The following is a 274,964-nucleotide window of genomic DNA, read 5'->3' as shown; positions in this document are numbered from 1 at the left end:
TTATACCGAATTTGAAAAGTAGCGTTCAAGGGATGCTTAATTCCAATAATACTAAATATCGTATTTTGTGGCCTGAAAAAAGTAAAGTACTGGTATTATCAGTGGCTTTGAATGTTGAGTGTCAAAAAAATTTATTTAACATGTGACGACAATTGATTGATATGTATTAAATTCCATGATCTTAACATGTTTTTTTTGCTTGATATGATCTATGAGGTATGTATGAAAGGGAATTTAGGACTTGCTTAAAAATTACTAGACTCAAACCTTTATAAAACTATGATGATGTATTAATCAATTATTTACAAAAGTATATTACAATCTGCTTTCTCGTTTGGAAAAAAATAAAAAAAAACGAAAAACGACAAAATATCAACAGATTAAATGAAAAACATTTAATTGACACATCATTGTTCTTTGTTTTTCGCTTTTTTAGGCATTATAAAACAGCTTCGCGGTTGAATTTTGGCCCAAAGTTTTTTTACATTGCCAGTATCAACTACCTCCAAGATACTCGTTGTTTCAACCCCATCGATGCGAATGGGCGTTAGAAATCTGTAAAATTCATATGAATTTTACACATCGAACATTCTTTTTTTTTTTACTTGAAGGAACTTAATTCTGTAATCCAGTCGGATGTGCAAATTTGAAAGTGGTCGTTTGACAAACATCTGAAAATAAAAGTTTCATTTTCTCAAAATTTGATTCTTATTCACTTTGAATGTTGCGGTAAATATATCTTTTTTGATCACAAACCTTCAGAGATAACCGGAACATCTTCAACTGTTTCGGGTAACGAAAATCCATAGTCTTTACTTTCAGTATGCTCGAGTTGATCACGTACTTTCTTAGCTTCATTACCAGTAACAGAAAAAGCATATTTTCTCTTTCTTGTTTGTTTCATGGATATTGGCTCTTCGGGGATGACTTCCTTGATGATCGTTTTAGTGAGTAAACTGCGTATTACACGCCTACCTTCAGGCACACTCACGATTGAATCGACGCTAGTCGCTCTGCGACCTCGACCTGTCGTATTCCTTTTTTCCGCTTTACTCTTTGACTTTACAGTTCTTGTGTCAATTAAAATTTTTTCGATGTCTCCCGGTTCTGACTGGACAGAGCACTTACGCCTGCGAATTGTGGGCTCTGAACTGGAAGGTCTCGTAGTCTGGATTGCTCGTATAATTTCTGCCCTGGCTGGTGGGTTACTCAAGTTGATGATATTGTTACTGGTTTCCTTTGCCAGTGACGAGGCTCGCGTCTTCCTCAAACATCGTTTATTATCTTCTTTCGCTGTGGGTGTAGCCTGATCATTTTCCTGGACTACCGCACCTGCTCTTTTTTTTCTAGTGGTGGTTGATTGTTGTTCATTTTTCGATACGGTCCTGGCTCTGGTTGGTCTTATTTTTGACAATCCTTTTTTATCATTGTCTACGGACTCAGCTATTCTACTTTGAGTGTGAGACATTGGCAGATCATCGTTGGCAGGTACCGATTCAGTAGATGTGATTTGTTCGTCATCCTTGGATATCCATCCGGCCTTTGAGCGTTTGTCAGCAACTATCGAAGTATTTTTTTTAAATTTAGATGCTCTCGACGACCGCACTGTAAATACTTGTTGTTCTTCAGCCATTTCGTCAGTTTTCAAATCAACATTTTCTTTAGCAACAGATGCAGCTCTAGTTTTCCTAGTGGGTTTCACTGTAGGGGCTACATCCTTGGTAGAAGATCCAGCTCTCCTCGTGCGTATTGTTGTAGTTGATTTTGATGACTCTGATAATTCAATTACTTTTTTGGGTCGTCCTCGAGTTCGTTTTGTAAGAGTGGATTTGCTAAAATACTCTTCCTTACAATCATCCGTCGGCTCCATAAGTGGGTTGTTTGGTAAAGTCAACATGTTGCTATCTTCCTCAGGTTCTTCAACATCAGACGATGATGAGACTTTTTCGATGAATATGTTTGGAACATCGGATGTTTTTTTTACATGTTCCGATATTTTTTCCATTTCCTCTGACAATGACGTACTTTGGTTTATTCGGTCTGTAAATATTGAAGGCATTATAAAATAGGTTTGAGGTTGCCGTGAAGTTGTTCCCACGGGGTTTTCTACATTACCAGTATGATCTAGTTCCAAGACACTCATTATCTCATCCCCATCGAAGCGAATTGGCGTTAGAAATCTGAAAAATTCATACAAATTTAATACATTGAAATTTTTTTTTTTACTTGAAGGAACTTACTTCTGTAATCCAATTGGATGTGCAAATTTGAAAGTGGTCGTTTGACAAACATCTGAAAATAAAATTTGCGTTCATTCTCTCAAAATTCGATTTTTAGTTACTTAAGCTAGTTGTTTCCTAAATCAAAAGTATTTAAAAAGGTACGAAATTTTCAGCAAAACTAATCTAAGCGTCGAGAAATATGTTTAAAAAATTTGAGACCGATTAACCACGTCGTTATTATAATATCCTCGTCAAAAAATCACTCTTTTAATATTAGAGCAATGGTACAAACACTACATAGTCTCATTATTTAAAAAATTGTAACTTACCGCCTATTTATAAATAATTGAAAAACTACTGAAAACTATCTTAGGCAGTAAAGAAACACATACATTTTTTTGAGATTTTTTTACAACATAGTTTTAAAGTAATAGTAATCAAAATAGTGCTCTTCGTTTGATTTTGGAAGATACACTGTAAAAAAAGTCTTGTGTATATGTACCACATTGTTCATAAAATTACAGTCGTAATAGTCAAAATACCAACTAAAGAGTAGTAGATACCAACCATTGCAATTGTACTACGTTGTACGTAGGTCTTTTTATTCCCAACGCCCGTCATAGTAACTTTACTAAGTTCATCATAATAAATTTACTACTTGTATTGTTCAGTTTTATAAATCTCGTAGTAACATTACCATGTTGACTGTAAAGTTTATGTAGGATTTTATATTTACGAAACGATTATTTACAACTTCAATACAGAAAATAAACATGCATAAATTGTTTCTTTATATTCGTCTTAAACTTCATTAATAGAAATAACAGTCGTGTTCACACTATTTGTTGTTTGAGTATTAAGTATCTTGCAAAAGTAAAATACTCCATCATGGCAGGCATTATAATTACTGTAGTAAATTTACTATTCTTATTGTAAATATATCAAGTCCAGAGTAGGTCTTTTTATTTTCAATGTCCGTCGCAGTATTTATAATATTGATAGTTTTTACAGTAAAACCAAGAGTATCACGTAAGGAGCAACACCACATTGTCACATGAGCACAAGTTACAAATAGGTAGATGCATATGTTTATGTACCTACGTACGGAGAGGTATTCACATTTCTCTCTGATATTTTAAATTCGTCATGTTAACCCATAAGTGCCGCATTTAGCATATCTTAGTAAAACTAAAACCTGACACTATTTTGAAGTTTAGAATTAAGTGGTGCCAGGGAAATCGTAATCACAATCGTGCCAAGCAGACGACATGCAGAAAATAAACAATCAGTAAATTTACACCGAAGAAGCAATATTTTTATTGCAGTGTACCGAATACCGAATTGCTCGTATACATGTTTCACATTATGTTTAGCTTTTTCCCCCCATTTTGGTGCTATGTCAGTGGAAATTGCATTATCAATCGATAACTTCTCGTGCCTATGTTGGTAAAGATGTCATAAGAAATTTTTCTTATTGTTTGCTTTCATTTTAATAACCTCTAAATGTACTTTGTTGAATATACAAGTTCACCTATTACATATACTTACACTTGCTCAGCCTTACAACTACATGTACAATCCAATCGTTTATCATTTTTCCTCTGAGTTATGGCGATATCAAGTTCATAGGGGGTAACGAACAAGCCTCCCATATCAATAAAACCAATTAAATAAGTCATGTGTATTATTTTACCGAGCTACATTTAAACTGATACCTGTCATGTTTTAGATCTACCAAAAATGCGCTAGATGCGTCATTCGTGGGTTAACATAACGAAAACAAATACGGGATGATAGTTGAACATAACCTTATTATTGTATATTTATACATACGATTAACCTATACATTGGGAAACAACTACCTTAAATGTTACGGTAAATATGTCTTTTTTGATCACAAACCTTCAGAGATAACCGGAACATCTTCAACTGTTTCGGGTAACGAAAACTTATAGTCTTCACTTTCAGTATGCTCGAGTTGATCATGTACTTTCTTAGCTACCAAATGTTTTTTTGGGGTATCTGCTTCATCGTTCACATTATCCTTTGATTAATTTATAAGTTAATTTATTAAATCATTTTATATACATATGCGGCCTTATAAATCCTTTTACATATTTTTGACCTTATACATTTAGCTCACCTCAGTAAAATCGTAACTAGGCGCACGAGACTTGCACTGAATTCTGAGGATTGATTGCGGCGTTTGAGTATCCAAGTTGTTTATTTTTTCATTCTCTTTCCGTTGCACAAGTGGTGTGCTACATATTTTAGTCATGCTAAGCCTACAGTCAGATGATCCCGATTGATCCAAATCTAAAACAAGCAATTGAACGAATACATTAAAATTATAATAAAACGAGGTTCACAAATATATATATATATATATATATATATATATATATATATATGTAGATAAAGTATACAACCATTCAATGTTGAGTCCCTGGATTGGTTGTTAAGTTTTCGCCGCTTTTTGACTATTTCATCATCAGGCTCAATTACCATTTTTAAAGCCGTCTTTCTCGTGAAGATCTTCCGTTTTGGGTATACAACATAATGTGTATCACTCTTGTTATTTATTTGAGTAAAAAAATTTGGTTGAGCATTTATTGTTGCGCATGGCGCAGTTAGAAAAGGCGTATAATTTAATGGTCCAAGCCCATCTCGATCGGGCTTGCGACACGTCTCAAGTGTCTTTTCTACTGCCAAGTTGTAAACATCACCATCAATGTCCCAAGATTGAGACATTGGTTTATGGTGAAATCTACGTGACTCATTGTTGTTACTTATAATGGGATATGGTGAAAATCGTCGTCCCTTGGCCGATTTCGAGGTATTTTTTCTCCAGCTGTTTGCAAAACGTTTTGAGATTTCGGGTACGTTTTTGTGAACCAAATTTAGTAAATTCCAAGCGGTTGAGTTAAAGTTTATTTCCTCATCAATTGATTGATGTGGGTTAAAGTTTTTTTTTACAGAAAAAATGTGGCTGGCTTCCACGTGGCGGTTCGTCAGCAAGTAGTGGATCAATCTAGTTTTGTCATTATAATTTTCTTTGAGATAATTGTCAAAGGCTTTCTCTTCTTCCGGGTTTAAGGAAAGTTGCAAAATTTTTCTGAGCTTTCCATGTTTTTCACATGAGCGGAAGAAACTCGTGAGTAACGGTCCGCAATCCGATGGCGGTCGTGCATGGAATGCTAACAGTAGATGACCCTGTTCCACCGCCAGATCGATCATTATGCGCCGATGATCGGACGATATCACTGGTGGTTTAATAATGAGCAGATAATTTAGAGCTGTTAAAAAAGAAATGATGAAAAAAAATTAATTGACAGCTTGCGAATGTATGTTACATATTTTTAAAATTTGAAAACGTACCTAATTTGTGTTGATTGTTTTTTAAAAGTGAATTTATAGCGAGTTCATGCTGCCAGTCTTCGATGTCATTGCTGGAAACAATTTGGCTTGTCATGATGTTGAAAAAGCCATCGTAATCCTCGTGATCGAGAAGCCAAAAAGCTCGGATGAGTTTAATAATACTAGGACTCAACTTAAAAGCTGCGGGATACTTCATAAGTTGATCGACTGCTGAATTTGAGTCTTTGAGAATCATGCACAGGTCCATGAGCAAGTAGAAGATGATGCAGTGTTTAGTGTACGTTTCAGGTAATTGACCATCTTTATCCTCCTCTTCGTCACTTTTTTCTTCGCAATAGCAGTCAGTTAAAAAACTCCTAAGCAAAGATTGCAGCGATGGAGGAGGATAAAGACCATCTTGACTAGGACACTCACTGTCTGACTCTTCTTTCCATTGCACTTTGAGTGGTGAACAATTTCTGGCAATCAATTGATCAATGAATAAAACATCATTTTCCTTATTGTCCTTCGTACAAGCGTCTCGTCTTTTTTTCTTGTAAGACTCTACAAGCTTATTTCTTGGATACTGAATTTTCGTAAGCGCTGAAATTTGCACGTCATCGCTTTCGTCGATGTTTTGCATTTCCGGCAACAGACCGACATCATAAAACCACAACATAACTTGAAAATAGGCTGCTATTTTTTTAAGGGCCCTTTTATGTTTAGTTAAATCGATTTCAGTATTGGGTAATTTTGATATAACGGTCTTTAAACATTCGAGTTGCTGAACACAGTTATGTAACGTTTTCAACTCAGACTCGTCCATATTGACACCCGACTGATCAAACAACGGCTTGCACAAACGATCGGCCATCAACTTGATTTCAGATCCACATATTTTGGAAGAGCACTGCAAGACAGTGCATAGTTTTTCGTTGGACAGTGCAGTAGCCTCAAATTCTTTTCTATTGAACTTCATATAATGTTCAGTTTCTAAAATCACAACATTTTATTTTGTCAATCACCAATACAGTTATGTGCGAGAAAAATAGTTACAAATTTACCTTTATTTGTCAAATTGTATGCTGAAAAGAATAATTCTACTTCATTACTTGTTGAAGGTTCTAGCTCATTACTTTCTGAAGGTTCTACTTCATTACTTTTTGGAGGTTGTACTGCAGGTGAAGAATTAACAAATTCTAAACAGGCTACAATAGGCTTATCACCGTAAGATGACTTAGACCATGAATCTCTATTAAGATCAACTATCAAGTGCTGGAAGTTTCTGAGTGATACAAAGATTAATCCACTATTTTCTGGTAAAACTAAGTCTCGATTTTCTTCATTAAAATTTTCCCAGTCGGCCCCACCGTACATCACACACGCCTGTTCAACACCAGCTGGTACCTTTAAAAATAATTAGTATCTCATTAAAGCTAAAACCATCTACTATGAGATAAAACTAGTACATGGCACTAAAAACAAATTATACTCACTAGAATAGTACATAAAATTTTGGAAATACAACAATCAAAAACACACAATTGCCCAACGGAATCTTGAATTCTAATAGCATTGCTATCAAGCCCCACCAGAAGTAAGGGCAAACTTCCTGGACGAGCAGGAAAGGCTGACACAGTGGTTATCTTATATGTGAAGGTCCATGATGTTACGTACTCACCAGACGTGACATTCACTACAAATAAACTTTTGTCGCAGCTTATCCAGGCATAGCTGCAGTCGCTGTTTAAAAAGCCACCTGATCTTTGTTCGGAGCGTGGCTCATTCCAGGAGTTGTTTTGTACAGTCTCATCCGGAACTTGAAAATCCGACGACTCCCATAAAGGTAGCTTAAGGCTTATAGTTTTGCGAATCTACGAGAAAGGTTGAATGATATTAAGGACCTACTCGGGCTCAGGTTTACTATCTGGCCGTACGATTTTTAACTTTATAAAGGTTTCAAGTAAAAGAGAGAAGTTGTGTTGTATCAGCATTCCCTATATATTTACATAATTGCAAAATAAATAAATTAGTTAATCAATTTTCGGATGCAACGTTGTGTATTTGTAACTCCACCTATAAACACACTTATAATACATTTGGAATTCCACTTGGAATTGCTTATGGGGTTTTGGTTTGTTGCGTATGGTAACAACAAAACAATAGAGAAAGTTTAAAAGAAGTCGAGGACCTTTACAGAGAAATCCATAAAAATTAATATTTAGTTAGAAAGAAAACTTCAGAAAAAAAGAAATTTTACAGTACATATAAAATATGCGAAAAATTAAATAAAGGCACTCGATTTCACTCTCGAATCAAATTGTTGGTTTAAATCAAAAGAAATTTCAGCTGACGATGAAAAAGAGGAAAAGAATAAAATTAATTTAATAAACAACTCTCAGTTAGAAGTCGAATTAAATGATGCGCAGTTCAAAAAAACTTGTAGTTCCACCATTGATTAACATCAAATTACTTATAAACAATTCAGTAGAAGTAATCGGGATTTATGATTAAGAATCAAATGTATCCTTAATAAATTATAAATTGATAAAATTAAAAAACGAAAATGATAAACTTAAAACAGAAAAAGCTAATTTGATGGCGATTAATGGTGCAACGAAAGCGAATGGAATGATAAATATAAGAGTAAAAATTTATTATATAGAAAAGTCAATTTGATATGTTCGTAGTAGAAAGTGAGGAAATCAAGTTTGATTTCTTAATCGGATTAAATATGATGAAAGAATTTAAATTAATCCAAAATGAAAATTTACAAATATTATGAAAGAAGGAAAAAGAAAAAAATTCTGAATGTATTTATACTAAAAAAATAAATTTTAATAAAAACATAGACACAAATAAGTTTGAAATCTTACTACATGCTCTAAACTTCCATCAAAAAACTAAAATTTATGAATTCACAAGATAAATATAAATCAATTTTTGCAAAAGATAAATATGATGTTGGCTCAGTTAAAGAACACGAAGCTCGCATAGAGTTATTACTGTAGATAAATATTGCAGTAAAAGTCCTTATATAGGTGCACGATTGAAGATAAAAAGGAAATAAAAAAACAAATCTCAATGTTATTAAAATACTAGTTAATAGGAGAATCTTAATCCTTTTGCTGCCTCAGTAACTTTAGCATTTAAACAGACGATGGAAAAAAATCTAGATTATGTATGGACTTTCGAGAACTAAATAAAATAGTTATACCTCAATCGCAAGCATTCCCATTGATTCAAGATCTAATAATAAAAACAAGAGACTGCAAATGTTTCTCCATGTTAGATTCCCTCTAGAGTTTTCCCTGGCTTGCTGTTGTAGCAAAATCTTCTCTGGTAACCCCAGGGCGGTTGGAAGAGTGGCCATGAAACCCCAAATGCTAGAAGCAGATTGTGCTCTAGCTAAACACGTCTCCTGGTATGTCACCAGAGACGTTAGCATTTATTAGATCGGGATAGAGTTCAACGTAATTCACTTGTCCATTAGAGAACAGCGTTTTCGGATAGCCGGGATACCTAGCTGCACGACCCCCAGCTCGGAAAAGTTCCTATGTAACCCCGGCTGTTTTTTGGGGCGGGATTTTCTATGGAATTTTCCTTCAGAGCAATTCCAGAGTTTTTTCCTTGCCCCACAGGTTTTCGGGCCTAAGTGAATGCAAAACAGTGATAGGAGGTAGGGATTAGCGGATCCGATGCACCAGGCAGGGATGGCCGGCCTAACCGACGAGGAGTGGTCCCTGAAACATGAGACTTCTCCGGGGATGCTAAATAACCTGGATCCGATGCTTCGGCAGAGGTCGCCGGCTTCACCGGTGAGGAGTGAACGTCCTGAAATATGGAGTCCTCCCCGGGGAAAGGCTACACAGTGGCGAGTAGACCCGATGCAACGTTGGTGCAAAGAGTGTCAGATTAACTGGCAAGGTGTCTCACCGAAGATACTCACACTGTGCCCATGGATTAGGTGTAACATCAGTAAAAGGGTTGGAAAATGGGTGCGGCAATACATCCCTACACATAGGTGGTGAGCGGGTAGCCCCGGCGACTTGGCCTAAGAACTATCAAGGTAAACTGGGTAAAAAAAAAATAAAATAAGGTGTAAGATAAATGAAAAACAAGGAAAGCAGCCATGGACAACCATAGCACATGAATGCGTAAAGAAATGCAATTAAACAGAACATACAGTTACCGGTTTTGCACCAGTGTTACTTTTCGAAGGTAAAACTATCACGATCCTACCGAAAAAACTAAGAGAAGAAAAAACACTAACAGAATTACAAGCAAGGCATACTATTAACATACGTAGTTAAAAAATCTGTTACAGTCGAAGAAGCCTGACATGATTACAATGACCTAAATAGCAGAAACAAGAGATCAAGATTCTCCGATTTCCCTGGACTAGAGGAGGGGGAGACAATATGCAAGATCTTATCAAAGCAACTGATGAACTTCACAGCAAAAGTGCTCCAACGCTTCGAATACTCCTAAAAAGATATTAACACGCCCAAAGAAAAGCAGCTCACCCACCAGGCCTCCTTTTACAACTTCTCGAAAGCTAACCCAATTAAAACAACAACATAAAGACGCCCTTATTTGCCCAAATGGACAATCAAAATTCACGTCCACAACATTTCCCACCTAAAACCTCACTCCTAATACACAGCATCACAGCTCGACTTTAGCTCACAAAAACTCCTCTACAAATGGCAAACTTCTGCGGTATCACTGCCAATGACGTCTTACTACCCATAGAGAATAACGTCGACTTTTTATCTCCAAACACAAACCTTATCCAAGTATCCATTATCGAGGGGCACTTAAAATAAATTTAAAATAATTAAAATAAAAATAAATAAATTGTTTGTAATAACATTCTTATTATTATAAATTAAAATAATGATAAAAGTATATAGAAGAGGTTAGGGGTAATGGGCACTGCATGCATACCACCTTGCATGAGCGTATGCAACAGCCCTGGTATACACACAATCCATGCAGTCTGATAGCATGACATGCACTTTCCACACCATGCTTGCAGTGTGCGCTCAGAAATTACGACAGGTGGACATCACGGTGCTTTCACGTGTGCTCCAGGCCGTGCTCCACAGTCGCGGTCGTGCTATCACAATGCTATCGGGGTGAGTATATATACTTTATAGAATAAGTATTGGGTCATGGACAAAATTTTCACAGACAGAATTTCCGCCAATATTTCCAAGTACAAAATACCGTTATCAGTCGATAAATGTATCAAGCTAACTATACTCGAGAAGTCATAAATTTTAATGCTGAACTTTTTAGATGTTTACAAAACAAAATGAAAGCTTTTTTAATTTTTTCTTTTTAGTTCCTTAGCTAGATCGTTTGGTATAAGAATTATAAAGAAAATGGAGGTATGCATTTATTTTGTAAATCATGGTATTAAAATAAGAGCAGCAAATGAGATATCATGGTATTTGCAATACTGTATCATATCATATGATGTTTGAAAAAAACTGTCATTATCTAAAGTATTTAATTTAAATAATATTTAGTTTATTGAACATTAAAACTATATAGCATATGATATTTTACGCAAAAAGTCCCATGTACATTAGTGTACACACATGTTTATCCGTTGTTATGACAAACAACTTGAAAAAAATAATTTAAAATTCTTAATGTTTAAGTTAAAAAATCTCAACTAGGGCGTGAAAGTATCGCATCTATCAATTCGTATTTATCAATTTTTGTTTAATGACCCATATACATTTGCATAGACAGACACACAGACACATATTGATTTATTTGTTTAATTATTTATAAATCTAATACTTCATAGGCTCGATGGATTAGACAAATACTTTGCTTATGAAAATGTTCATATAACTATGCAGCGAGCCCAACATAAAGTGAAACATACATCTATTTGCAAGCGCTACGATTCAATTAAAGAATTCGGCAAGCAGATGCAGGAAAATCCATCGCTCTTAAAGTTTATTGATAAAAAAGGCAATAAAACTTCCCTCTCTGCAGAGTTGTTAAACTCTTCATCTCATGGATACCACGTTATTCTCTATGACAAGGATTTTTTGAATAAGTTTAATGAAGAAAATAGTATATTTGTAGACGCTACATTTAAGACGAGTCCAAATATTAATGGAATGCACCAAATTTTAACCATTATGAGCAAGAAATATAATTCGGTAAAAAAGCTATTTTTTATCACCATATTTTATAATGTTAATTCTTGAGGTGAATTATTACCTTTATGAAAGTTGAGCAGCTATTGCACCTAAATTAAAATTTATGGTAAAGTATTACTCAACGGATCTACTATTTAAATTTCAAAGCATGTTGCCGACCAAAGTCGAAAAAATGCATTCAAATTTTAAATTCTAGAGTTAGTCTTATAAGGCATTTTTATTATTTCACCCAAATTTTTAGCTTTTTTTGGCTAAAAGTCGAGCCATATGTTACAAAAAAACTAGGAGCAGGTTGTTTGATTAATCTTTTTTCTAAGAAAGTCCGAAACTCGGGGCTAACCTCAGTACGTAAACAAGCGGATACGTATCTATGTAGGTATATATATTGAGCCTGCTACTCAATATTTTCAAGTGTGATAGTCTATAATGTCACACAAATGGATAGGACAAGCATGATGAGCCACCTTAAATCTATATAATTATCTATGGACGCGTTCGCAAATCGTATGTATATATTTGTATTGAAAGATTTACGTTGAAAAAAAAATTCTGTTAGAAAAGATTTATTGCTCTCACAGGGCAGAGCAATCTTCCAATCATATTTTATTTTAAAATTTCTGTTACCTCACCCAAAAATGGCTCTTCTCTCTTTACTACCGAAAATGCATTATTGTTCAATTATTCAACATAAGAATCTGTTGAAAAAATTACCGAATGGGTTTAAAGTTGTCTAGTTTCACATTATAAATAAATATTATTAATACTCTTTTTTTCATAATGTTGAATATTAAGTTAACATAGTAATTTATAATAAAAAAAAATTAAATCTTCAGCTCCAATAGAACCGGAATTATGAATTTTTGAAAATTAGTCTTCAAGTTAAAAACTCGCTTTCATCGAATTTTCGACCGCTTATATTATCTAAAATACGTAAAAAAAAAAAACCTCGAACTTTTATGTTTTTTGCTAAAAGTAGAGTCTGGAAAAAAAAAAATTCAGCCAATTCTGAGATGTGTTGGTCAAAAAGTGCTCGGTTTTTAAAAGAATGACCCATTTACGTACATCAGCGTTGGTATTCTGATACCGTCTGTCATTTATAACCATGAAGCCAATTTTTACGTCTTTCTCGGCAAATATCTTTGGAAAGTGCCCCATTACAGGCTTGCTAACATAGAGAAAGAAACTTAGTAGGTTAAAAAATATGACCATACATTTATAAAGCGCAAAAATGTAGTATATATATCGTTCGATTTTTGGAAAAATCACGCATTCTGACTAACGACATCGTGAGCCTTGTGAAAAATAATTAGATTTATAATATCAAAAAACATTGAAAAATGCCAAGTTAAAAAAGAAATTAAAAAATAATCACACAATGCCTAATAGCATCCGTGTAACAACGATATCCTCACACATAAAAAAAAAAAAAAAAAAAAAAAAAAAATTCTAATCATCAATCATAATTAAATAATTTATATACATTATTTATGTTTTGAATGTATACCATTTCTCTTGCACTCACGCATTAACAAATGTTATAATTGGTTGGAAAAAAGCTCTAAGCCATTCGAAACTTGTTGATGCTGTTTTTAACCATTCATAACTAGATCGGTAGTAGAAGTTGTAAGCAAATAAAAAATTGACAAAACTCATAACTTATCATTTTTACAGTTTTAAGTGTTAAATTGCATAGATACATTAAATTCCTAAATCTTTTTAATATTCGTAATTTATTTTTAATTATTAATAAGTTTTTAACTCTTTAATGTTTAAACTGCCAAGTAATATATTATTATAAATAAGTTTTAACCTACCAATCATGTCCAGTGTAATAAATATTGTAAAAAAAAATCGATTACGTCTTATATAATTTTAAAATTTTTTAATTCCTGATCACTATTTTTCATGAATTTTACATATATGCAAGTTAAACTATTGAAATTTAGCATATTTTTATTTTAGGCTGTAATACGAAAAGCTAAGTCAAAAAAATATAGGATATATTTGAGACAAAATAATAAGGAGAACAATAATATTGGCTATGAAATTATGAAGAAAATTTTGTTAATACCACTTTTTCCAGCTGATAAAGCTGAAAAAGCATTTAAAATAATAAGAAAACTTATAAAAAAAAGTTTTAAAAATGATCAGAAGAAATTAGCCAAACGGAAAAGATTTTGGGATGTTTACTTTCGAAATGAATGGATGGTTAAAGTTACTCCGGAAGTATTTAGCATATTTAATATGGTAGATAGAACCAATAATAAACTTGAATCCTATCACAAGATTTTGAATTCGAAGTTGAGAACCAAACCAAGTACAGATATATTCATAGGTGAGTATGTGTCTACAAGATAGTTCTATTGATATAATTATCGTTCAGATATAAATAAAACAAACAAACAAGTAAATTTTAACTGGAAAATAATTTAGTGTATACAAGTGTTTAAGGACAGTCCGGAAAAAATTTAAGTTCTTTCCTTGTCGACTGTCTGTCAATCCTTTCGTTCCTAAAAAAATTAGTAGGATAAATTATTTATTGTAAGTGCAATAAGTTATCCATAGAACGGTATGGTTAAACGAGTAAAACTATTGTGAACTAATCGGAAATATTAAAGCGATATGTGGTGATATTTGTATAATCAACTTTTATCAATGCAATTAATTGACGAAAGAAGAAGTATCATGCATTTTTTTTTTTAAATAAATATGAGGCCTGACTTAAGTGAGATTAATCATGACTTCGAAATAAAAGACAACTATTCGTCGTTCGTTTAACATCTGATTATAAACCTTTCTCATCTAACTTTAAATCAATCTGAACAAGTCTGAGTCAGAATTAACCTCCGAGTTGCGTCGGAAACCCACCACTGTCCAGTGCAGCAGTGCTTTATACCAAATGGATCCAATATGTATCCAAAACTGAGAACACAATCATCCATTTCCTTTAACATCTTTCTATTCGATGTTACTATAAACACATATATAGATGTAACGGGTATATGCGTTTCACGTATTCATGTGATGTCATCATCCAGTACTTTATACCAAATGGACCCATTATGGATCCAAAATTGCGAACACAATCATCCATTTCCTTTAACATCTTTCTATTCGATGTCAGTGTAATCACATGTATATATATATAAAAACACATGGTATTAGCCACGATGTAAAAATACAAGGTGCGGCCCGCGCGGCGTTGCGCATCCATTTTGATTGATCAATGCTTCCACCATGATGTAAGAATATAAGGTGTGGCGTTCCAAAGTCTCATTTTCGTGCCGTTCTGCGCCTTTCAACACGACGCCATATTGGAGGGAGATGTGACTACTACAGCGGCGAAGAGCCTGTACAATGAAACGAAGCCGCTAAAGTTGAAACTAAAACTTATCCCATGCACGCATCTCACCTCGAATTGAGATATATATATTTATATATTTGTGTATATATACGTAAACTGATCATCGTTTATCTGTTTAATTAGTTTTTTCTGTGCAAATATTGCCAAATTGGGTGTTTGGTCACTGAAACAACTGGATTGAAAATATTGAAATAAAAAATATATATTGTTTCAGGAGTTTCTTGATGTTAATACGCTTTATATTTTAAAAGCTATTGAAATTCGCAGACAGACATGGCGGTGCGAATCAAAATGGATGTGCAACGCCACACATTATATTTCTTACATCATGGCTTCCACCGCGCCGCCATGTCTGTCTGCGGATTTCAAAAGTTTTTAAAATATAAAACATATATTAGCATCAAGAAACTCGTGAAACAATGTATATTTTTTGCTTCAATACTTTCATTCCAGTTGTTTTAGTGACCAAACACCCAATTCGGCAATATTTGCACATAAAAAACTGAACAAACAGGTAAACGATGATCATTTTACGTATATATGTACAAATATATAAATATATATATCTCAATTCGAGGTGAGATGCATGGGATAAGTTTTAGTTTCAACTTAAGCGGCTTCGTTTCATTGTACAGGCTCTTCGCCGCTGTAGTATATAGCCACGTCTCCCTCAAATATGGCGTCGCAATGGAAGGCGCAAAACGGCACGAAAATGAGACGTCGGTACGCCGCACCGCGTATTTTTACATCATGGTATTAGCTAGTAGCTACAGCTACATAAAGTTGCGTTCGAAAATTAATCTATTTTGCAATATGTAAATATTTCTTTACCTCAAAACTGATAGAAAATGCTTCTTTCTTTTACTTCTCAAATTAAAAATCATGCGGCCGGTTTTTTCCGGAATATGCTCGAACATTTGAATGGAAGTCGACTTACCTCGCAGCTGGTTTCTATAAGTTGATTCATTTCTATACCACAAAAAAACCTTATAACTTGTCAATGTCAATATTTTTAAACAAGTTTCGAGGGTACAAACGTTGCTTCCCGCGAAAATGAAATAGGGCTAATTTGAAATAAGCGACGGAAATACAGTTACACAAACGTGTTTTGCAAATGTTATTGAAAAATTTTACGAGTGTTAATAAAAAAAAAGGCAAATTTACTAGTTGATAAAAAAACAGTTCTAAACTTTGATCACGACTCAACAATTACGATTTACTGCCACGTAGAATCACACTGCTAACGAACGTTATACTTAAGCTGATGAAAACTGAATGCTATAACTTTCTTCACAACTTCACGCGATATACTATTATATTATGTGTGCTTGTGCTTACTCTGACAATGTGTGATAATGACTTGACAACAAATAGATGGACGACAAGTGTATGAGTTGTCGTTCATCTATTTGTCGTCACATCATTAAAGCTTATCCTGATAATGTGTTGATAATGATGTGACAACAAATAGCTGGATTTGTTACACAACGCTCGACTACCATATTAGTGGCGGTAAAGACGAAAAGTATATGTATCCAATACCTTTATTATTTTAGTATACAACGTGATATTTGCGCACACTACTGAATAATATTTTTTTAGTAAAAAAAATAAAATGCATTCAGTCATAGCTTTTCTTCAACATTTTACCAGTTAGGTATTTCTAATGCATTACTTTATTAAATATGTTTTATTGTTTTTAAATACTTCACCAGCGAGGGCGGCGAGAGCGGCGAGCGTTATACCAAGTGCAAAAGAGATAGCGGTATGTTGAGCTGTCTGTCTATCTATTTGTTGTCAAATCATTATCACACAGGGGAAGACAATCACACGTGGTATAATATACTACGTGCATCATGCGTGTGATGAGGTGTTTTCCGCAATCGTTACCAGAGCAAGTAATTTTCGGTAAGTTGCGCTCTACATTACCGTCAGATCGGAAAGTCAACTATATATACCTTTAATTTACTGGCGCTCTGTAGCTCTGTTGTACGAGTAGTCCGGTAGCTGAAGCAATCAATAAGGAACAAATCGGAGATAGCGTCCAAACTTTGCAGATCGCTTTGTATTATGGTCTGTAAACATGGAAAAATAGTTTTGTCCAACCAAACCACGGGCTTCAATTGTTATTAAACAATTCGTAAAAATTTACCATTTTTTTTCTTAGTTTTTCTCATATAACTTTTTTTGTGGCTGTCGGATTGCAAAAATAGCTAAAGATATTTTGTTCGTTATTTAATTATCTACCAATCTGTGTAAATTAGATCATTGGAAGACTTTTTTTCGCGAAGTTATAATGCAAAAAAGTGCAAAAATCGTCGTTATAAATTGTCATTTTGAAACATCCATAACTTTTATAATGTTTGATGAAAATGCTTCAAAATTTGGTATTCGATAGATCTTATAGAGATCTTAAGCCATGCTCAAGGCTTTTCTTGTATTATGAAAAATAACGTAAATAAACTATAATTAATTAAAAAATTCATTTGATTGTCCTGATCGTTAAAATTGAGCTAGACTGAAACTTTAAAATGGATTTTATTCAGAATACAAAGGACTTCAATATTGTAAAAAAAAAACTTTTTTTTTCAATTTTTACCCCGATTTTTTACAAAATTTAATTTTGCAATATTAACAAATTAACATTACTCGATCATTTTCTATTGTAGAGAAGTAGAACTAGTTCCATCTAATAGTGTATATTTTTACACAAATTTACAAAAAAAAATTTTTACGATATGATGTTTTTAACTATAGTTATTAACAGTTTAGTGTTTTTTGCAATTGTTTAATTTCTATCGGTTTTTTCAATTAAAAAAAAATATTTTAGTATCTACATAGCATCCGTTGTTGTTATATATGACTTACAGATTTTTTAACAAATAATTGACAGTTAGAAAAAATTACTTATTTATACAGTTTTACGTGCGATAACGGCCTGTGTACGGCGGATTGCATATTTCAGGCGTTTCCATACCAGTTCGAAAAATCATATTATTTGATCTTTTACTTTTATTATTGTTTTGTAATAACTAAAAATACATAAACATACATTTTTATACAAAATTTATTATGTGAATGCAAGAAAATACGATGTACATGATATTTGTTGCATAAATTTTTTATAAAATACTATTTCTTATATTTTACGTTTTTTTGTTACTGGTGTGTGATCACTATCACTCTCGGTGTCATCTTCTATTTCGGCGAACAAGATGTCATCAGAATCGTCTTCTAATACTATATAATTAGGAAAAGCATTTTACTGTGAAGGTAAAAATTGTGCTAACATGGAAGACAGAATAGTGTCTCTTAGTGAAGATGAAGATGATAACGACATATACAGTACTCAGAACGTAGAGCATGAGCAAATTCAAATTCAGATGAGTGAATTAGTATTAGAAGACGATTCTGATGACATCTTGTTCGCCGAAATAGAAGATGACACCGAGAGTGATAGTGATCACACACCAGTAACAAAAAAACGTAAAATAAAAGAAATAGTATTTTATAAAAAATGTATGCAACAAATATCATGTACATCGTATTTTCTTGCATTCACATAATAAATTTTGTATAAAAATGTATGTTTATGTATTTTTAGTTATTACAAAACAATAATAAAAGTAAAAGATCAAATAATATGATTTTTCGAACTAGTATGGAAACACCTGAAATATGCAATCCGCCGTACACAGGCCGTTATCGCACGTAAAACTGTATAAATAAGTAATTTTTTCTAACTGTCAATTATTTGTTAAAAAATCTGTAAGTCATATATAACAACAACGGATGCTATGTAGATACTAAAATATTTTTTTTTAATTGAAAAAACCGATAGAAATTAAACAATTGCAAAAAACACTAAACTGTTAATAACTATAGTTAAAAACATCATATCGTAAAAATTTTTTTTTGTAAATTTGTGTAAAAATATACACTATTAAATGGAACTAGTTCTACTTCTCCACAATAGAAAATGATCGAGTCATGTTAATTTGTTAATATTGCAAAATTAAATTTTGTAAAAAATCGGGGTAAAAATTGAAAAAAAAAGTTTTTTTTTTACAATATTGAAGTCCTTTGTATTCTGAATAAAATCCATTTTAAAGTTTCAGTCTAGCTCAATTTTAACGATCAGGACAATCAAATGAATTTTTTAATTAATTATAGTTTATTTACGTTATTTTTCATAATACAAGAAAAGCCTTGAGCATGGCTTAAGATCTCTATAAGAGCTATCGAATACCAAATTTTGAAGCATTTTCATCGAACATTATAAAAGTTAAGGATGTTTCAAAATGACAATTTATAACGACGATTTTTGCACTTTTTTGCATTATAACTTCGCGAAAAAAAGTCTTCCAATGATCTAATTTACACAGATTGGTAGATAATTAAATAACGAACAAAATATCTTTAGCTATTTGTGCAATCCGACAGCCACAAAAAAAGTTATATGAGAAAAACTAAGAAAAAAAATGGTAAATTTTTACGAATTGTTTAATAACAATTGAAGCCCGTGGTTTGGTTGGACAAAACTATTTTTCCATGTTTACAAACCATAATACAAAGCGATCTGCAAAGTTTGGACGCTATCTCCGATTTGTTCCTTATTGATTGCTTCAGCTACCGGAAACCGGACTATACTACCAGCGGTGTTCACACGTTGGTCGGACATATAGATATACTGACTACAACGCTAAGCAATCAACACATTCACGAGTGTCTTGCCTAATGGCATTTTTTATCTATGCTAGCTTCAAATCGTCTATTTAACAAATTGGAAAACAAGAGCTCGGTGGTCGAGTAGTTAAGCGCGTATGAAAGCGCTAGTCATATTGAACATTGAGTTGCCAGGAGATACCGATGGTACGTGACCCGTCTAGGGGTATAGAGAATCTTGTCTCAGATTATACCCCTCTTTGCGAACGACCTCACCTCTTCGCACCCCTTGTGATGCACCGAGTGCACACACATTTTTTTGTAATCAATTTATTTATTTTTTTTTTTTTTTTCTGACAACAACGCAATCACATGGGGTCGAAACCCATCAATGACCAAATTTTTTTTTTCCTATAAATATATTTATATTTCATTTTTATACGACATCACTTAAAAAAAAACAAAATTTCTAAATATTTTTCAGTTTTTTCTGCAAAAAACGAATTACTTTTATTTTTTCTGATCAAGTTAATCCCATAAGTCTTACTTTAGACACTGTTTTTCGAGATAAAGTAGTTTTAATGTTGCAAAGAAGTAATATTAATAACTAATCGTGCAGGTTCTCAGAGCGAGGATACTAATCTTAAAAGATCTCTTATGTTTGTCCTAATGGATGCCTCAAGAAATAAAAATTAATGGTCTCGTACAGATTTTGAGCACTGTTAATCGTCTCCATATTTTTTTTTAAACATGAATATGATTTAATCATCCAAGCATCATTTTTACGGGAAAGCGTGTCAGAAAATTTGTTGTTAGCTATTCATTGCATTCATCAAAAGTAATATCCTGTGGGCAGGAGAAGGGGGTCAAATTCATCTGAGACCTACATATTAGTTAAATCTTCGTTTAAATATGAAAAAAAAATATAGTCTTTATCGGAAATTTAAGTATTATTCAAAGCATTGGCTTCTTTTGTCATGAATTGGGTGACTATTTCGTCGACACAGCAGCTTCACAAAAATGCCTTATATTTTGACAAAATGACACATTTTCTAGGTACATACATATGCTCATTGGTCGTTAGAGAAAAATGTGATTTTACGAAAAGGTTTTGTGCACTGTGTGTGTGCGCGAGTGCATACAAATTATTTATATCTTTACTACAAAGATTCCAATGCAAAGGATGTGAATTCCAAACGAAAGATTTCCCATATTTTTATGTGCTTTTTTCCAAAGAGTTGCTTGATACCCTTAAAACTAAAGAAAATATTTGCAAACATGCAATATTCAATAGTTTGCTAAAATTTGTTTTACATTTATCACTGGTCTGAATTAAATATCATATTTCTCAACATTTTTGTAATACTATTTTGAATCTCAAACGTTATTATTACAAGTCGATCTACAATAAATAATAGGGCGCTATGCACTTGAGCCCATCTACTGAAAAGATACGTGGTGGTGCATAAATCGGAATACGGCATTAACAGATGCGGAAAGTTATTGAAATCACAATTCTAGTGATACGTCAGATATTTTTGGTTTACCAAACAACGATGGAGTTTTTCTATCATATGCCTGATCACAGATATTTATATATAAATTTACAATTATATTTTTTTCTAAACGTTATTTTAATTGTTTGCTAAAAAACAGTATAAACCCGGGCCGGCAAGTTATACAGATTTATTAACTTTCCAAAATATTGACATTTTTTGCTTTTATGATGAAAATAAAACATTAGGCTTGACTATTTGTTATTCAGTACCTTAAAAGTATTATAAAAATTAATACATACCTTATTCAAGTATTACAATATGTGTAATATCAAAAACTTTACTATTTCTTTTATATCTCATTACTTTCTAAATCTTCCATGTCGTTTTGAAAAATTTTTAATGCACTCAGATATTTTTATAAAGATTTTCATTTTAATACTGAATAATTTTTAGTAAATTATAACTCTTTGATGTATCAATAAACCTGAATAATTTTAACTGATCTCATTACTTTTCAAACGTTCAATTATTTTGTGAAAAATTTTTTATTTCACTACAAATTTTAATCAACATATTTATTCTAGTGATTAATAATTTCATGTTTATAATAACTCTTTGATGTGGCAACAAAATTGACTATTTTTTATAGATCTTATCACTTTTTAAATATTTTATTTCACCAAATATTTTCAAATAAGTAGCATTAGAAACATGTCAACTGAAACACTTGGAGATATTGTAGTCTTTGCTATGAAAATAACTTTTGTTTTACTTTATAACGTTATTAGTTTTGTAAACATGATTATCTTGGATGTATTTGAAACACATTAAACTCGCCTAACCTTTTACTTTATATAAAAGTTAGTTTTTTTATGGGGATTTATATTATACTTAATTGTACGGATATTGCGTTAGAGGAAATATTTAGAATTATAATTACAGTGTTGTTTCGTAATACCAGCCCAGATTTTAACTTTTAATATCAATTTCAAATTACATATTTTCGAATCTTTTTTCATCTAATATGTACACAAAATAGTATCATAAACAATACATTTTTTTAACAAAAAACTGAAAGAACAATGTTATTTTTAAAAAAAGTATGAATCTTTATGCAGCATCAAAATTTTAACTTTAGTTATTTTTGGTTTAATTAACGTGATTACTGTCGGCTGTTTTTTTTAAACGTTCAACTTTTTCTACAAGGATTATTTTCGCATCAATTTACGAGTACATAAATATCTTTTCTTCAGTTTTGAATCTTGATAAGAATACATATATTTGCATAATAAATTTTCTGAATGCGCAATCATCGATTTCCATTAAAAAATTGTCAAATAAAAATAGACAGTAGTAGAAAAAAAAGAGACCTGATTTGGCCAGAGTTTATAGGCTGTACATGCTCATTGAAAATAAAATGTATAATTTCATAGTTTAAAAAAAACCAAGCATACTATACTCCATACAAAAATCCACAAAAAATACGTTTAAAAAATCCTACTGTATACGTTTTACAATAAATTTTCGCGATTAATGCGAAGAAAATCCATACATATACTTTATGTAATTAATAAGTTCTACGAATTACGGGAACAAATATAAACATATTTCCTCAATCAACAGAAAAATTGTGCAAAAAAATCCACTAGTCCTATTGAATCTGTAGAAATACAATTGTACAAAAGAATGAGAATAATGAGCAACTAGTAAAAGAACTAAGTGTTAGTAATGGCCTACTTTCAAATTTTTATACTCATTTGGAGATTGAATTTTAATTTGTATATTACTCGCGCCTAAAAATGCATACGGATTGTAGATACACTTGAACTATAATTTTCTATTTATCTTTTTTCCAGTTTTTTACTTTTAATTTCTTCCTTTGATGTCTCTTTGACAATTATCCTTCAGAGAGATGGGATGGTCTGATATTTTGAGTATTGTTATTATTATTTGACGAAAATAAATTTTCCCTCATAACTGCTTGGACTTCGTCGTTCAAGAAGCAGTAGATAAAAGATACGAAAGTTCCCTGAAAAACAATATTCTTATAACTATTATCATCGTCATTATCATTGTCTTTATTGATTAACATTTTTTTATTAATCTACTCGTCGTAGCTAATTTTAATTGGGCTGCAAACCATACCGAAGGGAGGGGAAGAATCAATCCATGGACGACGGACGATGGCGGGGCAGTGGACGTCAGAACAGACGCATTACATCTCTAATGAATGTTTTTTTATATATATTTAAGTGTACTGACCCAGTGGGTATGTATACTATACATATTACCAGTGTATCTATATGACCAACTGCAGACACCTTGGTCGGACTTATAGATATACTGACTACAACGCTAAGCAATCAACACATTCACGAGTGTCTTGCCTAATGGCATTTTTTATCTATGCTAGCTTCAAATCGTCTATTTAACGAATTGGGAAACAAGAGCTCGGTGGTCGAGTGGTTAAGCGCGTATGAAAGCGCTAGTCATATTGAACATTGAGTTGCCAGGAGATACCGATGGTACGTGACCCGTCTAGGGGTATAGAGAATCTTGTCTCAGATTATACCCCTCTTTGCGAACGACCTCACCTCTTCGCACCCCTTGTGATGCACCGAGTGCACACACATTTTTTTGTGATCAATTTATTTATTCTTTTTTTTTTTTCTGATAACAACGCACTCACATGGGGTCGAAACCCATCAATGACCAAATTTTTTTTTTCCTATAAATATTTTTATATTTCATTTTTATACGACATCACTTAAAAAAAAACAAAATTTCTAAATATTTTTCAGTTTTTTCTGCAAAAAACGAATTACTTTTATTTTTTCTGATCAAGTTAATTCCATAAGTCTTACTTCAGACACTGTTTTTCGAGATAAAGTAGTTTTAATGTTGCAAAGAAGTAATATTAATAACTAATCGTGCAGGTTCTCAGAGCGAGGATACTAATCTCGAAAGATCTCTTATGTTTTACCTAATGGATGCCTTAAGAAATAAAAATTAATGGTCTCGTACAGATTTTGAGCACTGTTAATCGTCTCCATATTTTTTTTTAAACATGAATATGTTTTAATCATCCAAGCATCATTTTTACGGGAAAGCGTGTCAGAAAATTCGTTGTTAGCTATTCATTGCATTTATCAAAAGTAATATCCTGTGGGCAGGAGAAGGGGGTCAAATTCATCTGAGACCTACATATTAGTTAAATCTTCGTTTGAATATGAAAAAAAATATAGTCTTTATCGGAAATTTAGGTATTATTCAAAGCATTGGCTTCTTTTGTCAAGAATTGGGTGACTATTTCGTCGACACAGCAGCTTCACAAAAATGCCTTATATTTTGACAAAATGACACATTTTCTAAGTACATAAATATGCTCATTGGTCGTTAGAGAAAAATGTGATTTTACGAAAAGGTTTTGTGCACTGTGTGTGTGTGCGAGTGCATACAAATTATTTATATCTTTACTACAAAGATGCCAATGCAAAGGATGTGAATTCCAAACGAAAGATTTCCCATATTTTTATGTGCTTTTTTCCAAAGAGTTGCTTGATACCCTTAAAACTAAAGAAAATATTTGCAAACATGCAATATTCAATAGTTTGCTAAAATTTGTTTTACATTTATCACTGGTCTGAATTAAATATCATATTTCTCAACATTTTTGTAATACTATTTTGAATCTCAAACGTTATTATTACAAGTCGATCTACAATAAATAATAGGGCGCTATGCACTTGAGCCCATCTACTGAAAAGATACGTGGTGGTGCATAAATCGGAATACGGCATTAACAGATGCGGAAAGTTATTGAAATCACAATTCTAGTGATACGTCAGATATTTTTGGTTTACCAAACAACGATGGAGTTTTTCTATCATATGCCTGATCACAGATATTTATATATAAATTTACAATTATATTTTTTTCTAAACGTTATTTTAATTGTTTGCTAAAAAACAGTATAAACCCGGGCCGGCAAGTTATACAGATTTATTAACTTTCCAAAATATTGACATTTTTTGCTTTTATGATGAAAATAAAACATTAGGCTTGACTATTTGTTATTCAGTACCTTAAAAGTATTATAAAAATTAATACATACCTTATTCAAGTATTACAATATGTGTAATATCAAAAACTTTACTATTTCTTTTATATCTCATTACTTTCTAAATCTTCCATGTCGTTTTGAAAAATTTTTAATGCACTCAGATATTTTTATAAAGATTTTCATTTTAATACTGAATAATTTTTAGTAAATTATAACTCTTTGATGTATCAATAAACCTGAATAATTTTAACTGATCTCATTACTTTTCAAACGTTCAATTATTTTGTAAAAAATTTTTTTTTTCACTACAAATTTTAATCAACATATTTATTCTAGTGATGAATAATTTCATGTTTATAATAACTCTTTGATTTGGCAACAAAATTGACTATTTTTTATTGATCTTATTACTTTTTAAATATTTTATTTCTCCAAATATTTTCAAATAAGTAGCATTAGAAACATGTTAACTGAAACACTTGGAGATATTGTAGTCTTTGCTATGAAAATAACTTTTGTTTTACTTTATAACGTTATTTGTTTTGTAAACATGATTATTTTGGATGTATTTGAAATACATCAAACTCGCCTAACCTTTTACTTAACATAAAAGTTAGTTTTTTTATGGGGATTTATATTATACTTAATTGTACGGATATTGCGTTAGAGGAAATATTAAGAATTATAATTACAGTGTTGTTTCGTAATACCAGCCCAGATTTTAACTTTTAATATCAATTTCAAATTACATATTTTCGAATCTTTTTCATCTAATATGTACACAAAATAGTATCATAAACAATACATTTGTTTTAACAAAAAACTGAAAGAACAATGTTATTTTTAAAAAAAATATGAATCTTTATGCAGCATCAAAATTTTAACTTTAGTTATTTTTGGTTTAATTAAGGTGATTACTGTCGGCTTTTTTTTTTTAAACGTTTAACTTTTTCCACAAGGATTATTTTCGCATCAATTTACGAGTACATAAATATCTTTTCTTCAGTTTTGAATCTTGATAAGAATACATATATTTGCATAATAACTTTTCTGAATGCGCAATCATCGATTTCCATTAAAAAATTGTCAAATAAAAATAGACAGTAGTAGAAAAAAAAGAGACCTGATTTGGCCAGAGTTTATAGGCTGTACATGCTCATTGAAAATAAAATGTATAATTTCATAGTTTAAAAAAAACCAAGCATACTATACTCCATACAAAAATCCACAAAAAATACGTGTAAAAAATCCTACTGTATACGTTTTACAATAAATTTTCGCGATTAATGCGAAGAAAATCCATACATATACTTTATGTAATTAATAAGTTCTACGAATTACGGGAACAAATATAAACATATTTCCTCAATCAACAGAAAAATTGTGCAAAAAAATCCACTAGTCCTATTGAATCTGTAGAAATACAATTGTACGAAAGAATGAGAATGATGAGCAACTAGTAAAAGAACTAAGTGTTAGTAATGGCCTACTTTCAAATTTTCATACTCATTTGGAGATTGAATTTTAATTTGTATATTACTCGCGCCTAAAAATGCATACGGATTGTAGATACACTTGAACTATAATTTTCTATTTATCTTTTTTCCAGTTTTTTACTTTTAATTTCTTCCTTTGATGTCTCTTTGACAATTATCCTTCAGAGAGATGGGATGGTCTGATATTTTTAGTATTGTTATTATTATTTGACGAAAATAAATTTTCCCTCATAACTGCTTGGACTTCGTCGTTCAAGAAGCAGTAGATAAAAGATACGAAAGTTCCCTGAAAAACAATATTCTTATAACTATTATCATCGTCATTATCATTGTCTTTATTGATTAATATTTCATAGTATGTATAATCTTACTTGGAAGGATGACATGATTTTAATGGATTGCAAGTAAATCAATTTAGGTTTTGTCTTGTCGATGGAGAACCACAAGCAGTATAGTAAGTTCTGCAATCCAAAGAGTAAGACGAGCGTAAACGTGGCTCGCACCCATTTAGTGTAATCCATTTTTGTTTTTTGCTGCAGTTCGAGCGATAGTTTCATCTTTACGTACAAAACTCGAGATATTTGAAGAAAGAAAAAAAAATTTATCTGCCAAAAGATTTTATAAAATTGTTTGCGTTCATAGGAAAGAAAAATTTTTAATTAAAAAAATTGATACACTCACAGCAAAAGTCACAAATACTGCCAAGGCAATGAATATGACGGTAATGTCGTGCTTTACCCAATAGACATCATTGAAGGAAGAATAAAGATGCAATATTATCCATGGAGTTGTTATTATTAATGGCAAACCTTTTAAAAGAATGTAATTTTTAAATATTTTTCTAATGAAATGGTACTCGATAATTTTTTGATAAACATTACACTCAAAAAAAGTTGATTTTATGTTAAGAAGAAAAACAATCAATATTTATGTGATAAATTGCCATTCCTTTAACATAAGCAAATAAAAAAAAAAGGAAGTAATCAGATTTATTTTTTCTCACCCCATCCAATAATGGCATAACGTTTGATGGATGTTTTCATTTCTAAGGGCTTACGGCAGATCAGCTCGTACAAAAACCATCCCTCCATCAGCAACCAAAAAAATGTTGCTGTTTCGAAGTATCGATTCAGGCCAGCAATGATTATGTAAGACAAATGTGCACTCAAGCGCGTGAACTAATCAGACAAAAGGGGGGAAAAAACATCAAATTTATTGATAAACGCGCGTGGGGTCGTACATGGGCCATTTCACGAAAATTTAAGTATACGCAATACAAATATACCATTTGTTCGGCGATCCGTATAAAATCGGCAGCCAATTTTGGTGCAATATCGATGTCCAAGGCACTCAACACTTGCAGGTACATGTGGCCATCGATTATTTGAGTGTCGAAAAGAAAACTGTGCAAGAGCCACATAACGGCCTGCAGCACAACGGCACTGAGCGTGTTCATGTGCAGCCTCGTGCGAGCATTCCTCAGTTTCCTGAGAATATAAATTCAGTTGTACTCGATTAGTTTGGTTGTATGTGTAATGTTTAGCGTATACCTGAACAGTACAAATACGCTGAGGGCGATGACCCCTACCAGTACCGACTGAAAGTAGCTGATCTGACTCAGCGAAAGGATTTTGTACTCCCATGTCTGTGTAAACAGTACAGATGGTGAATGATAAAAAAAAATTAAATTCACAACAGTCAAAGGCAATGTGCAACTTAACTTGTCCTTCAGCTCGAGGTACCTGTTGTGCGCGATTTTGAGGAAGAGGTCCGAGTAGGTGTCCGAGTCTGGGCAGCGAGAATAATCGCCGACCGACCAAACGGGGCGGTTGCAGCTGTACCTCAGAATGCAAGTTCTTTGGGCCGTTTGGTTGGGAAATTCTTGCTTCGGACACGGCAGTTCTACAGTCTCGTTCACGGAAACCGAGGGCCAGGTCAGGTGGGTGTCGAACAGAGGCTCGCACCGTTGTTGCAATTTTACGTCTAACCGAGGAAAAAATAAATTTATTTATTTATTCATATAGGATTCAACCTTTTTTTTTCATTTCGGTTGAATTTCGATTGGTTACTCACACATTTTTGCGATGATAAAAATCTCGATTATTGACCTCGCGACGACTTGTTTAAACGTTACTGCGTAAATTTGTTCCGATACGAGACAACTTTCACCTCGCGAAGAACTCGAAAAATTTGACAATCTATTGTTTCGCGCGTAGGCTTATAAGAGCAGAGTGACGCATGCGTTGAACGTATGTAGCGTGAAATTAAATGGAAAAATTCACACCCTTGATGATGAGGGGTATGATTACTCGATTTGGTAGTCGTGTATCAAAACAGACCCAAGTAATTTTACCCTTTGACGATAATTTCGAAAATTAATTCACATTGTATGTACAGCGATGGGTCGTAATGAGTCAATATTAACATGCGAATAAAAAGCACTTACAATATTGGTTTCGTAATTAAGTATTACGTGTACATTTTACTTATCATTTTCATTTTTTTTTCGTGAATTTAATTAATTTAATAAAAAGAGGTACATTTGTAGGATGTGAAAAAAATGGTCGTGGTCTAAAAATAAAAATTACTGTAGAAGGGTGGAAATTATATATTTACAAGTAATTAGTTTCTTGCAAAAAAGGAGATACTAAATTTTAATATTTTACTGTGACATCTTGGTAAATTGTCTCAAGTTAAAATACCTTCCAATACAAATTATAATGTATACAGTATGAGTTTTTGTGAAAAATAAAACATAATAATTGTATGTACAAACGCTAGCATAAGTATGCATGTATTAAGATTGGCCTTAGAAAGGTTTCAGTCCTATATCATATAATCATAACGACATGCACCACATTAACTGAAGAATCTGTTATACAATAAATTAATAACCTTTGCTCTTCCATGTGTACATGATTACAGACAATAGAGTAAATACAATATATTATACCACCGATCGAATTTTAAGTATTGCGCCAAAATATAGCCCAGCAGTGGTATGTACAAGATTACCTAATCCAGCTTCACTTAAATGAGAAAAAAAAAATTTACGTTTAACCTAACAACGCAACATTACCGATTTTAAGTTATTTGCATGGAAATAATAACGATATAAGAAAAAATTGAAAAATCGTCATTTGCCGGTTCTTCCAAAGAAATACGCGCATGTGAATTGGATACAGTAACGATAAGACGTTATAAACTTTATGAGTTCAGGTTGACGTCGATAAATCGATTGTTCGACGAGATGTTTAAAAGCAACGAGCTGGAAATAAAACAGAGTTTGATCAACATCTTGGAATTATAACCTGTATAGTTTTTGTCTATATGTTGGCGTGGCCAAAAAAAGAAAATATACCTTAAACTTCGTGTTCGTTCAGCAATGAACTAGATAATAAACAACGAGTGGAAAATTAAAAAAAAAAAAAATCATGTCGGCCCACAGAGTAGCCGAAGAAACCGGTAATCAAGACGCCAACGGGTATAAAGGAAAAAAAAAATCCCTTCTCGGCGTATTTCTACATGTACAATGAAAAACGTCCTCCCCCACACCCACCAGTCCACCAGAGCTCACCGAGGATGATCTGACCTGTTGCCACCGCTGCACCTGCTGCAGCCTCAAACTCAGGGAGATCCTCGTAACGGATCCCCTGACCTGTTGCCACCGGTTCACCTACGCCCAAGTCTTCTGGCTGATCACCATAACCGGTCACCTCCTCATGGGCTACGCCATACTCTACCTGTACCTGGGCGATCCCATGCTCCCGGGCAACCAGCTCTTCGGGCTATTCGGCCTCATCGTATTCGCCTACTTCCTGGGCTGGAGCCTCGCCCACCTGCCTTACCTCCACCTACCGCCCGTCTTCGGCATGCTCCTCGCCGGCATCATCCTCCGCAACTGCGACTTGTAGGTATACACGAGTATATGCTTTGTTCGTTATAACATACATGTATAATATATACACATATGTCATAAGGTACGACATTCGCGAGGAGCTCGGCGGTACTCTGGCCTCGAAGATACGCAACTTCGCGACGACCTTCGTCATGCTGCGAGCCGGTCTTCAGCTAACCTCTACGGCCCTGCGCGAGCACCCTTTCTCCGTCCTCAATCTCGCCGTCGTCCCCTGCACCATGGAGATGCTGACCGTGGCTCTCTGTTGCTACGCGATCCTTGGCTACCCGGTCCTTTGGGCCTTCCTCGCTGGGTAAGGACTAGACCTTTATTTTTTCTATGGAGCACCTTTCTATTCTCGAGCTCGTTGTATTCGCTTCCTTTCGCAATATATACGGGACAAGAGTGCAATGCTATACTTCCCTTCAATTTTATATAAAAAAGTAAACTCCGAACTTTCCTTTTCGAAATAGTATACGCGCGGAGGATATGTGAACCAGTCGAATGTGTGTTTGTGCTTTTCAAAGCCTTTGGTGGTTAATTGCCTTTGCAGGAGCATAATCGCCTGCATATCCCCGGTGGTGACCATCAATTGCATCGTTGCCCTGGCCGAGCGTGGCTACGGCGAGGACAAGGAGATGGCGAGTCTACTCTTCACCGCGGCCTCGATCGACGACGTCCACATCGTCTCCGTCTACTCGATTTGCTTCGGTTTCATCTTCACAAACGGTGCAAACTAATATAGGCAAACGGTTTTTTTTTTTCCCCTTGACAGTGTATATAATGTGGTTCGTTTCGGGCAGGTAAAAAACAGGCGCAGTGGTGGGCTCATCTGCACGGAGGCATACGGGACTTGATCATCGGAAGCTTCGTCGGGGCCACCTTGGGCCTTTTCTTCGTTTTCTTCCCCCACAGATCGCAAGTTAGTTCCTTTCCGAGTTTCATTTTCAAAAGTGTAAACGCCATCGTTGCCGATTAGTTTGCAACTAAAGAGCTGAAACCTGCATTGAAAGTAAAATACGTTAACGTATCGATTACTTTACAGTTTTTTTGCATTCATTGGCTTGCTAAAAGTATACTCGGAGTGCCCTGTGTTTTTAATTTTTCGATTGGAAAATTTAATGAGCATTCATGGTGAATCCACACCTTTGTTTGACAACTCACTCGATGCAAGTGAATTATGCAAAACTTCCATTTAAAAAGATTTGAAGCATCAATTACTTTAAAATTAATCCAAGTATAGTTGCACCCCAGCGAAAACTAATCCGTTCATCCTCGTAGAAGTACTCGCTGTTGTATCGAGTGTGCGGTTTGGTACTGGGATCGCTCATGTGCACGTCGGCTACGACAAAGGTTTCGATAACGGGCGGTGGCTTTCTAGCCACCATCATCATGTCCCTGATAGCGACCACGGGCTGGCGTGTGCTTACCGTACCATTTGATGTAAGTGACCTGAAACTTTGAGGGTTTTTTTTTTTTTCCCCACCGACTCAGACAAAAATTAGCAGCTATTATTTTAACTAGATAAATTACAGCTGTATTTATACAGCTATACTAAGCTACTATAATGGCTATAATTGATAATAAAGTAGCTATAATCATGTGCAAGTAATAAATATCAAAAGTAGCTGTTTGCAGCTATAAATTTCGAGCGAATTTCAAACAACAAAATTCATTTAATGATCGGTTTTTTGTAAGGTATATCAGCCAAAGTAGACGCCATTCTCCGTGTGATAACACCAAAACTGGGGGGGTTTGAGTATTTTTTAACAATAAACAAACAAAAAACAGGTTTGCTGTTTCAATAAATGACTGATGTAGTCTTAAGACTATAATTTTTGACATTAATGAAGTGATTTTCGCGTGTTGCAGTGTTCTTCTTGTAAGTTCTACCAATAATGGACATCTAAATTAACTATAAAGTCTCTTTCAAGGAAATAAAGTAATATTTGTTTCGTGTGGTTTATTTTAATTTTGTTGTTTTCTAATTTCATGTTGAAAAAAATGAAGTACAATGAAATATCAACCTATTGTAGAGGAAAAAACACCGTTGGCGTAAGTAACGCAACCTTACCCAAGCGACTTGAACAGTATACTTGCGTATAATAAACTAAATGAGGATAATTTAATCAAAATACCTTAATAAACCTGTATTTAAATTATGGTAATGCTGTACTCTTTCTAAAGCAAAAAATAATCATGTTTATATTACGTCAAGTTTCTGTAAACTTTACGCGCCATTATGTGGGAAAATTTTTTGTCTCAAATTTATTTCACTTGCTAAAGTCAAACATCCTACAATACATTTTAAATACAACAAATCGCTAAATGTTAGATAATAATGTTGTTGACAAAAATAATAGCCAATTACCGACTCACTGACGAAAAAGTTTCAATTCCTTACAGTATAAAAAACATAAGGAGTCCAAAATATAAATAGGCTTGTAAATCAACAGCTTAAATGCTACTGACATTTGGAAATAAATGGACATTTTCTGAATATAGACCCCTGATTTTTAATAAAATTTTTTTTTCTCAATTTTTTGAAGACATTTTCATTACAAAAATAATCATTGAAGATACAAAAAATTAAATTATATCCTGTGGACCGAAAAACGCTTGTAATGGTCAAGACCTTCATTACGTCACAAATACATAAACACCTTTTTTTTAAACTGGAGAGAACACAAAAAGTATTGTTTTTTTTATTAATCTCATTTCATTTTCGGAATTTATTTCAATTGAAAAGTGATAATGAGTCTAAAATATGTATCAGGTGTAGATAACTTTTTTTGACAAGTTGGCGCTAAGTACGAAAATAAAGATCATACCGTTAAGCTGTTTAACCTTATATCATTATCTATATACATTACAAGATAGCTTATAAGTAAGAAACCAATTTTACTCGCAGTTTTACTAAAAATGACTCAAGAAATCTTCCAGTACTTAATGAGGGGATGATTTTAAACTTAACTGATATTGATGTTCATTTCAATTTATCATAAGAACGAAGACTAAAAAGTGCTGTGTAAGTAAATATATTAAGTTTTATTGTGTTTACTTTGATAAAACTTCAGTTATTCCTTAAATTATAGATCTGTGAAAGAAAGTTATCGAGATTATAAATATGCTGTAAGTGACGTATGTGTCAAAAGAGAAGATTACTTATGTACCCTAAAATCTCACATTTGTCTAGAATAAAACGTTCATAGTAAGAGCTATTCTATTCTAAATACGCATTTAATTTTCTTCATAAACTGTATTGCTGTACGTTTCACGGCCTCTAGAGTACACACACACAAACATACTGGTCTCATTGAAGTCTATACTCGCGTCGTTTTTCAAAAACTGCGACTGCTTCTCATTGCCAAAGTCAAGAACAAGGATTTCTTGAAACAAGGTCATGTCTTCGGCTTTTCCCTTGGTCGAATTTTCCAAGCTTCTTCTGCACCTCTTTCCATATGATTCTAAAGAATCATGGCCATACTCGCAAACTACCAATCAATCGATTGTTCCTTACTACCTTTTTTTACACTGGTTACAGTATACAAATGCTTCCATATTGATTTTAATTTTTTAGGAGAACTTAGTGTTGATTGTTTAAAGAAAATAATTTTTAGGAAACTTAGGATCTTCTGCGATTAGGTGTTTCTTTAAAACCATAATTAGGGTGGAATATACTTTTTCCATCGCACAATAACGTAAAATATCAAAGAAACGATTGGTAATGACTAACCTCGGACGTTTTAGTAAATGATTATTTTATTTTTTCATTTTATTTTTAAATAACTGAAACAGTAGTGCCCGTTTTCTGAAAACTCGAGCTTATTAAAGTTCAAAGATCGTCTCAATTTCGCCCTTGTCTCATCTTGAAAGTACCTCCCAGTGACACGAGGTAAAGGTCAGTAGAAAATCGGGGAAAACACGCGCGTGGTACTCAGAAAAAACGTACTTACTTACCCACCGTTAAATATGAGTGGTGTCAAGACAAAAAAAAATAGAAAAAAAAAGGTAGCAGCTTCGACTTTTTCAGTAGTGGCATAAAAAAGTGTCGAAAAAAAAAAGTATAGCGACGCCCTGATAAGGCTGCACGCTCACATTGTTATTCCGTTATCACACTCCTCCACTGCAGTGATAATAGACCGAGGTAAAGTAGGGGATAGAGACAGAAGCTTCTCCAAACTTTCTAAGCGGCCCAATACTAATGAGTGCATACATACCTACATTTATAATTTAAAGAAACTTGTGCTCAGTGCAACTAGCCAGTCAGTCAATCGTCTGTTCTATAGTGCGGTAGATGCCGGATAAGGTTTTATCAAAAGACTATAGTGAAGTGTGACTATCAGTATAAGACAATAGTATATCGACATAAGTGCAGCAACTAAATTACAGCAGAAGCTGTTTTACTGAAATTCAAGTAATAGTTACAACTTCAGGATACTGTAATCATGCCTTACGAAGTGAGTGGAGATTTGAACGTGGATATCTCCATCATTCAAAAGCTTCGGAGTAAGCCCGCATCCTGGCGACGAAACCAGCAGCAATGTCGTCCATTTAATTCTTATAATAAGAATGTGATGGATAGCAGGCGGCGGAAACATCAAGAAAGTCTCCAGGATCAGAAGGAGCTGAGATCATCGTGCCTAAATAAAACAGGTTTGGTCTCGAGCAGCGGAAATACTGCTCCTGTAGCTACTTCACTGCAGGCTGCGGCTTTTGTAGCTTTAGATTTTAGTCTTGCCAAACAGAAGCCAAAGTCCGAATCATCTGCGACCGTGCTATCTTCTTCCCGCTCATCCTCCTCGCTGCCACCTCAATCCAGAGACCAGCACAATCATACTATCCGTCCAACATCCATTCAAGCCCCAACCACAGTTTCCTCATCCTACGTTACTCCAAGGCAGCGAAAGCGCGTCCGATCAGATGATTCGGAAAATGATCAGGAGCACTCCATCGCCTCTCATCACAAGCGGGCTCGTTGTGACAGCCATGTGAAGCCAGTGCAAAGGAATCCTTTGCCGCTGAGCTCCGGCAGATCTAGTGCCTCACTGGTCAGCCAAGAGGAGCAGGAGCAAGAGGGTGCAAATGTCGAGGAATTACCCATAGATTTAAGGACACCATGGGTCGCTCTTGCCGATCTTGGTTTAATGTTACCATCGTTGGACCAAAAAAATCGCAACATCGTTTCCCAGCTGACACCACCACGCAGCTCCCCAAGCTACTTTTCCTCCTGCCGTCCAGAAGTACCTCAGCCGGACGATTGCTCCTCATCTCCAGCTAACTCGAGGTCAAGAAAGCACCGAATGCGCTCAACACCGTATTATAAACCACCAGTTAAAAAAAATCACATTGAAATTGTAAAGACTGTTCAAATTCCTGAGGTGGAACCCGAGCAAGAAACCGCACTCTCCCTGGTGAAGCCAAAAAGTGACTCGAGCCGTTAAGTGTCTAGTGTATATAATATAAGTATAGCAATTTGTAGGTTTAAAAAATTTATAACAATTTCTTTTCTTGTGCATGATATATATTTTTGGACATTTCACTTGAGATACAAAATATTTTATGTTATTAATATAGTGGAAAGAAGTGCACTATGAGTAGAGTCTTAGAAAAAATTGTGTATGCGAGAGAAAGAGAGAATGGGTTCTCGTAGAGTGGTAAACGCGAGATTAAAGTGACTATATACACAGCGAGTATGCGTGCATGGAAACAAGAAGAAGTGCCGCTAATTGTTTTCTTTTTTTCTCTCCCTGCCCGTAACTCAAGCCGTTAAGTGTATAGGACATATAACATAAGTATAGTGATGTATAATTTTAAGAAATATATTAACAATTTTTTCTTTTCTTCGTTATATATGATACTTTTTATACATCTTACTTGATATATGAAATATTTTATTTAATTAGTGTAGTAGGAAAAAGGGCCCTCGTTATATATATTTGTCTTTTGTATATTTAAGTAAAAAGAAATGAAAAAAAACTAATAAATAAAAAAATTGTTATGTATTGTAATGAAATGTGTATTTGAGTATATATATTTATTAATTAGTAAGTAAGTATTATTAAATTAAAAAAAAAAGACTAAAGCTAAAATTTTATTGATTACAAAAATCGTCCTTTTTCGACTTACAGAATCGATTTAATATATAGTATCAATTATTTGATTGTATTTATACATGTATATATTTTGTATATTCGTATTCGTGCACATCTGTATAAAATTGTACTACCTTAAAAAACTTACTGCATTTGAAATAAATATAAGAGATTGTTCTGAACACATAAAGCAAATTGTCGTTATTGCGTGCATTTTTTTTTCCTTTCTCAACTTCAATTTTCTGCAACCTAATAAATTCCTACCATTTTAAAATATCATGGTATCAATCTCAATGTATCAAGTAACTGTTTTTTAACGTATTTGAAATTTTCTGACAACCGAAGGCTGAGCCAATTTTCGAACATTGACGTTTTATCTATAGTTTTTTTAAAACGAGATATCACTTATCTTAAGAAATTAAAAATGAATTGCATACGACTACACGAATTGGAGCTTATCTCACCTACACGAGTATCCCAAGTTACCGTAAAAACAAAAAAATTAAAAATTCAAGATACTAAACCAATATTCATTAAAAGATGTGATAATAATTATCGATAAACCTGAACCAATGAGTTTTTTAATTTTTATGTACAATGTACTGCCGTATATTCACAACCCCCTTTACAGTAGACTGTCACTGCATATGAGCAAAATAACATACAGAATAACATTCATTATTGTTTCGTAGGGTCGCGATTGTCTTGCCGGGCAGAGTGTGAAGGTATTTATTTACCAATGTTTTAATTACGATTTGATGTATAAATTGATTTTGTACAAAATATACATACTCACAGTAAAAATTTTTACATAAAACCTTTTTATTTGCATAACTTGCGTTTATTTCTCTTTGTTGCATAACTTGGATTGCCCGATAACATGGGTGACACTTTCTGAATCCTTGCCTTAACAATCTCCTACAAGTAGCTGTAGCGTAATACAAACACCTCTACAGTTTATATACAAGTGTCACACAAAATTTATGACATATGTTGCACCAAAAAAAGGAAATTTTTACCGTTTTTATATTTTGATTTCAGAACTTTTCGAGGCTACAGATTCATTAGAAATACTATTCATTGCCAGTGTATAAAGGCTTTAGAAATTCTTTACAAAATATTAACTCAACGCATCAAACTTACCTTAACTTTCCATTTTGTTAAAAGGTATTTATTTTTATGGAGTAGAAATATTCTGGGCCAAGTACACCGAGATCAAATTAGACCCGTCTTTAAATATATTAAGATCAGACGGTATATGCAGCCAAAAATGAGAAGTAACTACAGTGTGTGTGTGTGTGTGGGTGGGTGGGTGCGCGTGTGTGTGGCTTTAGATCCACCAGTATATTAGCTTACAATACTTATATTTTAGTAACAGTCCTTAAAACTGATATAGGGGCAAAGAGACTTCTTTAAGTTTGTATACATGAATACAAAAAAAATTTTTTCAAATAACTAAATTAATAAATTACTCTATGCTGTAAACAAATGTGACAAAAATATTCTTTATAAAGTTAGTGATTATTATTTTCACGATATAGTACCGTGCCTATGAAATTTTTTGTATGTACATTCTTTAATCAGTAAACAAATTAATATTATCAAACATAAAGAAAAGAAAGAAAATAAAATTTAAAATTTTATCAATTATGAAAATTGTCCTTTTTTCTACTTTTAGAATTGGAAACATGTATTAAACAGATTATTTTATTGTATTTGTACGTGTGCATACACTATTAGAAAGATGTATATTCAATTTAATCTAATAAAGGTTAAACAACTTAACCGTACGGTCTTTATTTTCGCACATAGCGCCAACTTGTCAAAAAAAGTTATATACTCCTAACACATATTTTAGACTCATGATCACTTTTCAATTGAAATAAATTCCGAAAATAAAATGAATTTAATGAAAAAACCATACTTTTTGTGTCCTCTCCAGCTTAAGAAAATCATGTTTATGTATTTGTGACGTAATGAAGGTCTTGACCATTACAAGCGTTTTTCGGTCCACAGGATATAATTTAATTTTTTGTATCTTCAATGATTAATTTTGTAATGAAAATGTCTTTAAAAAATTGAGAAAAATAATTATAAAAAAGTCAGGAGTCTAGGTTCAGAAAATAATTAATTTAAAATTCATGAGAAATGCTAATTTATTCACCCGCAGGTGAAGCCCTTGCGCAAAGCTGTGCACGTAATGTGGCACTTCATGCAGCCTGTTCTCGTTGGCATTATCGGGGCCGATATCGATCTGCGCAACTGGTCTCTGTCCAGGTTTTGCCTTCACAGCCTCTGCATTATCCTGGGAGTGGTGGTAACTTTTTTTTAGTTTACAACCTTCGTAAGCATCAACTAAATGTATGGTTAATTACCTATAGCATAATTTACACCAAAAAAAAAAATTTTTTTTAATCCAAATAATACGCACAAAAAATATTTAATCGAATAAAATGAATATTCAGTTAAATCTATTACACATCACGTTACCAAGCAGATTTTAATTAATATTATTTTATTTGAATAAATATTCATTATATTTGATGAATAATTTTGTTATTGTATAATTTAAATAAACGTTTATTGGGATTGACGAAACTTTTTTAAAGTGTAATTGACCTACTGACTTTAAGCATTAGCTCTTAAATTATTCCAACAAATAGAAATGACACTTTTAGGGGTGACGTAATTTTTCTTCAAATCAAATGTTTTCTGTGCAGGTTCGTATGGTTTTTGCCTATTTTGCTACTCATCACACGCGTTTTAAAGTAAAAGAGCGTATTTTTATCGCACTATCATGGCTTTCAAAGGGTACTCTTCAGGTATGTAATTACGTGATATTTACTAATATTTTTAAATTTGGTTATTTACCATAATTAATTTACTATAAAAAAAAGTTTAATTAAATTTAAATTTATTTTCAACTTTTAAAAATTGCTGTTATTTTATTAATACTATAGGTCTTGTGAAATCAAAGGTGATTCGCCAGTCATTGAAACAAATACTACTTTAAAAATATAATTTTTACAATACATAACTTATTAAACCGAATCATTCGGTCGATACATATTTCTCGTGTACCGTAAAATATGTGTAGCAGAGCAATGATTAATTTTATTTATACTTGTTAATCATGCATCGTAAAAAAAGCGTTTTTTTCCTCAGGCAGCTTTAGCGCCAATGGTGTTCGATCAGGCAAAAACTTCAGGTAACCCAGAAGATCTTGATTTAGCCCTGGACATGGTTCGTATGGCAATCGTTTCAATTATATTTTTAGCACCATTGGGTGCAATAATTATGATGGTGACTGGACCACTACTGCTTAATAAGAGTTCAATGGAGGAATATCGTAAACATCGGGAGCAAAGCGTCATCCGCATCATGAGTCTACAACCGATTCGAAGACGACATAATACAACTCGATAAAAAATTCCATATGTAGTTGTGACTTACATAAATACGATTATTTTTATCCAATTTAAAAGTTTTTACGGTTTTTTTTAAGATCTACATAATAAGATTAAAAGATTGTTTAAGAAGTAAGAAAAAAGGTGAAGAGAAAAGTATAAAGGAGTTTAATTCTATTTTCGATTTATTCGGTTTATTTCTCTCGCACAATATCACATGTAAAAGACTAAAATCTTGATTAAAAAAAATTTTTTTAACTACTTGTAAAGTATTTACTAATATTTATTTTACATACAGTGCCACGGAACTCCACGGAAATCAAAGTCTAACTCTTTGCTAGATACGCTTATTATAGATGAAAATTGTACTTTCAAAATTGAGATTAAAAATATTTTCTGTATAAACAAGTTTTATTTTAAAATAACGAGATAATTCGAATGTTGAAACCAAGTGAGAACAATATATCGATACAAAAAAAATCGAACGTGTTCCAAAACTTTTTTTTTAACTGGCCATACATCACAATTAAATGATACAAACAAGCTTGATAAACTTTATAAACCTCTTAAGCTTTTTTATTTTTAAATAGTTGAATTTCAACTCTAGAGAATGTATTTAGTACTTGAACAAACTTAGTGTGCAAAAAATGAAATAATAATTTTATAAAATATTTGCCGTATAGAAATTTATGTACAAAACTTTTTAAATTTTAGTATAAACAATTTAACCTAGATTTTTTTTTAATTTTCACTGCAACTTAAGTATTGAACCAATATTTTTCTTATTAGAATTTCGACAAATAATTTGTTTATTTCAATGTGTAACAATAAGAGCTATTTTATTTTTAGAACCTTTTCAAGTTAATAATTTTCCGGTTCAACATATTCCATAATCTATACTATACGTAGTTTTATATTTTTGCATCTATATTGTTCCCCTAAAACATGTAACCCTTTATGTTACAATCAACCTTTTAGCGCTTTAATTTTGTTAAAAATTTGTTTGTTTTACAGTACCTAATTTTTCCAAACAACAATTTTACTTTCACTTTTACGTTATCCAATATAATTTAGATTTTTAAGAATAACGGTGTATTCAAATTTAGGCAAAGCACATTTAATAATAATTTTTTATTCAAAAGAGAATGTGAAGTAGCTGTGAAACGCTCGTCAGCGCAAACGAACTCACTCATTACTACACATTCATTTTGAAATGAAAATACGTTGTCCTCTTTAATTTGAAAAGCTACTGTAAATTAATAAAAAAAAATATTGAAAAACATTATGAGTACGAATTCATAATCAATAAATCCTTTGTCAAACTCATAGTTACCACGACAAACTTGAAATTCATAAGATTTTATCCCGATAAAATTTACGCATCATTACTACTACTCTATCAATTTAAACTCTTTTACATCGACTTTCCGACGAGTAAATACACTTACCTCGGACGGCTCCTCTCCATAAAAACGTCCTTCAGCGTTATCTCAGTCGTGAGATAATAACTATTGGCAAACTGGAAAACTAGGCCGCTCCTGCCGCTGCATCTTACCCGCGTACGTTTTGTGCATCAGCTGCCTCGTTCTCAAATCAAAATGAAAGACAGCTACAAGTTAAAAGGGTAGACATTCGAGAGATAAAGTAAATTTTTTCGTTATGTCACCAAAAAAACAAAAAATCTTCTCGATTTATCTCTTGTCAATCAAACGAAAAAGAAATTAGTTAACAGAGCCCAAGAAAATGTTCTGCCCAATTGTAAAATAGTCCCTCTAACGATTCTTTTAAAGCCCTAATTCAACCATTTCGTTCGATAAACATTGTGTTTATTTCATTAGTAAATAAAAAAAATAAAAAATCTAAAAAGGCTTACTTTGCGTATACGCGTACGACGATTTTCTTCCATACGAATCCACAGGATAAACGACACAGGGAGCGAAGGATGTACACTGAGAGACTCTCTTATTTCTTGACAAGCGTATAACATGCGGTCTGATCGAAATAGCCTTTTTCAATCGTGAAATCCGATCGGAGCCACAGCGTTTCTTTCCTTCTTTTCGTATTTTCCCCTCCACTCCTTTTTATTCCAAAGGACCTTTTTGACGAGCTCTACTGTACATGTATATGTTAACTGCACATCGTTTTTCTATAACTCGCGATACGCTAGATTTATCAATTTATCTGGGGGATCGGGTACAACATGTAATATGCCTTTCCTTTGACAGAGAAGAGACGCTTCGTGCTATATATATTATAACGTGGGTTCTTTTATTAAACTGCATGTTCAGTATGGATAAATGCAGAGTCAGGATAACTCCAACGAACATTTATTGAAATTGACGATGCTCAAGTAAGGTAAAACGCCCAATACTTGGACAGATTTTTCGAAACTAATTTTAACGCTCATATTCCGAAGTTAATGTGCAATACTTCCATATTTTTTAAATAATTACTTGTAATTAGGATGCCTTAGGATTATATAACACACAAAAAATGTTTTAAAATAGCTCTTAAATAATAGTTATCGTACATTTTAAAACATGTCAACTTATCGGAGTAGTTGGACAATCATTCTCGACTGTCGTAGTAGTTGGACAACCTTGAAAACCAAAAGTTGGACAATGCTGCAGTACTTGGACAAGTTGGAAAGCAGTACTTGGACAATACTAACTTAAACGATTTTACAGTTGTATAAATTACGATAAGGCACAAGTACTTATTAAAACTAAAGTATGTATTTAGATAAATACCTTATAACGAAAAAATGTTAACGAAGGGGATAAATAATAACAAATTTATTACGTAAAATTCGTAAGTAAAATTATTAATCTTTTTTCCAAAAATAATTTATTAAATGCAAGATAAATCCCTCAGGGTGCATTTTGATTTTCAACATTTTCAATTGTGAGGAATCGCACTTCTCCTTCTTGATTTGAATTTTCTTTAGAAGGAACTGCATCTCTTCAATAGCAAACGAATTATCCAACTCAATTAAGCTCTCACCTCGGTACTCAGTTTTTTCAATTATTCTATCAGTGAGATAGTGTAAAACCAATTTTACTGTTTTTTTTTTAATTTTGTTATTTAAGATTTATTTTTAATAAGACTATAATTTTTCTTACTTTTCTTTTTTGTTTTTGTTGTATGACCTCCACTTTTGTTCTTTTTCATTATTTTATATTTTTTTAAAAACATTTTTCCTCTTTTCAGAACCCATACTTCATCTGTATTTACAGTGAATTGGAGGTTAACTTTTAAAAATGTTGAAAAAACAATTTTCTTAAAGCGGTGCACCCCTTAACAACAAAACTGATTAGTAAAGTGTTTTTTTTCTACAAAGTACTTCACTTTTTATACACTTTTGTTTAAAAAATTCGCATAAAAGATTAACTACGTTAAAAGGTAAACAACTTTGATTGTATGTCCATGTACTGGCTACGACGTTTTTGTGCCTATGACCTGAAGTTGGACAAGAGCTCCACGTCTGTCCAACTACTACGAAATCGTGAGGTGTACTTGGACAGCTAATTTTACATTATAAAAATTTTTTTTGTCCACGATTACATTAGAAATATTGTTAATTAATGTAAAAGTTGTAAAATAATACCATACAGCATTTATACAAATGCATTGGATTAATTTTAACGAGCATTACCTATTATCAAAATCATAGAAAACGGAGAAAAATTATCGCAGTCTTATGGCGCCTACGGTGAAATTTAGAATCATTCGCATGTATTAAATGTTGCTGAAATTTTTTTAAAAATTCAAGTATATCATCAATAATAATCATAGCAATATTAATCTATTACGTTTTTTAAAATATCTCTTTTTTATTTGCTACAATGACTGATTTTCCACTGTCCAAGTATCGGTCTGAATTTCAGTTTTGTCCAAGTATTGGGCGTTTTACCTTAAACCTCCAAAACTTCAGTAAATGAAGATTTCTGATGATAAAAAAATTGGGACCTTCAAATATACATACATCCATAGCCATAAAAAAGGGGAGGTTTATACGTTCACGCTGCGGCAGAGCAGATGCTGTAACGGCAAGCAAATGGTCGCGCTTTATCCTTCGTGGGCAGCGTAACGACCGCAGACTTTGCACGTGTCGCGTCGTTGTTGTCTCAACTTGCATCATGCACAAGATACTTACTTGCCGTGAAAAATGGCAAAGGTTTTTCTATAAGCCTACACTGTATTTGGTGTATAAAATACTATACGTGGCTGGAGATGACTCGATAGGACGACCAACGAGCGATGCGGGCTTTCTTTACGATTTCTGGGGTACTCGAGGTACAGCTCTACGTTATAAATACAAAATTGCCCTCCACTGGAATTTAGATGATGCACGTGCAGTATACGGTGTTTTGTTATTCGAACGAAGTTTATTACATCCAAATAAATAGTATGCTTTAATACTGTTAAAGTTGTTGATGAAAAGTGTACAATAATTTTTTTATTCAACTGTGTCTACGAACTGAAACTTGTTGCAATCTGACTTTGAAATGTAAAAAATGCTTCGAGCGTTATTACTCGAATTCAAAACTTTAATATCAAACGTATACTCTTCTAAAGTACGTTGTACATAGAAAGTGGTATTTTTTTTAACCCTTAAATTTGGGAATTTGAATGATGTTACAAATAATAACGTACATCACAAAAATAGTGTACATTTTTTCTCTCGTTTCCTGACAACTTTTTTCATTAGCAAGCATCTCTACAAACTATAATTTCTCATCGCTAGAGGGAAAAATAAATTTTTTACTATTTTCATTAGTTTTTGTTATCCCATGAAAAAAAAAGCCCTGCAATTTTTATAAAGTTAATTTATGTACCCAAACTGATTCGCCATAAATCTTAAGAGCGTATTTAAAAATTGCATAACTTACTGCAATATTATTATTGGTATGTAATTAAATGAAAAGCAATGAATGAAACAAAAAAACGTACAATTGAAATGAGTAACTTCAGTGACCTATAAATTTCCAAGTGACAATTAATAAAAATCAGACTTTCAACTCATGCAAAGAATAACCCACCAAAAGCAATCGAGATTCCCTAAAAAAGTATAATTTCGAGAGTCATTCAAGTACAAGATCTACATTCGACGCGTCAACAAAGGCAAAAAACCTCGCGTGCCATTGGCATGCGAGCACGTAAGTGTATACGTTTTCTTGCTATCGCAGCATAAAAAAAAGGGGGGGGGGAAAGAAGCACACGAGATAAACATCGGTTCAAGATCGAGAGCACAACGAAACCTCCCCCAGTGCTCGTGTTAATACTCCGCCCTCCTTCGTGCACGCGCATCCCTTGGACCACAAGTTGTCGTCGACGTGTCATTTGCAGGAAAGTGACAGCCACCCATCCGTGCCCGAAAAAAAAAAAAAAAAAAAAATCAAGCTGACATCGAGGAAAAAAGCGAAAAAGGAAGGGCTGGAGGGCTGCCGACAACAGATCGCGTCGATATGATTCGTGTACGCACACGACGCCAGGGACTCCCAGAAGGGTCGATCACTTTTTTTCTTTTTTTTTTTTCGCAATCGTCCTCCACGGCTACGATTATCCCGTGCTCCACCCCCCAGCCGAAGCGCGTGCGTTATTAGGAGCGAAGACAAAAAAAAAGTGTACGATAACGGCGGTGGTGGAGAGCAGAGAGACGGGGGACGGGTGAATGAGGGAAAAAAAAAAAAAAAAATAGGGGAGATCGCGGCTGTGCGGGGTTATATATACAGCTTGCGTTGCAGTGCGTTTCGCGCGAGGGCTACACGTTGCAGGCCTTGATTGGCCCTTGTTGTTGGGGGAGGTTGCGTGGATGCACGCGATGAGAGGGGTCGATGAGGGGTTTCCTTTCTTTTCGATCCTTTCTTCTCCCCCCCCCGCCCCTTCGCCTTTTTACCCGTCGTGGAAGCCTTGATGAGCTGTAATTTGCTTCTCGTATTCCGTTATTCGGTTGTACTTTCTTTCTTTAGTTTTCAACTCGTACGGGCTGAAGTTCGAGCGAATTAACGTTTTTTTTTTTTTTGTTTTGTTTTTTTTTTTTTTTACTTTGCTCCTCCTTGGAGATAGGCGTTTCATCTGGAGATATTGATGGAAACGCTCATAATGTGAAACGTCTGGAAAAGTATTTTTCAAGACTAAATTGTGTGCTTTACAAAAATTTCCCTGAGTTTGTCTGATTACGTGCGCAAGGATCGATTCGTCGGTTTATGGGTGGCAAATGACGGGGAAGTAATTCTTACCGCAATTGGAACTAAATCTTTTGTAGATAATCCTGTGTTTATTTCCAACGCATAACATGAGACTGTTTTTGATAGCAATGTGAACTTATTTTTGTCACTTTAATACAAAAAAAAAAACCCTCGAATCCCATAAAATAGTGCTTTGATGCATCCTGATCTCCGGTGCATTAATTACTTTCTCCGATTCGTTTATCTTCTCTCAGTTATGTGTATAAAAACGTTATTGTTACTCGTTTGCATAAGTTGTGACGCATTTCGGGCGATCGTAAAAGTTGAGCATCATTTGGCACACGTGCAACTTGAATGGCTGACCGAATACGTCATCGGGACATACGTTAAGGGTTCAGCCCTGGAATTCAAGCTTACGAAATGTGATTTGGATAAACCCAATGCAATAGACCATACTATGTTCAGGTTTACCAAGATGGTTTTTTACCTGTCTTAACTCGAAAGAACAGCCAAAAGGATACTGAAAAGTGAGTTATACAAAGATATCTACCAAATTGTCACCCAAACACCCCATGGATGTATTTCAAAAAGACTATATCGAGCATAAGTATCTCGATCTCCAAATCATATGGCTTGCGGTCTAACCTCACCTTCCGCCATAAAAAACCACGGGAATCCCCTCTTTCTCTCTTTCTCTCTGTCCATGCATCTATGCTAGGTCCAATTCAGTTGCGGAAACGTATAGGAGCAAAATCCCCACAAGTCAAAGGAAAGGAGGGATACAGTATAGAAGCGACTTGCTCTCTGCCACTTTGTACCTGTACGTACTCTCGTTTACTGTAGGTACGTGCATATACATTTCCCACTCTCGAAGTCAGCTCGAGGGAGAGGGAAAGGTGTACGAACATGTATACCACCGATAGGCAATACTCGGCACAAGGGGGTCGAACTTTCCCGGCGCGGACGAATTTCAATTTCCGGAAATGAGATGCGACCGCGTAAGCCCTCCCACGCAAATTCGTTGTTGCCCCCCACAGCCCCCCTTCTTCTTCAAACATTGAGTGCAGTGCAGAGAAAATGGGGAATCCCGTGGTCTGGAACTATGTGTATATACCTTGCATCGACACGAGTGAATAAACGTTAAATTAAATGTCCATTATATTGGTCGTTTTCGTTAACATGCTCGCAATGTGCTGGAACTACGGTGAAGCACTCAGTTACTGAATACCACAAACGTTGAACTCCAAGACGATATCTTTCAATGGCAAATGGGTTTTTACGGATTCAACGGGTATATTTGGTTCGTTCATACTCTCTCAAGTTTACTTTTGCCTTTCTTTTCTCACACGCTGGCATTAAATTGTTAAAACTGGACTGAACTTTTTTTTTTTTCACATGCAACTTCAAGCCCAATTTTAAAGACAAGGTAATACACAAAATAAGATGATTTAGCGGAAGAGTAAAATGAAAATTAATACGACGGAAAACAGTAGTAATAGTATATGGAGAAGCACGTAGACGATTGATGTCGGATAATCGTCTGTATATGGTGGGTAAGAAAAAAAGGTAAGGATATTAATTGCGAAATAAAATGACGGAGTGTATATTTATATTGCTTGAAATGAGCAAACACGGCGTTGCCTTCCTCTATAAAAATCGAGAGAAAGTGTTCGGGAATGGAGCTGGATGTAGAACTAACAAAGGGAGGGAAATGAGAAGGAAGGTCTCTCTTGCGCTTTCACAGAGTATACGCGGCAGTGGTTCAGGTCGATATTTTGGCCGGCTGCCAGCCAGACGCCGGCGTCGTGTGGCTCTGCAGATATACGCACCACGCACCCTGTATACACCTACCTGCGGTACCACCACACTCCTACCGACCAGCGCTCCCAAAAGTGGCTACCGAACTTGGGGGGAAATTCAAATTGGCTATATGGAGCAAGACGCAAAACCTCAGATAACTCGACAACATTCCATACACCATAACTTGATCAATTAATCCTAAGCTATTTAACCCAATAACCCAACGCGCCCATACGCAGTATCACGAGCATTAATAATTAATAAAATAAATTAAACAATAACGCAAGCGCCAATCCCCGCACAACCCGGGGCGCTTACTGGTCACTTTAATTATTAAGAAAATTAATAAAGTAGAGCAAGCGCCAATCCCCACACAACCCGGGGCGCTTACTGGTCACTTTAATTATTAAGAAAATTAATAAAGTAGAGCAAGCGCCAATCCCCACACAACCCGGGGCGCTTACTGGTCACTTTAATTATTAAGAAAATTAATAAAGTAGAGCAAGCGCCAATCCCCACACAACCCGGGGCGCTTACTGGTCACTTTAATTATTAAGAAAATTAATAAAGTAGAGCAAGCGCCAATCCCCACACAACCCGGGGCGCTTTCTGATCACTTTGTTAATGAATATATCAAATAAAATAACACAAGTGCCAATCCCCACACCACCCGGGACGCCTACTGGTCGCTTTAATTATTAATAAAATAACACAAGCGCCAATCCCCACACAACCCGGGGCGCTTACTGGTCACTTTAATTATTAAGAAAATTAATAAAGTAGAGCAAGCGCCAATCCCCACACAACCCGGGGCGCTTACTGGTCACTTTGTTAATGAATATATCAAATAAAATAACACAAGCGCCAATCCCCACACAACCTGAGGCGCTTACTAGTCACTTTAATTATTAACAAAATTATCAAAGTAGAGTAAGCGCCAATCCCCATAAAACCTGGGGCGCTTACTGGTCACTTTAATTATTGACAAAATTAATAAAGTAGAGCAATCGCCAATCCCCACACAACCCGGGGCGCTTACTGGTCACTTTGTTAATGAATATATCAAATAAAATAACACAAGCGCCAATCCCCATAAAACCTGGGGCGCTTACTGGTCACTTTAATTATTGACAAAATTAATTAAGTAGAACAAGCGCCAATCCCCACACAACCTGAAGCGCTTACTAGTCACTTTAATTATTAACAAAATTATCAAAGTAGAGTAAGCGCCAATCCCCATAAAACCTGGGGCGCTTTCTGGTCGCTTTAATTATTAATAAAATAAGTAAAAAAATAACACAAAAGCCAATCCCCACACCACCCGGGACGCCTACTGGTCGCTTTAATTATTAATAAAATAACACAAGCGCCAATCCCCACACAACCTGAGGCGCTTACTAGTCACTTTAATTATTAACAAAATTAATAAAGTAGAGCAATCGCCAATCCCCACATAACCCAGGGCGCTTTCTGGTCGCTTTAATTATTAACAAAGTTGATAAAGTAGAGCAATCGCCAATCCCCACACAACCAGTAAGCGCCCCGGGTTGTGTGGGGATTGGCGCTTATGTTATTTTATTAATTATATCATTTAACAAAGTGACCAGAAAGTGCCCCGGGTTGTGTGGGGATTTGTACTTGTGCTATTTTATTAATAATTAAAGTGACCAGTAGGCGTCCCGGGTTGTGTGGGGATTAGCACTTATGATATTTTATTTGATACATTCATTAACAAAGTGATCAGAAAGCGCCCCGGGTTGTGTGAGGATTGGCGCTATTGTTATTTTACTTATTTTATTAATAATTAAAGTGACCAGCGAGCGCCCCAGGTTTTATGGGAATTGGCGCTTACTCTACTTTGATAATTTTGTTAATAATTAAAGTGACTAGTAAGCGCCTCAGGTTGTGTGGGGATTGGCGCTTGTTCTACTTAATTAATTTTGTCAATAATTAAAGTGACCAGTAAGCGCCCTGGGTTATGTGGGGATTGGCTTTTGTGTTATTTTTTTACTTATTTTATTAATAATTAAAGCGACCAGAAAGCGCCCCAGGTTTTATGGGGATTGGCACTTGTGTTATTTTATTAATAATTAAAGCGACCAGTAGGCGTCCCGGGTGGTGTGGGGATTGGCTTTTGTGTTATTTTTTTACTTATTTTATTAATAATTAAAGCGACCAGAAAGTGCCCCAGGTTTTATGGGGATTGGCGCTTACTCTACTTTGATAATTTTGTTAATAATTAAAGTGACTAGTAAGCGCCTCAGGTTGTGTGGGAATTGGCGCTTGTTCTACTTAATTAATTTTGTCAATAATTAAAGTGACCAGTAAGCGCCCCAGGTTTTATGGGGATTGGCGCTTGTGTTATTTTATTTGATATATTCATTAACAAAGTGACCAGTAAGCGCCCCGGGTTGTGTGGGGATTGGCGATTGCTCTACTTTATTAATTTTGTCAATAATTAAAGTGACTAGTAAGCGCCCCAAGTTTTATGGGGATTGGCGCTTACTCTACTTTGATAATTTTGTTAATAATTAAAGTGACCAGTAAGCGCCCCGGGTTGTGTGGGGATTGGCGCTTGTGTTATTTTATTAATAATTAAAGTGACTAGTAAGCGCCTCAGGTTGTGTGGGGATTGGCGCTTGTGTTATTTTATTTGATATATTCATTAACAAAGTGACCAGTAAGCGCCCCGGGTTGTGTGGGGATTGGCGCTTGCTCTACTTTATTAATTTTCTTAATAATTAAAGTGACCAGTAAGCGCCCCGGGTTGTGTGGGGATTGGCGCTTGTGTTATTTTATTAATAATTAAAGCGACCAGTAGGCGTCCCGGGTGGTGTGGGGATTGGCTTTTGTGTTATTTTTTTACTTATTTTATTAATAATTAAAGCGACCAGAAAGTGCCCCAGGTTTTATGGATTTGGCGCTTACTCTACTTTGATAATTTTGTTAATAATTAAAGTGACTAGTAAGCGCCTCAGGTTGTGTGGGAATTGGCGCTTGTTCTACTTAATTAATTTTGTCAATAATTAAAGTGACCAGTAAGCGCCCCAGGTTTTATGGGGATTGGCGCTTGTGTTATTTTATTTGATATATTCATTAACAAAGTGACCAGTAAGCGCCCCGGGTTGTGTGGGGATTGGCGATTGCTCTACTTTATTAATTTTGTCAATAATTAAAGTGACTAGTAAGCGCCCCAAGTTTTATGGGGATTGGCGCTTACTCTACTTTGATAATTTTGTTAATAATTAAAGTGACCAGTAAGCGCCCCGGGTTGTGTGGGGATTGGCGCTTGTGTTATTTTATTAATAATTAAAGTGACTAGTAAGCGCCTCAGGTTGTGTGGGGATTGGCGCTTGTGTTATTTTATTTGATATATTCATTAACAAAGTGACCAGTAAGCGCCCCGGGTTGTGTGGGGATTGGCGCTTGCTCTACTTTATTAATTTTCTTAATAATTAAAGTGACCAGTAAGCGCCCCGGGTTGTGTGGGGATTGGCGCTTGTGTTATTTTATTAATAATTAAAGCGACCAGTAGGCGTCCCGGGTGGTGTGGGGATTGGCACTTGTGTTATTTTATTTGATATATTCATTAACAAAGTGATCAGAAAGCGCCCCGGGTTGTGTGGGGATTGGCGCTTGCTCTACTTTATTAATTTTCTTAATAATTAAAGTGACCAGTAAGCGCCCCGGGTTGTGTGGGGATTGGCGCTTGTGTTATTTTATTAATAATTAAAGCGACCAGTAGGCGTCCCGGGTGGTGTGGGGATTGGCACTTGTGTTATTTTATTTGATATATTCATTAACAAAGTGATCAGAAAGCGCCCCGGGTTGTGTGGGGATTGGCGCTTGCTCTACTTTATTAATTTTCTTAATAATTAAAGTGACCAGTAAGCGCCCCGGGTTGTGTGGGGATTGGCGCTTGTGTTATTTTATTAATAATTAAAGCGACCAGTAGGCGTCCCGGGTGGTGTGGGGATTGGCACTTGTGTTATTTTATTTGATATATTCATTAACAAAGTGATCAGAAAGCGCCCCGGGTTGTGTGGGGATTGGCGCTTGCTCTACTTTATTAATTTTCTTAATAATTAAAGTGACCAGTAAGCGCCCCGGGTTGTGTGGGGATTGGCGCTTGCTCTACTTTATTAATTTTCTTAATAATTAAAGTGACCAGTAAGCGCCCCGGGTTGTGTGGGGATTGGCGCTTGCTCTACTTTATTAATTTTCTTAATAATTAAAGTGACCAGTAAGCGCCCCGGGTTGTGTGGGGATTGGCGCTTGCGTTATTGTTTAATTTATTTTATTAATTATTAATGCTCGTGATACTGCGTATGGGCGCGTTGGGTTATTGGGTTAAATAGCTTAGGATTAATTGATCAAGTTATGGTGTATGGAATGTTGTCGAGTTATCTGAGGTTTTGCGTCTTGCTCCATATAGCCAATTTGAATTTCCCCCCAAGTTCGGTAGCCACTTTTGGGAGCGCTGCTACCGACTGCTTCCCTCTGCTGCATACCGGTGCGGCATCGGCATCGGCCCTGTGCAACTGCTCTCACTCTCGACTGGCTATACTAAGTACCTGTGTTTGTACTCTTGGTTGTTGCTGACAGTCGCAACGAAAGAGAAAGAAAGTAGAAATCTGACCTTTCGTGCTGGGCGGTCGAAAAACTGTGAATCCTTCCGTACCACTATTGCTGTTGGTGCCAACAATAAACAGATTCATACGTATGAACGTTCTGGTTCATAATAAATGGCCAGTTTTCTGATGAGTGATAATTTCCACTAACAGAATAATTATTTTTACCACGGTATCGATGGTGTTAGCAGAATAAATTTCTTCAATTGCTAAGGCTATTCTATTACTAATTCATTGATCTATTTTACAATATATCATTCGTAATAATTAATTAATGTACTCATAAATTTATTAGGAACCCAGGAAAAGAGATATAAAAGAATTATAAATCAGTTACTTAAAAATAGATGCATACATACGTATGGAATTATAGATACAAACTTTAAAGTGTGGGTTGATGACAACATAGTTGTTCAAAAAACAGTATGAGTTTTTTTTTTTCATTTATTCATAGTCATTTACAAATTTTAAGCCCTACTTATTTTTAAGTCTTTTGTCTTCAATTGTCTCTTTTGGACTGATTACTTTACGTATCTATTTAATCGTTGGTCAAGATTTCTGTAACACCAATCTTGGAATGTACATATTATATAAGTTAACTATTTATTGGAACTATAAAGTTAAAGGGCTGTGCTTCCATAAGTTGGTAGTAAAAGGTCCAGAGTATTTTAATTTTGTAAATATGGTAGATTTTATAAGCCATATAAGATAAGTAGAATAATTATTTACTTGTGGAGGTCGATTTTTGGATGAAAGATAGATTGTAAACTTGCCGCAAGTAGCATAAATAATGTCAACTATTTATCGTCTACTTACAAGATTATTTGCGGCTGGTTTATATATGATTAAATGGCTCTACTGGAAATAGCAATAATTATTTGGATCAGCGCCATCTAGCGGTCTTTATTTTTTGGCCAAAAGTGGCTCCTAAAATTCTCAATCAGAGCATTCAGGATTAGAGCCATTTAGTCAATTATAAACCAGCCGCAACTCATGATGGAGCTATAAAATGAAAAAATAACGATACGTGTGTTTTAGGCGGCAAGTTAACAATCTATTTTTTACTAAAAAATCGACCTCCTAAGTGCTCATACTTTTGAAGATAAATTTTCGAGCATAAAATGGATTGTTAACTCCATTTTATGCTCGAAAATTTATCTTTAAAAGTACGAGTACATAGGAGGTCGATTTTTTAGTAGAAAATAGATTGTTAACTTGCCGCCTAAAACACACGTATCGTTATTTTTTCATTTTATAGCTCCATCATGAGTTGCGGCTGGTTTATAATTGACTAAATGGCTCTAATCCTGAATGCTCTGATTGAGAATTTTAGGAGCTACTTTTGGCCAAAAAATAATGACCGCTAGATGGCGCTGATCCAAATAATTATTGCTATTTCCAGTAGAGCCATTTAATCATATATAAACCAGCCGCAAATAATCTTATAAATAGACGATAAATAGTTGACATTTTTAATGCTACATGCGGCAAGTTTACAATATGTCTTTTACCTGTAAATGGACCCTGAAAAGTATAAATATTCCACTTATCTTATACGGCTTATAAAATCTACCATATTTACAAAATTAAAATACTTTAGACCTTTTATCATTAACTCGCGGAAGCACAGCCCTTTAACTTTCTAGTTTAAATAAACAGCTAACTTATATAATATGTACATGCCAAGATTTGTGTTACAGAAATCTTGAACAACGATTAAATAGATATGTAAAGTAATCAGTCCAAAAGAGACAATTGAAGACAAAAGGCTTAAAAAAGAAGCACAGTCACTCAAAGAGTCTCCTAAAAATGAAGCATTGGATCTCATTAAATAAAAAATACAATTACTACAAAGAAGTAAATTTGAAGTATTATAAATAAACAAAGAACCCAACCTTCTCTGATTAAGTGAGATCCAATGCTCTCCTGATCTGATTCCTTTCACGCATGCAATCTTGCAAGCTAGCTTTCAAGCCTGCACGCACGATGTCGTTACCGGGCTTCCGTAGATTCCTGATGTGCTCTCGCTCTGGTCTGTCTGGTGCTCTCACAATGTCACACATATACACATATATGCATACAGTCCCACATTTTATTGTAGGATAGGTAACCTATCCTTAACCAATTGTAAACAACAACAATTTATAAATTAATTAATGTCGGTGTGAAAATGGTTCTACGTTAATTTTAAGTTAATATAATCAACGTATCGTGTTACCTTAGTCTATTTAATTAATAATTTATGTCAAGTAAAAACATTGTGTTATTTATTACGGATAAAATCCAAAGATGCAGAGAGAAGAGAAACAGTTGGAGTCCGCCCTAGAGGCCATAATAATGAGGGTTAATGACTTAAAAACGGCAATTGCTTCAATGATAATTAAATTGGAGTGTGAATACGAGACTCTGAACTGGCCAAATTTTCTTGATAACTTTGCCATCATATCTGGTCACGTAAGGAAATCATTTCATCCCACAACTTATTATCTTTCTGGATTTTTTTTGTACTTGCTTAATCTTTTTTACAGCTCACAAGCCTTTCTAAGATTCTTAGTCACGACAAGGCTCTAAACTTGAAACATTATACAGTGCTCCCGTTACATCTTAGTCCTGAAAAGGATGAAGAATTGATGAGGTTAACAGAGAATCGAATATCAACTTTTGCACATGATTTAGTGCCAGACTACTTGAGAACTAAACCCGACCCTCAAGTTGAGCAAAAATTGTTGACTTATGAGGCAAAAGTCAATACTCTAAACTTTGACCAAGCTAATGTAAGTATATTTTTTATTATTTTTTGTGATGAGTACATCAAATTTGACACATGACACATGCAATAGATATAAATGATTCTTTCAATTATGTGTCACAACTATTCAATGTATAACTCATTTTTTACTAACAACAAAATCAGCCATGTTTATGAAAAAAAATCTAAATTCACAATAATTGTAATTGATACACAAATTTATAATAAAAATAATTATTTTCTCTTTGTATATGCTAACTAAAACTACAACTAGGAATTTAATGTAAGCTACTACAAATACAGTTAGAATTAATTGTTGTCTTTTGCTCCATTTGCTAATAAATAGCCATAAAATTTTGAGTTTCATTCTTTTGTTTACCAGCTTGCAATTATGTTTTACTAGTGTTGTTGATTTATTAGCAATTGGAACAAACATAGTTATAATTACTGCAGTTATATTAACAGCGTCCCTTTCGAATTCCAGAAACAGGTACAACAGTATAATAAAGTTTTAGGTATGGTTATTGATGCTATAAATAAAAACAGGGAAGAAATGGAAAATGAAACTAAAAGTAGAACAACACAGATGCAGACTAGTAGTTCTGCTGATACACATGCATTGATCAATGCAGTTTGCAATGGCAAAGGATTAAAGGTAAAATACATAAAAACTTAATTTTTATTTAAGGAAATATCTCAATTTCTTATGTGCCAATCATTATTTTTAGTCTGATGTTCAAATGGTCCAGTCCGGTGTGAATCCAGTCACGAATAATATGCTTGTTGGAAGACTAGCTGGACAATCGCAAACGCCTGGACAAGGACCCATGGGTAATCAACTAATATATTTAAAAGTACTTTTATCTCATTTTGCCCTTATGCATCTAAAAATTTACTACGTTTTATTTCAGTAGGACAAATGAGTAAGGCTCCAAGTGCTATCAAAACAAATATCAAGGCTGCATCACAAATTCATCCTTATGGTCGATAACATAATGTTGTTACTTTATTTATACTTGTATATGTAAAATAAATACTAGTTTTATTATTTATCACGCTACGTATCAAAGCTTTCGCTTTTTGTTTGAAATTATAGCATAACATCTAGGTGATAGAGATCCATTCATGGTTGGTACAATATCAGCTTCAAAATTATGCTCCCTTAAGTAATGCAATCTGTCAAACAAAACCAAAGATTCTGCGGCATGTTGTAAAAGTAACTGTAAGCCAGTGTACACTTCTATACTTTCTTGTTTCTCTAAATTATTTTTCCACAGTATTATCAAACTGTTTTTCGTTGTATCATCCCAAGGAACAGAATGTGTCATGTGTACATCACAATCTTTTTGCTTTTCAAATGTGTAACGTTGCATACAGTCTTTCAAGTAAGTCTCGAAGTCGATACATTGAGATTTTCGGGTAGCCTTCCTGACAAGCTTCTTTATTTGCAGGTCATCTGAAAAATAATATTCCCGTTATGATAAAACTATAATCAACGTGCTTTAAATGATGCTTACTTTCGACAGCATATAATTCAAGAACTGCTCTTGCAAGAACATGGAATGAATGTTCGTTGTGTGCCTTTTTTGAAAGTCCGAACCACCTGTCTGACGTTTCTTGACAAGCTAATCGCATAAATGGTCTCCTCAAAAATTCTCCAACATCTACATTTAAAATCTTTACAGTGTTCTCCAAAGTCTTTGACAAAGGAAAATAATTAAAATATTCTTTATCACTACATTCCAAATCAACCTGTTTGAGACTTAATTTATGATAACAACATGAAATTAAAACCAGCAGCTTAGTCTTTTCCATTTTTAAGTATATGTTTGACATGTGCACACTGAGATCGCTACAAGCGTGTAAGCCAATCAAACACATACTTTCGATCTCTCCAAACTCTCGGTTAACAATGAATTCAATGCACTCTGAAGAATCCTTAGATATCGTACAGCAAACGTATTTAACTGCCGAAAGGGAATCGGGAAAAATATTTTTCTGTCTGACCTTAGCTGCTTCTACGTTTTTTACACTCGATTCTAAACCTAATACTTGGTATCCATACAAATGGTTGAGTAGTTGACAAATGTACCCCTGCAATTATTTTATTAAATAGTTTTTTCATTAGAGTCGATTAACTCTCGCGAAAAAATTTAAATGAAATATTTTTTATTTTTCAATTTGATTTTTTGAGATTTCTTACCAGACCGCAGCCAAGATCGACTACAAATGATATTTCTTGCTGTTGACATTTTTCATGGACTAAGCGTGCCAAATAAAATATTTCGTGTTGCTTTTTTAAACTTAGCTTTTTGAGGAACAATTCAGGCAATGAGATCGACGATAACGAAATGTTAGATGTTGGTAATTTATGAAAACTGCGACAACTTTCAACAAAATTGAGCAAAGATCTTGGCCACTTTTCCTAGAGAAAACAAAAAAAATGTGATTACCAAAACACACAATTTAATTACATTGATAAATATTCTTTACGCACTTGTGTCTTAAATTCAGTGACAAAATCATTCAAATCTTTGTTATCTATGTCTTTTAAGGCTTCTAACCAATCGGCGGGTAACGAGTCTAACGAACCTCTACACAGTATTTTAGTAACAGGCATATTGTAGAGCCATTGAAACTCTTTGAAAAACAATATCGCTTCTTTGAAGTACTGAATTTCATCCATTCCATCCATTCTGCAATCATAACAACACAGTTCTTTTGTTGGAATAATCAAAAACAATGAAAAAAAAAAATCCTTCGAAAGGTTTTGGTGAGTTGTAAATGACAAATAAAATAACAAGAAATTCGAAAACATAAAAGCTAGATTTATTTAAAAAAAAGAATAATAATACTTTTTACACGTTTCATGAAAGCTTCGCTTAACATTGTACACTTAGGACACCTGAAATTTTTTATAGCGCAATTTCGCGAATAAACCAACAACATCGGTAACAAAAGTTTGTTTAGGGACAAAGTAATAATATCGTTAAATCGCTTGCGCCTGGCACTGCTCCTCCTGCTCCAAGATCTCCCAATTTTCCGAGCTCCTCGACTTCAAATCGGCATTCCGAGGACCGATCAAAGCTCTGCCAATCTTCACGTTCTTCGCGTCCGGACTCAAGTACCTCTTGGCCACGTCGAGCAGCTGTTCCCCGTTAACTGCCCTCAGTCGCTCCCTGAGGCTCTGCACGTCGTCAAAGCTCAAATCATTGAAAAACCTGTTCATGCCTCGGTTGCCCGGTGCCACCGGGGCATCGAGTTTCTGGAATATCTGCAGCTTGGCCTCGACGAGCTTCTCCTCGGTGATGTCGGTCTTGGCCAAAAAGTCCCAGGTCCCGTCGAAAATGTCGAGCGTGCGTGTGGAGCCCGGGTCTCGGTACGAGTAAAAGTAGAACGTGCCGTCCGCTCCCAACGTCGAGCCTCCGCCATAAGCACCTCCCTTTTCTCGTATCTCGGGGTGCAGGTAGCTCGACGATATCAGTTTCGAGAGTACTTGAAGCGGCGCGTGATCCGGATGGCTGTACGGCACAGTCGAGACGACTTTCGATGCGTAATTCACGGCGTAGGGGAGTACGTGGTGCACAGCTTTGTTCGTCATCTCCGTGGGCGCGCAGCTCGTGAAAATTCGGTCCTGCTGGCCGTCGACATTATCCAACGCATCGTAAAATAACTCCAGATTCTTGAGGATGTCGTTCATCGACTCGCCGGTCGAGTTGATGGCCGATCTCAGACTCGGATTCGTTAGGACTTGTTTGGCGATCTCTTGCACTTGCTCGAGCACCAGAGACAAGTCCTTCATCTGGGCTATATGTTTTATTCTATTGACAAATTCCATGCCTGAGAGGTTCTCCTTGTACCTTCCAATGGGCGATACGAGACTGGCAGCCGAGCTCATGGAGTACAGGTGGCCCGAATTCGCTATGCGGTTGGTCACGTCTGCCGCCGCCATCTTCACCAGGGTCTCGAACCTCTGGAGATCGGTGAGCTCGACTCTGTTAAACAGCTCCTCCCATAGTTTCCACATTTCTTCGGCATTGTGCTCGAGACAGTAGGAGTTGATGGCGATACCTTCTTCGTACCTGTTGTTGTCCACCTTGTGCTCCATCGCGTGATTCGAGAATGACAGTCCACCAGTTTTTAGCTGCATCAGTTTGTCCCAGTCGCGGTAATCGTATCTTTGGGTGCCCATTTTCGTTACCACGTCGTTAAAAATCGGTAGTACGTTCTTTAAATCTGGTGACAGGTGTTGCGTGTTTATGAGGCCACGATAGTAGCACACGCCGTTTGTGGGCTGTACTGCCACTTGCACGGGTACATTGCAAACTTGAGTGTCGACTAAATCGTATCGATCGACGTCTTCCTTGAGATCTTCGATTTTGAGACCTGGTAGGGAGTCAACGTTTTCTTCTTTCTGTTGATCGATTAGCAGGGCTTGGCCATTTTTAAAGATTCCATCTAGCTGCTCTGGAGTTAGATTTTTCAGTTTAGACTCCAGCAGAGCGTTTTCAGCTTCAACGAGTTGCTTCTCGAAATTTTGACTGGGTGACATGGTCATGGTGAGCTTGTGACTGTTATTCAATAAGTACTTTTCAATCAAAGAACTCAAGTATTTTGGATCTCTTTGGATTCTATCTTTAAAATTTTGAATGGCTTTGTTGATCTTGAGCGAATCCATAATGTCGGCATCGTGATTCCACAGTGGCATGACATTGTACAGCAAATTCAAGCCAAAGTTTGACGTTTGATGTTTCACTTGCAGCTCGATGCGATGGAGGACGGCTTCTATATGATCCTTCTGAAATCCATCTTCAATTACTTTAGCAACAGTTTCGTTATATATCCTTTCAACCTTTTCAAAATCACACTCTTGGACACCTTGCAAGCTCACTATGAATATGGTATCCTTGACTTGTGATTCATATCCAGTCATTGGGCCAAAACCAGTGCCAATATTGGTGTCTACCAAACTTTTGTAAAACGCAGAATTAGGCCCATCCAATAATAACTGGGCCAAAATATAGACGTCATAGCCTTCTTGAATATTGGTGATGTCGTTACAGAGACTAGCTATTGCTATAGCATTCTGTCTATTTGAATCAGCTATCAGTGGATCAGGTCTGCACAAAATGTGCTCTTTTTTAGGTGCACTCCACCTACTTTCTGAAGGTACTTTTGTCTTTGAAGTATTAATTTTATCAGCTAAAAATAAATAGTTATCATTGATGAACTTCAAATGATCTTTCAGTGGGAAATTGCCATAAGAATAAAATCTAGCATTGGATGGATGATAGTGTGTAGCATGAAAATGGACCAGATCTTCGTAGTTCAATTTGGGAATTTCCAGGGGATCACCACCAGATATTACACCATACGTGTGACTGGGTAATAGTGAATTCAACAATCGTGTGACAAAGATGTTTTGATTGCTATTGAAAACTCCCTTCATCTCGTTGTATACGACCCCCTTAAATATTATAGGAGACTTTTTATCATTTGGATCTGTATGTTCCATTCTCCAACCTTCTTGGAAAAAGTCAAGTTCCCGTAGTTGTGGTCTGAAAACACTGTCCAAATAAACCGACTGTAAATTTCTAAAATCTCGTAGATTTTGCGTTGAGAAAGGGTAAAAGGTGTAATCAGGCGCAGTCATGGCATTCATAAATGTTGCCAGAGACCTCCTCAACATTTTGAAAAAAGGGTCTCGACATGGATATCTGTCGCTCCCGCAGAGAGCCATATGTTCGAGTATATGAGGTAAGCCTGTGGAATCCATCGGAGTCGTTCTAAAGCCAATTGAGAACACATTGTTGCTGTCGTCACGATCAAGATGCAAGTATTGGGCTCCGGTGTTCAAATGAGTCAATTTTATTGCTGTCAAGTACATCTCCTTGATCGGAGTGATCTGATCAACTATGAACCCACTGAGGACTTGTCCTTCCTTCAAATCAATTGAACTGCTACTCTTGATACCATTATCTTTCAGAGAAGTTTGAATGTTTGACGCAATACTAGAAGTGCCAAATTTAGACTTGTTTATTAGTCCAAGGCTTTTGAGCCATGTACTTTTTCTCAGTAATGGTTGATAAAACATCCTTGCTGATTCTGGTTACCTGGAATATACATGAAATGACCTTGTTATTGTTTAAAAAGTGCAGCAAAAAACATTATGGTTAAAATTATCAATCACATCAAAACAAAACTGTTGTTTTCTTCTGTTGAAATTAAGTTGATGAGTAAGTAAATTTTGTACTACGAAAAATTCGTTGTAAAAATGATAAAATGATCAATAATTATAATTACATCACTTACCAACTTGAAATAAAAATACTAGACACAAACATTTTTTGAAGTAAAAACATTGATTTTGGGGGTTATGAAAATTCAACTTGATAATTTTACTATTCGCAATTAAAAAAATTAGATAACAAATAATAATGGTTACCTAGGTCTCAAATTGGTTTTCATGAGATAGTTAAAACTTTTTTGACATCCCTAGATTACAGCTATGTGTAAAATATTACTGAACAAAACGTAAAACAAATGTTGCCGCCGGGAAAAATATGCATTCACACAATAAAAAGCAGACGATGCCCGCACATCACAACACACACACGCATACTTGGCGAGAGGGGGGAAAGGCGGCAAATTCGAATTTTGAATTGTTTAAGGACCATTACAATTTATTTGGCCGCGTATAGCTTCTTCCTGTGCTCGTTTTGTTAAATTAAATTATCTATCATATTCAGGTGCAGAGTAAAAAAATGTGTGATAGATATTAACAACTTAAATTATTCATGATGTAATTGTTTAGGTATAGTCGAATACCTAAACCTATAAACGGCCAAGATAGCCGGACAAAAAATGTTAAAATAAATAAGTACCTATATATACCAACGAACACGTTTCTTGGTCCCTTTCCGTCCGGGGGTTACTTACGGATGTGGTGTTAAAAAAAAATTCTCTGATCTAAGAAATGAAGTGGTCAAAAATAGAAAGTATAACTTGAAATTGTTGAGCATAATAATTGTTAGTAGATTAATAAGTAATCAGGTACAATGACTGAAGATGAAGTTTAACAAGTGTATGTAGCTGGAGAGAGAGAGAGGAAGAGAGGATGTGACGACGACACAAGGGGCGATCGGCGATTGGGGATTGGGGTTTGTAGGGTGGTGGGCGCGCGCACGCGTGTACGGGTGGGAAACTGGAAAGTTTAGGGAAAGTGCACTCTTTCAGTCTCTCTTCACCGACTTCATTTCGCATCTTCGGGGGACTTGGCTCTTCAGCCACCTTTTGTAGAACGGTTATACCTACACCTATATCACACACACATCTAAAGCCAACGTCTGCCGTGGTGGCGTGGTGCCGTGGTCCCGTCTGCCGTCGCCCAAAAAAAAGTAACGCAAAAGGATTCGAAATTTCGAGGGTGAGAACACACTGAGAACCTAAGAAGGCGAACGAGGAGAGTCGAGAACACCACGACCATACCACCCGGGGCGTCTTGGGACGCGCAGGAAACTTCATCGACCGAAATCAGTGGATGGAATATGAATAAGGCTTCTCTTCTGCTCCGAAGTTGAAGTGTATACCTTATATATATACACACAGCGGCTGACGCTCGTCGATATTTTCCCTATTTGTTGCCCGGGGATAGACAGGACTCCTCCAGAACCAGAATCCGTTCCGGAGAAAGTGCCAAGAGTAAGAAGTAGAAGAAGAAAAGAAAGGGAGGTTGGATGGGGAGAGCGTACTTAGCAAGCAACAAAAGAGAATGAAATAATATCGTTGACGAGCAGCGCGCATGGAAAAATTGATTACCGAGGAGGCCATTGAGTTGGAGCCACCAGCAGAAATTAATTTGCTGCTTTTATCTTATAATTGGCGCCGATGATGGTGCGTTGTCCTTAGTTGGGAGGCATCTCGCACCAGCTATAGATATCCCCAAGAGGAGGAGGAGAAGGAGGCGCCAAAGTAGCGTGCATGTGTGGGTGGGCTTGTGTGCGCGTAGTGCAGTGCCGCCAGTGCTCGAGCAGCACCCTGGTAGCCGGCAGGCAGCCGATGTCGAACAGCAGGGCCGCTCGTCCAGTAGTAGGCTGGTGGAGGTGGAGGAGCGTAGGAGCCGGCTGCGACGCCCTAGATCAGGGCTGCCAGCTGGAGACGACAGAGCAACCTTTGGAGTGGCTATAGGCAAACGGTTATTACTCGCCTCGGGGAAGCAGTGGGTCGAGAGCCACCAGCTGACTGACTCGAGATCGACATGGCAGCGGCCGAGACTTGGCACGGAGGCCCGTGCGCCTGAGCGCCTTGCGGGTCTACACCTAAAGTATTTGCTGCCTGTCGCGACGGACGCGGGGGAGCGTGTGCTCAGCGAATGCGTGAGAGAAGGAGCGAACGAGAAACCAAGTTGACGAGAAAAGAAGCAGATGAGAACATGAGTGCGAATAGCCATCAGCTCGAGGCCGCTTGTACGGCCAAAGTCAAGAAGGAGCGGTTGCCAACGCCGACTCCACCGGCGAGCTGCAGCGTCCAACAACAACAGCCCGCGACGAGGTTGCACCAGAGATCCGTCTCGGCGCAGCCTCCTCCGCCGCCCTCCTCGGGCTTTTCCAACGGCCACTTTCACTCGAGGGATCTTCTGCAGGACGTCCTCAAAGGCAGCAAATTTAACAACCTCAGTCATCTCACTCCTGCTGCCAAGCACGAGGCCGTACGCCTCATGGTAGAGGATAGCATCAGGTAATTTCTTTCTTTTCTGCAAATCTTTGGTTCATTTTAATTTCATTGTCCCCACATCTACTAGTATTTAGGACTGTTTTGATGTTTCACAGTGAAGAGTCTAGGTATCGCGTGCAAGAAGTGTTCTCGCAAGTTGAGCAGATGAAGGTGGAAGAAAAGTTATTGCTGTACCTCAAGCTCTCGGTATCTTTGACCAATCCCAACGGCGCGGTGGATCCACTCAGGCAACCCTTGAATCCCTTGGGTAATCGTTACGAGATTCATCAGACAATTATGTGGATCAAAACACATCTTGAAGAGGACCCGGACGTCTCTTTACCAAAGCAAGAAGTCTACGACGAGTACAAGTAATTACTAGTCGCTAGTTGCTTTTTTTTTCAATATCAAATTATTATGATCATCATGATTATTTTAATCTTTTAATTCATCAGAAATACATTAAACTGAATATTCATGTGCTATTTTACTAAGTAATCAGTTATGGTTTGATTCTTTTCGGCAGTATATTCTGTGCAAACAATTCCATGAAACCCCTATCCACGGCTGATTTCGGAAAAGTCATGAAGCAGGTATACCCTCGCGTTCGACCTCGTAGACTGGGCACACGTGGCAATTCACGGTATTGTTACTCTGGAATGCGTAAAAGAATAAAGTTAGATCCTCCAACTTTACCTTCCATGAGTGATGTAGATGTCGTAAGTTGTAAGGCTGTTTGTAGTGATTTTATACGTAAATAGTGCCCATATTCGTTTATCACAAATCAGTAAATACGACTATTTTTATCCCTAGGATGAAGATTTCGAGCAAAATCTTACAGAAGAGATGCTGGGAGCCGCTTCAACACTGATTCGCGAGTGGGCTGAGTCGTTGTTAGACATTAAATTTTCTACTCTCTGCTCGTTGGGAAAATATCTTGTTAATAATCTCTGCGTTGATAATCGATCTCTTGCTGCTGTGTGTTTACTGAGTGCTTCTGGAGAAACACAACCTGTGACTAACAAAGGTTTACACCCAACTCAATTTTTATACTGAACTTTTTTTTTTTTTTTCTCCTAGTTTAAACAAACCCCTTGTACTTTTTTTTGCTGCAGAGACGAGTCCAGGATTGCCTGCAATGGCTGGTTTAGCGAAAATTGGTAAACTAAGAGAGGCTCAGCTGCAATTACAGCGTAAGCTTCAACAACGAGAACAAATCCGTGATCATAAAGATCAGCCCGTTAACAGCACATTGCCGGTGATTATGAATTTGTTGTACGTGTTGCCACTCATAATCTTGATTTTTCACGCGTAAGTTTTGATTATTTTCAGGTCAATAACGAAGAAAAGACTGTTGATCAGAATGATGAGAACATAGAGGCAGGTGTGAAAAAGGGCAAACGTGGTAAAGTGACGAATGTAAATCACCTGGTTCAAGGTACAAACAATGTGTTGAGCAAGGCCAATAATAATAATAATTACAATAATAATAATAGTAATAATAATAATAATAATGCGCCAGTCTCGGCAGCTGTCACGCCGATAAGCAGACAGAAAAAACTTGTTAATAAAAGCAACAACCAACCCTGCAGTGGCTCGTCGGTCCTGCAGTCCAACTGTGATAATCTAGTGGTACAATCGATACAAGCGAACGAGCAAATTAGTAGTGCTCAGCCTAGGCTAGTGAGGAGCAACAGCGCGCAGTCGCCGCGTGAAGTCAAACCAAGGAACGCGCGAAAGCGCGCCGGAAGCAGTGTAGCGGCATCGGTGGCAGCAACGGTGACAACGGCATCAATGACTTCCGAATCCAGTCCCGAAAAGCAGCTGAAACTCACGGACATGCTGGATAGCACTGCGCGCTCTACTCCCAGGCTCTCTTCGACTCCCATTCATCATAAGCAGCAGCAGCACCAACATTCTACAAAGATACCAGTGATACTAGATAGTAATCCAAAAACCGACAAGAGCAACAATACCAGCGACAAGCCTATCTTCGCCGCGGCTCTCGTCAATCAGCCCCCAAAAAGCTGTGATAAAGATTCATTTCTGAGTTTTAACTCTGATTGTTCCAAATCAAACGGCCACACAAAGAACTCAACGGGCAAATCGAGCCAAAAGTTGATCGAGGATCAAATGCAGCTGTTGTCGGACGTCAACTCGTGCGACGCGTTCAAAACGAAACTCGGCAACATCGACACCGACACGCTCAACGATTACCTAAACGGAGGCAACAACTCCCAAGAACAGGAGGAAGAACTGCTGCAGTACTTTCAGCCGAGTAATTCGTCGAGCTCGGACATGGAACTGAGCAACGTCGTGTCCGAGACCGAGACGTCCTCGCGCCAGGACCAGGTCTCCCAGCTTAGGATCATCCTTCAGGAGAATCTACAGGATTCAGTATTAGGGGTCGGCGGTAAACCGAGGCTGCAGAGCGCGCCAGTAGACAAGCAGCAGGCCCTGCAGAAGCACAACCTGATATTGCCGACTCTGCTAAACGCTCACGGTAACGCAGTGAACACGAGGCGACGAGTGAGCTTCGAGACCAACGCGGTCGAATGCAGTCAAGACAGCGGCAACGGCACGAGTACGGCCGGAAGCAGTTGCAGCACGAGCAATACCGTGCCACAGAGTCCCAACACGCGCAGACGGATATTCAATTTCACGCCCATATCCCCGGGACCGCACTCACCGATCAACGGTCAAGTGTCGAAGTCGAATTCGGCGAACGCCAGTCCATTCGTGTCGCCGAGAAACACGCCGGTGCCGCGCTCGCGCAGCAACTTGCAGGGCAACTGTAGGTCCCGCAGCTCCCAAAAGACGCTCGCGCGCTCCATATCCTGCAACGTGCGGAGCGACAATTTTATCGTGCCCATCTGTACGCCCGAGATGAACGGTATCAACAGACCGCCGCATTCACCTCTGGCTCCTTTGATAAACAATAAGGCTTCCCAAGCTACGATGCCCCCGGTGCACTCGCCGCTTCTGGAGCAAACGTGCAAAACCCAGACTCTACCCTGCACGCCGTTGCTGTCGGATCTCGTTATCCAGGAGGACCAGCTACTGATCAACTATCCGAGTCAGGAAAATCTTCAAGAAATCAAGAACGTGTACAACCGAAAGCCACAGCCGACCGATCAGGAGATTTCGGATCTTTTGCAGAGCAAGCGACAGCAGGAGTTTGCCAAGGATCAGTTGTTTTATCGTTCGCAGTCAGTGCCGTTACACAGAATGGTCAATCCTGCTCTACTGTCCCCGATCTCGGTTGCCCAGCAAATGACGCCGAATTTTCAATATCACAGCTTTAATCCGTCAACAAACAGCTCGATAGCTCCGACCCCAGTGCCAAGTGAATTCAATGACTTTAGCTCGATAGGCGGCCCATGCGACAACTCCAGCTATTTGCTCGACCCGCTGGTCTCCTCGGCTGACCCAGATTTTCTCATAGAGGACAAGGAAATGACACCCGAGAATCTTAACAACATATTCGACATTCTGAACGAAGCCGAGCCGGAACATATATTATCGGACGAAGGACCATCGGTCGACAAGGATCAGACGATCGGCTCGAGTTCTCTGATGATGGATTCGTTGGGAAACGCAAATTTGAGCGACAATCTTTTGCTGGGAGACAACTCTGGCCTCTTCGACAGCTGGCCCAACGACAACGGCCTGAGCAGCAGCAGCAGTAGTGGTACCGGCCTGGCAGCTGCGGCGCCCAAGTTGTTACACTCGCGCTCCTATCCCAATACGCCGCTGCCCTTGCCGAGCTCCTCCTCCTCGTCGCTGGTCGTCCAGTACCTGGACGACAGCAATGGCTCGCACTCGTATCCGACGACGCCGCTGAACAACTCTAGTCAGCATCAGCAGCAGGATCCCTACGCAGAGAGTAACGAGCCTATGCTGTTCAATTCGAGCTTGAACGCGCAATCGCTTGGCCTTCCGAATCACCAGTCAACCGCGGGAGTCAGTGGCAACGACTGCTGCTCAACGAGCGTCGAGTGCAGTGTGGCCGATTTCTTGGAGCAACCGCCGAACGACGAGACTGACGATTTGGGATCCCTCGGAAATTTCGACGGGTTGCAGGACGTCGACGCGCTCTCGCCTCTGTTCAACGAAGTTGTGGAACCGAATCATTGAAAGGATTATCCATTAGAGTGGGATAAAGAAGTTTAGCACGCAGTCATTCCTCGATATTCACCAGTGAGTTTTTAACACTCGACTCTGAGAATGCAAAAAATGAGAAGAAAAAATGAAATTGTTGATCATGCGTGTAGTACAGGGCTCTTTATCGTTAAAAAGGACTTTGTACTGGTTTGACAGGTAGATGGTCAAGCTTTTTTTTAAGTTAACGTTAAGGAAAGTTGTGTACAGTTCATACTATTGGGTATGAATTTCAAATAGGAAAAAAAAAAAACAAAAGATATTTTATTTATTGGTCAAATGAAGTATCTGTCTCTTTTTAGATACAGATTAGAAAAGGGATATTGCATCTTGTTTTACCCTGGAGGTTTATTAAGTCTTTAAGAAATACCGAGAGTATTTATTACGAATTCTTTTATGAATTTTTATCAAATGTATAAAAAAATCAGATGTTTTACATGAAATCTGTTGTAAAGATTTTTAACAATATAGTGCTTGCACTCTAAACTTTTATTTTTTCTGTTTTTTTTACTACCTTATTTTTTATTTTTTTATTTATTGTTTTTTTTTTTTTTTTTTTCATTTTCAAGTGATATAAATAAAGTGGTGTCCACGCATTAAGCTAGTTTTATGAGTCAACATTTTTCAAAACCATAAGTTGGTAAAAGTATTTCGTGTCATCTTCTACATTTGAAGCCTGTCTTTTTCAATCACTTAAATTTTTTTTCTTATAAAACAGCTGTACGCAGTTAAATACTTTGTTTTATCTTACTCTAAGCATACTTAACATTCTGTCAATACCAACCAAAATGTTGTACCGACGTCAATATAATATAGCGCTAACGAGAAGCTTAATGTCACCTGCTCGCTTAAAATTCCGGAATTTCAGACCAAAAATCGTTCAACAGTATAATTTCCCCGAATTTTTTGTGACCTATAATCATTTGTAAACTTTTGTACGCCGGGGTGAGTACGTGGTACAAGTGAAACTTGAAAATTTTAAGAATGAACCAACATAATTACAAAAGATGAATCGCCGAACAATATGTTGTTGTAAAAATAATTTTAAAAACTTGCTCGAACGATGGCATTCTTCCAAGACTTTGATTTTTTGTCGAATTAAACTCACGTTCGATACCCGGGGGCAGAGGTGCGTGTGGATTGATGGTAGTTTTTAGCGCCCTGCAGTTTTTAAATTGTTACAGAGCCACGCTTGTTCGGTGTGCGACAAAGGGACAATAAGTTCTTGCTGGAAAGTAGGGGGCAGCGTGAAAACAATTGTACAGTCGAGCGGGTAAAGTGTGAGAACGGGAGACGAGAAGTAAACTCAAAAATTGATGATTGACTAGAAGAGCCATGAAAAAAAGCGCCGTGACGAAGCGTGAACTTTTTGTATTTGAATGACGCGATGGACGAGGCAGTGGAAAAAAAATGAAGATAAAGAAAAAGAAAAAAATCGCTATAATCACAAATGCTTACCAAGTAGTTTTCGGTGTAATCGCATAATCATGTATAACAATATAAGCCAGGTAATAACATTTTCGTGCCACGTCGTCATTTAGGCACAATAGTAGCATGCACGTATTTATCGAAGCGTATAGTCTCAGATCCGCAAAGTAGTATACCATGTAGTTACACGTCGCGTATCGAATTAACAAAAAATAAGTAGTGACAACCACAATCCCTGTTTTAACGTCGCTGATGCAGCGATGATATATTGGCGATGCCGATATGCCATTTAGTACAATTTTATCAAATATATTTACGAATCCGCGACTTTGACCATTTGCGTTTTAGGTTTGCCGCAGCGAGATGCACTGTACCGCCCAGATCGCGTTTGGTACATCAGTACAGGGCGCGAGGTTTTTTTTTTCCAATCGGTGTTATTTATTTGCTCCTCAAACGAAAAGACTGCTCTTTTTTTGTTGTGATCGACATCATCTCAGTATGAAAATATATATATTTTTTTTTTCTACCTTCATTTTCATTTTCGATGTTAGTATTATTAATATGCAATCGGGTAATTATGAAACTCCTTTTTAATCTAAATAAACAAAAGTTTAGATAATACAACAGTTTGACACAAGTAACTAGACGTATATTTACTACAAACGTTTAATCTCGATGATAAACGAGTCAGTATTGATTTGAAAACAACAATAATGGAAAAGCGATCGATGCCGAAAAGTTTAGACTATTAATTAACGTTTTTTTTTTTTTTTTTTTTTTTTTTTCATTACCATTTTTTACCACGTAAGAGTGCATCTTTTGAAATACCACAATTAGACACGTAAGTAGTTACGATTTCGTCTCACAATCAGTTCGAGTTGGAGGAGAGAAAAGAGAGCCGAGTCGTGCCTAGCAGTTTAAGGGTGATTGTTTGTTATATCGTGACGCGCATTAGCATAGTGAATGTTGTAGTAGGAAATATTAAACGAAAAACTTAGCTTAGGAGTAATTTAAGTAGGTACTAGTGTAGAGCACCAAAAAAAAAAAAAAAAAAAAAACAAATATCTCTTACCAATCGTTCTTCATTTAAAAAAAAATGTAGTAAAGTAAGAGAGTAGTCTGCGAAGCGTTGAAAATGACGCTGTTTATCGTTGTCACCGGCTAAAAAAATGCACATCGCCGCAAATCATGAAAAATTTTCAGTGAAAATGAAATTTCGGTGCGACAAAAAAAAAGTGTTGATAGTTGAAAAAAATATTCAATGGATCGAATTAAAACGACGAGGACATATTGTTTCAACGTGCTTGTCCATAAAAATCTGATTTAACATTGTTACACTTGAGAAAATATGTTGAATATTACGTAGTAGTGCCTTAGTTGAATTTTTTATCATCGTGCATGCATTTGTTGATAGCATTTTTAACGTTTCAAAATCGTATTATTGCGTACAGTACATTGTTTTGTTTACATGATAAAAATCTTGTACCCCATCAAAAACCCAACCATCGACAAAAGTGCAATACTTGTTAATTTTTCAACATTAAAAAAAATATTACGTACATATGTACTTTCACAGAATGACTCTTATTTCGTTGTACTAGGTTTTTTTCGGCTATTAGAGGACATTGTTAAAGAAAAACCTTAAATGTTTATTGTAAAACTAGAAACATGTTTCCAACTCGTACATAAAAGTTGTACAGAATAAACATTTAATTACAGGATGTTTGTTTTTTAACAGTTAGCATGAAATTTTGAAAAATTTGAAAAACAAATAAAAACGTTCGTTTGTTACTTTAGTAAGATGTATACTTAATGTTTAATGATTCGAGAAACTCTTATATTTATGCCAACGAGAAAATGGTAAAAAAAAATTAAACATAAAATAATAAAACGGTTACATTTCGAGTATTGCTAAAAGTTTATATACATATTTATGATAAGTTGAATCGCGCCATCGCGAGTGCTGTTACGATATCATATACCAATTGTATATTAATTAATTGATTCTGCTCCCATGAAATTTGTATTTGGAGTGTTGAGACGCGCGACCACATGAATATAAAAATTGAAAATATGTGCGTCGTTTTACCAAAACGAATTTACACTTTTACGTGGCATGCTGCGCTCCAGTGATCGATTAATATGTTGATTAATTAATTATATAATATAAATATAGTATATGCTCTCGAGTCTCATTTTTTTTTTTTTTTTTTGTTAAGTCGACTGAGTTGTTAGCCCGTCGTTATGATAAAACGAGCGATTTGCGCCATCGATAATCGTTGACATGTTTGAACAAACATATGCGTTTATGAGAGAGGGAGGATTCTTGTATATTTGTCGAGCCATCGATACCAATTCAGCAAAACGTCCAGTCGTAGACTATTGGTTTTTGAAATATTCCTTTACTTTTTTTTTTCATGCATACATGGGACATTTTCCCATACATATGTTTCGGTTTGGTAGTTTTATTGAATTGTTTTTTGAAAAAAAAGTGTCTGAATACCAGTTGTAAAAAAAAATGTTCAAAATTGTAACTGTACATATATTCTTGACCGAATATACAAAAAAAAAAAAAAAGAAAAAACGTGTGTGACTTTGGCAAAGTATTTTTTATAAAAATATTAAAAAAAAAAAAAAAAAAAACTATTTTCGGCGAAACCTAGTTGACAATGAAAAAAAGTTATCTTAGAAGAGTTACCTGTTGCCTTGAAAACAAAAAGTATTTTTTCCTCATCGAGTTATTTCAGGTTTTCATTCACTTGGACGTGAACGTTGACATTTTTTTATTCAACCCATATCTACGACTGCGACGTTTGCGATAATACATATATCAGTACCATTGTACAGTTAAATGTGACGTACGTAGCATATAATTATCACGATTACCCCCATAGCATCCCAATCAGTTGACAGAATCTTGTATCATAAGGTTTCAGTAGTTGGGGGAAAAAACCCTTTCTTAGCCGGAAAAGAGGGAAAACGAACGTATAGAAGAAAAAATATGATTGACAAGAAACACGTGTCAAGTTTTGGAGCGGTTTCGCCTTGAGAAGTAACAAAAAAAAGACATGATAAATTTCGTCTTCCGGCGCGCATGTGTCATCTACGATAATTGCTCTGCGCCGTTAAAAAAAAAAAAAAAAAAATTTGTGATCCAAATGAAAGCCGTCGAAAGAGAGCCCCACCGTGGGCAAGTTCTCAAAGACTTTTTCATTTGTATTTTTGTAACGATATCGTAGAAAAAAAAAAACATAGTATTTCAAGCTTGTGTACTAGTCTTCGTTTTCATACACGTTGGTGAGTGTGCAAAAAAAAACAAAGAAACGAAGACGAGGCAGAAGTGGAAAATTTGTGAAGCTCGGCTTGTGACTTTAAAGAGGCAGCGCATTTTTGGACGAACACATTTGAGTGTCCTGTATTTTTAAAGGGAGCATATTCTGAATGACGGTAGTTGGATTGAAACCACGAAAAAACTGCGTACTTGACGTCTTACGATTTGTTATTTTTCGAAAATAATTAGGGTTTAATTTTCATATGGATAATAATGATTCTTGCACACATTGAGTTGAAATACATCTTTTACCAGTTATAAGTAAATATGGAAAATCCAATTAATTACTTGTATTGATGATTTTAGTAAACTGTGATATTCGCATGACTGCTTATAAAATGTAAATATACATATATATATATATTATCTCGATTTATTTCTGATTTACCTTTTATGATTTTTTTTAAATTTTATATAAAAGTGTATGTATGCCAGTTGTATAAGAGGAAACAAAATATAAATGAAACAAACAAACTGGTGCGTCTATATTCCTTGGAGATGTGTAAACATGATTGTTTCAAAGCATTTTAACTAACAAATACATCATCTTAAAATTATAGTAAGATTTTTTTCGGATGAAACGTATGTACAATCTGAAGAAAACAAATCAGGACTGAATATCTTTTAGTAACGTTTCCGACGAGGACTCTACCACGGACCATTCAGTCAACAAATTTGAAAATACTAAATTTTCAATTATACTTAAAAAAAAAAATTAAAGTTTTAAAAGCACCGACAACAGTTATTTTGCACGAATGTTTGTAGAATTGTACACATAATTAACTTATCAAGTCGTAGAAAACAACCGTAGTTAGGAAATATTTAAAAAAATGTAAGGAATATAAATATAATTTTGTATAATTTTTAATTACCATATGTATGATGAATAAAATGTTGAAGCTGTATGGCCTAAAGTTAATATTCTACGTTTTTTTTACAAAGGAAAAGTTGGAAGTGCGCCTATGAAAACAAAGAAACTGTTGCATTTTTTACAAATATTAGTTACTTTTTCATGTACTTGAATCGTAATTATATAAAAAGAATATTTATGATTAGGATGGGAGAGCTTGAGGATGAAATAATTTAATCGCGTAGTATTTTACTTTTTGAATCGTTTTTTTTAAATCAAATAATTTTTATACACAAAGCTTTAGTCAGCAAAAACAAAAAATTTACATTTTGAATATTATTTTATCACGTAATTACGAGTAATACATAACGTTTTTTTTTTTTTTTGTAGACCATAAAATTATTTTTTAATTTTTTTTTCAACTATTATTCATTACTTTATGTAACTACTTATAAAACCTGAATACCATACTTTAATAACGTATTCGTTCCGTGCATATCAGGACCCCAAGTACTACCATGCAACGCCACAGTAAGGTTTCTTTTTGGTTGTATCTGTTTTCTAAATATTCGAGATAATGTTTCTTTGAATTTCGAAATTAATGTTTATACTTAAAAAGTAAAGGCAATCAAGTAGCAATACGTAATTTTTTTGCAGATGTCATTGAATCACCATTCCGGCACAGCACGTCTTCGAGATACTTATTAAGTATATTCAAGTATTATAAGTCGTTGAGTGAATTAATGAATATAAATGATTGATTTATTCATTAATGATATTTAACAGTAGACAATGAGCTAAGACGCGTGACATTTTCACGTTCTATCCTAAGAACAGTAGGAAAATTTTTTCGAGTTTTAAATTGCCTGTTTATACTTGTTCAACAGATTTTAGATACTTACTTTCCAAAGCTTTTAACGTACATTTTGTAAATTTTGAAAATGTTAATGGAATGTTATCAATTTTGTTAAACAAATCAAATTATTTATTTTTTCTGCGTTAATAATGAAACGGTCTAAAATATAAAAAATATTCAAATGAGATAATATTCTCGAAAAAAAACAAGGCATGCGAGCTCGTTACATGACGTTGGTCGGGACGTCGACTATCTTTCGATTCGCATCATTAGTCTCGTATCGCAATTTTTTACCATTGACAATCGTTTTGACATCATCTGCAGTCAACGTTTCGTATTTCAGCAGAGCTTCAGCGAGCTGCTTGTGTTCTTTATTATGATTCTTTAAAATACTTTTGGCTCTATCATACGATTCCTAAAATGTAAATAAATTTAAGTTATATTACTCCAAAAATTAACGTTTATTTTTATTAGTATTTACCTGCAAGAGTCGCTTCACTTCGTTGTCAATTACTTCTTTCGTTCCAGAACTGTAAGAACCATCGTCATCACCAAATTCCATCCTCTCCTTGTACACTCTGAAGCCCACTTTCTCTGACATACCGTACTTCTTAACCATCGCCTCAGCAATTTGTGTAGCATGCTTCAATTCATAAACACGTTATAAATGAGTATTTTTCCAGTATTAATGTATTGACAATTATTGGCTCAAAATTACCATAAAATCACTTGAAGCCCCAGAAGTAACTTTGTCTAAACCAAATACAAGCTCCTCAGCAGCACGCCCACCCATGGAAGCATCCATTCTGGCCAGCATTTGTGCTTTAGTTGTGTAATTCGTGTCTTTGTTGGGAATAAACGATGTCTGGTATAATAAAAAATGTTGAAATGACCATAACGAAATTAAGTATTGTGCCAATAGACATACAAATCAAAAATTATACATACGTGTCCCATGGATTGTCCTCTTGGTATAATCGTAACTTTGTGCAGCGGAGTTGCGTCCTTGGTGAAATATGCAACTAATGCATGCCCTGCTTCGTGATATGCCGTTATACGATTGGCCTCTTCATCCGCGTCTTTTTTGCCTTCCGGTCCCATTATCACCTTGTCCCTTGCACGTTCAATGTGGTCCATTGTAACAAACTCGGCACCCTCGATTGCGGCCCTCAAAGCAGCTTGATTAATCTACAATAATCACGTGAATCAAATAAGGTACAACCGAAAAATGTCAAATGAACGTGATCAGTACCATGTTTTCTATATCTGCGCCTGTGAAACCGATGGTGCGTTTTGCCAATGATTCCGAATCAATGTCACGCGTTAAAACTCTCCCCAAATACAAATTTATAATTTCTTTACGCCCTCTGTAGTCGGGCGCTCGGACGGTGACTTCAGAGTCAAAACGACCAGGCCTTAACAAAGCTTTATCAAGGTCTTGGTGTCTATTTGTGGCTCCTAAAACTATAACTCCTTCATTCTGATGGAACCTGTATAGTTAAATGTCTTTTAATACTTTCGTACACTAATGCATAGGAGATTTTGGTTAGAAAATTGTTTTACCCATCCATTTCCGTTAACAACTGGTTGATTGTTTGGTTCGCGTAAGGGTGGAGTGCAGAATTCGTACGTTTTGCTCCGACCGAGTCGATTTCATCGATGAAGATGACACAAGGAGCGCGTTCTTTGGCAGCCTCTGAAAATTTTTATTTTTTTTATTTTTTTCATTATTGACGTTTGAAGTGAAAACTTGTGATAACGAGAATCAAACAAGTATTTACTGAATAAGTCTCTAACTCTTCGTGCGCCCTGGCCAACTAATACTTCGTCAAATTCTGGTCCAGCCACGTGGAAAAAAGGTACACCAGCTTCACCAGCAACTGCTCGAGCCAATAGAGTTTTTCCAGTTCCCGGCGGACCAATGAGAAGAACACCTTTTGGCAGTTTGCCACCAAGAGCTGAAAACTTGTCTGGATTTCTTAAAAACTCAACGATGTCCATTAGTTCCGTTTTTGCTTCTTCCACCTAAAGCAAGATATTGATAAAGTAAGAAGAAAATAATTTTCATTATAACATATCGTTGCAAAATATATATAACCCACCCCTTTCACATCATTGAATGTTACATTAATATCCTCTGGATCGACTTGTATTCTATTGCCTAATTGAATTTTGAACATACTACCTCCTGTTGTCCCTAATTTTGAAAAAAAATTATTTGACTTTCAGATAAACCATAATATTACAAATAGCAGAAAATGATGTGTTTACCCATTAAAACGACAAGAAGAGATAGAAGGACAAGAGTAGAAATCATGTGATAAGTAAACTTGAGAGCTTTGAATGCTTTTCCATGGGGTTTTTGATCATGACCAGCTTGATAACCTTCAGCAAAGGCCGTTTTTATTCTGTGCAACTCTTCTATTTTTACGTACTTTTCATCTTGATTGTTCTTCAATTTGCTCAAGTCTTTTGTTAAAATAGTTTGCAACTCTTCACTGGTCAATTTTACAGGCTTGGCATCCTGTAAATACGTCCAGAAACAAGTAAGTGATAACAAAAAAATGCATTAATAATCCTAAACTTACCGATTGAAGTTTTATACCAATCCATTGCTTCAATCTTGTGCTAAACGTAGGATTTCTGTCACACTCTGCTCTAACACTCCTAACTGTTTTGAAAAACCTAACTTGTGACATGCTTGGATGTGATTTCAGGAAATGAAATTTGTGATAGTATCTCCTTTGGGGTTTTACATATAGATACAACGTTGACATCGAATCATTTAACAATTGTGTATTTGGAAAGCCTCTTTTATTTTCAGTAAAGCTGGCCCCAGAGATGTATGATACTCTCCACTTGTCATTTTTTTGGGAGACCCTCAAATTCTCTTTTTTGGAAAGTTTTTCCAACATTTCCCATATACTGTTTCTGCTGCATCCCAGTGAGCTCGTCAAGTTATGTACATATAATTTATCCATACCTAGTTCATTGCAACTTTTTACAGCCTAAAATTATACCAAATAAAAATATAAGCTATTGCCAATTTTTTTTTCCCATACTTAACTCTTACCTCAAAAAAACTGTCTTTACAGAGAATTTCTTCAGTCTTTTTGTGTCTGGAGTCATTGTGTTTTTTAACTTGGACCGTAGACCTTGGTGTAATAACAGATGTAAATTGAGTCAGGTGGTATAGTACCTATGAAATTAAAAAAAAGGTCAAATAAGCTCGAGCTTTTCATAGAACACGAAGGACAAATCAACTATGCATAACAGATAAAAAAAAAAAACATAGTAGTAAACACGAGAAACTTGGCAGTTGGTTTCAGAAAATTGCGAAACATAAATTTTTATTTCGTCTTGTACATACAACGAATTCTGCATTGCAGTTTGTTGCAGTGAAAAAGAATAGCTATATACAATATGTGCAAGAGTGATCGCTCGAGAAGCAAAATCATCAACAAAATACATTCTATGAAAAAACCAATTGGCCACTCGAAAAGCGATTTAATCCGCAAAATTCATTATAAATCCTAACCTACGTATGTAGGTCAGTCTGTAAAAATATGTTAAATATAAAGCATTATCACTGTATCACACGTAGAAAGAAAGATATTACAGGTTACTGCAGGTGAGTATTAAAAATAAGTATGTACACTTCTACCACTGAGCACAAAATATAAAAACAACATCCAATTATTATCGTTGAGAAGATAATACACGTACCTGATTGTGAGACTGTAGCGAAATCATCCTGAATTTAACTTGTTTTTTCTTACACTAGACAATTCGTGATCCCTTGAAAACGAGGAAAAGCAATAGGTTCAACGCGCGAGAAGGGAACAAACACAACAATTTTTATAACTAAACATTTATACTCTGCTGCAAGCTGAGCCCAGTGCAGCTTGACCCAAGACGACACACGACGAAGTACGACGACAGACGAAGACTGCTATAGTACTATATATATACATATACAGACAATACATTGTAAAGACAAAAAAAAGGAGTAGAGTAGAGGTATGAGGAGGAGAGAGAGAGAGAGAGGTCATGCAGCAAGGAGGAGCAAAAGTTGCGCGTGCAAAAGTTTTCTTTCGACTCGTCTTCAGTTCGTTTGACGGTCTTTATTTTTTTCCCCACTTTCTTATTAAGTCTACCAGCGATCCATTAAAATGTCCATGTACTAAGCTTTTTACAAGCGACGCTCATCGTTTTCACACGACGTACGCACTTGCCTTACTTATTCATGTTTTACAATATTTTTTTTTAACAGAGCTATTATTATACGTTCTACTGCGTACGTGCATATATTATAATATTACTGAATGTTTCTAACAAAAGACAATATATTATCTTTGCATTTCGCGCAAGGCCACAACAACAACTCAAATATGCTACGTACAACATAATTATGTATTACACGAATCGTGTAAGATTTTGTTAAATAAAGTCAGTCAAGTGTCCAAGACTCAGACTAAATTGTATTTTATATAATTAAGTTTACTTTATTTTTTTTTTTTTTTACCTCTATACTATCTAACATTTTTTTGACATTATGTTTGAAAACTATGGCAAAAAAGTACTCGCTGATTTATCCACTAGTGACAAATACCGACAGCGGCCATCTAAAGGTATAACAAATATTTAAAAGCAATTTAATTTATTTAAACAGGTTGAAATAAACTAGCTTATACAAGGTAAGTATGTCACTTTTGTGCAATTCTTTTTTGACTTATCTACGGTGCGACACGAGAGTACTTAAAACTTTTTAGCTCAAGTTTTTGCCTACAACATTTTGTTTATCAATCAAACAAGCAGGCGAAAAATTTACTGGACGTAGTGGATGGATCAACAATAATATAAGAAAAAAAATTCCACTTTAGCATTGTTTTTATATTTGGAATGCATTTATGCATTAATTCTACGGTTAAACAATTTAATGTTTGTGACAATTTAATATTTTTCGCGCTTGGCGCCATTAATACACACCATTTATACGTGCAGTGTATACGTGTAGTAGTGTAAAAAAAATGTGTTTGGCGTGACAGGTAAATTGTGTTGACATTAAAAATGTAAAAATAAAAAAGTACAAGTATTGAGAGTTCTTAGATAACTCATTATTGTTAATAATTACAGCTTTTAGATAACTAATTTACCTATTGTGATAAAAGAGTTTTACTTTTGTCAGAACCTTTGATATTAAATACTCTCATTGTAATGGAAATCTTGTAGTTAGGTTATAAGTTGTCGGTATGTTTACAAACATAAATATGGATTTATTGTATACGGTAAACAGAAAAACATTCTCAAAATCATCGTTTAATCAAGAAAGGTATGCAGTAATTTAATAAGTAGACTATTTCTTATTCTCACGTTTTACATCATATACGTTTCCATGATACATAATAATAAAGGCACGTAATAATTAGGTACACTACTTTATTAACGATTTCAGCCCATACGATCAACATTCCTTATGCTCACTGTCTAGTCGAAATATTATTGCATTCACTTCAACAACGGAGTTACATGATAAGACTGGAAAGACATGGGGTTGTCATGTTTATGTCTGTGATTTGAACATGCCATGGCATCCATACAAGTAATTAAATTTTCACTACAAAATTATGTTTCAAATACGCCCTTTTCACCAAATATCTTGTCTTAGGATTTTAACAAATGAAGACAGAGTTACTGCCTTAAAATGGGATTTGGCAGGTGAAAAACTTGTAATTGCCGATTTGGGTGGACTTGTACAATTGTGGACATTTAAAGATTATATTATAAATGAATGGATTTCCATTGGATCTCACTGTTTTACTGGAGAACACATTTTAGGTGTTGCTTGGTTCCATAATGGAAAGAGGGTGTGAAAAAATAATTCTAGATGCTTTCTAAAGTTAACAAAGTGAGAATGAAACTCAAAAAAATGTATGCTTTTTTTCTAGACTATTTTGAATAATGAGAAAAAAAACAGCCCTCTGTACAATGAAAAATTTTCTCATTTATCGTATGCTCCATCTGTTAAACAATTTGGTGGACGTGCAGCTCAAGGAATTCTTGTAGTTACAAACACGGGGCTCCTAGGAACTGTAATGATTACTCAAGACAAACAAAATCCGATATGTTCAGCAACCGAAAGTCTTGCATCAATACGCCAAAGAATCACTGCTGTTGACATTAGCTATGCAAAAAGTAATTTTTCAATAAATTGGAAAAAAAATAAATACATAATTTCAATCTCTTATTGATTTTCAATTTTTTTAATTTCAGATGGACAGTTTCTAGTTGCCGTAAGTGGTGGTAATTTCACATTACCCATCAGGTGTTTTAGGGTTTCTGTTAGAAAATCAGAAGAAAGATGCAGTATCACTTCACAAGCTTTGCCTAGTTTTTTTCTTCAAGATGGAGCATCTAAAGACGATATATGTTAGTACTCAAAACCAGTTGAATTTCATTCAAGTTTTAAATTTATTGGAAAATATTTTTTTTACAGCAAATGCCACCATAACACATCTTAAGTTTGCTGTATCAGAAACAGCAGATTCCTTGGTTGTAGCAGTTAATAGTGATGTTAGTGGATTCATCGAAGTTTGGGAATTAATAGAGAAAACACAACCTATTCATAAAATGTTTCAAACCAAGCCTTGTGAACCTTTTAAAACAGTTGTAAGTTATAAAGTTGGGAAAGTTCTGTTTTTCTTAACTATTTTAATATTCATTTCTTTTAAGGTTTGGCAACATCAAGCTTTGTATCGATGTCATTCTACAATAGCAGCCCTGACAAGTACAAAACTATCCGTAGTATCGCCAACTAGTTACATTATAGTGGCCCTGACAGATTCCTCTATACAATGTCTCAGCCATGATGGTTTGAAAGAGGTTGCAATATCTTCTTTGAATACGAGTTGGCGGCAAGATGAACCATTAAATAAGTATTCAAAAACATCTGCAACAATTTCTTGCATTGACGTGTCGTGGCTGGGTTGTTTGTTTCTACTTATTGATACTCGAGGCAGTTTGTACACATACAGATTATATCCAGAAGGTATAAAATAAAAAGTATTGTAGTACGAATATAATACAATTGTCTAAAACTTCATATGTATTTCAGGTTCGGCCATGTCAATTAGTTATGCTTGTACGTTGTTAGAATATTGTTTAGTAACGGGATTGGACTGGCTGGATTTACTCTTCTGTTTAAAATCATCTCTCATTGAATCACTATGCGATCGTTTTGATCAGTCTTTTAATAGGCAATCCCCACAAATTCAGCAGTATCATTACATGCAACATTTGAGCATTATGATATCATTGTACAGGTAAAGCAATAATTTATTACCATCACTTGAAACCTAAGCACATTAATTTTTAATTTGCAATAAACAATCGACAGAATGTTGGCGAGTGGGCAGAGCAAAGCAGCAGATTTATCTTCACTTTTTATGTTGCACGCTGTCGCAATAGCTTTCAAGTCTTTGTTGAGGCCATCAGATACTTTTCATGATAAAGTACCTGCTGAACGGTTACCGTCAGTCATTACTGAAAATAACATCACAGATGTGGACAAGGTATGAAGCTCTACTTTTAATACGTAAAACTTTTCGTACTTGTTTTAAACGTAAAATATTAAATTTTGTGCTATTCCATTAGGTTTTGTTACATATTGAACCCAAAGAATTCACTGTCGAACCTTATACACTACAATCTTTGCAACAATTAATACAATGGGTTGCTGATTTGAGTTTGAATTTATTAGTTCGACTTCCCGAACAACGGATGCAAATGAAATCTAGTGGTGTAAGTATTTTTCAGTACAAGCTAATATACCGACGAAAGATTGTGGTTGTAATCTCACTTGTGTTTTTAAAACTTTTAGTATGAGCTTATTAAAGACCATAAAGCGTTGAACATACTGCGTGAGCTTCTAGTAATTATTCGTATTTGGGGATTACTTCGACCTTCGTGCTTGCCAGTATTTTTGAAGAGTGCAGATAACATAGATGTTTTGGGACTAGTGTTTCAACTTCTTTCTAAATTGGTCCAGCCAAGTGGGGATGGTTTGCAAATCGATGATCAGTTAATAGGTATACAAAAATCATTTAATTACGCCAACTTGAAATATTGTTTAACATTTTTTGTTTCAAATTAGATGATTGCATTCTTCTACCAAATCAAATTATGATCCCTCAAATTCATCGAGCTAAGAGAATTACTGCCGTGGCCACTCCAAATTTATTTTATCACAGTCTTCCTCATGTAGTGAGTATATTAGAAAAAAGGAAATAAAGTCTAAGAATATAATTTACAGTTTAATTGGTTGTTGTTATAATTTTTTAGCTGGAGTATGGAACTACACCTACTCTTACTTACTCACCCCAACTGAACCAAGTCGAAGGTTGTATGCGAAATAGTCAATGTGTGGATGCTGTTAGACATGTATACTTGGGAAAAAATGCAATGACTGTAAAAGAGTGCACACGGTATAAAGCATTACTTTTCATAATGTATAATAATACGGTATTTCTTGGTTTTTATGTATTCATTATTTGTTTCATCATAAATGTACAGATGCTGTACCAAATCTCAAATTCATGTTACTACTAGAACTGCAGCAATTAGAGCATGGGAACAAAGGTGGGCTAAAGGATGTCCTTGTGGTGGTCCGTGGAGGTTCAGATCAGGATAAAAAATATTTTAGCTTGTACAAATAATCATAATTTCTATGAGATAATCAAACTTTTCATGTGTAAAAATAAATTTCATACAAATTCCTTTTAATAGTTTGGTGTGTTGCTTCTAACTTCTTATTACCTTATTTTTTTATTAAATTTTTCTTTTACACCGTTTGCTACTCACGGAATTTCACACTGGCTCATGGAAGCCTTGGCGCTAGTTGTCAAATATCCTCCTCTCGAAGTATTCTGTAATCTCCAATTCACCCAGTGAATTTTTAGCTCTGACTGCAGTTATTCGAATCCGGAACCATAAAGTACTTCGGTTCAAGCTTTAAAACGTTGCCTAAGCACTGTTTGGTGATGTAATATATATATATATATATATATATATATATATATATATATATATATATATATATCGTATAAACAATCATTGTACATCGAATTAATATACATTAGTAAATATTTTTATTAGCTGAAATCATAAGTTAAATAATAGTCGTTAATTATATGTTTGCTTTATGATAAAATTACTCAGATTAAATTGTTATAAGTAGTACCAATTAATTATTATTGTTTTTATACGCCCCATAATGCGTATATTAAAGCTTGATCATAATATTTGTGGTTTCCTGTAATCGGCTATGGGATTAATAATTAATTTAAAATAACGTTTTTCTTTTCTTATTTTTTAATCTTTTATTTTTCAGAATTAGGAAAATGAATTTCTTCGGTCCGAATCATACCATTATTGTGCATATATGTGGTCAAGTTCCGCATGACAGACACACATTTTCCGCTTTTGTACTTAGCTCTTTTTTCTTGATTTTCGCACTTACTGTAAATATTGAGACGATGATTTTTTATTAAAATATTTGTAACCTTTATATCAACTGGTGGATGCATAGTTTGCATAAACGAATCGAATATATTCTTAATTAAATTATAAATCAGTATTTATTACCTGCCCGGACAAAAATATATAGCTGTAAATATAGCTATTATAAACAGCTGTTTTGACAGCTGTACATACAGCTATAACTATTATAGCTATAATCAGGTGTATGAATAAGGTGTACGTAAACGTTTAGGTATAAATTATGGCTATAAATTTTTCTCAGATTTTACATAAAAGTTGGTTTAAAATCGGATTTTTTTAAGGTTTATCAGACAATGCTAGTGCTATCATCCGTATGATAATGTAGAAACTGGGGGCCTTAAATATTTTTGAATCAATAGAAAAAAACAAAAATCTTAAACAATATTTTGAGTTTCTTAAAAACTGTTCAAAAATACTTCAGGTCCCCAGTTTTTATGTTTTTTTTTTTTGCACCGTTTATCAGTCAAAAATTTCTTTCAAATATATGAGACCTCTGATAAAGTTGAGAATTTAGACAAAATGGAGCAATACTTGATTTCTTCTATCAAAATTCATTATCAGTATCAAAGAATAGTAAAAAAGTGCCTCTCCCTTCCAACGACTGGCGCAACGTGGCAACACACACACACGCGTTGATTATATCTCATCTGTCTAACAGTGTCTATCTGTCATCTCCAAATCTCCATGATCTCATCTATTTGTAAAGTTATAGGTTATAGGAGATTCGTTCACCTTACAATCCAGGGACGGTCGGGGACGGTGTGAGCGAGTCGGAGACGAAAGTGAACAAGTGCTCTTCTCCGATCGTCCCTGATCGTCCCTGACCGTACGCGATGCGCAGTTGTACACGTTAGGTTAGATTAATGCTGTATGTAAACAATAGTTTGTAAATAAAGAAGTGCAAATACAAACAAGTTTGTTTACTTTTTGCATTAATCTAACCTAACGTGTACAACTGCGCATCGCGTACGGTCAGGGACGATCAGGGACGATCGGAGAAGAGCACTTGTTCACTTTCGTCTCCGACTCGCTCACACCGTCCCCGACCGTCCCTGGATTGTAAGGTGAACGAATCTAGGTTATAGCCATTATATATATAGGAATATAGTCGTATGTTTTTGGGTGCGTTCCCGGCAGCCGGTCATAAGTACAGGGTTCTAGTTTTAAGTATCGAAAAAATGTATTTCTAGAATATATCACAAGCAATACGTGCATCCTATTGTTTATTGATTGTAAGTGTATGGAATGCGTGAATAGAGAGTTAAAGAGTGTCTTCAAGAGTATTTGCACAACCAATGCAGTGTCAAATAAACAAAGCTGCACATGGGTTCACACTTGTGCAAACGTGCAGTAAAGGTATTGCAGGTAATTTGGCGGTAAACACGTAAACAGTGGCATCATTCGCATTTGGCATTACTTTTTTTTAACCAAGATGTGATTAAAGTGTACGTGGTGTGTCTAAAAGAAGCTCGCAATTACGCGTGTAAATACCTGGACGACACGAAACCCAACGTCCCCAACAATACTTGACCATCGAAAGTCCGAAACTACGGAATACATCAGTGTTTTACTCAAATATCTTATCTATACACAAAAATTGCAAAAAATGATAAGAAGAACCAAGGGGAGCAAAATAGAAAGATTAAAAATACGAAGAAAAACATTAGATTTGCCAGACACACTCTATCAAAAGTACTTAAACCAAAATACTTTGAATTCAAGTCCAAAAAAAGATCCATCCACTAATTTAGAAATCGTAACTGTACATGTAATTTTTTTTCATCAATACATGCTCTTGTAAATCATAATTGTATTGCAGTTGAACTATTTTTTTATTTTTTTATTATAGGTTGAGACTAACGATTATGCTGAGCTGGATGGGCCAGTGCACGATGATCCTTTGAGTGGTATGAATGGTTATTTTGAAACATTAGCTATAATAATAACTAAGATTGATTTTACATACTTGTATTTTACAGTGGAACACAGGCTACAAGATATCTTGATGTGCGTGGCTCCCCTGAGCTGTGATGATACATTACAATTAGAGAATGAAGCAGTAAGAGTTTTTTTACTGTATAAATACTTTGATAATCATATTCTAATATTCAATTCATTATATCATTAGGTTACAAAATGCACTGAAAGTGTTGATAAGGAAAATGCGTTATCAGAATTAATCAATGATTGCCTACCTTTACCAAAAAAATCAATAAACATTGGAAATAATGTATTAAATAAGTCACAGGATAGAAGTAATTTATTAGAATTAAAAACCAGTAAATGTACGTCAGAATTAACGAGAAAAGACCCGTGTGTAGAATCGGAAATTAAGGATGAATCTGTAGAACTGACAAAAACCAATGTGTTCTTAGAGTTGAAAAATAGAGGTGTAACTTTAGAAATAAAAAATAAAGTAAACAACAAAAAGCTGAAAGAAAAGACTTTTACTGTTCCGCTGTTGAGCGTAACAGTAGATAATACATACAGTCTTCAGAATAAGTGTCTCACTGTTAATAAAATGTATTAAAATTTATTTGGGTATGTTGTAAAAGTATTTTCAATAACTATATATTGTTTGATACAGGATAGATGAATTTTTTGGCAAGCAAGATAACATTTACCAAAAAATTGAGAGCTTAAAACAAATTATCATGGACTTGTCACCAATTAAATCACAATCTATTGATGCTGGTAAGATTTGATAGAAATCTGTATATAAGTATATATAACTTGTACAAAATAATTTTATAATGTGGTTTTGATTCATAGCAAATGTACAAACTAAAAAAATCATAGAGTTAATTCAGAAGCAGAAGCCGAGATTAACACATTTACAACAGAAGATTAGCGAAATTGTGTTTTCTTCTTCTTTATTTACCTATCCAAACATCAAAGACGATAATATTAACAGGTAAAGTACCATAATTGGACAAAAATCCAAACATCTTTATAAAAAAAAATCAAAATTTATTTTAGCCTTTCCGTGTCCCTCAAAAGTAATCAAAAGGAATTCCAAACCCATCAAAAGAAAAATCAGCATCTAGAGGTACTTTGATGGGCAAAAAGTTTAAAATAAAATTTTAACTTATCTTTTGTGTTTTAGAAACAAGTAAAAAATTTGAAAGGGTGTCTGAGAAGTGTTACATTAAGTAACAGAGACCGAATTTTTCACAAGGATAGATATATTCTCAGTTTGCATAAAAAACTTCGGATCCTAAAGTACGTACAATAAACACTAATATGCCTCAAAGTTTGCATAAATTGAATAACTTGAATAAACTATTTTAGGAATCAAATGAAGGTTATTACGGAAAAAAAAGCAGTGAAGATATGTACAGAATCTGACCAAGTAAGTTGGAAAAAAAAATTATTTTTTTAATTTTTATTGTACTGGAAGTTTTTAACCATCTCTTTTTAATGTAGAAGCTTCAGAATCTTATGACTAATATCATTGAATACATTAACGAAATTCAATCACGGAATAATATTCACAGAGATGATTTGGTTAGTAGATTAGAATATGAAAATGAAGAGAGAAAATTGCAAATCGAAAGAAAAAATGAGCTCATAAGAAGAAAAAATAAAGTAAATATTTAGTAAACATAGTGAACTGTGGAATTCGAGATTTTTAACATAATATCTACACATTCTTATTTTTAGAAAATAAGACGACTGATTTTGGAAGAACAACGTGCGAAAAATAAATTAAAAATGGTGCAACGAGAACAAGAGAGAAAAAGTCAATATAAAGATGTTCAAATCCAACATTATAAATCAGCTTTGGATAATTTACAAAAGAAGCAAAATCGATGGATGGTTGACAGATTTTACGTGCAGAATCATGCAACCATGCTATATCAAAGATTGCGGCAATTAGAATCAAAGATAGTGGATCAGAAAAATAAACATCCAAAGGTTTGTAAATAATTTACCAAAAAATACATTGATTTAACACAACATTTTTTAGCAGTAAATATTAAATACTTTTGTTCGACAGTACATACAAAATAGAAAATTTATATTGATTATGAAAAATTTGATAGTACTCATTTCTGTGACGAAAAAAAAAAACAATTGAGAAAAGATTATTTAACATTTTATTTGAAAGGTTAATTAAAAACTGATTTTACATAATGTAACATATGCCATGGTTCTTGTGTTATTACAAAGTTAATTCTTTTTATGTAAAAGTTGAAATAATGCTAAAAAGTTTAAACCATAATTTTAACTAATCTAATAATCTTTTTTAATGACTTTCTCCCTTTTTGCCAGTTACTCTTTTAAAATCTCCCATGTTTGTTGTTGAAATCGGTGAGCCAATGATACACAAGTGATCAATTTGTGTAGTGTCACTATCAGTTTGATTATCCTTAACAAATAATTGCAGGTTTTGTACATTTTGAAATTTTACATATTTTAACTGTACAGGATTTCCTTCTTCTATGTCACTAACAGATAATCTGAAATTTAAAATTTTTAATTTTTTAATTGCTTAATCAATTCAGTTAAATGTGAGTAACATTTGAAAGTTTTCATACTCGAGATCTTGAATACTTGTGTTTGAGAGCGCCATATCAAAGTCAATAGTTCTTGGCTGATTAATAAAGAGTTTCATGGTTTTGGGACCTTTATCAGCTGGAGCCTTAATTTTTAAAGAGTGCACCTTAACAGCTTGTGTAAAAGTTATAGAAATAATTAACTGTTCATCACAGTCACTTTGCAAATATCCACCATCTGGTGTGAGACAGTGAGCAAGACAATGTTCATCAGATTCATTTAAGCACTCACATTGCGCCTTCATGATAAAAGGAGTAAGATCCATCTGAAAATGAAAATATTTATCAGTAAGAGTATTAAAAAAAATACTTCTCATGCAAGATATATCAAAGTAATTGAGCAGCAATATTTGTTGAGCAATATATTTTCATCTCAGATGACTTTTACACAGTGTAAATATCAAGTTTTAAGGAAATGAAAAAAGTAAAAGATATTGTTTAAAATGTGATATGCCAACATGTACATATATTTTTCATATAAAATCGGAAAAAAATACATTACATGTTTAGTAAAGCAGTATTTTTATACAACTAAACTATAGTTTTTCACTTTAACTTATAACTTAACAATATAATGTTATCTCAGTAACAAATGTAGTGGAATAAATTTTTTTTTTTTTTACTCATATAAAGCATTTAGAAAATTATTGAAAACTAAAACTATTAAGAATAAAATAGTCTTTTTTCATTCTATACATGTAAAAAAAGTCTCGACGACACCCTGCGATACAGGACGTAAATTAAATATCTCTCCAAAAGTATATAATCAAGATGAGAGCGATCATCCCTAGAATATGATAAATAGGTCTGTCGGAACGTCGTACATGTCCAGCTACGGATCCCTCGCTGGCATCGTCGACCTCTCCCGAGTCATAAAAGCGCACGATGTTGGTCTCGAGAGCAGTGGGATCGGCACCCTGGCACTGCCCGAGTTTCGTCCTGTTGCGGTAAAAAAAGAAGGTCGGCATTGCGCTCACGCCCTCCCTGGCCGCCGTATCCGCGCACTTGTCCACGTCGACTTTCAGGAAGACAGCTTTCGAGTATTTTGTCGACAATTGCTCAAACACCGGTTTGATTTTTCTACACGGACCACACCTGTAAACCAAGCGGACGTTGTATGGAGTCTTTTTTTTTCTCTTTATCAAAGCTATAGAATGTTAGGTATATGCCGTTAGCTAATGTTGATTAATCGAAAGGTGTGGGTGCAAGAAAAAACAAAAAGGCTACGTTATCATTGATACAAGTGTTAGGAAAGAGAGAGAAAAGTTGGTCGGACATAACCTCATGAGCTTTACGTACCAGGAAGCCGTGAAGTCAACAACAACAAGCTTTGTGCCGGAACTCTGCAATTCGGTGAAGAAGTGGGCATCATCGTTGATCTCGCGTACAAGACTCATTATTCTTTATTATTACTTTTTACAAAGTATACAACAAAAATACCACTGTTTAAACTTTAATGAACAAAAACACCCAAGGCCTACTTGCTGAGTTGTTGAGTATATTTATAAGCTGACGTGTTGTGAATTGTGAATGACTGGCAGTTTGATAGGTATAGTCGTTACTAGTGATTGTATAGTGATCTTATGAGTGATTGGAAACAGCGCCGATTTTGATTGGCTAAGGCCGTTTTCCATCTAGTCACGACGTCGAATTAAAAACGTGAATAAGAGCTAGAGAGGATAAGGTAAAGGAGCTATTCACATAGACATTTTTTGCTTATTTCGGAGCTATTCACATAGACATTTTTTGCTTATTTTATTGTGAACGTTCGGAGCTGTTCACATAGACATTTTTTGCTTAATTCAATGTGAACGTTCATATTGAAAAGGGGGTTCCACTGTTCCGCTAAACTCAAATTGAGTGAACAGACCTATGCTGTGTTCTCTGTCAGTCACCGCAGTCTGTTCACTCAATTTGAGTTTAGCGGAACAGTGGAACCCCCTTTTCAATATGAACGTTCACAATGAAATAAGCAAAAAATGTCTATGTGAATAGCTCCAATAGCTCTTCTATGTGAATAGCTCCTAGAGTTATCACGATAAAAACAAAGAGGAAGAAATAGTGGAATAGAAGGCTGACTGTTGACGAATATTATTTTTGTCGATTAGATTAATCCAGCTGATGCCAGAATATATAAATGTAAAACTGACAACGTGATAACAGCCGACCTATCTCCTACATGTATACACATTTTAGGGCCGGCGGCGCGAGAATGAGCCGGCTGTTTAGGCCGGGCCGGCTGCCGTGTTTCAGGGTGTATTCCGCAAATGCTGCCAGCAGTTAAGTTACGTAGGTCGTGGTAACGCCGCATGGTCGGGCAGCGCTAGCGTCAACCTGTACTAACTGTCGGTGGGTTCCGCATGTCAACAAACTTTGATATTTTTGGGTGTATTCCGCAAATGCTGCCAGCAGTTAAGTTACGTAGGTCGTGGTAACGCCGCATGGTCGGGTAGCGCTAGCGTCAACCTGTACTAACTGTCGGTGGGTTCCGCATGTCAACAAACTCCGAAATATCAGATGGCATGGGAGCGAAAACAGTAAAAAATATCAAAATTTGTTGACATGCGGAACCCACCGACAGTTAGTACAGGTTGACGCTAGCGCTACCCGACCATGCGGCGTTACCACGACCTACGTAACTTAACTGCTGGCAGCATTTGCGGAATACACCCAAAAATATCAAAGTTTGTTGACATGCGGAACCCACCGACAGTTAGTACAGGTTGACGCTAGCGCTGCCCGACCATGCGGCGTTACCACGACCTACGTAACTTAACTGCTGGCAGCCTTTGCGGAATACACCCATAGTCCGCAGGCTAAGTATACGTCCTTAACCACCTTTTTCACTAACGTTTAGAATAATGATTGAGACAATCAATGATTGTATCATGAGTTTTTATATAAAGTTCAATTTATACAAATAAGTTGGTAAATATAGGCACACATGATTAATATTTAAACATTTTAAGCTGTATAAATATATAACATAGATTCCAAATATGCATTATTACCGCTGGAATATGCTAACAAAACCAAATATCCGTCTTTCTCACCCAGCAAAATAATAGGTATCTGTATAATCCTGTATCAATTTATTGCACACATGCGAAATGTTCAATGACAGTAAACAATGACATAATTTCAAACTTTACTTTTAACTCTTCATTTCACGCGTAATTTTACAATGCAATTGATAAATTATTATTCATACAAAAGTATTAATATTCTTATAGGAGGTCGATTTTCAGGCAAAAGATTATTTGTAAACTTGCCGTAAACAGCACAGCCAATGTCAACTTTTTATTTTCTATCTACACAACTAGTTGCGGCTGGTTTTAGCGTTTCAGATTTCTAAACTAAAAAGTGGCCCTAAAATTCTGAAGGAAAGCTTTAGATATTTTAGGCCCTAGAGCCATGTTGTCAATTATAAACCAGCCGCAACTTATTTGACAGATACAAAATGAAAATTCAACATTTTCTGTGCTGTTTGCGGCAAGTTTACAATTTATCTATTACTCGAAAGTATAAATATATAGGAGGTTAATATTCGTATAAAACATACACTGCAAACTTGCCGCAAGTAGCACAAACATCGTTAATTATTTATTTTGTATCTATTTCAAGAGTTGCGGCTGGTTTATAAGTGACTAAATGGCTCTAGGGCTAAGCTGCCTAAAGCTCTCCTTCAGAATTTCAGAAGCAATTTTTGGCCAAAAAAATCACGACCGCTAGATGGCGCTGATCCTAATGATTATAACTACTTATAGTAGAGCCATTTAATCAATTATAAACCAGCCGCAACTAATTTCGTAGATACAAAATAAATAGTTAAAGATAATTGTGTTACTTGCGGCAAGTTTGCAGTGTATGTTTTATACGAATATCGACCTCCCTTATATTTACACTTTCAGGTAATAGATGAATTGTAAACTTGCCGCCAATAGTGCGAACAATGTTCACTTTTTATTTTGTATTTATCAAATTAGTTGCGGCTGATTTATAAATAATTAAATGGCTCTAGTATAAGTATAGTAATAATCATTTAGATCAGCGCCATCTAGCGGTAGTGATTTTTTTGGCCAAAAATTGCTTCTGAAATTCTGATGGAGAGCTTTAGGCAGCTTAGCCCTGGAGCCGTTTAATCACTTATAAACCAGCCGCAACTATTGAAATAGATACAAAATAAATAATTAACGATGTTTGTGCTGTTTGCGGCAAGTTTACAATTTATCTATTACCCGAAAGTGTAAATATAAGGGAGGTCGATATTGGTGTAAAACATACACTGCAAACTTGCCGCAAGTAGCACAAACATCGTTAATTATTTATTTTGTATCTATTTCAATAGTTGCGGCTGGTTTATAAGTGATTAAACGGCTCCAGGGCTAAGCTGCCTAAAGCTCTCCATCAGAATTTCAGAAGCAATTTTTGGCCAAAAAAATCACTACCGCTAGATGGCGCTGATCCAAATGATTATTACTATACTTATACTAGAGCCATTTAATCATTTATAAATCAGCCGCAACTAATTTGATAAATACAAAATAAAAAGTGAACATTGTTCGCACTATTGGCGGCAAGTTTACAATTCATCTATTACCTGAAAGTGTAAATATAAGGGAGGTCGATATTCGTATAAAACATACACTGCAAACTTGCCGCAAGTAACACAATTATCTTTAACTATTTATTTTGTATCTACGAAATTAGTTGCGGCTGGTTTATAATTGATTAAATGGCTCTACTATAAGTAGTTATAATCATTAGGATCAGCGCCATCTAGCGGTCGTGATTTTTTTGGCCAAAAATTGCTTCTGAAATTCTGAAGGAGAGCTTTAGGCAGCTTAGCCCTAGAGCCATTTAGTCACTTATAAACCAGCCGCAACTCTTGAAATAGATACAAAATAAATAATTAACGATGTTTGTGCTACTTGCGGCAAGTTTGCAGTGTATGTTTTATACGAATATTAACCTCCTATATATTTATACTTTCGAGTAATAGATAAATTGTAAACTTGCCGCAAACAGCACAGAAAATGTTGAATTTTCATTTTGTATCTGTCAAATAAGTTGCGGCTGGTTTATAATTGACAACATGGCTCTAGGGCCTAAAATATCTAAAGCTTTCCTTCAGAATTTTAGGGCCACTTTTTAGTTTAGAAATCTGAAACGCTAAAACCAGCCGCAACTAGTTGTGTAGATAGAAAATAAAAAGTTGACATTGGCTGTGCTGTTTACGGCAAGTTTACAAATAATCTTTTGCCTGAAAATCGACCTCCTATAAGAATATTAATACTTTTGTATGAATAATAATTTATCAATTGCATTGTAAAATTACGCGTGAAATGAAGAGTTGAAAGTAAAGTTTGAAATTATGTCATTGTTTACTGTCATTGAACATTTCGCATGTGTGCAATAAATTGATACAGGATTATACAGATACCTATTATTTTGCTGGGTGAGAAAGACGGATATTTGGTTTTGTTAGCATATTCCAGCGGTAATAATGCATATTTGGAATCTATGTTATATATTTATACAGCTTAAAATGTTTAAATATTAATCATGTGTGCCTATATTTACCAACTTATTTGTATAAATTGAACTTTATACAAAAACTCATGATACAATCATTGATTGTCTCAATCATTATTCTAAACGTTAGTGAAAAAGGCGGTTAAGGACGTATACTTAGCCTGCGGACTATGGGTGTATTCCGCAAATGCTGCCAGCAGTTAAGTTACGTAGGTCGTGGTAACGCCGCATGGTCGGGTAGCGCTAGCGTCAACCTGTACTAAGTCTAACTGTCGGTGGGTTCCGCATGTCAACAAACTCCGAAATATCAGATGGCATGGGAGCGAAAACAGTAAAAAATATCAAAGTTTGTTGACATGCGGAACCCACCGACAGTTAGTACAGGTTGACGCTAGCGCTGCCCGACCATGCGGCGTTACCACGACCTACGTAACTTAACTGCTGGCAGCATTTGCGGAATACACACTCAGACTTCAGTCAGCCTACTTTTGCGGGCTTTCAGTACCAGTAAGCGTTGGGTTATAGGCGGATTCAATATCGGAACTTTTTCCCTAGATCGTATATATAGCTATACGATCTAGGGAGAATGTTCCGTCGAGCAGACAGCACAGCAGTGAAGGGGCATTGCCAAAGACACGCGAAAATTCAAAATTGTAATATTAATAACACAAGTGCCTATCACCCAATGACCCGGGGCGCTAACTGGCAACTCTGTTAAATAAATAATTTTTAATAACACAAGCGCCTATCACCCAATGACCCGGGGCACTTACTGGCCACTCTTTTAAATAAATAATTATTAAAATAACACAAGCACTTATCACCGTATAACCTGGGGCGCTAATTGCAAATCTAGTAAATAAATAATTATTAATAAATATGTCAAGCACCTTTTTCCTGATGATCCAGGACACTTATTTGTAACACTATTAAATAATAAAAACTTGATCGATAACATTTATGTAAACATATCACAATTTTGATTGCCTATCTAGTACGACAAAGATCGTTTTAAATGGCGCTCTTGTAATTCCTTGATAATTTATTATTCAATAGTAGCCAGTAAGCGCCCCGGGTCATAAGGTGATAGGCGCTTGTGTTATTTTAATAATTAATTATTTAAAAGAGTGGCCAGTTAGCGCTCCAAGTCACTGAGTGATAGGCGCTTGTGTTATTTATTAATAATTATTCATTTAACTGAGTTGCCAGTTAGCGCCCCGGGTCATTGGGTGATAGGCGCTTGTGTTATTAAAAATTATTTATTTAACAGAGTGGCCAGTTAGCGCCCCGGGTCATTGGGTGATAGGCGCTTGTGTTATTAATATTACAATTTTGAATTTCCGCGTGTCTTTGGCAATGCCCCTTCACTGCTGTGCTGTCTGCTCGACGGAACATTCTCCCTAGATCGTATAGCTATATATACGATCTAGGGAAAAAGTTCCGATATTGAATCCGCCTAACCCAACGCTGGTACCAGTGCTGTTTTTCAACGAAATAACTCGGAGTGGGGAACGCTTTCCTCGCTTTAGCCCCGTCCATTCCGCCCACTCTTCCACGTTTCGACTTATCAATTATAGTCCGGGTCATAATCTGGAACTCGTGGGAGAAATTATTTGGATAGGATTTTTTTGCATGATCTTACGCAAAATGATCACCTAAAAACGAATTTGCATGTTGCCAGGCTTCAAAGTTGTAGGAAAAATGTTCAAACAAAATTTTTTAAACAAATGAAATATATTGTTTATTTTGCCCTGGAAAAAATTTTTTTTGCTTTTTTGGACAATTTTAAACAAAAAAGATGTCTTGCAAATTTTCTCTAAAATCAATACTTTTCGAGATATTAATTGTACAAAGTTTAAAAAACCGTGAAAATCGCCACTTTCAAGTATGAAAAACAACAATAAAAATTAAAAATTTTGATGTTGCTAAAGTTCTCAAATATTCTTCAAACATCCTTTGACAAAATCCTAAGGCGTTTCCGGATGTTATTTTATTGCAAACCCTTCATTTTAAATTTACAATTAAGCGTGTGCATCGTTACGGTCGGCCGTAAATTTGGCACTTCTAGTATTGCGTCAAACATTCAAACTTCTCTGAAAGATAATGGTATCAAGAGTAGCAGTTCAATTGATTTGAAGGAAGGACAAGTCCTCAGTGGGTTCATGGTTGATCAGATCACTCCGATCAAGGAGATGTACTTGACAGCAATAAAATTGACTCATTTGAACACCGGAGCCCAATACTTGCATCTTGATCGTGACGACAGCAACAATGTGTTCTCAATTGGCTTTAGAACGACTCCGATGGATTCCACAGGCTTGCCTCATATCTTACTCGAACATATGGCTCTTTATGTAACAACTTTTTTTTACATGTTACAGTGTGCTTGATGTTTTTTATGCACAATGTGCCAAAGAAAAGTGATTTTATTGTTTTGAGGGTAAGATTTTGTGTTAAAAAATAATGTTATTATTGCCGTTCCAAGAGAAAAAAAAGTAAGGTGATAAAATAATACGATATTTATGCACCTATACTTTTCTCCTCCACAGAATATATTAGCTTCACATATTAGCTTCCAGAGTAAAATACATACCTTTAAAAAAATATGATTTATTTGCTTCCTCTACATATTGACACTTAAAATTTAATCAAACACCCCTTTTATTTCAATACCTTACATTGTTAAAAGATTTAATCGTTATTGTCACATGCAGAAGCGCTCGAAGTGCTTTTCTCATTCGAACATTCACTTTTAATCTCCATCTGCGAGCAATTTGGTTGATATTGGTCTACTGCCTCCAATAAACTATCAGGATAACCAGGAGAGTAGTACCTGTACGAAAAGTCATGGAAAAAGTTCATTTGAAATGGTTATAAAATCAACTATTTTCTATTATGCCTTATAATTTCCAAGCCTCGAGTTAGCGTCCAGTGGCTAAAAAAATGATTAATTTTTGTTAAAGTTTTGTGTGTAGTCGAAAAAAAATCAAGATCTCATTGAAATACAACTTTTTTTATATTGTTTACGTTCATTCGAATTACAACTCTGATGTACTAGAAGGCAACAAATATTTTAAGTATAAAGTTGGATGCCCTGAAAATTTAAGGAAATATTCCAGCAAGTCAAAAAATCAGTTTTTTCGCTACAATTTATGTATTAGATTTAACATGTGTGGTCGATCTGGTATGTTTGTAGATCTTGTTGTTTCACGTTTTAAAATACACAGTTATATCGAAATTGTGATTATTATGGTCTAAACAACGATATTCAATAAAAATAGCTAAAAATCAATGTAATAAAGCGACATTAATAAATCCATAAAATTTGTTCAAACTTATATGAATATAGTTATATTTTTTGCACTGGCAAGAAACGTGGCAGTCGTGCCACAAATGCGTAAATTTAGCCACTTTTTTGTTTACAAATGCCTATTACCACTGAAAAATAAAATTTTGATTTTTCGATTTTATAGACTTTTTAAAATCGGTTTATCAGTTTTTTATAGTTGTTTTAGGATATTTACTAGAAGAAAATCTGATTGATCATGGAATTTTTTTCAAAAAAAAAAGGATTTAAGTAAAATTGAAAAAAATTAGTTATGTGGGTGTGCGTGGGCGTAAGTAGGCACATTATATAATCAGTCATATTTTAGGATCACTTTCATAGATTTCAACAAAACTAAGATTTTTTTGGTTATCCAATACCTAGGTATCACCGTTCAAGAAGAAAATATCAGTTTAATCGACTAGTTCTTTTTTTTTTTTTTTTTTTTTGTCATCAAGAGTTTATCAATTTCGGGAAATCAATTTATTGATTTTTTTTTGTTTCAAGATATCTTATGATAAAAACTCTTAGAAATTTTTTTTTACAAAACAATGTATTTGGATGAAATTATAAAAAAGTATATATGTTGGTGGTTAATAAATTTGTTGTTAAAAATTAAAAAACTTGTATAACTTAATGGAATACAATGCTGAGAAGTTCACGACTAAACAAAAACAAAAAGATAACACAATGCTTTGTGTTTATTTGATGGACAGTCTTTTAAACCCCTGATCAGCGATGGGCACCCTGAAAAAAAAAAAAAAAAATTTGCCTACCCAAACAACCGTTTATTCAAATACAAAAAAAAAAATATTAATTTGAATAAAATAAGCAGTTATTGAAACCAAATAATATGAATTCAAATAAAATTAAATGATCTCTTTATAACGTAATATTTCATAAATGTAATTTTTGTTCGCATTCGAATAAACGTTCAGCTGGATCGGCGAAATTTTTTTCTTCCGCGCAAACTAATTTTGTGGGAGGGTGACGTGGGACACCAAGTTACCATATACCTAGTGGACGACATTGGCATATACATACACACACACCCACGCGCGAGCAGCCCCTAACGCTACTGTGTATGTGGCAGCTCCTCCTCCCACGCTCTCCCCATCTCGCAGTGTATAGACGGCACTTTCGACTCAGCTGTGTAGTACGTTGTGTATAGTGGCACAAAATGCACTATGGCCGCTCCATTGCCAGAGTGAGGCTGTCGCGACAGTTGAGGAGGAAAAAGAAATAAAAAAAAAACAAACAAATTGCCCGAAACGAGCGAGGAAAACAACAAACGAAGCCCGGCAGTGATCCGGAGGATAATCGTCGAGTGCCTTTCTTTTTTGCTTTGGAGGGGCTGCAGGTGTCAGTTTCTTTTCCTTTTTTTTTTTTTTTTTTTTCTTTTCTTTTTTTCCTTCTTCCTTTGCCGCTTGCCCCATCGGAGACGTCGGAGGCAAGGAGGCGGCCTCGCGAACACCCCTGGCTGTCGTGCAAGTAAGTATAAGTACAACACTCGCAACTCGAGCCCTCGACCATTAACCCGATGACATTCTCTCGAAGATGATAACGCGTATACATGTGTACCTATAACTAAGTTGCACGCATCGGAGCGAGCCAACTTGATTCTGTTTAACATTTTTCTTTTTTTTTCTTGTCACTCCGATGCCATCCACTTATCATGGTTTATTGTGCCTCGTTTGGGTCTCGCAATTACTTTACGACTTCTCTCTGTGCCCATATATATAGGTATACACGTGAGAAATAAATTGATATATTGAGTTGCCTGAAGCGCACGTATAGGTTGTACATGCTCATTTTGACTGATGTGCAAACACGTCAAGCCCATCGCTTGTTCTACCGTGTGTGTTGAGATGGAAAAAAAAAAAAAAAGAAAAAAAAGTGCATTCCATCGAGTGAATAACCAAAGGGGGGGAGCTTTCTTGGTAGCCACATTTCTCTGACAACAAACTGCGTGTTATTGCAAGCCGAAAGTGGGGGGGGAAAGGAAATTCCGCGGAAAAAATTTCGTTTACAAAAACATGTGCATTGCACAAACAAATACGAACCTGACAATTTCTTCTGGGAAGCAGCAGTTGATTGTTGTTATGTACTCGGCCAGTGTTGAGCCTAGATCTGCCCGAATTTCTTGTACCTTCTTCAAACCTCCTGTTGTCACAAATAGCCTTCTTGCTCTGGCATCGCTTGGTAAAATCTATGGGAGACGTATTAGTCCCAATAAGAAAATAATCCTTCATGTAAGCAATTATCTTTGATTGTTTTATTTTTGTAAACAAACATCAAACACATGTGTCAATTTTATCTCTAGGGAAGCGTGTCGTCTTGGATATTTTTAATTCATATTTATCTAGAAATCAACATTGACGTCAATTGTACACGCACACACACACACACACACACGTATATATGTATACTTCCAAATCATTAAATCTCCATATCTGTCAAGTGGAAAAATAATGATAAATTACATATCACTTTTATGTTCATTTCATGCATTTAAATGTACTAGACCGGCAATCATTTGTAATAATGCAAACTTTCTCATTGTTTTCAAATAGGAAATGGAACTTGTTGGGAATTTTGCTTTATTTATTTTTTTTTTTTTTTTTGCATTTGGAAACGAGGACATTGGCACTGGTCTTTTAAACAAACAGCGTCTAAATATACCATCCTTGAGTCAAAAACATTTTTTCACCTCTCCCTCCTACTTATATTATGGTTTTGGTCTCTCTCTCTCTCTCTCTTTCCTGATGCCTCTTTTTTTTTTCTTTGCTTTCAGTCTATATTAGCCACTTGACGCTTTACATTTGCTTTCAGTGAACCAGATGCCGCATCGGAATCAAAAAGTACTGATGTTACTTTTTTTCACGAGCACGAAACATACCTCAAATTGAAGGAGCTTTTCAGTGATGTGATTAATTTACCATTCCAAAGAAGAAAACAAGTGTGAAAACAGACTCTAGGAGATAAGATTGCGCCGAGTTATGCAAAAAAAATAAGTGACTTTGGCGAAGGAAAAACAGGAGCAACGGAGCACTATTATTCGAATTGTACCCAATGAAGAAAATCCAACTGTAAATAGCAACCTCATATATCAAAGACTACATTGACTTTTTAGCTGATAAACTAAGCGCGTCTGTGCGCACGACTCATCATTTAAACGGTGCAAGACAAATGAAAAAGTACCATAAAGAAGTGGCTCGTTGTGTGTTATCGTTAGTGTGCCTTTGACAATTTATCCGTGAAAATTTATACACCCGTAAAGTTCGGTTCTTAAAAAAATAAAGTCTTACAACGTATAAACTGTTTTAATAGAAAAAAAAAAAAAAAAAAATTAATACACCTATTTTGATTTTTGCAAAATGATTAACAATCAGCAACGAATCATTTTGAATACTGGTGATACCAATATTCATCATCAACCCGTGTCTTCGAAGCCATCAATAGTATCTGTGTCAAGCATAGATTCAGATGTTAGTGATCGACGTGATATTAGGGAAGCTTTGTACACGGGGATCTTCAAGAGGCACAGGAAAACTATTTTAGTACTTGGGAGCTTCCTTAAGATGCTCAGGGTGAATAGAAACATGAACAATTATGCTAGTATAAAAGCGAATGACGAAAATGACGAGTAACGAGTAGTGTAAAAAAACAAAACATGGTTACGATGTTTCTAAAAATACTCAATTTTTTTCATATCAGCAATGATCAAACTGTTTTTTTTTTTTTTTTTTTTTTTTTTCTTTCGGATCTGTAACATCCGGATATTGAGATTAAATTATTTTCGATGATAATCATGAATATAATATATCATTTAAATTGCCATGACAAGCAAAACTGTCAATTCTTCGGCTTTGTACCAAAATGTAATTACTAGTATTACAATTCATGATAGTCTGCAGATATTTGACATTTATAGTAGATGTGATATATATGGCTCTCCTATTTAAGTAAGAGATAAATTCATAGCTTTCCTACCTTTTTATACACAAATATTTGAAAAATTAAAAAAAAAAAAAAAAAAAAAATTATTTATAAAATCTACATTTTAAGAATACGTGATAATTTTAAGTTACAAACTGAATCATAAAACTGCCAATTATAATTGCTTGAAAACTTTTTTTTATCAATTACACTTGGTGTCTCGGATGCAAACCATTGCAACATTATTTAACAATCCGAAACTAATGCTATCTGTACTTAACTCAATTAATGTTTTGCAATTTAAAATACATCTAAATTTATCTTTTTTCAGAAACACTCGGACAGATTGCATGCTATGAATCTAGTATTTGTTCCGATTGTCATGAAAGTACACACGAACGTAGAACACAAGTATTGGTGAATCGTACATTTTTTTTAAACAAATTTAGTTAACAACAATTCATTTTTGTAACAAATATAAAATGCATCGATCCAAAATTAATAAACTATACATTGCATTTAAACAAAAAAGTTATCTTTAACATATATTCGAAACAATGTAAGTTCAATATTCATCATTCCATAAAAAACATAAAAGTTCTATGTTGATTGAGTTTTATACTGTTCTTTTACATTTGTTCAATAACAAACAAGTATTTTGTTTTATTATTTAAAATTAGTTGTGGAGTTTCAATCGTTCAAGTCCCTTACAAGAGCATCGAAATAAAAGTGATAAACTCTTGACTTGATTATCAATAATTGAAAAAAAGATAAATTTATTGTACCATGTGAATTCGAATCGACACAGCAAAATGTATGCATTTAGTTAAAGACGATTATTTGTAAATTGCTTTAATTTTATTTATTTTTACACTTGATATAGTTTTTTTGCAATTTGATAAAACTTTTTTTCTTCAACAATTAAAAAAAAAAAAAAAAAAATTGGAATCCATTACTATAAATCATTGTACATTATAACAGTAAGACTTGAGTGTCATTAATGGTGTGTCATACGTGTCATCATCATTTTGCTAATTTTATCATTTGCAATTACGTACTTCTATAAGATAACACGATAAAGAGTTGAATGATAAATCTTTAAAAAAAAGACTGAATTATACGGTTGTGCTTTTTTTCAATTGAAAATAAAAATTGAAACTCATAAACTATCTAAAATTTGAAGAGATATTGATTTAATTATCGACGCGTTATCTAACCCTTGAAAATACGATTATTGTAACAATCATTTACGATATTCATAAGTTTTGTCAATAATTGCTGCTTAGATTTGTCATACGCGAACTTGTTGACAAATTTCTGTTGAAACAATGTCAATCGATTCAAAAACTAACGTTATCACGCTAAATTAAATAGCCGAAAATCAGTGTTTCAAATAAGTTACAACACGATTGGCGAATAAGCATACTCTATATGAATATAAATCTATAAAATTCGACTGATTTATAGATTTTAATACACGTATTTAAATAAATTAACAATGTTGATCAGGGAAATGTGTAACTACGAAACGTTTGTGTCTATTGTAAAGAGAAATTGATGAAACTTTATTTATCGCAGTTTCAACAAGGAAAAAATGTTTGCCAATCAATGTACAGTAATTGTAATATATAGGGATCACGATGTATATCAACTAGACTGGAATAGCCAAATGTGAGTGCATGAGAATTTTAACAATTACATAGAGAAATCGGTAGTATTACTGAAGAAAAAAAAAAAAAAACTAATCAATGGTAAAAAAAAAAAAAATCGCCTTAAAACTCGCTTGACCAATTCTTCGATAGAGTGTCAGATTTTTTGATATTACTGATCGAGCGACTTATTAAGTGGACGATGTGAACGCTTATTTGGGAGTGCATATGAATGAAAAAGAAAAGAAGAAAAAAATTATCAAAAATAAAAAATTTCCTAATTCGTATGAAACACACAACGCTTTTGCAAAACGTGATTTTCGTGAACCGCGAAATACAGTATATTTGCAAATTACCTGTAAATTATTATAATACGAAACGTTATCAATAGTCTTGTATGATGCATAGTTTATACAATCACTTTATACTTTAAGAACATATAGTTATTTATGAACATTAAAAGTAATGTATAAACACAATGATAAAAAAATCGTCAAATACACGTTTAATAAATAAAAATTTTAAAACGTCTTGCAGTTACTTATCAATCAAGTCCGACAATTCGGCAAAAATGCAATACCTAGAACCCACGTTCTCTCTTATTTCTCCAAATGCAATCAAAATACCTGTTATTTTTTTTCCCCATTTATATACTTATCCTCGACAACGCATGCATAGCTATATTTTTACTTGACTTAATATGTTTGTTGCTCAAGGTCTGTCGTGTACTTGAAAAAGAAAAAAAAAATTAAATTTGGTGATACTTTGATGGTAGTTACACTTACATTATACGACAGCGCGAGACAGTTGGCACACTGAGAGAAAAAAAATAAATAAAAATTATAGAAAACATCCAGTAAAAATGATTATTTCGCGCGGTAAATTGGATGCAAGGTGGCAAAAAAGAAAAAAGTTATTAATTTTAACAGTAAAAATAACTTTTTTAACAGTTAAAATCATGGCTCAAAAAGTAAAAATTATTGTTTTAACAGTAAAAATTTCGATACGGGAAAATAAAATTTATTGAATGATCCTTTTGACGTTTACTGTTCCAGTATAGTAATTTCTACAAAACAATAATTGTTACTTTTAAAAATAATAATTTTTTCCAGCTTGTATCCGATTTACCGTTCGGAATGGTAATTTTTGCTGGATATTCTCTATGACTTTTGTTATTTTCATCTCACAGTGCAGTGCCGCTCGGACGATGAAAATCGACGTAGGTAAATTTCGATATTTCAAAGCAAAAACCGATTTTTAGTAAAAAAATGAGAATAACGTTGATAAAAATTCAATAGAATCACCTTGCTGAATTGTCCGAGTATGTATTTGAGTATGTTTGGCGGTGCGTCGTGAAGAAGAGGCTCGAGAGCTTCGATGTACATGCACTTTTGCAAAACCTGCTTCAACGTCACCTTGCACTTAATCTTCAAATCTTCCGAGTTTTGCGGATTCGCGTACAACTGCAAGTTAATTTTCACCCGTCAAGCATCCCACACATCACATAAGAACCAACAGTATTCATGCACTCACTCCCAAGATACACGTAAATATGTTTGTGGCGGCAAGAGCTTGGGCGTGCTCGGGCGAGTGTTTCCCTATCTGGCCCAACGCCCAAACGGTTATGGCTAGAATGTGGTTTTCCGTCTCCGTTTCCAGAAGCAGCGCCAGTTGCGCGACTCCCTAAACGAAAATTTTCTCTCAAATTATTTACCTGACGAAGTATACCCATTATGTGAAAAGAAAATACCTTCATATCGATGACCATCGAAGCCAACTGTTCCGCGTGTCCAGCTATGTATCCCAGGGCCATGACAGCCGGCAGTTTGGTCGAGGATTTTCGCGAGTCTATCAGCTCGACCAAAAACTCAATGCCGCCCGTATTGGCTGCCAGCCGCGCGAGCTGAAGCGCGAAAAAGGAGCACTTTTATCCCCCGCCGTGTATATACATTTGCTGAAAAGTCGATCCAACGCTCACCTCGACGGTGTGCTTGCAAACCTCCTTGGTCAGCGTCGCCGCGGCCTTGGCGACGTTCTCGTCGGCGTGCCTCATGTGGTAAAACACCTCGGGAAATATTTCCGCTTCGACCACGAACTCGGCCAGCTCCGGGGTGTGCTTAGCCACGCAGCCCAGGGCCGACAACACTTGACGCTGTACGAGAAAAAGTGCCATATTACATTTGGCACGAATCACATTGTGTGGAGTGTATACCTTTAATTTTGCATCTTGATTGGCGAGGGTTCTCGCCAACAGCGGAATGGCACCCGCGTCCACCACCGTTTGGGCCAACTCGGGGGTATGCTTGCCAATGTCGCACAACGCCGAGGTACTGATTTGCTTCAAGCACAGCTCGGACTCCTGCAAACAGAGCACCAACAGCGGAACGGCACCTGCAAAACAAGGGGGATGAGGGATCATGGAGAATCACTTGTGTGGAAAAAAGTTGTGCACCCACCAGAGTCGACGGCAGACTGGGCCAAGCATTTGTTGTGCCTGGATATGTAACCGACGGCCCAAGCCGCGGCTTCCTTGACCCCAGGGTTGAAATCCTCGAGGCAAAGGGCCATTGCGTCCAGGCCGCCCTCCGACACCACAATGTACGCCATTTCCGGCGAGTGCTTGGCCAAAGCCCTCAGGAGGAAAAGAGCTGCCTTTTTGAAGAAATCCTAAAAATGTATATGTAATACACGTGCAGTCGCATCAGGGTTGTACCACCACCATCCAAGGTTTCCAAAATGTACAATAACACACGGCACGTACGGTTTGCTTGTCGATTTGTTTGACCAGTTGGGGCAAGACGTTGTTCCTACGGGCGATGGCCCCGGCTATCTTGACGTCGTGGTTGGCCAGTCTGCCCAGGGCTATGGCGGTCAGTTGTTGGATGGACGGCACCATGTCCCACAACAGAGGACACAGCAGATCCAGGACCCCAGCGTTCTCGAGGTACTCGATGTTGTGGGGCCTAGACGCGAGGTCCGTCACCGTCTGGACGAACTGCATTCGCGACTTCTGGTACTGGTCGAATACTGTGCTTTCCGTGGGGTTTTTTTTTGTTTTTTTTTTTGTTTTTTTTTGTTTTTTTTTTCCACAAGTATCGCGGGAAAACGTTATTTTCTTCTTACCTTGCGTTATGATACGGGCAGTCATCGTGTTATTGTCGCTACTGTTTTCGTGTCAAGGTTAGATCTTTATTGCTTTGCCACGAAAAATTCGCGTCTTCTTATCCACATTTTGTTATTAAGATTATCATTATCATTATCATTATTATTATTATTATTATTATTATTTTATATAACTTATGCCGATGTTGGAAAAAAAAAAAAGAAAACAATTTTTTCTTTCTGTCCCTAAATCCGTAGTTTATGTAAAATTACATTATCCGTTGTTGTATACTTGGGTGAAAAAAAAAGAAAATAGGGATGATTATTTGTTGGTGGTTTTCGAGAGTACCGGAAAAAAACCATCACCCGGCGAGCGGTTGTAAGGTTACTTTCGTGATTTTGCGGTGTATATCGTGAACTAAGCCGGTTAACCAACGTGACTATACCTATATTGTATTAACGAAAGCCATTAAATGTATTAAACTCGTTTCAGCTTGTAGTGACGAAAATACGTGTATAAATAAATAAATGGATAAACATTGTATAATGCAAAAATAATGTGAAATATCGACTAACGCGATGCACAACGGAGAACTTTCAACTTGTCCCGATCATTATTTTTATACAGAACAGGTGTGTACATATGTACATACTTACCGGCTGTTCGGTTTATGCCTTTACTACTGAATATTATAGTGAGACGTTGTATTTACAAAGTCAGACATATCGGACACTTGTATACTTGTAAAAAGAGGCTTGCACCTTTGTATTGTACACGATATCGTTGGCAAAATTTTATCCTTCGCGAGCACAATTCGTAAAAATTTTGCATCAACATCTCCGGTATCTATTTAGTCTAATGTACCAGGGTGAAAGGGTGGAATTATTAAAACATTGTAAATGTCCCAAAATTTAGCGGGAATATTGCAGCACACCACATAACATATATTCTGTGGAACACCGCAAACCCTTTGTCCGTTCGTAATACTCCTTTTACTACTTATTGTTTTGAACTATTCTAAAAAATCTCAATTGGTGTGATGGAGTTGGAAGAAAATGTCGGTAATTTTTACCCAACTCTGAGTTTAAAGAGAAATGGCGCATTACGTCACTAGGGCCCAAAGTACAAAAATGAGGGTCCGAAGGGCACGGTTGTATAGTTGCGCCTGCTGTTTTTCTTAACGAGGGCGAAAGGTGCAATTTTGCGAAATCGGATGTATGTACTTTTCGCAAACCGCATCTTCATGCAAAAAGAGCCACTTTCGTAATGTGGCCCTTCAAAAATCGTGGTACATACAGTAACTCGCTTTTTTTACGAGATCACCTTCTTTAATAGTTAATCAACGTATTATTATTTACCAAAGTGTCAACCTCTTCTCTCGCGTGAAAGTTGCTAAAACAATGATGTTGAACAGTGATATTTTAGATACGAGTTCAACATCATTGGTTTAGCAAATTTTACACGAGAGAAGAGATTGAAACTTTGGCAAGTTATTAATTAACTATTAAAGAAGACGATACAGACAAAAAATAGCGCGTTATTACACCAAAACATTTTTAGGGCCATTTTACGAAAGCGCTTTTTTCGGATGAACGTGCCGTTTTGCAAAAAGTACACATCCGATCTTGCTGAAATTTTGTGCAACAGTTGGTGGACACAAAAGTTACAACGTATTTAAATTTCAGCTCTTAATCTTTAAAAAAACCTAGAGTTATAAATTTTCAAAATTTCGAGCGGAATCGATTGGTATTTGCAATTTGTGAGGATACCGCTAGACCAATCGGCTCCATCGGCAGCTCATTTTTTTCGTCTTGTTACGGCACACAAGCTTTTTTATTTCAACTCAAACTGTTAATTTCTAACGCAAAACCCGGTCTTTGACATTTTTTACCATTTTTTTTTTTGGACCATTACCGGACATGGTAAAGTATATTATACTTCAGTTTTTTTCCCAGTTGCATCGGAATGACCAATTGAGTTTAATTTTTTTCCTCCAAACTCGGAATTGGTAACGCCAAAAAACTAATTCTCCTCCACCGCGCTCGCTTTTATCCATACATACATGCGAGTCATTAAGTAGATGCAGAGCAGTGTATATAGCCGCATGCGACATATAGTCAACACACTGACGCTACGTTGACTTGTTTTACTTGTTCTCTTGAAACTCGGGATCGCGCGGTCGAACGAAACGAAAAAAAAAAAAGAAAAAAAACCGCGCACAACATTTTTATGAAAAATTGTTGAGATTTTTCACCTGTTCTTATGCGAACGAAAAAAAAAAAAAATAAGGGGAGAGACGTCTTGGATGAAGCTTAAGAACAATATGAGAGAAAAAAGGGGAAGGGGAAGTTGAGTCCGTTTCGTTTCGCTCCGTTGTCCTTGGGTAAGATTTTCAAATTGTTTTTGCAAATGCCTCGTCGCTGCCACGCTTATGAGGTACATGCATATGGCAGCCGTATAGTCCGTGCGGGGACAGCAGCATCCTATGGCGTGGGAGAGAACACATAATATATTTTGTTCGTGTGCCCCCAACAACGCTCTCCCTCTTTTATTTCTACAATACGGCTACGTATATATATAGGTATACCCAATGTTTTATGCACTGGTGTGCATTCGCACGCAAACTCTCATCTCTCGTGTGGTGAGTGTTGCATCCCCCCATTGTATAAGTAGTAGAAGTGCGGTGCGCGACGGACAAGCGTCCTCTTCCTTAATATATTATATACGTATGCAAACGATCGAGGATGAACTAGGTGACTCGGTTCCTTTTTTTTAAATTTGTTTTTTTACTTGTTGTTGGTTTTTTTTTTTTTTTTCTCAGTTTTTTAATCTAATTGCTAACTGTAAGACGCTGTTTTTTTTTACGTTCTCACCCTTCGTTGCCTCGTTGTATAATACTACCTACGTATATACAACGTCCATCCCTCGGTTTTTATGTACAAGGACCAATGTGGCATCCATTGGACCGAATGTATTTTACATTCGATAATAGAAACAGTGTGTGCTGCGTAAGACAAAGTTTTTTCAGATGCTTACATGCATCGTGTTTTTATGTAGTAGAACATTTTTGTTTTGGTTTGGTGTAAGTAAGTATACGGTTCGACGCTCATGTAAATAGTCGTCGCACCGAAGCCGGAGTTGCCGGACGCGCGGACCGGACAGAGAGAGGAAAGTTGCGCGTATACATCTGCAGGCAGGCAGTTTAAACAAAAGCATTGGGGATATTGGGGGAGAGGGAGAGGCGCGCGCGCACACATCTTTCTCTCTCTCAGAGGCTGCAATAGTTCGCGGCTAGTCGGTGGACTCGGCTTAGAGCCGGTACTCGGTACTCTGGTAGTGTTCCTACTTTATTTACACGCTTACATTGAAGGAAAGAAAGAAAGAACGCGCAGTATGTAACTACCTAATAGTAAGTAAACAATAAATATGTACACATAAGCATAGAGTCGCAACTGCGTCGCCGTGTCGCGATTCGCGAGTGCGAGTAAAAGGAGATACCATCTACATCTACAACTCCTTTATATGTGGGTGTATATACGTCGCTAACGCCAACCATCCACCTCCACGTCTACTCTACACTACACGGCTACATAGTGTCCACACACTGGCATATATACATATATAGGAGTATATACCTACATTGCAGAAACAGAACAGAGAGAGTCGCGTTGTCGCGTAGTACAACCAACCAACGTATACGCGGACGCGGAGAGAGAGATCCAAGTAGTCGGAGTGCCTGTTCAGGCAGCCTTCAAGGGTAAACAACATATCAACAACGGAAGGTGGAGGGAAACGGGAGGCGAGAGAAATGGCCAGTTGCAACGGGGAAGTGGACGACGTCGAAATGGAGACGGAAGAGGATAATGCCTCCCAGGCATTGGATGACGAAAGCGGCAGCAAACTGTGCCGCCTCTGTGGCAAGCTGGAGCTCCAGATCGTCGACCTATTCGGCGAATACAGCACCCAGCGCGACCTCGTCCACAAGATAGAGACGAGGCTCTCCATCCTGGTAAGCTAAAGACCGCGTGTCCTTTATCGTCTCGCAGAGCTGTACTTACATTATATTGTATGGTGTACGGAAAAGAGAAAAGGAGAACGAGCACGAGGAGAAGAACAAGGGCCTGTTGATGTGTCTCGATGTTTTTTCTTTCCTGGTGGTCTCAGGCTCGGCTCTTTCTCTTTCTTTTTTTTTTTTTTTTCTTTCAGTACACCTATGATCTGCTTTTAAGTAGAAGTTTGCTTTGCACTTGCTTGTAATTGTTGTAACAACGTAGAATGTATATAATAGTTTTGTCATTAATTTGGTAGGTGTACCTGAGGTATGCATATTTTTTTGCACAAAATTTCACATATACTTACTTGTAAGCACACGTACACACAACAAGCATGGCCGTGAGGGGGTTTAGAAAAATGGCCGGCACCAGGAGAGAAAGAGAAAGAAAACGCGAGAGATACACACACACTTTTCGGAGTCGCGCGTCGCGCGTGCGGTGCATAATATATACCTATATATACCAATGCTCGGGAGAGAATTGCAGTGACGCACCCAGACGCTTTTTTCTACCCATGTTTTCTTTTTTCCCCCTTGTCTTCTTCTTCTTCTTCTTCTTCAGGATAGGGTGCGCACTTTTCCTCGCGGCTCTCTATCTCTCTCGACTCCATGCCAAATGCCGGCGTTGATCCTTCCTCTGCTTACTTATATCTTCCAGCGCGTCCTATTCGAACGCTTTGATTCTGCATCTTTTCTTGGTCTTGGATGTAGGAGTACCTTTTGGTGATGCTCTGCTGGTAGAATTTAAAGGATATAAACACCTTTTTTGTGTGCAAATATTAATATTACATGCATATGCTTTTTTACCCATACCGATGATGCGATTCCATTGTTACTTGTGTGCTTTTTTTTCTCCGTATTAATTTATTTTTTTTGGTTTTTTTCCCCGTCTCTCCTTTAATTTCCTTTCCTTTCACACACCTTTCAATTATGAACTTACGTATTTATTGTGGTTTTTTTTTTATTTTTTCGTGTATACACGGCTTTTAGATATTTTTACGATGTAGGTACTTCTTTTTTTTTTTTTTTTTTTTTTTTTTTTTTTCCTTTAACATTAACAGAGGTAGTTTTTTTTTTTTTTATGTGTTGTAACATTGTAAAATAAAAAAAAAAAACCTGTATAATAATTAGTTTTAAAATGAATAGCTTGCAATTGGAAAAAGGTAGCAGTAAGAGTCAAATTAGAAGAGAATTGTTTGGGTATCCATTATGCTAAAAAGATCGCGGCCTCTAGAGCAGTAGGGTAAAAAACAAAAGGTGCGTGGTGTAAAAATCTGTTAATCATTTAACACTAAAGTCACATAAAACCAACCTGCTTTCCAAAACACTTTCGAAAACCGACAAAATTCTGTCACTAACAAAACGAAACTGACTAAAAATCATCACTGTCTGGATTTTGAAAGATGCGTTATGTTTAAATCTAGATAGATGAGAGCGATCCTCTGCCCAAGGCGATCTGCATACAGTGTGTGGGTAAACTTGAATTTGTGTGCGACTTTCAAGAGGAGTGTCTGCTCATCCAAAACGTGTTACACGATCAGTACAACCTACCATCTTTAAATGTTGTAAGTTTGTACCTTCATCAATCTACTGCTCTATTGCTCTTTAACAATTTGTGCAGTCTGCAAAATTTTTATTTCTTCTATTCCATCGTGTGATTTGATTTTAGGATCAAAACTTACATCTATCTGCACTTGTAATAAAATTCCAACTTTTTAAAATTATCTACCAAGCCGAGAATATTTTAATTATTTTTTTTTATTTAAAATAACGTCATTGGGTCCACAATATTGTTTCAGTAAAGTTATCCGTGATTAGATCAATTTTATGCAGTTTTAAATTTAATGTTAGTCATTTGTTGTCTTCAACTGTACGAAAATTGTTTAATAGCACGAGATGGCAGTAAAATTTAGTAAATGGTACCCATCCGATTTTCTAATTTGATCTCTCTTTAGGATGAACAGAAACCTGAAGAATCAATAATATCAATACCAAGTACTTCAACAATTGCTGAAAACAATATTATCAGTTTGATAGAAAATGCTGAAATTATTATAAGCAACGAAAGCATAGTTGAACATTGCATCAGCAATTTGAACAATAATAACATTTGTGATAAAAATTTGAACCCTCCAGAAAATGATACAAATCTAGATGAAACTAGCTGTGCAAAGGTTTCACCTAAAACAAGAAATCTTAGGAGTCAACTAACAAAAACTGATGTAAAAAACGAAACTCTAGATGTACAAATTGATTTTGAAAATGATGAAAATTTATTAGCAAGTATTCAGCAACCGGAAATAACAACTACCACACGTAAACTCAGAAGTAGTCTGAGTACAGAATCGTCCGATACAGACGTTAATGTATCAAAAACCAAACGTGCCTCTATAAAAAAGAAAAGACTGAGAAGTCACAACGGTAGTGTTGACAGTACAACGAATTCTAATGAGAGTTCTAACGCAAATCAAATTGTAGGAGAGATAAATAATCAAGAGGATTACATTAATAAAATCCAAATTCCTACCAATACTTTGAACAAAGTATTGTCAGCTATAACTAATACTCCTGGTATAGGTGTTGCTGTGAAAGAGCCTACAAGTCGCAGCAGTGATGTTGAAGATATAAGTTTTACAGTTGAATTGAGTAAGAAACAAGAGACAGATTCCTTGACTGTACTAGCCAAAGTTTTTCCTAATCAAGGATCATGTTTAGTAGACGAATCGATAGTTACATTCCTAGAAGAGGGAACTACAGATGAAGTTAATACTCTTGTTAATAATATTGTCAATCCAGCTGCTTCTAGGGACAATAGTCGCAGTTTGATTGATAAATTGCAAAACGCAGAGGATATCTCTAATAGCTCGCTAAATCCAGAGGAACTCTATAAAATGGACGGTCTAGAGATTCATGTCGATGACAATGTTGAACAGATTCATGTGAACAATCAAATGAGTTACGCTTGTAAAATATGCCGAAAAGTATACGAACGCAAGGACAAGTGCATAGTCCATGTAAAAACACACCTTGGAATCAAGCAGTACATGTGCATTTTGTGTCAAGCGAGATTTGTCTGCAAATCCGACGTTATGAAGCACATACGTTGTTCGCACACCAATCCCCGACCCATCGCATGCTCCAAATGCCCCAAAAGATTCAGATCTAAGTTTGATTTGGCTGAGCACATGAACGTTCACAAGGGCATCAAACCATATCAGTGCGCCGATTGTGATCAAAGCTATCATCACAAAGTTTCGCTACAAATGCATGTTAAATCTCACATGCCTCCTCAAAACTTGGCTTGTGAATACTGCGGAAAAGTCTTCCCTTACCGCACGAGATTACTCAGTCACATTGGCAGCGTTCACATGAAGGACAAGCGTAATTTTCGATGTCGCTTCTGTTACAATCTATACTCGAGCCTAACCGTCTTGAACGAGCACATTAAAACACGGCATACGACCACCTACACCTGCGAGACTTGCACCAAAACTTTCAAAGTAGCTTCCAAGTACAAGACTCACGTGTTGCAGCACAGTAACCCTAAACCATTTGGTTGCAACATTTGCAAAAACCGATACGCTTCCAAGGCCTTTTTAAATGAGCATCTTCTGAAGCACCAAGGTGTCCGCAAGCATGTTTGCCCGAAATGCAATGCTTCGTTCGCGCAGGCAAGTCATTTGGCTGCCCATCGTCATGTTCATGGAGAAAAAAGTTATCCCTGCCCTGAGTGTGGCAAATTGTTCAATCGCCGCGATAACATGAAGGTTCACAGAAGACGGCACTTTATGTCCATCGAGAAAAAAACCAACGTCAAGCAAAGGATTGGTTCCAACGATGAAAATGTGATTGACGCTAATGAGAATTGAAGATTGAAAGTATATTCACCTACTTAATATGTGATCAATCAGGATGACTTTTTTTATACATATAAACATATCATAAGAATTGATTATTGCGATGGAAAAAATATGTTCCATTTGATTCCAATTTCTAATGCTTAGTATTAGGTCATTTGTTAATCTAGACTTTATATACTTATCGTAACTTTTTTTTTTTTTTTCTACTCATCAGCTATCAATTTTTGATTATGAAATTTTTTATACGAACTTCGTTAAGCTGTTACATAAAATTTAATATTTTTTTTAACAATTAGATTTGTTAGTGTTAAAATTGTTTGTACTGTGTGATGAATCACATAACAATCATGCGCTATTACAGTAGACAACAATATCTTATACTTTAAATGAAAATTATTGGGCTTCCAAAAGTCATTCAATTCGATAATAGAACTTAATATTTTTCAAGTTCTTTTACAAACTTTCCAAGAATTAAATTTTTGGACATTTTGGAGATTTCTAAATAAATATTAGAACTTGTTCACTGTAGATAATCATGTACATTAAAATTTCTTGTACATTAGGCAAAACGCAAACTCCAATGAAATTTAAAGATTTTACGAGCTTAATTTCAAAGTACATCCATATTTTTTTTTTTGATCTAGATGTACTTTATTAAAACTTACAAAGTGCCTAAGCGTATTTACACAGTCTGGAACTTGACTTGTAAAAATGGCAGTATTTTATTGGATGATTCCACGAAGCAACTTCTCTCTCATTAAAAGATTTTTTTTTTGTGCGAATTATAAGTCAAGTTTCACCAAGTGTATAACGAAATGTTAAAGTCTGTCGAAAATACCGTTAGTGTTAAAATTTTCAAAATGACAGCTGTAATAGATGAAGTGCCTTGAGAAAAAAGTGATTTACGAAAAGATATTTGTAAAAGACTATAAAAACTATTTATAAGGCTACTGCCACTTTGTAGTTTTTTTTATAAGAATCTTATACCTATTGTAGTTGTAGTATCCTTATTTTTTGAGACGTATGGCATGGAAAAAAAGTTAATCTCTTTTTCATAATGTACGAAAGCAATAAATATTTTTTGTATTAAGTTTTGAACCCATGAGATCTTTGTTGGAAAAATATTTCTGTACAGCAATAGAATTATTTTCTATAAACTAGCAATGTCATGAGTTATGAGAGTTAGAAATAAAGTTACTCACATTTTTTTTAGTACTAGAGACCTTTTCTTTACCAATCTCGTACTCCTTTCCTGTTTGAAAAGCTAGAATAATGGATCGCATCATGTAGTTGTAGAAAAATTTCATACGATTTAGAAAAATTTGTATTTATTTTTCGTCACAGGTCCGACCAGACGATGGACTCTCACACTACGTATGTTTACTATGTATAGGAGGCTTGGAATTTATAAGCGATTTCCAAAAACAGTGCCATGATACTCAAAAAAGTTTGCATTCCTCACTGGTAAGAAAATACATTTACGATACAAACATATTTTTTCTTGATCTGTATGATTGTTAAATTATTAAATAAGCGTAACTGTAATCAGAATGCGTCAAATATAGAAGTGCCAAATAAAAAACCTGAAAGCGATGGAGAATCCGATAAAGAGAATGCTTCTCCCAGCAAAAAATCAACTTCAGATAATCTTCCAAATAGTAATAATATTTGTGATAAGCCGTGTGATGAAATTACCATTAATGCGAGTCCACAAATAAGCAACTCAATGATGTTAGATACATTTGATACGGAACAAACAGCAAATATTTTAATGCAAATAAAGAATTCAAGAAGTTTGGAAACAAAAAGAGTTGGTAGAAATACGCCTAAATACGTGACTGAAAGTACAAAGATAAACGTTAAGAATAATAAAAAGATGAAAAGTATCAATAATTCTCCAAAAATTACAAGTTCTAAGACAAAAAATATCAAAGAAAATGTTGATCCCAATGATGTCGGATGCAATAATCAAGGAGACGTTATTTTTGAAGGAACGGTGGTAGTTGATTCTTCCGAAGGCACATCAATTATCATGCCTATAAAAATTGATTCGATCAACGCAAATTTGCAACTTGACGATGCAGTGATGGCAGATGGTACGGGTGAAATAGTAAAAGTTCAGGAAATCATTTTAAACACCGAAAATACTAAAATGGTCTTTGAAAATGAAGTTGCAGATACCGACTCCTTGTACACCCCAACAATTCTCAACGGCTCCAATGACCAATCGTTTTTTTCCAAAGAGCACCTATCAGGCAAAATTGATGAAATTGACGGAGCAAAAGTATCTGAATCTTATTTGCAGTTCTCCCCATCTAGTCCATTTAACTCATCAAAACATGAAAAGATGTCGAAATTACTCACAAAAGAACAGAAAGAAGAAATAGAGAAATCTTATGTGATGGACCATTCACTCATTGACGAGGAAAAAATATCTAGTTATATGACGAAACAAATGAACAACAAAAGTAAAAAATCCTACGTCTGTACTTACCAAAACTGCAATCGGATTTTTGACAGGCGTGATAAGTGTAGAGTAAGTATCATCGTAATAAATTAAATAATCAAAATTTTAGGTATTCAATGGAATTTTAACAAAATTGTAAAATACGTTTTCAGGTACACATTCAAGGACACTTGGATATGAAACCGTACTTGTGCAAACAGTGCAACTTTAAAACAGTTACCGTCTCAAATGTTAAAATCCACATAAATAAAGTTCATCTCAAAGTTAAGCCATATTCGTGCCATTTGTGTCCAAAAACGTACAATACGCATAGCGCTTTGGTGGATCATATTAACGGACACCAGGGCCTGAAACCTTACGAATGTGACTCTTGCTCATTCAAATGCGGAAGCAAACAATCAGTTAGGAGTCACATATTAAATCACCACCAAAAATTAGCCAAAGTAATGGAAATACTTGATTTAATTATTATAAAAATTCTTTCACCTACCGTTATTAAAATGTATTTATTTTTAGGATTTTCCTTGTGACATATGTGGTAAATTATTTTACCGAAAAAACCAAATGCAAACTCACAGAGTGATTCATGACAAAAGCCGCAGATTCAAGTGTAACCTTTGTTCCTCTTATCTCTTGAGCAGAGAGTCCCTTCAGCTGCACATGCAAAGGTCACATCAGAAAAATTATGCCTGTGACAATTGTGAAAAGTCATTCGTCAGCAAAAAGGCATTAAACAATCACAAAATTGTAAGTCTCTTATCTTTTATAATACATTTGCAGAGTCTTAATTTTTTTGCGCTACATATAACATTTTTCAACAGACTCATTTCCCACCTCGATACAAGTGCAACTATTGCGGCAATTTTTACAAGAGTAAACATACCCTCAGAGATCACACGTGGTATCACCATGAATCTATTTACAAGTACATTTGCTCCAAGTGTGGTAAAAAATGTAAGTCAAAGGCTAATCTCTCAACGCACATGGCGGTACACAGTAGCATAAGGTTTGTTCTGCTTCTTTAACAAATGGCTCGCCATGCTTTTGGTGCACTTTAACATTTATATCTTTTGCAGATTCGGTTGCCCTTCTTGTGGAAAAGCTCCCAGTAATCGTTTTGATAATTTGAAAGAACACATGAAAAAATGCATAAAGGATAGGCCTGACTTACAACACTATCTAACACGAAGACCGATAAGTTACTCAAAAAACAGAACTGCCAGAGTTAAAGCAAAAAATTAAAATACTATTTCAGGGTTCATAGTGACGAACGAAATAAGGCTCAATATTTTGTAACACGTTTTTATACTATTTTTTTACAGTAGTATTTTCCATTAGGGAATAAACATATTTTTTATATATCATCGAAATGATGAATTTGTGTAAACGATGCGTCTAAACTTGTGTCACGGGAAGTTATCCGTGAAAAACAAGGTAAATTAAGTATAAGTGCAAAAAAAAGGAAAAAAAGAAGAAAAAAAAATGATAAAAAGTAATTTTTGTACTCCATTATTAAAGTATAAGCTGAAATATAATCCCCTCGAATCAATACGTGTTAATTAAAACACGATCTCATGGCAGTATTTTTATAACAATTTTTTAATCGCGAAAAATAATCGTAAGGCTTGAAATGTGAAAATATTTTTACACGTCGGAAGATAAATTTTGAAAACTTACGCCTAAGATTGATTCATATTTTGATAAGCTCAATATTTTCGAGGATATAAGTAATAAGAAGCATAAAGACTATATTTTTTAAGGAACTAACATGTACTCAATATGTTCAAGACTGAACAACAAACAAGCAAACGTGTACCTACATTTTATAATTTTCTAATAAAGTTTTGAAAAAAAAAAAAAAAAAAAAAAAAAAAAAACCAACACTTTTTATTCACTTTTGACCTGAATATCAAGCTAATATATCACTCTTGACGGCGTTGACTTGAGATGCCTCGCTCACGTTTAACTTCCAACAAACTTACCGGCCTCTACCTTCTATTGTATACTTAACCGGTTTTGTTGTCATTGAAACAAAGCGTTTCGAAAAAAGAAAAAAAAAATTTGAAGTTTGTTGAATATACTTTAAGGCCCATTATAAAAAAAATAAATGATGACTCGGAAGAGTAAAAATAAAAGAATATAGTTTGTACAGCGGAGGTAAGTATGTACCGCTAGAGAGGTGGTAAGGTGAAAGTCCGAGGTGTCCTGGATTCCATCACTTTTTCGTACGGGTAAAGCTTTAGCGTGAGCCGGGATCAGTACACGTCAAACGCGTGACTCTGAGATTCACTTGTGTGCACCGCGCATATTTTTATTTATTTGACTTTGCCGAACCAGTCGATCAACCGATCGAAAGATTCGAAAGTCGAGGAAACAAAAGAAGGAGGTTTATTCGACGATGAGCACTTTGACGCCGCCCAAGTATCGTGTCCTGGGCGTTGAGAAAACCAAGGCGCTGCTCGATCTTTTTAAGGGTGAAAAAACCGGTTGGGTACAAGTGGGGGAGAAAAATTGGCTTTTCCCGTACAGGTACGCGGAACAGGGCGAGGGATTCTTCAACTTCGAGGCGAGACCGTCCGACGTTTGGGTGCTGTCCTATCCGAGATCAGGTATATACTCTACTTATTTAAATTAGCGATTTTACAACATTAAATTTTCGACGCAATTTGGATACTGTTGATTTTGCAAACTAAAAAAAACGTAATTACTTGGCTTTTTCTTTTTAACGTGTCAAACAAATCTAGTGCGACCATTGCATTAACCGTTAACACGACCTCGTTCGAAAGCGATTCGAATTTCGTTTCGATCTCAAGCAGAAATTCTTTTAATTCATTAATTGGTAATAATTTTTTTAAACAATTAATTAAAATTAAAAATAAATAACAACAATTCACAAAGTTTCGATTCAAGACAACTAATAAAAAGTTACTATTGAACCTTCTTAATACTTATTAGCTGTTATTTTTTTAGATCAATCAGTAAAAGTGTCCGCAAAGATTTTTATTTTTTATTATTTAATATAATATAATACAACAAAAGTAACTGTTGATTTTTTCATAAATTTCAAAAGTCAAGTGCCAGATAGTGATAAGTAGCAATAAAAGTTCTTTCCATTAACTATGTTTCTCTGTGTTTCTAGAATGACATTTATGACGAAAAAAAAAAAAAAAAAAAAACTGATAAAAAAAGCATTGCTCATTGAATTTTATGACTTGTCTCATATCTGGACTTTTATGTATTTCTTCTTATCAGTAATTATTTTTTATTCATTACAATATAATTGTCGCTCGGGAAGCTTTCATTAAAAAAAAAAAAAAAAAAAAAAAAAAAAAATTAGCAAGATTTACTTTGTTGAATGCAATTGAAGAGGAAAAAAAATATTTAATGTCGTCAGGAACAACATGGACCCAAGAGCTCGTTTGGCTCGTAGCGAACGACATGGACTTCGACACAGCCAACACTCGCCTGTTAGCCGAACGATTTCCCTTTTTAGAGTAAACCCAAGCACATTTACACTACACTTGCAACAAAAATAATCAAAATTGTTTTACCTCGTGCATTGTTTTCCCCCCTCCCATAGATTTAGCATGTTCCATCATCCAGAGTTGACGAAAGAATTTTTAGAGCACAACAAACGTGACGCGGAAAAACAAGAGCTTTGCAAGGAACTGGCGAAGCCCGGCTACGAGGTTTTGGCCAACATGCCGTCCCCGAGGTTCATCAAATCCCACTTTCCGTTCAGCTTGATACCAAATGTAGTCAACAGCGGCTGCAAGGTACAGTTTTCACTTTACTTTTAATTTGCGTTTTCAAGTATGCATACACACTTTCATTCGTGCAAATTTCTTCTCAGATGATTTACGTGGCCAGAAATCCAAAGGACGTGGCGGTGTCCTGGTACAAGTTGAACCAAGCGTTTCTCACCCAAGGCTACGTCGGCGACTTTGCTCAATTTTGGAAGTTTTTTAAAAATGACTTGAGTAAGTGCATGTCTATAGACCTTCGTTGCAGGTTGAAACTCGCTACTACAAGAAATTTTGTTGATCTAGCTGCTTGGAGTCCTTACTGGGAGCACTTGAAAGAAGCATGGGACAATCGGAAGAATGAGAATTTGTTGTTTATTTTTTACGAGGAGTTGCAAGAAAACCTAAGGGACGTTATCGAAAGAGTGGCAAAGTTTTTGGGCAAAGCTTACAGCATGGAACAAGTAGATAGGCTGGTCGACCACTTGAGCATAGACAATTTTCGCAAGAATCTCATGGTCAACACGCAAGAGTTGAAGGACTGCGGTATCGTCAGGAAAGAATCGGAGTTCGTTAGAAGAGGAGTCAGCGGCGGCTGGAAAGACTACTTCACCGACGAGCTTGAGATCGAAGCCGACGAGTGGATCGAAAAGAGTTTAAAGGACACGGACCTACGATTCCCGTTAACGAATAACAATTGGTTTTGAGCGTGTTATGTGTTGTTATTTACGTTTTTTTTTTTTTTTTTTTTTTTTACTCTACACTGTTGATCTTGATGTTATGAATCAGTTAATAATTACAAATAAAGTTAATTTTACATTTTGACAAAAGTTGGATTAATTTCAAAACGAAGTTCCAATTGATAACGGAAAAAAACGTCAATTCAACTGTCATCTGCGCTCTTTGTACAGGGATGGACGTTAAGATGTTTAAAGATGAAAAACGTGTTTAAAATCAACTACTTTTATTCAAATTATAAATAATTTACAAAAGTATGGACTTTTTTCAATTCGCTATCGACTCTTGGATACTTGCATTATTTAGAAAACTGTACAATATAAATTTATTACTTGCTTTTATTTAATCTTAATTTTTCTTTTACCTCATTAACAGGTACTTCGAGTCTTAATCTCACAGTTGTTTGAAATATCTTACACAAATCTTGCTCAGCATTTTTAGCCAGCATCTTGATTCGTTCCCCACGGACTCCTACGAGTAGTCTTGAAATTCGACTTGTAGGGCATTGAATACGAACTAAAACATCCACGGTGTTGTCTGGATAGTAATCCAAATGCTCGACTCCTACATTAACTCTATACGGTAATTCTTGATTTAAGCTATCCAAGAGTTTCGATCTAACAACTCGTTGAATCATATCATTCACTGGCTGGTCTGTTATGGTATCTTTTTTGTACTCCCAGTTTTTATCTTTAGCAGAATCTAAGAAATAATTCTGAAACAGAACGCAACAAATAATAACTTGTAAATAATCATTAAAAAATAAACAAGCAATTATTAACAAAAACATACTCTTAAATCATCAATCCCGTCCCCTGTCAAAGCGGAAATCATGAAAACATCAGTAAAGTTTGGCCAAATTTCTTTACTCGTTAATTTTGCAACAACTCCTAAAAGATCTTTCTTATTAGTCAAGGTGTCTATCTTGTTGAGAATAAGAATGGAATTCGTGTCATCTCTTTTCGATTTGAGCAAAGATAGAATCTTTTCACTAATAAGTTCCCTAGATCGTATGTTAGTCATATCTTGCACAACCCCTACGACGTCTGCCTCTTTCATGGAGTTTTCAGCGTCTCTAGTAAAGCTTTCTTCCAATTTGTATTTCTTTATGTCACCTTTTCCCACCAATCCAGGCGTGTCTAGAAACACCAGCTGTGTATCGTCTATGGAGCATATCGCAGCAGCCTTGCTCCTAGTGGTGTGAACCTTTTGTGACACTGCGCATACCTAGACCAAAGAAAAAAAAGCAATCCACAAACTACACTTTTTACCAGGTCGTTTCAATGACATACCGGTCTTCCAATCAGATGATTGATGAGCGTGCTCTTGCCGACGTTTGGCAGGCCAAGGATAGCGATCTTCAGCGATTTGATGTTTTTCCTGTTCTCCCGATCGTTGAAAAAGCCCTTCTTAGCCTCGATGAGGCTTTCACCAAGGTCATCAGCAAAGTTCGATACCTGTCTGACGATTTGCGTGCTCACGCGTGCGACTTTTTTACCGATGAATATCCACATAGCAGATATGTGTGTGTCCCCGCGATACCAAAGAACTCGACTCGTTTGCGTTTCTAAATCTTAGCGTAAAATCATACTGTCACTGCTGTAACAGATATGATATAATGATTTTATTATTATGCTTTTAGTGTCGAAACGAGATATTATATATATATATATAGAGGTGGTGTCAAAGGTTATGTCGAACGTGGAAAGTGTGTTGAGAAAAATCAGAGGGGGGTGAGAGTCGTGAGAGAGGACAGATCGACAGATGAGTTTAGGAAAATGCGAGATAATTATTCCTTACGCAATCACGAGCTCACGAAAGATGACTACGATGGACCATTGTTGTGTTGTTAAATAAAGAAGAATCCCGTCCACACACACTTACATATATTATAATCAAATTTTATTTATTTTGTATACGGTTCTATTATATATATATATATATTAACGACACGCAACTTTTTTTTCGGCTGCTTGAATCTCTTCTGCTATATTATGTACACACACATACACACACACGCGCGCGCGCGCACACACACACAAAGCGGCATATAGTAGCGGCTAGCGGCTTTTCATGTTCAATCTAAGGTATATTAACGTCGTTGGCTTAGTGGTTAGCGTGCTAGCCTCCGAAACAACACAGCTCAAGGGGTCGTGGGTTCGATTCCCGGTCGGGGCTCTCAGATTTTTTCTGATGGTTCTTGCCAGGTATTGAATCCATGAAACCGACTTATTAGGGGTAAGGCTTAATTTTAAGATAAAAATAAAAAAATACAAAGCGATTGAAAAATAAAAATTGTGAAGAGTTTTCTCGATAACCGGTCCTGCGTGACCGGGGAGATATATAGATACAAGCGAATATGAAAAAGACATGTTATGACAGCGAAAAAATAAGAGAAATGTTTATAATGATATAATGTAACGATATGTAAAAAGATAATGTAAAATGATTCAATGAATAAAGGAAAGAAAAAGTTACATACCCATAGTAGGTCAGTACACTATAATATAAAAAAAAAAAGGTATATTTTTATTACCCGTGGAAAGTGTAAAAAAAGTGAATCAACGTTTATTTATATACGTCACAAAACCCCACCATTTAGATTGATGAATTTTTTCATTATTTTTCCTACTTTGGGTGTTTTTGAGGGAATTTTGAGGGTAGCTCAATTAAGGAATCAAGCAGATTGCCTCATTTCTTCGTTACGATGCATTTTTAACAATTTCAGGAAAAAAAAATTACTTTTTGACTTTTTGCAGAATATCCCCCCTCTCCAGTGCGTTTTTTGCCTTATATGCCCATAGGTTTTTTGTTTCCCTAATTATTACCTATACGAAATAGCGGTAGTTAAAAGTCGCTACGTTTTTTTTGTTTATAAATAAATTGCAAAACAATCGGTTTTGTACTTTTTGATTAATTAACAATCGAAATTTTTGAAAGAGCTTAGTTGCATAATGCGCCAAAGTTTCCAGTACTGTCTAATTGTGATCAAATCTGGCTTCAAAATTCAAAAAACTATTAAAATTCAATATCCCGTTGAAGTTAAAAAAAAAAAAAAAAAAACCTAATTTTTACCGATTTTATAACGATTCATTTGACCATATTGGTTTTTATGACTACGTAAAAACCATACAACTTTTTCAATTGTAAATATTATTAAGGATTCGCTTTTGCACATTTCAAAAGCTGATGTAATTTTCTGGTACATCTAACGGTAAATTAACTGTTTTTTTTTTCCCTTCAATATTACACTTTGAAAACCAAGACTCGACATAAAAGAGTGCACCCCTGAAAAAACGGTAAATGCCAATGGGTCACGAAAAGCTCTGCACACGCTCCCCCCCTCCCCCCTATCCCGACCCCAGCACAGCTGAAAGCCAGATGCCCAGATGTGAATCGCTGTTGGATCGATTGAGAGAGAGCAAGTTCATCACGATGTTGGACGGATCGTGTCCGAAATGAAATATCCGAATAGGACACCGTCCAAGCGAGCAGCTGAACGAATCCATAGGTTGTACAGCGTATACACAGCTACAGCTCACTCATCGGGGGTCCGGGGGAGTCGGGGCTGCGAATACATACATATATATATGTATAGGTACACATCAAAAAAATAAGAGAGGGGCTGGTGTGTATTTTATTACAGATATGGGCTCTCTCTCTCTCTCTCTTTTACATGCAAGTGATGCATTTGCGCATTTAATAGCCATCAGGGCTTGCGTCAGGTTGCGTTCATCGTTTGCCCTCGCGAGAGTGTGTACACGCGATCGCTTTGTTGCAGTAAGATAGGTATACACATATACGTTATTTTACAGGCATCGCGTGAATCGCGTGCGACTCTGGAAAATTCAAAGAAAAGGGATGATGATTTGAGACACGTTCGTTTATTCGATCGCCCACGAGCGATAGCTCAACACGCTACATCTGCGATACATATGGTTGTTACATTATATTTATCTGCATGTACAACATAATATATACGCGTTGTACATTACACATACTTATACTTGTGTGCTAATATACGTGCATAAAGGTATATATAATATACATCAACATAGATATGACGTGCTAGCTATAGGAAATGAACGTGGCGACGACGGAGCTTGCAAGCTCAATTTACCGCACGCGCGCACGCGTCCTGAGCTTTCCTCCCGTGCTGTGTATAGTGTGATGTCATGTGTGCGGCTGATGATGAGCTTTATGTGTGTCCCAGATGATGTGAGACGAGCGAAGAATATATAAGATGATCATGATGATGACCGCCGTGTGTTTTGATTACCGTCATTATCCAAACAACACCTGTTTTTTCACAATCGCCGAGGTGAGTGACTATTCATCATGATTGCACACACACACATTATGTCTAAAAATTTATACTTGTACATCCATTATTTCCATTGCAATTGTTTACGGTACAACCACAAAATATACACTGCATGTGTATATATACATACCAATACATATATATAGGTATCGAGCGACTATTTTTAATTGTCGGCGTTCGATTTTCTTTCTTTTTTTTTTTTTTTTTTTTTTTTTGTCTTTCCCACGTAGTTCTTACCTACATACACGTGAAACCTTGCTGTCTTACGCTCGTCCATAATAGAAGTATATACGATTAAGACCCCCTTTTTAATTGCGTTAATGCTTTTTCTTGTTTTTTTTTCCATTGCAGGTCTTTGAGAAAGTTTTGACTTCGTCCCTCGGTAATGTGTCAAGAAGCCACGATGAAGCCCATCAGTTATCATCGGGTTGTTTGTTTTTTTAAGAAAAACACGCATTAACAATATATAAACGGCACAAACGCATATTTTTTTCTTGCACATGTATACACTCGCGCATACTTGAGCACCTGTTTTTTTTGTTTTTTTTGTTTTTTTTTTCTTATTCGCAGAAGCATATACATGATATACACGTTTTTTTTCGGTACACGTTATTTACACAAGAAGACTACATTGTATAGAAGAGAACTTTACGACTGCGAGCAACAGTAGAATAATATGCATTTCTGGATCGACAAGCCCACGGGGAGATGTCCCCGGATTCACGGCAGGCGTTATCGCATGAATGTCCCAAAATCACATTTCGGTAAGCACATATAAGTACCAGACTCCCTGCACGTGTACACAAATTGTACACTTTCTCGGAGAGGAACAATAAGTATATAAGTACTTACGTATCTTTTTTTTTTTTTGTTCGTGTACAGCGAGTCATCATCACCATCGCTATGCCATCGACGACGTGGCTGGATTGCACATGTTCCCCCCGTTGCCTCGGTTTCAGAGCAACGACGTTAGCTCGGCCGGGCCAAGCAACAATAACAACAACACTAGGTCGCTGAGACCAACGGCGCAGGAAAGTGTTGATAGAACTGATGCGGCGCAACCCGGTTGCCACCAACTGGGACAGGACAACATCAGCAAGTACGACATGCATCAGTTATTTGTTCGTTTATCAATGCACGTGTATATTTATACATATACGCGAGAGAGCGACAAAAGTGCGATTCTTTACATTAAAAAATAATATAATGTATAATCCGTGTCGTATCGTTTTGCAGTGTTCATTCTAATAATACCGGTAACAATCAACGGGTACTGCCTCAGTCGACAAATGATACAAATAGAGGCCTTCTCAACGTTTTGGAGTGCAATGAGGCTGACATGAGAGTCTACAACGTTGGGATCACTCTCGTCACCGTCATTGCTTTTCTCGCTGTCACTAGATTTTATTTTGACTACCAGGTAATTTACAACTGCTGCATACTTACATGCTTCTTTTTATTTAAACGAATTAATTAAAAGTGTATATGCACACGAGTTTTGAATCACAAAATTTGGTTGCTTGAGGGAAACGATGAGAAAGAAAAAAGTATATATTAAAATATTTTCCAGCAAAGCGAAGGAATCCAGGTGTTCGTGATATTCGGTCTGCTGGCGTTCTTACTGTTGTACAGATGCATCATAAGGATTCTCTGTCCAACCGTGCCGTCGAGCCATCACCATCACCATCAGGAGACAACGCCGGTCTCCGACCCAATAGCCACCGTGACCGTACTCAACACGATTTCCAATGAAAGTATTAGCGACGTCCCCATGCCGATCCGCCAGAATCCACCTCCCCCGTATCACATAGCCATCCTCATACCACCACCCGCGTCGGCCGACGAGGCACCACCCCCGGCTTACGACAAAATCATTCACTAAATGATTCCGTGCATCGTCAAAGAGATACTTACGGTGCCACACCATGTAGCTCTCCTCTCTATTATAATCTAGTCGTTGATTCGTTCGTTCGTTCGTTCGTACGTAAATAATAAAATATATTCGGTCGTTTTCTCGAGCTGTAAGTAACTTGCTTTTTTTTTCTCTTTTCACTTTGCCTCTATTGGTATGTATAAAAAGAAAGAAAAAAAAGAAAAAGAAAAAAAAAAAAACAATCCTTTGTATGCCCCTTTGTATATCTCTCTATACTTTTTACCTCTCTTATCGATCTCCTCTCTTTGACACTTCGGTAAGGGTAAACATTTTGTATGTATATACTTACGTTCTGTTGTACTATTAGGAGCTCATAACGCGTTTTCAAATGTTATATACTACAACCACGTACTATCATAGCTGAGAGACAAAAAAATAATAACGGATTGAAACAATATAGTGTATACATATATATATGTATAATATACACAAACACGTAGATTTTTCGAATGTGATATTTCATTGGCCAAAGGAGACAACTTAAGAAAGAAACATTACTTGTATACTGTATACTAATAACTTGAAACGTAATTTTTATATTTTCTTATGTCTTATATATGTCTTGTATTGTGTACATGTCAAAACACAAAGTACGATTTGACGAATAGTTTCATCTTAATAGTACTAGATGATATGTGCATCTTAATCTCGGAAGAAAAATTATATAATAGTGTTTAATTCAGCTTATGGCATAAAAATTCTCGAGTACAAGAATGTAAGAAAAAAAATAAAATAAACAAGTAATGATATTTTAAACGCGCGCAACTACAACATTATCAATACATTAAGCGACAGGTATGTGCTTATACAAAATTATTTATTAACAAAATTTAGGTCAAACATATTATATTACACATCTGAAGTATAATATACTTATATATATTCATTGGAAAGTTCATTAAGACAATTAGTTATAACATGAATAACGTTAAAATGTTGAAAGCCTAATAGGTTTGTCGAAAAAATAAACATTTAGTTATTAAAAAAAAATTTTAAAACATATTATTCACTATTGTGTAGCGAGGTTACATATGAATTTATATATAATTTGCAGTACTGCCAAATATATATTGAATATTTTGATAAATTGTGTATTCTCATGTACTTGAGTAGCAAACGTAAAAGTATTATTTTTAATTCAATTTTGGATACATATATTTTTAAACTTTAAAATCACAGAATAGTAAGAAAAAGTATTAAAATTCTTGTACATAATTTCGTTCTCGTTAAGTCAGAATACTTATTAAAAGTGTATGTACAAAGTAAAATTAAAGTAATAAAAATGCTTCTACTATTTCTCTGATATAACTTTTCCAGTAGTTCAGTTAGAATACACGCATATTATATTAAACTGTCAGTGAATTTTGTACAAAAATGTTTATTTCTGCCAAAGTACTCACATTGGTAGTTATTACAAGCTGTGACAATGGTTTCAAAATAAAGTTTTTTTTCCAAATACTAAATATATATCTTTATAAAATCATATACGCATCATCAACATTCAGTCTTTAAGAGAAAAAAAAAATGCAGTTCACTTGAAGATTTTTAATTATATCTTTCTTTTAAACATTGAGTGCATCAGCATAGGAACGAGTGATATCCTATAATACGTTTTGATAAAATTTCCTTTTAAAAAAATCTTATTTACGAAAGGTTTTACGTATACAACAAATTCATTATACATTTTTTTTCATCTGTAAACATAATAATATGCATTATCTGCTATTTTTTATTTTTTCACGGATGTGTTTTCAGTACTATATACTTACACGATCAGAGTCTTTTTTTAAGCAATAGCTGATTAAAATTGAGATTCAAACATCTGATTATCGGATTACGAATCAATTGCTCTTTTTTTAGATATAAAAACATTCAAATAAAAGTCAGTTAAAAATAAGTCAATACCAGTAAGAATATTATAAGTATCAATTACAGTGCACATAATATTGAATCGACAGATGTACGTCATCGATGACTCGGTATCGGAAGTTTCAGATCTTATTTTCGCAAAGTTTTTGCAGAGCAGAAAGAAGAAAGGAAGTCATCGGAATCAGATGACACTCTAAAGTTACATATAGCAAAAAGATGTACGTCTCGACTTCTTACACCTACAGGTAGGTCAAAAAACACCAAAATCATACTCAGACATCGAAATACCACTGGCCCAATATTCCGAGCGTACTCTATGACTTAGACACAGCGTGCAGTTGAAGCCTGGGTGACATAAAATTGGCAGATACCCCCAAAGTGCGAGGTTTTACGGAGCAAATTGTTAATAAAAAATGGGGGGTTGCCAAGAAAAGAGAAGTTATTTTCAGAAATAAGTGAAAAACAAAAATAAACTTTTTCCAAGGCAAAGGCTCCAAAAGTCGAAGCAAACAGAACCCTTAAAAAATCTCAGTCTTAGGTACGATTTGTCTGGATAAAAGATTTAGAGACTACATCATCAATAACTTGATCGAGCTGCAGGAAAAAATATCAATCTTGGCAGCATGAAATTCCTTCTCTGCACCATCTGTGAAGAAGTATCTTGTGATGCCCAAAGGAAAGCCCGAATTTCGTATGATTTTCAAATGTCTTTAGTAATTGGTAAAAAAAAATTATACAGTTTCTAAAAAATTAATCCGCTGATGAAAAAGGAGTTTTAGATGTCACAACTACAGAGAGACATATATTATGTTTTGTGCTCCCGCGCAAACTGGATATCTGAACTGGGAAAAACAGTCGATGGGCCGACTATCCCAATTCTGTCGGAACGAGTGGCAACAGAGATAAGTAAGTGCGCCAAGTCTTGAAAAACATTTAGTGTATAATATCTACGCCTCAAACAAGCTTTCGCACTCGCCTTCACGAATAAGCAACCAATAGCGAGACAAATATAGTTTTTAAATTTTGCGTTCTTTGTTGGCATCTAGACATTCTAAACTGAGTTCCGAAAAGTTAAGCTCAAATGAGTCATAATGTATGTTACGTAATGATTAAGTTACCAATAAGGGACGAGCTTGACTTTTGGAACATATACATATGCTGCTGAACTAGACATCATCGTCGAGACAGTACCATACCAATAGACAAGGAAATAGATTTTTTGCTTCAACTTTTGTTACACTTCTCTTTAAATTTGTGATTTAATATGTGATAATTGGTTCACAGCCATGTCTGTGATCAACTGTACTTCTGAAAGAACCGATTACCGTTTGTCGTGTAAAATTGGGTGAGCGAGCAAGGCTTTTTGCTGCAATATTCGTGTAAAAACGCTACTAAATTAAACTCTTTGTATTTCAAACAGTTTTACGTCTGTATCGTACCAGATGGGGGGTTCTATGTTTCGTAAATAAATAACACCCCACATGTAAGTTCTGAACCAAGCAGTCGTACCAGCGTTTGCTTGGTATCTGCGAATGAGAATCGGATGCGGCACGGGCAATAGACCCACAAGCGTGCCATGTTGTAAAAACTTTAGTATTTCACTTTCATCGGTCAATCCCCTGAAAATTCAATTAAATATTTTTTTATTCAAAAATATTCAATGTACCGTTTTTTTCTTGTTTTTTAACTCACTTGTCAATGCAGATTTTTTCTACTTGAGGCACCAGAACTTGCAATAGTCGCATTATAGTTTGTAAAGGTAGTTTACTTTTCCATTGGTAAACCCACTCTGCTGTGGGTACCCACTGGTTAACGCTATTTATTGAATTTTCTTGTTCAGAAACGCGAATTCCCCCTTTCTGTTGAAAGGGAGTAAAAGGTATGTAACGTCATTGCTCCACAAGAGTGAATGAAGTATAATTACTTTTTATTTATTTACTTACTTGTATGATTGATTCTTTGTTTTCGCTCTGCTCTTTAGAATCTTCAATTTTGTTGACTTCTACATCGGGAGGACTGAGAGGATGGGCAGATTCTTTTTCGGTCATGTTTTCTATACCCGGAGTTTCCAGTAGTGATGTCTTGAGAGTACCAGGCTCTGCGGGTTGTGCAGGATGCGAGCCCTCCATCGCCGTTTCATTTACATTTTCTGTGGATCTACTAGAAGGTATGTGCTTCCTTTGCCTTTTGCTCAGCGATTTTGCTATTGTGTTGCAATCACTTGGTAAATTGGCCAAAGCATGGAAAACTTGTCTTTTTCGGATTATTGTGTAAACTAAATTGCTATTGCCATCAAATTGATACTGAAATCCAATAGGTACAATTTATTATGTAACAAATTAACAAAGAGTACAAGGTATTTTTTTTTTTTTTTTTTTTTTTTAACACTAACTTGAATGATATTGTTGAATATTTCAAGTAAGAAAAACACCAAATGATGATTCGTTGAAGCAGAAAATAAGAACCATGGGGTACTGAAAGCTTCTAACAAGTGGAGAAGCTTTGTACTGGCGACCATAGACAACGTTTTCAAATAAGGTGATACGTTGACTAGTATGGTGAGCAAACAGTCAAAGAGTGGTTGCAGCCTTTGATGGCCTGTAGTGATAATTTTGTGAAACACTGTAACCAAAAGGTCAGCGTGTGTTCCTATAAAAAAAAAAAGATTAAAAAATGTACGTTATGATCTTTTTGAGCGTATTAAATGAATCGGATGAAATTTACCTGTAAAAACTGGAATGTCCATTGGTACTGTTGCAGTATAAGGCTTATTTAATCTCACGCCAAAATTTCGTTCTCCGCTGAGCAAAAGGAGAATAAATACCCCGATATGCATTAAACCTACTCTTGCTGTTGTAAGAAAAACATCAATTGTAGTAAAAGACATTGTGATATGTGTATATGTTTTCAATGCAATGTTAAAATTTAAATGTCTTACATTGATCTGCTCTGGAGTCGTTTAAATGATACAATATAGGTACTAGGACCTCAAGTACATCTGAACTTTTTAATACATAGTATAAAAATTTTTTATTGTAATCGCACATTTTCCAAAAAAATACTAGCAATTCTTGATGAAAATGCACTTTCTTTGTCGAGTTTGGTAAGTATGTTTGCATCAAGGGATTGTTTAATAACCTTGTAATGCCCTTAAGTACAAACTGAAAATCTTTGAAAAGGTGCGATAAATATCAATTCTTATACATTTATTTAAAAATGAGTTTGCTCATACCTTCATCTCTGTGTATACGACTAAGGTAATTGATAAAAAGATTATCTCCTACAGTAGTTTCATCTATGACCGTACCACAGCTTGTGTCATGATCTAAAGTTACAATGAGAATCTGTAAAGACACATCAACCAATGGCTCCAGAGAATCAGTAAACAGTAAATGATTGTAAGGGACCCCATAACCGACTGGATCATAAGCGCACACTGTATTTAATAGCGAAGTAAACATTGGCAAAGCATGTCTATGAGAATATGATATTTATAAATACTGGTTATTTGTAAAAAATATAAATTAAAATTATACTTTAAAGGCATACCTGTTTTCTGAGCTGGTTAAATATTGGATCCATTTGTTAGGAGCTACTGAAAGATCAGTTGGAGGATTATACATTGTTTCGCTGAAGCATGTCAACAGTAATTTCAACAGTTCTGTCCTGTGGGCATCCAATATCGGATTTCTTGGCTGTGATTGTGCAAAACCTACACCAGCTTCCCAAATGTATTCACAACTGTCGATAGTCTGTAATTCTTCTGCCTTGTCCTACGAAAATATATTGTATCAAACAAAAGCAACAATAAATTTCTCATTCAATATATTATATGTGATATAGATGACGTTATCTACTTACTGGACCAGACTTTCTATTTCCGTGAACTGTAAAATCCGGACAAAATAACAAGTCCTACAAACAAATCGAGAGAAATAATAGAAAAAAAATTTGACAAAAAATAAATTACGTTAAGTAATATTTATACATACACAGATGGCATTCAATAAAGAATGTGCTAGAGGCACACTCTCCTCATCTTCTTTTCCCGGCAAGCTTGACCAAAAGAAGCCCTTCCAATCAGAATCTTCAAAAATATAAGGCAACAGTCTCGTTAACAATCTGCAACAGTTCAAAACTGTCTGTTGTTCGCTGTTGGTCCTGCAACTGCTGTCTACAGCTTTGACCAACTTTTCTACTGCTTTATAGCACAAGGTAGCTAAATTGGAAGGTGCCTCTTCTCTGAGAATGCGAATTTCCGATGCTGGCATTAGGGTAAAGACATCTTGAACATTACAGCCGTTTTCCGACCAAAATTGATCCCAAAACGTATCGTCCGCCGCGTCTATCACCTGTAATAATCATACATCCAATAAGTAAATGACATATTAAATCGGACAACGGCGCAATATTAATCCTAAGTTATAAGTCAAAAGTCAAGAGCAAACGATAAAACTGTAGTCTAAATGTAAGTCAAATCAGATTGCTGTTCCAGGATAAACTATAAGTGAAACGAAGATTCAGTTTGTATACTGACTTGCGTCTTGGACGTTAGCTGGACGACGGCCTTACGAAAGTTGAGCTTTGTGTCCGTGTTGCCCATCTTCACTCGCTGTACTTATGGAAGCTATACAACTTTTTACAAATTCACTCAGGCTACCTGGTCCTTGTGTAATTTATCAGTGATTTAACGCATTTCTGTTGATTAAAAAATAAACGGAGAAGTCAGTTGCAACCCACGAAGAACCAGCTGTTAATTTTTGGATGGAATGAACACATGAAACTGCGAGTAAATTAATTTATTACCCCTGTCCCCTGTCCACTGTCACACCGATGAAATATATACGTATATACATATAAATATAGTGATATCGAAGTACCGACAGTTGTCAAATTGTCACTGGTGTCAGTAGTGTGTCACACTGTGTGTCAGTAGTCAACTAGTCAGTAGTCAGTACCCATAATAAGGGCCTATTCACGATGACAAGAAGCAATGACAAAGAGAGTAGCAGACGATGAAATATAGTTCTATTTACAGATAGTTCATAAAAAATGTTTAAAGATAGTTTTAAATATTACAAGGCACGTCAACCCGCTCCTGATCTAAAAGACGTGATTGATGTACACAATACTGACAATAAAAACGTGAGTTGCTCGAAATTTTTATTTCCTATGTGACTAAAAAAAAACTTTATGAAAATGTGTACTTTTTGTAGGTTAGAAAAATCACAGTCTTTGCAGCTGATTGTCAAAATGATTTATCGTTGTATTTGGGATTAAAACCTGTTGAAGGATGGAGTGCGTTTGACTTCATAAATATACCAGGACTTTTATTCATTAAAAATCCTTTTACGCCAAGTGGACAAAGAAATTGGATTGTAAAATGTTTAAAAAATTACACGAAAAAACCGAATATTTTAAACATCGATGCACATGGATTTTTGAACGACGACAAGACTTGGTGGGACGAGAGTTTTGGGTAAAGGAATTGAAATTATTCTTGAACAATATACATTTTTTAACAATATTAATCAGATTATTGATGTCATGTTAAAGAGCAGCATCAAAAACAGACTTGTTAGCAAAATTACGATGGGCTACCCTTGGTTACCACCATAATTGGGACACAAAACATTATGCGGAAAATTTTAAAACAGAAATACCTCAAGATCTGAAAGATTTGACCAGTGTGTTTGCAACTGCCCTAGGCTTCAACAAATTCAATGCAGAAGCTGCAATAATAAATTATTACAGAATGAATTCAACTCTAGCTGGTCACACGGACCATTCTGAGATTTATCTCGAAGCGCCATTGTTTTCCGTAAGCTTCGGTCAAACAGCCGTTTTTCTCATAGGAGGCTTAAAATTAGAAGACCCAGCTCATGCCCTTTTATTGAGAAGTGGCGATGTCGTTGTCATGTCGGGAAATTCTAGACTAAGATATCATGGCGTTCCAAGAATTCTATACGGCGATTCTGCTCCGTGGGCGTTGAATGATCAATCCCTTGGAGAATGCAACGATTGGAAACGCGCAAAAAGTTACATTTCCGAAGCTAGAATCAACTTAAATATAAGGCAGGTTCTGAAACCTGGCCAATCGGCTTTGTGATTATAAGTGTAAATACATATTTTATTTGAATAAAAATGTAATATAAAAAAAATTTACTTTTTATGTTTTACTTGCAATAAATATTTTTTGTAAAATAAATTTTTAAATGCCTTCATTCCTATTACACGGAGACACGACAAATGCAAACGGTGGTTTAAACTATATTTAACGCCGTCTCATGAAAATTACCTTTTAAGTTTGTTTTGATATTACACGTGGTAAGTGTTGTCACGTCGTCTGTCTGTTGACCTGCGTTTTTATTTAAAAACAAGTTTACAATATCCATGCTTTGTATATAGAATAGTAATTTATACATGGATGATTGATACTTAAGACAAAATGACGGGAATTACAGACAAAGATGTCCCTAAAGAGCCAACTAAATTACTCACCTGGAAAGATTTGGTAATTTGTCTATAAACTATTATTCATTTTAATTTAATTAATTATCGTTAAACAAATTATTTCGAATCAAGGGTCTAGCAGACGTGCTGTGTCGCGCATGTGAAAATTTTGGGTGGAAAGCTCCTACAAAAATTCAAAGTGAAGCCATTCCACTGGCCCTCAAAGGTATTGCATGTCCATGTTTTCTTTTCATATACCTACTTGACTTCGTTTTAAAATTTGAGCTTATACATGAAAATAACGTAACATCCATACAATGTTTTAGGAAAGGATATCATAGGATTAGCTGAAACTGGTTCTGGAAAAACTGCAGCCTTTGCACTTCCAATTCTGCATGTTTTGCTGAAAAATCCACAAAAGTTTTTTGCACTCATTTTGACTCCTACACGAGAATTGGCTATGCAAATACACGATCAGTTTGAAAAACTTGGTAAGAATTTATTATTGGCCAAATTTTACAACTTAAGGAGAAAAATTATTAATGAGCTTTCATTTAAGGTGCCAATGTTGGATTGCAATGTGCACTCTTGATGGGAGGTGATGATATGATAAAGCAAACAGCACAATTGGCTAAAAAACCACACGTTATTATCGCAACTACAGGAAGAATGCTCGACCATTTGAACAATACCAAGGGATTTAGTTTAAAATCACTTAAATATTTGGTAATGTTTGATTCAGAGATTTGTTATTGGAGTTGAAAATTTATACTGATAAAATTAATTTTAATTGAAGGTAATGGATGAAGCGGATAAAATGCTGAGTTTCCAATTTGAAGAAGAAGTGAATGAAATTTTAGAAAGAATACCAAAAGAACGAAGAACGTTTTTATTTTCTGCCACTATGACTAACAAAGTAGAAAATTTACAGCGTGCATCTTTGAAAAATCCAGTTAAAGTATCAATATGCACAAAGTATCAAACAGTGGATACATTAAATCAATATTACATTTTTATTCCTGCCAGATTAAAGGTACTGTAATTAATTCTTGAGAATCTTTGATAAATTTTATGTTTAAAGTATATTTACAACTGTCCATAGGATGTGTATCTAACTTATATATTGCAACAATTATCTGGAAATAATATCATTGTATTTTGTAATACATGCGATGAAACAATGAGAGTCGCACTACTTATGAACAATTTAGGATTTATGACAGTAGCTTTATATGGAAAAATGTCACAAAATAAAAGAACTGCAGCACTCGCGAAATTCAAAGAAAAAGCCAGTTCTATTCTTGTTTCAACAGATGTTGCCAGCAGGTGCGTATAAAAAGTTATTTGGTTTTTTTCCATCGAATAATAAATTTGTCTGCTAAATTAAATATTGCTTTTGTAGAGGTATAGATATAGAACACGTTGACGTTGTTGTTAATTATGACATGCCGATTGACAGCAAAAATTACATACACAGAGTCGGTCGAACCGCGCGTGCAGGACGATCCGGCAATGCTATTTCTTTTTTGACTCAACACAATGCTGCGATGTGCGGAGCGATAGAAACTCTGATTGAAAAAAAACTTGTTAAATATGAAACCAAAGAAGAAGATGTATTACTTCTCCAACAAAGAGTCGTAGAAACTCAACACGCTATGCAAAATGTAAGTAGTACACTGCAGTATAGTACTTGTGAATTTTTTTTTCTACAAATTTATGTATGTGTATACATTGTATTAATTTTAATTGTAGGAATTAAAAGAAATAAAAGAGGAAGAGCAATCGAATAAGAGGAAAATAAATTCAGACAGTGAGCGGGATGATGTTGAAGTGTTAGGAGGTATCAAAAATCATGTAAAGCGAAGAAAAAAGGGAAAAAAGAAAAATAAATGATTTCATGTTGTTACTCGTGATTTATTTTTTATCTAAATAAATATCCATTTTCTCAATTACCATTTGTACATTGAAATGGATTTGTCGATAAGTTTAGAACCTGAACTTTTTGTGTGGAAACGAGCCTTGAGCGTTAAAGAGATCGACAGAGATGAAAATTGGTGTTTTCTCTCTTTTTCTGGGGGGGGGGGGGGGGGCAATATGTAGCGCCACAACCTGGCGCACAATCTTCGCGCCGAGCACGCAAGCAGAAGCTGGAGCAGAGACAAGAGTTTGACTATATAGCCGAGTCAAGCTCCTTGTCGCCCGCGCAAGCCAGCAGACAGCAAGCAGAGCCGCGCCTGATCAACGGGGTTCAGCTGCTGTCTCTCTCGCTCGCATATCACCTGCGGACAACTAGAGCTGAGGCGACGGAAGCTAGCCCGCCGTCTCCTTCATTAATTCAGCGTCCAGCCTTCCAGCTGCTCGAAGCCGCGCGCACGGTGCTCTAACCTAAGCACGTGCGGGAAAAGACTTTCTTTTATAATCTGAGTTTTCTTTATCAATCAAGTATTTTGTAATTGATTTATTTTCTTATTTGTTTTAATAATTAGTGAACAAGTTTAAGCGAGTGTGTATTTTTCACCCGACACTGATTCCTCTCCCGAAAGTATCCTATAAGTGGTGACCCGGACTTTGAACATTTTCCTGACGTGAGTTGTTTATAATAATACTTTTCGGTCGCGGAGAATCAGTGCACGCGGTTCACTACATTTAAATGTAAAAACTCATCGGCTTTCGTAAGGCACATAAACTTTTAACTCGCGAGTGCAAGTGCCACGTGGACGCTCTCAAGACGGAGACACGCAGCCAGGCACGCCTTCGAGGCCGTGGCCGTCCCCCCCCCGCTCGAGCTCGACGAACATCAAGACCCAGACCACCCTCCCGGTAATCGCGCCCGCAGCTGGTCTCCTAGACGCGGCAGAGGGAGAGGTCGCGCTGCTGGGTCCCGCCAAAGCAACAGCGAGAACAACAGGCCTCTACGCGGTTTCGATCTCGCCCCCGTGCCAGGCAGCCCAGACGACCCGCTGCTAGGTTTCGCCATCCTACCCTTTGCTGACAGCAACTACATCGACAGCGAAGAAGAGTCGATTTCGTCGAGAGGATCACCTCGTAACTCTCCCAAGGTAGGCGGTATCCAACATAACCTCACAGAAAATCCGACAGAGACAGAGCAGACCATGTCGGCACAAAAGACACTTCAGTCATTTTGGCGTGAAATGCCCGCGTTGTGGTTTATGCAGGCGGAAGCGCTTTTCCATACCAATAACATTACCGACGATGCGGCTAAATTTTACGCTGTTTTTGGCGCGTTGGACCGAGAGACAACATCAGAGCTCGAGGACATTGTTAGTGCACCCCCGGCATCAGACAAATACAAGACGCTAAAGGAGGCAATTTTAAAGCGCACTACAGAGTCCGAGGAGCAGAGGCTTCACATTCTTCTCACCGACCTGAGGCTGGACAACATGAAGCCTTCGCAACTGTGGAGGAAGATGAAGGGCCTTGCGGGTACTCGAATATCCGACGAGACACTCAAAGTTAAATGGCGTTCTCTTCTTCCAGTGCACACACAAAACCTTCTTAAGATCTTTAAGGCTGAAGACACGGAGGATCTTATACAAGCAGCAGACGAAATCACCAGCACTGCAGGGCCAACAGTGTATGCAATCAACAAGGACCCGATGATCGAGAGGCTCGCTGCCCTCGAAGCAGCCATGCTCCAGTTCATCGCAAGCCACAAGGTCCCTCAACAAAAACAGCAGCAGCAGGCACGAGGCCGCTCACGCAGCAGGTCACGGTCCAGGAAGCGCAGCCAATCAACAGGGGGAGATCAATCCTGGTGCTGGTATCATGACAAATTCGGGGACAAGGCACGCGCTTGCCAGCTACCCTGCTCGCACCCAAACGCGACGAAGGGCCCCCAGGAAAACCAGTAGAGCCACCTCTGGGCCAGGCGGCAGAGGTCGGTTTGCAACCCGAAATCCGCCTACACTTACACGATGCGCAATCTTCCACGAGGTTCCTGGTGGACACAGGCTCGGCTGTTTCCTTGCTGCCTCTCTCAGGAGCCACTAGAGGTTTGCAGCAACAAAAGCTGGTGCTCTACGCAGCCAATGCAACGCCGATTAACACCTATGGCCAACGTCAACAAATTCTCAGTATCGGTCTTCGACGAGAATTGGCTTGTGACCTCGTCATCGCCGACGTGCCCCACGCCATCCTGGGAGCAGATTTTTTGGCGAGGCACGGCCTGCTGGTCGACATGAAGAACGGCTGCATCATCGATCCACTGACAGGGCTGACTTCCAAGGGGACGCTCGCCCGTGCGGTTCTCCATTCAGTTTCCACGGTAGCGCCAACTACGTCCAGACTCAGCGATACCCCGGCAGCCAGGTACGCAGCTTTGCGCCAGGAGATCACAAGCATCTTCGAGCCAAACACCAAGCCCAGCCCAGTGCCCGGACTCCCGGTAAGGCACACTATCAACACCACAGGGCCGCCCGTTTTCGAACGCCCTCGCAGGTTAGTCGGCGACAAGCTGGCAGCTGCGAAGAAAACTTTTACAGGTCTCCTGGAAAAAGGCATCGTCCGACCGTCGGCCAGTCAATGGGCAAGTCCACTACACATGGTGCCCAACAAGGATTCGTGGCGCGTCACAGGTGATTACCGTCGCTTGAACGCCTGCACCCTCCCGGACCGCTACCCGCTGCCCATCATCGAAGACCTCCTCCAGGAGAGCCAGGGCAACGTATTCTCAACGATAGATCTGCGCAAAGCTTTCTACCAAATCCCAATAGCAGAGGAGGACGCGGAGAAAACGGCCGTAGCAACACCTTTTGGCCTGTTCGAGTTTCTGGGGACCCCCCTAAGACTGCGCAACGCCGCGCAATCAATGCAGAGGACCATCGACTACGTGCTGCGCCAACTCCTGTTCGCCAAGGCCTACATTGACGATATAATCGTCGTCTCGAAGGACCATGAGGAGCATCTTGTCCACTTGCGGCAGCTTTTCAAGACGCTACGCGGAAATAAACTTCATGTTAATGAAGCCAAATGCGCCCTAGGGCAAGATGACGTCATTTATCTTGGTTACCAGGTTTCTTCGAAGGGTTTTCAGCCACCACCAGCAAAAATTGATGCCATCAAGGCCTACCCCAAGCCCACCACAACTACAGAGTTGCGCCGTTTCCTAGGGATAGTCAACTACTATCGACGCTGCACTTCACATGCCGCGGAAGCCCAAGCGCCACTCCACGACCTGCTCAAAGGCCTACCCAAGAAAGCCAAGCTGACTTGGACTGTCGAGGCTGACCAGGCTTTCCAGGATTGTAAGAGTGACATCATCAATGCCACCTGCACTACCTTTTTCCTGCCCAGCGCTCCACTAGCGCTCTGGACCGATGCTTCTCAAACAGCCCTTGGAGCAGCGCTGGAACAACAACAACCAGACGGCACGTGGAAACCTCTGGGTTTCTTCTCAAAGAAGCTGGATACCACGCAGCAAAAATACAGCGCATACGACAGAGAGCGGCTGGCAATATTCTCAGCGGTCAAACACTTTGAGAGGATCCTCGAAGCCCATCCTTTTACTGTTTTCACAGATCACTGTCCACTAGTCCATGCGCCTCAACAGCGCTCGGACAAAGCTTCACCAAGACAAGCTCGACAGCTTGAATACCTGATGCGATTCAACGCCAAATTCGAGCACACACGAGGCGCTGACAACGTCGTTGCAGACGCCCTATCCAGGACGTGCGCCATCGCGCAGTCACTCAACAACGAGCCAACAGCTGACCAGGACAAAGAAGAGAAGGCCCTCGAGATCGCCACAGTCTCCATGCCTTCCTCCCTAAACGCAGCAACCATTGCCGAGGCACAAGCCCTTGATGCTGAGCTACCGACGCTGTTGGACTCAGCACTTCAACTACAGAAACTTCCAATGGATGGACACGAGGTATTCTGCAACATCAACAACAACATCGTGCGACCGTATTTGCCAGCCCCTCTGCGGCGCCTGGCTTTCAACACCTTCCACGGTTTGTCACATCCAAGCGGCAAGGCCACAGCCAAAACCTTGTCGCACAAGTTCGTGTGGCCAGGAGTTCACAAGGACGCCAACAACTGGGCTCGTCACTGCGAAGCCTGCCAGAAGTCAAAAGTCGGTCGGCACAACAGAGCAGAGTTTGGTCGATTCACGGAACCAGACAATCGATTTGAGCATATTCATATCGATTTAATCAAACTACCCTTAGTGCAAGGTATGCAATACTGTCTCACAATTATAGACAGGTTTACTCACTGGCCCATGGCAATTCCACTGCCGAACATCAAAGCTGATACAGTCGCTAAAGCCTTCACAAATCATTGGATCAGCTTATTTGGCACACCTCTCCAGATCACTTCTGACAGAGGAGCTCAGTTCGAGTCTGAACTTTTTACTGAACTCGCCAAAGCCATCGGTGCCAAGGTAGTTCATACCGTTGCATACCACCCGCAGTCGAACGGGATGGTGGAACGCTTTCACCGTACTTTAAAAGCAGCCCTCAGGTGCTGCCCGCACTCTTGGATTGACTGCCTGCCTACTGTTTTGTTGGGACTCAGGACAGCTTTCAAGCACGACCTGGAAGCATCACCTTCAGAGATGTTCTTTGGAACGACACTCAGAATTCCAGGCGAATTCTTTGTCACTGACTCCATCCAGGCCGACAAAACAGCTTTCGTCCAAAGTCTTCGCCAGCTCTTCCAAGCAATTCGTCCAGTTCCTGCATCCAGGCATAGCTCAGCCCACCCATTTGTCTTCAAAGACTTACAATCATGCACTCACGTTTTCAAGAGAGTTGACAGCATTAGGAAGCCGCTAGAAGCCCCATACACTGGCCCACATCGCGTCATTAGACGCACAGAACAGCGGACGTTTGTCATCGACGTCAATGGCCAAGAGAAGGTCGTCTCTATAGACCAGCTGAAGCCAGCGTACCTGGAAGTAGCAGAGTCTATTCCCGAAGAAAATCCAGCTCAGCGTTTACCTCCAGGCCCAGCTCAGTCTCAGCAGGCCAACCAACTTCAACGACAGACACCTCCACCGGCGTTTCCAGCAGATGACCTACCAACTTCATCTCCAGTCACTCAGCCTAAGAAGCCCGAGCGTCATGTCACGTTCCCAGCACTACCCGCGCCAGTCACTGGAGGGGGAGTAGCTGTAGCGCCACAACCTGGCGCACAATCTTCGCGCCGAGCACGCAAGCAGAAGCTGGAGCAGAGACAAGAGTTTGACTAGCCGAGTCAAGCTCCTTGTCGCCCGCGCAAGCCAGCAGACAGCAAGCAGAGCCGCGCCTGATCAACGGGGTTCAGCTGCTGTCTCTCTCGCTCGCATATCACCTGCGGACAACTAGAGCTGAGGCGACGGAAGCTAGCCCGCCGTCTCCTTCATTAATTCAGCGTCCAGCCTTCCAGCTGCTCGAAGCCGCGCGCACGGTGCTCTATCCTAAGCACGTGCGGGAAAAGACTTTCGTTTATAATCTGAGTTTTCTTTATCAATCAAGTATTTTGTAATTGATTTATTTTCTTATTTGTTTTAATAATTAGTAAACAAGTTTAAGCGAGTGTGTATTTTTCACCCGACACTGATTCCTCTCCCGAAAGTATCCTACAAAAATACACTCCCGATCGGAAATTGACTCTACGGCAAGTATATGGGCCTTACATTTTGCCGGAAAGTAAGTATACGTACCTCTTCCGCCGTCTTGAAGGTGCCTTAATGAGGTGTTTTCCGGTAACTTTCCGGGCAGTTTCCATTTGCCGGAAGCACTATGGACCGTATACGTACCATACAGTACCCGTAAATGGCCCGGAAGCATGAAAAAATATGCTAGTCAAAAGATTAGTTACAACAAATTAGCACACCAGACCCTCAAAAGCGCTCAAAGTAGGAAAATAATGTAGTAAGGGATGACTTAATGGAAAATAAATACACTAATTAAAAAAAATAATAGATTAATTTAAAAAATAAATATTGATTCGCTTCAATATCACTTATCTTATCATTCCATTTATCATTATCACTCAGAACATTTTCGGAAGTTTCATTGTTCAAACTTACATCATCACGCGTGTTTTTATCTACATGAACATTTACATTCAAATTCAATTCACATTGCTGTTTAAGGTTCCTGGTATAACACGACCCATACGGCTCGTGAAGATTCTTTCCGGTAAACATAAACGGGCCGTATACTACCTTCTGGCGTACGAAATCTTTTTCCGATCAGGCTAGAGTAGCAGAAAGAACCTCTAGATTCGTTCACCTTACAATCCATGCAGGGACGGTCGGGGACAGTGTGGGCGAGTCGGAGACGAAAGTGAACAAGTGCTCTTCTGCGATCGTCCGCGATCGTCCCTGACCGTACGCGATGCGCACGCTGACGATCGGAGAAGAGCACTTGTTCACTTTCGTTTCGTCTTTCGTCTCCGACTCGCCCACACTGTCCCCGACCGTCCCTGGATTGTAAGGTGAACGAATCTATAGAAACACTTCATTCAGTGGCACGTGGATATCCACGTAATTACGTGGATTTGGTGCGAATAGACACAGCGTAAAAAATTTTACTCACAATGGTGGAAACTTCAACTGTAAGTGATAAACCAAAAGATCCCGAAGAAGTAACATGGGAAGATCTGGTCAGTAATTTAATCTAACCTACGCATTCTAAATACTGTTTATTTTATTAATGTCAGCAAATTGGTCTTGTAGGGACTCGTTGATACTCTGTGTGAAGTTTGTAGGAGTTTAAAATGGGCCAAGCCAACAAAAATTCAAAGAGAAGCTATTCCACCGGCGTTACAAGGTAAGTTTTTGACTTGCATTTTTCAAATGTCAGTAAATTACATCACAATAGGTATTTTTTATTTTGATTTCAACTTCAGGAAAAGATATCATAGGATTAGCTGAAACTGGTTCAGGCAAGACTGCTGCCTTTGCTTTACCAATTTTACAAGGTCTGTTAGAAAATCCACAAAAATTTTATGCGCTCATCATCTCACCAACCCGAGAATTGGCTATGCAAATACACGATCAATTTGAAGCTCTTGGTATTTAAGATTTAGTCTTCATTGATTGAAAAATCAAAATTATAAATTGACAATCACTAATGAAAATAATATTCCAATTGTGAAAATTTTGTAGGTGGTAGCATGGGAGTTAGATGTGTAAAAATTTTTGGAGGAATGGATATGATTAATCAAGCTTTAATGCTGGCCAAAAAGCCTCACATCATCGTTACTACTCCCGGTAGATTAGTTGACCATTTGAAAAACACGAAAGGGTTCAATTTGCGAACTTTGAAATATTTGGTAGATCTTGACGTTCTACAATTATATTTGAATTTTAAAATAACTGTGTGGAAATATTTCAAAAATTGTATGTTTTAGGTATTAGATGAAGCCGATAGAATTTTGGGTGCCGATTTTGAGAGAGAACTGAATGAAATCTTGAAAGTAATACCTCGAGACAGGAAAACTTCTTTATTCTCTGCTACTATGACAAAAAAAGTAAAAAAATTACAACGCGCATCGCTGCGTAACCCAGTAAAAGTCGAAGTTTCTTCCAAATATCAGACAGTGGCTAATTTGAAACAACATTACATATTTTGTCCGGCAAAATTTAAGGTAAAAACTAATCAAAGATGTTAAATTAACATCAGTACCATTTAATAGTGCAAGATTCATATTTTTCTTGGCAGGACATTTATTTAATTTACATTCTGAGCCAAATGTCTGGAGACAGTTTTATGATATTTTGCGATAGGTGTGATCAAACTTCAAAGACTGCCATTCTTTTGCAAATGCTGGGATTCAAAGCAATACCGCTTCATGGCCAAATGACACAAAATAAGAGGATTGCTGCTCTTGCTAAATTTAAAGCAAAGGAAAAAAATATATTAGTTTCTACAGATGTTGCAAGCAGGTAGCTACAATTAAATGGGTAAACATTTAAACCATTATAACTTGGAACCATTACAAAACAATTACTTAATTTTCAGAGGCCTTGATATTCCACACGTTGATGTGGTGATTAATTTTGAAATGCCAACCAACAGCAAAGATTATATTCATAGAGTAGGTCGCACGGCAAGAGCTGGGCGTTCGGGTGTTGCCATTACATTTGTAAATCAGTATGACATCGAGTTGTATCAAAGAATTGAAGAATTACTCGGGAAAAAACTCGACGAATATCCGACAGAAGAAGATGAAGTAATGACGCTTCAAGAACGTGTTGCAGAGGCTCAGCGTGAAGTCAAAAAGGTAAAAACATTTAAATTTATTTGGGAAAAATGACTTTTTTTTGTATTACGAGGTCCATACTTAATATGACCCAAATTTCGTGTAAAAATTTTAGAAATTGAAAGAAATAGAAGACAAGAAGATGAGCAAACGGACGAAACGTGGACAAGACGAGGATGACGAAGAAGATGACACAGAACAGTCAAGCGGTGTCAGAAAGCGTTTCAAAGGAAAAAGCATGAGAGGAAAAAGGCGTTGAATAATATCCAAATTCAACGTCAATTTATAGTTATAATTATAATTATTAAACTCGTCTTTTTGACATTTTGCTGGGCAAAAATTTATTTATTAAATTTTTGAAGCAGCAAAATAGAAGTTAGTTAAGGTTAGTAGGTGTGTAACTTCCATTTACACACTTTGTATCCAATAATAATGTATAAAAAGAATTGTACTCTTGTACATTGAAACTGCGGTAATGTCTACACTGATCAACTTTTTATAAATTTATTGAAATTTTTTTTCATTTATGAACTATTAAAAAAAATGGCGCTACTTGTTTTTTAAGAATTATTTTTTGGATATCAACCACGATGGTACTTAAAGCGGTACAAGCAATAAAACGGTTTCTAAAAATTTAAAATAGTTATTTCCTTCGTAATAGTACCTATCAAATCCAATTTTTTCATACATCTAGTATGAATCTTTTTCTCCTACAAGTTTATTTTACATACTTTGAGAGATGTGACACTGCTGTCGTCAAATGCTAGACAACAGTGAACATTCAACTGTTGTACATAAATAATGAGATCTTAGAATATCTTTCATTGGAAAGCCGGATTTTTTTTTTCAATACTTACCATTCGAAACATCACGTATAGGGAACACAGATATTTACAGTCCACCCACTTCAGAATAAAAGCTTTTTTTATGTATTATGTATGTCTTAGATGTAGCATTGTTACTGTCAAAAAAAAGTGAAAATGCTTGCATTATTTTCGATATTGTTACCAACATTTATAATTAAGTATACACGCGAGCGTTAAGAGTATTTTATACAGAAACTGGTACAGGAATCATTATTTCCAATAAATTTTTCAGGTCTTTAATAGTGTAGGTACTGAATCAATTTAATGACAGAGGGAAATATATACTGGATGGAATACCTTTTTTTTCTAGTTGACGGGTTGAAACGTAGATAAATAAATGATCAAAATGAAACAATTGAGGTTTCATTCAAATGAGAAATAAAATATATTCCATAATATTATTATTCACTATTTCTACACATTCTGTACAGTAATTCATCTTAAGGATTTACCTCAATATACTTTATACAAAAAGGCTACTTATAATCTAACATTAAGACATACCATAGCACGTGCGCCCTCCCCCTTACCACGTCGTGGTAGGTAGGCTGCACACATGTTTGTACTGGTATTACAGAGTCAGTCGCCAACAAGGATAACTTCTTCCTCTTGTTTATCACACACCACACACTGTAAAATCGCTAAAGTGTGTCTTCGGTGTCTCTCATATTATCATTTATAAATACAATTTGCTGTCCCCCATAAAAACGCATCTTAGATAACTTCATAATTTTTTCGGTCGTTCATTCTCCAAAAATTTTTTTTGCCATTTTTTTTTCTTTTGTAAAAGAGCATCCCAACGAATCAGCACATTACAGAGCTGCAATGGAGTAAAGTGTTTTTGTTTGACCTGAATGTCCGTTATGCACCAGAGTTTCCATATTCATAACTTGTTTTCCAATAAATAATAGTACAATTAGCGAAAATAGAGAACTGTAAAAAATAATATCTATCAAATTTTCAATAATACCGATACAGAAATAGTGCATTTCGGAGATTTGAGAATAACAGAATTTCAGTTAGTTGAGGTCTCGATCCTCTAAGTACTTGTACTCAAAAGTAAAGCCTTCTTTTTTTCTTTGTCCCCATTTTTCATAGTCGAAATAGATGTACGTGCCCTGAAAATGTTAACGGTATCATAAGATTGTTTTATTTCGATGAACTATTGCTGTCAAGCCAGAAGAAAGTAATTTACTTGTTCATATTCCTCATTAATAACTTTGGGTTCTTCATGCCTTTGAAACCACATCATGTATTTGGTATGAAACCTCCAACTTTGTTTTTTTAAAGCCTTAGCTGCCAAATATTGACCTTTGGAACCTTCCATGTAGTAAAATATGAAAAACAATGTTTCCGTTGAAAGACGTTGGAAGAATTCCACACTATCAGAATGAGGAAGCGGTTGCTGTAAATTAAAGAATTTTGGTTAAAATTTATTATAATTACCATATAACGTTTCATTTACTTTTGAATACTTTCAATTATTAAGTAAACCCAGGAAGAGTAAAATGTACTTTCAATAAAATATTTAAATATTATTGTGATCTCAGCAATTCTGACGAACTGTTCGTATAACGGCTCTGCATTGCTGTGTTACTCTTGTATGTATATGCTGTCATCATTGGCATATTAAAAAATCCTCAGATTTGTTGTGAACCAATATTGTACACAGCAATGGGAACATCTTATTTTACATGGCTTCCGAACCATTGGACCACAGTTGAAAATGTGCACATAAAAAATTAGTTTCCTAGAAGTGCGAGCTAAGTGAGTAAAGGCCGGATCTCCAACTCGTGAGCATGTGTTACCAAGCCCTCGAGCCGCAAGAATTGCAGCCTAAACCACTGTACTGCCATAGCCGCTCAATCGAGCTCTTTCACAGACCTTCCAGAATATTCAGAAAATACATCATTAAAAAATTACCTGTTGATAATATGGAGGAGTAATACAACTATTTCGAGGCAAATACGATCTCAGGCGTTCCGAGTCGGAGGGATGTGGCATGTGATAGTACGCTGCTTCCATCATTTGGAACTGATGTTGATGTTCCTTTGTCAATGGAACTGGTCCTAATGGAGCAACACCTAATAGCGGTGGAATGTGAGCTTCCGCGGTAGCGTTACTACTATTGATAGCATTGTTCGTCTTTGAACTATCAAAGATGTTTCTCGTTGGCTCGGACGGCGGAGGCAGCTCTATACCTGCCCGTACTATCACTTGCTGAGCTATGGACTTCAATGAAGACATGCCATCAGAAAGTTTGGGTATGAGACCGTTGGCAGTGGATGGCGCTGGGGAACATGAATTCGCGGGAATGGGCGAGGATTGACTGCTCACGGACGAATGCGGAGATACCGAGGGTGGCACGGGCGTCGGTATTTCCACCTCGTTATTGTAAGTCTGACTTTGATTAAGCAGTATATGCTGCTGCGTTTGCGTCGGTGCCGTTATCACAAGCTGCTGTTGCTGAGGTTGTAATGCTTGCTGTGGTTGCTGTAGCTGCTGCTGCTGCTGTTGTTGTTGTTGTTGTTGTTGTTGTTGTTGTTGTAACTGCTGCTGAGGCTGTGGTGTTTGCTGAGTCATTTGAGGCTGTTGTAGTGGTTGCGGCGGCTGTTGCTGTTGCTGCTGCTGCTGCTGTTGTTGTTGTTGTTGTTGAGAAATGACTTGTGGCACGATGGACGTTACATTTGGCGTCGATGCAGACGACGGTAATCCGTTCTCATTAGGGTGCGCTAAAATGTATGAAAAAAATCCTTTGACTGTAAGAGAAAAAAAAAAGGTGTATCATATTGTACACAATAAATGCTCACGTGTTGCTTTATTAATGGCAGCATGAGCAGCTTGAGAATTGCTGTGAGAGGCAGCTACCATGGCAAAATTGTTAATGTTTGTTGTTGCAATATGATTCGTAGTGGAGCTAGGGGAGCTATGGCTAGATGTCATGGGAATGGTTTTGCTCGGAGTGCTGCTTGTTATCAATGCTGTTTTCACATTGGCAGTGCTTCCCGTTGTTGGAATGCTCGCTTGGGAATTAACCAGTGGCCTAACTGCTGTTGGTTTCACAGGCTGAAACAAAAAATTTTAATACGCTTGTCATAGCGAGCAAGTTCAATGGTACATTGTTTTCTGATGCTTACCTTAGTTTTCTTATCATTATCCGTAGAGCTATCACTTGAATGATTGTGCATGGTTGAACTTAATGGAGGTGACGGTATTGGTGAAGAATTAGAATTTGTGGATGTTGGTGTACCACCAGTCTCATTACTGTTATTACTGTCCGTTGTCGCCGATGATGGTATTGTCACGCCAGATAGTTCTACTTCGTCAAGACCAATGATATCATCATAAATGTACTCATTTTCTTCGAAATCAGGATCTTGAGACGATTCAATGTAGTATTCAACATCATCCTTTATCCTTTTGATCTGAAATTTAAAATGGATAAAAATAATAAACATCATTAAAAGGCTGGGATATAATCAAACTTTTTTTTAATATTACCGTATCAACTTCAACTGACATGTTATCCAACATACGTAGCAAGGTTTCCAATTTTCTTATGTGATATCTATGCTTTTCAAGTTTTGTTTTAAGTTCATCCATTCTATCTTGTTTGTCTTTGTCTAACCTTTTTTTCTTACCAGCAAGTAAAGACTCTATTTCAGATTCAAATGTATCAAGCTGTAAAAGTAAACGAACATTAACATAGATACGTGGATGACTTAAATAAGGATTGATGAGCATTGCTCTCCTTGCCTGCAAATTGAGGGTATCAATAGAATTTGCAAGCCAATTACTGACTTCTTCTCTTTCTTTTTGAGCAGGATCTAATTTCTGAGCAGCCCCCAACCCTTCTTTAGAGTAGGCTTTTGTTTTTGTTTCCCTTTCCACAACTTTAAATCGTTCCATTTGCTAGAAAAAAACAAAATAAACAACATAAATATAAAGAAAGACTTTTCATTAGTCATAAATGTTATAAAAATAAAAACTTACTGTCTCAATGAGTTTCCTGTATTCAAGTAACGTACTCTTATCCTTAATTTCTCCAGATGCAATCCAGCTTTTAATCTGATCTCGTAACCTCTGAAGCTTCTTGATCTCTTTTTTGAGATCAGCCTCATATTTTTCCTTCTGATTGCTGTTTGTAGCATTATGAACTTTTTGCCAAATATCTTCGAACGTTTCAACTCCTTCTGTCACTTTCTTAAGGCACCTGTCAATTTCACCTAAAAAAAAAAAAAATTAACAATTTGTATCTCAACAGTACAAAAGATTTACCAAATAATGATATCTATTTTTTTACGGATAACAAAACTATCATTTATGTTATGGGTTTAATTTAGCATGGATACATACTATTTGAAATATGTTGAGAAAAATTAGATTGTTACATTTTGTGCGAACACATATTTACATCAACATTGTTCCAACTCCTTTGGTGCTACATTGATGGAAAAAAATTTCATAAATAAATTAAAAGATTTAATGATCCGTTAAAGAATAATCTGAATGGAAAATAATTTAAAGTTAATGAGTTGGAAGTGCTGGAAAGAACATATCATTCGGCTGGAAAGGTTATATCAGTAATGCATCATCAAGCCTGAGACAAATGTTCACAGAAAGTGAGCAAAACGGGATGAACGGACAGCAGACGTGGATGGCACAAAGTCTTAGAAGCAGGATATAAAGCCCCTTTGAACCGTAAAAACGGACAATGGTGATAACGAGGATTCAAAAAGTAGTAGACCTGATAAGAGGAGCGCGAAATAATAATGATGAAAGGATAAACAAGCATTAAAGAGACCAATGACGATTGAAAATTGTATGAACCGTTCCTGGAGCAGAAGATGAAAAGTTGATGAGACAAAATAGAGAAGGACATGGAACGGAGAGACAGCTCTTGCGGGGGGTACAAGTAGTTTAGCGCGAGGTCGCTGGTGTCCATAGGATACAAAAGGGGAGTCGGTGAGGTTTTCGGAACAGAATCATCTCCGAGGTTGGTGTAAACACAGGCGCACTCGGCAAAGTGATGGGTGTACGTGAGTGTGGAATAATTTCCACTCACCTTGCAACTTTCTCGTCGCAGCCATGGCTATGTAAGCGCAGGGTACGATGGCTCATGCATAGTCTGAATGTTACAGACGCGGTGCGAAGCGTTATGTGTCTCTCTGTGTGCGTGAGAGAGAATATGATCGCCAAGTGTATTTCTTTCTCTCTTGGAGTTGCTGATAATAGTGATGATGCTGCTTCTGTTGTTTCTACACTGCCGCTGATATTCTGTCTGATGCCGAGGACGACACACATACACACACACACGCGCGCGCGAGATACTGAACTGCTGCTGCTGCTGCTTCTACACAGAACAGAACGAACCGACGAACAAATAACCAAGAGATTTGCTGATGCTGTATTGCAATATATATAGCTGTACGCTGTACTCCGCTGCTGCTAACTTACTGTGTATAGTACGTTCTCTCGCGTTCTATTGCTATACAATTCTTACGAGTATATATATATATATATATATACACCCAAACCCAAACCCCCTTGGAACTTGGAACTTTTAGCTCTCTTTCTTTCTCTGTTGTACTATACGTTACGTACACACAGACTCATATATGTATCAAAGAGGCTGAGTATATAATATGGGAGGCCACAAGATGGCTTCCGTTTTCAAATGACAACGACCGTCTCTTTCCTTTGCTCGCACTGTCGCGCACAGTCCATACACCACGCACAAGGTGTGTTTTTAAGTATTATCCTGTCCTTCTCTCTCTAAATCCGTGACAAAGTTGTTGCAAGCAGTCAAGTTATAGATAAGTTGGTAGTATATAGTACGATAAGGGTGCCCCTTAGCTGCGTGCGACGCTTCCTTCTCCCCAGAGAGAAAAATACTTGTGCACCAACAACTCCTCTTTTTTCTCTCAGCTTTGCTCCTTTACTCGTTGTTGGATATCCTTGTTTTCTCTTCCTTCTTTCTTACAACAACGTTCCGCAGTGATGCGCTCCGCACCTCTTTCGTTTCGCACCCAGAAGTACCTATACAATACTCGGTAGCGGGAACGGACTGCCTCGTTGACGATCTTTAACTTTAACCTCTCTTTGGTGTGTAAAATCTATGTGTTTACGAGAGTAAAGAGCCGTAGGTTTAGGTAGGTAAGGATACGTTTTGCGAAACGTATCAGGGCCCCCGGTTGGGGTGGGCAGGGCAAGCAGCTTCTTACACATGGGGGAGGCGAGGCGAGGCAGGCGTTAATTAATGTATTTATAAGTATACATGTTTATTTCCCTTACTCTTGCAGTACTACATCATATGTTTTGTTTAAGTTGAGCGCTACATATATAACTTAATGATAAGATGCACCCCCGCGCTTAATGCGCATATATGTCGAGACCCTCGACATATGTATAAGTATTCGTCAACAAAACAACAAATGTTTAATGACAGTGATCGTCGACGACATGAACGAGCGCCCGAATCGCACGAATCACCAATCGAGATTGAAACTCGCCTTTTTCGTGCTCTCTCTCTCTCTGTATAATATCGCGTTATCACTTTATTACTTATAGGTACAGATATAAATAACATAGGTATCAACGTACTTATACAGTAATTTTGAGTGAACGTGATATATTATATATTATTCTTCTATGTATATACCCTGCCGATAACATCAATGTTGAAATCAGTCGTTGATTCTGCGCTGATCCAGTAGAATCTATGTTGATTTAAGTCGAATTACTTAGTATTCCACATCCGATAACAATGATCTTCTTTTTTTTTTTCATGATTTATCATTGATATTTTTTATAAGGTTATTTATTAAACTCCTCTCGTGATGCGTATACACATTTTGTTTAGGTCCTCGTACGCAACGTATATACACATGCAATCTGATAACAGCAATGAGCAAAAGTCAATTACTTAGGCGCGGCTTGTATGTTATTTTCTTTCGGGAGAAAAGCCGCTCCAAAAAATAATATATACATAATATTACATATCAGGTATCTTGAGCTGTATTCTGTAAGCAACTTCGGACGGTGTGTTCGGAGCTTTGTTTTTTACACACGTTTTTGGTCTGCCTCATTTACTCAATTGTTCATAAAAATTTTTTTTTTTTAAGAACTTTATGCCAGCGATTGTAAGAGAAAATTTTTGAAAAACCTCTTTTTTTCACACACTTTTAAGAAAACGATTTTTACAGAATGAAAGTCTCGTTTAAATGATACACGTAAGGATATATATTAATAGATTTACTTTTGCGGCTGCGTGTAATGCACACCACAAGGTCCGTACCATATAACTTTTCTTCGCTTTGCGGGCCTATGTTAAAACATAGGCCCGTGAAGCGGAAAGAGTTATATGGTACGGCTCCAGACACAACTCAATCATGAGGTTTGTTCAAGCTGATTCTCGGGGACACTCGGAGAGACTCTGGGTGCCTCCGAGAATGGAATGAACAAGTGTTCTTCTCCGGAGCCGTACCATATAACTCTTCCCGCTTCGCGGGCCTATGTTATAACATAGGCCGATGTACAGAAAAATAGTTATATGGTACGGCCCCCGAGTGTCTCCGAGAGACTCTGACGCCGCACTTGACTTCTATTAAACACCGTTTTTAACTATTTTACGTTCAATCTTAAAATTTTTGCAGGGTTATTTATCTATGCAGAGCCCGTACATTCAATGAAAATAACTTTGACTATATCGAACGGACCCTATGGGCGCGTTTGAAAATTACCGTTCGTTACTTGGATCGTTTGTTCCAAATATCAAAAGTGTATAGAAAATTTGTTGGAACAACAGACTACCCGATCCATAATCAGCAACAACTTCTTCGTAATTTTGAAACGAACGATCAGTGATGACGAACGGTACTAATTTTCGAACGCGACAATGTCTTGAAAAAAACAAACAGAATATGGACTATATGGAGTCGATCGACCAAACGACCGCCAAAAAAATCCGATAAATATATTCATCAGTTTATTTTAGCCACAATGTAAAATGGAAAATCGAATGAAGAATGTCCAATTTTAAGTAGATAAGGCAGGTATTGGTCAGACGTCAACTTCTGGTAAACGAATTTCTATCACAATTTTTTTTTTTTTCAAATCTCCCGGGCTTAAGTTATCAATATTGAAATTTTGCTATATCTAGATTTAAGTTTACAAATATATATTTTTTTATTCAAGGTAGTTTGTTGACATCGGTAAAAAAATACGTACAGCCACGGGTCTTATCGAGTATTTTTCATGAACGTGTTGTGATAGTACAAAATTTTTACTAAAACATTTTTGAAACTATGTTTCTCTGTGAGTATAACCGTAGGACAGTGGCGTACTAAGAAATAATTTACAAAAATGGTTTAAAAAAAGTTGACCAACGTGCCTCGTAAAATTGTTATATCAGATGTAAGTTGAGAGAAAAAATGAAGCATAACTTTTTCATGATTTGATAATTAATTTAAATATATTACAATTGTATTCGAAACCGTATACTCTATGGTTCGTGGTTCCACACTGGTTCTCATACATATGATTACGTAAATACAAAATATAATTTGTGATATTAATAGTAAATAAATTGAACAATTCTCCAAATATTATATCGTTAGAAACACCTATATAATTACTTTATTAACATGTACTCTTACACCACTGAATTAATAACTATATTTATTCTTCTTCAAGCAGGAACGACGCACGTGGCTTTTTTCTAATGCACACGTGTATACTGTGTGTGGTGCAAAAGGTTTGTTCAAGCTGATTCTCGGGGACACTCGGAGAGACTCTGGGAGTCTCCGAGAATGGAATGAACAAGTGTTCTTCTCCGAGTGTCTCCGAGAGACTCTGACCTCTGACTGTCCCCGAGAATGTATATGCACACGTTAGGTTAGATAAATTAAAATCCTATGTAGATTCACTCTAACACTGGGACATTCTGTTTACTTTTTGCACTTACCTAACCTAACGTGTGCATATACATTCTCGGGGTCCGTACCATATAACTATTTTTCTGTACATCGGCCTATGTTATAACATAGGCCTGTGAAGCAAAAAAAAGTTATACTTATGGTATGGCCCCTGGGACAGTCAGAGTCTCTCGGAGACACTCGGAGAAGAACACTTGTTCATTCCATTCTCGGAGGCACCCAGAGTCTCTCCAAGTCTCACCGAGAATTGGTTTGAACAAACCTTGGGAGTCTCCGAGAATGGAATGAACAAGTATTCTTCTCCGAGTGTCTCCGAGAGACTCTTCTTCTTCTTCTTCTTGGGGGGGTTTGTGGCTCCAGTGAGGCTACTTTTGTGTTAGTAGCGTAATCCGAACGGCCATTAACAAAACTTATTATCGTCTGCTTGCTCGGTGAAGTGCGGCATGGTGAAAAAGAAATTTTGAAACATTAGGTTTGTTCGATTAGGGAGTCCAGACCATCCCGAGCAACCCCGGGCCGCCGGGGCGCACGACTGCACCTACAGCTTTGGCCGCAAGTGCAGATACGCGCCCCAGCGGTACCCGGGCCGCCCGGAGTGCTCCGGGCATCTCGAATGACTCGAATGAGTAAATACATTGGGGGGGGGGGTAGAAGTGTAAACATGAAGAATTATAGGGCAGTTAAGAGTAATACGATAGGATGGTGATGGTTTCTAGTAGGTGAGAATGATTGTAGAGAATTAGAGAAAAATTTCGCAGTCACGTAAAAAGTTATGTAGAATTTTTATGAGTTTGACTGAGGGGGAGGAGAGAAAAGAGTTGATCGTGAATGGGGGGAAGAGTTTGAATCTGGAGAGGGATTTCAGAAGGGTGCTTCGCTGCACGTTGAAACGTTCGCATGACCAGAAGACATGGTTGAGGTCTTCTACGTCATTTCCGCATTGACATAAGGGGTTGACGATTAGGTTTTTGCGATGAAGGCTGAATGCTAGGTTGTAATGATTGGAGCGCATTCTGCTCCGAGAGACTCTGACTGTCCCCGAGAATGTATATGCACACGTTAGGTTAGGTAAGTGCAAAAAGTAAACAGAATGTCCCAGTGTTAGAGTGAATCTACATAGGATTTTAATTTATCTAACCTAACGTGTGCATATACATTCTCGGGGACAGTCAGAGGTCAGAGTCTCTCGGAGACACTCGGAGAAGAACACTTGTTCATTCCATTCTCGGAGACTCCCAGAGTCTCTCCGAGTGTCCCCGAGAATCAGCTTGAACAAACCTTTTGCACCACACACAGTATACACGTGTGCATTAGAAAAAAGCCACGTGCGTCGTTCCTGCTTGAAGAAGAATAAATATAGTTATTAATTCAGTGGTGTAAGAGTACATGTTAATAAAGTAATTATATAGGTGTTTCTAACGATATAATATTTGGAGAATTGTTCAATTTATTTACTATTAATATCACAAATTATATTTTGTATTTACGTAATCATATGTATGAGAACCAGTGTGGAACCACGAACCATAGAGTATATGGTTTCGAATACAATTATAATATATTTAAATTAATAATTATCAAATCATGAAAAAGTTATGCTTCATTTTTTCTCTCAACTTACATCTGATATAACAATTTTACGAGGCACGTTGGTCAACTTTTTTTAAACCATTTTTGTAAATTATTTCTTAGTACGCCACTGTCCTACGGTTATACTCACAGAGAAACGTAGTTTCAAAAATGTTTTAGTAAAAATTTTGTACTATCACAACACGTTCATGAAAAATACTCGATAAGACCCGTGGCTGTACGTATTTTTTTACCGATGTCAACAAACTACCTTGAATAAAAAAATATATATTTGTAAACTTAAATCTAGATATAGCAAAATTTCAATATTGATAACTTAAGCCCGGGAGATTTGAAAAAAAAAAAAATTGTGATAGAAATTCGTTTACCAGAAGTTGACGTCTGACCAATACCTGCCTTATCTACTTAAAATTGGACATTCGTCATTCGATTTTCCATTTTACATTGTGGCTAAAATAAACTGATGAATATATTTATCGGATTTTTTTGGCGGTCGTTTGGTCGATCGACTCCATATAGTCCATATTCTGTTTGTTTTTTTCAAGACATTGTCGCGTTCGAAAATGAGTACCGTTTGTCATCACTGATCGTTCGTTTCAAAATTACGAAGAAGTTTTTGCTGATTATGGATCGGGTAGTCTGTTGTTCCAACAAATTTTCTATACACTTTTGATATTTGGAACAAACGATCCAAGTAACGAACGGTAATTTTCAAACGCGCCCATAGGGTCCGTTCGATATAGTCAAAGTTATTTTCATTGAATGTACGGGCTCTGCATAGATGAATAACCCTGCAAAAATTTTAAGATTGAACGTAAAATAGTTAAAAACGGTGTTTAATAGAAGTCAAGTGCGGAGTGCGGACCACTTGAATCCGAATAACGAGCAAATGGACTGATATAAATATATTAACAATGTAAATACACCGGAAAAGGAAGATATATGGGTCATTCTACCGAAAACGGTTTATTTAGTGAACCAGTCAATTACAACGCCATGCAAGGAGATATCAATCTGAAAATGTTTTTAAATAATCAAGGAAGGTTTTTTGCTTAAGATACTACGTAATTCAAATCATAATAAAGTATTACTTAAGTTTAAGCTACAAAAAAAAGCTAAATTAACGTTACGGGCTAATGTCTCACTCGAAAATGTACTTTTTTTACGTCGCAATGTCTGTAATAAAAATACGGATTTTTTATTTTTTTGCAGTATGGGATCTCAAAGTTATAAACACAAATAACACTTTGAAGCATTCGTATTAAAAACTTAAATGGTGTTTGAGTTGCGGGACCTAAATATTTAACGAAAAATACAAATGCACGCAATGGAATTATGGCGTTCCAATTTAGAAGTTTCTTGTTTTATGGGGGTCAAAGATGTTGCAGGAATTTTGTCCGCTTTTTTAATTCCAATAAGCCAGTGTCTCGAATTGGTATAAATTAGCGAGTCCGTAACGCTAAGGAAAGTCATGCAACTTTTGAAAGCGTTTGGTTATCGACTTGAAAGGTGATGGGTTAAAATATATACCTATAGCCATTAAAATTCGGTGGGTCACAATACGGATTTTCCAACGAATTCATAAAATAATAAAGTCTTCATACAAATTTTTCCTCGTCCAGATCCAGCAGGGCCCAAAAAATTAAAACTTATTTTAGTCACGGACAATACGAAAAAAATATTTTAACAATTAACACCTGATTTTAAGTGTTTGTCCATTCGTGCCCTTATGATATGCCGGTTTTCGTATAATGTTCCATATACCTACTAACGCAGTACGGAATGGACCGATCGAGTGGACGATTCCTTTTGTAGCAACAAATTTTTCAAATAATCAAATGATTGTAATTGTTCTGTCAAATAGTGAAATCATCGCCTGTACCTACAAACTAAATAATTAACAAAGCCATTATTCTGAATCTGATTATCTTTTGGTGATGCGGATAGATTTGCCGCGTGTGAAATTTATGTAATACCTAATCGACTATTTCGTGCACAATCAATCGATCAATTTTAAATCATCGATCAAAATTAGTCATTACAGTCTGCTGTGTTGCACGTGTCAGCAATCGGGAGTTGTTGTAGAGCGATCATGCATACTTACATAATATATATTTATAACATTTGAAAATTGGATAGTCGGTCGGCAAATTACTAGTGGTCGATAATAAATATCTACATCTACATGTGTATAATGTACATATACGTATATATACACATAATAATAATGATATTAAGCAAAAAAAGTGCTCTGAACGGTGGCGACTGCGAGCGCGCGGATGGTGAGTGCGTGTACTTACCTGTATAAATGTAAACAAACTTCACCTCAAACTCTCAGGTTTTGGACTCGATCAGATCAACATCTACAGGGTGAACTGCAACAAATAGCACACGTGCTCACGGTAAAAAAAAGGGAATCATTATAATATCAACTTTTTGGTTCTAGGTGTGTACTATCACCAGAGAAAAGAAGTTTTGAACAAAAGTCCAAACCGAAGAAAAAATTTAGTGTAGACCAAGATTTCTTGAGTTTTGTACTTATCTATGTTTGTACCAAGGAAAAGTGTGTAACGAAAAGCATTCGAGAAATGTGTTTGTAATAGATAAGATCGTGCGTGCTGATTATGTCGAGGTTAACTACAGCCAACGGTTATTTTAATTGTTTAACGGAAAAATTTTTAATGCAAGAAATAGTTTTCGAGGTATAGGTAATATACACCTACCATGAACCGTAAATTCAAGAGAAAAATTTTATTTATTAGTAGTTTGAGTTAACACATTAGCAGACGACAATAATCTCGCCCACCTGTATATATATACTTCATCCATTAAAAAATCACGAGCCCCTCAATTGTTTTTTTTTTTTTTTTTTTTTTTTTTTTTTTTTTTTTTTTTTTTTTTTTTTTTTTTTTTTAGCAACGATGACGACGACGAAAACGACGACGATGATGATGATGATAGCGTCGGTGGCCAGGTCAGGCTATCATCATCACAGGATCAGCGGCATCCGCCGCATCATATCACACTTTGTACATCATCTGCAGCACAGCCGCCAAGGCTCAAGTGCCGCGCGGCGACGACCGCAATCGCGAGTACAAGGCAAATATCGCCAAGTAAGCGACAGCGCAACGCATCAGACGCGTCAGTTGCACGACATTTTTCAGACTGAACGGACGTGAATATATAAATGATGGATTCTCTGCTCTCCTACGTACTTACGATATTTTCTTCATCACCGGCCTGACTGTAGTACAGTGCAACATTAATTACAGTAGCAGTTATAACAAGTATCGTACTTATAAGTCGTATTGACGGAGCACGAGGGCCGCAGTCGTAACACCGCATCGCTTTGAGCCATTGTGTGCGTGCATCTGTCTGCTCTTTTTTTTTTTTATTGTTGTACATGCATACACACATATAATACGAAATTATCTATATCCTTGCTCTTCTTGCTTGTATTTGTAGGATCTACAATCTAAATTCTACACTGCAGTCTACATATATAACGAGCAGTATAAGTACGAAGAATACGGACGGACTATCTAAGTAGTGGAAGTACCTATAGACGACGACGAGCTATGCTTACTTGTTCACTATACTCTGCACTGCCGCCTTTCTGCCCCGCAGAGTCGCAAGCAAGCAGGCAGACACATACGGAGCAGTTCGGGAGTTAGGAGCGTCGGCCTAACCTCACTTAAACTCGTTTTTCATAAGCAACACGAGCACAGCCGCATAATCTGCTGCTTCGTGCTGGTGCTTATTGTCCGGCTTGTCTAAGTCGCGTCAGTTTTTTTGGTGGTTGGTTTTGTGTGTTCCCAAGAAAAGGGCCCACGGAGGGCTTATTTCGTGCTTATAAGTATTCATTAGAGAGGCCTGAATTGTGCAAGCAAGACACATTGGAGAACTGCGCGCGCGTGCTGAAAACGAAATGTGGGCGGCCTGGCTGCTGCACGCCGTGCCGGAGTCATCAGCTCTGCCATTATCATCGTCGTTATCATCTTCTCTGACTGTGTCGTCGTCTGCAGGAATACAGCACCAACACGGCCAAGAGGAGTAGAGAGTAGCGACTGCCGCCGTTGCCGTGGTCGCTCCCCGTCTCTTGGGTATGGCATGACGCCATTTTACTGACCTGCCGACGAGGAAGCGACACCCGGAGGAGTCCATGGTTCACAGCTTATGAGCAAACCAGGAACGCCGGTAGAGGCATAGTTTCCGTCTCCGCCCCGCGCTGAGAATATATACATATATCTATTTGTTCACTCGCCCACCTACACACGTATTTCTCCGCATTGCGCAGACCTTACCGCGAGGTACGTTTTATTTATTTACCTACCTCACTAACTTTATGGAACACTATACACTTGCACCCGAAATTTATTTAGTTACTTCATTATGTTAGAGATGATCTGAGCCCTGCACAAACTACATACTTACAACTGAGCAGAGTGTTAGCTAGATTATTTCCAACGTTTATATACCTAAGTAAAATGCACACACAAACGTTTTTTTTGCATTTGCAATTCAATCGCAAAAAATCGGAGCTTTTCGACTAGTCGTTTCATTGACTCCCTCTCTCTTTATCTCGCATCCCCTTTCACTTTCATTACGCATAGGTATCTCGTATCTACACCCCCGTTCGCCACCTTTCCTCCCCCCCCCTTCCTCGTTGTCCATGAGACATTTCCCCAAAGGCCACCTATACCCATCCACCGGGTGCATTGCGCTCGCGTTCTCACTCGTCTTTCTTTTGCATCCATACCATAAGTACTTATACCTCTCAGTTCTTTCTCCGTCTCACCGTGTGCTCTTTTTATCCAGCGTGTGTGTCGTAATAACTACGGTGACGACGAGCACACGTCTCTCCATGGCGATAACATTCTCGGAACCCCGGAAAAGCGCTTGATTTTTTTTCCTCAAAGCATTACTATTTCACGCTTTAAATAGTTTTGTCTCGGAGATCAATTTTTTTTCATTCTCCGCCTCTTCATTATTATTGTTATTTTTTAACACTTTTTTTTTGTCAATTGTCGTGGATTTTTTAGTTTATTTTTTTCACGTTACTTTTTTTTGTAGCTGCAACTCTAACACTTTTGTTTTCTTTACTTTAAAACTGCGTGATCTTTGTACAAATGTGTTGAGAAAAAAAGAAATGAAGAACAATAGAGCCTTGTTAGCCATTCAGTCTTTTTGTTAGAATAAGTTAAACTTGAACTCACATACATTTATTGTTTTAATATTAATGTAGTTGCAGCGATCAAGCTTGCACAATATCACTCAACTTCACCACTTGAAACATCACAATTATTGTAAAGACTAATTCATGAGCACGTGAAACTTATATAATAACATGATGTGCTAGAAATTGATTAACATGAGATTTCGTTTTTTTTCAGGTAATAGCACTTGTCAGTTTGAACTATTATGGAAGATGAAAACAATGAACATGGACTTGTTGACACTTGGGGCCTGTGGGAGGAGGCTTATTACAAAAAACAAACTGGAGAAACAACAGTCACTCAAATGAATAATTCAGCTGTATGCTTGGATGATTCAGAAGAAAATAGAGAAGATTGCTTTTATTCTGCTTATTCGTATGAGTCAGATGGCAACGGTAATTCGAATGCAAACATTAAAAGTGTCATCAGAGGATTGAAAAATAATATTTTAAAACAAAAGCAAGAAAATCAATCCAATTTATGTAATGACACCGAGTCAACCCAACAAGAAGCTCAAATCAATGACACTACTACGGAAGAAAAAGAGAATACTAATAAAAAAGAAGAGGATAAAAAAGAAACAAAACCAGAAAAAATGACCGAGTACACTCAGTACTTGGGTCTCAAGCCATCGTCTAAACCTGAGTGTAATAATACTAATGCACTGGAAATAGCATCAACTTCATTGGATTCAAATTTGAATGATCAATTCAATCATTCTTCTGCAACGACTCCACCACAAGAAGTCACTAACGACGATACTGAATCACTTATTCCTTGCGATTACGAGGATGGACCTATTATTAATCCCAAAGAAGAATCCATTTCTGATTTGGGATCACCAAACTCTAACATTTTTGAGGACGGTCTTGCTTGTGATTCGGAATCTGTTGATGATTTTAAAGTATCAGTTCCAGTTACGTCCAAGGTAGAGTCTATTTCCGATTCAGAACCAGTGCACAGGGATGACTTTAAAGTATCAACCCCAATTACATTCGAGGATCGGTCTACAAGTGATACAGAACAAGTTGATGGCTTGGAAGAATCAGCTCCAATTATGTCCAAGGATGCTTCCGTTTGTGATTCAACACCAATACCTTCGGATAACTTGCAAGTGCCACCAGCACCGGTCACATCCGAGCTTGCGCCTATACGTCATTTCAAAAAAGAAATTGTCGACGACATCGAATCACCACCTGCTAGTCCATCCGAGATTGGATCTGTTAACAATCCAAAGCTTGAACCCTGCGATAGTCCTGAAGGGGAGGCATCTGTTAGTAACTTTGAAATGTCTACACATGCGCCCGAAGTTTTATCTCCTGCTGGCTCTGAAGTTCATCCAGATGATAGTTACACGAAAGCATCTACTTATAGCTCTAGGCCACGATCTTCTAGTGGCTCTCCATTTAATGGTTTTGCCAGTGAAGAACAGTCTATTATAAACTCAGAACTAGCGTTCGTTAATTTGTTTGAGTTACCTTCTACAAGTAAAACAGATGCATCTAGTAATTTAAATCAACAAGCTACGCAGAGAGTTAATCAACAGTTAACTAGTAAATTTGATGGTTCCTCTGTTAGTAACGTTGATCAACCGTCTATCAGTGATTTCAACCAGCCTTCTACTAGCAATTGTAAACAAACTTTAGCAAGTGATTTCGATAGACCCTCTACCAGTAAACTCGACGAACCGTCTACTAGTAAATTTGATCAACCGTCTACTAGTAAACTTAATCAACCATCTACTAGTAAACTTGAGAAACCATCTAGTAGTAAACTAAAAAAACCATCTACTAGTAAATTTAATCAACCATCTACTAGTAAACTTAATGAACCATCTACTAGTAAATTTGATCAACCGTCTACTAGTACTTCAGCTCAGTCTTCTAAAAGCTCTAAAAGCAAGCAACGTAAGCGTTCAGGTAGCAAACCATCACGCAAATCAAATTCTGAACATCCCAAAAGCAACAAGAAAGTTTATTTATGCGCAGCATGTGATACTTATTTCGAAAAATGGAATCTCTTTTTACACATGCGTGAAGTGCATGATCGTCACATATGTTTATTTTGCCTTGGTATGTTTGCCCAAGCAGACAGGTTGTCTCATCATTTAGCGAAAAAGCACAAAGTTCCAGAAACGAATTATCACACTCTGGAGGAGTTTCATCAAACTTTTAAAGGTGGTTGTTACGTTGTCTGCTGTGCTTGTGAAAAAATGTTTACCGAGACTGATAATTTTGCAGATCACGACTGTCCTAAAGAGCAGAGCCAACAGCCATCTGCAGAACCATGTTCAGTGTGTAAAAGGATTGGTACTCACATGGACACGTGTAGTTTTGCACCTGAAAAAGAAGACGAAACAGCCGTTTTACAACCAGTAGTGAATGACACTATAACAAAACCGCCTGATGTTGCTGCCAACGTGTTTGCATCAAGCCAATCGGTTACTGGTGCCAGAAGGCACTCTCAAAGGACTATCAAACCCAATAGGTATAACGATGATGTTTATTTGTATACTGATTTAGTACAAAGACGCGGAAAAAAGGCTAAACCACAAAATCAATCGGAACCAAGGGATGTGGATCATCAAACGAGTCCTGAAGTGCAAAACAATGCTTCCATCAGTTTACCCCAAACACATCAACAGGATTCGTTTCAAGATTCTGCTACTGAAACATCAATGGAGATTTCTCGTGGTACGGATGATCAAGTGACCAACGAGAATAACTCTTACGAAAATGAGTTGTCCAGCAGTGATTATCAAAACGTTAGCTTGCATCATAGTAAAAAGTGGAACAGTGATAGTGCCAATAACATTAACGATAATATGACTGAAACTAATGTGGAAGTATCCAACTTTGTAAATAATCCTAACTTATCCTGTGCAGACAGAGCAATGACTGAAAACTTGATTAATGGTACAATTGAATCATCAGACCCAAAAAGTGAAGATGATGTAAGATTGAGTGAAGCAGAAAACGAAGAGCACGAAGAAACTAATGAGTTTGGTTTGGATAACAACAGTGCACATGAGGATTCTGATTCAGGTTCTGAATCTCAAACATCAATCAGTCCTGACGATCCTACTAAGCAATCTGTTCGAAGTCCTAATTTTAATACTGAAAAAGTTGCAATGGAAACGAGAATAGAATCAACAGTAAAATCGGAAAGTAAACCACCTGTATCAGGTGGCAGTTTGATTATCAAATTTTCCAAAAATAATTCAACTTTTTCCATAAGTTCTTCATCCCCGCATTTGAAAGCAGAAACTAGAAATCACGTTTCTCGAGATTCCGAAGAAAATAACAATGCTGATGAAGCATCCGATGGCAAACGATCGATACCTGAAGTTAAAAAGGCTATCAAGCGTGAACTGAACAGTAATTCAGATAGCGACAGGCTAACAATAGCTGACGATGATAGAGAAATGCCACTAGGTAGTATTTTAATTGAACCTGATTTAAATAAAGAAGGTAATAGTGGTGTCGAAGTAAAGGAACTTGAACCGGAACAAGTGAAAGAAACAGTAAGAAGATTCAAAGTTGAACCTGACGATGGTATTCCATTGGCGGGTGAAGAGGTACCCTTGGTGGATTTGAATGTCGATAACCTATTGGAAAATATGGACATAGAGGACTTGCTGAAGCTCTGCATACAGGCTGTTTGTAGTATATGTGTTTATTGCAACCATGCCAGGTGCATAGCAGCCAACGGCAAGCAGCTGGGTCTACATATGCTAGCAGAGCACAGGTTTCAGCCTCAGCATTCCGCAATCATTATTCAGCAGGAGCAGTTTACAGCGAGGGTGAAAAAAAGCCTGGAGGATCTTAAAGATTATTACTTTAATTTGAACTCTTACAACAGCAAACAAGGCACCTACAATGTTTCAACGGACAAAGTGTACGAGTGCTTTCACTGTAGAGTTTATACGTCTGCGCACAAAGAACTTTACGTGCACAATAGAAAAGTGCATCAAAAAACAATACTGATATGCATAATGTGCAAGTCAACGTTTTACAGTTACAGTGAATTAGTGTGCCATTTGTGTCCAGGTGTATACGTCGCGATCAATGACATGAAGTACCGCTGTTGTTACTGTGCAATAAAGAGCCTTCCCTCGGCTTTCAGACTCATGGTTCATCTGCGGAAACAGCATCACGCATGCGACGTTTGTCTGGAAATCACGGGTCATCAAATGCGTTTAGCGAATCACGTGTGGAAGCACAAGTTGCAACATTTTTGTTACAGATGTGGTATCGCTTACAGAAACAAGCCGGACATTACGAAGCACTTGTTCTGGAAACACGGCACAGAGAGCGTTCTTTGCAAAAAGTGTTTGCAAAAAAAGTGGCCTCACATTTACCATTTTTGCACGCCAGCCGCGTCGTTCAATTGCGAAGAGTGCGGTCAAAATTTTTCCCGAGCTGTTGCTCTAAAGGTGCACAAAAGAATTCACACTGGTGAATTTCCGTACTCGTGCTCCGAGTGCCCCGAAAAACTCGTATCCAAAAAACTTTTGGCCAAACACGAACAGAGTCACAGGGAACCCCCACCCCCACTGCCGCAAGTCCCGAACGTTGTCTCGCATTTAAATAGCGACCAAGCATCAATGGACCAAGAAGTGCACGTTGATGTTTGCAGCGTAGACACCTCAGAGACGAATAATGCAGCAGCAGAGGCAAACACAGAACTTGTTCCTAAAGAGCCTGTGAAGAAGGTTATCGACGTATACGATCTTCCACCCTTGAATCTGTCCTCTGATAGCGACAGCGATTTGGACGATGATAAATCCAAACAGGTTGATCCCAAAGAAAAACCCGAGAAGGTCGACAACGAAACCAGTGTGAACCAGTCTGCAACCATTGCAACGGACTCTCAAGTAGCTGTTGGACCCGTGACGAATGCAATCGTTGAAGTGGAAAAGAACGAAGAAGAAAAGAAACAAGAAGAGCAGATCATGCATGGTATTTGGGACAATTTTAAATCTTACGCAGCTAGTCTGGATAATCCCATGGTCAGCGTGACTCCGATGGAAACGGATGAGAAACAAGATACTGTTGAGAAAGGAACGACGGAACAAGGAATAGCAGACGAACCGCAGATAGAAAACAAAGTGGAGGAGAAGACGCAAGTTGTCGATCCGGAAGTTTTAAACGCAATATTGGCCGAGCACGATTATTGCGTGGTTTATTCGGACGGGAGCACGCAAGAGCCTTCGGGCGATGTGGAATCTCCCCTCGGAGAATCATCGAAAGTCGTTGGCGATGGGCAGGATGTCGGAACGGATGTGAATTTGTTGTTTAATCGGACTGACGCACAAGTCGGGGAGACCGAGTCAGCGAAGAAAAAAACCAAAAGCCCGAAAAAGAAAAAACAAAACGGCGGCACCGCGTCGTCGAGCGATTCGTCGAGTGACAGCGACTCGAGCAGTTGCTCTTGTGGTACCAATTGCAGCTGCTCCAGTTCCTCGTCGAGTAGCAGTTCAAGTTCCAGCAGCAGCTCGGATTCGGAGAGCTCTGGTTCGGAAAACTCGCCTCGAAAGAAGCGCAAGAGGGAAAAGGCTGCTGTCAAACAGGAGGACAAGACGAAGGAACAACAGCCAGAGCAACAGAGCCCACGTCAGGAGGACACCTCGGTCAAAATGGAATTCAACGAAACGGAGAAAATCGAGCATGCAGACCCGGTGGTTCCTGAAACCTTGCCAACACGGCCGCCCCCGCCGCAACTTGTGATAGTCGAGTCCGATCTCGACACGACGGAGACTGAAACCGACGAAGACTTTTACGAAGAGAACCCTCAGCTCGTAGCCTCTAAACTACTGGCTGAAAAGCACAACAAATTGCTGTCGTTCTCCGATACCCCAGTCGATACCCCAGTCGTGGACTCAGCACCGGCAGTTCCTACGAACAACGGAGCCTTCGATGTTGATGCGGCGATGCTCTCGCCTGCCCTTGAGAACGAGACCAAGCCAATAAATTCCTTTTTGGAGCAGCCGAGTCCGACCAAGCGAAAAACAAAAACGAGAAGACGCAAGAGAGGAGGCATCGCTCGTGGCAGGGTGCGAAAAAACACCAATGCAACCCCAAAGACCGTCAACACGCTGAAAATAAACATTCCAAAGAATCTGTTCCAAAAGAAGGGCTACACATCGATGCCTGCCACGCCTTCGGCTTCCTTTGTGGCTAGAAGGCCTTCGGTGCCGAATTTCTCGGTCGGCAGTTCTTACCATGAGATGATTGGCCATGCCCATGTTCCCGAGTCGCCGCGCGCATTCGACACATCAGCTCCGAGTATAGGCGGCAGCGGTTCGGAAACCGAGGCCAAACGATCCAAGAGAAAGAGGGTACCAAAGCGCTTCTACGGAGACTCCAGCGACGAGGAGGTTCAAAGGCAACAGCAGATGCTCAAGTGGAAGCGAGTCGATACTCCGGCTGGTATCGTTAAAGCTCCGCCCACGCCGACGAATAATAAACCCTTGAATTACAAACAGACCATCCAGCAGCAGCAACAACTGCTCCTACAGCAGCAGCATCAGCAACAGCAGCTCATCCTCCAGCAGCAGCAACAGCAGCAACTTTTCATCCAGCAGCAGCAACAGCAGCAGCTGCTCATTCAGCAGCAACAACAGCAGTTGCAGCTACAACAGGAGCAGTTGTTGCAACAGCAACGCTTGCAACATCAACAGCATCAGCAGCAACAGATGCAGGCCACTCAAGCTGACGATGAAGAAGAGGACGACGAAGACGACGAAGACGATGACGAAGATGAAGACGTCGATGATGATAAAGGACTTGTGATAGCTGGTGCTTCGCCTAGCCAATCCAACGAAAGTAGTTCTGGCAGCAGTAGCGGCTCGAGCGATTCGGACAACGAAGAGGAGCTATCGGCACCTGCAGTGGCCACAGCGTCGACCTCGTTGTTGACGAACGAGGTCGGCTTTGGATTCACCCAAGACCGCGGCTTTCCGCAGCTGCAGCCCGTCAACCAGGGCCGTCAGGGTAATTTGTACTGCTACTGCCAAAGCCCTTACGACGAGGTTTCCGAAATGATTGCCTGTGACGGGGACGACTGTCAAATCGAGTGGTTTCACTTCCAGTGCGTGCAAATTGTCAAGCCACCCAAGGGCAAATGGTTCTGTCCGGATTGTCGGCGCAAGCTCGGGATACCGGACGATGCTGAGGCTGACGGCAACGGATAGTAGGAACAGCAGAACCATGTCTCTGACGGACTGATTGTTGTACTGCTTTATTATCATTATTATTCGACGTTTGCCGGAGAGAAAAAAGAAGTGCTTATAATGACGACCGGTGGATATCGTCGGTCAGCTGTTTTATTAATATATTCTTTTTCTTGGCAAACGAAATAGAATTTAAAAAAAAAAAAACAAGTAAGAAGAAGGCAGAAGAAAATTATAGTCAAGAGACATTGAAGCAGCGAATGTGCTAGCACACAAAATACACAGCAGCGTTCCATGTTAATATTTTTCTTAATATTGAAGGTAATTTTACATATTACACACACAACACACGTTTGTATATAATACTTGTAAATACGTAAACTTGTAAACGCCCTAGAGTTTATATGATAAAATGAACAAAGTAAGTTTTTTTTGTGTAAATTTCTTTGTAAATTTATATATTAGACAAGAAAAAAAAACGTAATTTTAATATACGATTGAAAACACATTCATGCATTGAACGTAAGCAAAAAGAGATAGAGGGCTGTCCTAGAACTTGAAGAAAAAAATCAGAGTTTACTGTCGGCACTGCTGGCAGTGTCTGTGATTTAAAAAAAAGGCGACGATTCCTTCAAAAAATCAATTCTTAACAAGCGGTGATTAATATTCTTTAAACAAACCGAGCACGTTTTCTTTTGTAATAATAATTAACGAAGGATTACCCTACTCATCGATATTTGAGGAAGCTTTAGGAATATTGATTTTATAAAGATAAGTTAAAATTATTATCATTAAATTGTCGATTCAGTATTAACATAAAAATTTTACGCAAGATTATGACCTCGTGGGTTATCCTTCGTTATCTTTATTTACGTTAATGAGTATTGAGTTTATTGAAAATCAAGTAATTACATTATTTCAGTCGTCTCACACGTATGGCTCGTATTAGTAAATTAATTGATTTGAAGTCAAACATGTTCCATTATTGATTGACTTGTTTAATTCCTTTTGTATGGTTTGAAAAAATACAGACATTTGAAATCATCGACTTTTGTTTCATAATTTTTAAATACTATGTCTATCTTTTAGGTTTGTAAGTAGTGAATTATCTAATGGTTGAAAAAACTGTCGATTTCCTATTTAATTTCACTGTGAGAGCAGTTTTTTTCACTGAATTAGTTGTTTTTTTTTTTTTTGTTTCTTAGTTTTCAACAAATTATATTGAAATCTTGGTATAGCGAAATGAGGAAAGATTTATCCAATTCACGCTAAAATTCAGTGCCAAAGTTTTGCACATCAAACATTTTGATGTATCATTTACCAGTGATATAAATATTTCGTTGTTTGATAGAAGCGTGCTCGAGAATGCCGTGTTTTAAAAACGTGATTGATTTGTACATAAATCTTGATATGTAAGACCAAAAACTTAATATTATTTTGTTCGTTGGCGGACGAATCGAGAAAGAAAAAATTCTTAGTGCAAAATTAATGTCTTACCGATTTGAATGCTTTTAGAAAAGAAAGAAAAGAAAAAGAACGAACGCAATTAACTTCTCTTTTTTTTTATACTTTACCTTTATTACTGCGATTGTTTATTTTTAATTTAAACGAGTGAAACCTGACTGTAGTGAGATCGTATTTTACCTATGTAATAATAGTCAGCCCTCGCCTCTTACAGTCATTTGATTCCCAAAATAATAGCGGCGAAATCTTTGTAACATAAACACTGTATGTAAAATTCGAAAATAATACATTACTCAAAAGAAGTCCAAGCAAATTTGTCATGCTCATTTCAACGAGACCTATACGCAAACGTGTGCCCGCACTTACGTCCGGCAGCATGTCGACGACCTTCTTGAATTTTTTCTCGCTCTCCTGTTGTAATATTTCTCTCGCGAGACCCGTTGTTGCGTATCCCAACATCATCATTTTCAATTGATCTCGGGCTCTTGACTCGTCAGTCGACGATTCGGCATCTTTTAACAAAATTTTCGCACCGATTATAATTTTCGTTACAAAAAGCTCAAGTAGAAATAAAACCTTTACCATAAATCCCGAGTAAAATACGAAGTAGCAAATCTTTCTTCAAACTACATACGCCTTTACATTCGGATTTGTAATAATTCGCGAGAGAGCAGAAAATTTTCCTCAATTTTTTTTCAGTCACTCCATAGGTCGGCCGGTGATTAACGTACAGTTTAACAAAATCATTGAAATCAACTTTCTTTACCATCTTGCTGGCTTTATCGTGGTTAAGGAGATTAGCTTCGGTTACTAAATACTTCACCTGCAAAGGGAAAGCAAACACGTGAAATAATGTTTTTTTAAATCTTGGTAGTGTACATTGCAAATGAAAATACTTCGTTTTTCGTCGGGTAAAATCCAACGGCTCTCATGAGGTTTGGTAAATAATCCGTGGGCACGTAACCATCAAGATTCTGTGGGCCCATGGTGTTTTTTTCTTTCTTCTTCAACTGCGAGTAAACAAAAACCCTTTGCAACTCCTCGAAAAGAAAACCGTCTTTTCCGCCGTTGATAAGGTCGTAGTACGGCGTTAACTCGGTACCCCCACGTTCATGCATAACCTGCACAGAGCTGAGAAAAGTTGCATCATCAATTCTTCCTAATAAATGTACACACCCTATTGTTTTTTCTTAATTCAACAAAAGTTTTGTACACTCGAGCGAAATGTAAGTATCGAAGCGTAGGTTTATTTCAACAGCGATTCTCGGCATGGGGGCTCGTCTCTCATACATATATATATACCTACGTATGTTTCTACTAATATCACACATGCACCCCAGCTGTGTTTTTGCTTATTATACGTATACACAATTGCATTACGCTTGTACAAAAGCGTTTCGTCTCTCGCACGCGTATAGGTATAACTTATCGTAAGTATTGCGTGGAAAAGGATTTCTTACTTGAAATTGATTTTCCATTTGAGAATACACAAATCGCCACAGCCAACAGTCAAGAGGTACTTGTTGCAATGGCTAACGCACATCCACGAAATCTACAATGTGAATAATCACAGCGTTGATGAGGTAAGCGAAGCAAAAAAGAAAAAAAGAACAAAATTCAAGAGGTGCGTGAGGTGATGCCTTTCGGGGATGCGCAAACACCGATACCACTCTATACGGGTTTCCGTCTACGGGCAGCAATTGAAGGCCAATTTCTTTATCCGTGGCGAATATCATGTGAGCCGAACTATCGGTGGTCAGTGAACGGTTCACCTGTTGTATAAGAGTAAAATTTTAGTCGGGAAACAAAAGAAGAAAAAAAAAATCAGGTCAGCTTTCCGACGATCGTTACCATCATTCTTTTGATGGGAGTTTCGAAAATTGGTCCCAAATACGTGGCCCGCACAGTTTTGTTCGTGGCGCCGAGTAACTTGAATTTACACTAAAATCGCAATAACGATATTATTATCGTTATTAAAATTGCCATTACTATCGATTAATTATTTGTAATACTATGAATCTGACGACAGCAGGATATTGCAATATTAAAGTATGACTCCAACGGCAATGCTGTCCAATGGTCTTTATTTATTTATTAAAGCAACGTTTCGGCCACTTTAGAATGAGGCCCTTTTCAAGCAAATTATATCACAGTATACAGGCTTTACGTGATCGCTTACATTTGTCGAGATCTTAGTTAATTGACTGTAGCCTGTGAGCGACTCGAGCATACTGCCAGTATCATCACGTAAAGCCTGTATACTGTGATATAATTTGCTTGAAAAGGGCCTCATTCTAAAGTGGCCGAAACGTTGCTTTAATAAATAAATAAAGACCATTGGACAGCATTGCCGTTGGAGTCATACTTTAATATTACTATCGATTAATCGTTTCTTAGCGGGTATTACGTCGGAGTTCGAAGTAAGGAAACATTCTTCGCCGCCGAAACGCGGGTACCAGGTCATGCATTGCGGAATACACTCATCCTGATTGACGAGCGTTTTCGTGAGCACCACCAATCCTGGGATCGGATAGGGACCACTGAAACAATTGGTATTATACACGCACGATTGGTACCTTTTCTTTTTTTTCTACAGCACAAACCTCGCGGGCAAGTCGTACTCAACCAAATCCCCGTTGCTGCCAAACGTCAGTAGACGAAGGTTGTCCTCGGACGGGCCGAACAGAATGTTGAGTACGCGATTGTAGTGGGATTGGCACTTTCCCAGGAATGAAAAGTAATTGTTCTTGCGGGCCGTGAAATTGGCGTTGCGCTTGAAAACGACGATTTTTCCGTCGTCGTCGCCATAAGCCATGTAGTCGGAGCGCTCTGAGAACGCGATGATCGATATCGTTCCATTCGTGTGCTTGTAAGGGATCGGATCTACGGGATCCAGGATAAAGGGCTCCAGTATCCAAAAACTTCCGTTTTCCAGGGAGTTTTGGTAGTTTTCGATGCCGCATATTAAAACGTCCCCTGTACGTGGAGATCGGTAAATTACAAACGATGGGCGCATTTTTGATCGACAAATGCAACAAAAAAGTAACCTTTGGGCGAGTATTTAAGAATCGAGGCGTGCGAGGACAGGTAGTCGCTCATCACAGGCTTAACCGTAGGGTTTTCGGTAACGGACATGTGATTGAAATTTCCACTTCCCAGCTCCTGTTTGTAAATTTCGACTAGGTTTTCGGCGTCAGGAATTTTTTTTCTCAACGTCACTGTTACATTGTTGTAGTTCAACAGGTAAATCATTCCTTTTCTATCTGCCGCGACGACGTAGTCTCTAAACGAATACGTACATTTTTCTTTTATCTATTTGGCAGTACTTTCGGATAATTTATCGATGGAACCTTCGAGGATGCGCATCCATGGTAGTGAGCGTCGAATGGAAATAGTCTTGAATGAAGCAGTATCCTTTTTCCGGATGCATATTAATCTGTACGATTTTCTCATCCGCCGTGGCTGGAAATTAACAGAACGCACGGTTTACAATCAAGCGTTTAAAAGTGCGACAGATATCTCGAAATTGTGAGGGAATGGGAATTACCTACGATGAACTGGTCAACCGCGGGAACAACATGTTCGCTGGCCATTTTTATGTGTTTGCCCAACACGAATTGTTCAAAAACCAAATTTTGTCTGGATATCACGGGAATCGGCTCATTTCGAATTATGTCTGCAATTCGAAAAAAGGGTTTCATGAGACGTGGAAAGTTTTTTTTTTTAATTTAATTTTAAATACACCATGGGCACCTTCTTTATCGAAAGAAATCGAGATGACAGCACCCAATCCCAAGTTGTTGATATGGAGTATCGATATTAAATTGTCATCGTAAAAGTTTATCAAACCGTGTGAGTTTCCTGTAACTACAAAACTGCAATTTTCCTGTTACATACTTCCAAGATTAAGAGGAAAAAAAAAAACATTCGGTCAGCATCGTGGAATATATGCAAAAAAAATAACCCTTTGTTCGACACGATTCTCGTGATCCTTGCATTTTGCAAAAAGGGAGTCCGCACGTTCCGCATTCCGCAGCCCACGGGTGTGCGATCCCAGACCAATACGTACCCTTTGCAAACGAAATTATTATATCCACGTGAGCAAACTAGAAGCTTATTAAAAAAAAATAAAAAATACTAGTGATATTTCAAACCTTCGGCAGTTCCCGTGAAAGCTTTCGTTGACATGGACGAGTACGTGGTGTTGTACAAGCGCAACGCTTTTCTCTGCCGGAATATTTTCGCTACCATAGGTCGCTCGACGTTCAACCAGAAACGTTGAAACTATGAAGAGAACAAGAAACACATCAATGGTTTTTACACCCAAAAAAAAGACGAAAACGGTGACTTTTGTAATTACATCGTAGACGCAAAACATGACGAACCGATCCGACGTAAGGGCGAAAACATTCGGGTACCATTTACTGAAGCACACGTCGTTCACCCGCGCGTAGTTCGTATCCGGCAACTCCTTACAAACTAAACTTACCTACTTTATTGTGTATATATATAGTATACGTGTGTTTGTGCATGTACTTGTTTACCTTTGAGCAGATGTCTCGGACTTCCGGGTTCCCATATTTTGAGAATTTGAACGGGCTCGTTTCCAACTGTGACTATGTACCTGGAGTCGAGGCTCAGCGACGCGGCCGTCAATCTTTCCTCCCCGTGCGGTCGAAATACGTTGAAAACAACGGACCTGTGGACGCGCGTGTGTGTGCAACAACGCAATCAATAGTTAATTAAAACTCACGTAGGTAAGTATGGGTGTACCACCTCGTTTCAACGTCCCAAACGATGACGTTGGGCTCGTTGCCGAAATCCGCCGTCAAAAGCCGTTGGCCGTAAAAGTCGCACGACAGAGTTCGCACGCAGTCGAACTGAACGCAAATAAACGAATAGTTGTTGCATTATTTCCAGCGTTGCGGCGGATCAATGGGTGTATGATTATCATCGACGAACGTGGTTCTTGAGATGAAACTGTTGTTGGAAATGTAAGGGGTGGTAGTAGTTGAGCGTCACCACGTGGGAGCACGCGTACGCGACGAGGCTTCGGCTGGTGGTGCTCAAGTTCACCAGTGGTAGATTTGAATTCATGCCAAACACCGACTCCAGAGTCTACACGATTTATTATTATTGATCGTTGCGAGTTTTTCAAAGAGACGAACAAAATGTTGGATATGTTATTTGGGTACCGACGTAAGGTACTGTCGCATTGCGGTCGTTATCGCGACTTGCCATTTTTTTCAAATCAACGAGAGTCTTTGCGAATTACATTTTTAACACACGCACGTACTGGCAATTTCTTTGCGATTTTATGGCTTGTGTTGACACGCGTCGTAGGGAAAAAAAATAACGACAAACTATTTTGAATAAACAACTTCATGGCTTTGAGATCATTGTTTATCGATACTCTCTTGAAATTCGAATTCAAAGAATTCGAAACTTAGATCAAAGGATGCGCTGACATGTAGAATCTTTGGAATATTTTTTTACACCAAAGTTTAGTGACTGAACCACTAAAGGTGAAGAAAAAAAAACGCTTATGTAATAAATATTCTGCGAGATATTCTGGACGAAAATAATTGATCATTTAATGAATGAATAAGAATTTTTACAACTAATCAACTTCTATATACACATAAATACATTGTACGACTTTAGAAATTTGTGCTAATCGTCTGTCTTTGAAGTCAATTTTAAAGTGCCAAAAACTAGTAAAAAAATGTTGACGTACCTAAACACAAAAAATTCAAAACGTCTTTTTCAAACATCATCTATTTTAAGTAAACGATCTATTTATTTTTTGGATGAAATTTAAGAATTGCTTTGTAAAAATTTTCAGTTTCATTTTTTAATCTTGTGCTGGTAACGACATGCAAATCTTTTTTGCGCTACTAGTATGTATAGCATTAATATAAAGTTTAGTTGTAAGGAAATCTTCGTAAAAATAATCAAATTACTACTTGTTTTACGCACTATACTCCGAAGGAATTGGGTTGTTGGTAACAAATTAATTAGGTATATCTGTTTAGATGTTTTCGAAATTTCAACTTTCGTGAGGCATGTACTTATGACGGTTTATACTCAAAAAATTCTATTTTTATCAAGTCGTTAACTGAAGAATTCGGAAGAATTGTAACTCGCATTCAATTCGAAATTATAACATTCGTTGGAAAAAACAGTCACTAAGTTAAAAATTATTCACATATACAATGATATATACATACATGTATGAAGTCTACATATATATACATGTATTTATTATTACATACATCAAAAAAATGTTGATTTGGTGTCTGTTTTCTTCAAGAGCGCAAGTTCTTTCCAGTTAACGACTTGATAAAAATGAAATTTTCCAAGTATAATGCACTATGCATGACTAACTCACGAAAGTCCAAATTTCGAGAATATCTAAATGGATATATACCTTATCTATTATTGACACGTGTCGCTTCGAAAGTTTCACTTATCTTCAATTAGGCGATGATGACTTGTTGTACTGGGATACTTTGTTTATCGAATCGTTGACCATAAAAAAGTCGAAATTAGGTTCTATTCAAAATTATAACTTTTCTTTAAAAAACATCCATTTAAAAAAAATTTGTAGTACTAAAAATTAAATCGCCAGTAAAAGTGAAAAATCGCAATTTTGGGGATAAACTACCGCACCTGGTTATTCTAAAGCACCGATGCATCATTTATTTACATATGAAGGAAACAATAAGCGTCTTTTTTTCTGTTTTATTGGGTTTAAAAGTCATTTGGGCAGCCATAGCTAATTGTTTAAATAAAATAAACAATTATCCGCTCTTGCTACGATAAGTGCCATTAGCTTATCGGAAGCCCTCGTACTATGAATTACAATTAGTACATACTAAAGTACATACTTTCTCTTTTTCTTTTGGCTTATCTTGACTTGCTGCTTCGGCTCTCCTTTTCCTTGCTCCTTTAACATCAAATTCCCCCTCCCGTTGACTACTAATTGGCTTGGGCGGTCTGCGCTTGAGCCAATCACGGAGCTGGACTAAAAAGAAAGTGGCCAATCACCGGAGCTGGACTAAAGAGAAAGTGGCCAATCACGGAGCTGGACTAAAGAGAAAGTGGCCTTTCCAGCGCTGTGATTGGCTGATTATTCAGTCCTCCGCGTGCGGCGGTTGACCCGCTGCGGCGGTTATGGAAGTCCGTCAGGTAGGGGTACTTTTGGAGTAGCAGTGCCTATATATACGCTATCAGGGCACGGTTTGAGCAGTAGATCTTTGAATTTCAAAGCATCTCTAGCTCTGAAGTAGCCAGTATACTTCGTAGCCTATAGTATAGCCTTCCAAGCGAAGCCGATTCGTTGATTCGTTGAGCCGTTCCGACTGTTTAGGCGGTTATCCTTTCGAAAGTGCATTTCGATTGTTCATCGTAGTGAAAACTCTGTTATTTTCAAAAAAGTACGTAAACAGTATACGTTTGGTTTCCCTGTACTTCGGTAAACTTTTGCCGAGGCACGCGTATCTTGTGGCAATTTGTTTATTCAAGTTGTTGGATGTTTGCTTTACTTTTTTTGCTTATGTTGTTTCCAGTGCCGTCGAAAAGAAAAGTGACCAACAACTCCAACAAGCGAAAATCTCCGGATTCGCAAGACAACGCGGCCATGCCCTTGAAACGGGCAAAAACCTCCAGAAAGAAGCCTGAAGTATTCCCAAATGAAGGTATGTGATTGTTCGTTTTGCACATTTCCAAGCACATCTGTCTTTGGTTCAACGGGGATGCGGTCTTCCGTGTTTCCACACAGCTTTCTATGTTTGAATTAATCGACGACACGCAAGAGTTTAGTGTTCTCCATTTAATGGTAATTTACATTTTTCAGTGCCGCTAAAAATAGAAGTTACCAACAATTCCAACAAGCGCAAATCTCCGGATTCGCAAGACAACGCGGCCATGCCCTTGAAACGGGCAAAAACCTCCAGAAAGAAGCCTGAAGTATTCCCAAATGAAGGTATGTGATTGTTCGTTTTGCACATTTCCAAGCACATCTGTCTTTGGTTCAACGGGGATGCGGTCTTCCGTGTTTCCACACAGCTTTCTATGTTTGAATTAATCGACGACACGCAAGAGTTTAGTGTTCTCCATTTAATGGTAATTTACATTTTTCAGTGCCGCTAAAAATAGAAGTTACCAACAATTCCAACAAGCGCAAATCTCCAGATTCGCAAGACAACGCGGCTGTGCCCTTGAAACGGGCTAAAACTTCCAGAAAGATGCCAAAAGTACTCCAGAATAATGGTATGCACTTAACTGTTTGATTTACAAATGTCTAGTATCCCTGAACATTGCAAAAACTTTTTGTGGTGTATACATAATGTGGGTACAGTCTTCCGTGTTTCAACATTGATGACATGTATACAAAAATCTAGTGTTCCCCATTTAATGACGAGTAACGATTTTCAGATCCCAAAGTTAAAGAGATTCTGCGTCAAGTGACCACGAGTGGTATTATTCTTACTTGCGGTCAAGGAGACACAGGCCAACTTGGCTTGGGTGACGATATACTGGAAAAAACACGGTTTGCTCAAGTGCCAAACTATACAAAGATCGTGGCCATCGCAGGAAGTGGCATGCACAATGTGTGCCTCACGGATGAGGGAAAAGTAGTCACTTTCGGGTGTAACGATGAGGGAGCCCTCGGTAGAGATACATCCGAGGGCGGTGAAGCTACTCCTGGACTCGTGGATTTACCTGGACGTGCGATCCAGGTGACGGCAGGAGACTCACATAGTGCCGCGTTAATGGAGGATGGAAGAGTTTTCGTTTGGGGATCTTTTCGGGTAAGAAATCAATTTCCTTCATATTTAACAACATGTATTATAATTAGGTGTATGTGGTTTGCTAAAGTTGAATCAATTTTTAGGATTCACATGGAACACTTGGACTGTTGACTCAAAACAAAGAAAGTACTCCAGTACAAATTCTATGCAACCAAAAGTTTATTAAAATTGCTTCTGGGTCCGACCACTTGGTTTTACTAGATAATACCAGGAAAGTTTTTACTTGTGGTTGCGGTGAGCAGGGCCAACTTGGACGGTTACCTGAACGCAAAACAGATAGAAACAGTGGTCGAGGTGGTAACAAATTACTCACACCTGATCAAGTATATTTCAAAATAAGCAAAAAAATAGAAATTGAAAATATATGGGCCGGTAGCTATGCTACCTTTGCCAAAGACGCAAATACGGATGATCTGTATGTTTTTGGCTTAAATAACTATGGTCAAATTGGTATGTTAAATTTTGTGTGGATTTTTAAAATTAAATTTCAATCTTATTTCAATTTTTAATTTTGTATTTAATTGCAGGTCTTAAAAATTGCGACAAATCTTTTCACCCTAAAGTGTCAGATACCTTAAGTCGACGTAAATGGGTTCAAATTAGCTCTGGACAGCATCACACGATTGCTCTAGACGAAAAAGGGCAAGTTTACGTTTTGGGAAGGAAAGAGTATGGGAGACTAGGTCTTGGCATTGTGAGCGAAGACGCCACGGAACTCGTTGTTGTACCCAAACTAAGTAATACCAAATGCATAGATGTTGCAGCTGGTACTGCTCAGTCTTTTGCTGTAACAGAAAATGGTAAATACTTCAACCTCTTCACAAGATATCAAGTAAAAATTAATGTTTTCACTTATAATCTCGAAAATTTTATCACAGGAAAACTTTACGCTTGGGGAATGGGCTCTGAAGGCCAGCTTGGTACTGGAGAAGAAGATGATGTATTAGAACCCAGACTCATTGAATCCAAATATGTGAAAGATCTTGAAGTTCTTCGAGTTTCAGCTGGAGGACAGCATACCATTATTCTTGCAAAAAAAATCAATGAGTAATTTTTTTTATCATTCAAAACTAGAATATAGATGTATATTTTAGTCAGTTTTTTCTCTAAATTAATTCTACTGTACTTCAATACTTATTTACTACAGAAATAGGTAATTGGTGTAATCAAAATCAAATGTCAAATCAAACATTCAAGTATGTAATATAGTTTTGATGCACGTCAGCGCGATTATTATTATTTTTAAATTTAATGACTTGGTGATTCATAGTAAATGATTCCATTTTTCGCAATATTAATGGAAACAGACAAAAGTACTATTGATTTGAGTCACAAGATTCTTAAATATTATTTTTTTACTTCGGACCAGTACAAGAACTACTCTATTCCTAAACCTTTAGATTTTAGTTTTTGCATGATTTGGGCGATGAAAGTACACGAAAATAATTGTATGGATGTAAAAACATTTTAATGAACTTGTTACAATTTAGATTGTATGATTTTTACAACAGTTATTATTTTATTAATTCATTGTTAGAAGTATTGTATCTTAAGTGCCGGATATTTTTCGACTATTTTACCAGTCTCGTTTTTTTTTTTTATGCATATACCGTAATTTATGCTCTTACATAAGTTAATGAAAATATGTACATTGATTATAGTACCTAATTATATTTCTAAGGATTTTGTGTCACTTTCACAGCTGTTAAGACGTTAATGTTAATCCGTGCCTTATGATGTGAAAAATCCACTTCGTGTCAAATAATATTTTTTAATAAAATTTTTTTGTATTTTTTACTAAAGAGCTATTGCTATATTACATGAAATGTCACCTAAATAACCCAAACTATTCCATAATCTTTGAAAAATGTTTCACTATACAATGACGCTGACATTTTGTACGAATTGACAATTATTGACTAATATAATTGTAGGCATCTACAAACAACTAAGTACTCAACTTTTAACTTGAAACAAAAAATGAACAGTTACTTGCGTTAACTTCTGGACTCTTCATTAAAGCACAAAAATTTATCCATAGTTTTTAAATTATATTCTCAAGTTACGTAAATTAAAAATAAAGTTTAATTTATAAGGTAGGTATGTTTTTAAAAAAAAGTCAAATGACCATGCAAATGGATAACAATTTCACATAACAGTAGAGTGTGTAGGTCATATTTTTACAATCGGCATAGTAACACCAGTGCTAGCATGATGTATGATGATTGTAGGTTCAATCATATACTTTGTATCTTACCGTACAAAAGTAATGGCATACGTTTAATTACACATAGATGAAAACTGAATTATTATCATAGTAAGTTTAAACTGAATTAGTCCTTTTTTCAAATTTATGCTGCTTTTTATTGATGGGAAAAATAAAATTACAATATGTGATGTGACAATGATTTATTTATTAGTTTATAAAGCAGTATATGCCATTGAAAGCGTATAAAAAATTTACCAATTGTGATAACACGTTTGAAATTTTATAACGCATAGGAATTATCGGGTAACTGAGTTTCAGTATAAATAAATGGTACAAAATGTTTTATTTAAAATAGCATTCTCGTAAAATTTCTACATTGTAGATTATAAGCACTTTTCCTGCCCTTTTTTTAATTGTTATTGCAAATAAATTGCAAGTTTGAATATTGTCCTCTTACTAGTTATTGCTTTCTATATGAAAGCATATTCAAGCTGTTGGTCCAAATTTGTTTTATTATTTTTTTTATAACAATAATGTACAACTTAACAAGTATATAGTACATAAGTACTCGAATTGAGAATAAATCGTTAATATTTTCGAATTTAACTACAGCAGCTCTGTGGCTTTGGATCCTTTCCAGATCTCTTTGTTACGAGTACTCGAGTTAACTCCTCAGCAACTGTTGGATGGATACCAACAGTAGCTTTCAAAAGGGGGAATGTCAAGTTGCACCTGAAACAGTAATAAATCAATCATTGCATGAATTGGAAATCAAAGTGACAAATATAAACGAAATAAATATATACTTCATAGCTGCCGCAAATCCTTGTATAACTTCACCAGCACCAGGCCCGATGAAGTGCATACCAAGGACTCTTTGTTCATCTTCACGCTCGGTAATGACTTTCAAATAGCAATGCTCGTTATTTTTTTGGGGAACAAAGAATTCGGTAGGTTTGTAATAAGCATGATAAACTTCAATTTTGTCTTCCCCATGAATTTCAATAGCCCTTTCTTCGCTGAGACCCACACAACCATACTCGAGAGGGCTGAACACGGTCGTTGCAACATTCGTGTAATCCATTGGCTCTACAGAATTGCCAAACAATCTTTTGGCTAAAAGTTTTCCGGCATTGATTGCTACTGGAGTCAACTCTGGTTTTTTCTACAACAGTAAGACCCAATTCAAGCATGATACATGTAAAGCTTTACGAAATTATTTTTTTTTTTTAAATATACTCACGTGCAACACATCACCAACTGCATAAATGTGAGGTACATTAGTTTGTTCATTATTGGCATCGATTTTGCTATTCTCAGGAACTACATCAACGCCAGCGTTCTCTAATTTTAAATCTTGCGTAAGAGCTTTGCGACCAATGGCAAACAACACTGTGTCAAATGTATCCTTGTGGAGTTTTCCATCCTGTGAAAATAGTTGTACAGTTACTATTACTTGTTAAAATTTTTTTGAATCAAGGATTATTATATAAAAAGTTTCAATTTACCTTGTCCCACTGAACAAGAATTTTGCCGTCATCTTGTTTTATCAAGGCTTTGGGTTTGGCTTGATAAATAAAATGAACTCCACGATACTCCATCTCTTCTGCAACAGTATTTGCCATTTGCTGATCAAAACCTCTGAGAACAACCGACCGCACCATAACTGTTGCATCATACCCCATTCCGTTTAAAAATCCAGCACACTCTAATCCAATGTCTACGAATTACGATTATAGTTTAGGAGAATAGTGTTCAAACAATAAACGTTACTCAGTTGTTAAAACTTTGTTTGAAAAAGGATACATCCTGCTCCAATAACGAGAGTTTTGCCTGGTGGATCGGATAAACTAAAAATATCGTCGCTAGTGATGCCATGCTCTGCACCAGGAATATCTGGGTAGTTTGGTCTACCACCGACCGCAATTAATACGTTCTTCGCAGTTACAACTTTTTTATCTCCATTTTTCATTTCACCAACCAGGGTGTGCGGATCTTTGAAATAGCCAAGTGCATTAATATATTCAACATTTCTGAAATAAATAAATACAAATGTATTAAAACCGTTTTGTTGATTTAAAAATATTTGATCGGTCAAATTTATTTTTGAACATTTACTTATTCCTAAGTTCTACTCTAGTAACCCAGTTGACTGATTTCACATGATTCTGCACAGCAGTTGTTAAAGCTGTCCAGTCAATGGTAATCGATTGGGGTTCAGGTACTTTCCAACCAAAAGCAACAGCCTCCTAAAAAGTTGACATGACGGTCATAATGTACAAAAAACAATGCGTACTTAAATATAGTGATCCATATAAAAAAAAATACATGTGCTCACATGTATAGCTTCTCCAAGCAAAGCAGCTTGATGCATCAATTTTTTAGGTATACAGCCCACATTAACACAGGTACCACCAAGACCCCATTTCGTTCCTTTTGGGGATGGTGTGACATAGTCAAAGACCGCAACTTTTGCTCCAAGCTCAGTTGCCTGTTTGGCTGCTGCCAATCCTCCAGAGCCTCCTCCCAGCACTACCAAATCATACATGTACTGTTCTTCTGCAAAAAACAATCGAAATTTTTAGAATGACTTGCAATGTTACTTTAGACCAATATTTAAGAGGCTTTTTTTTTAAATATTTTTTAGCTATAACTACACATTAAACGCAAATAATGGTTAAAAAAAATTACAATACAAAGGAATCAGATAATAGTTAACGATTATAGTGTAGTTATTATTATACATTATTATAAGTTCAACTATACTCTAAAATGTACACTTTTTTTCTAGCAGCAGTAGGTACAGTCAATGAAAAAAAAGGAAAAAATAAGTAAGGAAATCGATATCAATCGCTATGATGCGAAATTTATAAACAAGTACGAACGGTATGATTTCTTCTCAACATGTAAGGCGCCCGTGGCGAAGATAACTTTGGCAAAGCGACGTAACATAATTTTCGAGGACAGTGACGTGGATTATAAAATCGCCTGATGCTTCTCACGAAGATGATGCGGTAGCGCAACATTTAGCAACAATGTCATAATAACTATTAACAGAACAGATGTACAGCACAGTGCCGGTAATAATAAGTAACAGACATTGTAAGTGTATAAGCTTTGGTCAGTCTTAGCAAAACACAATGATAATAAAAAAACGATAGACCACGATACGGACAAAACCTGAAAGAGAGAGAGAGAGCAATCATCAGCAGCGCTCCAGGAGATTTTTACGTAACGTCAAATAAGTAATCCGTTCCATAACATATACCTTCCTATGATAGGTGTACTTTACCGGTATGAAACGAACTAAGAAAATCAATATATACTTAAGTATGTGAACAGTGATGAAACGATTGAAAAATATCTCGGCTACAAAATCGAAGCAATCCACAAAGATTGCAAAACAATTAACGTAGGTATATAACTGAGATATACCTTGAAAAAAAAGAAAAAAAAAAAAAAAAGAGAGCACTCACTACTTGTGGAGTAGAACAGGCACATAACCTGATGCCTGCAACTTTCACTACGAATTAGTAGCCTGGAAGACCGGCTGCTGATCGCCAGGAAGAGTCTCGGCAGCAGCCTGAACGTCGCCATGATAGCGACGATCGGCTGCTAATGCAACTGTACACGCGAATCACGCAGTATGATCCACACTTTTTTGTAACTATAATTACACTTGCGGAGGCTTGCGTAGAGTTGCAAGATACCTATACTATACGTCACCTACTTACTCCACTCTATGTTATTGTGGCTAAATTATATCACGTCACCCTCACCTCGCGGAGTGCACGCACATGTATGGAACGCTATATACGTGTATTAAAAAATCCACGCGCACATTTATCCTAGGCATCAGACTCCAAGGTAAAGGCTCTGACAGCGCCTCGATTCATATCCCAAGTAATTACATCCTCACCTTACATGCAAGTTACTCTTGCTATCCTTCACAATTAGATTCTTTATAAAGTTGTACCCAGTATTGTAAATAGGTGAAAAAACAGTAGGTATTTAGGTGAAATATGCGATCAATCCTAATAACCGGGTGCAACCGAGGCCTGGGCCTCGGCCTGGTGAAACACCTTGCCCGAGCGCGCCAACCACCGGAGAAGATATTCGCCACCTGCCGGAACATTGCCAAGGCCACGGTAAATATGCATTATTTCATTATGTATTTTAACGATCGAAAGATTCAAGTACTATAGGTACCCATGCACTTGCATTACTTTTTTAACTGCCTGGCCGTGCATTTTCACGCGAACCGAAACTATTTTATTGTTGTATACGCCCATCTGTAACGTACATATATCTTCGATAACCAACCAGATTACGGGATTCAACGTTTATACGAATTGTTATACCTTTTTACACTTTTTAAATATTAACCTAAGAAGACGAAAGGAGAGTGAAAAAGACAACTCACCGATGGGCGGCATTGCTCGTTCTGTCAAAGATTCTTGCTCAACTGAATTAAATTCTTTACAGTTTCTCGCGACACTTTATTCACAGTGTAGAGTGTAGGTATTTATATGAACAGTATAATTAAAGTCGATCTAGGAGTAATGTATTGCACTGAGAGAGAGAAAAGGTTTTGAAGGCACGATCGATCGTTAGAGCGTGACGGTCGAGTATCGACTGGAGGAGCGGCGCCACCGCCACGTTAAACGTTATACGCGTACATAAAAACAGAGCCTTTTTAGAGGTGCGGGGGGAAGAGGGTTAGAGGGGCGAGGGCGACGTGAGAGTAGGGAAAATACGACCACGAACTCTCATCAGCGAGGACAGCAACAGCAAGTGGAGCCCCAATTGTATAGTTTTCAATGTCTTTTAGGAAATAAAATGTACTTACTTAATGATGTTGAATGAATTATTGTAAAGTTTCAGACTGTTGCGCGATTTACCGACACCTTGCCGACACGCGGCGATCGATAATAAATCGCGATGACAAGCATTATTTTTCATAGATCTTTCTGGTACTTTTCACAGGTGTGATGGTGCTTAATGTGTAATGTAATTTTATCATCCAATATCAAGGTGGTAAATATTTACTGGGATTAATATTTCATTTTTTTTTTTCACTTGGTCTCACTCAATTCTAAAAAGTTACTTGTGGATTTATCATTATTAACACTACCTATTGTTCTCTATAACTTGGATCAATAAAACTCTGCAAATTAAAATGAACCGGATAGCTATACAATAGTAACCCCTCTCACATCTTTAAATTCTAAAATTGTTGTAATTATGCCATAAATAAGGATGTAGGGTTTGAAACAAATATAGATTATCTTTCCATTGAAAAAACATGAGGTCACGACGGTAATCATCACTACGCAGATGACGTCACGATTTTAATACAAAAATACTTTGGAATTATTTAATGACGTAAGTTGTACGTTCGAGCGAGCAAATGAAATTGAAAGCAAATCCAAAGAGGTATAGCACGATGTAATATGTATACATACGTATATGAATGACAGGAATATAATGATGATTTGTAATCTTTTTCTAGGAATCTAGCACACACAATACTTACGCAGGGGATTTTCAATTAGCTCTCCCGATTGAATCTTTGATTGTGCTTCGCTTACTGGATCAAAATTTTCTTCGGCGCTTAGCTCCGTCGTTCCCGTCTCTCGTTCTAACAGCTCGTCTTCTTCTACCTTTGTTTCTGGCATTTCGTTTGGCTCCTCGATTTCATCTGCACTTGGCTCATCATCACTTTGTTCCTTATTTTCATCCATACTTGATAAACTTTCTTTTATGCCGTTTAGTTCGGGTGCTGTGGTTTTTTTTTCATTTAATCCTGACTCCAACATCAGCTTGTTCGTATCTTCAGAGGATAAATTTTGCGCTTGAGTCTCATCTTTTCCTTCGGCTGTTGCGAAGCGATCATATCATTTTGTTAAAACTCGCTACACCAAATTAAAGTCAATGCATGTATCGATGTGAATACATTAGATTTTTAATGTGTATGCATGATGGGCAATTTTAGTCGTAAATTGAAAAATCTGGATGTTTACGAAAACACAAACATATTTACGCATACTTACACGAACAGACACAATTAATTTTGTTTGGAGTAATCATATTTTTTTCTTTTAAAAATTTATTTTTCACGTTACAGGAGTTTGTATGTTTGTTGACTGAAATTACTGGATTGATGACACATCAAAATTTTTTGGTTATGATAAAGAAAAAAAAAACACAATCAATAAACAATGTTTCTTCAATAAATTTAACGAAGGATAATAATTAGAGTTATATTAAAATGTACCGGTGTCACTGAGTCACGAGATTGATATTAAAGTATAGTAGAGTTGTAATTAAGAAATAATAAAAATTGTAAAGATCAATGTTATTTTAATTAAAACAACGCTATTATGATAGTGAATAGATTTAACGCCAAACACTTTTCAGGGTCATAATTAATTTTAATTCAACTCTATTCTATATACGCGTATATAATTACTGTGTACATTTTTTTCGTTCGAATTAAAAAAAATTATGATTCTTTTAATCGTTCCAACTCGTGAAGACAATTTCAATTTTATAATTAATTAGTATGCAACGAAAAATCGGTTAATTACATATAGCATCTCGTGTAAAAGTTTTCAAGGGTAAAATTGAGTTACGATATCAGGATCGATCATCGAATAATTATTTTTATATCATCGTAAAAAAATGTTGCCGATAACTTAGTTAGAAATGAGCAACGAAGCTATATAAGTAGCACTGTAAAACTATGAATACATAACTCGATTAAACCAACGGTAAAATAAGATAAAGCTTAATCTTCGTAACAGCAATATATATTATATCATCAGCCTGTGCTTTTATCATAAATACTGTTACATCGACTTACGATTTATTTCTAATGTTCTGTTAATCGATTTCCCCTGGCCAGAGTTTGAATTCAATGTCGCTGACTTGCTGCCGCAAAAACCCATTTTTTTGTATGCATTCTATTTGAAAAAAAGTATATATATTTATATTGTTCTAAAAAAAACTTAATCAATATTTACACTGTCAACTGTATTCGTTGTATATCAGATTATGTAGAGTGAAAATGCATTTTACTGACTCATTTTATTATTTTTTTTTCAGAACAATCGATAAGTGCGATAAGAGATTTACTTGCTCTTTATTATTTATGCTGTCGATGAAAACTTTTTCTCCACTTTACACTTTGTTAATTTGATGGTAAATAATAAAGTACCATTCACTTGTAGCCGATGAACCAAGTAATAAATGACACCGCACGCTTTGATAACGTTGCATTACTTGAACTGTTTACTGCAAAAATTACTTGTATGGAAACAAAAGCCCGTAAATCCAGAAAAAAAGCTTGTATATACCTGCAAGGTGTGAAAGAAAAATGTCGTGCGTAAGTTCCATCGACGACTGTATACTTAGCTCGTGTCATCGATCGCTTTGTGCGTTGCCTCCTGTAAATTTTATGTATCTTGGGCTAGCTAACATCGATGCTTACGTTATTGATCCTTTTTTTTTTCTTTCTTCCTGCCTCGACATAGATTCCTTCGTTTTTATTTCACTCAAGGTGCGGCGATACGCTACTTAACGTTTTATTTTATTTTATTTAAGGAACTGACCGATCTCGCCAAGGAAACAAAAAACATCGAGATCATTGAAATCGGTAAGCATATCATTGTCGATCCTGTGACATTGAAAAGAACAAATTCAAAGAGTACACGTGGTTTCGCAGATTTAACAAACACAGCTGAATACCCTGGCCTAGTGAAGAGAGTCAAAGATAGCGTGGGTGACGCCGGTCTCAACGTGTTGCTCAACAATGCCGGGACTTCGACCAAATTCACCAGGCTTTCTTTCGTGAAGGAAGAACAGCTCATCGATTCCCTGAGGATCAACACCGTAGCTCCCATTCTTTTGGCCAAAGTTAGTAAGCTCAGTTAAATTAAATTGTATACCAAACGTGTCAACGAATAACGATTGATCCATGAAGATTCTTTCAAGGCTTTCTTGCCTCTGTTGAAACAAGCGGCAGCTCATCCCCCAAATCAAGTTGGAATGAGCGTGTCGAGGGCTGCCGTCATAAACATGTCCTCGATACTTGGAAGCATAGAGAACAACGACATTGGCGGATTTTACCCGTACCGTTGCAGCAAAGTAGGTTTTCATGATTTTTTAATATACTTGACTATCAACAAGTAGCTTAATTATTTTCCATTAAACACGATCTTACAACTTTTGTTTTCGACGGTTTGTCTTTTTTGCGTCTGGTTTCCAGAAAAATTAGCGATAACTTGGGCAAAGCGTGAAATTTTCAACGTTGATTTTCTTTGAAGCTCGATAATAAAGACATTGGAATTTTTTTCTTTCAGCAAACATATTAAACATGTTAATTTCATATTATTATGTTTATACGCGGGTACACACTTTTTGCTCTCCGAAAATTGTAAGGCACTTATGTATAGCAAGCGTGCCCGATGCTAATAAAATTTATTCCTTTTCAACTTTTAGGCTGCTCTCAATGCCGCGACCAAATCAATGAGCTTGGATTTAAAAGACGACAATATTTTATGTGTGGCTTTGCATCCTGGCTGGGTAAAAACGGCAATGGGAGGCCCAAACGCTCCAATGGATGTTGAAACGTGTATCAACAATGTGTTGAGTACTATAAGGTCGCTCACGGAAAAAAATATAGGAGCATTTTTACAGTTTGATGGTAAAATGTTACCTTGGTAAAACTTTATTGTTTTCTAGTTTTTATGTAAATAAAAATTTTGTACCATAATGCTGTATAATTTTATTTTTCGAGTAAAATATTTTTAAAATATCTAGTCCTGGGTACTCTTAATAACAACAAAAACAGAATGAAAGTCGTAACATTAGTTTTCTTACTAAATCTATAACAAATTTCTAGATTGAGTAACAATACTATTGATAAAACTTTGGACTTTCATGCCATCTTCCATTGACATTTCATTACTTGTACTTGTTAAACATTATTTATTTAGACCTCCATTTAATTAATTTTTTTTTTATCTATCTCCTGGTTACTCTTTAGGTGAGTAAATTTTTATCAGACAATACATTTCCAACATGAAATGCATCGAAAAACTACTGCTATAAATTATTATATAAAGTATATACAATTTCTAAGTACTTGATATGTACTTTGGATAGCTTATTTAAATTGAATGTTGCACATTATTACAAAAATAAAAATAAAAATTTTAAAATAAGCTATGGCATTCGTACATGAATAAAAAAATTGTGATCAATCACTCAAGCCGTAAATAAACAAAAATTTCAATTTACAATCAAATGCGCTTTTACTTACTTAAGCATGATTAAATACTTCTTGAGAGACCACAATCTAGTGTACAATATACTTTAAATACCACTAAATGCAACAGTAGTTCAAAGACAATGAATTACTCTCATTTTTTTTTATACTCAATTCGCACCACATTCATTCCACAAAAGGTCAATAAGTTCTTGTCCAAGAAATTTTTCCTGGCAACTTTCACTTAAACAATATGTACATACACATGCATTGTAGCCGTATAAGATGCATACTTTAGTCAGTCTTTAACCTCTTGGGTGCAGGTTCACTGTTTTGTGAATTAGAATCTTCCGAAAATCCTAAATGCGTTGAAAAATCTGTCAATCCCTGAGAATCACTTACAGTTGAGAAACCTGTAAAAAGTTATTTATAAAATAAAATTTTTTAATCATTTAAAACACATTTAGATACCATACAAATTATTCATGCTTACATGTATTGGAGTCTTCAGTAATTCCAAAATTCGAGTTGGAAGAATCTACGGCCACCTTTCTGGCTAAGCCATTTTCTTTTTCAATAGGTACTGGAGCGGATTTCAATTTCTTTTTCTAAAAATAGGTCAAGTCTAATTTATTCCGAATAATGACCAAAGAGTTACCAAAATTGAACAAGAGTACACTTGATGGGATTTTCAGAATAGCTGAATACTACTCACTTGATCTAGTGTCGATATGGGAACCCACTTGTAGATTTTCATCGTCGTTTCGCCAATCGTGACCCATTTTTTCTCCCTTAAACAAACAACGTTACAATCTGTGAGTCCATGTCTTTGAAATCCAATGGAAACCCAAGAACCCCTTGTTATACTTCTGTGATGAAAAAACAAACGAATGTACTTCAACTGTGCACAGATGCCAAACAACTCACCAATGGCGAACTTTATCAACAACTTGCATAACCCGCTTGATGTCATCTTTCGCTCTGCTTCGTGTTTCCGCTCGCACTGACCGCGACATCATAATATGTTTATCGTCACACCCACTCGACAAAATAACTCTCACGCGCGCGTGTAAACTCACAGCAGCATTCGAGACAAGTACTTTTGATTATAGATTGTTAAGGAAATGCACGAAAAATTGTACTTATAGGCCAAAATTATATTCGCACATCGGGCTCAGCATTTTGACTCGATCGAAAGGGTCGGTTCGCATGAACAACATGGCGGCCACACGCTGCGGCGGCGCGTGTGGTGGTGGTTTGTAGGTTTGTTTCTTCTTCTTTGTTCTTTCCCGTAAAATTTGAAAAGTGTTGATTTGGAAAGGTTTTCCAAGGAAGGGAGGGACCATTTGATTTTTCATGAAAAAATGTTGAGAAACAATTTTCTTTCAATATATAGCTTACGACAAAATGTTTAATACATTTTCAGGAATATACATATGTATGTAGGTCATTTTACAAAAACTGCGATATTTTCACGTCCCAATTGAGATTTTTTAAATTGAATGTTTGGAATTTTTAAATTATTTTTTCCAAGTTATATAATGTCCGTCCAAAGTAGTTGGAAACTTTCGGGCCGGACTCTACGATCATTTATTAAAAACACCCATGTTAATTTAAATGCATTTTTTAAGGAATTCAAAAAGACCGTTACGGTAATGACAGACTTGTTATTACCGTATAGCGGTACTTACTTTTTTTGCGATTGTGAAGCCCTAAAATGGAATTTTTCAATGAAATTTCGTTTGTCACATCTGCACTCTATTTGCAGCAGGGATGGGTAAATGTATGATTCTCCTCCTAGTTTTACACCGTACTTATAAGAGTATAACTGTGATATTTGATCTTGATTGAATAAATTACTTCATACATTGATAGTTTTGAAAAAATTTTCTCTAAAACAAAAAATATTGTCAATTTTTAACTTACCACCCTAGGAAAATATAGAAATGGACCCTTAAAGATTTGCAATTTAAATTTTTTTTAATTTTATGGGACAAACATAATTACAATTTACTTATTTATTCAGGAAAAAAATCATTGATGAAGCATTGGCAACTTTTTTGTTGTTGTTGTAATATAACATTTGTAAATGTTGAATCAGAGTATTTTTTAAATTTGTGCTGTAGATTGTAGCCAAATAAAAACAAACAATTCAAATGTTTAAAGGTTACGAGTTCGATACAATTTCATACACGTCATAAACTGTAAGAAAGTTCAAAAGTTTTCGACAGTTTCATGCAGACTTTTATACACGTATGAAATTACATTTTAGACATTGAGTTTTATACTTACCCATCCCTGACTAGCAGATTACAGGCAGGCAAACAAACAAGCGGGTGTGTAAACGAACCTTAACGGTATTGTAACCTTTTTCGTATAATATACGTGTGTATTTTTTCGAACACTTTATATATTTTATAAAAATTTAAAGTTTTTTTCATCATTTTAACATGTTTGATAAAGCAAAATCTATAGAAAAAGAGGTTCTTCGAGAACGACGGCCGGACGAATATATGGTACTCGTGTACAGTTTATTTTTGTTATGTTATAATTTGATTTAACGAGTGAAAATACTTACTGATGTTGCATAATATTTAAATTTTAATCACTCAAGTAAGTACATTGATTCAAATTGATGTTTCAGATAAGACCATGTCATATTTATGATCAGGAGTTTTATGAATGTGAAAGGCCAAAAGGTCGTTTCCATCAGTATTTTATATTTGGTGAATATTTAAACTGTTGGCAGTGGCAAATAGATTTTGAAAATTGCAAAAAGTGGAAGGAACGTCAAGATGAGGAAGCATACGTACTTGAAATTTTCCAAATATTTTATCAATGCTAATTAAATTGTTGATAATCATCTGATAGAGTGATGTGTTTTTAGGCTCTACTAATAGCAAGTGAAAAAAAACGTAGGACAGAAAGACTGAAGGGTCACATTGAAAATGATGTTTGGGAGAAAAGAGACAAGCCACCAGAAAATTGGGATGCGCCTTTGCCAGAGTGGTTAGAGAAGAAGAATGCCGATACGTATTTGGACTTTAAAGCCAAATCCATTCGTGATGGAACAGTGAATGATTTGGATGTAAAAATGTACAATGCTTGTACTATCTTGTGACATGAGAAACATAGAGTGAAATAAATTAGCGTTATTCATATAGTATGAAATATGGTGTAAGTAATCATAAGATTGTATAATTGTTAAAACTTTAGTGAAAATAGATTTTGTAATTTTTTCTCCATGTTGATAAATCAATACTGAGTGAACTCGTTGATTTCTCAACTAATTTAATATTTTTGACAGAAGATTCAATTTTAGAAAATAGTCCATTTAATATCATTAAATTTATGAACGTCAACAAAAACCGATTTCCAAAGATTTTCAATTCCTTTGATAATCTAAATATGTGTATATAGTTGATAGTATGGTGAGATAAAAATGCTAATAAAAAATTAAGTTTATGCATAAATAAGTGGATGTTTCTTTTTCAATAAAAATACATTCCTTAATAGTTGTTGTCTGTTCAACAATAATTGTATATTTAGTTACACCTATGAATTTATTTTTAAAGATACACTGAAATAACTGAGCATAAATCATGTGTAAAATGTAATTATTTCAAATTTTGTGTCACTTTGTACAGTAAAAATATTACTATGATTTTTTTCTCAGCAGTATAATAATGATAACGAATCTTGTATTTTAGGAGTATTCATGTATTCCGCGTGTTAAGTAAATATACTAAGACAAAAATAAATTTGATTTTAGGACGGGTTAATTTACATAAAAGTTGGCACTTTTTCTTTTAAATGAAAAACTCATACATTCAAAATTGCGCTAATGATGCTTAAGTATGTGTAAAGGCCAGCGAAGTTTTTACGGAATAAATTCAGGGTTTGTAGGAAAAAATGCATAAAATCGTTAAGCATACATCTTTATTACATACTTAATTCATAAAAAATAAACGAATTATATTCCAGGATTCACGAGAAAAATCTACAAAATCTATTGTTACTATATATTTAAGGTTTAATCAAACGGAAATGTGATTAAGAAGCGTGTAGTGTTACATATAGACATGTGTGCCTCGTAAAAAAAAATTAAAGCCCCTCATGTGCTCTAAAAAAACATCATTTTTGCGAAATCCGCTCCGTATAAGTATATACACATTATACATGCAGCTCACGTCCTGCAGCACTGCAGCAGAACTTTCTCTCTTTATTCTGCCCTTTCGTTTCGCTCGCAGGTCTTCACCTACTTATATATATATATTTATTTGCGGCGTTTGAGCTTCGAGCTCGGTGGTTTGTTTATATTTACGCTTTTAGTGCGGGGCAGCTGCGCTGCGTTGTACGCATTTCGAAAAATCTGTTTCAAGTACTTGAAGGCGATGACGTAAGACAAGCGTTATTTTAAAAGTGAGAGAACGACGAGTAAGCATTCCAATTTATGTATATATATATATCTGTGTAATCACGGGCTATGTGTAGGTGCAAACGTCATATTTTTGAGTTTTGAGAGGTGCAGGGCAGTAAATATAAAGAGAGTGTGCGAGTGAACCAAAAAAAAAAAAAGGGGAGAAGGCCGGTGTGGCATCATCGCAGCCGTGACTGATGCGTCATCGGCTGTCTTTAGTTATTTAGTCATTTTGGGTGTCCGGTCCGAATGTAAGCGGTACGTATTTCACAGAGGTGTCTTATCGCCACAGCCGACAAAAGGCTTAATTAACACCTCTACTTATATCTACTTTCTATACCTTAAGTACAAAGTATTAGCTGTGTAGAAACCGCTTGCTTATCTTACACTCACTCGCCCCTACGGACGGTTAAAGTTAGTGATAAATTTAACGACTAAATCTATTATCGGTATAGGCTAAGTACTTTGGTAATACTTAAAAAAATTACAGCCTGCGTTAACGCAGTATACCCATAGAGACAGAGTGCAGATCGGAGTCTCGTGAGTTCGTGACACCTGTGGAGTAAAGCGACGCAGTCAAATCTACCTGCACGATGTCGTTCCTGGATCAACAGCCCTACACCAACGGCAAACACAAGCACGTCTTTGAAAAAGTTCAAGAGAAAGAGGAGGATATCGAGCGGAGCTGCGACTCATTCGTCGAGAATCTGGAGTCCCTGTGGAGGAGGCCGACCCTCAACGAGTGGACCTTCACGTTTTTACTGTTCCTCCTTTCCTCGAGCATCTTCTTTGGCAAGCTTTTCCTTAGCCATGGTGAGAGCTCATCCGGCCCTAGCGTCAATGACGACTGATCTTTATCTCTTTCAAGAACACACACATAGACGAGCCTCTTGATTGCTCTTTATTTTCATTCAAACTCGCCAAGCTACCTTATGATTATTATTCTCATTTTCGGGGTCAAGTGTATTTTTACTCCATCTAATGTGCAGTGCGAACCGAATTTTAGTGCGATGTGAATATTATCATTATCATTATCTATAACTACTATAGATACGTGTATAGAGCGGCCGGCCGTGTGTGTGTTTTATCTATTTAACAGTTTTTGTTGATTTGTAAATATGTCTGTCATGCTGCCAGTCAAAGTACCTGATTGTAAACTTGTTCGTACATTAGTGAAAATAGAGAGTCTTGTTTATTTTTCTGTACTTTGGATGTATAAATATTTATTTATGTAATGTGCAGTAACACATGTACCGACTATCTCTTTTTTGATTAAATGATATAAATATATGACGGATTGTTATCATACTATAAGCTTGTCTATTTACTTTTTTTATTCATATCTTTTTTCTCCACGCATTAATCACAGATTGACTCTGCAAATATTTAGATCTTGATAGAAAAAAAAAAAAAAAAAATCTAAATATTGAAATATAGTGTATCGATTTTCTTTACAGATTTTCTACATTCTTTGGATATAGATACTGATAAAATAAATAAAAGCATTCCAATGTACAAGGACATAGCAGATAAGACCATTATCGAGCCACTTCACAAGTACAGCTGGCTTATCAAAGCAGTAATTAGCGGTTTTGCAACTACTGGACTCAGTTGGGTTATTCTTTATCAAGATAGCCACGTTCCAGGTGTTAATCCACCTTCACCATTCTCCCCATCTAAAAAAAGGTAATGTTAAAATTTTTCAAGTAATTATGAAACAACCTTTCATATGTTAATGACAAATGTCGTTTTTTTTTCAGAAATTCGAAAGAGTCTCCTATACTAGAGTTCAATTACTTGGTTGGAGCGTCAATTGGATTTCTTATGTTCCTTTATATGTGCCTTTGAAAAAAATAAGCATGAATGAAGCAAAGCTTCTTATTGCACGCCTTTTGAGTGCCTGTAGGAAGAAAGTACAATTTTACTACTTATTTATTTAAGATCTTAACAAAGGTAATGGCAGGATATTTCCTGAAAAAGTTGTTTCTCATGGTTGTATTAATAATTATTTATTTGTACAATTAAATGCAACATTCGTGCAGATTACAATTCATATTATCAGTATTGATCTAAATGATTTTTAATAATTTTGTTCCTTTATGTGTATGCTTAAAAATATTGAGAAAAAGTTTTTTTTTCCGACAGATATTGTAAGAATAAAGATCATATCATCTTAATGCTTTGCAGTGGTTCATTTGGATTAGTTGTTAGGTAATAATGTAATAGGTATAAGGAATTACATCGAATTACCCAAAATGATATTGTCTAATTGTTATTAATTGTTATATATATCACAAACTGCTTGAAATTGAATGAATATATATATTTTGTAAAAATTTATGTGCTACTTAATTCAAATAAATTTATAATGCGCTTACAATTAATGTTTTTCGTTTTTTTATTCAATCCTCTTCGATATAAAAATACTTTTTTTTTGTGCAGATAAAAGAAAAACATTAAAGACACGTAAACAATTATTAATTAGAGTCTTTGAGGCACCAACTTCATCACATTGTTTTTAAAAATGGCATGTGATTATCTAAATTTTTTATGATACTGTTTTCAAATTTTACGCAGTTTATATCTAGTATTAAATAGTTTTACATCCTATTTACAATATAATTGTCAGCACGTTGGTACAATCTTAAAAGATCGTATTTATCTATATCTTTGCATAAATGTATACTATAATTGTATATATGGAATAATCAAACTGTAAATAGGTAAGTATGGGTATAATGATAAAAGAAATTAGCAAATTATTGTAGATTGTATGAGGCATTTTTCACGTTCATCATAAAAATAATTAATTATCGTACTATTTAAAATTTACGAGCTTGGGAGACGAGAACACGATAAAAAATTTATAAAAAACTCTAAAAAAGAAGACATGTGGCGGTAAAATTCTACCTCATCAATTCAAGCTTCTCGGTCGGTAAAAGTTCGATGGCGCGAAATACAAATATCGCCATGTCCGATACGTAAAACAATTTCATGATTTGATAATTGTACATACATGATTCAAAAATTATTCATGTATAAACGCTGTAAACAACTCGATTGCTCAATCGCGTACATAAAAAGTACCGATGAAAATTCGTTTAATATTCTATAAGATTGTATATTTTCAAAAAAAAATCTAACTAATATACATAGAGTTTTTCTCTCTCAAAAAAAAAAAAAAAAATGCTCTATCTAGCGCATCATCATTCATTAATTAAATACGTTTAAGGAAGACTATATTAGATGCGCACTTATTGCTCTGTAGCAGGTAGCAGTCAACGATTTGGCTAAGAGTTACTTTCGTCCTTTCTCTCTTACACAAAAAAAAAAACAATATAACCGTGTTTTTTTGTGTTTTTCCAACAACCCTATACAGTCTATATTCTATAAAAATTCATACTAATACTTGCATATTACAATATCAGTGAGTTCAATTACATGTGCCAGCGGTATTATGCATGGTAAATGGAAATCAGTATATATATATGTGTGTATAATAATCATAATGATGATAATAATAAATAAAAGCTATGTAAAATTGAGCTAGTCCACGGGCACTTTGTGTTGGTCAATTTATCGCTCGAAAAATTACTTATTGTTACTGCAATCATTATTATTATTATGCTTCGATGATTGTATCCCTATAATGTAGATTCAACTTACTTGGTTCTCTCTTTTTTTTTTTTTTTTTTTTTTTTTTTTTATCGCGGTATGCATATGATTTTATGTAGCCTTTTAAATTACATATTGCACGTCTACCTACCATACATATTACGTCTAGTCCGTTGTATTTTCCTGCACGCACAGGAACAGTTTCGCGCACATCATGTTGAATTTATCTGTGAAAATAATGTGAGTGTGATTTTTTTGTTTTTGTTTTTTGGTGTAATCAATATTGTATACGGATCAACGGGACTTACGCGATGCGGATGTCAACCATTTGGGCTTGTTGGGCCAGTAGATGAATACACCGTAGACCGGAATACCGGATATCACGAAAGCCGTGCCCATACCGACTTCCCAGGGCGAAGAGACGCACGGCAGTGTCACCAAAGCAATGCAAATCAAAAAGAAGGTGATTGGCAGTATCAGGGGCACCTGTGGAAAAAAAAAAAAAAAAAAAAATCGCTACATTTTTCAACTATCCACATATTATAGTTGATGCCGCTGATGGTGGGTGTAAACTCACTTTGATGGGCCTGTGCAGATCCGGCTTTTTGTACCGAAGCCAGAGCAGAGCTGTCACCGACATCGTGGTGAACAGAGTCTCGACGAAACTCACGTAGTTGATCAACGAGTAGACGTCGTTGAAGAACAGCAACACGATGGTAACGATGCACTGAAACAATAACATGACGTGCAGGTATGTATATACATAATTGTACGAGTGTTAAAATGATAATATATATGTGCAGGGTTCAACTAACGAGAAAAATGAGGGAAGGCATCGGCGTGAGATTGCGGACGTTGATCAGAGATATGGCGGTGGGCAGGTGGCCGTTCCGCGCGCCCACGAAAAATAGCCTCGCGCTCGCGAATATGGCCCCGTTGAGAGCCCCGAAGGTCGAGCAGGCGACAAACAACGGCATTATCCACGACATGGTGCCAAACAGCTTGTCCCCGAAGGTCTGAAATAAATTTGGTTTTGTTTCACGTTGTTTCTTGTTTGCGCGTGCATCGGTGCATGTATATATAATATACAATGGGACTTACGAACGCAACGGCGTTGGACGCGAGTATTTCCTCGCGCGTCAACACGACGAAGTAGGCCACGTTAGTGAGCACGAAAATCACGGTGACCAGTGGCATGGAGATACAAATGGCCCGGGGAAGGTTCCTGCGAACAAAGTAAGTCGGTATAACCAAGGATGCGTGCGTGTGTGTGTGTGGATATTGTGTGAATTATTGCGTTAATCGATTTGGTGCATTACTTGTAGGGCTCCTTGAGCTCCTCGGTGACAAAGTTCAGGTAGTTCCATCCGGAGAAGGAGAAAATGCCCGAGTAGAAGGCCAAGGCGACGGAGCTGGGGCCCGTGTTGGAGCCAGCCATGGGATACTGGAAGTTCTCGGTGTGGCCGATACCGAGCCAATAAAGCCCGGCCATCACGATGCTCACGAGGGCGAATATCTTTGTGCCCGTGAATACGTCCTGCACCCTCGTGGCCCACTTCACGTCGTAGCAATTGATGGCCGTCAGAAGACCTGCACGTGTATATGTGTACATTTTTTTTTTTTTTTTTTTTTTTATGTCATTGAATGTAGTAAGTACCTATTCGAAGTACTTTAATGTATATAAAACAAGTTCTCCTTCGCCTCGCGGGCTTCTTCTCCTCCTATGGCTTTAATCTTTTCCATACTTGTGTGATATTATTATTTAATAAACCCCTCCGGTAAAAGCTAAACTAAATTGCATTATCTCCTCTCAAGAGTTCACGTGTCGTGATTATAATAATATAGTATAGACTCTGCTTCACAAAAGTGCCTTTCATTTTTACCAGATCAATAAAGTATCTATATGTATATATGGACCCAAAAAATGGTATTTTCGTGCATTTGTGCTCGAAAAGGTAATACTTGTTTTACCGGTTCGAAAAAAAAAAAAAAAATTTGTTTTTTCGATAAATCTTAATAATTCAAAGATTTGCACATTCGGTGTCAAAAGTAAGGTTGTAGATCTCAAAAAAAAGATGCATTTTTCACGTATTTTTAGTTAAATATATAATTCAGAACACTATCTTCATGCTTAAAAAATCAAAGAAAATATTTAAAAATCCGAAAAAAGTAGCGAGTTTTTCATAATTTTCATTCAAGGGGAGTACTTTAAAATTAACAACTTTTTTTTTATATTGCACACATTGTCCATTCATCTGTGATCGGGGGAAGGTTGCACAGATCCCGTTGTTCTGCGTTTTCGTGCGATAAACACGCATGTAACAAACCTCATGACGTAATAGTGCAAAAGTCGATGAATCAAAATGATCCATATATTATACCCTCGTATCTATATGGTGATATACATACATATATTATTGTGCTCTAGTAATAAGTGTACATATGTAGCAGTCGTGCCTCGGATGTGGCCAAAATGTGGAGCCGTTTTGTAAAACTATTATAATATATTTGAAGCTCCGAGCAAATAAATAAAAACTGCACTAGTATCAGAGAGAGAGGGAGGCGTAGAAAAACGCAACCTCGGTCTTTGTACTATTATTATATATCGCAACAATAACCGAACTTATATAAATATCATATGTATATATGACACTGATACGGATAAGGTAAAAAAGAATGAAATTAGAGTTTTCGAGAGTATAAATACATGATTGTATACGTACACGTGACGGCAGCGGCGATGAGGCGAATGGCCTCGTAGGGCGGCTGGCAGTTCAACCAGAAGGGCTGTAGGATGTACTGGGCGAAGGCAAGGGCCGTTATGGCGTTGCCCGTCGGCACGAGGACGAACAGGGCCACCCAGAGGTAGAGGAACGCCGGCAACGGGCCGAACGAGTCGCTTATGTACGCGTAATCTCCACCCGATTTCGGAATCATCGTACCTGCGACAAATCATACGTATGATGTATATAATGATTGTTTTTTCTCAGGTATGTAAATATGTAATGTATATCCTTTTACCGAGCTCGGCGTAGCACAGCGCCCCAACGAGGGACATGACACCCGAGCAGATCCACACGAAGAGGGACAGCCCGACGCTGCCGCTGTTGACCAGGACACCCCTAGGCGAGACGAATATACCCGAGCCAACGATTATCCCGACGATGATGGCCACACCGTCGAGCAAGCCGATCTCCTTCTTCAACTTGACCCCGGAGTCATTGTCCCCGTCCGGTAGCTCCTGCAGCTGCTTGTCCTCCCCTACGCGAAGGATCGCCTTGGCGCGCTCGCGGTTGCACGGCACCACCTTCTTCGGCATCTTGGATCATAGACCTCGCGGTTCACGGGTCGCCTCGCTCCGGCCTTGCTCCGTGGTTTTCGACGACTGAAACAAAAATTGCTCGATCACAGTGCAAACCCGCTTTGCGAGTTTTCTTCGGGCTTTTGGGATGTATATTCTCGATCGATCGGCGATCTAAAAGCTGCGAGACAAGAAATACACAACATCTACAAACGGGATGCGGCGAGTGAGAGAGGAAATAAACAAATCGGGGGTCCCCGTGACCGGTGCAGTGGCCCGAAGTGTATTACAACTGACGTATAGTATGACAAGGAGCCGCAAGCGTTTTTTTTTTTTTTTTTTTTTTTTCTTATCGCGTGCATCATCGGCCAATTACACATGACATTTTATCAAACAGATGTATATAACATGCGTATCATATACAGTAAACACTTTTTTTTCCGTGTACGCGGATGATATATATATATATATATAGTCGACGCGTTTGCTTAATGATGCCGGGACTGTAGTAAAAAAGAATAGTTTATTTATTTCCAATACTTTAATAATGACTCCTTGATTTTTGGAAGATAAACATGAATTTAATAAAAAGTAATTTCAGCGAGCGTGAGATGAAACTTTTTTTTTTTTTTTTTTTTTTTTCACACGTAGATGGGAAAGTTTTAGTTGACTACAGTAACATATGTATTTTTTAAATGAATTTTTACTAAAAATCCAAACGCATGTGTATTTGTTTACTCTTACGCGCTTTTGATTGCGTTTAATTTTGCACACACCCTAAATGTGCATCTTCGATTGGCGTGGATGATAGCGCGGAACACGTGCATATTGTATACGTGACGGGGAAAAGAGGAAAAAAAAAACTCGATCTTCATACCTGCTTATTTTATAACAATAAATTGACATCACAGCGTTCCACGTCTAATCGAATAAGTGGTAAGCTAATATGCATTTTTTTGTTTTCTTTATACGTCTCGAATAATAAATAACTAAGCAAACTAGTTCACGGTTGATCCATCAACCTTGCAAAAAAAAAAAAAAAAAAAAAAAAAAAACTCACGGCTGATATAAGTAGTGCGCTTCTTTCGCGGCAATTATTATTAATACTTATATTGCCACACGGCGTCGACCGCTTCCTGCTTCCCCTCTTCCTGACTCTCCTATCCCTGTTACTCTCTTCTTCTTTTTTTTTTTTTTTTTTATGTGCGATGGTATACACACAGACACTAGCCATAAATCATTTGCGCGACAAAGTGACGATGGCTCCATTATTAACACGTACACGTATACTGTATATATAGTGAACACACTTCATACTCCCATAGATATAACACTACACGCGCGCATATTATGTGCCCACAAATGTATAGTCCCGATAACGCAGAGATATAATACTGAGATATACAGAGGTATACTCGCATGGGTGGTAATGGGCATTACTCGCGCTCGATTTCTCGTCAACAGCGCGGAAGAATAAAGACTCTCTTGTGTATGGAGAAGAGTCGACGTTATGGATATACTACCGCGAGATATCGAGTCCATCCGATTGAATTGTGGAGTCGGCAACTCGCCTAGATGGTACAACTTTTTTTTACGTTAGTGATGTTTTTACATATTATATACTAACGGGGATCATTGCGCGCTGTTGCGCCGCGTTGATTCTTATCTGCCGATCGGTGATTATTGCACAGCTCACCATTCGAATTGAAATGTGCATCTAATTTTTGTCGTTTGTCATGGAAAATTTTTTTTTTCTTTTTTTTTTTTTTTTTTTTTTTTTTTTTTCTTTTTTTGCACAAAAACTTTAAACGATTCGACCCCGTGGTTGGCTTATCGAGAGTGAACGACTCCATCGTTCGCGGCCTCGTGCGTTTTTACTTTGTCCCCAACAATACATACTTAATGGACAAGTACTTGCCACGTAGTTTGACGAAAAGTAAACAATTATATCGAATTCGCACGAGTGCCTGCACTTAACGAACTTTGTTTACTTCGCGTGTAATATGCATACAAATATTATTTATGGACAACAACATTGTACCCGCACGAGGTATGTATATTTAACGCTCGCGATACGAGTGGTAAATTGCATCCGGAAAGAAAAAACGCGATCGGTAAATTAATATTTCGATGTATGCGAAACACGTATTTTAAGGAGAATTTTAAACTGCGTACTCTGCACTTGTCTATATAATGTACTTGAAATTAAGTAGTTTGTGCATAGACAATGAGCGCGCGTTTCTGATCATGCATTATACCTACGTACTTTCATAAATCGGTAAAGGGGGAGAAAAAGATCGATAAGCCGGAATGATGTTGTTGTGAGAAATGACGCGCGGTCGATATACTTTGCCGCGTAATTAATTGATCTTAGGGTCTCGCACGCCTCAAGAAATAATATAATGATATTTAACTCGAGCGAGGCGTTGAAAGGGAAGATATTACGCTGAGAGAAAATAATAATAATGGAAATTATAGAGAAATTCCATTCCGCGCAGTAAATCAAATGCAAGCTGGAAACAAAGGGATAAGCTATTGTAGTAAAGATCATTGTTAAAACAGTAAAAATTTATATGGGGAAAGGTAAATCCTTTTAAGCTTTACTGTTCCAGCATCGTAATTTTCACCGTTCTACCCATAATTTTAATTATTCAAACTATAATTTTTACTGTTAAAAATAATACATTTTTTCCTTTCCGATTTACTGTGCATAATGGTAATTTTGGCTGGAATTTCTCTATTAATTTTATTATTTTTTTCTCTCAGTGTAGAGTTTCTACACTGTCGCTTCTACTTTTCTTTTTCCTACACATGTTCATCCGTTTTACTCGATCGTTCGATGCTCTTATCGAGAGGAGTAATTGAAATATGTAATAAATCGGCATAATGTATGAAAAAAAAAGCTCAAGATTTAAGTTATCAAAACCAGTGTATATTATGCGCATATCATACTGTTGAGATTCGATGCAAATAAAAATACGCGCGTCTACATGAGAGAAAATAAGGAAAGCCGAAAGCACCGATAAGATAAACCAAGACGACTCCTCAACTTAAATTTTTAAATCTTAACGTGATAGTAGCAATTTTTTTTTTTTTTTTCATTTCAATATTGCACGCGATAAACACAACTTGTATTCCTTATCAATATCTATACATACCTGCGGGTAAATGTGGATTACTTTTTTCTTTCAATCATTTTAACGTTTATGCTCGTATTTTTTGATTAAACGAACAGATATATCACCGAAAGCCGTATCTTCGGTACACCTGCGCATACCATTATACATACATAATACATCATACGCGTGTCGCAGTGCCATATACACACACACTGTCAACTTCTAATTAAATATTTAATCGTAGATTTTTCCGCACTTCCAATCTCGACACACTTGCAGCGCACGGGTAAAAGTTATCAACAAATTTCATCAGCCGCACGAAAACGCACACCTGTTACAATGTATATTATATGTATACCTCCACGTACGTACACATATCGTTCAAATGTTGCGTCATGGAAGAAAAAAATCGCCATCGAATAGTAATAGGCCTGATCCTACGTTTCTCTTATCACGAATATATATGTGTACGCGCAGTTGTTAACCGGATCGAAGCAATTACTCTTGACCATGTTTTTAGAAAGCCGCGAACAAAAAAGAAAAACGTCTTAATTAAGTATAACTGCTGTGGGCCTGCGCTCCGAAAACGCGCGAAATCCAAAGATCCACGAAATTTTCTCCCCCGGAAGGGTGTATCGTGTACACAAAAAATTGAACCCTCAACAGGAATCGACGAAAGTCACCGCACCGTGTACTTATATTACAATAGGTAAAACTTACTTGCAACGGTTAAATTTCTCGTCACGCAAGTTCGCAGGTTGAATATGCCGACCACGTGGAGCGGGGACAGTGCGTGGGTGCGTGCAACTGTGCACGGTAATTCGCTTCCTCGTCCTTTGTAGAAAAGGGAAAACAGATTGTTTGAAAGGAAAAAAAAACAAAAAAAAAAGTCAATAAATAATTGTCCCGCACACCGAAATTGCACGCACAATTTGTTATGGTACTTCGCCACGGGGACGCGTTCGCGGCACGAAAAGACACTTGACTGCAACAGCTGCGCCGTGCGGCATATGTACTTATTGTACAAAAGTTTTGCGCTGCACTGCGTCGCTTCCGAAAAGAAAAGACCGATATGATGCTTTAATGTTGCAGGTTGGGTTGTGCGGTGCACGAACGGTTGTGGTGGTGGAGGCGGCGGCGGTGCACACTGCACACACACACATCGAGAGAGTCGTCCGACTCCGAATCCGAAATTTCAGAGCACGCGCACACAGTGTATATAGGTATATAGTACATACAAATTAAACACTTACAATACAAATGCGAGGAGGCCCGCGTGTACAACTTTTATCTCTCCGTGTGTATGCATACACGCGCCCCTACACATGTACATTTTCTTCTTCTTTCACTATAATACATACACAGGTGCATCTCTCTTTCTCTCTCTCTCTCTCTCTCTTAGTTTGTGGGGAAATTTGGAAAATCATAAATTGCATAAAGGTATAACACATTTATTACTAGCTTCTTAGGAGAGGGCCGCGCGTGCTGCGCACGCAGCTGATGGGCTGAGAAAAAGCCCTCTCTCTCCGTTTCGCTCCCTTTTTTGTTTTATTTTTCATGTGCAATATAGGTATATACCTTGATCCTTGTATTCTTTGGTCTCTTTCTCTTCGGAGTCACCGTCCCAAGGAAAATTTAACACATAAACAATTTAACGTGAATACTTATTCTGTAAAGCCTTTTTTTTTTTTTTTTTGTCATCTCGTTCACTTGGAACTCCAGCTCCTTTTTTCCATCGCTATCAAACACATTATACATTGTTTAATCTCATCGTGTCTCTGCTGCGTTCGTTGCTCATGTATACACGCTAAAAGTTTGCCAAAGCACTATCTAATCGTTATATACAATGCATATTTATTATACACTTTTCACGAACTATACTCCGTTGCTCCGAAATCGAGTTTTCTCGGACCTACACGTTTATACTCTACATACATAGGTATATATTTATACACTGCTTGTGAGCGCTGCAAGCTGCAGCTTTTACGACGCGTGCGATTTTACATCTTTTTTCGGGGAATAGAAGTATAAAACACATAATATTATCTGCAGCTATACATGTATGCATCTTGCGGTGATAGCTAAAGTAGTGCGCGCGCACGAAATCGCATATACATACAGACACCACCGTGTAATATAATATAATTATCTGCTTGTCACAATAATTGTCTGTGCAAATTACATATACATGTTGTAATGTTATATATATATGTGTATAATGTATAATATGCTGCACGCGTATACATATATCTGCAACGTTGAGCACGTGTCCCTATACCGGTGCGAGTCGCATTTTCGTTGTTGTTATTATTATTATTATTTTTTTTTTCAAGGAACGTGATCTGAATAAAAATTACACTTGATTCAACCAACAAGCTCGTACACTTACAAAACGGCGGATATAATAAATAATTATTAATTATAGTTGCAACCGGTACTTATTTCCATATACCTATCCTTTTTTTTTTCCTCCGATGTCTGCGTTGTTGTACCTATGAATTACTCAATGCATTTTATCATCGCTATAACCCATACACATACACTATTCACCCGTAATAGTAACGACACGTATACGCGTCTGATGATTTAATGGGCTTTAATATATTTTATATATGCGCTCACTGACCGTGTCATACATACACGCGGCTAATGCTCCTCTCGTTGTGCTTTAAACCCGCACGGAAAGGATATTATACTGTCGTCCTGAAGAGCTTTGCTTCGCGCGGTGTCGGCAATTTCGCTCCATCAGCTCGGTCGCACCGAGGCTTGAAATCGAATTTGCTCGGATTGGGTTCTTTGAAGTGTTTCGCTCGAGCGACTCGATTACTCGTATATATATATATATATATACATCGCGGTCGTGCCGGTGGACCGATTTAACGACTCAATCGACAGTGTCGTGATCAATTTTCACGCCCGCGTTACCTGCAGTATAACATACAAGTACATCATTTTGCTTGTCGAAGCGCGGACAAACAACAATATAATACGGGTTACTTTCTTTTTTTTTTTTTTCTTTTTTTTCTCGCTATATGCATGGCAGTACAACGTGAGTTGGTTTTTACAAGCTCGTCGTTCGAAATTTTAATTACGATTCTGGGGAATCCCCGTGGGCATTGGCCGTTAAATATATGTACAGCTTTTAGGGATAATTGCGTTTTTAAGGCGCCCATGTGATAATCATACTTAAATCTGGACGTACGTTTTTAGACAATTAGTAACAGGGGCTGCATAATTTTACTCCAAAAATAATAATAATAGCATAGTAAAACGTGCACACATTTTTTATCAAGAACAAAATAGAGAACTATGGAATATACTTACTGCCAAACGTCCATTCAAGTGCAAATTCATCGGGTTTGTCCATATCCGGTGATAATATAGCTTACAAGCTCCATGCATTATCATGATGCCGTTGAATCTGTTATGCAGATTGACCTCGATGTTAGCTAGGTATCCGCCGGTCGCGAAATGTTCGCATACTTTTCATCATCGTCGTATATATATATATATATATATATATATATATTACGAGAAAAACTTGGCGATTAATTTTTTATTGTAATTAATCAACATGAGAACTCATAATGATGTTTTGTTTTTTTTTCTTTTTCAACATTCCTTCGTTAAGACATGGCTTTGATGATAAAAAAAGAAAAAAAATTCATTTTCAGTCATTTTCAAAACCAAGCTAAAAGGGTTGAACGAGAAATATAATCATCTCGCCCACGTGTAGAAGAGAAAAAGAAAACAGTGTCATTGGCCGCACTGACCCCCCCCCCCCCCGGACATTGTGCCCCACAGTATGGCAAATTAAACTCGCGTGACGATGAAATAAATCACACTCAACCTTGTTACCTTAAAATATTAAAAAAAAAAAAAAAAAAGTATTAGCGTGAATCCTTTTATCGTATTACTCGTTTTGACACGTTTTTATAACGCGAAGAACGCGACGATGCGAGCCGTTGGGGCTCGACTGAAAGCTGTGCTTGCAAGCTCGACGAGCTTAAAAGCGCCGATCAATTTATACGGGCCTCGCTGCGTACGCAGCCCGTCTCCCTTTTTGTATGTTGTACGTATATTATATACATATATACACGTGCCACTGCAGCCAGACACCAACTGCAATTTGCACCCGTTGCTATGTGGTGCTCTAATATTATAACATATTCGACATGTACGAGTCTGCGTGAGCTAGAAAAAAAAAAGAACAACACAGTATATACACATGTTTGATATTCGAGATTTTTCAACGTGTGTAGGTTAAGGTAAGATTAAACATTATAATTTTACATGATTTTTCAGTACTGCGGTGAGTGCAGTTCCTTGGTAAAAGGTGTTTAATAGCAGGAATTTTTACTTATTTATTTTTTTTAAAGCTCCACTTTGGCACAGTATTTTCAATTTATACGTCACTTTACATTGGATAACCCTTACTTTTTTTTTTTTTTTTTTTTTTTTTTACTGTACTGCAGTATTAAAATTTGTCTTGTACATATCTTTTGTTTCTTATTGATACGCTTCGCTATTTTTTCACAAATACTATTTAAAAAGTTAATAATGGCGACTCTTCCTTACTCATTTCACCACAGTTAAAATGCAGTTGTAGAAAACGTTCGTTATTGAAATTACACGTAAAAAAAATCAACAACACAATACTTAGCATTTCTTTTGTTTGTTAATTTATGTTCGAAAGCTCGACTCGACAGCTTTTGCGATGTGTGAATCGAACTTGCGTTCGAGGGTTTGATTATCGAACTATAGAGTGTATATATACAATGGGTGTTTTCCGCAATCGTCCCCAGCAAGTAATTTAAGGTTGCGCTCCATGCTCCATACGCTACCATCAGGTCGGTAAGTCAACTACCTTGAATTAACTGGCGCTCTGTTCCGTAATCTGGCCAGTTAAAATAGCAGACGACAGTCAACAGCGATGAAATCTTCACTTTTTTCTCGACTTTCACATCGTCTGCTGTTTTAACTGCATAGTTTAACTGCAGATTACGGAACATATATATATATATATATATATATATATATATATATATATAGCTATAGCGCCAGTTTAATTCAAGGTAGAGTTGACTTGTAAGATGTACGTGAAGTTATGTGTAGTAATTAAAGAAATTACTACTAAGTAATGCCATATGGTCGATTTTATTAAACCATATGAATATCTCTATTTTTAGAGGTCGACTTTTAAGTTGAAAATAAATTGTAAACTTGCCGCAAACAGAACAAACCACGTCAACTTTTTATTATCTATCTGTAAGATTAGTTGCGGCTGGTTTGTTATTATCAAAGTGACTTTGCTGTAAATAGCAATAGTTATTTGGATCAGCGCCATCTAGCGGTCTTTATTTTTTGGCCAAAAGTGGCTCCTAAAATTCTCAATCAGAGCATTCAAGATTAGAGCTATTTAGTCAATTATAAACCAGCCGCAACTCATGATGAAGCTATAAAATAAAAAAATAACGATACATGTGTTTTAGGCGGCAAGTTAACAAACTATTTTCTACAAAAAAATTAACCTCCTATGTGTTTGTACTTTTGAAGATAAATTTTCAAGCATAAGATGAATTGTTAACTTGCCGCCTAAAACACACATATTGTTATTTTTTCATTTTATAGCTTCATCATGAGTTGCGGCTGGTTTATAATTGACTAAATGGCTCTAATCCTGAATGCTCTGATTGAGAATTTTAGGAGCCACTTTTGGTCAAAAAATAAAGACCGCTAGATGGCGCTGATCCAAAATAATTATTGCTACTTACAGTAAAGTCACTTGATTAGTTATAAACCAGCCGCAAATAATCTTGTTAATAGATAATAGATAGTTGACATTTTTTATGCTACTTGCGGCAAGTTTACAATATGTCTTTTACCTGTAAATGGACCCTGAAAAGTATAAATATTCCACTTATCTTATACGGCTGATAAAATCCACCATATTTACAAAATTAAAATACTTTAGACCTTTTATCATTAACTCGCGGAAGCACAGCCCTTTAACTTTCTAGTTTAAATAAACAACTAACTTATATAATATGTACATGCCAAGATTTGTGTTACAGAAATCTTGAACAATGATTAAATAGATACGTAAAGTAATAAGTCCAAAAGAGACAACTAAAGAAAAAAAGTTTAAAAAAGAAGTTCAGTTACACAGAAAGAGTCTCCTAAAAATGGGGCATTGGATCTCACTTAATTTAAATTGCTTTACAATTTATCTTTTACCTAAAAATCGACCTCCAAAACTATCAATATTCTACTTATCTTATATGGCTCATAAAATCGACAATATTTATAAAATTACAATACTCTTGACCTTTTACCATTAACTAATGAATGAACAACCCTTCAACTTTAGATTTCCAATAAACAGTTAACTTACATAATATGTACATAACAAAATTTGTGTTACAGAAATCGTAAATCACGATCAAATATACACGTAAATTAATCAGTCGAAAAGAGACAACTGAAGAAAAAAGGTCTTAAAAAGAAGCAGCCACACGAAGAGTCTCCTAGGAATGGGGCATCGGATCTCACTAATTGAAAAATACATTTATTACAGAGATGTAAATTTTAAGTGTTATAAGTAAACAAAGAACCCAACCTTCTCTGATCAAGTGAGATCCAATGCTCCATTCTTGTATGAGACTTTTCGTGTGACTGTGCTTCTTTTTCAGGCCTTTTTTCTTCGGTTGTCTCTTTAATGGACTGATTAATTTGTGCTTACATGAGTTAATGGTAAAAGGTCAAGAGTATTGTAATTTTGTAAATATTGTCGATTTTATGAGCCATATAAGATATGTAAAATATTAATGTAAAAACTTGCCGCAAGTAGCATAAAAAATGTCAACTATCTATTATCTATTAACAAGATTATTTGCGGCTGGTTTATAACTAATCAAGTGACTTTACTGTAAGTAGCAATAATTATTTTGGATCAGCGCCATCTAGCGGTCTTTATTTTTTGACCAAAAGTGGCTCCTAAAATTCTCAATCAGAGCATTCAGGATTAGAGCCATTTAGTCAATTATAAACCAGCCGCAACTCATGATGAAGCTATAAAATGAAAAAATAACAATACGTGTGTTTTAGGCGGCAAGTTAACAATTCATCTTATGCTTGAAAATTTATCTTCAAAAGTACAAACACATAGGAGGTTAATTTTTTTGTAGAAAATAGTTTGTTAACTTGCCGCCTAAAACACATGTATCGTTATTTTTTTATTTTATAGCTTCATCATGAGTTGCGGCTGGTTTATAATTGACTAAATAGCTCTAATCTTGAATGCTCTGATTGAGAATTTTAGGAGCCACTTTTGGCCAAAAAATAAAGACCGCTAGATGGCGCTGATCCAAATAACTATTGCTATTTACAGCAAAGTCACTTTGATAATAACAAACCAGCCGCAACTAATCTTACAGATAGATAATAAAAAGTTAACGTGGTTTGTTCTGTTTGCGGCAAGTTTACAATTTATTTTCAACTTAAAAGTCGACCTCTAAAAATATAGAAATTAAAAATTAGTCATTTTTAGTATTAACAGTTACAAAATCTCATTAAACAAAAGACTTCAAACGTAATTTAAAAAAATTTAAATGTAATTTACATTATGCGCCAAAATTAAGTGTTAATCTGAGTATTTATAAGATTACATAAATTAAAAATATTTTTCTTCATTTTCATGTATGAAAGTACAATACTTTAAATTTAAGATTTCTTTTTATGCGTATTTATTAAATTGATTAAATCAATTTGATTTTACTACGACTGCGGTTACGCCATCTACTGCATACGTTGCATACTTACCACTACTTCAGTATATTTACTATTGGAATAGTAAAAAAACAACTCAGATACTACTCCCCCTTTTTAATTCTAGCCTTACAAAGTGGGAAGTAAATTTACTATCACAGTAGAATTTTTACTACTGCTGTAGTAAATATACCACGCTCAGCATAGGTCGGATTATTTCCTATGCTAAACGTAGTAATTTTACTACGATATTTTTTACTGTGTGAAGATTTCATCGCTGTTGACTGTCGTCTGCTATTTTAACTGGCCAGATTACGGAACAGAGCGCCAGTTAATTCAAGGTAGTTGACTTACCGACCTGATGGTAGCGTATGGAGCATGGAGCGCAACCTTAAATTACTTGCTGGGGACGATTGCGGAAAACACCCAAGATCTGCCAAGTGCTGACAAAAGAAAGTGACATACTTTTCTCTCTGCTAATTTTTGTTTTTGTTTTCAAGTGGTTTTATTCAAACACCGAAGATCGATGTGGTTTGTTTTTTTATTTCAACTGTAACAATCATGGCAAAATATTCGTCAGACTCCGATTCCGAGCGGAACAGTAGTAAATATCGTCGAAAACATTCGAGGAGATCAAGGTAGTGTAAACATTCGTTTATAACAAGTTTTTTTACCGAAACTGTTTATTTTATACTGCAAAAGTGTGACAAAAACCAACACAAACATATTTATGTGCCTCAACACTTGAAATAATTGGTATTTCAGCGAGTTTTAATTTATTTTCGTTCACATGGATTTGGAGGTTAAATTTTAAATGACATACATTGCCATAATACGTCTAAAGTGGAAAATTTTAATGATTAAACGCAGCCAAAAGTTATTCACAAAGAAACTTGATGGTACTTTTGCAGTTCCGAGGATTCGAGCGACAGTGTGTCTTCGTACTCGAGGCGACGAAGGTATTCAAAATCAAGAAGGCGACACAGATCGCGCTCCAAAAGTAGAGGCAGGCCGGGAAAAAGTTACTCGAGTAAGCACACAAGAGGCAGTTCAAGAGACAGAAGAAGACACCGGAGGTCGAGGTCTTTATCTGAAGATCGAAACAGATCGAGTAAGAGGTCAAACTCCAGAGAAAAATCCACGAGCAGATCTAGCAGCTCCCAATCGAATGTCAAGGTTCTTAGTAATGACAAGCCTACCTGTAGCAACTCAAGAGGTTTGTAAATAATACACGACTATTATTTTCTGCCGATTAATAACTCGTTTTACGGTTTACAGATAATTTTTTAACAAACGATTCAAAAATCAAATCATCTGTATTGGATGATATCAACAAGGATGAATTCGTACCAAAGCAGTTTGTCTCTTCTGCCAAAAATAAAGAGCCCAAAATGAAAAAAATTGTGATAGATATAGATGCTGATACCATACACGTCCCACAACTCAATAGCACACCAAACGTTTCAGAGAGTATATTTCATACATCGGTATTTATTAAAATTTATAACAAAAAGCGTTGCATGTTTAGTTTTGTAAATAACATGTTGATTTTCATCAAAAAATTTTTCAGATTATGATGGATAAGGAAATAAAAAATGAAAAGTGGATCAAAAAGCTGTATTTATGGAGACAAAAAGCATCACATGAATTGAATCACTCATAATAGTCGGATACAATTCAACTGCGAAATAGGTAGATGTAAATTTTATGGATCAATTTCCAAACAAGACGAATCGTTATTTTCAACTTTTATTTATTTCTTGTATAAGAACTTACAATTTTCATTCCATCATTCAAACGTCGTATTACATGTAATTGAATTCTATAAACATTGTGATTTTTAAAGATTCTAATCGGCAAACGTATAAACTACAACTATTTAAATTCGACTTATATCTTACTCTTTGCTCTTATAAATAACATCAAGTATCCAACTGATGCAAGTTAAAATTATTACTTGTAAAAAATTATGCATACGATTTTTTAAAATAATTACTCAATCAAATATCACTGCTCAATCGTAATAGCGTTTGAAAACAATTCACGTAAAGTTTAAATAACATATACACGCTTGAAAAGTAAAATTTTATTAATGGCTAACAGAAATTTCAAGTAAGTTGGATGCTTGATAGGAAATTAACTTCTTTTGAGTCATGAAGTTTTTGCAAGTATTTGTAGAAACATCACGCTTTGGCATAGGGGAACATAAAATTGATAATTGCATCAATGAATCGCCTTGCACGGTAGAATTTGTCGAAACATTCGTAAATGTAGGAATATTTTTAGGCACGACTGCTTCACACAAGTAAGCACAACTGCTCGACAGGTATGCCTTATATTGTCACCACACGGTAAAAAGAGTAACACGTAAAAAACAATAAATTTTACTGCCTACGTAAAAATTTGTAGATATCTCGTTTTCTCAGGTTCGACTTTTGAGATTTTTTTTTTTTTTTTCACAAGGTAGAATTTTCTGCATGACCTATAAATGAATAAAAACCTATAAATTGACTAAAAGTAAAAAACAAAAAATGTAATATCAATTGATCGTTATTACTAAAAATGTACAAAGAATCAACAACTTTATGTAATTACGAACTACTTACACTTTTGCTTTGGTGATAAACGCAGCAGTCGTGCCTTTATACAAAGGCGTAGAAGCTCTTTGCTCATTTTTCAAATATTTTAATACTTTGATCAACCACACCGCACATCAATCACAAGATCAATCAATTGCATCTCAAATCACACAAATTAATGGTTTTTCAAAAAAAAAAAAAAAAAAAAAAAAAATCCAAATTTTTACGCAGTTACATTCAGCCCGATCGTACGCGAGTTGATTTCTTTTGTCTACGGCCAGAAATGGAAGAATTATACGCAACAAATAACATGCAACTATCACTGGATTATATCAATACGCCAATTCCTTCTTTCTTACTCGTACGTACGCGATATAATTAAACATTAATTTTTCTTATTAAGAACAGATGCTAAGTTGACGATGTCAAATTGTATGATGTTTTTTCCAGCGAATTGACAGTAGACCTCGTCAGATGCACTGCGCTTGCGTACTGAAAATAATTATAAAAGGTTTATCATGAAACCGAAAAAAAAATCAACTTATAAGCTGGATAAACAACGTGTAAAATAAATTACCTTTTTCGTTAACTGGTTGCAATAAATAAGTGGGCATATCTTGACATTCACGAGCTATGTACGGTCCAACGGAGACGTAATCGGTAACTGGTGGGAAAATGATTTTCATGGTTTCTCTAACAACTTCGGTGTCCACCTCGTAGTATCCTTTTCACCGTGGGGGGACGTAATGGTTATTATTTCAATTTTTCTCTATTAATAAGTTGAAAGCATTTATGATACGTTACCGTTGCGCATTTTCTTCAAAAGATCCAAAATGTCGCGCGGCGGTAAGACTCTTTGGCGATTCAACGGCATAACAAAGCAGCACTGGCCTTCCACATCGATAATTCCAGTTTTATTCTACAAGAAAAGTAAAATACATCGATGCTGATGAAAATAAAAGATCGGTTGAATGAAATGATTATAAGGATGGCATTACAGTGCTGAAATCGTGTATGAAGCGGCCCTGTCTACCACCCCGGAAGTCCGGTACGTAAATGTCCTCGTAGCCGTCGTCGAGGTCGATCTCAAAGCGCTCTTGCAAGTAATTGTCGTCTTTGGCCAAGAGTGCGCCCTGCAGTTTCATGGACAGCGGCTCCTTGGCCTTGACGTACTCCTTGAGGAGATCGGGATCGGAGAGGAGGTTCTGCCTGAGCTCCTTCATCCTGAAGGACTGGTCGTACGGAATGGTGTACCAGCCGGTGCGATACTTGTGCATCTGCTCGCGAGTGTAGAGCTTGTAAATGCAGAGGCCACCGAAAACGCCGATCAGCATCACCAGCAGGCCGGTCAAGAACAGGCAGTAAGTCGTTACGCCATTGGACAAACGATTGCTGCCGATTATGAGAAAACGCTTCCTTATCACGTAGTCGCTTTTCGGGTACTGGGACTCGGGATCGGCAGCTGCGTCCTCCTTCGAATCAAATACGATCATTCAATGTTATCTCATATTCATATTACTGCTCCCAAGGCGTTCAGAATTTTTGCACATAATGTTTGGTACTAAAAATTTCAGGCAATATTAGTCTTTGAAGTATTGTACAGGCAACTGTTTTTACGTGATCACATGTGCTTATGTCACGTCCAGAGTCGTCAAGGATGAGATGTAAGGTATCTAATTACGCTTCTTGGCAACACACGAAAGCGAAACTGGAAAAACAAAGTACTACATCTTTTTCCGGAAAAATCTTGGTCATTATGTTGTTTAACTCCGCAATTACAATCTATATGTATGTATCTGTTGGTCTCGTTTTTTCCCTCGCCTTTTCTTGCAAAGAACATTGCATCGGCTGATCTTTTATCATCACGAACGATACATAGTCGTAAAAAATGTATTATATATGTTTCCAGCGTTGAAAAAACCAAAAAGAAATCAATTCTGAAAACGCGTCTCACTGCGGCCAAAAAATTCTACATTGAGAGCCAATTTTTCCAGTTTTTCGCAAAGTATAATTTATTGATTGCAAGCTTGTAAATATTCATCAAAGTTCAGGGAGAAGGTTGAATTCGGGAAAACCGGAGCATGTTTTAACATTGTATGCACGTTGGTGCATCTGTCATTGTACATATTGCATGCACTAAAATTTCGCGCGCAATGTTTCCTACAACCCAAAAGAAGTGAAAAAGTACAAAGAACATATGGGCAAAACACGTTGGATGTTTGAAATTCTAGCCGAATTGTACGATAAATTTTCAAGTTGTTTATGGTCACAGCGAGTAAGTATAACAAAAGAATGCATTGGTCAGCGGAGATATTATTAAAAAACGATATCTGCAGTTCTTCAACGTGCAGAGTCGAGTATAATTTTTTTTTCCGCATACTCTGTACTCCGAGTTTTTTTAAAACAGAATATGCTTTATACCTTACACAATATACACACACGTGTAAAAACAAAATGGCACATTAAACATGCCGCATATTGTGATAAAAGACACCTCTAATTAGCAAACAACGTCAGCTTTTCAGCAACACACACATAAATGTGTACGTGTTTATATACAGGTATATTATAATATAGACCATCACATCATAGTTCGCAAGATAAGTAGCGTAAAGCTAATATAATTATATAGAATAATAAACATGGGGATTGGGGATCGATTTGACTTATCGGTGTGTGTAACATGCACAGAGCTATTAGTGTGTGCGCGTGAAAAAAGCTCATCTGGACATTCTAGACTAGCACTTAAAAAAGAAAATGAATGAGCGTTTGAGGTGTTCGTATATAGTCCATCATGCAGGCATGTAGTTAATATGTAAACAAAATAAATAAGTAAAGACAGATCACAAGTCACAGGCGTGTCATGTATATTGTGTATATACATATACTTACGCCCTGGCTCTGGGCTACGGGGACGACCAATGGCTGATCCAATTTGTCCCCGGACTTTTTTTCGCTAATCGCCTTCGTTATGACAGTCATGGTGATGATGATGATGCCAAAGCTCGTTCAGCCAACTTGTCTGCGAATAAAATACACGTACATATTATATCAACACGTGTGTATATACCCAAAACATTTACAGAATTGGTATAGTGAAAACCTATTGTTGTCAAGTCGAGCTTTTCTTGCAGTCGCTATATATATATGCATACATATTGTGGTTGTATTATTTAAATAAGACGAAAGGACGCGCGTGTAAAAAAACGTCCCGCAATAAAAATTATTAGCACATCATAATATAATTAATATATAAATATTTACAGAGCAGCAGTGCGACAGGGGATGGAAGGGGAGAAACTCGCAAAATGTAAATGTGTGACACACTCGCGATAGACTTGCACATCAGTTGCACGAATCTGTAATTCAGTAGTAGTAGGTATGCCTATGTACTATATATACCTGTCAATATACCTATGTAATAATATAATTGGTAGTCGACTAAGTAGTGTTGTATTATATAGGTATATAGATTTAGTTGTACATGCATACATACGAGATTACCAGTCTACCAGAATCGTGCTTTTGTGCTTTTCTCTTCTCTGCTTTTACGCTTGAACACCTTGTTCTCTGTTGTGGGCGCGTGCGTGTGTGTGTGTTATGTCAAATTATATATAATAACTAATAACGAACCCCCCCCCCGCCCCGGTCGCGCAAAATTAGAGACATATCTGTCGGTTTGTTTGGGTTCTTGATTCGTGTTTGTTTATAAAAGGCACCATAACAACAGCCCCAATAACACGAACGCACACACACACACACGAGAAAGAGATAACACACGCAGCCAAAAGCTTGCTCTCTTCTCCTAACTTACCCCTTTAACGTCTTCAAAAAAATTAAGATTTTATATACAATATACACATAAAAGCAAGCATATATTCAATATACACTTACTGAGCTCACAGTGAGCCCTTTTATGTGTGTATGTTGGTGGCGTTTATTGTTCGACGCTCCTGGCTCCTCTGCTCCAAAAATCTCGTATAGGTAGTTGTATGTACGTATAATATATATGTATATATGTATTATATCATCCGTCCACGGAGGTTTACTTAGAAGGTAAAAACATTCGAAAAGAAATAATAACTGACTCCCTATTAAAAACAATGATAGATCGCGGCTACATGCACTTCTGAGCACTTTATCGTCACTTCAGGTCATATGATGTATTATCATTACAAGCGTAACAAAAATTACAAAAACACACAGCTCTCGCGCACTGCACTGCAGTCAAACTGCAAAGGTATACGTGCCGCCCAAGTTTAGTGGTGTATACACACATATGTAATATGATGATGCTACTCTCGCAAGTATGTATGATCAACTGAGCAAGTAAGTATTCCCAAATTGCGAGTTGCGACGTTTCGAAAGAGGGCGACGGCGATGGGCACCCCTCTTTTTTCTCCCGTCTCCTTCCTTCCTTCCTTCCTTTCTTCTCTCTTGTGTACGTGTACTACAATTATAATGCCGCAGTAGACGAAAAATATATATACTTATGATATGCTGGTATGACATACGACGATACGACCTGCAATATAATTTCTTTTTTGGAGTTAAATGTGCTAAATACGTATAATAGATAATAGCTATATTTATGTAAAGCGTTGTTCAAAAATCAGGACAAGTCTCTGCGTGATAAAAATAAGGGGTTTTCGACCCTTATGATCCTTTCCGCGATAAAATATTTTTTTACAGCATAGGCATAACTATAAACAAGAAATTATTTTATGCCAAAAAAACATGATTTTTGGGATGGGGAATATACCGAAAAAGTACCGCAATATGATATATAAAAAAAAAAAAAAAATAAAACGCTTATCGTTGCAAGTATACATTGTACAAAGGCGTATGCACAAGGATAATTTTTTATAAGTACGACTCGTGGCTGGTGATAAAACACTCGCTGCGCTGCCGATAAAATGAGCCGCTGTTTCCTGTCTAGGCGTAGAGGAAGAAGTCTCAGGATTCCATTTTAAAAAAAAAGTAAATTTAATTAAATACATTTTTTTTTTTACATTTGCAGATGCAACATACATCTACTCTACTGTTATGTGAAATCGTTATCCATTTGCATGGTCATTTGCCTTTTTTTGAAAAAGATACCTACCTTATAAATTAAACTTTATTTTTAATTTACGTAACTTGAGAATATAATTTAAAAACTATGGATAAATTTTTGTGCTTTAATGAAGAGTCCAGAAGTTGACGCAAGTAACCGTTCATTTTTTGTTTCAAGTTAAAAGTTGAGTACTTAGTTATTTGTAGATGCCTACAATTATATTAGTCAATAATTGTCAATTCGTACAAAATATCAGCGTCATTGTATAGTGAAACATTTTTCAAAGATTATGGAATAGTTTGGGTTATTTAGGTGACATTTCATGTAATATAGCAATAGCTCTTTAGTAAAAAATACAAAAAAATTTTATTAAAAAATATTATTTGACACGAAGTGGATTTTTCACATCATAAGGCACGGATTAACATTAACGTCTTAACAGCTGTGAAAGTGACACAAAATCCTTAGAAATATAATTAGGTACTATAATCAATGTACATATTTTCATTAACTTATGTAAGAGCATAAATTACGGTATATGCATAAAAAAAAAAAACAAGACTGGTAAAATAGTCGAAAAATATCCGGCACTTAAGATACAATACTTCTAACAATGAATTAATAAAATAATAACTGTTGTAAAAATCATACAATCTAAATTGTAACAAGTTCATTAAAATGTTTTTACATCCATACAATTATTTTCGTGTACTTTCATCGCCCAAATCATGCAAAAACTAAAATCTAAAGGTTTAGGAATAGAGTAGTTCTTGTACTGGTCCGAAGTTAAAAAATAATATTTAAGAATCTTGTGACTCAAATCAATAGTACTTTTGTCTGTTTCCATTAATATTGCGAAAAATGGAATCATTTACTATGAATCACCAAGTCATTAAATTTAAAAATAATAATAATCGCGCTGACGTGCATCAAAACTATATTACATACTTGAATGTTTGATTTGACATTTGATTTTGATTACACCAATTACCTATTTCTGTAGTAAATAAGTATTGAAGTACAGTAGAATTAATTTAGAGAAAAAACTGACTAAAATATACATCTATATTCTAGTTTTGAATGATAAAAAAAATTACTCATTGATTTTTTTTGCAAGAATAATGGTATGCTGTCCTCCAGCTGAAACTCGAAGAACTTCAAGATCTTTCACATATTTGGATTCAATGAGTCTGGGTTCTAATGCATCATCTTCTTCTCCAGTACCAAGCTGGCCTTCAGAGCCCATTCCCCAAGCGTAAAGTTTTCCTGTAATAAAATTTTCGAGACTATAAGTAAAAACATTAATTTTTACTTGATATCTTGTGAAGAGGTTGAAGTATTTACCATTTTCTGTTACAGCAAAAGACTGAGCAGTACCAGCTGCAACATCTATGCATTTGGTATTACTTAGTTTGGGTACAACAACGAGTTCCGTGGCGTCTTCGCTCACAATGCCAAGACCTAGTCTCCCATACTCTTTCCTTCCCAAAACGTAAACTTGCCCTTTTTCGTCTAGAGCAATAGTGTGATGCTGTCCAGAGCTAATTTGAACCCATTTACGTCGACTTAAGGTATCTGACACTTTAGGGTGAAAAGATTTGTCGCAATTTTTAAGACCTGCAATTAAATACAAAATTAAAAATTGAAATAAGATTGAAATTTAATTTTTAAAATCCACACAAAATTTAACATACCAATTTGACCATAGTTATTTAAGCCAAAAACATACAGATCATCCGTATTTGCGTCTTTGGCAAAGGTAGCATAGCTACCGGCCCATATATTTTCAATTTCTATTTTTTTGCTTATTTTAAAATATACTTGATCAGGTGTGAGTAATTTGTTACCACCTCGACCACTGTTTCTATCCGTTTTGCGTTCAGGTAACCGTCCAAGTTGGCCCTGCTCACCGCAACCGCAAGTAAAAACTTTCCTGGTATTATCTAGTAAAACCAAGTGGTCGGACCCAGAAGCAATTTTAATAAACTTTTGGTTGCATAGAATTTGTACTGGAGTACTTTCTTTGTTTTGAGTCAACAGTCCAAGTGTTCCATGTGAATCCTAAAAATTGATTCAACTTTAGCAAACCACATACACCTAATTATAATACATGTTGTTAAATATGAAGGAAATTGATTTCTTACCCGAAAAGATCCCCAAACGAAAACTCTTCCATCCTCCATTAACGCGGCACTATGTGAGTCTCCTGCCGTCACCTGGATCGCACGTCCAGGTAAATCCACGAGTCCAGGAGTAGCTTCACCGCCCTCGGATGTATCTCTACCGAGGGCTCCCTCATCGTTACACCCGAACGTGACTACTTTTCCCTCATCCGTGAGGCACACATTGTGCATGCCACTTCCTGCGATGGCCACGATCTTTGTATAGTTTGGCACTTGAGCAAACCGTGTTTTTTCCAGTATATCGTCACCCAAGCCAAGTTGGCCTGTGTCTCCTTGACCGCAAGTAAGAATAATACCACTCGTGGTCACTTGACGCAGAATCTCTTTAACTTTGGGATCTGAAAATCGTTACTCGTCATTAAATGGGGAACACTAGATTTTTGTATACATGTCATCAATGTTGAAACACGGAAGACTGTACCCACATTATGTATACACCACAAAAAGTTTTTGCAATGTTCAGGGATACTAGACATTTGTAAATCAAACAGTTAAGTGCATACCATTATTCTGGAGTACTTTTGGCATCTTTCTGGAAGTTTTAGCCCGTTTCAAGGGCACAGCCGCGTTGTCTTGCGAATCTGGAGATTTGCGCTTGTTGGAATTGTTGGTAACTTCTATTTTTAGCGGCACTGAAAAATGTAAATTACCATTAAATGGAGAACACTAAATTCTTGCGTGTCGTCGATTAATTCAAACATAGAAAGCTGTGTGGAAACACGGAAGACCGCATCCCCGTTGAACCAAAGACAGATGTGCTTGGAAATGTGCAAAACGAACAATCACATACCTTCATTTGGGAATACTTCAGGCTTCTTTCTGGAGGTTTTTGCCCGTTTCAAGGGCATGGCCGCGTTGTCTTGCGAATCCGGAGATTTGCGCTTGTTGGAGTTGTTGGTCACTTTTCTTTTCGACGGCACTGGAAACAACATAAGCAAAAAAAGTAAAGCAAACATCCAACAACTTGAATAAACAAATTGCCACAAGATACGCGTGCCTCGGCAAAAGTTTACCGAAGTACAGGGAAACCAAACGTATACTGTTTACGTACTTTTTTGAAAATAACAGAGTTTTCACTACGATGAACAATCGAAATGCACTTTCGAAAGGATTACCGCCTAAACAGTCGGAACGGCTCAACGAATCAACGAATCGACTTCGCTTGGAAGGCTATACTATAGGCTACGAAGTATACTGGCTACTCCAGAGCTAGAGATGCTTTGAAATTCAAAGATCTACTGCTCAAACCGTGCCCTGATAGCGTATATATAGGCACTGCTACTCCAAAAGTACCCCTACCTGACGGACTTCCATAACCGCCGCAGCGGGTCAACCGCCGCACGCGGAGGACTGAATAATCAGCCAATCACAGCGCTGGAAAGGCCACTTTCTCTTTAGTCCAGCTCCGTGATTGGCCACTTTCTCTTTAGTCCAGCTCCGGTGATTGGCCACTTTCTTTTTAGTCCAGCTCCGTGATTGGCTCAAGCGCAGACCGCCCAAGCCGATTAGTAGTCAACTGGAGGGGGAATTTGATGGCCAAAAGAAAAAGAGAAAGTATGTACTTTAGTATGTACTAATTGTAATTCATAGTACGAGGGCTTCCGATAAGCTAATGGCACTTATCGTAGCAAGAGCGGATAATTGTTTATTTTATTGAAACAATTAGCTATGGCTGCCCAAATGACTTTTAAACCCAATAAAACAGAAAAAAAGACGCTTATTGTTTCCTTGATATGTAAATAAATGATGCATCGGTGCTTTAGAATAACCAGGTGCGGTAGTTTATCCCCAAAATTGCGATTTTTCACTTTTACTGGCGATTTAATTTTTAGTACTACAAATTTTTTTAAAATGGATGTTTTTTAAAGAAAAGTTATAATTTTGAATAGAACCTAATTTCGACTTTTTTATGGTCAACGACTCGATAAACAAAGTATCCCAGTACAACAAGTCATCATCGTCTAATTGAAGATAAGTGAAACTTTCGAAGCGACACGTGTCAATAATAGATAAGGTATATATCCATTCAGATATTCTCGAAATTTGGACTTTCGTGAGTTAGTCATGCATAGTGCATTATACTTGGAAAATTTCATTTTTATTAAGTCGTTAACTGAAAAGAACTTGCGCTCTTGAAGAAAACAGACACCAAATCAACATTTTTTCGATGTATGTAATAATAAATACATGTATATATATGTAGACTTCATACATGTTTGTATATATCATTGTATATGTGAATAATTTTTAACTTAGTGACTGTTTTTTCCAACGAATGTTATAATTTCGAATTGAATGCGAGTTACAATTCTTCCGAATTCTTCAGTTAATGACTTGATAAAAACAGAATTTTTTGGATGTTTTTTAAAGAAAAGTTATAATTTTGAATAGAACCTAATTTCGACTTTTTTATGGTCAACGACTCGATAAACAAAGTATCCCAGTACAACAAGTCATCATCGCCTAATTGAAGATAAGTGAAACTTTCGAAGCGACACGTGTCAATAATAGATAAGGTATAAATCCATTTAGATATTCTCGAAATTTGGACTTTCGTGAGTTAGTCATGCATAGTGCATTATACTTGGAAAATTTCATTTTTATCAAGTCGTTAACTGGAAAGAACTTGCGCTCTTGAAGAAAACAGACACCAAATCAACATTTTTTCGATGTATGTAATAATAAATACATGTATATATATGTAGACTTCATACATGTTTGTATATATCATTGTATATGTGAATAATTTTTAACTTAGTGACTGTTTTTTCCAACGAATGTTATAATTTCGAATTGAATGCGAGTTACAATTCTTCCGAATTCTTCAGTTAATGACTTGATAAAAACAGAATTTTTTGGATGTTTTTTAAAGAAAAGTTATAATTTTGAATAGAACCTAATTTCGACTTTTTTATGGTCAACGACTCGATAAACAAAGTATCCCAGTACAACAAGTCATCATCGCCTAATTGAAGATAAGTGAAACTTTCGAAGCGACACGTGTCAATAATAGATAAGGTATAAATCCATTTAGATATTCTCGAAATTTGGACTTTCGTGAGTTAGTCATGCATAGTGCATTATACTTGGAAAATTTCATTTTTATCAAGTCGTTAACTGGAAAGAACTTGCGCTCTTGAAGAAAACAGACACCAAATCAACATTTTTTCGATGTATGTAATAATAAATACATGTATATATATGTAGACTTCATACATGTTTGTATATATCATTGTATATGTGAATAATTTTTAACTTAGTGACTGTTTTTTCCAACGAATGTTATAATTTCGAATTGAATGCGAGTTACAATTCTTCCGAATTCTTCAGTTAATGACTTGATAAAAACAGAATTTTTTGGATGTTTTTTAAAGAAAAGTTATAATTTTGAATAGAACCTAATTTCGACTTTTTTATGGTCAACGACTCGATAAACAAAGTATCCCAGTACAACAAGTCATCATCGCCTAATTGAAGATAAGTGAAACTTTCGAAGCGACACGTGTCAATAATAGATAAGGTATAAATCCATTTAGATATTCTCGAAATTTGGACTTTCGTGAGTTAGTCATGCATAGTGCATTATACTTGGAAAATTTCATTTTTATCAAGTCGTTAACTGAAAAGAACTTGCGCTCTTGAAGAAAACAGACACCAAATCAACATTTTTTCGATGTATGTAATAATAAATACATGTATATATATGTAGACTTCATACATGTATGTATATATCATTGTATATGTGAAAAATTTTTAACTTAGTGACTGTTTTTTCCAACGAATGTTATAATTTCGAATTGAATGCGAGTTACAATTCTTCCGAATTCTTCAGTTAATGACTTGATAAAAACAGAATTTTTTGGATGTTTTTTAAAGAAAAGTAATAATTTTGAATAGAACCTAATTTCGACTTTTTTATGGTCAACGACTCGATAAACAAAGTATCCCAGTACAACAAGTCATCATCGCCTAATTGAAGATAAGTGAAACTTTTGAAGCGACACGTGTCAATAATAGATAAGGTATATATCCATTTAGATATTCTCGAAATTTGGACTTTCGTAAGTTAGTCATGCATGCAGTATTAAGTATATTTGATTTACTTGTATACATCGATCAGTTGATCAATTGCAAAAATATTTATTTATTAACTAAGTGATCATTCATTTCAGTCCAAAGTCATATTTATTATATAAACGTTCTTCTTTCTTCATCTTCAGTGGTTCAGTCACTCAACCTTGGTGTAAAAAAAAATTCCAATTATTTCACATGTCAGCGCATTCTTATGGTGCTCGATGGCGAGTTTCTCTGCTTCTGTATTTTTAAACGGAATGGGGTACGCTGCAACAATGATGGTGCGGTCGGTTGTTCTCAGAGGACTCGATCAGCAAATGGCAAATATTGTTGCAGAAGAGATGGAGATGTATGGTGGGATTTTATTTCTTTTGTTGATTTGTTTTGCACCTGTGGGCAGATAAAAATAAAACGTTCGAATTTTTTGTATTTCGTTGGAATACCGTTATTTATTAAATTTTCTAGCAAATTTTTCGATTATACTATTAAATGCCGTTCCTCTGCTTTTCCCAACTGAAATTGTCCAATAAAAAGTAATTAAAATTTCTTTGTCGGTTTCTAGTCGGTTTTTGCACTTTGAAAACTACGTAAAACACAATAATGTTACAAAATGAACCTCTTTTTCTAAACGATCCAAATATTAAACATACGCAAAACACAAAAACTACGTTCTACCGTACAGATGGCAAAAAATCGACCAAAAGTTGACAGATAATTTTATCGTATAAAATCGGTAAATTTTTCATGTCGTTTTTTATTGGACACTTTCACTTATCCAGTTCGAAAAATGTTTTGAAATCATTCAAAAGTCAGTTTTAATAAAAGAGGTTGTTGAGTATTAATTAAATTTGACTCTCGTGAATTGAAAAAAGAAAAAAAAAAAAAAAAAAAAAAAAACGATGAATTAGAATCATTTTGCTGGTTTTAAAAAGTTTCGATTGCATTGATAAGCTCTTTTTCGCAATAGCCAAGAGAAATCTGTTATTATTATGGATCCAATACAACCCCACACACGCTCTCCTAAACATGTCTGCCCGAGCTTTGCACCCCTGTGCGGGGGTGTTCACGTATTGTATAGTCCGCTCTCTTGTGCTCCTGATGCAATCGAGTGTTTTTATAAAGTATAAAATTTACATTATTCATAAAACCATCCGCAACGCTATAACGAATAAGTACGAGCTCGAGCTAAGAGTCTCGGGCGTAAAAAAATGCAATCGAGTGTGATAATGTCAGAGCAAAAGAGGATCAAAACAATTATTTGATCGCTTGCGTGAACCGAGAGCCGGTGCGTTATCGCGGGGTAATAAGTAAGAAATCTCCGCTTTTTTGGGGCGTGAGCTCCAGAAGTCCAGAAGTGTGCGCTGTTTTATAAAACGCTCCCTCTCCGTTGTTTATTGTCACATATATGTATATATATTATATATATATAACTGAATTATACTTTACACTGTATCTAGGGTAAAAACTGTCATATACATGATTACTCATATGTACTAAAAAAAGTCGGCAAAGGGCATCTGGCTCAACAAATTGACCTCCAGTTAAACTTTTGCTCCGAAAAATCGATCGGATTTTCGGAGTACGACGAACTGTGGTCTGTGGTGTCTCTCCCGTATATACATAGGTATATATTATACACACGAGCTGATGTGCTTGTGCGTGCATGGTGAGTGAGAGCATCAGCAGAGCAGCCGCCAACCTCTCCCCAATCCCCATTTTATATATATTACACTCCCATACTTAGAGGTGTATATCCTTCCAAACTTCTCGGGTTCAAGCTGCGAGAAGGGTACTTATAAGTAGCGCATAAAAAGAGTTGACAGAATAACAGGGTGCCTCCCTTAAATGAATCCTTGATACTTGAACAGTATACCTATACCACCTACTCAAGTTCTTGGCTGATATATATTCTTACAATTGTGCGGCTCGTGCTTCAGTCACTTCAGTGTTGTTGCATAGGTATATATAATATATATTTTATTACTCATGCTAAAAATATATATATGTATGCGTGTGTTCCTTTTCGTTTTTCGTCTCTCATGACTCTCTCATCTAGAAGACTAGACTAAGTACACGGAGTGTATTGGGAGACAACGAGACGGGTGATGTCTAGTGTCTAGCTGTCCTGTGTCCCCGCACCGCGACGCGACCCCCTCTGAGTTATCGTGCCCAAGACTTAGTCAGCAAAAGAGTTTTGTTACAGTGCATCTGTGTACAAGTACATAAGTACTCTACGCGCATAATAAATCGTTACTGTTGCCATATCGTTGGGCTGGTCGTTGTATATTTTATATGTGTCCCCATACGCAATACTTACTGCATTAGGCTATCGATAAATATACATCTATATCCATACGTCCACAGGGCTCATATGGCTTTATCAGCACCTGCAGGACAAGCATCAATTCCATGGAATTTTACGGATAGATTCACCAGTGGCAGTCTCACTAAGCAAGCTTCATGAGAGAGCAACCGAGCAAAAGTAAAGAGTTGTCCAGCATGGGCCCGAGGTTGCCAACAGAATATAAGTATATATTGCAAGTATAGATACGTTCATGGCTGCTGCAGTCGACGGAGCCGCTCTTCTTGTTTGTCGTTGTAACTCCAAGCCACCAAGAAGTGTAACATCGCTCGTCAAGCGGATTACCAATCCGGGACACGACGTAACTGGAGCCTAGCTGTCCTCCTACGAGCTGCACATGAGGGAATATGTCGAGTTTAAAGATCGGTAAAGATGGACTTTTTTATCAGATAGCCTTTCACATCTCTACCTTTTTTTTTGTTAGCTGCCTACTTACCTTTATTTACACTTGTTAAATTTTTTTTTTCGTTTTGTTCGATCTTACTGTGCTGTGTTTCGTATTTTTTTTTGCCCTCTCCTCGTTTGTCCTCTTGTAAAGAATCTTATAGGACTAGTAAATCTGTATTGTAACTAAATTTGACAAAAAGGCATTGCACTGACAGTGGCATTTGTCTCTTAGTGCGATGCAGAGAATCTTATTACTTTTAAGTATGTGTATGTCCACAGATCAGTTTTCTAGTTTGCTTTTTAGAATGATAGAAATGTACCAGTATTACTGATGCATCTTAATAAAGTTTTTAATTGAAGCTTTTAGATACATGTATATAGTGTACTTGAATGAGGCTTACTATGCTTATTTATTAATAATTGATTCGTTTTCCCTGACATTATTTGTTTTGTTAATAACTTTCCTCTTCAATTGCTAAAAGCATTACACAGAGAGCTTAATATTTTTGTATTTATTTTTCAAAAAATAACGAAACAGCTGCCAAAGTTGGATGAATATGTATAATTTAATTACAAAGTTTTTAAATAATTTGATTAACTTTGATACTTAATTTTAACTAAACTTAATTGTATGGTATTCAAAAACTTTTTACTCTCTTCATACATTAAAACTTATTATTACACATGTTTTTACAAAATTTGATGTAAATATTAAATAATTAATTTTTTCTTTCATTTCCTTTCATATTAAAGAGTTTATTATGCACGCACTTGCTGTACCCCAACAAACAACAGACTTCAAGTCGAGGAACTGGAAGGTACTCAGACATTAAAAGCAAAAAAAAAAGAGTCAATAAACTAAAGAATGAATGTCTGGCATATAAACACCATTGACTTACGTCATAAAAATTTTTCATTCACACAAGTGATAACTGCAGAATAGAGGCAGAGTATATATCACACTGTCGTTATTCTACTATTAAAAAAAATACATTACTACAATCATCATCTTGTGTTTGCACATGGCAGCCATGAAGCATGGTACGTTGTTTTCTTGTATAGTAATTAGATATTTTTTATTTCATCAGATCATTGTTTGTTTGATGCTTAGTTTTAATTTTTTTCTGTTATAGTATTGTTAAACAGTAGATGATATTCTTTAAATTTTACTTGTATGTTGTAAAAGTCGTTTGAAAAATTTAGATTTTAAAAGAGAAATACATCGGCACAGCGTAATTTTCCTGGTCATTTGAAATAATAATATATAAACTGTGCATATTTCATTTAACAGGCAAAACAAACCAAGACGACGTGTGTTACGTTGTCGCAAAATACGATTACGAGGCACAAGGTGCTCAAGAGCTGGACTTGCGCAAAAATGAGCGATACCTGCTGCTGGACGATTCGAAGCATTGGTGGCGGGTGCAGAGCTCGCGTGGCCAGGCGGGTTACGTGCCGAGTAACTACGTGAAAAAAGAAAAACCCTCGCTGTTTGATAGCATCAAGAAGAAGGTGAAAAAAGGCTCGGGTTCGAAAACACTGCCGTCCAGCAACTCGCCGTCGCGCGTCGTCGAGTCCCCGATAATGCCGAGGCGCATGCCAGCCGACCCGAGCGAGGCCATCGGCACGGCCGTTGTCAAATACAACTACCAAGCCCAACAGCCCGACGAGCTGTCACTGGTCAAAGGCACGCGGATTCTCATCCTCGAGAAGAGCAACGATGGCTGGTGGCGGGGGCAAAGTGGCACCCAAGCCGGGTGGTTCCCATCCAATTATACCCAAGAAGAGGGCGATGCCGAGGACACACTGCACACCTACGCAATGGCCGAGAACGTGCTCGATATCGTTGTTGCCCTGTACTCGTTCTCGTCGAACAACGATCAGGAGCTGTCGTTCGAGAAGGGCGATCGCCTCGAGATCCTCGACCGTCCACCCGCTGATCCCGAGTGGTACAAGGCCAGGAACGGCCAAGGACAGGTGGGCCTAGTGCCGAGGAACTACCTCCAGGAGTTGAGCGAATATCTGACGCAGGCTTACCGCGATCGTTTGAACGTAAGTGGTGGTAGTGCCGGTAGTGGAGGTGGCGGTGGCGGTGGCGGTGGAGGCGGTAGCGGAGGAGGCGGTAGTAGCAACAATAATGCAAATTCGGTAGCTGGTGCTGCCAATCCGGGAGCAGACAGACCACATCTTATGGGAAAGCCATGGTACTACGGAAGCATCACACGCTCGCAATGTGATACCCTTTTAAATCAACACGGACATGATGGCGATTTTTTGATACGAGATAGTGAAACCAACGTGAGTTTTGTCTTTCGTTTTTTTCTGTTTCTAAGCTTTACTTTTAATATGTGTGTGCATGATCTGTTGAAAGTTTTTGCAAGTGTAATTTTTTAATGGAGTCAAACTGTATTTTAAACGGAGTAAAAATGATAGTGGAAGGGTTTTACTTTGTTTTTTCAATTTTAATCATATATGAGGTGATAAATTAAAAAAAAAAAAAAAAAAAAAAAAAAATAGGAAGAGTTGTGTAGTATAGAAAAATTTATTGATGTACAAACAATTTCTTCGTTTGAATGTAGTATATACTCACGGTGTTGAGTAACAATTAATGTAACAAATGTGGTAAAATGAGACAGTTTTTATTAAAAAAAATTGTTTTTCCAGATGGGAGATTATTCGGTCTCATTGAAGGCACCAGGACGTAATAAGCATTTCAGGGTGCACGTGGAAGGAGCCCTTTACTGCATTGGTCAAAGAAAGTTTCACACACTTGACCAGCTAGTTGATCATTATCAGCGAGCACCCATCTATACAAACAAGCAAGGCGAGAAACTGTACTTGGTGCGACCTTTGCCAAAAGCCGGAAATCCAAGCAGCAATGGATGCTAAAAAAATTCGCGCGTGTCGCGTGCCTCCTTGCTGGCTCTATATAAATGACAATGAGTAATCGTCCAACACGCTTAGTTAATACGCGTTTCGTAAAGATTTTTTAAAAATTGCCTATAACTCGCGACCGCCTTCTCGATTACCCTAATCCTCATCTCATACATTATCCCTATATAATATCACATCGAGTCGTGCGTGCGCGTATTATTGTCGCCTAAAATGCAGGTCGTTATTGTCTCTCTTTTCTGCGGGTCAACAGTCATGGGCTAGTGTCTACATGCGTATCTAGGTAAATCAAAGGTGTCTTTTATAAGTGATAATTTCAATTATCTTAAATTTATACACAGAGTGCCCATTATTTCTTGAATTGATTTTTTTTACTCTCATCCAAAATGCTTTCAGATGTCCGTAGTTCAAATTCTTATTCTAGAAATCCTTCAGTTTACAAATTAAATTTTGTCTTGATGCGTATCCACGGAATTTTCAATAAACTTGAATTGCATAATTTTATTGTATTTCACCATTTTCGAAGTTTTTATTGACTAAAAATTATATGAAATGTTTCTGTACTAGTAGAACGCCCCGAATTTTTGGAGGGCTCGTATTAGATTTCGAATTGACAGGATAAAATCTTGTTTCTATAGGGTGAGAGGTGAGAAAAATTGAATTTGTGAAATAATTGTAATGTGAATGGATGCTTTGTGTTTATGGTGTAAAATAATACATAAACGATTTTGAGTGATGATGGTTGATTTTTTACTTGGCATGATTTTTATAAAGTTTATTAAAGGATTTTTTTGAGTATCTAGATACGTTGTTTAATTTTAACGACGTTCCAGTGTATTTTTAGTCAAGTATTATAACGCTCATGTCTGTTTGGACACTTTTGTATAAAAGATACTTGTGTCTAGTATTCTAAGTACTTTAGCATTTTGTACTCTTGTATCTATTAAAAAAAAAAAAAGTAATAATTTTGCCCGTGATTGCGCATACGCATATATTATAGAGGAAAAAAAAAATTACTAACACGACTAGCCAACTCGCCACATAATTAGCGTTTTGAATTTTTTGTGAACGTTTTTTAGAACAAACTTGTTTTCGTAGTACTCTTTACACGTAAGAAGGTCATCTTCACAACGACTCGTTGCTCATTGATGCTTTCATAAATCATAATAAAAATTAGCGTGACGAAAGGTAGCTAGATTTTTAACAGGCGATCATGTAAAGTTTTTAAAACTTTTCTATTAAAATGACTGTAAAAATTTCCGATTATTAGAAAGCGGTACGGAAATTTTTATTTGTGGCTTTCTTACGCATTACCTCGCTGGCAGAATACATTTTTTTGAAACATCGTTTTGTAATAAATTATTATGCATCTATTATTCTAGCTTGTGCGAGCGTAACAGCCGAATAAATTAATTATATTGCGCAAGTATGGTCAACCTACTGTTATAAAGCTAAAACAAAGACTAAGTGTTCATTTGTGATTTTGTATTTATTAGAATATTTCTAAGTAAATAAAGTATTTAAGTGTGCACCTATGCAACCATGATTTTTTTTTTACGCAATTGTGTACGTGTTCACTGAAATATGAACTCTGATCATACAATGATTACCGATTATTGAATGTAGAAAGAAAAAATCGACAATTTGTTCAATAAATCTTTTTTACTTTTATTGAAAGAATATGTATCACTGGAACAAGGTATTTCCATTCAATTATTTTTTTATTTTAAACAGTCCTTAAGACAGTATGTTTAGTTTTATTTTTCTTGGCTCAATAAAAAAATCACTATAAAAAGGTAAAAGTTCAAGCAAGCAGCAAAAATAGTTGCCACATTATTATCTCGGCCTTACAGCAAAATAATGAACAATAACAATCGTTAATCTTTTTAATTTCAATAATTGTATGCGTAATTAATTTATAAATAATAATATACTAGTATTAACCAAAAAGATATAAAGATAGAGAGATTGGTGCTCCTAGAGAGATTAATATTAACAGCACTAACTGCCATATTTAGTCATGTACAATAAAAATTCTCTTTCGTAATCTACACACGTTGCAGCGTGCAGATAATATTATTTATCATTTGTTCGTATTTATCCAAGCCTTAAAGCAACTGATCACAAAAAAGGATTGTTTGAATTCCGCGTCGTATTTTCGATGCCGGAACCAACCTGTAAAAGACAATATTAATTATTGTATTTTATTTGTCACGTGTATGCAATTAAGTTATTTAGTGTTATCGACTACGTACAGCAAAAGGATTGGCTTTGAATGCTGTCACAGCGGGTTGCCACGTTTTGTTCGATAAGGGCGATAAGTGACTAGACGTAATATTTTCCTGAGTGTCTCGGCTGTACCAACATGAATCTAAATAAAAAAATAAAAAAAAGGAGAAAGAAAATCAATTTCGGGTTCGTCAAAACTCATAAAATTCTATTTTAAAGTAAAACATATTGTACTTGCCATTATTTGTCACTGGCAATTGTGTCTGTCTAAATGGATTTGCCGTATTGCACACGTTATTTTCAAAGGGTTGAAAATTATTATTGTTGCCATTATGATGGTGATGATTATTATTATTGTTATTGTTATTATTATTACTATTGAGTACGTTATTCGGCCACCAATTACTATTAGTAAAAGGATTTGAAATAAAGGGAGAACTAGTTTGGTCAAATGCAGACCATGCAGAGTTTGCAGCTGAAAAATATTTTATACCATTAGTAATGCATTAAAAATTTAGTTCGATGTGAAATGAAGTATTGCTTTACCATTATTAATATCTTTCAGATTCCATGATGTTTTATTAGAAATTGGCTCATCTTTCAGGTTTGCTTGCTTCATCATTGAATCCAAATCTTTCAGAGCGGCGTATCTGTCCTCGGAAGGAGGAAGTGGAGTAGTGCTAGCCGTCGTGCCATTTGTATGTGCAATTGTACTTGTTATGATATTTTGAGAGACAGGCGACAGCGGAGTAGTTTGATTAGCTAAACAATAAAACAATACCATGTCGACTGTGACCTGGATGTAAAAAAAAAAAAAAAAAAAAGAAGAAAACTACAAGGCACTAACCTTTGGACGAATCGAAGATAGGATTGTTCTCAAAGTTGGCAAAGGAAGGCTGCGGAACGATGGGCTGTGGCTGCGGAACTTTGTTCAAGGGCGGAATGGTGAGAGGTGAAGAAGCGGGGACAGGCACTTTGCTAAAATCGGCTACGAAGCTCGCATTGCTGCTATTGTTGCTGATACTCGAGTTGACAAGTTGGTGGTGCGACTGTTCAGTTTCCTTGGTTGCAGTTGGGATCGTAATTTTAATGGAGAGCGGGACGGGCGAGGACAGAGACTTGTTGGGCGGTGCCTTTACTATCGTGGACGTAGCCGCAGCCAGACTCGACGAGGACGAGCTGTTGCTTCTCGAGCTGCTGTGCTTGCTAGACGTGCTGCTGTGGTGCAGGGAGGACGGCTTCTGACTGAGCAACTGACTGGCCATTGCAGGATCCAAGTAGTACCTCTTAAGCTCATATTTGGCGCTCATGAAGTCCTTCATCTTTTGTTCATCCTTGTTGCTGTGACTCGTACTTTGCGGCATCAGACCCAGCCAGATAGCACGGCAGAACTCGTTGCCACGCTCCTTCAAAAAATCGATCTCTTCCTGCGTGAACGTCGCCATAGAAATCGACTTGACCCGGTGCGGTGGCGTCAAACCTCGCCTGCAAATTTCAAGAGTTTATACTTTGAAGTACATGCATAAACATACTTTGTTCTTTATGTTTATATTGGTAAGTGTCCAGGGATCATTAGTCGACACGTGAACAATGCATGCAATAAACAGAAAATGCGGAAGAAAAAAAGAGCCAATCATGAATAAATATCACCAGAGTCAGCGAACGATCACTTCCTGTTCGACCAAGGACAGAAAAAAAGCTCGTAAAAAGCGCTTGAAAGTTTATAAACACTGCAGTGTGGATGAATATATGTCTTGTAACCCACAAAGACGTAATCACATCAGTGACTTGCAGCGATTAAAGAAAAAAGAAAGAAAAAAAAAAAAAAAGATGTTTGTGGAGCTACTAACTACTAACAGTACAAACCATGCATATTCTACTAAAGACGAGAATAATTATAAAATGGTATGGGTATGAGTACTCACAGCATGCCCGAGCAAGTGGTACAGACAAAAGAACCTATTGTCATGTTGACGTAAGTAGGTCCACGCTGCTGGCAGTCAAAGCACTCCTTGTTGCCTGGCTGTGAGACGAGCTGGCGCAACGTCTTCAGGTTTTTCTCGTCCTGCTTCTTTTTGGCACATGCCATGTCGACTTGATCTTGGTTGCAGACACAACAACCACCGGACCACCACACGCGTACTTTACCAACTTACTTGCCTCTCAGACTCGCGCGCGAGAGCAGCCCGTGGGTGCATCCGAACTCCACCGCGATTGTGACTCCTTTATTCTCCCGCACGGAAGCAAGATTGTTGTTCTTCTCTGAGCAATAATGAGTAGTTATTAGACATATTCTGTATATGCGACAATCACACTAAAATAAAGATGAGAAGGACGTACTCTTGCTGCAGCAGTCCAGCTGCATGCAGCACGTAAGTATAACGTACGTATATGTACAAAGATTCCTCTTCCTTTCCTTTCTCTCTTGACTCTCTAACTCTAAGCCCCCAATCCCATAGTCCCCGTCTCTGCTCTGCGGTCTGCTGCGCCTCTCTCGACGATGTCCACTCTCGAACCGCCCCCGCGATGACGTCTCCGTTTCTTCCGACTGTATGTAGGTTTTTTCTCTTTATACTCCTACTACCACCACTACAATTTTTTATTGTTCATTTATTTAACTCTGAGCGCTCGGACGCCTCGGAGTGCTCCCAAAATGTGTGTATATTCAGTGTGACATTACATTTACTTACTGATGATTTTCGGAGCACTCCGGCTACACTCCGAGAGCGCTCCGAGCTGGATAACCTGGGGTAACTGAATAAATCTTATTATAATACTGCTGTTGTGTGATTTTTTGCGTAATCACGCGTTACCTTGCATAAGTGTAAAAATATAAATACGTTTCACTGCAATAACAATATATATTAACAATAATGATACTTATTTACATTTACCAAAAACGCAAAAGGCACCAGAGACCTCTAACTGACGAAATCGGTTTCCTTCCTAGGGATATATAAGTATACGGTTAGGCGGTGGTGCAGGCGGTTTACTTCAAAAAACTAAAAAAGATATATATATTTAATAGGTATGTTGAGGCATTGCAACTGTACCTAATTACTTACTTTTCGTTAAAAAAGGATGCGAAAATGATACGCAACTACTCCTTTTCACCTAAATGTAAAGAAAAATTCTTTGTAGCTCGTGTATAAAAAATGTGTAACCTTTAAAGTAACTGTCAATGGGCCAAAAATTGATCACACACTGCGCGAAATTGAAAAAAAAGCTATAATGAGCTGCGTTCGATCTAAATTGATGCTGTACCTTTTTATTTAATTAATAATGTAAATTCATGACGGTCATCGAAACAGCGCTCATAAAAACGTAGTCCTTGACACCGCGCCAGAGTCGCCTAGTCTTGCCCTGCAGCCACCTAGCGTTGCTAATTGAGAACTAAAATTAAACATTCTCTCTGTTTGGCTTTGGGCTCATTTTTGGCAGACAAACTATCGCAAACACAAGGAGTTCCTCGGGCTCAATGATTGCCCTGGTAACACGCGTCAGTACAGGTACGAAAACCACTACTTTTCGCCATGGCCGCACTTATTGTAACAATCACTGTGTGCCCGCGGGAGAAAAGTAAATTACCGGGCGCAAAATTGCACTTTTTGCCTTCGGTGAGAAAAACAACATACGCGACCCGGGCACAAACGCACAACAACCAAGCTTGTACTTTGCACCCTATAGAGAGATGGCCAGTTTAATTCGTTGAGCGGGAAGTATAAAATTTACCAATGAAAGAGGTTATGTGATGGAATCAGCCGATGGGAATCGAATATTTGAATTTCCCGCTCAACAAATTAAACAGCCTCCACTGTACCATTTCGCGGGCGCAAAGTACGATTTTGCGCCCTTGGAATTTGGAAAGGAAAACGTCGTTTGAACCTTGCGCCTTCTGTCGAATACTCTATACTCCAGAGTTAACCGATCCTCGCTCGGATGAGTAAATATTTTAAAAAAATTCCCAACCATATAAATGTTTTCATATACTCATCGTTAAAATTTAATGCATAGAAAACTGGTTTGATGTATGAAAAATAAAACGATATTAAGTATATACAAATAATTTTGCGTGACTTTTTTAGGTCATGTAGATGTGTACATTATAGTATGTATTTTCGTTAACATCTTTCGTTCGTATTCGTTAGTCAACGGACTTTTATGTTTTTTTAGTGTTTATCATAGAAATTCAATTTTTGTTTAATTTAATAAGACTCACTGATGCGTCAGCGTCAAATATATGCATTAAATAACATGGTTTTTCCGTCACCGTAACTTTACCCCCTGCTATACATAATTTTTTCATTATCTCTTCAATGTTATTATTTTTTTTTTTTAATTTGACGATTTTGTCACGTATTTACCAGAAAAATATAGTCAACATATATGTATGATTCTTGGTATAAGGTACTGGAACAAATATGTGAAACTTTATAACATTAGTTCAACGACACTATCTAATTTGTCACAACCAAACAAAATTACTTTTAATACGACTTTTCATGTCTTTTCGATTGGATTAGTATACGATTAATTTGAAATAGTGAAAAATGATGGCCGTTTTTTTAGTACCCATATATAGCTAATACGAATTTTCATTTTAAATATTAATCGGTAATCCAATGTGGGACCGACAATAATAAGTTTACAAACTATAATTCAAACAGTGAAGCGTGAAACAGTGATCAGTGAAATTTAAACTAAAAAAAAAAAAAAATTATAAGTGTAAAACTTTCAAATAGTAAAATTGTCTGTTTCAGTACATATATATCTCCATACATATTAGATGATGATTATGTGTACAACATAACTACATTTTTATCGTTAGCATGTCACTGTCACGCATCTGTCGAGTGCCCGCGTTCGATAAGTATAAATAACAAAGTCACGTTGAAAGCATCGAAAACCAAGAATGCGTAAACATTTGTAACGCGACTGGCGATCGAACGATATTTTTCACGTACATCGCGTTTTTTTTTTTTTTTTTTTTTTACTGCCGGCTTAAACTATACATCAATTGTTATCGGATACGTTACGTATACGTATAATATGAAGCTTGGGTTGCTTGGGAGAACCAGAAATACCTACACACATAGAGGCACATTATAATATAGTAAGAGATGTACAAGGAAAGAACAAGACTCGCAAACTCTTCTCCCGAGAAGTGTTTCAGTGATTATCCACAGTTGACCGGTAAGTTTAGCCGGTAGAGGCAGACGATCGTATAAGCATGTTCGCGGGTATATAAGATAATTTGTTGAGTAGACAATCACACAAATATTATATGTATATACGTGGTGAGTGTTTCTTTTTTTCTTCATTTATTTACTGACATTAATTTTTGTTGAGATTCCGTATAGAGGATTAAGATAAAAATATTTTGACTTGGTATGTGACATATTGGCTTTATTGTAGCCGAGCAATTTTTATTTTTACAAGATAAACTCTTTGTTAAAGTACTTTAAACAAAATATTTTTATCAAATGACAGTTTATCGTTTGAATATTAGATTATTTGTTTACGTAATTAATAAACGGAAGAATTGTGTTGCGAGTGTTGTTATTGCATTGTGTGTTGCGAGTTATTGTACAATTGCGGATACACAGTACTTAGTACAATGTATACCAAATACTAAAAAGTATATAAACTAACATAAGAGAGAAAGAAAATTTTTATATTAAATGATTTGAAGTTGAAAGCAACTTTAATCAATATAAAACATATTACGATTAAATTCACGTATAAAAGAAAATGAATTGAAAGGTATAGTATAACGTTGCGATACTATATAAGTAGTAATGAAAGTAATATGTGCTTTCAACAAGCTCTTAGGTTTTTTGGGAAAAAATTACGTATCTGAGTATTTGCAAAAAGTACATACACACCCGAGTCTGTGGGAAGCTTATTTTTTAAATGATTTTGAATTTAATCACTGCTAACTTGGGTAAGAGACCAAACTGAGTCATCTATTTTTCGGGTATAACAAATTTTTATTTAAAAAAAAAAATTCTGTACATTATAATAAAGTTTTTAAGGACTACCTTAATTGATCTTCATAATATGACCTTTACTCCCATGAGTTATAAATAAATCGTGAGTAAGTACCGTATTCAAAGTTTTACGATCATGAAAATCGTTTTAAGGAGGTTGGCTCTCATATAATGATATATATCCCACTTTCTAGTTACTTGAGATTCGAAGTAATCAAAAATGTTTAACAATATTAAAATTTGTTGGAAATCTGTTTTATAATTTTTTTTCAACGTGATAATTTGTTAATAACTTAGTTTATACAAGTATTGACGCAAAATTTTACATGGATATAAATATTGAGTAGAAAACTTTTAATAACCAATCTCGTATAAAAATGCGTTGTGCTGTTAGACGATATTCTTTTTTTTTTTTACATGCGTTTTGTATAGGCGATAAATCATCCTGTTCAAGTTTTGATTTATATGGGACTTGACCAATTTTTTTCGAAATAAACTACAATTCGTTCCAAATTTGAAATATCGCAATTGCATATACGTACGAGCTTTTTTGTATTAGTTTTTCGTTGTTGTGGTGAGTATTTCTTATTGACAATAAGTAAAGAAAAATGCAGCTTGCCATATTTATATTTTGTTGTAATTTCTGACTTTGTTTTTTTGTAAACCAAAAAGTTATGAAAAAAATGTTGAAAAATTCACGCCGATACTAATACATTTCACCTCATTGATACTCAATGCGTGTAAATTATAGGTATGAGTCTCTTACTTCTTGCTCCGGTCATTAATTAATTTTAGTCGTGTGTTTTACACCGAAAAGCATGGTATTTTTTTCATAATTTCATCCTTTTGTTAAATTACGACAAAATATATAAGCTTGGAAGCAGTGAGTCGTCAGTTAGTAAAAAAAAAAAAAAAAAATTTTTGCATAATTACGTTAAAACAGTAAATAATTCATTTACACGGGTACCATAAACTGTTTACAACCTAGTATGTACACGATATGCGATGGTAATTATCAAACATTTACTGTGGACAAAAATTTTTTATAAATACTTATGGTGCAAGTATTGAGAAAAATAATAAAGGGAAACCAAATAGCTGCTTTTCTACGTCTTCTGACAATGTGATTGACAAATTAATATGCAATGGACATTAAAAAAAAAAAAAAAATTCAATTAGCGATATAAATGTTTTGCACATGTTATGCAGCAGTATCGAATTTTCCTGTTGACACGAGATAAAATTAAACAGAGCACGTACAACTGCGTCCACTCTTCAAAACAGATGGTGTGCTGATGTTCTATTGAGATTTTTCATTCAAAAAATTTTCAATGTAATAAATTTAAAATCATAAACTAAACTCTTATACTTATTCTATTCCCTTTAAATTCTCATGCAGCCAATACACACAATATGCAACATTCGTATACACCCCCACAACTGCATCTCCACGACATGGATAAACAGACGTCGTCGGTACTGGAGGTTGCTGCCCCTACCCGCAGCAGTGACGCGCTGCTGTCAGATACATTCGACAAGTCAACAACGATCGCGTCAAGCGCCGAGACCGACAAGGTGCAGGTTGCCGTCGTCGAGGAAGTTGAGAAGAGGAGCATCAGCAGCAGCAGCAGCAGCAGCGACGAGATGATCGGTGATGACGTTCAAGAGGACGACGACGACGAGGAAGCCGAGCCGACTGTAAAATATTAAAATAACATGTGTATGAAAGAAAACAAAAAAAAGGTAGACTTGAAAATCGGTAATTTTTCCAGATGCACCAACCGATGAAGACCGCCGTGCCGCGCACGCACCCGCCAAAACAGCCACCTGTCCTCGACTGCCGGCCGATAGTCCTGGCGACTCACCTGGTGCCGTCATTGCCGGTCGGATTGTTTGACGTCGTGGCCGAAGCCATCGAAGTCGCCACCGGGAAGCCAGTGGTGCTACTCCACGAGTCCAGAACCGACCGGCCAGTCGCCAAGGACGTCGTCGACATCGGTATACAACTTACAACAACCTATTATCCATTGATACAAAAGTGCAGTACAGGAAGTCATATGATTTGAAATTTTCATCTCCAACAGCGATTTTGCCAGCTGGTGAGTCCTGGGAGGATGGCAAGCTGCTGCCTGTGAGCTTCGTGTTCGAGCATCGTCTGAACAAAACCTTCTCGCCGGACGTTTATGCCGATGTTGTCGTCGCCACCGACAGAGCTCCTCATGTCGAGGTACACGTTTTCTCATTCAAAGGGAGCTCGGTGGTGTTACTTTTTTTTTTTTTTTTTTCTTGTGTCACAGGACATAATGGATCTTCGGGGCCACAGGTGCGCGTTGCCCGACCGAAGAAGAAAAATCGGAGCGTCGACGCTGCTGTTCAATCACCTGAGGGCCAAGGGCGAGGGGCCGGCCTTCTTTGGAAATACTCTGGGTAGGTTGTAAAATGTTTCCTGAGAGTCTTTTCCGTGCATGACGATTGTTTCTTTCAGATGCCAATTCTCAAGTTTCGGCGTTGCAGATGGTGGCTGGTAAGCAGGTCGAGGTCTGCGTACTCGAGTCACCGGTCATTAAGTACCACAGGAAATCCTTGCCTGGGGTTTACTCACTGCACATTCTCAGTAGCTTGGGGCCCCTGCCGCCTTACCCCGTTATGGTTAATAAAAATATGCCAGGTAAATTTTGTTAGGAACCAAAGTTTTATTCGCTAATTCTTGGGTAAAAAATAGTTTTGTTCGAAATACAAATTTATGAGAGTCGATCTTTCGGACTTTCCAGATGAAATCATCGAAAAAATTAAGGATTACTTGCTCGGTCTTTGCCGAGATACGGAGTGGATGGAGAAGTTTGGACTCTACAGTGTTCTTGGATTCGCAGAGTACAGTAAAAGCAATGTTGAAGTTCAAGATATAAAATCCGTGCCCACCAGTGTCCCATATTACTGAGAGCCCGCGATTCGCCATTTATTACTTTTATACAAATAAAAGCCTTATATTTTTTATATTGTTTTATCGTTGGTCTCAAAATATTTGAAGACTATGTTTTTTAGCATACATGTGATAAAACTGCTTTGATTATCAAAGAGTGAAACGGTTATTTTGCTCAATGATAAAATGTATAATCGACTATTTCAATATTAAAGAGCGTACATTTTTTTTTTTTCATTCAATAACATTAGCTTACAATTAATGATTTGTCATTTAAAAACGTTAAAGATTTTAACATTAATAAAAAGTTTTTTTAATTCTGGAAGATGTCATACTCGATCTAATAAGAACAATGCAATGATTTTACTTTACAATGAACAAATGAATTTTTTATAGAATACTAATCAACGAACGATAACAATTTTTATTCAAATGAAACAATATTGTTATCTAAGAAAATTTTTAAACCAGAATTTGTTGTTATATACCCCAGTCATAAATATACTTAAATAAAATATACTCGATACGAGTTATTTTGCTAATGATTTGCTCATTCACTGATAACTTTTCGTTTTCTGTTTTTAAATTCATTCACTTTTAACAGTTTTTTTTTTTTTTTTTACTTTTTTTAAAATACGCACGTAACTTAAATAAATCAAGTTTTTTCTATTTTTCAAAAATATTTACAATAATTTATACTATATTAATCATATAATGGTAAGAACTAGTGTACTACCAAAAATTATATGGCAGTTGTCCTTTAGGTGGTGGGATGGAGCCTTTTTTTAAAGCTGTTGCTAAGAAATCGCCCAACCGACTAATGGGAGCGCTCAAAACAGGATCCACATTCTTCAGTTTTTCGTAATATACGTTGTTAAGAATAAGCAGTAATTTCGGAAACTGATTAGGATACGTTTTTAACATGTCGTTTCCTGTGACCTCCAGCATGATGTATATCAAAGTAGCACATATATCAGCTATGTCATTCTTAGGTTCTAAAAATAGATAAAACAGTGAATTTCAGTGATGTTTCATCTTATCATGGTGTACTATTATCATAGAAAAAGGTATTTACTGATATTCAATGTCGCAGCAAGCCACCTCCATGCATTTCTTAGTCCATGAGGATGAGGTTTGTTGACACCTTGTCGCTGCCTTGTCACAAGTATTGAAGCATAAAGGTACATCATACCTCCGAGTCTTTTCCAAAATTTATCAGGCTGCTCAGGCTTCCCATCCTCTCCATACTTGCAGCCCAGCGACTTGTAGTACTCTTCTTCTGTTTGATCGTTTCTTCGCGAGAGGAAGACAGGAGCAAAAAATGGACTTAATGTTCGAAATAGCGCCAAAAGAATCTCGCCAAAGTCAGGCCAGTCATTCCACAGAGCAACGACAATAGCAGCGAACGGAAATGCTAGCTCAGGCTTACTCGAAATGGTAATATCTCCTTGATCCTGTTCATGGACGATTTTGTAATGAATGTACACAAAAGATTTTATTACTGATTTCATTACTTGCTTACCAGAATTTTTTGAGCCAAGAGGTACTTGGAATAAGCTTCGGCTTGAGGGTTAACCAAGATGTTGGGACTTCCCTTCCCCGACAAAAACAACCTCAACTTGTCATACTTATCCATCAATTGTTCACGATTCAAGTGAGAAATGGAATTAATTGTTATGTTCAGTGTTTTTCGACATTCGGATTTAAACGCTTTCATTGCATTATTATGAATAAAATCTTGATAACAAGCCTCATAATTTTTTAAAAACACTTCACTACCCATATACAACAGATAGGATTCAACATCCGGATAGTCAGACGATTCTCCTGCTTGATTTTTAGAAAATACAAATCAAATTATAATAAAAAAAAAAAAAATTCAGATACTCAATTGAAGAGCATTTACCTGTAGTAACTTGAGTAACTGCGACATTAGCTGATGCTGCTTCAGGAGTGTTAGGATACGGAGGAGGTTGCGGAGCGCCGTCAACTTCTGATATGTGTTGGTTGGAGTGCTCTACTTTTTGCTGTTCAGTCAACGCATTGGCTTGTTCAGCTTTTGCAGCATTTTCTGCTTCTTGGATCTGCTTTTGTTTTAGCGCTTCTTCTTCTTGCAGTCTAAGTTCGGCTTGTTTCACTTCTGCTTCTCTCCTTGTTATTTCTTTGTCGTACGCGATTTCAATTTGTTCTTAAAGTTCATTAAGTTTGAATTAAATGTTGATATTAAAATATTTATGGACGTGTTAAAATATTTACACATACCAATATCAGCCTTGAATGATTCGTAAAGCTGAGCATTGGATTGGACTATTAGCTCTACCATTCTTAAATCCACTTTAGTAAGGTCTCCTGTCTAAATATAACAAAATTAAATTAATTTACATTAAACTGAACATTTGAAATATTGTAAAAATATGGGATGTTACCTTGGCTTTTTCATGTATCGGTTCCCACCGTGAACTCAACTCTTTTATCCTGTGGGTATAGGAATTCAGCAGGCGACAAGCAGAATTTTGATCTCTGCACCCACTATATATTTTTGTAATATCTTTCCACTTGGCTTGGAAACTCTCTTTAAATGGAAGAATTTTCTTCAATATGTCTTCACTTTCTTTCATTTTCCGCCTCTCTAATTCTTTTTTGCGATCTTGCTCTAATTGAAACGCAAGCTGTTCTTCTTCAGCTTCCAGCTGTATCAATTTTTCTTCATTTTCTTTTTCTTTCTGAATAAGAACCCTGGCTAACATATCCGACAGCTCTTCCTGCAATTGCCTTTGAGATTGTTCCATTTCTTTTTTCTTCTTGTCAACGGCTTGCTAAAATTTCAGTACAATCATTCAATGTTCTTAAAAAATACACTAGATGAGATTACACATACCTTAACTTTCTCTTTTCTGAGCAGTTCATTCTCCAAAAGTATTTTCTTGATGGAAAACGTAAGATTACTTCTGGATGAAGCAAATGACTTGTGATTTTTGGAGGAATTCTTGTCTGAGATCTCATTTTCACTTGGGGTGTTTAGGGTATTTTCATAAGCAAAATTAGCTCGTGGGCCGATTGTCACCTTATCAAATTCACCAGACACCCTTGCTGCTTTGCTCAATATTGAAGTTTTCAACTCGGGGTCATTGATAATTTCACCAATGCTCAATGAGTTGAACTAAAAACAAAACGATCCCCTTAAAATTGTAACTCAAACAATTCGATAGAAAGCTAAAATAAGCAATTACCGTCTCATTTAGTGATGACTTTTTCTCAATCATCACTTTCCTCCTCAAGTGATCTCTGAGATCCTTACTAGACATGCTTGAATTTTTTTAGATATTTACTTGAAATTAACTCTGGTGTGTCAGTTCTGCTTCATCACTGAAGCTTTACAGTTCGAAACGCAACATAACCCTTTTGATTGACTATATGGATTGGAAATCTACAACAACACAAAACACATATGAAAATTCCCTCCAAATTGCATTAAGTTGCCTTATATGTTGCAGCTGAAAAACCGTAGGACACATGTGTAAACAAACGCAATTAATATACAATTTATAAATTAAAACCAGAATGCTTAATTCAAGACGTTTTTTTTGATTTGATTATTTTTAACAACAGATGACCGACAGACAGCGTCCTACCGTGAACCCATGGCGCGAGTCGCGTCCCTGTACTTACGAAGAAAACACCAGAGGAACACTGGAAAAAACTGATGATAACGTACTTATCGTGAGAATATGTACAACGACAAATAAACGAATCACACGACGGATTGATGAGTAGCGATCGGAATGGCAATGTTGATTTGTTGATCAAGAGATGATCTCGAGTATATTGTATTGTCGACTCATCAGGGTCAGGGTCAGTCCATATGATTTTTGCATGCATTGCAGGGGCCGTACCATATAACTTTTTTTTGCTTCACAGGCCTATGTTATAACATAGGCCGATGTATAGAAAAATAGTTATATGGTACGGACCCAGAGCGCATCTCTCGAGATGTTCAATCGTGGTTATGCGATGTATCGTAAAATGTCTCGAGTGACTCGAGTCTCGAGAGCCAAAGCTTCTGTTTCTTTCCCAACCCTGAAATCCAAATACCATACTTATGTAAAAAGTGTACCTAAAAATGGTATATTACACACCGAGGGAAGAAAGTGCGGCATTCCCTTACGGGTGCGAGTTGCCACCCGAGCCGAAGGCAATGAAATAGTATATTTCCGCCTTCTAATCTCAAAATAGCACCTTCGTCGCTTGATTTTGGGTTCTCAAGCGGAAAAATAGTATGCGAAACTCTTTCGAAAAGGCTTCTTTACGAACCTCGTAACGGCCCTCGCTTTCGGATGGTGCCGTAAACCTCTCGGTTCGTAAATCGAAGCCTTTGCAAACTCGTACGCAATATACTATTACGCACTTAGTGTGCGAGGTTAAGAATGCCTTAGATTACACGTGAATAAAGGGTTAACGTGAAATCTAATGCATTTCTTAACCTCCAAACGTGGATGTTCGTCCCTTCTCTCGGCGCAGGATTGATGAAAAACAGAATACGCACCACGTTCGGAGGTTAAAAAATGTCCTGGATTTCACGTTATCCGTTTATTCACGTGAAATCTACGACATTCTTAACCTCGCTCACTAGGTGCGTAATATACTATTGTATGGTGGAAAAAATCTCAAAGGGTGGAGTATTGTATGTTTATGCCATACGGTACGAACGACCTTTTCTTTTTTCTGAAGGGCGCAAAGTTGTACTTTGTGGTTTGTGCACGTGGAAACACTTTTCGCCCTCGAGAAGAAAAACGTCCTTCGCACCTTTGGCACAATCATACAAAAATCCCGCCCTTTGGATGAGATTTTTTTTTACTTTGTAAGTACTCACGGGTCGAAAATTACCATTATTAATTTCTGCAAAGAATAATTAATACTTGCGGTCTGAAAAAATCGTGGACGCATCAATTAATTGGTCAAATTTAAGGGTTTTCGAAATCTTGGTCATCTTGGAACTTGGAACTTGGATCATGTCATCGTTCATGATCGATTTTACGACCAATCGATATCATATCAGGTCGACAACCTCTAGGCTAAAACCTAAACACCAAACAGACGACACGACACGTCAATTTTGACGTCGCAATGAACGACCAACTGTTGGTGAGTATGTATTTATTCAAAGATTTTAGTTTTCAATGACGCCAGAGTTGAGTTAAAAGTCACTGATTTTATTTTCTTCTCGCTTGAAAGTCAACACAGTTAAGCTCGAGCTGTGCCTCAGTTTGTATACATGCAAGGAGAACCTAACCTCATTCACAATGCTCCAAAATGCCAATCAAGATTCCAATTTTCCATATGTATAAGAAATTTCGAATTTCAAAGTTTACTCGTACTGCTAGTTTTAAACTGGATACTTTTTATTTCAGGAACCTTCGTTGTACACAATTAAAGGCATAGCCATATTGGATAACGATGGCAATAGGATACTTGCCAAATACTACGACAAAAATGTTTTTCCCACATCCAAAGAACAGAAAGCCTTTGAAAAAAACCTGTTTAACAAAACTCACAGAGCTAACGCAGAAATTATCATGCTGGATGGGTTGACGTGTGTGTACAAGAGCAATGTCGATTTGTTTTTCTATGTTATGGGCAGCTCGCATGAAAACGAGGTATGTGTGTGCATCCATTTAAACTTCCATGTCATGGTTCAGCAAAAGTTTGTATGTTATATTTTTCGTTTGTTGCAGCTTATTTTGATGAGTGTATTAAATTGTTTGTATGAATCCGTCAGTCATATCCTTCACAAAAATGTTGAGAAACGGGCAATGCTCGATGGTTTAGATATTGTTATGCTTGCAGTTGATGAAATTTGTGATGGAGGGTAAGAATATTTCAACTTCCATATACTATCCAATTCACTTTGTGAAAGTGAAAAGTATCTGTAGTACGAAAAATATTCTGTTTTATTTTAGTATTATTCTTGATGCTGATGCAACAAGTGTAGTTCAAAGAGTTGCTCTAAGGGCAGATGATATACCTCTGGGTGAACAAACAGTGGCACAGGTCAGTTCATATGTTATAACTATTATGATTTATGATCTTGTGTATATAACATATGATAGTTCTAGTTTATTGGTAAATGATATTCATTTTCAGGTCCTACAATCAGCCAAAGAACAGTTTAAATGGTCCATATTGAAATAAAGTTTTATTTTTTATACTTAAAATTTTATAGAAACTAAAAAATTAAAGATGTTTTTTTTTAAATCTACGTTTGATAAACAACAATATCATTTTGAGCGTATATTCCATTACAGCAGCAAAGCTACTTTTTTCCACTTGAAAAAAATTAAATAATATTTATATGATGGCAAAGCTGTCTGTAAATCATTTTACGAATATGAAGTATATATCTTTTACAAAGATTAACATGGAATACATTATTTTACACTAAAATTTGACGTTTATTGGTTATTTGCAAAAAGTTGAGTCAAATTATTTGTCAAGTATGCGAGCGAAAGTTTCGAGCATAACAGCAAATTTAATAACTGTCGTTAATGAATATTTATTAAAGCGCTGACATTGACTGGAAAAGGCACTTTATTTGTATTTCATTAACTACAATAAGCCTCAAAAAGTCCAACTTTAAATGGTTAAAAGTGAAAGAAAACTTTCATCAAAGATCTGCAGTGAGTGATATTCATATATATATATATCCAGGAGTGTAGCAAAGGGTACAGAGAAACGGGGTTACCTTGTTAGTCAGAAAATATAAATGTTTTAGTTATAATTACAACTATTATTCCTATTATAAAATTTACTCATAACCTCCCCCCCCTTATTCTAGTTACACGCTGAAGTTTATCAACGTTCATCTTAGGTCTTTGCTTTGACTTTCTTTCAAGTCATAAATACCTACTAAGTATTGGTAGAGTAACTGGATTTTTGCCTTGATAAGGAGAGACAAAGCATACCCAATAAAAGGTTATTTTTCTCGTATAAAAATATTTTTTTATTAGAAAATGCATACATTGTTCCAAAAATTCAGTTGCTTTAACATTTTATTAAAATATTTTTAAGACTGTTAACTTTTTGTAATAGTTGTTTAATTTTATTGGGCGAGTAATTTTTTTTTTTTAGTACTTATAAATTATATCTTGTAAAGGGCAAAAATGACTAGTTTCCTATACGTTAATAAATATTCAAAATGTGTATTAATATTTAGAAAATATTTCGTCACAATACATTCGTAGGCTAGTAAAGGGAAATAATCGATAAAACTTGTCAAGGAATATTCTTAAGATTAAATATATTTTAAAAGTCTCTTTCTTACATAACAAAAATACGTAAAATCATGCACTTGATCTTAAAACAAGGAAACTAAATATTTCACAAAATCTTTGGTAAACTACTTCACATATTTGTATCACACCGCAATTGGCCGAGTCTTAATTTTAAACACGACACTTTGGTTGTTGGAGTCTTTTCACTTGCAACTAAAAGTAATGCTGCAGTGGCTGGCTCACCAATAGGTATAGATTTCATTCCAAACCGAAATTTTCAACCAACACTACGCAAATCTAGTAGAGAAAACTAAAAAAACCTAAAAAAAAAATTAAATCAATATTTTGTCGCACTCCTTGCACATAGTGTACAAACAATAAAATAATAGCATTTACCTCCCCTCGATGGTGTTTTCGCCTCGGTTGTCGCTGCGTAAGTGAACCGCTCGGGACATTGGCACCGAGTAGGAAAAGGCCACCCAAAGTAATATACGTAAGTAGCGAAGGCGGCAAATAACATTATGAAAACTATCAACAGTTTGGTAGAAGTGCTCTGCAAATAACATACATAGTTTATTAATTAAGATGCACCAACATCACACTACTTTCATCGCTTGAAAAGTAGCACGAAAATGAACAGTAATAGTCCGTAATTAAATAATATGTCCTTTTACTCACCACACTACAGCAGCAACACAAGTGACACATGTTGAACCCTTGAATAAATGATCGGTGCACTGGACGACTGAACCTTTGCGCTCCTTAGCTGTCGAACGACTGATGCCGAAAATCGGACTGGCACTACTTACTGGCAGTTGAGTTTTGACTCGTTTCAGCTTTCAACTTGGCTGCAGGGAAAGTCGCAGGGACACTGATCGGGATCGTCCAGTCCAATGGTTGAGTGCGTTGTGTCCCTGGCGGTGGATAAATTTCACTTTCGGCGTCGACACCCGAGTCCCTCCAACTCACACACTCGAGTCCCTACCACTCCGAAAAGAAAGTTTTCTCACCAACGGAAGGACTCGAGTGCGGAGTGGGAAGCTTTCGAGTGTCGACGCCGAAAGTGAAATTTATCCAACGCCAGGGACACAACGCACTCAACCATTGGACTGGACGATCCCGATCAGTGTCCCTGCGACTTTCCCTGCAGCCAAGTTGAAAGCTGAAACGAGTCAAAACTCAACTGCCAGTAAGTAGTGCCAGTCCGATTTTCGGCATCAGTCGTTCGACAGCTAAGGAGCGCAAAGGTTCAGTCGTCCAGTGCACCGATCATTTATTCAAGGGTTTAACATGTGTCACTTGTGTTGCTGCTGTAGTGTGGTGAGTAAAAGGACATATTATTTAATTCCGGACTATTACTGTTCATTTTCGTGCTACTTTTCAAGCGATGAAAGTAGTGTGATGTTGGTGCATCTTAATTAATAAACTATGTATGTTATTTGCAGAGCACTTCTACCAAACTGTTGATAGTTTTCATAATGTTATTCGCCGCTTTCGCTACTTACGTATATTACTTTGGGTGGCCTTTTCCTACTCGGTGCCAATGTCCCGAGCGGTTCACTTACGCAGCGACAACCGAGGCGAAAACACCATCGAGGGGAGGTAAATGCTATTATTTTATTGTTTATACACTATGTGCAAGGAGTGCGACAAAATATTGATTTAATTTTTTTTTTAGGTTTTTTTAGTTTTCTCTACTAGATTTGCGTAGTGTTGGTTGAAAATTTCGGTTTGGAATGAAATCTATACCTATTGGTGAGCCAGCCACTGCAGCATTACTTTTAGTTGCAAGTGAAAAGACTCCAACAACCAAAGTGTCGTGTTTAAAATTAAGACTCGGCCAATTGCGGTGTGATACAAATGTGTGAAGTAGTTTACCAAAGATTTTGTGAAATATTTAGTTTCCTTGTTTTAAGATCAAGTGCATGATTTTACGTATTTTTGTTATGTAAGAAAGAGACTTTTAAAATATATTTAATCTTAAGAATATTCCTTGACAAGTTTTATCGATTATTTCCCTTTACTAGCCTACGAATGTATTGTGACGAAATATCTTCTAAATATTAATACACATTTTGAATATTTATTAACGTATAGGAAATGAGTCATTTTGGCGTTTTAAATTATTTTAAACTAAAAATTTTACATTGTTTAGTTTAGGACTTTATTGATAATACGTATAGGTTTCTTTAAAAAAATTCGGGTTCTACATAAATTGCTTATTAAAAAGAGTTGCAGCATCAAGTATGACACAGTTTTTTATAAAAAAAGTTTTCAGCAAAATTTTTCCAGATGTCTGGTATGTAAATGGAGAATTGCTATCTAATTGACGCACAAAAAGTATAGTTTTTCTCATGATTTTTATGCATCAAAAAATGATTAAAAATGTATTATTTAATATATCTTGAAGTCTGAAATTTTTTTCGTTAATTTAAGTAAAAAAATAACCTTTATTCCTTTGAGCTATTTTTCTTTACGATTTGAGTTATCCAGTGTTCATGGTGACGATGTAGATTTGATGGCTTGATGCTAGCTGCTGGCATAAAAATTAAGGTTTGTTCCTAAAAGGTAAAAAGTAGCAGTCAAATCAAAACGTTTTAATTTATACTTTAATTAAAGAAAGCAGAATTTAAAAAGCACCAGCTCGGGCATATATTTTTTCTGAAATTGCGTGGTGTCAGCATCTCAATTTTTACGTTATCTGCTGAAAGCAGGGTGCATTATAATTTTTGTTAATTAATTAGTAACAGTAGGCTGTATAAAACAATCATATACATAAAATAGAAAGTTTAAGACATATGCTGCGTTATGTGACCAAATTTTGCTTGTTTTACCATTATTATATTTATAAAACAGAAGGTTCAAGGCACTTTAGGTTACATAAAAAGAAAAATCATATTACAAAAGTACTATTAGTCTACGCAAGAGTCTGCGACTTATGGACTAACAGAAAAAAATAATAAAAATAATAGAGAAATTCCAGCCAAAAATTACCAATCCGCACAGAAAATCAGATGTCAAAAAAGGAAGAAATAATTATTCTAATTGCAAAGATTATTGTTTTGGTAGTAAAAATTATAGTTTTAAGAGTAATAATTTTTGCGCGGGAAAGTAAAATTTATTAATTGATCCTTGTAAGGTTTACTGTTCCAGTGTGGTAATTTTTACTGTTCAAACTACAATTCAAACTGTTAAAAATAATTTTTTCTTTTTTTGCCAGTTTGCATCTGATTTACTGTGCGGAATGATAATTTTTGCTTGAACTCCTCTATAATTTTTATTATTTTTTTTCTCTGAGGGTGTACTTTGTTTCAAGAGCCGTCAATGATTAAAAATTGACGCTCATAAAAACTGTGACTCTAATAAATTAAAATACAATTTTTATTCTCATCACACTAAATATTTCATCAATTAAAAATCAAACAAGTCCAGTGAAATCAATTTTAAAAAAAGCTAACAAAAACTCTCGTAAGTATGTCGTCGCTTCTCATCCTAACTACTTATGCTGTCCTACACCTTGAAACTTGAAGAACTTCAACATCTTTCACATATTTGGCATCAATTGACATGAGTTCAATTCGATTTAGTATTAAGTATAGGTTTATTGGCTTTGTAAGAGTACATATCGCCATAGTTCAATTCGAAGTGTTAAGCGACTAGTAGCGCCGCCCTGAGGGTTCGATTTGGAACTATATGTTTCCCTAAAGTATGCGTTCAAGTCGTCGCGGTAGCAACGACGTAGAAAATGAGTTTCTTGGAGACCTGTAAAACACAAACGTATTTCATTATAAACGTTTCAATTTTATTGCACATTTTACTGATAAAACAATTTTACTTTTTAAATATACTTGGAATATGTTTTGGCTTCTTTTGTTGGAGATTCAGAGACGGAACAGCAGTTCTTTTTAAAAATCTTCCATGTTTTGTTATAGTGACAAATAAAAATGTACATGTGCTTTCAAGCAACTTTAACTATTTACATAAAAATTTTAGATTTTATTTCAAATTTAGTGGAATTAACGAACCTGAAAAATAATCATCTTCTCTAAAATGTGTACTGAAAATGACAGTTTTTTTGGTGACTGAGGTTAGATTACGGGCTTCGATCCATAATTGCCGAGCTTTTTCGGTTCGAGGCAATGTGTGAAACCTTAGCCCATCTGAGGATGATTCATTTGGGCAATCAGGCACAGCACATTGTAATATATTGTTTTTGAATTTCATTTTTACGAATTTTCGCCAATAAATATGATTAAAAAAAAGAAAACTCATCAGTACTACCATGACGATTTGAACGCATACTTTGGGGAAACATATACTTCCAAATCGAACCCTCAGGGCGGCGCTACTAATCACTTAACACTTCGAATAACATCTTTTCCAGTACCAAGCTGGCCTTAGGAGCTCAAGAAGGCGTAAAGTCTTCCTATAGGCTTCGTGCACAAAGACACCAGCGCCAACTTGTGGCTGGACGGAGAGTCCACGTGGTTACGAGGATACACGGAGTAGCATGGTTGCCTAAAGCCATTAATTTTTTACATCAGTATCAATATTTTTTCTAATAGCCTGATCATCTCCATTAGAATATTCAACTCCTTAACTTTACGATGATATTTTTTTCAGCATAAGATTTTGCTTTAATAAGTTGTAAAAAAGATGTATATCCATTTGTCGCTTGTACGTGTGATCTATATGTTGCGAGAGATAGAGAACACTTAGTAGTACTAACACATGCAATGTAGCTCACACGTACAAGAATCAAAGGGACATTTATCTTTTTTACAACTTATTAAAGCAAAATCTTGTGCTGAAAAAGATATCATTATAAAGTTCAGGAGTTAGAAATTCTATATGAGATGGTCGGACTGTTGGAAAAAATCATGATATCAATGAAAAAAGTTATTGGTTTTAGGCAACCATGCTACTCCATATTGTATTCTCATAACCACGTGGACTCACCGCCCAGCCACAAGTTTTCTTGCTAAGAGTATATCGACGCCTCGTACGAAGTCCATCCTTATTCAGATTTTCCAATGTTAATTTAAAAGAGAAAATGTGAATAAGGCGTCGATATATACATGCGTACAGCTGCTGGTGATTGGCCGGTATTGGCACTTTTGGCAGGTTAGAGAGAGAATGACGATCCCCTCCTGCTGTCTTTTTCAGCCAATCACAAGCAGCTAAACGCATGTATATAATATGTTCTAAGCCATTTGTTTGCGTGCAAGAACTTTTGTTTTGCCTGATTTTGACTAGAGAGGTCGCAACATCTGCATCGGCTCGGAGCGAATATAATTAGTCAGGAGTTTAAAGTATTTTTTGTAAGAGTTTAAAGTAGTTGTGGTTATTATGTAGCACAAAACAGTTTAAGAATTTAAATATCGTGTGGAACAAATTAAAGTACCCTTACTGTATATTATCTACATGCTTTTATACATGTTTTGTTGACATAGTCACAGTCCATGTTTTTATTTTTTCTAATCTCGTAGGATACGTAACAACACCAAACAATAATCTTTTTTTAAATTAATTAAAAAATTTTCCCGTAACGCTCCGTGCATTCTGTCGATCTCGATGAGGGACAATTTTTCTCACTCTGCGGCGCCACCTGAATTTGGCGCGCATGGCTAGCGAATAGATAAACATGTTTGTCAAGTTGGGAACTTATTTGTGCAAACGTTTCTTTTTTTAATATATCTACAGGACACATGTATTTGTCATATAAACTAAAAGGTTACCGTTCGAAGTATATATAAGAGGGTTACTTTTTTTAACTTTGGGACAAAAAACTTCTCGTTATATTCATTAAGTAAAAGCATTTTTCTATTATAAAGGGAGAATCGAGACGTAAAATAACAACGCTCCGTTAATTATATGTCACTTGAATATTTGAAACGCCGGAATTGTGTTGTCTCCTTCACACTTTATGATAAATTGTGACTCATCTAAACATAACATTGTCGTCCACAACCTCCGAAGATTTTTAGAAAATTAAAACATGTAATTTTATTTTATTTTATCTCATTAATATATCAACATATCTAGTCATCTATCGTTTTACAAGACATCATGGAGCATTTTAAAATGAAAAATAACTAGTTCTTTTTTGGCGTAACTACAGAGTGACCCTATTATCGTGGCACTTTTTTTAAAATCTAACTTAAATGTTGCATAAAATTTAAAAGAATCAATAATTATTAATAAACACTATTAAAAACAAGTTTTAAGTATAAGCGACTAAAAACACATTTTATTACACTTATAATAAATGAAACTATTATTCTTGTATTATTACCACAGTCGTGCACTGAATTTTTACCGCGTTTGTGTACTGTTTATCGTATCCCAATCACTGTGAATAAGAAAATGCATAATTTTTTATGTTGTACCACGAAAAGGATTCAATCTGTATACAATGTAATAAAATATAAACAAAAATATACGTCGATACAGATTCAGTATAGGTATTACGTTGACAGTACAGCCTGGGGCGCTCTGGGTTGTTAGACATGCGTCGAACAAAACAAGTTCTGTGTTTGTGACAAATGTGGTTTAAAATAAAAATTAAAAAAAAAAAATTATAGATATCCTACTTATCTGACGCCTCTAATGAGTTATGTATTGTAACGTGGAAGTTAGTATGTGCTGTGAGTTGTAGTGGTCAGTTTAGTTGAGTTCACGCATTGAGCGGGCCACTACGTGCGCCTAATTTGCCGTTTCAACTGATAGGTATACATATTAAGAGGTACTTGTAGTACTCGTATCTGCAGTTTTACTGTTTGGTTATGTTTTCGTTAACAATTAGATTCAGAATCCATCAAGTGAATACTTTAGTTACTAATTTACAAGGTTTTAGATCGGCATTATTTTTCTGATGTGTTCATTATATCATTGACACGCATTGTCGCTGAAACAATACCATTGGAGCATCAAGTTCACGTGGAATAGCTAACTAAGTTTGAAGTAAAACATCATAAAATGATATGTTTTGTCATTCTTCAACGTTGGAGGTAAAGTTATCATACATTACGTACAGTATCTCGGTTTATTGTCTCACATACATCTTTTTGTTAAAAAAAAATTTTCAGCACTTTTGTTACATTTGAAGTATTTTAATATTGCTTTAATGAATATTTTTGGAATTTTTCCGCTTTCGTCATAAAGATAAGTGTATTGACTTATCGCCCATCAGGTGTGGAAGGAGTGGGAGTCACTGTATACTATACCAGTTGACGCTATAGCGTATAGGTACAGTGACTGCCACTTACTGAAAAAAATCAGCTAACAAGACTCAAGTATGACTACATGTGTATAAGCGTCATGCGAACACAACTTCAATATAAATAAAATTCTTTTATTTACTCGTATAAGATTATACACAAATGTAACTTACTACTATCTTGGCTCTGAATTACATTACTAATATATATTACCAAAAGTTTCTAATCAATTTATTGGGTATCGATTGTTTATTAATAATCATGATAAATTTTGCACCAAGAAAAAATAATCAAAGGAGATGTAAAAAAAACTCGAGTGTAATTTATGCCCTGAATTGAATTATGGAACAGAGTTTGTTTATTTGCATGTACATTCCCGAATGGGTGTTGGGATGTATATATAAATTAGTGAAGTGTATAGGCACACTATACCGTTGTTAAGTAGCAATATCTATCGGTGTGATGATCAATACAATATACCCTCGGGGTGTATAGAATAAGTGTACGAGTTCCAATTAGTCACGGAAAACTATTTTGTGTGTGGGTGTGCATGTGCATGTATATTTGTTTATGAGTTTATAATGACCCCGATAAGGATTTTACAGAAAGGTATTTCCTTAATCCACTCTCTTACCAAATTTTTCAAACTGCGACGTTCTATAGTTATGCTGGGGGCTTTAACTGTTTCGTGTTCGACCCACTGTTTTTTTTTTTTTTTTTTTTTTTTTAACATCTTCTAAACTGTTTGCAAAATAAAATAGTTTTTTTGAGTTGGCTCTCGCCATTTTCACGGGCACTTTGGATTTAATTTTAAGCCTTTTGAGTAATATCGTGCGATTAAAATACTTCTGCTTTCTTTTTTACAAAGTGTGTGCATTGAGCTTCAATATTTATTCACTATCTCTCAATTACGATATCTTATTCTTGCTATTGTATCAATATATCGCTATTCTATTAAATAATACTCCTATACGTAAATAACTTTGATGATTTTTGGATTTTTCAATTTTGTACTACTTTTTGTACTTAGAAATACATATCTTACTTTGTATTTTTATTATTACAGTTAAAGCACTCAACCCTCAACTTATTGGTAAAATTATTTTTTTTCCATGCTGTACAAATCTATTTCTTCAAACTAAATTTTTTTTTTCCAACTTTGATAAACTTACTGTCATCTCACTCTACTATCTTTTTTCGTTTTGATTATCCACGTAAGGCTTTAATTATCCACGCCACATGTAATTGAACAATACTATTGCCATTAAAATATAATAACGTGTAACGCTACAATTTAATTAAAAAAAAACTATAGTATGTCTTTCTTTACAGTTGTAAATTTTAGATAATATTTTAATTTAACAGCATTTGAAGATAAAAATAAAATTTAGTTTTGATTTTTTAGCGTTTGGCATTTATATTTTGGAACTATGTATTGTAAATGTAACATAAATCATATAATATACATGATATGTGTGTATATACTATCATAGTAGACTATTTCGAATTATTTGCTATGAAATATTTAATAAACAAATAATTATTTTAAATACATTAGTACATAGTTTTTCATTAATTGTACTACGTTTCTCTATTGTAATACATTTAAAATGTTGGAAAAACAGTTTTTTTGATCCTTCAAATAATTGTTAAAGAAACAAAGAGATTGCAATAAAGTTGTGCAAACAGCTTAAAATTATCTAAAATTCTGCTTCCACATGAATTAACAAGTACTTCTTGTGCAGCTGGCATATGCAATATGGGCTTTAAAATAGAGTAGAAGCGAAAATTTATGTATAACATTATAACCCTGAATCTGCAGGTATAACACATCGGCATGCCATTTTGCTTTTCAGAATAATTAACTATTTCTATTAACATGTAAATTGTCTTTTGAGGAATCCAGGAATGTTTGTGGTCACAAAAAAAAGTTAAAAAAAAAAAAACTTATTATTAAATTCCATTACATTAAAAAAATTTTTTTTTCAAGTTTTAAATACAAGTTTATAACCAATGTTTTTAAAACGTTGTGTGCTTTTAGGCCTGGGTAGAGGGATGATAAAAAAAAAAAAAAAAAAAAATAGCAACAAAATTTCAAGCTGAATGCTTTTATTTAATAATAACATTAAGATTTGCAGTTTTTTGGGAATTTTTGGTCATGGTGAATGTGATTAACTACCTCTTGCTGATCGCATACTTTATAGATATCTCTGATGGTGGAATTAATTGTACCGATCAATATTGACAATTAGAGATTAATAACCACATATGTCGATATACAGAAGATCTTGTTGTCGAAAATATATACTGCATACCGAAAAATTGATGACACTTATGATTTTGCTCAATTTTTCGTATGCATTATCAAGTTTTTTATTTATAGTAGTCCAATATACTTCGCAATTGATTACATGGATACTCATTGTATAGGAAATGACTGGAAAAAGGATGATCCCGTTGACAGGACTACTTATTACAGCTACGCCAACGATCTGAGCCATATACACACACCTGTGACGCAGAGAATTTTCAAGTTTTACACTTAAACGTCTCAAAGAGAAGTGAAATAACGTTATGGAATTTTATATGCTGGGTAATTATAGTGACACTCCGATATATTTTATGATTTAATAACATTTAATACCTATAAATTTCAAATATATTGGCTCTAACAAATGCCGAATAGTACATAACAACAAAAAATTAGTTATTCATATGAATGATGTCACCGTCTAACTCTTATGATTATTTAGCTCCTTGTTTATTTAATTAATTAATAATTAAAAATAAAAAAAACCAGATAATATCACAGTAAATAAAAAATCAACTCTAAATTTCATTGAATTAAATTAATATACTCAGAATTGCAAGTAATAAATAGATAATTTGAAAAAAATTTCCACAACAGTCCTACCATTCAAATTTTCATATATCGAAGAGGTTCGGAGGCCTCAAAATCGAGCAATAATTTTATACATTCAAGTTTACACGTGATAAAATTTTTATTAATAACTATTATTCCTTTGATCTTGGAAAATTTCTTAATTACCAGCGAACAACAATAATTAAAAAAAAATCTGCTTACTGTAATGAAAAGAATTTTTAAGTGTAATATATTCTTAAAGGGTATTTTTCGTCAAATATTCTAAAAGTGATGTTTTTGAGAGTTAAGTATATTTAAGCAAACTTTAACAGTGTAAAGGAGGCGAAACTCCTTGCAGTAAAATTATTTGAAAAATTTGGGCAAATAAAATCATACAAAAAGCTTTGCTGAGGAATAAAAACTAATAAGGAATCACTGATAATATAATCATTTTTTCACCTCGTAAATATCGTTTTTAACTAAGAATTTTATCACTCGATAAACCTAACGCTTCCGTTATTTTCCCGCAGTAATAATAATTAATATTTCTATTGCCAGATAGGAATTCAGAAATGGAATCAAACTTTATTGTTTTCCTGATTAAAGTCATACGTTATTTAAAACGCAATAAAATGCATCTTATGTTAAATATCCAGTAGTTTGAACCCCTTGTGTAAATAAGAGTTAAACTTGCATTTGTCAAGTTTCTCTTTCCAACCGCAAAAGAAAGGGGTTTTTTGAAAAAAGCAAAAATCATTGAAGCAAAAACTTGTAAACCTTAACAGGTAATCCATCGCAACAACTTCCAAACAGCACGATGACGGGTCCAGCTGAATGCACGCAAGGCCCCAAATGGGCCCCTCATGGAGGAGGTGCCATCGGGCAAAACGCCCTCGCGAATCTACAAAAGGCCATCGACGCGATGGAGAGCAGAGGCTTGTGGGACGACCCGCGTTACGCGCAGCTCCTCGCCCTGAAAGCCAAACGGCTGAGCGCCGAGGGCCCCAACAAACGGCAAGCCCTCACCAACCACCAGATCCGTCAACTCCACGCCCAAATAATGGCCTACCGGTGCCTCGCCCGGAACCAACCCCTGACGCAGCAGCAGGTGCTCGCCGCGCTAGGCCGGAGACCCACTGACCCGGCGCAACCACCACCGGCACCGCATAACCCCCGCAACTTTTTCGGCCTGTCGAAATTGTTCCGGGACCAGCAGCAGCAAGGGCCCCAAGGTGCATCGAAGCTCTGCAAAACGACGTCCGTGGGTAAACCGTGCGGGCTCGATCCGTTGGTTGTACTGCAAGAGCGGGAGAGCAGAGTCGCCGCGAGGATAGCCCACCGCGTGGACCAGCTTAGTCACGGGGTGACGATCATGCCGGAGGACTCGCGGGTTCAGGCTGAAGTGGAGCTTCGTATGTTGAAGATGTTGGACTTCCAGAGAAAGGTGAGGACCGAGGTGTTGGCGGGCATGCGTAGGGACGTGGCGTTGGAGACCGTTGTGGACCTGAAGGCTTACAAACGGGCCAAGGGCCAAGGCGTGCGGGAGGCCCGGGCCACGGAGAAGCTCGAGAAGCAGCGTAGGTTGGCAGTCGAAAGGGAGCGCCGGCAGAGGCATCAAGAGTTCATCAAGGCGGTGTTGCACCGTGGCAGGGAGTTCAAGGAGTTCCACAGGAGTAACGTCGCGAGGCTGGCCTGCCTCAACAAGGCCGTCCTCCACCACCACGCCAACGCCGAGAAGGAGCAGAAAAGGGAACAGGAGAAGATTGAAAAGGAGCGCATGCGGCGACTCATGGCCGAGGACGAGGAGGGCTACAGGAAGCTCATAGATCGGAAGAAGGATAAGCGGCTGGCGTTCCTCCTGTCCCAGACTGACGAGTATATTAGCAATATAACCGAGATGGTGAAGCAGCATAAAATCGAGCAGAAGAGGAAGAAGCTGGTGGAGGAAAAGAAACGCGAGAGGAAGGAGAAAAAGCATCTTAATGGCGAAGATCGTCGCGTTGGTGTCGTTGAAATTGGCACGAGCCGAACTCTAACTGGCGAGGAAGCGCCTTTGATGAGCCAATTGGGGGCTTTTCTCGAGTCCCATCCCGGATGGGAACCAATAAAATCGGGGAGCGAATGTGAAGACAATGATGCGGAAGGGAAAGATGAAAGGAAAGAGGTGCAATCGGACGAAGACGCGGTTGAAAGGACCATACAAGAAGCCAAAGTGGAAGACGATGAGTACAAAGCGGAGGAGAAAACTTACTACAACATAGCTCATGCCGTTCGCGAAGTTGTCACCGAACAGGCTTCGATTATGATCAACGGCCGATTGAAGGAGTACCAAGTCAAGGGCTTGGAATGGATGGTCTCGTTGTTCAACAACAACCTAAACGGCATTTTGGCCGACGAAATGGGCCTCGGCAAAACCATCCAGACGATAGCCCTGATCACGTACCTCATGGAAAAGAAGAAAGTCAACGGGCCATTCCTCATCATTGTTCCTCTGTCGACGCTCTCGAATTGGATGCTCGAATTCAAAAAGTGGGCGCCCAGTGTCGTTGTAGTTTCGTACAAAGGCTCCCCAACCAGTAGAAAGATGATCCAATCACAAATCCGCGCAATCAAATTCAACGTATTGTTGACCACTTACGAATACGTAATGAAGGATAAAGTCATCTTGGCAAAGATACATTGGAAGTACATGATCATGGACGAAGGCCACAGGATGAAGAACCACCACTGCAAATTGACTCAAGTGTTGAACACGAACTACACGGCGGCTCATCGATTGCTGCTCACCGGCACACCGTTGCAAAACAAGTTACCCGAACTCTGGGCCTTGCTCAACTTTTTGCTCCCATCCATCTTCAAGTCTTGTAGCACTTTCGAGCAGTGGTTCAATGCACCGTTCGCCACAACCGGCGAAAAAGTCGAGCTCAACGAGGAAGAGACCATCCTCATCATCCGCCGTCTCCACAAAGTTTTGCGTCCCTTTTTGCTGAGACGTCTCAAAAAAGAGGTGGAGTCACAGCTGCCCGACAAAGTCGAATATATTATTAAATGTGACATGTCGGGTCTGCAAAAAGTACTGTACAAGCACATGCAGAGCAAGGGCGTACTGTTGACCGACGGGTCGGAAAAAGGCCGACGGGGCAAGGGTGGCACCAAGGCCCTGATGAACACGGTCGTGCAGCTCCAAAAAATCTGCAACCACCCATTCATGTTTCGAAGCATCGAGGAGAAATACTGCGAGCACTTGAGAATCCAAGAAATAACTGATCTTGTCGGCGGGCGCGATTTGTACCGTTCAGCCGGAAAATTCGAATTGTTGGACCGTATTTTACCCAAGCTAAAAGCCACCGGCCACAGAGTACTGCTCTTCTGTCAGATGACCCAACTAATGACAATCATGGAAGATTACCTGAATTATCGAGGGTTCGTGTATTTGAGGTTAGATGGGGACACCAAAGCCGAGGATCGAGGCGACATGTTGAGGAAGTTCAACGACCCTAGCTCCGAATGTTTTATATTCATTTTGTCGACGCGAGCCGGTGGTCTGGGCTTGAACCTCCAGACTGCGGATACGGTGATAATTTTCGACTCCGACTGGAACCCCCACCGAGATTTGCAAGCGCAGGATCGAGCCCACCGAATTGGGCAGAAAAACGAGGTGAGAGTGCTGCGGCTGATAACCGTGAACTCCGTGGAGGAGCGGATCTTGGCTGCTGCCAGGTACAAGCTGAACATGGACGAGAAGGTCATCCAAGCTGGCATGTTTGACCAAAAGTCCACGGTCTCGGAGAGACAGCAGTTCCTCCAGAGTATACTGCACCAGGACGACGCAGACGACGGGGAGGAGAACGAAGTGCCGGACGACGAGACGGTGAATCAGATGATAGCGAGGACTGAAGAGGAGTTCGACGAGTTCGAGAGGATGGACGTGGAAAGAGGGAAGCAAGAAGCGAACATGAATTTGAATGGAAAACCGAGGTTGTTGGAGGTGTCGGAGTTGCCAGAGTGGCTTCGAAAGGACGAAGAAGAAGTGGAAAGATTGACCTGCGAAAAAGACGAAGATAAACTTGCGACGGGCAGAGGATCCCGGCAACGTAAAGAGGTTGACTACACAAATAGTTGCACGGAGAAGGAGTTGCTGAGGGTCATAGGAGAAGAAAGGAGCCTCGACTTGGAGGAGGGGCGGGAAGAAGGAGGTGACAAGGAGAAAAAGTTAACGAAGAAGAGGAAGAAGGGCGATGATAACGACGACTCGATGCCAGAAAAGAAGAAGGGGCACGTTGATCTGAAACTGAAGAAAAAAATGAGGAAAATTTTGAACATTGTCATCAGCTACTCAAGCGATTCGGATGGTTATCGATTGAGTGAGCCGTTCATGAATTTGCCACCTCGCAGAGAGTTTCCCGACTACTACAAAATCATCAAAACGCCTCTAGCCATCAAGAAACTCATGCGGCAGATTGGCGACAATAGATATGCCAGCTTGGATGATTTGGAGAAGGATTTCATGCAGTTGTGCAAAAATGCACAGATCTACAACAGAGAGAACTCGTTGATCTACGAGCATTCGCGCATTTTGCAAACCGTATTTAAAGAGGCGCGGCTTAGGATTGAGGCCGAGAGTCAAGCTTCCGAAAACAAAAAAGATGTGCGAGACGTGGAGAAGCGATCGAAAGCAGATCTCGGTATGAAGACGAAAACGAAACCAAAGGGTGTACAAGGCGAAACCAGCAGGGTAAAACAAAAAAAGCTGCCAGCTTGAAACTACAAGGAGACGATGTATAAATCTATTTTAAAATATTGTGGTTAAGTTTTTAAGTGAAATTTTTATGGTAAAAAACGACCTTGGGTTATAATGGCTTTTGAAGGAAGAACTTATTTATGAATAAACTAAATGATGTAATTTTTCAATGAAATGCTGTTATAATTGTTACTAGACATATTAAAGGTACCTCAAACAATACGTTTACAGTTTTTAAATGTCAAATGTTATACGTTTCTATATTCCTTTTTTATTTTTTTCCTGAAATTTTTGTGTTTTTTACTGGCAGATTATAATCTTTTATTCAATCGTTATTCTCTAATTCCATAGTGTAATGTAGTTCGTATTGGGATTCCAAAAGGTCACGTGACTCGCGATATATATATAGCCAATTGGGGGAAAAATAAGACAGGCCTTATGGGTGCAATTTTATTTATTTATTTTTTTTTAAACGTTCAACGATTGTAATAAGATAAAAGCCTTTCAATAACATTTTTTTGAGGAGATGACAATACCTTATCTATTTTTTTCCAACTCAATAGGTTTTTTGCAGCTTAAAACTTTCCTTTGAAAGTGCGAAAACGCGCATTTAACCTTACCAAAATCCCGCTTGTTTTCCTATGTACTTATAGTCGGGAATAAAAATAGAATTGCACCCATAAGGCCTGTCTTATTTTTCCCCCAACTGACTATATATACCGCGAGAGTCACGTGACCTTTTGGAATTCCAATACTATTTTTCTGCGTAATACCCTTGTCGAAAGAACTCATTATCTGTTTTGGAGTAGTAGGGCAGATATGAAGCACTTTCGGCGGAGGTATGCAGAAAAAACTCTATTTTCTCATGCGTGGAGAACTCTCGTTATATTAGCCGTCACAGACAATGCAGCCTTTCTCTGATTCGTACGAGTAAGACGCAATTGTACTGACCAAAAGAATCCATCGCCACTATCTCGTCCAAAGCGACAACGAGAAAAACAAAAGTATCATTTTCTGTCCCGATCCTTCTTTTATGAGCAGCAAATTTGTAACATAGACACCCACTTTAAGAGAGCGCACGCATGTGTGTGTGTAAGCCTCTCTAACTCGTATCCTTCCCATTGTCCTTGATGGATCGGCGAAAAGACACAATCTTTCCGCGACCGTCCATTTGTGTTTACAGGATCCGAGGGCCTCCTCACTACGAAAACCGGAACATTTCAAAGACTAAATGGACACAGACTATATAATATGGTCAAGGGTTTTTAAATATATTTAGTATTGTATAAATTCGTTGAAAAATCGATATTGTGATGCATCACCAAATGAACATTCAACGTTTTCGAACCATAATTTTAACTGTTATAACAATAATCTTTACTATTACAAATAAAAACTTTTCCCTTTTCTGCCACCTTGCATTCGATTTACTGTGCGGAAAGGTAATTTTTGCTGGAATTTCTCTATAATTTTTTTTTTTTTTTTTCTCTTAGTGTGCATCATATACAAAACAGCGATATTTCAACTTTTCCGAGTCGATAACCAAACTGGTACTTATGTTCGAATACCCAAATGCTGCCGTTAAAATTAATTAGGTCCAGAAATCAAAGGGATGCAAGGTCAGGATGACTGGATTGACCGGACCTTGAGTCGCTGTGTTTGCGCGACAGCATTTGGAGCAGTCGAGGGGAGGTAGCCAAAGGAGTTGGCTGGTATCAGCTTCGAATGTTGTTGGTTAAGAAAAGAAAATAAAAACACCAAACAAAACAAAAGACCAAATTTTTTTTTTTTTTTTTTTATGTCTTTGTGCCTTTATGGTTATTTTTTAGTAATTTTTTCAAGAATAAACGGCGATCGGATCGATGAAGATGAACCATCCTGATTCTGTTATCCAAAAAGTGAAGCTCTCAGCAAATAAAGCTTAACTAGTGTCATAAATTTTAGTTTTTCCTCGTTTTTTTCGCGGTAACACGAACGATTAGCGAAGATACATGACATTCTTACCGAGACGGACTTTTGCGTTTTTATTTTGGAGAGACTGACCTTACGAGTTCGCAGTCTGTAGCACTGGCTTATTGTAACGGAAAAATCGGAAAAAATGTATGCAATACCCTTAAGCTCCGTAGAACACAAAACGTTTAATTGGAGCCCCAAATTTGGTTGCACACGTTTAATTTGTGATACCACTTTTCGTAGAAATGTTAAATTTGTCAAGTTTTGATCTCTCAACTTAAAAACCAATTCAAATCTTGAATAAAATTTCTTTTGGTTCTCTAAAGTGTACGAAAATGTTGTTAACATTAATAACTTTAAAATTATATATGTGTCAGAATCAGTAAAAGTTCCGTATTATGCTTCCAGGGGTCGTCAAAACTGAAAATTTTCGACTGAGACTTACTTAAGCCTGGGACGCTAATTTAAACCTTTTTTTCATCCAAACCTATAGCAATAATTTTTTCTGATATCTTAATTTTGTTGTATTTTCAGGAGACAACTTTTCTTGATTATTTATAAAGGTTTTCAAATCCAGAGCTCCTCACCTGGTGTTGTGATCAACTGGGACATCAAATTGATCGTTCTTGGTAGAATGACCCGTATACTTTTTTTTTGAAAACTGGAAATGGAGTCGAACAAGGAATTTTTCTGACAGGAAGACACGCTTCATTTTTTTTTTTTTTTTTTGAACGTTTATTTAATTTAAGATTTTACAATTAATTGGATGTAACAAGCATAGAACAAAACATAAAAATTTTTTGATTCTTAATCTTTTTACACATGATTCGCTTCGTAGCTGTAGCCTGCGGCTATGTAACAAGTACAAAGTTTTAGTTGAGTTAAAGTTTTCTGGCCGGTAGGGGTAAATAACCAAATTGCTGCGTAGGCGCCAATTACTGCGCACCTGATGGCAATACAAAATAAGAAAAACGGACTCGAACATTCGTGTGCTTCAGACATTGTACGTTTGGACATTAATAACGTTTAATTCAGAATCATACTTTACATCATGACATTCATCATTGTTTAATTAAAAGACTTGTTCGACACGCCGTGCGCGGGGTGTGGGGACCTTCACACACACTCATGTACACTACTGCTCTCCGTCCTTCTCCAACCATCCGCTAGGTCACTAACCATTCAAGTAACCCTTCTCGCAAGTGTCTGGATCTCATGTTGGTTTATATATAAGGGCGTTTAAGATGAGCTATGGTATCCCCACCGATATAGGTGTCTAAGGCAGGGAGCACGTCATCCTTACTGATGAGTCCTGGCGTGCTCCTGATGGGATGAAACATCAAACAATCTTTTCTCTCTGATCATGGCATTACTTGATCGCCATATGGGACTCGATTAGGAGCCATCTGTACTATCTGTATACTTAGTGACTCGATTTATATACACACTACTCACGAGCACAGTAGTGGGGCGGCCAGGTAGGTATCCGTAGCCTCTTATATATCCACGACTGCACCAAAGTTTTTTCTACGTATTTTTACCTCCTGAACATGATGCTGTTGGGTGCGATCCCGAAAAAGTCCGGAGTCGATTGTTATTAACAAATTACATGAACAAATAAAAAAATTTAACGTTTCCGACCTTAAAAAAATTTCTTTAGGTTGATTGGTCCATTTTAAACAAAAAATACCTCTTGCAATTTTTTCGTAAAATGCTTAGATTGTTCAGAAAAAAATAAAAAAAATAGAAAAATCACTGAATTTGATGAATTCTCGGTACGCGTTAGTCTTTCGACGTCAATTTCGGGATATAATTTATGTTTCATTAGTTTTCATGTAATCATCAACGTGTTTTGATCTACTAAACAGAGCCAGGGAAATTGTTGAGGTATTTTTTGTTTAAAATGGAGCAATTAACCTAAGGAATTCTTCTTGGGTCGAAAACGAGAAATTTTTTTTTTTGTTCATGTAAATTGTTAACAACAATTTCCCTGGCTCTGTTTAGTAGATTAAAACACGTTGATGATTATATGAAAGCTAATGAAACATAAATTAAATCCCGAAATTGACGTCGAAAGACTAACGCGTACCGAGAATTCATCAAATTCAGTGATTTTTCTATCTTTTTTATTTTTTTCTGCAAAATCCAAGAATTTTACAAAAAAAATTGCAAGAGGTATTTTTTGTTTAAAATGGACCAATCAACCTAAAGAAATTTTTTTAAGGTCGGAAACGTTAAATTTTTTTATTTGTTCATGTAAATTGTTAATAACAATCGACTCCGGACTTTTTCGGGATCGCACCCAACAGCATCGTGTTTAGGAGGTAAAAATACGTAGAAAAAACTTTGGTGCAGTCGTGGATATATAAGAGGCTACGGATACCTACCTGGCCGCCCCACTACAGCTCGTGCTGCGCACTCGTGCGAAGTCTTTGCAGAGCCACATGCATTAGATATAGCTCATAATTTCTCGTTCCCCGCGCACACTGTGTCGAAAAGTTGTATGCACCAGTACACCACACGTGCGAGAGGTTATGTAACTGACACACGTGCGTCAATCACCTTTCCCGCGCACTACAGTACCGTATACTACAGTATCGTAACCCACAAAACATTGATGATAGGTACTGACATCGTACGGATGCCAAATTCACGCCAAATTCTATCATTATGATGTCTTTTAGTTATAAGTTGTCAAAATGTTATCAATTAGACAACTGATAACTAAAAGACGTTTTAGTGATGGAATTTGGCATCTATACGATGTCAGTCATGATCATTGTTTTGTGAGAATGTACGATTAACGAATCTATAACCTACCAAATTTCGTAGTCATTTGCAGTGATTGGGCCTGAACTTCAATATGTAAACCTTGCGAGAAGTACGTATGCAGTGATTGGGGTGAAGTGAATGGTGTCGATTTTATAACTAGGCAAGTTAATATGAGCAAGTGATATGGACATAAAACAATGATCAAAAATAAAAATAAAAATTAAAAAAAAAAGTAATATAACAGAAAAACATTCGTCGTTTTAGTCTCACAAGATGCTGCACATAAAGATAAAATAAAACTTTACTTTTCCGACCTCGGGCGTTTTTGAGAGTCAGGTGTGCCCTCGGTAGGAAAAATAGGATTTGCCACATAATTGCCATCGCTCCGTGGCTACTTTACGTCCATAAAATAGCCCCGGACGGCACTTATCCGACGAAAACTACTATTAATTTACATCGAAAAACATCAAGAAATGACTAATTTAGCAGAGTCGAAAATTTCAGTGCTCAGCAATTGGATCATTTACCCCTATTATATAAACTTACGAAAAACTTCTAACAGTTTGGCAAAATAAATTCGATATTGTTTACACGATAGCATATACGAAGCATACGAAGTGGCCTAATTATTGCCTGTGGAATTCACATTCGTGTCTTCTAAGATCAGAGGCTGTGGTGCAAATCCTGTGACACAAATTGCAACGAAAGCAATGCCAACGGGCCATGTGTACCGAGCGATCCCAGTTTAGTCTAAAAGATGCTGAACACAGCGAACATCGGTAAAAATGGTGAACAAGTTTGTGATGTCTAAGGCTATTTTCATCGGTGAAAGTTCCTTGGCACTCGTCACAGTCGAAGTACTGCCAAACCATATCATCATTTTGGACAATACTGGTTTGGCACCAGATGGATTTGCAGTATTGGGTCGACAAGTGGACTTCGTTTTGATTGGAAGACGATGGACATTCGGATTCAGAACTGATATGAGCACACGCATGTGACGTGACAGTACTACTTGCACTGAATTTTTGGTAATCCCTTGACGTGATCTCCGGAGGTTTCGATCCCGTTTGGATTTGTTGACAGGTGTGTGTCGAAAGGGCACTATTATCCCCAAAAGCTTGATGACACACATTACAAACAAAAGGATTTTCACCCGCGTGGACCAACATGTGTCTCTTCAATTGATAGCGGTATCTAAAAGCTTTCGGGCAGATGTTACAAACATGGGGTTTTTCGTCTGAGTGTATAAGCATGTGCAAATTGAGAGAATTAGTACGTGTAAATGCCATTTGGCACACTTTGCAAACATGGGGTTTTTCACCCGAGTGTATAAGCATGTGCAAATTGAGAGAATTAGTACGTGTAAATGCCATTTGGCACACTTTGCAAACATGGGATTTTTCGTCTGAGTGTATAAGCATGTGCGATTTGAGATAATCCATACGTGTAAATGCCTTTTGGCACACTTTGCAAACATGGGGTTTTTCGTCTGAGTGTATAAGCATGTGCACATTGAGAGAATCAGTACGTGTAAAAGCCTTTTGGCACACTTTGCAAACATGGGGTTTTTCGTCCGAGTGGATAAGAATGTGCGATTTGAGATTATCCATACGTATAAAAGCTTTTTGGCACACTTTGCAAACATGGGGTTTTTCGTCCGAGTGGATAAGCATGTGCACATTGAGAGAATCAGTACGTGTAAATGCCTTTTGGCACACTTTGCAAACATGGGGTTTGACACCCAAGTGGGTACGTATGTGAACTGTCAGACAACTATTAGAGCTAAATTTTTGCGAACATATGGAACACTGGAAAAGCTTTTTGCTAGTATGCGTGGCCATGTGTTTCGTGAGTCCAGCTGCACAGGTAAAAGTAATTTCACACGTGCTACAACGATGATGCCATACTCTTGAGGAACTAGGATCTTCGGCCATGTTTAGGTGAGGGATGTAACGTTAAAATAAACTGCCAGCGTTAAAGAACAGTGATGTAACTGTGAAATAAAAAATGTTTTCAATGAGTACAACTGAGCCTTTAGAAGTATTTAACTTTAAGAAAGCGTTACCGATAATATAATTGGTAGCAATTTTATTATTTCGAAACAAAAACTTACGTTCTATATCATCGATTTCGAATGGTTAGAACGAATAACTCTCCAAAAACACTCGTTGAACTGACTTCGTAGACTATTAATACAAAAAAAAAATGGCCTGGAATTCAAAAATTAATCTCAAAATCCACTTCTCATATCGAGTAAACCTTATATATATGTCCATGTACACGTATGTAAAGATGTGTATTCGTTATTGATTAATTAATAAATAATATTGTTCAAGAATCAAATTGTACACTTTAATATTATAACAACGAAACTTTGATTAATACTGACGTGTCTCCAAAAATTCTGTACACTAATTAGGCAAGAATAGTCTCCAATAGCAGCGCACATACACTGCTAGTGTTATAAAATACATCGGTAATTGCTTATTAATGGTCACATACTTTTTTTTATCAGGACAACGTAACGTTCGTGCGCCCAACTGGGGTATAGTGAAAATAATGGTGGGTAGTTCTTACGCGGGGTTAATATAGGTAATAGGTTCGTACAGTATGTGATTTTATTTTGTTCTTATTTGTTTTTGTTTGGTTTTATTTTTTCATTTACATTATTTTCGAGTGTGTGGTGATTTTTTAAAACAGTTTTTGAGTCAGATTTTTAATCCGTTTTTAAGTAATTTTTGCATTTGTACAGAATTTTTTTAGAAGGTTATAAAGAAATTTAAAGCATTTAAATGTAAGGAAACGAGCTAAAAAAACTTACTCTATAGCTAACGAGACTTTTTTTTATCATTCATAATAATTTATATTGGTTGAATAAAAGACTGGGGAAAACTGCAAGGGTTGTTGGTTTTTTTTTTTCCAATAATTAAGAAATTCAATTAAATTTTGGCCCTTTTTTTGCATAGCAAAGTGAAATTCTTGATAAAAAAATCAACGAAAGCTTCGTGTGGACTTTCAAAAATCGTCGAAAAGGAATTATGTAAAAAAACACCCGGTTGAAGAACATTACTACTTATAAGTGACAATTATTCTGAAACGACATAAATCAACAATAGATCAAGTATATCTATGTAGGTACATAATTATAATTTGATAGACTTTCTGTGAGTTAGTTATGCATGACAAGTTTTACCCAAAAATAATAATTGTATTTTTTATAAATTGTTAACTGGAGAGTTTGAACTCTCGTTCAATTTGATATTGTCACTTTCTTAAAAAAGACAGTCACCATCAAGGAAACATTTTTTACATTACAGTGAGGGCTATTCTGTCCCTAGGGGCGCCCACCATCACGTGAGGTACTCCATACCCAATACGTCTCAGTACATCTATGTATCCGCTATTATTATGAGTTTTATTGTCA

At 36.4% G+C, this 274,964-nt stretch overlaps 40 protein-coding genes and 1 long non-coding RNA gene across 71 annotated transcripts; 22 read left to right on the top strand and 19 right to left on the bottom strand.

The window, feature by feature from the left end:
* Positions 1-326: 326 nt before the first annotated feature.
* On the bottom strand, positions 327-16,419 carry LOC149373150 (uncharacterized). The gene is made up of 9 exons (XM_089597843.1): positions 16,069-16,419; positions 7,076-7,453; positions 6,644-6,986; positions 5,601-6,572; positions 4,652-5,518; positions 4,366-4,538; positions 4,125-4,266; positions 757-2,010; positions 327-671 (listed from the first exon to the last, which is right to left on the bottom strand). The coding sequence occupies exons 1-9, from the start codon at positions 16,096-16,098 to the stop codon at positions 616-618; spliced, it is 4,215 nt and encodes a 1,404-aa protein (XP_089453969.1). The 5' UTR covers positions 16,099-16,419; the 3' UTR covers positions 327-615.
* LOC149373151 (uncharacterized) lies at positions 2,015-2,322 on the bottom strand. The gene is made up of 3 exons (XR_016293453.1): positions 2,241-2,322; positions 2,116-2,180; positions 2,015-2,040 (listed from the first exon to the last, which is right to left on the bottom strand). It is a non-coding gene; the product is annotated as an uncharacterized LOC149373151 (long non-coding RNA).
* Positions 16,420-27,843: 11,424 nt separating the features above from the next.
* On the bottom strand, positions 27,844-28,931 carry LOC106637684 (secretin receptor-like). The gene is made up of 5 exons (XM_089597842.1): positions 28,928-28,931; positions 28,548-28,837; positions 28,405-28,499; positions 28,140-28,341; positions 27,844-28,032 (listed from the first exon to the last, which is right to left on the bottom strand). The coding sequence occupies exons 1-5, from the start codon at positions 28,929-28,931 to the stop codon at positions 27,844-27,846; spliced, it is 780 nt and encodes a 259-aa protein (XP_089453968.1).
* Positions 28,932-30,288: 1,357 nt separating this feature from the next.
* Positions 30,289-40,273, top strand: LOC106637682 (sodium/hydrogen exchanger 9B1-like). The gene is made up of 9 exons (XM_014350557.2): positions 30,289-30,338; positions 30,417-30,764; positions 30,835-31,065; positions 31,306-31,481; positions 31,556-31,674; positions 32,034-32,195; positions 39,018-39,164; positions 39,568-39,669; positions 40,013-40,273. Exons 1-9 carry the CDS (start codon positions 30,289-30,291, stop codon positions 40,271-40,273), a joined length of 1,596 nt encoding a protein of 531 aa, XP_014206043.2.
* Positions 40,274-54,971: 14,698 nt separating this feature from the next.
* On the top strand, positions 54,972-56,685 carry MED8 (mediator complex subunit 8). 3 transcript variants are annotated; one of them, XM_089597848.1, is made up of 6 exons: positions 54,972-55,330; positions 55,405-55,650; positions 55,900-55,908; positions 56,110-56,280; positions 56,354-56,456; positions 56,537-56,685. In XM_089597848.1, exons 1-6 carry the CDS (start codon positions 55,166-55,168, stop codon positions 56,614-56,616), a joined length of 774 nt encoding a protein of 257 aa, XP_089453974.1. In that variant the 5' UTR covers positions 54,972-55,165; the 3' UTR covers positions 56,617-56,685. The 3 variants fall into 3 exon arrangements, with proteins under 3 accessions (XP_089453974.1, XP_089453973.1, XP_089453972.1); XM_089597847.1 differs by lacking the exon at positions 55,900-55,908 and having other exon boundaries at positions 56,540-56,685; XM_089597846.1 differs by lacking the exon at positions 55,900-55,908.
* On the bottom strand, positions 56,601-62,677 carry LOC106644828 (methyltransferase-like protein 25B). The gene is made up of 5 exons (XM_089597845.1): positions 62,510-62,677; positions 58,123-58,321; positions 57,829-58,050; positions 57,143-57,719; positions 56,601-57,081 (listed from the first exon to the last, which is right to left on the bottom strand). The coding sequence occupies exons 2-5, from the start codon at positions 58,318-58,320 to the stop codon at positions 56,690-56,692; spliced, it is 1,389 nt and encodes a 462-aa protein (XP_089453971.1). The 5' UTR covers position 58,321; positions 62,510-62,677; the 3' UTR covers positions 56,601-56,689.
* LOC106644820 (presequence protease, mitochondrial) lies at positions 58,433-62,175 on the bottom strand. Of its 2 annotated transcripts, none has more exons than XM_023391327.2 (2): positions 61,938-62,175; positions 58,433-61,738 (listed from the first exon to the last, which is right to left on the bottom strand). In XM_023391327.2, the coding sequence occupies exon 2, from the start codon at positions 61,717-61,719 to the stop codon at positions 58,615-58,617; it is 3,105 nt and encodes a 1,034-aa protein (XP_023247095.2). In that variant the 5' UTR covers positions 61,720-61,738; positions 61,938-62,175; the 3' UTR covers positions 58,433-58,614. The 2 variants fall into 2 exon arrangements, with proteins under 2 accessions (XP_023247095.2, XP_014215981.2); XM_014360495.2 differs by having other exon boundaries at positions 62,071-62,175.
* Positions 62,678-62,853: 176 nt separating the features above from the next.
* Positions 62,854-68,839, top strand: LOC106644816 (uncharacterized). Its single transcript, XM_014360492.2, has 6 exons — positions 62,854-64,361; positions 64,454-64,708; positions 64,864-65,056; positions 65,151-65,364; positions 65,453-65,595; positions 65,670-68,839. The coding sequence occupies exons 1-6, from the start codon at positions 63,997-63,999 to the stop codon at positions 68,472-68,474; spliced, it is 3,975 nt and encodes a 1,324-aa protein (XP_014215978.2). The 5' UTR covers positions 62,854-63,996; the 3' UTR covers positions 68,475-68,839.
* A 5,539-nt stretch (positions 68,840-74,378) lies between these two features.
* YME1L (ATP-dependent zinc metalloprotease YME1L) lies at positions 74,379-78,897 on the bottom strand. Of its 3 annotated transcripts, none has more exons than XM_089597878.1 (12): positions 78,690-78,897; positions 78,026-78,162; positions 77,552-77,960; positions 77,235-77,487; positions 77,066-77,160; positions 76,745-76,988; positions 76,527-76,659; positions 76,216-76,453; positions 75,912-76,151; positions 75,682-75,828; positions 75,445-75,606; positions 74,379-75,378 (listed from the first exon to the last, which is right to left on the bottom strand). In XM_089597878.1, exons 1-12 carry the CDS (start codon positions 78,714-78,716, stop codon positions 75,187-75,189), a joined length of 2,277 nt encoding a protein of 758 aa, XP_089454004.1. In that variant the 5' UTR covers positions 78,717-78,897; the 3' UTR covers positions 74,379-75,186. The 3 variants fall into 3 exon arrangements, with proteins under 3 accessions (XP_089454004.1, XP_014215976.2, XP_014215977.2); XM_014360490.2 differs by having other exon boundaries at positions 77,552-77,971; positions 78,037-78,162; XM_014360491.2 differs by having other exon boundaries at positions 77,066-77,151; positions 77,552-77,971; positions 78,037-78,162.
* A 1,098-nt stretch (positions 78,898-79,995) lies between these two features.
* Positions 79,996-83,744, top strand: MED16 (mediator complex subunit 16). Its single transcript, XM_014360498.2, has 14 exons — positions 79,996-80,295; positions 80,419-80,565; positions 80,632-80,830; positions 80,912-81,158; positions 81,237-81,392; positions 81,460-81,632; positions 81,696-82,011; positions 82,078-82,285; positions 82,360-82,534; positions 82,617-82,763; positions 82,843-83,050; positions 83,116-83,225; positions 83,304-83,446; positions 83,535-83,744. The coding sequence occupies exons 1-14, from the start codon at positions 80,216-80,218 to the stop codon at positions 83,650-83,652; spliced, it is 2,427 nt and encodes an 808-aa protein (XP_014215984.2). The 5' UTR covers positions 79,996-80,215; the 3' UTR covers positions 83,653-83,744.
* Positions 83,745-85,627: 1,883 nt separating this feature from the next.
* On the top strand, positions 85,628-88,476 carry LOC106644834 (uncharacterized). 2 transcript variants are annotated; one of them, XM_089597805.1, is made up of 12 exons: positions 85,628-85,886; positions 85,966-86,289; positions 86,371-86,428; positions 86,501-86,580; positions 86,650-87,044; positions 87,109-87,215; positions 87,294-87,435; positions 87,501-87,570; positions 87,628-87,743; positions 87,813-87,873; positions 87,948-88,109; positions 88,185-88,476. In XM_089597805.1, the coding sequence occupies exons 2-12, from the start codon at positions 86,128-86,130 to the stop codon at positions 88,449-88,451; spliced, it is 1,620 nt and encodes a 539-aa protein (XP_089453931.1). In that variant the 5' UTR covers positions 85,628-85,886; positions 85,966-86,127; the 3' UTR covers positions 88,452-88,476. The 2 variants fall into 2 exon arrangements, with proteins under 2 accessions (XP_089453931.1, XP_089453930.1); XM_089597804.1 differs by having other exon boundaries at positions 85,628-86,289.
* Positions 88,477-88,643: 167 nt separating this feature from the next.
* On the bottom strand, positions 88,644-90,707 carry Txl (Thioredoxin-like). Its single transcript, XM_014360502.2, has 4 exons — positions 90,380-90,707; positions 89,905-90,175; positions 89,063-89,346; positions 88,644-88,984 (listed from the first exon to the last, which is right to left on the bottom strand). Exons 1-4 carry the CDS (start codon positions 90,475-90,477, stop codon positions 88,771-88,773), a joined length of 867 nt encoding a protein of 288 aa, XP_014215988.2. The 5' UTR covers positions 90,478-90,707; the 3' UTR covers positions 88,644-88,770.
* A 6,599-nt stretch (positions 90,708-97,306) lies between these two features.
* Positions 97,307-106,676, bottom strand: LOC106644795 (sperm-associated antigen 6). Its single transcript, XM_089597841.1, has 10 exons — positions 106,652-106,676; positions 106,290-106,555; positions 105,985-106,195; positions 105,741-105,919; positions 105,507-105,680; positions 105,279-105,431; positions 105,062-105,211; positions 104,833-104,991; positions 100,004-100,149; positions 97,307-97,448 (listed from the first exon to the last, which is right to left on the bottom strand). The coding sequence occupies exons 1-10, from the start codon at positions 106,674-106,676 to the stop codon at positions 97,307-97,309; spliced, it is 1,605 nt and encodes a 534-aa protein (XP_089453967.1).
* Positions 101,289-102,390, top strand: LOC106644821 (uncharacterized). Its single transcript, XM_014360496.2, has 2 exons — positions 101,289-101,530; positions 102,211-102,390. Exons 1-2 carry the CDS (start codon positions 101,318-101,320, stop codon positions 102,298-102,300), a joined length of 303 nt encoding a protein of 100 aa, XP_014215982.1. The 5' UTR covers positions 101,289-101,317; the 3' UTR covers positions 102,301-102,390.
* A 3,204-nt stretch (positions 106,677-109,880) lies between the features above and the next one.
* LOC106644797 (uncharacterized) lies at positions 109,881-118,934 on the top strand. Its single transcript, XM_089597840.1, has 9 exons — positions 109,881-110,640; positions 112,107-112,247; positions 112,638-114,548; positions 115,887-116,006; positions 116,092-117,078; positions 117,162-117,452; positions 117,526-117,756; positions 117,831-118,015; positions 118,086-118,934. Exons 1-9 carry the CDS (start codon positions 110,440-110,442, stop codon positions 118,249-118,251), a joined length of 4,233 nt encoding a protein of 1,410 aa, XP_089453966.1. The 5' UTR covers positions 109,881-110,439; the 3' UTR covers positions 118,252-118,934.
* Positions 118,935-119,407: 473 nt separating this feature from the next.
* Positions 119,408-121,459, top strand: LOC106644798 (sulfotransferase 1B1). The gene is made up of 5 exons (XM_014360466.2): positions 119,408-119,618; positions 120,404-120,503; positions 120,590-120,785; positions 120,863-120,989; positions 121,059-121,459. The coding sequence occupies exons 1-5, from the start codon at positions 119,408-119,410 to the stop codon at positions 121,457-121,459; spliced, it is 1,035 nt and encodes a 344-aa protein (XP_014215952.2).
* A 240-nt stretch (positions 121,460-121,699) lies between these two features.
* On the bottom strand, positions 121,700-123,365 carry LOC106644830 (GTPase Era, mitochondrial). The gene is made up of 4 exons (XM_014360509.2): positions 123,291-123,365; positions 122,783-123,089; positions 122,283-122,717; positions 121,700-122,205 (listed from the first exon to the last, which is right to left on the bottom strand). Exons 2-4 carry the CDS (start codon positions 123,002-123,004, stop codon positions 121,819-121,821), a joined length of 1,044 nt encoding a protein of 347 aa, XP_014215995.2. The 5' UTR covers positions 123,005-123,089; positions 123,291-123,365; the 3' UTR covers positions 121,700-121,818.
* A 2,996-nt stretch (positions 123,366-126,361) lies between these two features.
* Positions 126,362-129,210, top strand: LOC106644840 (uncharacterized). The gene is made up of 4 exons (XM_014360520.2): positions 126,362-126,578; positions 126,697-126,913; positions 127,051-127,234; positions 127,385-129,210. The coding sequence occupies exons 1-4, from the start codon at positions 126,491-126,493 to the stop codon at positions 127,694-127,696; spliced, it is 801 nt and encodes a 266-aa protein (XP_014216006.2). The 5' UTR covers positions 126,362-126,490; the 3' UTR covers positions 127,697-129,210.
* Positions 128,222-134,419, bottom strand: LOC106644839 (protein HID1). Of its 2 annotated transcripts, none has more exons than XM_023391325.2 (11): positions 134,154-134,419; positions 133,609-133,968; positions 133,478-133,531; positions 133,166-133,389; positions 132,849-133,090; positions 132,555-132,785; positions 132,341-132,466; positions 132,009-132,265; positions 131,556-131,919; positions 131,309-131,471; positions 128,222-131,235 (listed from the first exon to the last, which is right to left on the bottom strand). In XM_023391325.2, the coding sequence occupies exons 1-11, from the start codon at positions 134,217-134,219 to the stop codon at positions 131,013-131,015; spliced, it is 2,310 nt and encodes a 769-aa protein (XP_023247093.2). In that variant the 5' UTR covers positions 134,220-134,419; the 3' UTR covers positions 128,222-131,012. The 2 variants fall into 2 exon arrangements, with proteins under 2 accessions (XP_023247093.2, XP_014216005.2); XM_014360519.2 differs by having other exon boundaries at positions 131,309-131,475; positions 131,560-131,919.
* Positions 134,420-134,647: 228 nt separating this feature from the next.
* AlkB (alpha-ketoglutarate-dependent dioxygenase AlkB) lies at positions 134,648-135,725 on the top strand. Its single transcript, XM_014360513.2, has 3 exons — positions 134,648-134,761; positions 134,833-135,095; positions 135,173-135,725. The coding sequence occupies exons 1-3, from the start codon at positions 134,669-134,671 to the stop codon at positions 135,723-135,725; spliced, it is 909 nt and encodes a 302-aa protein (XP_014215999.2). The 5' UTR covers positions 134,648-134,668.
* Positions 135,726-135,949: 224 nt separating this feature from the next.
* LOC106644799 (putative ATP-dependent RNA helicase DDX47) lies at positions 135,950-138,018 on the top strand. The gene is made up of 8 exons (XM_014360468.2): positions 135,950-136,130; positions 136,202-136,295; positions 136,396-136,560; positions 136,629-136,795; positions 136,866-137,102; positions 137,172-137,395; positions 137,472-137,733; positions 137,822-138,018. The coding sequence occupies exons 1-8, from the start codon at positions 136,065-136,067 to the stop codon at positions 137,960-137,962; spliced, it is 1,356 nt and encodes a 451-aa protein (XP_014215954.2). The 5' UTR covers positions 135,950-136,064; the 3' UTR covers positions 137,963-138,018.
* Positions 138,019-144,428: 6,410 nt separating this feature from the next.
* pths (probable ATP-dependent RNA helicase DDX47) lies at positions 144,429-146,900 on the top strand. The gene is made up of 8 exons (XM_014360494.2): positions 144,429-144,682; positions 144,756-144,849; positions 144,929-145,093; positions 145,188-145,354; positions 145,433-145,669; positions 145,744-145,967; positions 146,044-146,305; positions 146,400-146,900. Exons 1-8 carry the CDS (start codon positions 144,617-144,619, stop codon positions 146,541-146,543), a joined length of 1,359 nt encoding a protein of 452 aa, XP_014215980.2. The 5' UTR covers positions 144,429-144,616; the 3' UTR covers positions 146,544-146,900.
* Positions 146,901-147,543: 643 nt separating this feature from the next.
* On the bottom strand, positions 147,544-153,202 carry Not3 (CCR4-associated factor Not3). 2 transcript variants are annotated; one of them, XM_089597877.1, is made up of 10 exons: positions 152,216-153,202; positions 151,144-151,376; positions 150,907-151,062; positions 150,652-150,831; positions 150,288-150,575; positions 149,961-150,216; positions 149,824-149,882; positions 149,074-149,703; positions 148,346-148,555; positions 147,544-148,268 (listed from the first exon to the last, which is right to left on the bottom strand). In XM_089597877.1, exons 1-10 carry the CDS (start codon positions 152,238-152,240, stop codon positions 148,170-148,172), a joined length of 2,136 nt encoding a protein of 711 aa, XP_089454003.1. In that variant the 5' UTR covers positions 152,241-153,202; the 3' UTR covers positions 147,544-148,169. The 2 variants fall into 2 exon arrangements, with proteins under 2 accessions (XP_089454003.1, XP_014215975.2); XM_014360489.2 differs by having other exon boundaries at positions 149,074-149,882; positions 152,216-153,201.
* A 7,460-nt stretch (positions 153,203-160,662) lies between these two features.
* On the top strand, positions 160,663-171,111 carry MESR4 (misexpression suppressor of ras 4). Of its 2 annotated transcripts, XM_089597875.1 has the most exons (4): positions 160,664-161,037; positions 161,142-161,986; positions 163,070-165,069; positions 165,133-171,111. In XM_089597875.1, the coding sequence occupies exons 3-4, from the start codon at positions 163,098-163,100 to the stop codon at positions 170,085-170,087; spliced, it is 6,927 nt and encodes a 2,308-aa protein (XP_089454001.1). In that variant the 5' UTR covers positions 160,664-161,037; positions 161,142-161,986; positions 163,070-163,097; the 3' UTR covers positions 170,088-171,111. The 2 variants fall into 2 exon arrangements, with proteins under 2 accessions (XP_014216000.2, XP_089454001.1); XM_014360514.2 differs by having other exon boundaries at positions 160,663-161,037; positions 163,070-171,111.
* A 533-nt stretch (positions 171,112-171,644) lies between these two features.
* LOC106644800 (cilia- and flagella-associated protein 251) lies at positions 171,645-176,771 on the bottom strand. Its single transcript, XM_089597839.1, has 19 exons — positions 176,730-176,771; positions 176,493-176,648; positions 176,307-176,410; positions 176,049-176,229; positions 175,891-176,001; positions 175,685-175,814; positions 175,495-175,600; positions 175,284-175,405; positions 175,078-175,206; positions 174,870-174,992; positions 174,578-174,811; positions 174,134-174,506; positions 173,938-174,070; positions 173,373-173,471; positions 173,171-173,302; positions 172,991-173,082; positions 172,427-172,661; positions 172,113-172,353; positions 171,645-172,042 (listed from the first exon to the last, which is right to left on the bottom strand). The coding sequence occupies exons 1-19, from the start codon at positions 176,769-176,771 to the stop codon at positions 171,711-171,713; spliced, it is 3,075 nt and encodes a 1,024-aa protein (XP_089453965.1). The 3' UTR covers positions 171,645-171,710.
* Positions 176,772-178,801: 2,030 nt separating this feature from the next.
* LOC149373149 (regulator of chromosome condensation-like) lies at positions 178,802-181,478 on the top strand. Its single transcript, XM_089597913.1, has 8 exons — positions 178,802-178,969; positions 179,102-179,230; positions 179,389-179,517; positions 179,676-179,804; positions 179,970-180,346; positions 180,430-180,796; positions 180,874-181,146; positions 181,225-181,478. Coding segments are annotated over exons 1-8 (1,578 nt in total). The 5' UTR covers positions 178,802-178,968; the 3' UTR covers positions 181,398-181,478.
* Positions 181,479-182,740: 1,262 nt separating this feature from the next.
* On the bottom strand, positions 182,741-187,202 carry Trxr1 (Thioredoxin reductase 1). 3 transcript variants are annotated; one of them, XM_089597912.1, is made up of 8 exons: positions 186,979-187,202; positions 184,894-185,114; positions 184,674-184,804; positions 184,362-184,588; positions 184,064-184,275; positions 183,799-183,981; positions 183,362-183,720; positions 182,741-183,287 (listed from the first exon to the last, which is right to left on the bottom strand). In XM_089597912.1, exons 1-8 carry the CDS (start codon positions 186,989-186,991, stop codon positions 183,158-183,160), a joined length of 1,476 nt encoding a protein of 491 aa, XP_089454038.1. In that variant the 5' UTR covers positions 186,992-187,202; the 3' UTR covers positions 182,741-183,157. The 3 variants fall into 3 exon arrangements, with proteins under 3 accessions (XP_089454038.1, XP_089454036.1, XP_089454037.1); XM_089597910.1 differs by lacking the exon at positions 186,979-187,202 and adding an exon at positions 186,032-186,266; XM_089597911.1 differs by lacking the exon at positions 186,979-187,202 and adding an exon at positions 185,441-185,725.
* Positions 186,253-191,359, top strand: sni (SDR family oxidoreductase sniffer). 2 transcript variants are annotated; one of them, XM_089597915.1, is made up of 5 exons: positions 186,253-186,697; positions 190,161-190,212; positions 190,282-190,472; positions 190,551-190,703; positions 191,058-191,359. In XM_089597915.1, exons 1-5 carry the CDS (start codon positions 186,578-186,580, stop codon positions 191,280-191,282), a joined length of 741 nt encoding a protein of 246 aa, XP_089454041.1. In that variant the 5' UTR covers positions 186,253-186,577; the 3' UTR covers positions 191,283-191,359. The 2 variants fall into 2 exon arrangements, with proteins under 2 accessions (XP_089454041.1, XP_089454040.1); XM_089597914.1 differs by having other exon boundaries at positions 186,258-186,703.
* Positions 191,360-191,378: 19 nt separating this feature from the next.
* Positions 191,379-193,019, bottom strand: BCL7-like (chromatin remodeling complex subunit BCL7B-like protein). The gene is made up of 4 exons (XM_014360478.2): positions 192,754-193,019; positions 192,542-192,617; positions 192,320-192,434; positions 191,379-192,239 (listed from the first exon to the last, which is right to left on the bottom strand). Exons 1-4 carry the CDS (start codon positions 192,843-192,845, stop codon positions 192,121-192,123), a joined length of 402 nt encoding a protein of 133 aa, XP_014215964.2. The 5' UTR covers positions 192,846-193,019; the 3' UTR covers positions 191,379-192,120.
* A 1,192-nt stretch (positions 193,020-194,211) lies between these two features.
* On the top strand, positions 194,212-195,198 carry LOC106644832 (synaptic plasticity regulator PANTS). The gene is made up of 3 exons (XM_014360512.2): positions 194,212-194,342; positions 194,471-194,635; positions 194,714-195,198. The coding sequence occupies exons 1-3, from the start codon at positions 194,277-194,279 to the stop codon at positions 194,945-194,947; spliced, it is 465 nt and encodes a 154-aa protein (XP_014215998.2). The 5' UTR covers positions 194,212-194,276; the 3' UTR covers positions 194,948-195,198.
* Positions 195,199-196,044: 846 nt separating this feature from the next.
* On the top strand, positions 196,045-198,630 carry LOC106644842 (uncharacterized). 5 transcript variants are annotated; one of them, XM_014360525.2, is made up of 4 exons: positions 196,045-196,263; positions 196,752-197,059; positions 197,704-197,932; positions 198,007-198,630. In XM_014360525.2, the coding sequence occupies exons 2-4, from the start codon at positions 196,840-196,842 to the stop codon at positions 198,092-198,094; spliced, it is 537 nt and encodes a 178-aa protein (XP_014216011.1). In that variant the 5' UTR covers positions 196,045-196,263; positions 196,752-196,839; the 3' UTR covers positions 198,095-198,630. The 5 variants fall into 5 exon arrangements, with proteins under 5 accessions (XP_014216011.1, XP_089454088.1, XP_089454089.1 ...); XM_089597962.1 differs by having other exon boundaries at positions 196,737-197,059; XM_089597963.1 differs by lacking the exon at positions 196,045-196,263 and adding an exon at positions 196,286-196,504.
* A 1,286-nt stretch (positions 198,631-199,916) lies between these two features.
* mnd (L-type amino acid transporter minidiscs) lies at positions 199,917-209,788 on the bottom strand. 3 transcript variants are annotated; one of them, XM_089597959.1, is made up of 10 exons: positions 207,211-207,396; positions 207,002-207,115; positions 202,883-203,246; positions 202,585-202,803; positions 201,181-201,451; positions 200,963-201,086; positions 200,677-200,877; positions 200,439-200,588; positions 200,170-200,347; positions 199,917-200,088 (listed from the first exon to the last, which is right to left on the bottom strand). In XM_089597959.1, the coding sequence occupies exons 3-10, from the start codon at positions 203,178-203,180 to the stop codon at positions 200,027-200,029; spliced, it is 1,503 nt and encodes a 500-aa protein (XP_089454085.1). In that variant the 5' UTR covers positions 203,181-203,246; positions 207,002-207,115; positions 207,211-207,396; the 3' UTR covers positions 199,917-200,026. The 3 variants fall into 3 exon arrangements, with proteins under 3 accessions (XP_089454085.1, XP_014216008.2, XP_089454084.1); XM_014360522.2 differs by lacking the exons at positions 207,002-207,115; positions 207,211-207,396 and adding an exon at positions 209,606-209,788; XM_089597958.1 differs by having other exon boundaries at positions 207,002-207,396.
* Positions 209,789-214,450: 4,662 nt separating this feature from the next.
* LOC106644801 (uncharacterized) lies at positions 214,451-215,992 on the top strand. The gene is made up of 4 exons (XM_089597871.1): positions 214,451-214,686; positions 214,960-215,264; positions 215,327-215,535; positions 215,619-215,992. The coding sequence occupies exons 1-4, from the start codon at positions 214,610-214,612 to the stop codon at positions 215,709-215,711; spliced, it is 684 nt and encodes a 227-aa protein (XP_089453997.1). The 5' UTR covers positions 214,451-214,609; the 3' UTR covers positions 215,712-215,992.
* LOC106644810 (uncharacterized) lies at positions 215,785-220,953 on the bottom strand. Of its 3 annotated transcripts, none has more exons than XM_014360479.2 (6): positions 220,522-220,953; positions 219,520-219,649; positions 217,626-218,099; positions 217,432-217,546; positions 217,205-217,351; positions 215,785-217,119 (listed from the first exon to the last, which is right to left on the bottom strand). In XM_014360479.2, exons 2-6 carry the CDS (start codon positions 219,607-219,609, stop codon positions 217,013-217,015), a joined length of 933 nt encoding a protein of 310 aa, XP_014215965.1. In that variant the 5' UTR covers positions 219,610-219,649; positions 220,522-220,953; the 3' UTR covers positions 215,785-217,012. The 3 variants fall into 3 exon arrangements, with proteins under 3 accessions (XP_014215965.1, XP_014215968.1, XP_014215967.1); XM_014360482.3 differs by lacking the exon at positions 220,522-220,953 and adding an exon at positions 220,442-220,502; XM_014360481.2 differs by lacking the exon at positions 220,522-220,953 and adding an exon at positions 219,892-219,995.
* Positions 220,954-222,695: 1,742 nt separating this feature from the next.
* Positions 222,696-225,085, bottom strand: LOC111643456 (regulator of chromosome condensation-like). The gene is made up of 7 exons (XM_089597880.1): positions 224,918-225,085; positions 224,657-224,785; positions 224,370-224,498; positions 223,828-224,204; positions 223,378-223,744; positions 223,028-223,300; positions 222,696-222,949 (listed from the first exon to the last, which is right to left on the bottom strand). Coding segments are annotated over exons 1-7 (1,449 nt in total). The 5' UTR covers positions 224,919-225,085; the 3' UTR covers positions 222,696-222,776.
* A 4,529-nt stretch (positions 225,086-229,614) lies between these two features.
* On the top strand, positions 229,615-235,436 carry dock (SH2/SH3 adaptor protein dock). 4 transcript variants are annotated; one of them, XM_014360517.2, is made up of 5 exons: positions 229,615-229,899; positions 230,305-230,668; positions 231,443-231,730; positions 231,981-232,987; positions 233,354-235,436. In XM_014360517.2, exons 3-5 carry the CDS (start codon positions 231,712-231,714, stop codon positions 233,576-233,578), a joined length of 1,251 nt encoding a protein of 416 aa, XP_014216003.1. In that variant the 5' UTR covers positions 229,615-229,899; positions 230,305-230,668; positions 231,443-231,711; the 3' UTR covers positions 233,579-235,436. The 4 variants fall into 4 exon arrangements, with proteins under 4 accessions (XP_014216003.1, XP_089454021.1, XP_089454020.1 ...); XM_089597895.1 differs by lacking the exon at positions 229,615-229,899 and adding an exon at positions 229,979-230,042; XM_089597894.1 differs by lacking the exon at positions 229,615-229,899 and adding an exon at positions 229,993-230,158.
* Positions 235,319-238,575, bottom strand: drongo (Arf GTPase activating protein drongo). 3 transcript variants are annotated; one of them, XM_089597892.1, is made up of 8 exons: positions 238,151-238,208; positions 237,736-238,072; positions 236,861-237,295; positions 236,658-236,827; positions 236,357-236,572; positions 236,049-236,285; positions 235,837-235,952; positions 235,319-235,756 (listed from the first exon to the last, which is right to left on the bottom strand). In XM_089597892.1, the coding sequence occupies exons 2-8, from the start codon at positions 237,897-237,899 to the stop codon at positions 235,703-235,705; spliced, it is 1,392 nt and encodes a 463-aa protein (XP_089454018.1). In that variant the 5' UTR covers positions 237,900-238,072; positions 238,151-238,208; the 3' UTR covers positions 235,319-235,702. The 3 variants fall into 3 exon arrangements, with proteins under 3 accessions (XP_089454018.1, XP_089454016.1, XP_089454015.1); XM_089597890.1 differs by having other exon boundaries at positions 236,658-237,295; positions 238,198-238,575; XM_089597889.1 differs by having other exon boundaries at positions 236,658-237,295.
* LOC106644825 (uncharacterized) lies at positions 238,311-245,237 on the top strand. Its single transcript, XM_089597896.1, has 7 exons — positions 238,311-238,364; positions 243,200-243,498; positions 243,573-243,798; positions 243,885-244,027; positions 244,098-244,227; positions 244,286-244,468; positions 244,572-245,237. The coding sequence occupies exons 1-7, from the start codon at positions 238,337-238,339 to the stop codon at positions 244,736-244,738; spliced, it is 1,176 nt and encodes a 391-aa protein (XP_089454022.1). The 5' UTR covers positions 238,311-238,336; the 3' UTR covers positions 244,739-245,237.
* Positions 244,474-248,586, bottom strand: Gle1 (Gle1 RNA export mediator). Of its 4 annotated transcripts, none has more exons than XM_023391322.2 (9): positions 248,390-248,586; positions 247,951-248,147; positions 247,599-247,880; positions 247,147-247,536; positions 246,983-247,073; positions 246,627-246,908; positions 246,243-246,550; positions 245,796-246,174; positions 244,474-245,715 (listed from the first exon to the last, which is right to left on the bottom strand). In XM_023391322.2, the coding sequence occupies exons 2-9, from the start codon at positions 248,023-248,025 to the stop codon at positions 245,453-245,455; spliced, it is 2,070 nt and encodes a 689-aa protein (XP_023247090.2). In that variant the 5' UTR covers positions 248,026-248,147; positions 248,390-248,586; the 3' UTR covers positions 244,474-245,452. The 4 variants fall into 4 exon arrangements, with proteins under 4 accessions (XP_023247090.2, XP_014215972.2, XP_089454014.1 ...); XM_014360486.2 differs by having other exon boundaries at positions 246,243-246,547; XM_089597888.1 differs by having other exon boundaries at positions 248,353-248,396.
* Positions 248,587-249,857: 1,271 nt separating this feature from the next.
* Positions 249,858-251,080, top strand: zetaCOP (COPI coat complex subunit zeta). The gene is made up of 6 exons (XM_014360487.2): positions 249,858-249,866; positions 249,953-250,059; positions 250,129-250,374; positions 250,453-250,586; positions 250,678-250,768; positions 250,862-251,080. Exons 2-6 carry the CDS (start codon positions 250,021-250,023, stop codon positions 250,907-250,909), a joined length of 558 nt encoding a protein of 185 aa, XP_014215973.1. The 5' UTR covers positions 249,858-249,866; positions 249,953-250,020; the 3' UTR covers positions 250,910-251,080.
* Positions 251,081-258,653: 7,573 nt separating this feature from the next.
* LOC106644818 (brahma chromatin-remodeling complex ATPase subunit-like) lies at positions 258,654-267,013 on the top strand. 3 transcript variants are annotated; one of them, XM_089597868.1, is made up of 4 exons: positions 258,654-258,733; positions 258,845-258,998; positions 261,639-261,801; positions 262,857-267,013. In XM_089597868.1, the coding sequence occupies exons 3-4, from the start codon at positions 261,783-261,785 to the stop codon at positions 266,831-266,833; spliced, it is 3,996 nt and encodes a 1,331-aa protein (XP_089453994.1). In that variant the 5' UTR covers positions 258,654-258,733; positions 258,845-258,998; positions 261,639-261,782; the 3' UTR covers positions 266,834-267,013. The 3 variants fall into 3 exon arrangements, with proteins under 3 accessions (XP_089453994.1, XP_089453992.1, XP_089453991.1); XM_089597866.1 differs by having other exon boundaries at positions 258,838-258,998; XM_089597865.1 differs by lacking the exon at positions 258,654-258,733 and having other exon boundaries at positions 258,762-258,998.
* The last annotated feature ends 7,951 nt before the right edge of the window (positions 267,014-274,964 follow it).

This window comes from Copidosoma floridanum, unplaced genomic scaffold, assembly GCF_036245765.1.
Source record: "Copidosoma floridanum isolate Cflo_tuat_1 unplaced genomic scaffold, Cflo_Japanese_pri ptg000040l, whole genome shotgun sequence".
NCBI classification, from domain to species: Eukaryota; Metazoa; Arthropoda; class Insecta; order Hymenoptera; family Encyrtidae; genus Copidosoma; species Copidosoma floridanum.
Note: the sequence above shows the minus strand (reverse complement) of the source record. Positions and strands in the feature narration are given on the sequence as shown.

What these genes read in the sequence shown, in the direction of transcription:
- LOC149373150 (XM_089597843.1), bottom strand. Translation starts at nt 16,098, where the DNA reads ATGAATCAACTTATAGAAACCAGCTGCGAG. An exon ending in AAATTTTATGTACTATTCTA is followed by an intron (nt 6,987 to 7,075) that starts GTGAGTATAATT and finishes TTATTTTTAAAG; the next exon opens with GTACCAGCTGGTGTTGAACA. An exon ending in TGTTCCGGTTATCTCTGAAG is followed by an intron (nt 672 to 756) that starts GTTTGTGATCAA and finishes TTTTATTTTCAG; the next exon opens with ATGTTTGTCAAACGACCACT.
- LOC106637684 (XM_089597842.1), bottom strand. An exon ending in GCACATTGCCTTTGACTGTT is followed by an intron (nt 28,500 to 28,547) that starts GTGAATTTAATT and finishes CTGTTTACACAG; the next exon opens with ACATGGGAGTACAAAATCCT. An exon ending in AGCGTATTTGTACTGTTCAG is followed by an intron (nt 28,342 to 28,404) that starts GTATACGCTAAA and finishes TTATATTCTCAG; the next exon opens with GAAACTGAGGAATGCTCGCA.
- LOC106637682 (XM_014350557.2), top strand. Translation starts at nt 30,289, where the DNA reads ATGTCGGCCCACAGAGTAGCCGAAGAAACCGGTAATCAAGACGCCAAC. An exon ending in CTTTGGGCCTTCCTCGCTGG is followed by an intron (nt 31,066 to 31,305) that starts GTAAGGACTAGA and finishes TTGCCTTTGCAG; the next exon opens with GAGCATAATCGCCTGCATAT. An exon ending in CGGTTTCATCTTCACAAACG is followed by an intron (nt 31,482 to 31,555) that starts GTGCAAACTAAT and finishes CGTTTCGGGCAG; the next exon opens with GTAAAAAACAGGCGCAGTGG.
- MED8 (XM_089597848.1), top strand. Translation starts at nt 55,166, where the DNA reads ATGCAGAGAGAAGAGAAACAGTTGGAGTCCGCCCTAGAGGCCATAATA. An exon ending in TTGCCATCATATCTGGTCAC is followed by an intron (nt 55,331 to 55,404) that starts GTAAGGAAATCA and finishes TCTTTTTTACAG; the next exon opens with CTCACAAGCCTTTCTAAGAT. An exon ending in GCAATGGCAAAGGATTAAAG is followed by an intron (nt 56,281 to 56,353) that starts GTAAAATACATA and finishes CATTATTTTTAG; the next exon opens with TCTGATGTTCAAATGGTCCA.
- LOC106644828 (XM_089597845.1), bottom strand. Translation starts at nt 58,320, where the DNA reads ATGGATGGAATGGATGAAATTCAGTACTTCAAAGAAGCGATATTGTTT. An exon ending in TCACTGAATTTAAGACACAA is followed by an intron (nt 58,051 to 58,122) that starts GTGCGTAAAGAA and finishes TGTTTTCTCTAG; the next exon opens with GAAAAGTGGCCAAGATCTTT. An exon ending in TGAATTATATGCTGTCGAAA is followed by an intron (nt 57,082 to 57,142) that starts GTAAGCATCATT and finishes ATTATTTTTCAG; the next exon opens with ATGACCTGCAAATAAAGAAG.
- LOC106644820 (XM_023391327.2), bottom strand. Translation starts at nt 61,719, where the DNA reads ATGTTTTATCAACCATTACTGAGAAAAAGTACATGGCTCAAAAGCCTT.
- LOC106644816 (XM_014360492.2), top strand. Translation starts at nt 63,997, where the DNA reads ATGCGTGAGAGAAGGAGCGAACGAGAAACCAAGTTGACGAGAAAAGAA. An exon ending in GAAGTCTACGACGAGTACAA is followed by an intron (nt 64,709 to 64,863) that starts GTAATTACTAGT and finishes TCTTTTCGGCAG; the next exon opens with TATATTCTGTGCAAACAATT. An exon ending in CCATGAGTGATGTAGATGTC is followed by an intron (nt 65,057 to 65,150) that starts GTAAGTTGTAAG and finishes TTTTATCCCTAG; the next exon opens with GATGAAGATTTCGAGCAAAA.
- YME1L (XM_089597878.1), bottom strand. Translation starts at nt 78,716, where the DNA reads ATGATTTCGCTACAGTCTCACAATCAG. An exon ending in TTGGTATAAAACTTCAATCG is followed by an intron (nt 77,488 to 77,551) that starts GTAAGTTTAGGA and finishes ACGTATTTACAG; the next exon opens with GATGCCAAGCCTGTAAAATT. An exon ending in GAGGACAATCCATGGGACAC is followed by an intron (nt 75,829 to 75,911) that starts GTATGTATAATT and finishes TTATTATACCAG; the next exon opens with ACATCGTTTATTCCCAACAA.
- MED16 (XM_014360498.2), top strand. Translation starts at nt 80,216, where the DNA reads ATGTTTACAAACATAAATATGGATTTATTGTATACGGTAAACAGAAAA. An exon ending in TCATCGTTTAATCAAGAAAG is followed by an intron (nt 80,296 to 80,418) that starts GTATGCAGTAAT and finishes TAACGATTTCAG; the next exon opens with CCCATACGATCAACATTCCT. An exon ending in TGACATTAGCTATGCAAAAA is followed by an intron (nt 81,159 to 81,236) that starts GTAATTTTTCAA and finishes TTTTAATTTCAG; the next exon opens with ATGGACAGTTTCTAGTTGCC.
- LOC106644834 (XM_089597805.1), top strand. Translation starts at nt 86,128, where the DNA reads ATGATAAGAAGAACCAAGGGGAGCAAAATAGAAAGATTAAAAATACGA. An exon ending in ATCACAATCTATTGATGCTG is followed by an intron (nt 87,216 to 87,293) that starts GTAAGATTTGAT and finishes TTTGATTCATAG; the next exon opens with CAAATGTACAAACTAAAAAA. An exon ending in TATGTACAGAATCTGACCAA is followed by an intron (nt 87,874 to 87,947) that starts GTAAGTTGGAAA and finishes TTTTTAATGTAG; the next exon opens with AAGCTTCAGAATCTTATGAC.
- Txl (XM_014360502.2), bottom strand. Translation starts at nt 90,477, where the DNA reads ATGAGTCTTGTACGCGAGATCAACGATGATGCCCACTTCTTCACCGAA. An exon ending in GTTGACTTCACGGCTTCCTG is followed by an intron (nt 90,176 to 90,379) that starts GTACGTAAAGCT and finishes CTTGGTTTACAG; the next exon opens with GTGTGGTCCGTGTAGAAAAA. An exon ending in AGGGATCCGTAGCTGGACAT is followed by an intron (nt 89,347 to 89,904) that starts GTACGACGTTCC and finishes TTTCATTTTCAG; the next exon opens with ATGGATCTTACTCCTTTTAT.
- LOC106644821 (XM_014360496.2), top strand. Translation starts at nt 101,318, where the DNA reads ATGATTAACAATCAGCAACGAATCATTTTGAATACTGGTGATACCAAT. An exon ending in GCTTCCTTAAGATGCTCAGG is followed by an intron (nt 101,531 to 102,210) that starts GTGAATAGAAAC and finishes ATCTTTTTTCAG; the next exon opens with AAACACTCGGACAGATTGCA.
- LOC106644795 (XM_089597841.1), bottom strand. Translation starts at nt 106,676, where the DNA reads ATGACTGCCCGTATCATAACGCAAG. An exon ending in ATCAAGATGCAAAATTAAAG is followed by an intron (nt 105,681 to 105,740) that starts GTATACACTCCA and finishes TTTCTCGTACAG; the next exon opens with CGTCAAGTGTTGTCGGCCCT. An exon ending in CGATGGTCATCGATATGAAG is followed by an intron (nt 105,212 to 105,278) that starts GTATTTTCTTTT and finishes ATTTTCGTTTAG; the next exon opens with GGAGTCGCGCAACTGGCGCT.
- LOC106644797 (XM_089597840.1), top strand. Translation starts at nt 110,440, where the DNA reads ATGGCCAGTTGCAACGGGGAAGTGGACGACGTCGAAATGGAGACGGAA. An exon ending in ACCTACCATCTTTAAATGTT is followed by an intron (nt 112,248 to 112,637) that starts GTAAGTTTGTAC and finishes ATCTCTCTTTAG; the next exon opens with GATGAACAGAAACCTGAAGA. An exon ending in TGATTGACGCTAATGAGAAT is followed by an intron (nt 114,549 to 115,886) that starts TGAAGATTGAAA and finishes TTTTCGTCACAG; the next exon opens with GTCCGACCAGACGATGGACT.
- LOC106644798 (XM_014360466.2), top strand. Translation starts at nt 119,408, where the DNA reads ATGAGCACTTTGACGCCGCCCAAGTATCGTGTCCTGGGCGTTGAGAAA. An exon ending in GCTGTCCTATCCGAGATCAG is followed by an intron (nt 119,619 to 120,403) that starts GTATATACTCTA and finishes TAATGTCGTCAG; the next exon opens with GAACAACATGGACCCAAGAG. An exon ending in GAACGATTTCCCTTTTTAGA is followed by an intron (nt 120,504 to 120,589) that starts GTAAACCCAAGC and finishes CCCCTCCCATAG; the next exon opens with ATTTAGCATGTTCCATCATC.
- LOC106644830 (XM_014360509.2), bottom strand. Translation starts at nt 123,004, where the DNA reads ATGTGGATATTCATCGGTAAAAAAGTCGCACGCGTGAGCACGCAAATC. An exon ending in ATCATCTGATTGGAAGACCG is followed by an intron (nt 122,718 to 122,782) that starts GTATGTCATTGA and finishes TCTTTGGTCTAG; the next exon opens with GTATGCGCAGTGTCACAAAA. An exon ending in ACGGGATTGATGATTTAAGA is followed by an intron (nt 122,206 to 122,282) that starts GTATGTTTTTGT and finishes GTTCTGTTTCAG; the next exon opens with AATTATTTCTTAGATTCTGC.
- LOC106644840 (XM_014360520.2), top strand. Translation starts at nt 126,491, where the DNA reads ATGCATTTCTGGATCGACAAGCCCACGGGGAGATGTCCCCGGATTCAC. An exon ending in GGACAGGACAACATCAGCAA is followed by an intron (nt 126,914 to 127,050) that starts GTACGACATGCA and finishes ATCGTTTTGCAG; the next exon opens with TGTTCATTCTAATAATACCG. An exon ending in GATTTTATTTTGACTACCAG is followed by an intron (nt 127,235 to 127,384) that starts GTAATTTACAAC and finishes AATATTTTCCAG; the next exon opens with CAAAGCGAAGGAATCCAGGT.
- LOC106644839 (XM_023391325.2), bottom strand. Translation starts at nt 134,219, where the DNA reads ATGGGCAACACGGACACAAAGCTCAACTTTCGTAAGGCCGTCGTCCAG. An exon ending in CTTTATTGAATGCCATCTGT is followed by an intron (nt 133,532 to 133,608) that starts GTATGTATAAAT and finishes ATTTGTTTGTAG; the next exon opens with GACTTGTTATTTTGTCCGGA. An exon ending in AGAATCAATCATACAAGTAA is followed by an intron (nt 131,472 to 131,555) that starts GTAAATAAATAA and finishes TTCAACAGAAAG; the next exon opens with GGGGAATTCGCGTTTCTGAA.
- AlkB (XM_014360513.2), top strand. Translation starts at nt 134,669, where the DNA reads ATGTTTAAAGATAGTTTTAAATATTACAAGGCACGTCAACCCGCTCCT. An exon ending in ACAATACTGACAATAAAAAC is followed by an intron (nt 134,762 to 134,832) that starts GTGAGTTGCTCG and finishes TACTTTTTGTAG; the next exon opens with GTTAGAAAAATCACAGTCTT. An exon ending in TGGTGGGACGAGAGTTTTGG is followed by an intron (nt 135,096 to 135,172) that starts GTAAAGGAATTG and finishes GTCATGTTAAAG; the next exon opens with AGCAGCATCAAAAACAGACT.
- LOC106644799 (XM_014360468.2), top strand. Translation starts at nt 136,065, where the DNA reads ATGACGGGAATTACAGACAAAGATGTCCCTAAAGAGCCAACTAAATTA. An exon ending in TAAAATCACTTAAATATTTG is followed by an intron (nt 136,796 to 136,865) that starts GTAATGTTTGAT and finishes TTTTAATTGAAG; the next exon opens with GTAATGGATGAAGCGGATAA. An exon ending in TCAACAGATGTTGCCAGCAG is followed by an intron (nt 137,396 to 137,471) that starts GTGCGTATAAAA and finishes TTGCTTTTGTAG; the next exon opens with AGGTATAGATATAGAACACG.
- pths (XM_014360494.2), top strand. Translation starts at nt 144,617, where the DNA reads ATGGTGGAAACTTCAACTGTAAGTGATAAACCAAAAGATCCCGAAGAA. An exon ending in TATTCCACCGGCGTTACAAG is followed by an intron (nt 144,850 to 144,928) that starts GTAAGTTTTTGA and finishes TTTCAACTTCAG; the next exon opens with GAAAAGATATCATAGGATTA. An exon ending in CGATCAATTTGAAGCTCTTG is followed by an intron (nt 145,094 to 145,187) that starts GTATTTAAGATT and finishes AAAATTTTGTAG; the next exon opens with GTGGTAGCATGGGAGTTAGA.
- Not3 (XM_014360489.2), bottom strand. Translation starts at nt 152,240, where the DNA reads ATGGCTGCGACGAGAAAGTTGCAAG. An exon ending in TGTCAGTTGAAGTTGATACG is followed by an intron (nt 150,576 to 150,651) that starts GTAATATTAAAA and finishes TTTAAATTTCAG; the next exon opens with ATCAAAAGGATAAAGGATGA. An exon ending in CTCCTCCATATTATCAACAG is followed by an intron (nt 148,556 to 149,073) that starts GTAATTTTTTAA and finishes TTTAATTTACAG; the next exon opens with CAACCGCTTCCTCATTCTGA.
- MESR4 (XM_014360514.2), top strand. Translation starts at nt 163,098, where the DNA reads ATGGAAGATGAAAACAATGAACATGGACTTGTTGACACTTGGGGCCTG.
- LOC106644800 (XM_089597839.1), bottom strand. Translation starts at nt 176,771, where the DNA reads ATGGCAAGTCGCGATAACGACCGCAATGCGACAGTACCTTAC. An exon ending in GTTTGGGACGTTGAAACGAG is followed by an intron (nt 176,230 to 176,306) that starts GTGGTACACCCA and finishes GCGCGTCCACAG; the next exon opens with GTCCGTTGTTTTCAACGTAT. An exon ending in TCCTCGAAGGTTCCATCGAT is followed by an intron (nt 174,812 to 174,869) that starts AAATTATCCGAA and finishes ATTCGTTTAGAG; the next exon opens with ACTACGTCGTCGCGGCAGAT.
- LOC149373149 (XM_089597913.1), top strand. An exon ending in AAAAGTACTCCAGAATAATG is followed by an intron (nt 179,805 to 179,969) that starts GTATGCACTTAA and finishes AACGATTTTCAG; the next exon opens with ATCCCAAAGTTAAAGAGATT. An exon ending in AAATAACTATGGTCAAATTG is followed by an intron (nt 180,797 to 180,873) that starts GTATGTTAAATT and finishes ATTTAATTGCAG; the next exon opens with GTCTTAAAAATTGCGACAAA.
- Trxr1 (XM_089597910.1), bottom strand. Translation starts at nt 186,152, where the DNA reads ATGGCGACGTTCAGGCTGCTGCCGAGACTCTTCCTGGCGATCAGCAGC. An exon ending in CAGTTGGTGATGTGTTGCAC is followed by an intron (nt 183,721 to 183,798) that starts GTGAGTATATTT and finishes TTACTGTTGTAG; the next exon opens with AAAAAACCAGAGTTGACTCC. An exon ending in GGATTTGCGGCAGCTATGAA is followed by an intron (nt 183,288 to 183,361) that starts GTATATATTTAT and finishes TTACTGTTTCAG; the next exon opens with GTGCAACTTGACATTCCCCC.
- sni (XM_089597914.1), top strand. Translation starts at nt 186,578, where the DNA reads ATGCGATCAATCCTAATAACCGGGTGCAACCGAGGCCTGGGCCTCGGC. An exon ending in CTCCCATTCTTTTGGCCAAA is followed by an intron (nt 190,473 to 190,550) that starts GTTAGTAAGCTC and finishes GATTCTTTCAAG; the next exon opens with GCTTTCTTGCCTCTGTTGAA. An exon ending in ACCCGTACCGTTGCAGCAAA is followed by an intron (nt 190,704 to 191,057) that starts GTAGGTTTTCAT and finishes TTCAACTTTTAG; the next exon opens with GCTGCTCTCAATGCCGCGAC.
- BCL7-like (XM_014360478.2), bottom strand. Translation starts at nt 192,845, where the DNA reads ATGATGTCGCGGTCAGTGCGAGCGGAAACACGAAGCAGAGCGAAAGAT. An exon ending in CCATATCGACACTAGATCAA is followed by an intron (nt 192,435 to 192,541) that starts GTGAGTAGTATT and finishes ACCTATTTTTAG; the next exon opens with AAAAAGAAATTGAAATCCGC. An exon ending in TACTGAAGACTCCAATACAT is followed by an intron (nt 192,240 to 192,319) that starts GTAAGCATGAAT and finishes AACTTTTTACAG; the next exon opens with GTTTCTCAACTGTAAGTGAT.
- LOC106644832 (XM_014360512.2), top strand. Translation starts at nt 194,277, where the DNA reads ATGTTTGATAAAGCAAAATCTATAGAAAAAGAGGTTCTTCGAGAACGA. An exon ending in GACGGCCGGACGAATATATG is followed by an intron (nt 194,343 to 194,470) that starts GTACTCGTGTAC and finishes TTGATGTTTCAG; the next exon opens with ATAAGACCATGTCATATTTA. An exon ending in GTCAAGATGAGGAAGCATAC is followed by an intron (nt 194,636 to 194,713) that starts GTACTTGAAATT and finishes ATGTGTTTTTAG; the next exon opens with GCTCTACTAATAGCAAGTGA.
- LOC106644842 (XM_014360525.2), top strand. Translation starts at nt 196,840, where the DNA reads ATGTCGTTCCTGGATCAACAGCCCTACACCAACGGCAAACACAAGCAC. An exon ending in CAAGCTTTTCCTTAGCCATG is followed by an intron (nt 197,060 to 197,703) that starts GTGAGAGCTCAT and finishes TTTTCTTTACAG; the next exon opens with ATTTTCTACATTCTTTGGAT. An exon ending in TTCTCCCCATCTAAAAAAAG is followed by an intron (nt 197,933 to 198,006) that starts GTAATGTTAAAA and finishes TTTTTTTTTCAG; the next exon opens with AAATTCGAAAGAGTCTCCTA.
- mnd (XM_014360522.2), bottom strand. Translation starts at nt 203,180, where the DNA reads ATGCCGAAGAAGGTGGTGCCGTGCAACCGCGAGCGCGCCAAGGCGATC. An exon ending in CGTCCAACGCCGTTGCGTTC is followed by an intron (nt 200,878 to 200,962) that starts GTAAGTCCCATT and finishes AATTTATTTCAG; the next exon opens with ACCTTCGGGGACAAGCTGTT. An exon ending in ATGGTTGACATCCGCATCGC is followed by an intron (nt 200,089 to 200,169) that starts GTAAGTCCCGTT and finishes TTATTTTCACAG; the next exon opens with ATAAATTCAACATGATGTGC.
- LOC106644801 (XM_089597871.1), top strand. Translation starts at nt 214,610, where the DNA reads ATGGCAAAATATTCGTCAGACTCCGATTCCGAGCGGAACAGTAGTAAA. An exon ending in AAACATTCGAGGAGATCAAG is followed by an intron (nt 214,687 to 214,959) that starts GTAGTGTAAACA and finishes GTACTTTTGCAG; the next exon opens with TTCCGAGGATTCGAGCGACA. An exon ending in TACCTGTAGCAACTCAAGAG is followed by an intron (nt 215,265 to 215,326) that starts GTTTGTAAATAA and finishes TACGGTTTACAG; the next exon opens with ATAATTTTTTAACAAACGAT.
- LOC106644810 (XM_014360479.2), bottom strand. Translation starts at nt 219,609, where the DNA reads ATGACTGTCATAACGAAGGCGATTAGCGAAAAAAAGTCCGGGGACAAA. An exon ending in CCGTAGCCCAGAGCCAGGGC is followed by an intron (nt 218,100 to 219,519) that starts GTAAGTATATGT and finishes TTTGATTCGAAG; the next exon opens with GAGGACGCAGCTGCCGATCC. An exon ending in GCAACCAGTTAACGAAAAAG is followed by an intron (nt 217,120 to 217,204) that starts GTAATTTATTTT and finishes AATTATTTTCAG; the next exon opens with TACGCAAGCGCAGTGCATCT.
- LOC111643456 (XM_089597880.1), bottom strand. An exon ending in TCGTTTGGGGATCTTTTCGG is followed by an intron (nt 223,745 to 223,827) that starts GTAAGAAATCAA and finishes ATCAATTTTTAG; the next exon opens with GATTCACATGGAACACTTGG. An exon ending in AAATAACTATGGTCAAATTG is followed by an intron (nt 223,301 to 223,377) that starts GTATGTTAAATT and finishes ATTTAATTGCAG; the next exon opens with GTCTTAAAAATTGCGACAAA.
- dock (XM_014360517.2), top strand. An exon ending in TACGAGATAGTGAAACCAAC is followed by an intron (nt 232,988 to 233,353) that starts GTGAGTTTTGTC and finishes TTGTTTTTCCAG; the next exon opens with ATGGGAGATTATTCGGTCTC.
- drongo (XM_089597890.1), bottom strand. Translation starts at nt 237,899, where the DNA reads ATGGCATGTGCCAAAAAGAAGCAGGACGAGAAAAACCTGAAGACGTTG. An exon ending in ACCACTTGCTCGGGCATGCT is followed by an intron (nt 237,296 to 237,735) that starts GTGAGTACTCAT and finishes TGAAATTTGCAG; the next exon opens with GCGAGGTTTGACGCCACCGC. An exon ending in TCAAAGCCAATCCTTTTGCT is followed by an intron (nt 235,757 to 235,836) that starts GTACGTAGTCGA and finishes TGTCTTTTACAG; the next exon opens with GTTGGTTCCGGCATCGAAAA.
- LOC106644825 (XM_089597896.1), top strand. Translation starts at nt 238,337, where the DNA reads ATGACGTCTCCGTTTCTTCCGACTGTAT. An exon ending in ACGAGGAAGCCGAGCCGACT is followed by an intron (nt 243,499 to 243,572) that starts GTAAAATATTAA and finishes TAATTTTTCCAG; the next exon opens with ATGCACCAACCGATGAAGAC. An exon ending in CAAGGACGTCGTCGACATCG is followed by an intron (nt 243,799 to 243,884) that starts GTATACAACTTA and finishes CATCTCCAACAG; the next exon opens with CGATTTTGCCAGCTGGTGAG.
- Gle1 (XM_023391322.2), bottom strand. Translation starts at nt 248,025, where the DNA reads ATGTCTAGTAAGGATCTCAGAGATCACTTGAGGAGGAAAGTGATGATT. An exon ending in ATCATTCAAGGCTGATATTG is followed by an intron (nt 246,909 to 246,982) that starts GTATGTGTAAAT and finishes ATGAACTTTAAG; the next exon opens with AACAAATTGAAATCGCGTAC. An exon ending in TGCTGCGACATTGAATATCA is followed by an intron (nt 245,716 to 245,795) that starts GTAAATACCTTT and finishes ATCTATTTTTAG; the next exon opens with AACCTAAGAATGACATAGCT.
- zetaCOP (XM_014360487.2), top strand. Translation starts at nt 250,021, where the DNA reads ATGCTCCAAAATGCCAATCAAGATTCCAATTTTCCATAT. An exon ending in AAGATTCCAATTTTCCATAT is followed by an intron (nt 250,060 to 250,128) that starts GTATAAGAAATT and finishes TTTTTATTTCAG; the next exon opens with GAACCTTCGTTGTACACAAT. An exon ending in GCAGCTCGCATGAAAACGAG is followed by an intron (nt 250,375 to 250,452) that starts GTATGTGTGTGC and finishes CGTTTGTTGCAG; the next exon opens with CTTATTTTGATGAGTGTATT.